Below are 214,378 nucleotides of genomic sequence, written 5' to 3' on the forward strand. Positions count from 1 at the left end.
GTGTCTAATGAATGAGTATAATGCATTAAGTCAATGTATTAGCCATTTAACTCCGTCAATGCTATGTGCATTATCTCACATTTGCAGACTTTATTTTTACCACTGCATCATGTGATAACTCAGACAAGCTTGACTTCTTTAACTGTGACCAGAAAAAAGACAAATTTCAAATTAAAATACATTAATGTTTTGTGTATTCCTTTAGCAGCAGTATATATATATATATATATATATATATATATATATATAGCAAACCAATCAGAGTAGGAGAGGGCGGGACTAGTTTGTGAACGAAATGCTTCTCGAAATTCTATGTAAGCTCTAGAAAAACAAAATCCTGGACGTTTTCGAAATTCCGGCCGGACATTTTTTTAAGTCTAAAAAAGATATGTCCGGGTAAAAGAGGATGTCTGGTCACCCTACATAAGTGTAAATCCTCTTAATCATAGCACAAGACTGTGACCCATGGCTTTATTGTTGTCTGGATGATGGCTCATCGGCCTCTCCGACCTGTTTCAGTTCAGTAGAAACTGAACATATTTTAGAGAACTGGGGCCGGCTAAAAAAACACCTTAACTTTTCCCCTTAAGTATGGCACTTAAAGCTTAATTTCTCCTTAGCTGAAGGATATACTTATTTACTTAAGGTTTTTTTTGCACAGGGATATTTCATGGGAATAAAATTCTACTTTGACTCAAAAGTGTCCTTAGGTGTGTGTGTATGTGTATGTGTGAGTGAATGTGTGTTGCCATGTGAAAGACTTGCACCCCCTCCAGGGTGAGTTCCTGCCTTGCCGCCAGTGATTCCGGGTAGGCTCCGGACCCACCGCGACCCTGAACTGGATAAGCGGTCACAATGACTGAATGAATTGATGAAATACTTCCAGAGACAAACATTACCCTAGGATATTTTTCTCTAATTTCCCAGCGGAATAAATCTTAAAATTATGAGAAGGTAATTTTCAGGCTGTTTGTTGTTATGCTTAAAATATATTCATCCTAAGTAGTACTTAATTAAGTGCTATACCATTCCCCAAATCTATTAATTTACTCGGGAAATCTGCTAGCATGCTTTAACCCACTTGTTAATTCGATAGGTGCCGATTATATAAAATATAATTCTTTAAACATCTTAACCGTAAAATGTGCATCATAGCAACGTCTGTTCTGCTGTAACTCTAACGGCGCTGCAGGTGTCTGCAGCTAACATCCAGGAACTACTGAGAAGCTCCATGATCCGCAAAAAAATAAAATGTATATATAATAATAATTCATTCATTATCTGTAACCGCTTATCCAGTTCAGGGTCGCGGTGGGTCCAGAGCCTACCTGGAATCATTGGGCGCAAGGCGGGAATACACCCTGGAGGGGGCGCCAGTCCTTCACAGTGCAACACAGACACACACACAAACACATTCACTCACACCTACGGACACTTTTGAGTCACCAATCCACCGGACTGTGGGAGGAAACAGCAGCACCCAGAGGAAACCCACACGGACACGGGGAAAACACACCAACTCCTCACAGACAGTCACCCGGAGCGGGAATCGAACCCACAATCTCCAGGAGCTGTGTGACTGCGACACTACCTGCTGCGCCACCGTGCCACTAATAATAATAATAATAATAATAATAATAATAATAATAATAATTATTATTATTATTATTATTATTATTATTATTCATTCATTCATTCATTCATTCATTCATTATCTGTAGCCGCTTATCCAGTTCAGGGTCGCGGTGGGTCCAGAGCCTACCTGGAATCATTGGGCCAGTCCTTCACAGGGCAACAACAACAACAACAACAACAACAACAATAATAATAATAATAATAATAAAATAAAATAAATAAATAAATAAAAAACTGGTCCATTGGAGCAACTCTCTCTATACGGCTCTGGAGAGAATAATCAAGGATGCAATTCAACTCATTCCTAAGTGTAACCTGGCCTTTTTATACAGCAGTATAACGGTTCAAAATGTGAGGAAAACAAAAATATATTATTGCAAGGAAAACTAACTGCTGGAATTAGACCCTATAGATGGAACATCAGTTTAGAGGAGAAAAATGACATTAAATATGAGTTTTCCATTAAAAAAACAAACAAAAAAAAACATGGTGGAATGCTGCAACAAGCCAGCAGAGGCACTACACATGCGCCAAATTCACATTGGAAGAAAAACGTGCAGTCCATGAATAAAACATCAACCATTAAATAAGGACTAAAATATGAAATCAGCAACTACTACAGCTTGCATGACACTACAAAATGACAACTTACTATTTACTACTTAATAGTACTGCTATTAATAACAGTCTACCTCAGTGGTCCTTATTATTTTCAGCTTTGAAAAACTACATGCCCAACAACTCTGCAAGCTTTTTCAGTTTAAAGATGTTTTACCTTTAAGTTAAATTAAGTTAAAAAGCGGAACCCAAAAAAATCATGAGCTCAGATACACGTCAGCTGAACGAGGCCGGAGCGGTTTGTATGTTGCACGACCCAGAGCTTCATTTCCTTGTCTGTGGAGAGCGCAGGGAGAAAGTTGTTTGTGAAGCAGATTCTAGACCAACTACAGTGCTGTTTTAAAATCTACGCTCATACACTCAACCCCTCATACAGCACACCTCTGATCCCTCGGCTCATTAAAGCTGCTTTTAGTACAGGAGCTGCTGATATGACGAGAGTCTCTTCATCATAACAGGTATATATAAACGTATATACAAAAGGTTTTACTCTCATTTTGATACACTGTGTTTTTCTCGCTTCCTGATGTCTTCTATGTTTTACTTTCATTCTGATGTCTAATATTAATATATATATATTAATATATATATATATATATATATATATATATATATATATATATATATATATATATATATATATATCATTCCGATATGCCCTGTAGTAATTCTGTAAATCCCCTGTATATTTCTCGTTCTTATTTTATTTTCGTTCAAATATCCCATGTTTTTTTCACTCATTCTGATATCTTCTGTGTTTTTCTCTTTCTTATATCCCCTGGTGTAACAGAGAGTATCTCTGACACAGTTCCAAGGTCCTGGGGTTGTGAGTTCAAGCCCCACTTCAGGTGACTCTGTGGTGTGCTCTCCCTGTGTCTGAGTGTGTTTCCTCCAGGTGCTCCAGTTTCCTCTCACAGTACAAAACAATACACATTGGTAGGTGGTTTGGCCGTGCACAAAATGATCATAGGAGTGAGTGAATATGAATGTGTGCAGCCCATGTATCATTTTGATATCCCCTGTGTGTCTCATTCTAATATTCCATGTTTTTTCTGTATCACTGATATTCCTTGTTTTGCTATGTTTATGCATTTCTGATGTTTTAATTTTCCCTGGTTTTCTTTTATTATCTGTAATTCTGATATAATTTCTTGAAGATAAATTCTCTACAATCTACACAGATTTGCAAATTTTCTTTGGTTTCCTGCAAATGAGATATGCCTGGAAAAGAGCAAGGTTGTTTTCAGCAGTAAAGTTATAACACATAAATACATTCATTCGTTCATTCAGCCAATGTTGTCAATGAGGACCACACTGGTGAGCCTTGTGCTTCACCCATTTCAAGTATTATTTGACACAATTCATACTGATGTTACTCATTTTTTCCAGGTCTGTTTTGGGCATAGATGTTTTATTGCCTAGCAAGCAGACATGGAACTGTCTGAGTCTATAAGGCATGCAAATGGGAGACAGAGGAAACCTGTGGTGGTCAATGCGAATATGAATGACCAGGAGCCAAAGATGTCTGATCAGGAAACAGTAGACGAGGAAGAGGCTCTACTTCAGGGTTCAGAGTGTGAGGAGAGACTCCAAAGGTTTCGTAAAGGTATTCGAGGAGAACTGGGCAATGTATTGCTCCTCCTCTTCCTCTACGTTCTCCAGGGCATTCCTTTAGGACTGGCTGGCAGCATCCCTCTGATCATGCAGAGCAAGAATGTCAGCTACAAAGACCAAGCTTACTTCAGCTTTGTATTCTGGCCCTTCAGCCTTAAACTTTTGTGGGCACCACTGGTGGACTCTCTCTATATCCAGCAGTTCGGCCGGAGAAAGTCATGGTTAGTGCCCACTCAGTACCTGCTGGGGATGTTCATGCTGGGGCTGTCCTTTACAGTGGACTCTCTCCTTGACATGAATGGAACAAAGGGACCAGACGTGGTCACTCTGACTGCTGTCTTTTTCATGTTGGCCTTCTTGGCAGCCACACAGGATATTGCTGTAGATGGCTGGGCCCTGACTATGCTGTCGCGAGAGAATGTGGGATATGCATCCACTTGTAACTCTGTGGGTCAGACGGCTGGTTACTTCCTGGGGAACGTGCTGTTCCTGGCTTTGGAGTCAGCTGATTTCTGCAACAAGTACTTGAGGTTTGAACCACAGGATCAAGGCATTGTCACATTGTCAGGTACCATGGCTTGTAACTCACTCATTTATGTTTAGCAGGTTCCTAGTAACATGTAACTTGAACTTAAAGCAACACTAGCTAAGATATGGTCCCCCTACAGTTGCATAGTGTAATTCATTTTATAGCATTGTCCTTAAAATAAGGTGCAGGGGGAGGGAGTGGGGGTGGTTTCTTTCCCTCATCCAAAGGTTACATAGTGCAGTTTCTGGAGTGCTGAGCACAAAGTAGCAACAATGGAGGCTCTATTCTCCCTATTACAGGCAGTGGAGCCTCACAATGATTTTGAGGTTAAAAATTTTTAAAGGTTAAAATACTACCTAGTGTTGCTTTAATATACCTTAGTATACTTATACTATAAAAGCAAGTATACTATAATATATGAATTTGAATAAAATAACACTTGTAATGCTATATGTTTGCATCAGACTTCCTGTTTTTTTGGGGGATTGTGTTTATGGTGTCCACTACCCTGGTCGCTGTCATGAAGAAGGAGAACAGCAAACACCAGGGCTCTAAGAGAAGGCCTAAGGAGGAGACCCAGGGTGTTTTGGAAACATATAAGCTCCTTATCTCCATCATTAAAATGCCAGCAGTTTTCACCTTTTGCTGCCTGCTCCTCACTTCAAAGGTAGACATGATGTTTTAAATTGGGGTGGGGGAGTTGGGTTATCTCGGGTCTTGGAAAGACTATCCAGTTCAGCTCTCTCTCTGTCTCTGTCTCTCTCTCTCTCTCTTAGATAGGTTTTTCCGCAGCAGATGCAGTGACAGGGCTGAAGCTGGTGGAAGCAGGTGTGCCCAAAGCTGAGTTGGCCCTGCTGGCTGTGCCCATGGTTCCTCTGCAAATCATGCTGCCGCTGGTCATCAGTAAATACACAGCAGGACCTCGACCGCTTGACATCTTCTACAAGGCCTTTCCCTTCAGGTAATGATTAGAATTCACCAGAGTTGGTGAAAGTTTACATGTGCCAGTAAATTATTTTTACAAAGTTTAAACTGAGTAAACTACCAACTGACATCTGAAACCACAGAATGTCACCTAAGAATGAATACAGCTTGTTGCAAAACTAATTTTTAATTAATAAGTTTTGAATGTTTAAAAATATTTTTAATTGTCATAGATTTAAAAAATTGTACTGTTCCAGAACACATGGACTATTAATTTTGGATGCTTTGCTGAAAGAATATATATAATGTGTTTTTTACTTCATATCTCAAGAATATGTGAGCAGTATGTATTTCTCATAAATTCTTAAAAGTGGGTGTCATTTAGCTCATAAGTAATTTTGGTGCTTCATAAGAGTTCTGTTTCTCCTCACTAACACTTCTTATCAGTGATACTGTGTCTGTGTCCTTGTTTATGGTGGCAGGTTGCTGATTGGTCTGGAGTATGCTCTGCTTGTATGGTGGACCCCAAGTGTGAAGCATGATGAAGGATTCCCGGTGTATTACTATGGTGTAGTGCTGCTCAGTTATGCTGTACATCAGGTATGCCTACCTGAAAAATGTGTACTGTCACCATTGTGGGGTTAGACTTGGCCAGAGGACACTGTAATAGTTTATGTGCTAAAGTTTTGAAAACAAATCCAATAATCTGATGAATTCCACCCTTTCTATACCAGTTCTTTTAATCATGCAAGTATTTGTTTGATCCCTGCTGTTGTCCCCATTTTATTTTAAGTTGCATAAGATTACTGCCAGACTTTTGTAAGTGTTTCGGTTGTAATGGTGTATCAAAAGAAATTATACAGCTGTTTAATCTCAAATGTATTTCAACTTATTTCCCTGGATGTCCTAGATAAAAAACAAATTTAACTCTAGAATTCCTGGCTTAGAAAATGTATGTGGTAATATGTATGCATTTCATTTATTTATTTTTAATGATGGCCTATATTCCTCTGCAGTGCTAATTATTTTCTATCTATCCTACGTTTCTACATTCTACTTTATGTAAAGCATGTCCCAAAGGTGGGAAGACAGGAAAGAAATGCAAAACACATATAAGAAAAATGTAGACACAAGATGTAAGTGAAGAGTAAAACCCGTTAGGCCATGGTTCCCCTTGCCCCACAGCTTGTTTCTAAAATTAAATTACTGTCTTTTATACAAGTGTTTCTTTTCTGTCCCCTTACATATAGGACACCCTTTATTGGCAACCCATGAATAAAGAAAAATATTGGATTCTGCTTTGTTAATATCTGTGCATCTGTAATTATTTGGTATAATGAATATACTGGATTTATTGCTGTATTCATTTTAAATATTAATACATTTAGCTTCATGTTGACCTTATGTATTCTCTCTCGTCACTAGGTGGCACTATACAGCATGTATGTAGCCTGCATGGCTTTCCATGCTAAAGTGAGTGATCCAGTGATAGGTGGCACTTATATGACTCTTCTGAATACTGTCACTAATCTGGGGGGGAACTGGCCGTCCACACTGGCCCTGTGGCTGGTGGACCCTCTCACTTCTAAAGAGTGCCAGGGAGCAGTGGGACAGACGTGTGGTTCTGCTGAAGAAGCTGGGGTAAGTCCATCATACCTATGACATTCCTTTAAAAATCCGGCTTTATGGAAAAAAAAAAATTATCCAGCAAAAGAAATTAAGGACTATAGATATAGACAATATATGGAATTAAAATGGGGAAAAAACAGCAGTTTTGAATCAACGGGGTTTTTTATGTCAGATAATCTAACATGGAAATGCATAACTAGCCTCATTTGGTGTTGTATTAAAAATTGCTAAAAGTTTAAAAATACTTTTTACTCTGGCTCTTCCTCTTAAAAACAGCATTCTGAATTTATTTAAAAACTCTGACAAACCTGTATTTCTTATTTTGTTTCTACAGCTGTGTGTTAATAAGGGGGGTGAGTGTGTGACGGCGTTGGACGGTTACTACCTTGAGTCTTTGGTGTGTGTGGTCATTGGATTTTCTTGGTGGATATTCTTTGGCAAGAGAATGAAACGATTACAGGAGGAGAGTTCATCAGCTTGGCACTGTAGGATCCGCTAATAAAGAAGTAACAGTGGACACTATGAGCCCAAAGCCTCAGACTCTTACATAATTTGAATGCTAACAGTTCTAATAATGAATGAAAGCTGATAGGGGACTGGTTGGTGTGATATCATTTGCTGAACCCTAACTGTCCCCTACTAGACTTAAATCTTTATTAGTAACGTTGGCATTTCTGAATGAATGATCCCTTACCCTGGACCGTCTCTTCTTTAAGGACTCACAATGCCTTGCTTTCTCTCTTCTACTCTGTTCCTCACACATGTAATTCTCTTTTCAGACTTTGGTCAAGTCGCTGCCTCACTGAAGTCCTAGGAAAAGAGAAAATTTTAACATGGTGTGGATTGAAACAGTACAATTTTCTGTGCTGTTTTGTCCTTATGGTAGCTGCATCTTCTCTGTTTTACTGTAAATGCAGATTTTACGCAGGAAAAAGAGGCATTCATCTGTATCATTCACAGCAGTTTGTAGTTCTGTTTTGTACTGTATCAGCAAGGTAGATGCTGCTCCAAAATAATGCTCCATCTCTTCTGAATAATTGGATCTGGCTGTTTGGTAATGGTTTCTTAAGTTCCCTGTGCCTTGATGTTATGTTGGGTTTTGTTTGATTTTCATAAGCTCTGTGATGGTATTATTCATAAATGGGAAGTTGGGCTAATGCAATTTTTGAATTATAGAATATTATTTTTTACCATTTCACACAGGATAAAAAAAAATCTTGTAGGTATCTTAACTGAGCAGTCTCCAAAATTATCTGACATGGTGAATTAAGAGTAGACTACAATCAATGAGATCTCTGGGGCTGAAACTACCTCACCTGCTTCAGTAAAATTAATTCCAAAATGAATAAAGCTATAGACTGAAACATATTTCCAGTATTTGTTCCAAATCAACAACATAGACCAGTTCATTCAACAGTAGCTGCACTTATTTTAGAATTCAGTTGTTTTTTGTATTGCAAAGCAAAAAGGAGTTTTCACAACAGGACATTAATGACTGATCAAAATTGTGATCACAACAGCACCTGTTGTGATTAAATACTCAGGCTATTTCACCTCGATTGGAAATCGTCCATCATGTGGGAATGCTGTTAGCTATTATTTGTATTTATATTATTTGGCATCTTCAGGTGTACAGGTGCTGGTCATAAAATTAGAATCTCATGAAAAAGTTGATTTATTTCAGTAATTCCATTCAAAAAGTGAAACTTGTATATTATACTCATTCATTACACACAGACTGATATTTCAGGTGTTTATTTCTTTTAATTTGATGATTATAAATGACAACTAATGAAAACCCCAAATTCAGTATTAGAATATTGTGAAAATGTTCAATATTGAAGACACCTGGTGCTACACTCATTCATTATCTGTAACCGCTATTGACACCTTACACAAACAGGGACATTTTACACAATGCCACAAAAGGTCATTGTAAAGAGGCTGGCTGTTCACAGAGCTCTGTGTCTAAGAACATTAATAGAGAGGCGAAGGGAAGGAAAAGATGTGGCAGAAAAAAGTGTACAAGCGATAACCGCACCCTGGAGAGGATTGTGAAACAAAACCCATTCAAAAATGTGGGAGAGATTCACAAAGACTGGACTGCAGCTGGATTCAGTCCTTCAAGAATCACCACCACACAGATGCATGTAAGACATGGGTTTCAGCGTTGCATTCCTTGTGTCAAACCACTCCTGAACCATAGACAGCGTCAGAAGCATCTCACTTCCAAAAATTACTGGACTGCTTCTGAGTGGTCCACAGTTATGCCTCTGATGAAAGTAAATGTTACATTCCCTTTGGAAATCACGGTCCCAGAGTCTGGAAGAAGAGAGGAGAGGCACAGAATCCATGTTGATTGAGGTCCAGTGTAAAGTTTCCACAGTCAGTGATGGTTTGGGTCGCCATGTCATCTGCTGGTGTTGGTCCACTGTGTTTTCTGAGGTCCAAGGTCATTAGCACTTCATGCTTCCTGTTGCTGACCAACTTTATGGAGATGCAGATTTCATTTTCCAACAGGACTTGGCACCTAGTGCCAAATCTACCAGTACCTGGTTTAAGGACCATGGTCTCCCTGTTCTTAATTGGCCAGCAAACTCGCCTGACCTTTACTGAAATCAACTTTTTCATGATATTCAAATTTTATTACTAACACCGTATATTACCTGGAGATCACATAAATAAAAACCGCAAAGAGAATATTTTAAGTAATGCTTTGCTAATTATGTGAATGTTGTTAAAACCAAGTTAAAGCTTAGGGTTTCAGTTAGAGTCATGAAAATGAGGACATACTAAGTAATCTTTTATTATCAACCATGTCAGTGTTTAGAGGTCACTGAGTATCAGGGAAATGTTCCAATTTAATCTGAAAAATATCTAATAAGTTAGATTTCATGCCTTATTTGTCTTCTGTATTTTCACCTGTATGTTGAGTGTCACTTGAATGGTTGGCACTGTTTTCTTTACTGAAATAAGCTTTAATTGTCGGTATGGTTGCTGAATGTTTTTGTTAGGTCAGATTCTTCCCATCTTGTTGAGGAAGTACTTTAATTTGACCTAAATATTTGGTTGATGCTGAAGAGCCACCAGCACTTTGCAAAGAAAACCTAGGATAAATATATCAGATATCTAATAAATCATTTGTTATGTTTAAAATATATTCATTCATGCATTTTTTTTCTCTTTAAAAGTCCAAGGTTGTGGTTTAACCGTTTAGGTGATGGGGCTGCAGTGTTCAGAAGAACATATTTGGCATTTCCTAAGTATGTTTTTTTAAAAATCAGTAACATATGCAATTAAAAAATTATTCTCCAAGACTTACCATTGTTATCTATTTGACCATCCCCACCACAATAAATTATGGAAAGGACTCAGTTATTATGTAAAATATTCAGTTCCCTTAATCAATGAATTTGTTAACAAGGAATCCAGATTTGACGATCCACTCTATAATATATAAAATATGAGAAGATAATTCATGTTAAATCATAACAGCATATTTGTGCGATTAACAGCCTTAACGGGCTGGAAGACTCCTTTCCTATTAAAAAAAAAAAAAGTGTTCAACCTTATTATAACCTCACGACCTGGAGGTTGTGGGTTCGATTCCTGCTCCGGGTGACTGTCTGTGAGGTGTTGGTGTGTCCGCGTGGGTTTCCTCCGGGTGCTCCGGTTTCCTCCCACAGTCCAAAAACACATGTTGGTAGGTGGATTGGCGACTGAAAAGTGTCCGTAGGTGTCAGTGTGTGAGTGAATGTGTGTGTGTCTGTGTTTCCCTGTGAAGGACTGGCACCCCCTCCAGGGTGTATTCCCACCTTGCACCCAATGATTCCAGGTAGGCTCTGGACCCACCGCGACCCTGAACTGGATAAGCAGTTACAGATAATGATTGAATGAATGTCTAAACGCTAGACATATGAGGTAAATAAATAGTCCACACAGTAAGCATTTCTGATGTGAATCTCCAAGGTTCACAAATTTATGAATTGAGGGGACAAGGGTTTCTGATAGCACAAATCTAAGCAAGCAATCAAATTCTGGAGCGGAGCTTTCAAGCTACAGGCGAGTGGCGAAGGCCTAGATTGAGGCAGATCTGAGGACTAATTGCATTTTCATAGATCTGGGCTCAATGAATGAAGGTAAATGTGTATAATTAAATAAAACTTACACCAGAGTTACACCAAGGATTTAGAGCTTTCTTTTAGAAATATATTCCAAATATTCATTCATTCATTCATTGTCTGTGACTGCTTATCCAGTTCAGGGTCACGGTGGGTCCGGAGCCTACCCGGTATCACTGGGCACAAGGCAGGAACACACCCTAGACGGGGTGCCAGTCCTTCACAGGGCAACACACACTCACATTCACTCATACCTACTGACACTTTTGAGTCGCCAATCCACCTACCACAGTTTTTAGACCATAGGAGGAAACCCACCTGGACATGGGGAGAATACACCAAATTCCTCACATTCACCTGGAGTGAGACTTGAACCTACAACCTCCAAGTCTCTGGAGCCGTGTGACTGTGACACAACCTGCTGCACCACCTTTTTCCGCCACTTCCAAATATTCTAATAATTTATTCATATATTCAAATACATCATATTGCCTAAAGTATTCACTCACCCCAAATTATGGGATGTAGGTGTTCCACATCCACGGCAAATAGGTACCTAGGCATGTAGACTGCTTCGACAAACAATACATTGTTGTGCAACATGTTCAGTTGTCAAATTTCCTCGATACTATAATATTCCACAGTAAACTGTCGCTGGTGTTTTAACAAAGTGGAACTGGTAGGCCATATACAATGACAAAGTGGGGGCAGCGAATGCTGAAGCGCATTATGTGCAGAGATCACCAACTTTGTGCAAAGTCAATATAGACGTCGATACCCTGAGAGCAAGAAGATGGCGGACCACTGTTGACCCACTGAGGGCAAATTTGGAGGTCCACTAGTGTTTTACACAGCATTTTCTGGGTGGACCACTGCTGATTAAACATTAGAATTTTAGACAAAATGCCACATTTTAACACTTTTACATTCACAGACCAATTTACATTTTTTCCTTCATTAGATTCTTTTGTTATTCTTTATAAATAAGATTAGTAAATAATTTTAATCCAGCACTTAGCATTTAATCATTTTATATCAGGCTTATACTCATTATTATATCTCTCATAGTTGTTGGTAATATTTGTATTAGTATATTTTTCAGAATAAAAGTCTCTGTGGATGTAAAATCTGTTTGAGTAGATTATAAATGAGTTATATCCTGTACAGGAAATAATCTGGGTGGTCCGATGGTGGACCAGCAGTGGTCTACAGTGGTGTGACAGACGTTTTATGCCAGTGGACCGATATTTGCTCGTTGTCTGGGTAATTCATATAGCCTTCAGCTCAAGAACAGTACGTAGAGTGTCATTGAATGTGTTGGCCGAGCAGCTGCATGCAAACCTTACATCCCAAGCGCAATGCAACGCGTCGACGGAAGTGATTGGAACATTAATGATTTGGATGTGTGAATGAATACTTTTGCCAATATTTTTCTGTGTTGAATAAATTATATATAGCGGGTTCTCTGTAATCTTGTCGTCGATTAACACATTTGAAAACGCTTTCAAATGGTTTGGGCCTCGTGGTTTGCTCTCTGTTGTAAGGGCTAGGGCGGGGCTAGAGTTGTAGTTTTTTCAGACTGTACACAATGCCGGAAAGGAGTCATCAGGAGGAGAAGCAGCGGACTTTAAACATCATTAAGCTGGTCTCCCAGGTCGCAGACGACAACCTGAGTCTAGTGCGTGTGAGTGTCTACAGTCTGCCTTTTAAAAACTATCCACTGCTGCTTGTATTAAACCCGTTTCTCCCTGAAATTTTGCCCCTGCAATTTAAGCTCAGAGCTCTGTTTATTTCCAAGCATATGTCTCTGCTGAAATGAAAATAATGGAAATTAATAATATGAGTTGTGTACATATGAAGGCACAATATTAAGTGTTCAGAAGATAAGATACATTAACATTTTACTGATCCCAAAACAGCAGTGTTATAGTAGCAGAACACACGAATAGATGCACCATTAGAATAAAATAGAAGAGAAATAGCAATATAATTACTTTATTGATTACTGTACTTTCACACAGAGGAATTTTGATGCCCCGATTTCCTCCTTGTATTTACAACCACTGCTCATTTTATGGTTGGTAATTACAGCCTTTCACACTGTTCTTGGAGTCAATGTTCACAGCATCAGAGTTGGACTGAAAATACTCCACTAATCTAAAATATCCATCCAAAAACATCATGTGGGCAGCACCCATTGACAAATGATGACGGAATAACACAAAGTGTGCAGCAACACATGAATATAGTGTATACAAATGTATATACCCATATACGTCTCTCTCATAAAATGGTGGACACAGGGTGACGCCTAGAGGACGCTGTTGGCTGGACGTTTTTGGTTGGTGGAAGATTCTCAGTTCAGCAGTAACATGGAGGAATTTAAAAATTCCAACGGCAGTGCTGTGTCAAATCCACTCATACCAGCCCAACACACTAAAACACGTCACCACATCAGTGTCACTGCAGTGCTGAGAATGTGTGGGTGTGTGTACACAGAAATTATGCAAGATGTTATGTTAGATTTCAGAGGTAGCAAATGTCCATCCATATTAAATCACCTTTTTGTTTGTTTTTCCTGCAGAATATCAGCACAGGGCTTGCAGTGGCTGGAGTGCTTGTCATTGCAAGAAGCATTAGATTGGTATCATTCATACTACTCACTACTTTCTCTGAAAGTCCAATCTTATTTGTTATTCTAGATGCTAAGCACCTCACGCACTCACTCATTCACATCCACTTGTTTACTCACTTCTTCACTTTTATCCAGCTGCTCCAAAGGTGTCACAATTTAGGGCTTCATACTAATGACAATTTTTCCAATTTTGCAAAATGATACCTTCTCTGCTTGGTTTTTTGCTTTTCCACTAGGCAAATCTGGTATCTGATCCCTGAAAGCGGGTATTTTTTAGTCCTTGCTTGTGCCTGTTTCCAAGCGTGATTAGTAGGGCCTAAACGTGACATGTAGATATTACAGAGCGCTGACTGGCCAGAGTGACATGTCTACACCATGAAATGCAGACCTCCAGCTTGTAAATGCAGAACAACTTGCTTGTAAAATCTCCAAGTTAGAGTAGCGATTACATTGGTTTTTCCGACTCAACACCAGCTCATAAAACTGTGCCATAGGGTTCTGAAGAGGTTCACATGCTCCTTAATTTGCTGGGCGAAGAATAATCCAGTAAGAGCTGGATGGAGCAACAAGAAACAAAAAAAAAATCTACACTGATCTGTCTGAATTGGGATGCGGAGCTGTGTTCCGTTCCAAAGCACAACTACACACAAAAATGTATAAACCACACTTAACATTACTGCTGCAGTTATAGCTTCCAAAGTCATCAATTCCCTTTAGAATGGTGTTTTGCGACATCATTGGCTACATTTCGGGGCAGGGGGCTTTATAGTGGAAAACCAACCAGGGACCAAGCGAGCAGAGTTGGGTATAGGTACCATGCAGTGGAAAAGCACCATAGATCAATAAGAAATCAAAAAATGTCACAGTATAAAGTGGTCTGGAGTGTTAAAATGTGTTGTTAGGCTGAGCACTACATTACTCAATGAATGAATATTAATATTCCTGAATGTCTATTCATGGTTCTTTCTTTTTTCTTTCTTCTCTTCAGTTGACCAAGTTCAGCTCTCCCTCTGAAATCCCGGCTCGCTTCATTGAGAGAAACATCGCCATCAGAGGAAGGGTGAAGAGTGTTACTGAGAGAGGGCTAGAAGTGGAACACATCCCAATATATGTGCCTGTAGTGTCGCCCCTGTTGATTAAATGTAAGATGATAGACTTAACCCGATATCTCAGCTGGAGCCCCAGTTAGCTTAAAACTAGTTTCTGTATTGGGATTTTATTTTCTCTCAGTGTAATGAGGGAGTTAATTCTGCTGAAACATCTGGTTCTCCCTTTGCTAATTAAATCAGACATTCTGTGTGGCAAACATGCACGTTTATAAGATTTTGTTTCAGTCCTCTATGATGATATCATAGTAAAGGGTTAGAAGAGAATGCCGCAGTGTATATTTACATTAACTTTTATCCATAGCCTTAAAGAGGGTTTAAATGATTTAAATAAGCTTTTCCCAGCTCTGTGTAAACCAGAGATCAGCTTTTATTGCCAGCTAAAATGAAGATAAAAGGATTAGTGCTTTCAATCTAAATTGATGGATATGTCTGACTAGAGTATATATCCCATATGCCTCCGCCTCATGTATTTTAACACACAGCATCAAATAAGAGTTCATTTCATTCTTAATTTTTCCTAGAAAACATATTTTAACCAGTCAAGTAAGTTTTAATAGGTTTATGGTTACAATTTTTTTGTTTCATAGTATTAAAAATTAAAATGGCCCTTTATTCATAAAACACCACCTAATTTGAAAATAGCAAGTGAGAATAATTTATTCATTATGCATTTGTTCATCACTGCATTTGCACGAGGAAAAAGCATTGCAAAAACATGTGCATAATATTGTATCTAAAAGTATGTGTGAGTTTTGGTTCTCAATCAGTGGTTCTCAAATTTTTAGACCAAGTACCACACATTATCAAACCAAAACCTCTAAGTACCACCTATGATTTTTACAACAGAAACATGTGCACCCCTGGTTCTTCCTCTAGGGTCATTAGGCAAAATCTTGCTTGAATTTTTGCATGTTTTTCTTGCCTTTTTTTGAATGCTTAACACAAAATTACCTAAAATAATTACTAAAAGGTATAGAGAGAATACAAATAACTGGGCCTAAACTGAACATTTTAAACACAATTATACATTTATGAGGACATATAAGATTCATGGGCAATAAACGTTGCGAAAGAGATAAAAAAAACGAGAAGAGGTCAATATAATATCAGTTATGTGCTTTAATAGGCTACACGTGAAAAGAATGTGGCGCTTGGGGCAGGTGCTCACAGCGGCTCTCTGCACTTGTAGTAGATGAAGGAGGCGCATCGCTGTGTTAAACCTTGTTTTAGGGCTGTAATGGTGTGAAGAATGGCCCATGTTTTCCTTCAGCCTATTTTTTTTCTTCTATTTTGTCTTCACGTGTACAAAATCGTTGTTTAGTTTTACTCTATTTGGACTTTGTCCTTCTGGGCTTCAGAGTATTTCTCGGGCTTGGCCTTGTAATCAACTACATTGAATCAAGTATGTTGTATTTTTCTACAAAACAAATTAATTTCTTTGGGGCTTAATTATGAAAAATGTGAAACATGTCATTTACATATAAAAACTTTTTCAGTTATGAATAAGTATTAGTTGTATTCGTAGTAGTAGTAGAAAAAGTAGTCCTTAATTAAGTAGTAATTTTTCGAGGTTATTTAGATTATTTAGTGATTATCAATGTGTATATATATATATATATATAAATAAATTATTATTATTAATATGCAGACATTAAATTACAATTATACATTGCATAAAAATGCTTTAAATTTATTTGCACACATAATAAATCCTAGACACCCCAACCTAAGGAATATTTTATTATTATTTTACAGTTTTTGCCACACTGTAGAATTATAGTTTATTGTAAATATGTTCTTCAAAAACCATCTGTGCTTGAGATTCCAAATGATTATAATTGTCCTCTCTTGCTAGGTACATAGGGGGAACACTGCATATTTTAACTAATGTAACAGAATTAATAAACACTTAATTTAAACAAAATTATCATTTTAAAAACTTTAAAAAATTTAATTAACAGAACAATAAAAAAACACTTTAAGAACACATTTTTAAATTAAAATGCCTTTAGCTATTCATTCATCTGTCTGACTTTTTGAGTGGAGTAGTTATGTAGTCTGTAGAATAGTGTATGTGTCAGGGCCCTTTCACTGAGACATACAATAACATAGTGTGGTCCCTTAGCATCAGGTTAGTGTCATCCTCCATGATCTTGTTTGTGTAAAAACATCCTTTTTCTAAAAGCCTTTTGAAGGTGGACAGCTATAAGCTTTCCTGGTCTTTTCACATTGCAATGGCACTTTGAACTGCACTTATGATTTTTAAAGGGTCACAAAGGTGACTCAGCTTGAATTACTCTTTTTTTATTTTGCCCTTCTCCTCGTCTTGCAGACCAGTCCATGGTCCCCCTGAATGTGTGTCTGGCTGGTGTAGAGCTGACTCCTCAGGGCAATTTATGGCTCTCTGAAAGACTCAGGCCTGACCAGGTGGTGTGGCTCCGGCTCATCAGCTGTCAGGACAACCTTCTGCACTGCCTGGTGTCTGTGAACAGGGTGGGTCAGAAAGTGTCACAGGTTACTACACACTGTAAATACAGATCTACTTGACCGGTTATGGACTTTTAAACCCCCTATAGGATCTGTTCAACAAAGCAGGATTTGTGAGTGAGTAAAGCCCATAGTTGAGGACTGCCCAGTAGGAATGTCACTCATCTATTTTCCTGTTTGACACATTTGACCTGAGGCTTAAATTCTGTGGCTGAACTGGGAAATCCTGCTTTGCGTGCCTCCAATAACATTTCCATGTCTCCAGTAAATATCTTCAAAACATCTTATAATTCCCATAATTTAATCAATGCCATGATTTGATTGTAGGCCCATGTATTAAAACAAGAAAACACACAAACCTGAATTTGAGCTGTTGTTTAGTTATAAACAGTCTTGTGTAGTTGCTGTCAGATGTATAATAGTAATAATTACTGTGTTTTTTGTTGGACATGGTAGTGGAACATAGAATAAAAAACAGGCTAAGGGTGCAGCAGGTGCTTATATGTATCTGTCCATTTAAAATGGAATGGGAAACTTATGATTATGGAGTCTATGAGAGGTGAGTGTGGTATTTTGCTTAGTTCTGTGGCTACTGCCTGTACAACTGTGATAGACTTAAACCTAACATTATATTAAGTAAACAACTTTAATTTTAACATTGAGAGGTATCACACTGCTGAATGTTTTGTTGCTCTGTTAAAGGCGTAGTTAACGATTGTAATCAAAAAAGACTTATAAAATTCAAAGAATATTTTGCTAGCTCTAATGTTTGTGTGCTCGAAACTGGATATGCTTTTTCATATAATTTAAGGTGGAAATGTTTTGGAAGATGGCAAACTGCATTAATGAAAGTGCTACAAAACTAAAAAGATTGAGAAAGAAATAAGTTTCTTTGCTAATTCAAATGGTGAATAAAAACACACGGAAAGGCAAACTTCAGCCACATACAAACAACAGCCGTTATTATTCCTCAGCTACCGTTCCACCTTAAAAGACGCGGGGCTTAGAGATGCGTTTCTCTAAAATCGTAGACATTCCCTTTAAAGGAGCAATCTCTAAGATATATTCTGTACTTAGTCATAAAATATCTAGGGTGTGAGATCATAGATTAAAGCTAAAACACTGCTGCCTCTGATGTCCTGCCTGTGATCCCGCCTTCTGTCCAATCACAAATGGTCCAAACCCACCGACGTTGCCAGGTCTACAAACATGAGTCTTGCAGCCATGAAATGACAAGGTGAACAGAGTTAATGTTATATTTTACTGGACCCAAAAAGCCCCATTGCCCTCTAAAAAATTTCCCTGACCAGAGACAGAGTAAAACGAGAGGAAGTATTGGCCTTGTGTTTGAAAGGGGAGACATTTTAGAAGCAACATCACTACACAACAGAACCAGAGCTGGCTAATATTCTCCTAAACAGGTAACAGCAAATCATTTCTGAAAAACACTTTTCTGAAATACAGATGCCTATGTATAGATTTAAAGGAGTAAACCCCATAAGTTGTGTGTTTTATATAAAGAAAGTTAGACATAGCAACATTTGAAAGATGTTAGGACTGTGTTTTGTGTGTTTTATATGAAGAAGGTGAATAACAACATGACTAAATGGTGTAAATACCATTGTTTGTTTTAAAGAAATTGAGGCAGCTTCTTGAGTGTTTCTCTGTGGTGTGTGTACGTGAGTGTTTTAAACAAATTAAAGAGTAAGAATTGTGTTTGAAAAGCCTTGCATATTCACCTATTTAAGGTGGAATGGAGAAATCAAGCTTGGTCGTAAACAGCAAATATCGTTTCTCAGATTCATGTGTGTTTCTCTTTGGTGTGTTTGGGTGTGTGTGTTTTAAATACATTAAGGAGTAAGAATTGTATTTGAAAAGCCTCAAATTCACCCATTTAAGGTCGAATAGAGAAATCAAGCTTGGTAATACAGCAAATATAAGCGTTTCTCAGATTCATGTGTGTTTCTCTGTTGTGTGTGTGTTTTAAACAAATTAAGGAGTAAGAATTCTGTTTGAAAAGCCTCACATATTCATCTATTCAAGCTTGGTAGTACATAGCAAAGATAACGCTTAAACTTTGTGCCACCAGCATTGTGAGGGTAGACGTGTGAGACCAGCCCACTGTTTCTTTTTGAATTGTCAATAATACCAGAGTATAGAGTCTAAGAATAAGCAAAAGCAAATTGTCACATTAGCCAACTTGCTAGCACAACAGGCGATGATGGGCAAACAGGGGGCCTTTCTAACCACCCAGTGAGCAAGGCCAGGTATGGTCTCTAGAACTTCTGGGATTGAATGGCTGAAGTATCCCCAAGATTCTGACCTCCTATGATCTCTTGTGTTACTTTACCTTTGCATGGTACCTACTTGACTCAACTTGGCACACCTCTGCACATTTTTCAGCCCTGCTCCTTGGTTGCTTTTCAATTAGCATAGCTCCCCTAGAAAATGTAGCTTGTGATGGCATAAAACCTGATCTGTAATGGAAACAATGGGCTTTGGAAACCACAACAGCAGCACAGTCAGTTATAAGGTCAATGCTAAGACTGCACCACTTGGGATTTCATCATACTCTTTATCTACGTATCCGTTTAAATGCTTAATACACAGTAAACAAGTAAAATATGCTTTTCATTCTACAAAAAACAGACTGTAGGCATTGTATATAAAAGATCATTTATATGTAATAAGCATTGTTTTCTCTTTCCTTGTAGGGCTTCCTGTTTGTCTCCAGTGTTAATGAGGAGATCCTGTGCCTAGGACTGGGCAGGACAGCCCCACTTCTTGGTCTGGACCCTCACTCTCGTCTAAATTTAAAGCTTCACAGACGGCTGCTAAGGTCTCAGCTGAAGGCTGAGAGGAAGGGGGAAGGCCTGTGGAGAAAGGAGAGTCTGAGAGAGAGAGTCTCGCGCATCCTCAGCAAAAATATGGTAGTAATAACCATAAAGAGAGCACTGAAGTGGATTTCAAGGGTAAAGGACAGATGAAGTCATTTTGGAGCATTTCTTCACACAGTGTGAAGGACAGCTGTTGTGTTCAAATGATATAGTAAACAAAAAATTGCCAGAAATGAAGATACATGTTTTTCTTTGAACAGTGCCAATATACACATACCATGGCCACACTTACAACCATGTTAGTGTCACTGGTATGATCAAAGTGGTGTACCACTCAAATAATATCTGGAAAACTGTGGTCCGGTGGTTCGAAACCTATCACCAAATAAGGTAGAGGAGGGATGATGCAGCAGATGAGCTTCACAAAACACAGTTTCTAATGGGAACCACAGGCTTTGGAAACCACTACAATGGTAGCGGTAACATTAGCTTGGAAACATACATGTACCAGGTTGCAAAATGGCCTAATTGAAAAGCAAAACAGCCAAGTAGAGCTTAAAGGCCAGTAGTCATTTGAACGATCTGTGACAAAGATGGCTACATGTGGGTTAAAATGATACTAGAGATGAGTCATTTCAGAATATATTTAGCAATTTCTAGCACATGACTTTTTGTGCTTTCTGATAGCCAGGAAAACATTTAGACCAGTTTTTTGAGTAATCATCTTAGCCTGCTGAAGAAGAGTAAAGCTAGAGCCAGTTCAATGGAGAACTTCGTTCTGCTTAAAAGATTCAGTTCTACTCTGCCAGAGTGCCTTAAGGGAAATTTCCCATCTTCCTCTGATTCCTGAGACTGCTTTGAAGCAGCCAGTGTTGTTAAGTTGGTATCTGTTTTTTTTTCCCTCCCCCCTAACCCATGTTAACATTCAGTATATACACTGTGGCAAGTGATGCTGCTCAAAATCTGTTTTCAGTCTTGTTATTAACTGCCTTCCACATCCATCCTAATAGTTCCTCAGCATAATCCTGATGACAGATCCTTTTTGCTTGATTATCTTCATCTAATCATATCCCACAATTTTCCTGCCCCCCCCATAGAAAAAGGAGGGGGATGGTATACATTGTCCTAGTGACAAAGCTGATGGGGGTCTTCTGGTGCACCCCCAAGAGACAATAAGGTCTGGGTGTGTAGGGGGTGCTTTTGCCATGGAAACGGCACCTCTAGTCCATTAAGACAATGTGCAGAGAAGAGGCCAGTCCCCTCTCATGGTCCTAGACGCCTTAGACTACAGGAAACCTAGGAGAAAGCTGAGGAGAATGAAGCAAAGTAAAGGAGGGAGGAGAAAGGGATTTCAGCAGATGCTTTCAGAAATGTTGAAAACTGCTGTCCAGATCCAGAATGGAAGCAATAGCCTTTTAGCTTTGGAATTTATTTATTTATTATTTATTCTAAGTGACGTAAATCATGAATTTCCCTGTTGTTCGTATATAGAGGTAGGCACAGACAACCTCTTGAACTGCAGGTTTATGTGTTTTTGCATGATTTAATGAGCTGAACTAATCCTTATGACAGGCATTCATACATTCTTTTTCTTCAAACAAAAATCAAATTTTTTACACTAAAAGACAAATAACAGAACTATGTAGGGATGTGGTTGAGTCTTGTTAGGCCACCGAGTTCAGCACAGTACTGTAGCCCTCCTGGTGTGTTCTGGGCTAGGAGGGGTTCTTTAAAAGCTGATGGAAGGGAAGAGCTGATTGTTGCTGACTCATTACAGAGTGTGCATATTTAAAAATGAGATTTCATGTTATGACTTACAGTATGACAACTGTATTTACAATATTACAAACTTTAATGTGTTTTTGCCTTTATTACAGCCATGCCTGTTGAGACATTCTTGTTGTTTTTCAAAGAACTTTGCCTATGTTGGTTGCGGTTTCTACTTTTTTGTGGCCCTATGGACAGTCAATTGGTCTGATAAAACAAGCATCAAGGTATAAATAGCTAACATGGCATCAGCCATGAAGGATTTGTAAGGTCCTGCCACTTTCAAGATAAACCATAAAGTCCTGAAAAAAGTTGTAAATAGTTCAGAAATGCATCTAGATCTAAGAAACCTCAATAAATACATCCTGTAGAGTGGGTTTTAAAAGAACAAAATATTGAAAATACATTTATTAAACCATCTATTTATTAAATTAGGACTGGTCCTTGTGCAGAATTGTTCTGTAGAAAGCCTTATGTACCTTCTGAAATATTCACCATATAAAATTACACTAGACAAACAGGCTGATCCTAAATTAGTTCTTGTGGTTAAATGGTCCGTTGCCCTCCAGTGGGGCTGTGAGTTTATTTTAGCTGCTGGAAAATGGACAGGCTGCAATGATTGGGAGTAAACATAAGGAAAGAGACCATCTTCTTTGGTGTTTGTTGTGTACATGAGAGCAGCGACTGTGGCAGGTTTGTTTGCCTCTGATTGGCCACGTGTTTTGAACCATAATCTGTATAAAAAAATATTGTGATCCTGTGCCTGAACTGGGTAGACTTTGAACTGAGACTGAGCGCCTGACCAAGGCAGAGGGAAACTGTGGGAGGGATTGGAGGATGGTGCCATGAAGGATGGAGTCATGAAAAGACTCTGTGGAATGCTTGGGTAAATGTTCCCTTTGTCAGTTTGGCAGAGTAGAGGAGTGATAGAAAGATCCTCACTCCTCACTCACTTGGATCCTGGGGAACTTGGCTGCTTCCCTGAGTTCCAGAGTTGTTAAATTAAAAACTGCCAAATGTCTCTTCATTTATTGAAGTTTAATGTGGAATTATTTTATTTACAAATAAATTGTTGCACTGTCATTCTCATTGAATTAATGTTATTCTAACTTAAGTATAACAGAAAATACAGTTTCAGTAGCATTTATTTATTTAATTTCATTATGAATTAAAAAAAAAAGATACACACACACACACATATATTACAAATGAACCAATATCCACATGAAGTATTTTGTGTACTGATTTGTCAAGATTTTTACTATATATTTACTATACTACATATTTATTAGTAATACTGATTGATGAACTTTGGTAGCACTTTTCTTTATATATTTTATTTTTTTTTATTACCAAACTTGTTTTATAAATTAATTTGATATTATTATAATAATTGTTGTAGGCATAGAGACCACCCCTCCAAACTGCCTGGAAGGTAAATGGTATAGAAATAGACATGTAACATGTATTAGCCATAAAGGCTAATGTATTGTCCCTCATTATTTTTCCAGTTTGGAAGGTCTTGCTTTCAGGCTACAGCTACACAGCTGAGATTTACGGTGTGTTTCATGAGACGTCCCCATCCCCTACCCATAAGGCAGTGCTATACACTTTCTCGTGTGCCAAATCCATTCCAAAGTCTCCACCGCTGGTTTTCCTGCTGCTTTCCTCGTCAAGGCCCGTACAGTTTGAATGGGAGCTTGTGCTGTTACCCTGCTGCTGCTGCTCCTGCACTGAGGGACTGAAGTAAGTGCAGTAAACACGGTCTTTTCCATACACACACCTGGGTTAAAACAACATTGGAAACTTTGTAAAACTTGGAGTAGGAAACAATGATGTCATATCTGAAGGAATAACTTTGTCAACCGAACAGATTAATCAGAAACAAGTGCAGGAAACTAAGTCAGTTGGCCGTTCTTTGTTCAGCAGGTGCATTATTGCTTTTTTCTTAATGTATCGTGGTTGTTTTCTCAAATGTGTACGAATTCTCCTGTTTTTAGGGTATAAAGCCGACAATAAGTACAAGCTTTAATTGAGTTTTCACTTTTGTTCAGTGTTTCAGCTCGGTCGTATGCGTAAATATGGGTTCCCTTGGTCAAAATTTAAATTAAATGTTTTATTGTTTCTACTAATTGAAAATACCTTAACACGTTTTAAATAAATTGAGAAGAAATTGTTCTCTCTGATTTGCGTTGTTATTTTCCATTTAAAAAGAACAAAAACTGGACGCAGAAACTGTTGCATACGACCGTTTACAGTCCGTTGGTGCACATTTATCTCAGCTCAGTATCATACAGTCTAGTTTTCTTCTCGTTTAAAATGAGCTTCAGTTGTTATTTTAAGGTTTCATGTAACATCACACAAAACTATCGTTCCCAAAAGTGCCATATTAAGTTTACTCCCGTACCTAGTGTAAATGATACAAATGAACATTTAAAGCCAACTGCTTTCCTGTGTTTATTCGTCGTGTCTTTGGTCTGACAAAATCTCCTCTTAATTAAAACCGTTGGAGAATGAAACCAAGTCCATTCCTGTTGTTTATTTGTTTTTCCACCCGTTTATATCTAACCCCGCCTTCCTGCGCTGGGATTGGTCGGCGTTTCCTTCCCAGAGCCGTATTCGGCAATCTGGGCGTAAGAGGAGGGGCTTTCCGGAATATAGGCGGACTACAAACGTCTCATTCGTCTCAATCCCGTGTTATAAAACTTCTCGGTATTACACTGTGAACAAATTAATCAAATGGGTTGGTACCCAATGTACCCACTCATACAAATAATTGAATTTAGGCGTTTCAGTCACTTCCATGGCCATTTATCCAAGCACCTACACATGCAGACTGCAAATATTTGTCAAAGAATGGGTTGCTCTCAGGAGCTTAGTGAATTCCAGTGTGGTACCATGATTGGATGCCACCTATGCCACAAGTAATACAACATTAATTGCAGAGCATTGTTTTGAAGGCTTGCTTTTGTTTTGTTGGGTCTTTGAGCTCCTACACTCTGTGAGTGAGCTGTTATGAAGGGATTATGTAGGTATTGCGTAGCCTTATGAATGTTGCACCTCAGTAAAGAGCCCTTTGAAAATTGTGCAATCAGAAGTGGTTCTTCTAGAAGTGGCTCTGGCATTGCTGTAACTTTTTTGGCAACTTTATTAAGAGTTTTGTGTCTTGTATCTTTTGCCACATGCTGCAAGTGAAGGCTATTCCTGCACTACAGTTAAGACCAGTTTACATTGTATTGATAATTACCAGGAGTGTTTACATAACCTGTGCTTGAATTGCTGTCAGCAGCCATTTTGAACAGTTCCACATGTTTGCTGTTTTATAGCTGTACACAAACACCTGCTACACATTTATCATTAAGTGGATATAGTTAATGTAGACATGTAAAAGAGGCAGGTACATTTCTCCTCCATGCTGTTTTAGTTGTGCAGTGGTATTGCATTTGCTATATAAAAACATGCAATGGCTGGCTTCATGTGTCCTCAAGGAAGAGTGTGCTAGATTTTATCGTTAGAGAGCTTTTGAATTTGAGACAGCTACAGTGTTTGAACATGCCAACTGTTTGTTAGATTGGTCTGTATATTTTAAAATAAAAAAAATCAACAGCAATTTTTGAAAATTAATTTATTTATATTAACTAACCGTGATACTACAGTTAGTGTTGCTGCCATAAAGTCTCCAGGTCCTATGGAAGATGAATGTATGACAGAGTAATATATCATCGCTGTCCAAAGAAAAACATGTATCTCCTAAATAGTAATTTTAAAGGAGAAGGAAAATGCCTTCTTAGCTTTTGGTGGAACTCCACTGATATGTTCAATAGATGTAGTAAACTAAAAATATCGTATTGTCAAATAATTTACCTTAGGGATTATATGGATGTGGATATGACTTAAAACTGCCTACAAGGGTTTTTTGCTGAGTAGCTATAGAACAATTCTCACAACAATGTTTACAGACACACACTGTTGGGGAATGTCCCAGCCTACATGTGAGACAATCCGGGCCCTGTCACCATGATACTTATACATTCTCTACTGTGGTTGTGTGAGCGAGTGAAGGAACGCTGGGGGTGAAATGATTCTAGTGTTTTCCATGTATCAGTTTGCTCTGTGGCTCTGGTCACTGAATTATTTAACCCTTTATTCTAATGCAGAGTGTGTTGAATTGTATCCTTTGTGTTTTCTATGTCTCTGTAGACACCAGTAACTCTGAGACTTGAACCCAGAAGCTATGCTCTTCCTTCAGCTACATGCCGAAGCTGAGACTGAGAGCTTTTGAAAATATGCTTCATGTTTCCAGAAATATAAGAACACAAGCAAATGCTACAAGGCCTTTTTGTTTCAGACATTGTTTGCTATTATATGAACTGATTCAATGCAGAACTTCTTTTGTGCCTTTGTGGCAATAGTGTGAGGTATAAGGATCATTCCCTAGTTTAAGAGCAGACTTTCAGTGTTAATACATGTTTATGTACATGATACACTTTTGAGACTATATTGCATATTCTCAGAAAAAAATGAGTTAATTTGTTATTTGTGTCTTCAGCAGCTTTAGTAAGAGACCACGATTACACCATATTTAATTTATTCATTCATTGTCTGAAACTGCTTATCCAGAGACTACCCAGAATCACTGGGCGCAAGGCTGAAACACACCCTGGAGGGGGCGCCACTCCTCACACACTAATATACTCACATTTTTGAGGTGCCAATCCACCTACCAGTGTGTATTTTTGGGCTCTGGAAAGAAACCAGAGCACCCAGAGGAAACCCACGTGGACACAGGGAGAACACACCAAACTCCTCAAACCCACAACACTGGAGTTGTGCGACATTGACACTGCCTACTGCTCCACTGTGTCCCCCACACCATAATTCAATGTAATTGCATTATATGTAGTCAAGCCTGAAATTATTCATACCCCTGGCTATTTTTGACTTAAATTTACTTTTATTCAACCAACAATTTTATTTTTGACCGGAAACGACACAGGCATCTTCCAGGAGATAATACGATGATGTACAAGAGGCATCATTGTGGAAAAAAATATTTCTCAGCTTTTATTCACATTTGAACAAAAATGGCATGTCCAAAATTATTCAAATCCTTCTCAATAATTAATAGAAAAGCCTTTACTGGCTATTACAGCAATCAAACGCTTCCTGTAATTGCTGACCAGCTTTTTGCATGTCTCCGCTGGTATTTTTGTCCATTGATCTTTAGCAATGAGCTCCAACTCTTTGAGGTTGGAGGGTCTCCTTGCCATCACCCTGATCTTTAGCTCCCTCCACAGATTCTCAATTAGATTCAAGTCAGAACTCTGGCTGGGCCACTGCAAAACGTTAATGTTTTTGTCTGCTAACCAGTTCTTCACCACTTTTGGTGTGTGTTCTGGGTCGATGTCGTGCTGAAATGTCCACTGGTTCCCAAGGCCAAGTTTCTCTGCAGACTGCCTGATGTTGCTGTTGAGAATCTTGATGTATTGCTCTTTTTTCATGGTGCCATTTACTGTGATCCAGTTCCCTGGTCCATTGGCTGAAAAACACCCCCTAAACATTAGCTTCCTACCACCATGTTTGACAGTGGGGATGGTGTTCTTAGGGCTGAAGGCTTCTCCTTTTTTACGCCAAATGAAGGACACATCATTGTGGCCAAACAATTCAATTTTTGTTTCTTCCTCTAAAACAGAAGACCAGAAGTCTTCTTTTTTGTCCAGATGAGCATTTGCAAAGGACAAGCGGGCTTTTGTGGAGAAGTGGCGTCCTCCTTGGTCTGCGTCCGTGGAACCTAGCAGTGTGCAGTGTCCGTTGGACTGTCTGCCTTGAGATGTTGCCACCAGCAGAGCCCAGATCCACCAGGATGGCCTTGGTGGTGATCCTTGGATTTTTCTTCACCTCTCTCAAATCAAATCAAATCAAATTTATTTGTATAGCGCCTTTTACAACTGACGTTGTCACAAAGCAGCTTCACAGTTTCAAAACAGAACATTTAAATCAAATCCCAATGCAAGCAAGCCGAAGGCGACAGTGGCAAGGAAAAACTCCCTCGAGGCTGGAGGAAGAAACCTTGGGAGGAACCAAGACTCACAAAGGGGACCCATCCTCCTCTGATCAAACTATAGATTGAATTTTAAATGATCACTAATGAAATGTCATTATTCTACATAATAATAATAATAATGTGAGCAGCTGGTCTGGTCTGGTCTGCAGGAGAATCCAGCAAACAATCTTCCATCAGTGGGCCACCATTCTTTCAGAAAACAGTAAAACAGTAAAGGGAAGCAGTTAGTTTAGTTGAGTGCAGCAGAGAATAAGAGCATGTGAATATTTTCTTTAGTGTAGTGACGGATCTGACTGTAACAGACTGGGAGTAGGGAAACCAGAAGGAGCTCAGGCAAAGACATCCTTTCGCTCCAAGCTAGAGAAATTCTGAGCACATCATCCAGGTTTACCCTGATTCTCCATGTCCATGAGTTCCTGAAATGACAACAATTAAACTAGACAGAGGTTAGTTGCCAAAGGCCAAAGTGTGTTTTGAGCCTAGACTTAAACATAGTGACTGTGTCTGCGTCCCGAACACTAGCTGGAAGATTGTTCCAGAGCTGAGGGGCTTTGTAGGAGAAGGCTTTCCCCCCCGCTGAAGTCTTATGAATTCTGGGTACTAGTAAGAGGCCGGCGCCCTGAGATCTGAGTAATCTTGTTGGTTCATAGTTTGTGATGAGGTCTTGCAAGTATTCAGGGGCGAGACCATGTAAGGATTTATATGTGAGTAAAAGAATTTTGTAATCAATACGGAATTTAACTGGAAGCCAGTGAAGGGCCGAAAAGACTGGGCTGATATGATCAATTTTTCTAGTTTTAGTGAGGACCCTGGCTGCAGCATTTTGAATTAACTGGAGTTTACTCAAGTTTCTGCTGGAGCATCCTGATAAAAGTGCATTGCAATAATCTAATCTTGATGTAATAAAAGCGTGAACTAGTTTTTCCGCATCTGGGAGGGATAAGGAATTTCTTAACTTAGCGAGGTTCCGAAGATGTAGGAAAGCTGTTCTTGTAATGTTACATATATGCTGATCAAATGATAGATCTGAATCAATTATAACACCCAGATTTTTAGCTGATGAGCTCGGAAGAACAGGGAAGTCAAAATTATGTATTAAGTCTGATACCTTATTTATAGCAGGTTTTGGACCTAGAAGGAGAACCTCGGTTTTGTCGCTGTTTAGCAGAAGGAAATTGTATGACATCCAATGCTTCACTTCTTTAACACAGTCCTCCATTTTCTTTAGTGTAGGTTTTTCATCTGGTTTGGCTAATATGTATACCTGTGTGTCTTCTGCGTAACTGTGGAAGGTAATGCCATCCCTGCTAATAACTCTGCCCAGTGGCAGCATGTATAATATGAATAGTAAAGGTCCTAAAATGGAGCCTTGGGGAACTCCAAATCTCATTTTTGTATGAGTAGAAAAAACATTATTTACGTTTACAAATTGATAGCGATCTGTGAGGTAAGACTTAAACCATGCTAGGGCCGTTCCTGTTATTCCAACCATGTTTTTTAATCTTTCTAGCAGAATAGTATGATCAATTGTATCGAAAGCTGCACAGAGGTCTAGTAGAACTAGCATGGATACGCAGCCTCGATCAGAGGCGAGAAGAAGGTCGTTTGTTATCTTAACTAAAGCTGTTTCGGTGCTATGGTGTGGCCTTAAACCAGATTGAAATTTTTCATATATGTTATTCTTATGCAAGTATGACCTAAGTTGTTGGGCCACAACTTTTTCTAAGATCTTAGATATGAAGGGAAGGTTAGAGATGGGTCTGTAATTGGATAGTACACTAGGATCAAGATTTGGTTTTTTGATCAGGGGTTTAATAACTGCTAGTTTAAATGCTTTGGGTATGTGACCCAGTCTAAGGGACGAATTTATGATTGTTAAAATGGGATTGATTATGACTGGTAATACTTCTTTAAATAGTTTTGTTGGTATTGCATCAAGTGTGCAGGTCGTACAATTTGACGAGTAGATGATTTTCTCCAGTTCTAGCTGTGGTAGTGGGTCAAAGTCCTCTAGTCTTTCTTCTATGTTTTGTTCTATATCATCCACACCAGATGACAGACAGGCTGGATTTAGTAATATGGTATTTATTGTTTGTCTAATATTTTCAATCTTATTGTTAAAAAAGTCCATAAAAGCATTGCTGGTGTGAATGGCTGGGATCTGTGGATCAGTAGCTGCCCGATTGTTTGTAAGTTTAGAGATTACATTAAAGAGTGCTCTAGGATTGTGTTTATTATTTTCAATCAGTGAGGACAGATGTGCTGAACGTGCATTGACGAGTGCCCTTCTATATTGGATAAGGCTGTCTTTCCAGGCACAGTGAAATACTTCCAGTTTAGTCGACCGCCATTTACGCTCTAATTTCCTTACGTTTTGTTTTAGGGTGAGAGTTTCTTCATTATACCAGGGAGCGAGTTTTTTCTGTTGTAGCTTTTTACGCTCAAGCGGTGCTACACTATCTAAAGTTGATCGAAGAGTGTTATCTAAGTAGTTTGTTAGTCTGTCCAGCTCCAGTGGGTCTGCTGGACTACTGACTGAGGTCAATAAATCAGTGATGTTTTCAGTAAATTTAGGGGCTATAGATGGGGTTAGTGAGCGCTTTAGATAATTTAATATCTAAACTCAGTTCATATGAAATTAGGTAGTGGTCTGAGACCGTGGAAGACTGAGGGAGAATATTTAGGTTTTTTATGTTCGTGCCCAGGGTCAAAACCAAGTCTAGTGTTTGATTACAATAATGAGTAGGACCTGATACATTTTGTGTGAAACCAACAATATCTATGATTGATGTGAACGCCTTTTTTAGGGGATCATCACTTTTCTCAAAATGAATATTAAAGTCTCCTACAATTATTAACTTATCACATGACACTGCTAAATTAGCAGCTAGTTCACCACATTCTTTTATAAATTCTGAATAGGGCCCTGGTGGTCTATAAATGTTTAATAAGGAGATTGCATAATAAGGAGAATAAGGAGAGGAGTGTTCTTATTTGTGGCAGGGTTAATTATGTTAATGTACATAATTTCGAAGGAAGTACAGTTGTAACCATGTTTTTGGTTAATAATTAAATTATTTTTGTAAATTATACATAATCCACCCCCTTTGCCTGTCAGTCTGGGGGTGAGTGCATATTTATAGCCTGTAGGAGTGGCTTGATTTAGTGCTAAATATTCATAATTTCTGACCCAAGTTTCAGTAAGGCATAAAACATCAAGTTTCTGATCCATTATTATTTCATGTATAATGACTGCTTTAGAGTTAAGTGTTCTTAAATTGAGTAGGCCAAACTTTAGGTCTGTGGGGATGATACTACCCTCTGTTTCTGATGGTTTAATAGTGATTAGGTTATTGGGGCACGCTGTTTGATATTTTCTGGGTTTAAGTTTGATTCGGGGGACAGACACAGTCTTGATACTGTAACAAATTTTTATATTTCTTAAAGCAAGCTTTGTAGGTATACCCTTACTATGGGCAAAAAAATGGCCATTATCTGTAAGTGTATCCTTAAAATCACTTACCTGTTCGCTGTGTAATCTACTTGCCTGATTTGTGCTGGTGGGTGGGGTTAGTCAAGCCTGGCGAAGAACATCCTCAATGTTCCCAGAGAGAACTGCAGAACCTAGATGACTAGGGTGAAGCCCATCCCGGCGGTAGAGGGCAGGACGTTCCCGAAAACACTCCCAGTGGTCGACGTAGTCCACGCCGACAGTGCCACACCAAACCCGGAGCCAGGAGTGGAGTGCGAAGAGCCTGCTGTACGCCTCACATCCTCGTCTGTAGGTGGGTAGGGGGCCGGAGACGACGATCCTGGCGTCCGTCTTCTTCCGAGCGGTATCCAGAAGCGAACGGAAGTGTCGTTCTTCCCCACGTGGAGAACGACGGTGCCGAGGTCCTCACGCTGCCGCAGCGCCGAGGGAAGTCGACTGGCAACATCCAGGACACAAGCACCTGGAAGACAGGACACAGTAGCGTTACTCTTTGTGCCTGAGACTCTTAAATGTCTGACTATAGAGTCGCCGATGATAAGAACACTGCCCTATTTAGCTCTCGATGCTGGTTCCGGTGCAGGTGAGGGCCAGGAGCTGAGCACCTCAAACCGGTTAGTAGAGGTGAAGACTGGCTGCGGTAGAGGGGGAGACGACCTCAGCTTCCCATGCCCACGCTGACGCTCCCAGCTCGGGGCTGGAGTGAAGATGGCCGTCCCGGGGAGCCGCCGCGACGGAGGAGCGTAGGAGGTGTCCCGGGGAGGACGTAGGAGGCATCGCGGGCGGCCTCGAGCCTCGTCTTCTCCTGCTGGAGCTCCGTCTGCTTCTCCAGGAGACGCTGAATTCGGCGGCCCAACTGTTCGAGCTCCGTGCTGAGCCTGGAGAGAGATCGTTCCTCCGCGGTCGCCATAATCAGGAGAGAAGGAGTTATTAATTGAGCGAAGTTATTAATATGAAAACAACAATAATAAAATGGTAGTGGTATTAACAGTGTACAACTAACACTAAGCACAAGATAAGTTAACAAGGTATTAACAGTAAAGACTTAAAGTAAAGAGCTTAGGAACAGTACTAAACAGCAGCAAGCAAACAAACAAACTGAGCGCGCGAACTGTCAGCCGGAAATGACGACACCAATGACGACCAATCCTTACAGACAGTCATCCTCCTGACCAGCACAGGTGTCACTTTTGGCTTCCAACCACATCTTCTGAGATTTTCCACAGTGCGGAACTTCTTGTATTTTACAAGAAGAATACTTTGCACTGTAGCCACTGGAACTTGAAAACATTTTGATATGGCCTTATAGCCTTTTCCTGACTTGTGAGCGGCCACAATGCACAGCCGCAGGTCTTTAGTGAGCTCCTTTGTCTTAGCCATGACTTTCCACAAACCAACGGCAGAGAGCTGCTGTTTTTCCCCTGTTGAGTTGATTAAAACAGCTGTTCCCAATGAATCATGGTAATTAGGATGCTTTAAAACAGCTTGGACTATTTGGAATGGTATAGAACTTTGGATTTTCCCATAGACTGTGACAGTTTGCAAAGGATATGAATAATTTTGGACATGCCATTTTTGTTCAAATGTGAATAGAAGCTGAGAAATATTTTTTCGACAATGATGCCTCTTGTATATCATCGTATTATCTCCTGGGAGATGCCTGTCGTTTCCGGTCAAAAATAAAATTGTTGGTTGAATAAAAGTAAATTTAGGTCAAAATTTGCCAGGGGTATATATATATCCATCCATCCATTATCTGTAACCGCTTATCCAATTTAGGGTCGCGGGGGGTCCAGAGCCTACCTGGAATCATCGGGCACAAGGCGGGAATACACCCTGGAGGGGACGCCAGTCCTTCACAGGGCATATATATATATATATATATATATTTAAAACACATTCCATAAATCATTACTTCCATCACTCTTACTCATATACAATACTCTAATAACTACACTGTAGCACAGTGACAGACATAACTGGTGATACTGTCCATTTCTATCAGTAGTTTGACCAGAGGAGGATGGGGTCCCGCTATGTGAGTCTTGGTTCCTCCAGGCTCGAGGGAGTTTTTCCATGCCAGTGTTGCCTTCGGCTTGCTCTCATGGGGTTTTCTGATCCACATTATCTTTTCTGATACCAACTCTGTGAAGCTGCTTTGTGACAAAATCAGTTGTAAAAAGTGCTACATAAATACATATTGATTGACTGAAACATGCATTATCTTCAGGCAAAGTTTTTATTTATTTTAAATTGGTTTTATTCATTTTTCCCTGAAAGAAAAAAGGAACAGACTAAAATAATTAGGGCACATTGGAAGAAAAATTTGTATTTTAAAAATACAAACCGGATTCCAAAAAAGTTGGGACACTAAACAAATTGTGAATAAAAACTGAATGCAATGATGTGGAAATGGCAAATGTCAATATTGTATTCGTAATAGAACATAGATGACAGATCAAAAGTTTAATCTGAGTAAATGTAACCCTTTAAAGGAAAAATACGTTGTTTCAAAATTTCACAGTGTCAACAAATCCCCAAAAAATTTGGGACAAGTAGCAATAAGTGGCTGGAAAAAGGAAATTGAGCATATAACGAACAGCTTGAAGACAAAGTGCAAAGAGGAAGCCATTTCTAAGCAAGCTCCACAAGCTCAGACGTTTTCACTGGACCAGGGGTCTTTTAAAATGGGAGTGTGGCAAAATGGAAGACTGTTCTGTGGTCAGATGAGTCACGATTTGAAGTTCTTTATGGAACACTGGGATGCCATGTCATCCCGACCAGAGAGGACAAGGATAACCCAAGTTGTTATCAACGCTCCGTTCAGAAGCCTGCATCACTGATGTTATGGGGTTGCATGAGTGCTTGTGGCATGGGCAGCTTGCATGTCTGGAAAGGCACCATTAATGCAGAGAACCATGTTCAGGTTCTAGAACAACATATGCTCCCATCTAGACGTCATCTCTTTCAGGGAAGACCTTGCATTTTTCAACAAGAAAATGCCAGACCACATTCTGCAGCAATCACAACATCATGGCTATGCACGAGAAGGATCCGGGTACTGAAATGGCCAGCCTGCAGTACAGATCTTTCACCTACAGAGGACATTTGGTGCATCATAAAGAGGAAGGTGCGACAAAGAAGGCCCAAGACAATTGAACAGTCAGAGGCCTGTATTAGACATGAATGGGAGAGCATTCCTATTTCTAAACTTGAGAAACTCGTCTCCTCTGACCCCAGACGTCTGAGTGTTGTAAGAAGAAGGGGGGAGAATGCCACACAGTGGTAAAAAATGGCCTTGTCCCAACTTTTTTTTTTTTTTTTTTTTTGGGATTTGTTGATGCCATGAAATTTTGAAACAACATATTTTTTCCTTAAAATGATACATTCTTTCAGTTTAAACTTTTGATTTGTGATTTGTGTTCTATTCTGAATAAAATATTAGATGTTGGCACCTCCACATCATTGCATTCAGTTTTAATTCACAATTTGTTTAGTGTTTTGTAGTAAAAAGTATGTATTTTATATAGTTACTACTATATTGTTATGGTTAATGTAAAAAAAATCTCACCAATTACATCTAACCAAGTGAATAATGTAGATAATGCAGGACTTGTATTTGTGTGAATAGACCAATAGATCTGGTCCAAAATGACTTGAAAAGCTTCTACCATTAAGTGCAATGCAAGGTAAATAATTGTAATAAATATATAATAAATATAAAATATCCTATGTCAGTCCGTTTGAGCTTCACTTGGGCCAAGACCACACTTTTCCTACTTGCAAGCACAACATTCTCTTTGATATTAGGTTGACACATCCCTTCATTGGTGTCACCTCTGGAAAGCTTAATCAGATCCATGACCATCCCAACTCACTTTTCAAACCAATCATGCTCTTAAATGTTGATACTGATGACTGAAGCTGTACCTAGCCCCATTGACATGGTTAATACAAGCTCTGTGTCACCAGTTCCATGTGGACTCTACACTCGCTATCTCCAACAATACACACAAGACACCTGCATTCCATAAATAATCATAATTCCACACTGGGCTCCCTGGTGAATAAAACTGTACCAAGCCCCACTGGCACAATTATTGCTCAGTGCCACCAGTTTATTGTAGAAATGTACGAACATCAACTGCATGCCTGCAACTGTAAATTCACTGTGCCCCCGAGTTACCGAGGCAGTACCTAGCTCCACTGGCATCATTAATGAATGCTCAGTGCCATGAGTTCAATGCAAGTTTTTCACTTGATATATCACCAAATGTATCAGAATGATTATCCTTTTAAACCATTTTAGAGCTATGAGGTTTTGTTCAAACAGTATACAAGCATTTAGTGTAGTTTATAATAGATTACATCAGTGTTTATTTCATATTGGAAAAACCTTCATCTAGAATTTCATACCAGTTGTAAACAGATGTAGGTGTTACAGAGGTAGGTAAAAATAAGTTCAGGAGTCTTGCTAAAGAAATCCTATCAGTGTCAAATGTTGTTCATTTCTAAACAGGAACTGAACCATGGCCTGCCATGTGGAGGGCAGTGGTGTTAAACACTACACTGCACTATCCATCATTCTTCAAGTACAGCGTAATATAATCTATAGCAGTGATGGTGAGTCTTGATCCTATATCACCCTAGGGAATTAACTCCAGCTGTATATAAACACATCCGATCCTGTTTATGAAAGCCTTCAGGAGCATCTGAGTATCAGAGCCAGGTGTGTGGAACTGGATTCTCCAGAGAGGGATATCACCAGGGCCACTGCTTTTTTCAATGTCTGAACTAAACATTGAATCTAAAAAAAAAAAAAACCTGTACAAATATTTCTTATTCTTATTTATAAGTATACATTGCATTCAAACCCGAGGAATGCCAAACAGTGGCAACAACAGATTATCCCTGCTAGCATCCTCTCTCTCTCTCTCTCTCTCTCTCTCTCTCTCTCTCTCTCTCTCTCTCTCCCCCTTGCTCTCTCCCTCTCTCCCTCTAATCGTAATATATTAGAACAGATAATAGGAGGCAGCGTGGCAGCAGCTGTTCTGTCAGGAACCCAGCAGAGCAGTGTAACTGAAAAAAAAGGAAAAGTCAGGGGTTGTAGATTGCCTTTTTTCACCTTTCAATCTCAGCTCCTTATTCTGCCCTGGCCTGGGGCACAAGGAGCACAAAGGACACACCTGTGTCCTGTTCTGCAAAACCCCGATCCACTTCTTCTTCACATACATGAATTCATCCCTCCCATCACTTAGCACATAGTTAATGCAGGCATCTGCTACTTGATGGAATAGAATGGGCAGTTAGGTCTTTTCCAAGCATGTTGAGGGCTGGTAACCTTGTGTGACTGGTGACAGGATTTGAATATGGAGAAAAATGTTTGCACATGTTGCTATCACCCAGCTCCAAGGCCCTGGGGATGTGGTTTTAATCTACACCACAGGTGACTGAATTTGATGTGTTCTCTGTGTGTCTGCATGGTTTTCCTCCCACAGTCTATGAGCACATGTCTATAGGTTAGAGTATGTGAATGAATCCATGAGTAAATATGTCCAAGATGTGTTCCTCTTGTGCCTAATGATTCCAGGTATGCTCAGGACCAGCCATGATCCTGAACATTATGAAGTGGTTACAGAATAAATTATTGCAACAGATTTTTTTATATTGTTAACAAAATAAAGTGTATTCACAAAACACAGTGTATTAAATGACATGACCTGCATCAAATTACAAGCTGCAGATGATCCAAATGGGCTTTAAAAAAAAAAATAAAAAAAATAAAAATAAAAAAAAAAGCCTGATCTAATGAGAGTTTTCTGGGTATTTTCAGGACTTATTTGTATCCTAGTGCTTTCCTAAATAGCTTGGTTGTTTCTGAACGGATGCTGTTCAGCTGAAAACTGCTATGAGCAGTGGCCAATTTGAAAACAGCTGTGAAGGAAATGACAAAGTAAAAAGCTTACAATGACCCCGATACATCCAGGTATTTTGTACAGTGCAAGCATACCTTGCCTTGGTCCAATACATAATATTTATAGACACAATATTCCCACTGGAGATTTTTATCCATGGCTGTAACCTTTGACATGTGTCTAGGTGGTTGAACATATTTGATTGAGAATCAGAATGAAAGAGAAAACACAAAAGGATGCTTGAGATGAGATGATCTGGATAGCAACGCAATAGAGATGAATGCTAATGGAGTGGCTCTCTACAGGGGAAGAGACAACTGTACATTTCCACTTTGATTGGCTCATGGGAGAGCTTTATGGAGAATCCATAAGGTACACATTACCATACTATAATAATTCTCAATTTCCCCCATGTGAGCAGATAATTCCTGTTGAAGAAAATAGCATGATTCTTAACTGATCACTTGCTGAGAAACATTTTCATGGAGGAAGATGACGCACATCTGACAGCACATGATCTGATTGTCCTGTTTGTTCTGGCTCAGTTAATTAGGTTTGACATCTGGAGAGCTCTGGGTAAAAAGACCTTCACTTAGACAGGCTACCTGTTGGGCTAAAGAATGTATAAAGTCAGAGCCCATATTTTCAGCTCTTTATCCAAATTATTTTGACTTTAGCTCAACCTGATGTGGTGCGGTGAGGTAACACACCATACACAATACTTTGGGGATCTTTACTTGTTTGTCACTTAAACATAAGTAACGTTCTTGTTTTGCTTGCTTATTTCCTTTCTAAATACTGTATTTAGTTTTAAGTACAGTTACGTATTGATCACAACCTCATAGGGCACACTTTAACTTGAAAAATACAGTACTAATAATTAAAGTGCAAAATAACTGGCAAAATAAATACGACAATGATTTACGACTGTAAAACAAAGAAATACAAAACATTGAAAAGAACAAAACCATAAAAGTAGAGCCTCAAATAAATGTACAGAGGAAACAAAACAGACCCTCACATCTCGGCTATATCAGAGCCTTTTCCCCAGTTGAACTGCTCACAACTGCTTACACATAGCCCTACATTTAGCAGGAGATTTACATTGTTGTTATCAAAGTTACAGAGGGTTATTACAGTTGTCCTCAATAACATTTAAGACCTCCGAAATGGGAGCGATAGCCGAATATGAAAATAAATAACTCACAAATGTGCAAATATGGTCACCTCTACATAACAGGAACAATATTTAACCAGTCTGCACACAAATAATGCCTCAGGATTTACGGATGAAATAAAAAAAAAATAGAAAAATAATTATTTTACATTTATATGCTACATTCTCCCCTGCAACCCGTCAGTATCCTCAGTGACTGCATGCTAGTTTTAAATAAACACCCTGGCTTCTTGCAATGCCTTCTCAAACAAAGCCGTGCCCAGGTTTGTCAAAACTTGGGAAAGCATATCTGTACTTGGGATTAGTGTGGACCCCAGCATTAACCCACTTGCTCCTCCTTATGGCAGGAACAGGAGTACTGGTTTCCAAACCTAAAATATGAGAATCATTGGCTGCTGGATCAGCCTCCTATACACTTGTAACCTCAGTGTCAGCAACAACACTTGTATCCTCCCTTTCAGCCTCAACATTCACTTTTGATGTGGGAGGAGTATGTTGACCTCTTCAACTACCACCAAGTCCCTATCTGAAAAATCAGATAGTGGTTCAGAGTTTGGCACAACAGCCAAAATGCCTCCTTTGTTAGGCTTGGGAACTGGAGTTTTGCATGGACGTAGTTCTGTCCTATGTACTCGTTTAATTGGGCCACTCTCCACAGGTTCTACAGTATATGTAGTACCCTGAATATCAACTACCCTATATAGATTAGGACTCCTGGATCTTATTTCTCCCAGTGGGTCTGTGACGAAGGTACACCATTTGCCCTACACCAATGGGGGGACAAAACACTCATTTTCCAAAGAGATCCTCTCGGCTGCTTTCTGCTCCGAGTATTCTTTTGCACGTTCATGCATCACCCTAAGTCTCTCCTGATGCACAGCAAGCCAATCCTTCCCACTGTCTATGCAGTCTTCACGAGCCAAAAGTGCATCCATGGGCAAATGTGGCTGCACTCCAAAAAGCAAATAATAAGGTGAATACCCTGTGGTAGAATGTGGTGTCACATTGTATGCATAAACCATTTCAGGCAGATACTCAGGCCAATGTTTTTTCTTTTCTGGAGGGAGGGTGCGAAGCAAGTCATGTAAAGTTCGATTATATCTCTCACACTGTGCATTTCCCTGAGGCCTATAAGAGTGGTTTGTGACTTTTTAACTCCATACAGCTTACGCAACTCGGCCACAACTTCGCTTTCAAAATTTCGACCCTGGTCGGAGTGAATTCTTTCATATTTCATAAACCACTCTTTAAGTAGCATTTTTGCAGTAGTATCTGCTTTTTGGTCCTTAGTGGCAAATGCCTGAGTGAATTTACTGAAAATGTCTGTAACCACCAGTACATTTTCACGGCCATCAGAAGCTGGTTCCAGCACAGTGAAATCCACTGCCACTACCTCAAGAGACCTAGAGGCCAAAAAGGCCTTTACAGGAGCCTGGATCCTGAGAATGCACCTCTGACACCCTTTCACCCATGCCTCAACATCTTCAGACATCCCCACCCAGAAACAACGTTTTCTCAATAAGCTCAGTGTCCGCTCAATACCTTGGTGCCCTGTGAAATGGATGTTAAAATGGAAGTGTGGAGGGTACGGATGAAGAAGTGTGGGTTCACTCAGCAAGGAGCAGGCAGGACTCAAAATAACTCTTTCCGTGAGAATTTATTCAAAAGTAGCACACGTGATGATGTCACAATAAGAGAGGTACCCATAAAGAAATGAAAAGAAAATAAAATAAAAAGAGCGCGTTAGAACTAAACATAGTTTGTCCGTACTGCAGTTCCCTCTACCTTCACCAGCCTACTGCAGCCAAATCCCCCTCCTTTTAGGAACTTAGCCCCACCCCTCTCTTAATTGGACTAACCCAACTCTGGCAAAGGGGTAAGAAAGTTACTCACAGGAAGATATTTATTCTCTACAGTATAATCAATAACTGATATCCCCAGCATATCTCATTCCAGCTTCACTGGTAAGTGTTTATCTATGTACATAGTTTATTAGTATTTTTACTCATTTGCTTTTTCCCTTTCACAGGTTCCCAAATCCAGCTCTTCCCTCCCCCTCTCTATACCTCACCGTGGGCCCTTCGGCTAGCACAAAGAGAGACAGGAAATTCGCTGCCATTCCCCTAGGAACAGGAACTGAAACACAAGGTAAGTAATAATACCAATATACATTCCTTAATGTATATTCCAGTCTTGGTGATGGGTCCAATTCACTGACCTCATCACATGCCCCATCTTATCATGCACACATTCTAACACCTGGTCTCTCAAATAACCAGGTATGAGCAACTGCCAACATTCCCCATGATGAGGGTCATCTATAACACGATACAGCAACTCATTCCTCTCTCGAATGTATCTCCACTGCTTTAGGATTCTCCTGACCTCTCTACTCAGCCCTACTACGAGTAGGCTTCTCACTTCTCTCCCAAAATCCCCTAAACCTCTCAGCCGAAGAGTCAGATTTCTGAAACTCTAACAGCTGTTTAACTGAATAACCAGGAAATGCAGGTGTATCACTGGTTTCAATAAACTCTGGTCCACAAGCACGTATCTGTCGTATTCTACAACACTCAATCCCAGCTGAAATGAGCTCTGGATCTAGAGAAGTTCCTTGCCTTACAAAGTTACAGATAGCCACACCACTATGTAAATTTTCATCAGGATCCCCATCATGATCCGTTTCAGGCTCCCCTGCAAAATCCTGTCGGGAGAGAGTATCAGCATCAATATTACTGTTCCCAGGTCGATACTTTACCTCAAAATCAAAAACAGACAACTGTGCTAGCCACCTCTGTTCTATAGCTCCTAATTTAGCTGTATGAAGATGACAGAGGGGATTATTGTCAGTGAAAACCACAAGCTTTGAGCCCAGCAAGTAACCCCTGAACTTTTCAGCTATTGCCCATTTCAAGGCCAGAAGCTCAAGTTTCATACTGCTGTAGTTGCGGTCATTCTTCTCAGCGTTACAGAGCCGTCGGCTGGCATAGGCTATAGCCCTTTTAGTGTTATCTTGCTGCTGATACAGTATAGCACCAAGGCCTTTATGGCTGGCGTCAGTCTCCAGAATAAAAGGACGCGTAAAATCTGCAAACCCCAACACAGGAGCGGTGGTGAGCTTCTCTTTCAATTGCTCAAACACATCCTGACACTCGTCATTCCACAATGAACGCAACATCACATTTGTTTTGGAACATCTTGCATTCCTTATACAGGAATTTACCAAATCATGTAAGGGACCTGCCACTTTAGAGAATCCTTGAATAAATCGCCTGTAGTAGCTACAAAACCCTAGGAATTACTGCAATTCCTTGACGGTCTGAGGAACCTCCCAATTTTTCACAGCCGCTACCTTACTTGGGTCCGTCCCAACACCATTTGCTGACACCTGATGGCCAAGGAAACACACTTCAGGCTGAAGGAAATTTCACCTTCAAACCAGTTTCCTATAGTCGCTTAAACACAACTTCAAGCCTCTCTAGGTGTTCCATGAAGGTCTTGAGAAGGGTGGAGAAGAAGGGCAGAAGGAAAAAGGGAAGAGGGTGTGTTATTTGGCACCACTGGTTTTTAACCAGAGTTTAGAAGACCCACCTTTAATACCGATTGGATAAGATTGGAGCCTCTCTTGCTCCTGATTGGCTGCATCCTGTACCTTGGTAGTGACATCACATACAATTTATGACCCTTGACAAGACAAATGCTTGAAGACCATCTCCTTTGAATGAATCTCAGACTTCTGAATCATACTTTGCAGTATAAAAGATTATATGTTAACACAAAGACATAATTCTTAAACACGTAACACACATTCAGCTGGAGGAAACCCACGCAGACACAGGGAGAACACACCACACTCCTCACAGACAGTCACCCGGAGAAAACCCACACAGACACAGGGAGAACACACCACACTCCTCACAGACTGTCACCCGGAGGAAACCCATGCAGACACAGGGAGAACACACCACACTTCTCACACATGGAGGAGGACTCGAACCCACAACCTCCAGGTCCCTGAAGCTGTGTGACTGCAACACAACCTGCTGCACCACCGTGCCGCCCGTAACTATACTATGTAGGTATGAATTATGAAGTGAGTGTAAGGAAGTATTGAAATAAATGGCAAGCGTCATCATCTTTTCGGCTTAGCACTAGGAATAGGTAGTATTGTCATTTAAATGCTGTGACACACAAATAAATAATTATTTGCACTGGATTGAATTCCAGAGCCCTACTTTCTTGGCATTTCCCATAATTATTCAAACCTAGGAGCCATAAATGTTTTCATAAAATTACTAATAGAATTACTAATTTGTTCACTCAATTAATTAAATCATGGGCACGAATAATTGTTAATTGAATTCATATTTATTTTTATATAAAATGAGTACAGCTAAGTAGAGTAGGTACCATGTAGTGGAATTGCACTAAAAAAGATTATTACCTAAAATGGTTATGAATACATTTGCCTTATAACTCCAGTGTAAAACTGAAAACACAAATATAAGATGCCAATCGTTCTGCAATTTACTAGTCACTTTTTTAAGATCCCTAAAGCACTGTACATTCTTTGGCACATTAGGGAGTCACATCAACCACCACTAGTGTGCATTACTCACCTAGATGTTATGATAGCAGCCAGTCTGCACCAGTACATTGTGCAGGTGCTATGGTTGCTTGTCTTGGTTGATTGATAGAGGGTCGGGGGCTTAATGCTCTAATGCTGAAACAGTTCCTGTTATAAAGTGTGTGGTTTCCCAAGAATCAGCACCTCACCAACTCCTGATTGTGGCTTGAAACTTCAGGATTGGTTTGGGACTGAGATCTGGTCCACTACATTTAGTTACACAATAGTTACTGACATCAGATGAGGGCAGAGTCAGGGACAGCTGACATCCTTCTGTAAATTCTTTTTCTTTTGTTTTGGTGGGGGTGCTGATGAACTACCCTCCCTATGAGCAGACCACTTTTATGATTGTTCAGAGCAATCACATGTTGGCTGGAGGAGCAAGTGTAATTACTTGTGAAGGGCAGTTTGAGGGGAGTTCTTCTCCAACTCTCAGCACATTCACTTCATTGAGGCCTTTGCTATGTCTGATTAATGATAATTAATATTTTATTCTTGTCATAAAATGCAGTTTAATTAGCTTTTGGCCTTGTATGTGTCAACATTTGAAGAATGTGCTCCAGAGCCTGGAAACCAAACTTGTATTTGCCCTTTCATTTTAACATGTGACTCAAAATTCCTAGAACACACCAACACACCGACATTTCTCTTTCTCATGCCTCTGTTCTGTCTCTCTCTCATCCCTCTGTTCTCTTTCTCTCTCTCTCTCTCTCTCTCTCTCTCTCTCTCATTACAGTGGTGTGTCATTTGCACTCAGATCTCAGTGAATCATACTCACTCCATATTCACACAATAAGTTTTGTAAGAACTGATGATGATTGTGTTAATACTGTTGATTCAAGTACTTCTAATGCAGGTGCTGATATAAGTGAGGATTATATAGCATGTTTTTTGATGATGTTGGTGATGATTATGTAACAATGAATGAATGCTGATGCTAGTGATGATGATTAAAGCTATGGTTGATAATGAATTGTGATGGTGACAATTGTAATGATAATATTAGGATGAAAAAGACTAAGCATGTTCTTCTGTGATTATGGTGATATGGCGATGGTGTTATCAGTGACTATGAATATGTTATTGACAATAATAATGAAAGCAATTGATGACATTTATATTTATAATGATGAAAATGTTGTTAATAATATTGATTAAACACATTCCTGATGATGATGATGATTATGGTAATGATAATGAATATAAGATGCTGATGATGTGTTTAAAGGATGATGATTGTAATTGTAGGGATTATAGTAATGATGATACAAACGATGATGATGATTGTGTAATAATGATAATAATGGTGTTGGTGGTGAAGGTGATGGATTGTAATTGAAATGATGATGATGATTAACCCCATGTTCTTGATAATAACTTTGCCAATAATTATGCTGATGAGGATATTAAGGAAGATGGTAATGCCAGAACTGATGTCAGCAATGATGATGACAATGATGTTATCTATCGCTTTTCATTATCAAGACATTTCTCTAGAAATGAATCTGAATTTGGAGCCAGTATGAATTAAATTATGGAGTAGTCACATCTCATTCTGTTACTTTTAATGTTTATATATATATATAAACTCTATATATATACTCTATCACCTTTTCATTGTAAACAGGTGGAGGATGGATGGACACAGCAGTCCCCAGTACTGCCGGCACTTCCTGGCAGACAACAGCACCTTTCACGGTCAGTTTAGGTTTTGGTCATTATTTAAGAAACTGATTGTCCATTAATGCGTCTGAATTGGTCATAGTGATAGTGATAGTAACCGCAATAGCTGTAGTGTTCAATGCCTGTTTTATACCTTGGTTGGTGCTCATTGTCTTTGGACTGGCATGCAGTTTGCCTGAATCGATACAAGGGGGCACCCCCTCATACAAATATCTGGTGATTCCTCCTCTCCATCAAGACCAAAACTAATCTCATTTTACAATTACTGAAGCAACAGGACCCGTTTATTTGTGTAACACAGGTTTGTAGAAGTGGCTGCAATATTTTTACCTCTTATTATTTTTTAATGCATCTGCATATATACAGAATACTCAGTGTTGCATAATGGGCGAGTGGAGAGGCCTGGGCACTGAGATGCTCTTAGATCCACCAGAAAACGCTGAATTATAATGTCATTAAATATATATTTAGAATTGCTCTGAGCCTATTCCTGCTGCTGTACAGCCTGTTTTTGTGGTGTGAAATTAAAGCTGAGTAAAAAAAAAAAAAAAAAAAAAAAAAAAAAAAAAAAAAAAAAAAGCAGGAGGCGAGAGCAAAGCAGGACCGCTACTCATAGGAGTATTCAGCTTTTATTGTTGTAATAAGTGTACAAGGTGTCTGCTATTAAGGTGGTTGTTCAGCTATAAATTGTAATTATGCAATGTCTCCTTACCACAAATGATTAGCAATAAGGAGAAAAACATCTGAGATCACCCTTCACCTTTGTGTCCAGCCCCACATTATTTCAGACCCACAGAACAAACCATGTAGAGACATCCACCTACTGACCTACTGATAGTGATGAAAACTGACTAGTGCTGTTTTGCTGATCTATGAGGTCTGGCATAGATGTTAAGACTTATATGTTCTTTGAATTGGTTCTGGAATCTGCTGGCTTCTGTTTTATGTTATGTCTAATGTTTATTTTTCATGTGATTTTCTTCTGAGCATTTGTTAATAAATACTGTGTGAATACTGTTTAGTTTTATTTGGTAAGGGTTTTGGTGTATATACATATATATATATTTTTCAATACTAAATTGCAATTTTAAGGGTGTGTGCATGTTTCAAAATCATTCTCAGGAATTTCAGAAATCAATAAAAGCAGTGGCACTACAGTCGCTCACTCGAAGCACCGCATCTTTTACACCACACTGCTCAATGCCCCTGTAATTTAGCTTTCACTCCCTAAAAGCTTTCATCAGAGAGAGAGAGAGAGAGAGAGAGAGAGACCTGTGTAGAGTTACATGTTTTGGTATCCTTTCATTCAATCTGCTAGTTGCCAACTCTCTCCCACCATCTTTCTTTCTCCCTCAAATTTCTCCCTCTTTTGCTCAGTAGCTGTTTGACAGCTTGTTTCTCCTCTGAGAGATGAATGATGGAGGAAGAGGGAGAGAGATGGAGAGATAGAATCAGGTGAAGAGGGAGAGTGATGGAATGATGATGGAACGTGTTTGTGTGTGAAAAGGTGAGGAGATTAAGAATATGGAGGCTGTAATTAAATGGCTATAATGAGCAAGTTACTCTCTTTGTTTGTGTGAGTGTGTGTGTGTGAGGGGCACACATTGTCATGGGAGGAAATACTGTGCTCACTTATATTATAAAATGTCATAATATTTGAAAACACACACACACACACACGTCACATGTATGACATCATACAAACACACTGAAATATATAATAACTGTGCACGCATACACACACTCTCACAAGCGCAGACAAGAACACAAATCACCCATAAGAGTGCCAGCAAAAAACTAATCTGCCCACAGCTATATCTGACCAATCTGATCACTGTCAGTCCTGACAGATGTGCGCACACACACACACACACACACACACACACACACACACACACACACACACACACACACACTATCCAGCATTTATCATATAAAAATAAAAAACCTATAAGAGGTGGTGGTGCCTTGCTACTGTTTTTTAAGTGAAAGATTTCTTTATATGTGATTTTGTTTAGACAACAACATCAGGTTAATAAATCATATCATATCACATCTTTTTCAGGGAACTGAAAACACAGCACATTTAGAATTCACTTAATGAAGGAGGAACAATATACTGGAAAAAAGGATTAATGTACAGACGTAGACTATAAAGATAAATGCAGCAAATAATTTGTGCACAAATATGCATTGCAAAGACTGCAAATATAGTCTTAGCTGTAGTAATAGATACCAATAGAAATAATTAAAAAAAATTGTATGAAAGGGAAAAAAAGGAAGTGCAATGATTCTTGTGCAAAGAAGTGCAGAAACAGAAGCTACTGAATAAATATATGAATATAGGATAACTCATAAATTGTATAGTTGTGCAGTAAAAAGTCTAGATGCACAGGATGTAAACAGCTAAAAGAAACTGTAAAATCAAATGTAAAACCTTATGCAGGTTATGAGTGGGCCAAACCTTTTAATATTTATATATGCTCTTTCTATATGAAGTGCTTAAAGTATTTTAGAAGCTCCTGCTTCTTCAGGGCCATTTCAAATCCCCTTTCTTTGACATCTTAGAATATATTTACAGTAAATGGACAATGGACAACATATTAATGATCAGAAATCTGAAGCTGAGTGGTTTTCGATAATGCCATACCTGAGCCACACACACAAAATCCCCATTGTTGCTGCTCGGATGATAAATGAAGATCTGTAAATTTGTAGGAGAAAACACACACACTGGGTAGAAATTCCGGAGTTTCCAATTCTGGGGTTTATAAGCTGTTTCTTTCAAACACAGTGTTTGTCTGTGGTGGTTTTCTGAAAGGAGGACCTCCAATGACTGCACAGTTTAGCACAAGGTAATATTTTATACTGTGTTAGAGAAAAAACATCCCTTTAAGTTTACATAAGCGCTGAAATGTGGCCAGAGGAGGAAAGCTTGCCATGACCTGTCTTAGTTCATGTTACGGCCTTGTTCACAGAACCCTGGACTAGACATTTTAATGTATAGTATATACATTAATATTAGTGTATAATGTATTGTTTATTTAGACTTACAACCATCACCTTCACACTTTGTATCAGCTCCTAAAGGCCTTGCTAATGAATTGCTGCTAAAACCATGCGTTAGAAAGAAGGAGGGTAGAATGTTAAACTGTGCTCACATTGGTAATCACTGGTTTAAAAGAACAAGGTAATTATTGATACTTTTTTGCTCCTGGGGGACATTTTTACTGCACTTTATCGAAATAAATGGGGAGAGAGGGGAGGTGGTATCCTACCCTCCTTCAAAATTTGCATAGAGCAGATTTTGCAGTGCTGAGACCAGAGTAGCAAAAGCAGAGTCTCTTATCATCCCTATTACAGGACAGTGGGTAGCATCACAATTATTTTGAAGCTTAATTTTTTTTTTACTTTTTATTTAGTGCTTTTCATTATTTTTCAAAAAAAAAGAGAAACATGAGTAGAATGTAATCAAAAACAGCAATTACAAACAAAAAACATGAACAATGGGGTGACAGTTCTCAAATATGTAAACCTGTTGCATTTGGGTTGTTATATAGTGTCCATTTCCGCCAGTTACATTCAACGGTGTTAACTTTGAGCCGCAGCAGGAATGTCAGTTTCTCCATTTTATAGATCTCTTCCATTATTTCCATCCAGTGTTTTACTTTTGGTGGCTCTTTTTTCGTCCAGTTCTTTGTAATAACTTTCTTCACAGCCACAATCATTATTTTAAAGATGTAGACGTCCTCTTTTCGAATCACATCCTCTAGGATCAGTCCAAGGTATAAAACCCTTGGGTCTCTTGGAACCTTATAATTGAGGACTCCGTCTATTATTCTCACCACCTCCGACCAAAATGATTGTAATTTCTCACATGACCAAAAGACATGTAGGTGATTGGGATTCATGTGATCACATTCTCTCCAGCATGGTTGATTTACTTTGATTTGTTTACTTTTAATATATGGTGTAATGAAATATCTTAATACATTCTTCCATCCAAATTCTCTCCAGCTTCTGGAGCTGGTGGAGCTGAGTTGTGTTTTACACATCAAATGCCAATCACCCTCTGATATATCCATTTGCATTTCTTTTTCCCATTTAATTTTTACATAATATGAATTATTCCCATTGCATTTTTGAAAGCATGTATAAAGTTTTGAAACAGTCTTAGAGGGCATCTTTTTAATTCAGTTCAGAATCATTTCCACTAGCCCTTTACAGTTATCTAAAATTTGCGATTTCACCTGGGTATCATAAAAGTGTCTCAGCTGCAGATATCGAAACAAGTCTTTATTTTCTATTTTGAATTCTTTTTTAACCTTTTCCAATGACTTAAAAGTATTTGCCTCAGTCAAAGTACCTATTGCTGTTATGCCTCTTTCCGTCCACCTGCTGAAAGTCTGGTCAGTGCTTCCTGGTCTGAAAGTACTGGTGTATGAAGGCCACAGCAGTAATCGGCAGTCTCCCTCGAGCTTATATCTCTTTACTATTTCCGCCCATATTGTTAATGTTTCTACTATGGTAAAATTATCATCCCCCTGGTATCTGAGCCAATTCTCTCCCAGTCTGGCCTGAGGTTGGACTCTGCTTTGGGTCATTTCTACCTGTTTCCATTTAGCAGTATAGATTGAAGAACACCAACATACAATATATCTCAATTGGGCGGAGTAAAAGTATTCTCTTAAATTTGGTAGAGAAAGTCCTCCCTGTTCTTTCCCCAACTGCAATGTCTTGAATTTGATCCTCGGCCTCTTGCCTGCCCAGATAAACCTCGATATTTGTCTGTCCCAGGCTGTGAACTGGGATTCGGACTGGTAGAGCGATAAACAGGTATAACAATCTGGGGAGTACATTCATTTTAATTACTTCGATTCTGGAGCTAAAATCCATAGGGATGGATGACCATTGTGCAAGATCTCTATTTAGATTGCCGTTGATGTTTGTGTAATTTACCGTGAAAAGTTTATTCAAGTCTTTTACAATTTTAACTCCTAAATATTTTAATGCTTCCAAGTCCCATTTTAATTTGTACTTTTTTTTAATTAATCTATTTGGAGTATAGTTGATAAAAGTACCTGTGTTTTCATGATATTAAGTTTATAACCGGATTTCTGTCCGAAATCATTTAGGATTCTAAAGAGCTTAGGAAGGGATGAGTCTGGATTTTGGATATATGTGATAACATCGTCTGCAAATAATCCTATTTTATGTTCTTGTTGTGCTATCGTTATTCCTTTAATATCATTATTTTGCCTAATTTCTTGCGCCAATGGCTCGATAAACAAGACAAAAAGTGAGGGGCTTAAGCAGCATCCTTGCCTAGTACCTCTGTAGAGTCTGAACCTAGATGAGAGAGTGCCATTAATCTTTAATCTAGCTGTTGGTTCCTTGTAGAGGGCTTGTATATTCCTTATGAATTGGCTACTGAAGCCCATCCTCTCCATAACTGCGAACAGAAAGGACCAGCTCACTCTGTCAAAGGCCTTTTCAGCGTCGAGGCTAACCAAGACAGTACCTATTTTTTGCTTGTTGACTGTATCTATAATTTGAATTGTCCTTATGATATTGTCCTGAGTCTGACGGTTTTTTATAAATTCTGTCTGGTCTTCATTAATCAAATAGGGTAGTAGCGTTTCCATCCTTTTGGCTAATATCGATGTATAGAGTTTATAATCAACATTGAGCACTGAAATTGGTCGAAATGACTCACAATATTCTTTGTTTCTGCCTTCCTTGGGGATTATGGAGATGACCGCCTCCCTCCATGAGGGCGGGATGGTAGCATTCTTAAGTGTCCAATTAAAGGATTCCAACAGTAGAGGTGAAACTTCCTCCCTAAAAATCTTATACCACTCGTTAGGGTATCCATCACCCCCTGGGCTTTTGTTGGCCTTCAGTTTGCCAATGGCTTTGTCCAGTTCATCCTTGGTAATTGGAGAAGTTAATGCTTCACTCCAATTTGGATCTATTGTTGGGAGATCCAGTCTCAGCAAGTAGTTTCGAATTACGGTTTCATTTGTAAAATTTGATGGGGAGTACAGAGTTTTATAATAGTCCTTAAAGATTGTTTGAATCTCCTCTGGGTCAAAAGTTAATTTATTAGTAGAGGGGTCTCTAAATTTTGTGTATTGAGTGCTTAATTTTTTGTGTTCTGAGACGCCTTGCTAGAATTTTTGTTGCCTTTGGTCCAGATTCGTAGAATGTTTGTTTAGTGAATCGCATTTTCTTTTCCAAATCTTCAGATATTTTTTTGCCTATTTTTTGTTTTATTGTTTTTATTTGTTTTGATATTTCCTCCCTGTGATTAGTTTGGTTTTGCTTTTCGAGTTCTCTTAACTGTTTTTGTAAGTTATCGTGATCAAGTCTCTCCATCTTTTTTATGTATGATGTTTTTGAAATTAGGTTTCCTCTCATTACAGCCTTGACTGTATCCCAAAGTATTGTAGGTTCTACATTGTCATCTTTGCTTAAATTAATGCATTCTTGAATTTACTTCTTTATTTCCTGCACTATTGTTTTTTTATTCAGTATTCCAATATTTAGTCTCCATTGAGTTTCTTGTCTCGGGTCTTCTAGGTTAATAGTCAGGTGTATAGTGTTATGGTCCGATAAGTCGGCTGTCCCAATTGCACATTCTAAGACCCTGTGTCTGTCTGTAGTGTTCATCAGGAAATAGTCTATTCTAGAATAGACTTTGTGAGTTGCAGAATAGTGGGTAAAGTCTTTTTCTTCTGGGTGGAGATCCCTCCATACTTCAAATAGCCCATTTGCCTTAATTATATTTCTCATGTTTTTAGATATGTTATGCTTATGTAGTCTAGTGCTTGTTGTATCCAAATTGTAGTTCAGTATAGTGTTCCAGTCACCTGCACAGACCAAAATACCTTCACTCAAGGAGATTATTTTGTCGAAGAGAAGCCTAAGAAACTTACCCTCTGGGGGTACATATATATTGACTAAGGTGGTCACAACACTATTGATTCTGCCTTTAACAATAGCGTATCTACCATACTTATCAGCTTCTACTGTCATTGTTTCAAAGTTGACATGGTTAGATATTAGCATGATAACCCCTCTCTTTCTACTGTTCTTGCATGAACTGTAGAATGAGTTGGTGTAGCCTAGCTTTTTCAACTTTTCGTGTTCATTCCTCGACGTATGCGTCTCCTGGAGGAACGCAATATCTGATTTTACCCTTTTCAGTTTTGCAATGACTTTGCTCCTTTTTATAGGATTACCAAGGCCATTGACATTCCAGGACACTATCTTAACCTTATGTGCCATTAGTATTTAGCATAATGAATATAACAGTCACCCCTCTAAATGACACCCATACATTACAAAAGACCTGAACTGTGGAACAAAATCTAACATAAACTAAGAACAGATAATACCGTGGGCTCCAATGGTGAGGCTGTAAACTGTCCTCCTTCAGAACCCTGCTGGTGGGTCGAGGGTATAACCTGTCATGAAGGAAGGGCCCTACGTAGGAGGTTAATAGTGAAATAAGCACCATCCTATGTGTCCAGCATTCATTATTCTTTATGTTGCTGCTCCCAGCTGTGAACCTCTGAAGCTAGATACTCATCTGACTGGTCGCTGCTCCTACACCTAAACTTTCTGTCAATCTGGGAGCTTCCTCTGGAATCCCCAAAGTTTTTCTTTGGCTCTCGCCGCAGCTGTAAGTCGACTTTCCTTGTGGATCTTTTCCTGTCGTTGCCAGCCCAATAGCTCTTTCAGTCGGGTCTCAGCCGCATCGTCCTCCTCCCTTGCTGCGGGGACCGCCACATTGAAGCCTCGTCTCTTTAGCTCCAGACCTGCTTCATACGCGTTGCTGTAGGTTCGGATGCCGTTATCCCAGTGGATTCTCATATTAGTGTAAGGGGTCTGGAAGCGAATGCCCCTCTCCTTTAGAGCTTTCTTGATCTCATTATATTCTCTTCGCTTTTTAATGATCTCCGCCGCATAGTCATGGTCGAAAAACAGCGTTCGGTTTCCAAGCTGTATTTTTCCTTTCTTCCAGGCCTCCCTTAGCACCAGCTCCTTAGTTGTAAACTCTAGGAAGTTGATAATGAGGGGTCGCGGAGGGGCCTCGGGTCTTGGTTTGGGAGCAAGGGAGTGATGGGCTCGCTGGATTTTTAAGTCAACCTCCGCCATCGTTGGCAATTCACGCTTTATAAGCTCAAACACAAAGTGTGATACAGAGCTACCTTCCTCGCCTTCAGCCACTCCAAAGATGCGGATATTGTTCCTCCTAGATCTGGATTCCAGGTCTGTGAGTTTCTGCTGCATCGTCCTTTCCCGCTGTATGGCTGTTGTCAGAACTCCAGAAACTTCAGTAGCACAATCCTCCACCTGCGCCAAGCGGACCTCCATCTCCCCTGTTTGCTCCTTCAGCCCCTGTATCTCCTCAGTGAGGATGTCTAGCTTACTGCTCATCTCTCGACGTATTGAGTCCATAGATTTTTTAAGTTGGTCATTATCCCCTTTGAGATCGGACTTGAGCTCCTTAATGGCTTCAAAAAGGTCGGTCGAAGTTACGTCGGCCCCGGGTAGCTTTGGAGTTTTGGATAAGTTAGCGTTAGCTTGTGAAGCTTCCTCGCTAGCTTTCGAAGTCGAGCGGCTTTTCTCCTGATATTTTGGCATGGTTTGTTTATAACATTTGCTTCTTGTGGTTCAATTTTTTCCCTTTTGGCATATTGTAGATCTCTCTTTACAAGAATAATGAGTTTTAGCTATAGAATAATCGAGTTTTAGCTGGAGAGCGTCGCACACACGTCTGTCTACTCCGTCTGCATCCCGGAACCCCCTGAAGCTGAAATTTTAAGGTAACAATTTTATGCAGTGTCCCTTTAAAGCAAGAGTTTTCCCTAAAACCTAAACTATGACATATTCCACTTATGCAGAGTATAAAAAATTGGGCAAGATGATTTTTGTTTTTGTCATCCAATGTTTTGTCACACAATAGTTAAATTACGTAGAGTTAAAACTCATAAACAAATCTATGTTACACAACTTTACAGCAACCTCTCAGATCTACTGTAAATATTTGTTAATGTGATTTTTAGACAAACCATAATTTCCATGCTCAATCATGGACTCCATGTGTGAATATGCAGAGTATCGGAAGTGGATTGCCTCTCAAAGCATTGTTAATTCATAAATCATTCTGAAACTCATTCTAATCCCCCTTCGCTTCCACCCAACTTCCCTAAATGAAATAATAGCCATATGACCTGTGTTCCTCCCTCCAGGCCACAACGGAATTGGAGCTGAACTCTTTCAAAGGATGGAGGCCTACAGCAGCAATTTTACACTTCATTACATAATAAATGTGAGCATGTATCAGAGGAGAAAGACTTCCCTGGATGTGCATTCCATATTTAATAGGCTATTTTAAATAAGCAGATTGTCTGCAGACATCAGTTGGGTCTCTAATCCTGGGCCTATTGTCCACCTGCATTGGACATTCCTGTTTTAGTTTTTCTGCCTTAATCTACATGGTTTTTAGGGGTAATCAGTTGTTAATGCCACTAATGGAAATTATTTTTTTTTTTCCTGTTTAATTTAAAAACAAAAGCCCTCCATACTGCTATGCAATGTTTATTCCATAGGTAATGTTATATTGACAGACTGTAAAACAATACAGAAATTACACAGGATTAAAAAAGCTTTTATAGCTTTGATATATTACATAATGAAAGAAAGTGCAGCTACCAAAATTCCTGTTGCTGTGGTTGTTTATGATCCGATCAGCAACCGGCTATCCTTAACAACTTCAGTTACTCATTGATCCCAGCCCATGAGTACCCAAACCACCCACTGTATCACTAGCTCTTCACAGGGGTCATCAGGCAGGCACTTTCTCTAGTTGGTGTTTCGCTGACTTAAGCCCACAACGCCTCCAGAATCCTCAACAGTGAAGTCTGGTGTCCCAGACACACCCCCCTCCAAGCCAGCTTTACAGTCCTACCTTATCCTTTACCATCAACAACCGTAAATCCACACTGGCCTCCCTGGTGTCTAAGGCTGTACCTAGCCCCACTGGGACCATTAATGCATGCTCAGTGCCACCAGTTCCATGTTTACATGCTACATCACCAACAATCCCAATAGCACCTCTACAGTGCATTTCCCCATTTAATCTGTGCTCTCCTTATCCACCACCACTGACTAGACCTTTCAGCTGTTTTTGATAAGTCTATATACTTCAGCTTCTTCCTTTTGAATGCATCATCTACTGCATCCTCAAATGGAACTATTAACTCCATGACATAAACTCCATGACATAAACAAAAATCTGTTTACTTTCAGAGTAGAACACCACATCTGGCCTCAGTGTAATTAACACAATGCACTCTGGGACCTGAAGCTTTTTTCCTATGTCCACCAGCAATTTCCAATCTCGTGCTTCACTCCATCTACCAATATTTGTAGCCTGCACACTTTCTCAAAAATATACCCCCTCGTGCACAAAGCTATTTTATTACTACAGCTACTCATCAATGCATTAACCTCTAGCCCTTTGCTGTCCAACAAACATGCTAAAACCCTTAGCACCTGATTATATCTCCATATATACCAACTCTGTTACAAACTAACATTTACAAGCTGATAGAATAAGCTTCAGCGTGCCAACCCCTGTACATAATCCATAACTAGGGTCTTCACCTACCCACTGTCTTAAGATTTTGTGGTATTGGAAAGACGTCTTAAGTTGCTCACAGCAAAAACTTAATACGACTTGCCTTCATCACCCACAGCTCTTGCCATGGAATCTTCCACTTCTTTAGATTCTCCCATCTAAGCCACTGGCTGTGTTTTGCTTGTGATGCTGCTGTTGCACATCGTGCCTTCTCCTCCTGTTTGTGAATAAAATAAGTCATCATTTGCCACTGATGCCTTACTAAAATCTTTCCACAAATCACCTAACCCAAGGCCTCCTCTTCCGCATTGTACTTGGCCAATCACATCCCTTAGTTCTAATGAGCTCCTGGCTACCCGCACAGCCACATCCAGATTTCACTTCCTTCCTGTTTTTTGATTGGTTCTACTGCTTTTACCACTGCATCTTTCGATCCTGACAAAATCATCTCACAACTTATCTTTGCACATTTAAATTCCTTGTGAGTGGTAACTCCAGTACCCCTCTCCCATACTATGCCATGCTACTTTAACACTGCAGCACCCCTAGCAAATTCTTTATGGCCTTGTTAATAACCCTTTCCATTCTCTCTGCTTCTGTGATAGAAACATCATGTCATGTGTCAATGGCCACATAAGCCAAACTGCAGGCACCACAATTTCAACTTTCCTGGCAAACACGATTTATCAATGCTATTAACAGCCTTCACCAGTTCAGCTTTTAGTCCCACAACTTGTTCCACAGCATTTAGCTGCACTATACCATCTGCCCTCTTCACTGGTCTCTCCAGTACTGTAGGAATCATTTCTTCTTCCATCAGATTTTTTCCTGCACAAGTTTTCCTTTGACAATCGACAGACTTCTAGACTTGCTTGATTTAACTTTCAGCCAACTAGCTGAAACCTTAGATTATCATCTAAGGGAGCTGAGTACTGTCATGCAACCCCCACCTACAACCCACTTAGAGGCCCTAATTAATACCTACATTGCCACTGTAAAAGCTAATGGTAAATTCATACATCCAGCCATTGTACCTATTTCCAATCACTGCCACAAATATGCTTTAACCAACCTAGTAACCTTATCTGGTAGCTGGAATTCAAAATCTTTCCACATATGTTTATGTGGCACTGAGCCAAATGCATTAATTAAATCTAGGAAAACATGTAAATCCCTACCCCCTTTCTTAGCTGTCTGAATCTGATGCCAGATCATGCTGCTATGTTCCAAACATCCTGCAAGACCAGAAACCACTGCATTTTGTACTGATGTATCAATTAATTTGTTTGCTTTCATATAAGCAGCAAGTCTCCGTGCTATTACACTAAAGAAAATCTTACCCTCAACTTTCAGAAGACTTATGGGTTCTATACACACAGCATCTTTCTCTTTAGGGATAAGAATACTGCCTGCTCTTCTCCAGTCTTTTGGAATGATCCCTTTCTTCCAAACAACAACCATGAACCTCCACAAAAACTTCAAGACTTCAGGTGCATACAGGTGCTTACGCTACACTATGCAGTACATTAGTAGTGGTGTAGTAGATTTACTTTAACTATACATCTTTAAAGTGCATTATTTATGGACTACGTCGTTATTGGGGACAGAGCAGGGTTTACAGCAGGTGTCAGGAAAGTAACTAATACAAAGCCGACATGTTTTCCCCATGTGGTATAGCTTCTCTTTTGAGAATATTATTTTTTTTTCCCCAGAGACCTCCATATTTTTCCTTTGTTCAGCATCTTTATTCACCCTGAAGCCCACACCATGTCTGAGGAAATCTCACGCTGTCTGTGTCTTTGTATGTGAAGGAGAATAGTTCATGTTTCTGTACTTCGGTTCTGCATAAACAATATCCGTCCGACTACTGACCAATCAAAGTCGTTGCAGTCTGCGTCGACACGACGTGTAGTTACATTTTTGGAGAGGTGTGCATCAGGCTATGCTGTAGTCCTTATAGGTATTTGGAGGTGAACTTTTTTTTATGTTGGGCTGAACTATTTGTTATATTCACAATGAAGGCAGTATCTAAAGTAAATTGTAAGAATACCTTTGTAAGTTCGTCAATGAAATATAGGTTTTAAATGATTTGCGTATCATTGCATTCTGTTTATATTTTCAGCTTGCACAGTGTCCCAAATTTTGCAGGTTTTTATAATATGGCTAACTGATTCCAGAGGTCAGGATTAGCTGCAGCTAATATTTAGAAAGCAGGAACAACACCAAAATCTGCCCCCAAAAATATAAAAAATAAAAATAAAATCTCTGGCATAGCTTCAGTCATTTATATCTTGGCTAAATGTCTATTGGAAGGTTAATATGACTTCATAGTATTCCTCTGGCTACTTTGTAAGTCACTTTGTAAGTCACAGGCCTAATAATTTAAAGCCTCATAAATGCACTTGAAGTCTCTTGTGACATAGAAGTCAAAGTAAATTGGTATGATATGTGGCTGTTTTAAAAAAATAAAATCCATCGGCTTCATTTTCTTTTTTGTCTGGCTTTAGCCTCTCTTCACTGCTCTGAAGATGTATTTTCTTTTCCACCGTGTATTATACAGAATATTCCAAATATTTTTTATTCCATATGCTGGGGAAATTTATATAATGGACAGAAGCAGTGGAGGACTGTTGGAGCTTTGTGGGTCTTGAGAATGTCTAATGATCTCTGACAAAATTTTAGTCCATTTTTATTTAACAGACTTGTCATACATGTTGTATTTAACCAATATTGTATTGAACAGTTGCATTTCAGTGTCCAGTGTTCTTAATTTCATGAGACAGCTGATGGACAATGATCTGGATCTTATCTCTCTCTATGGGTGGCACGGTGGCGCAGCAGGTATTGTCGCAGTCACACAGCTCCAGGGGCCTGGAGGTTGTGGGTTTGATTCCCGCTCCGGGTGACTGCCTGTGAGGAGTTGGTGCGTTCTCCCTGTGTCCGCGTGGGTTTCCTCTGGGTGCTCCGGTTTCCCTTCACTGTCCAAAAACACACATTGGTAGGTGGATTGGCGACTCAAAAGTGTGTGTGTGTGTGTTGCCCTGTGAAGGACTGGCGCCCCCTCCAGGGTGTATTCCCCGCCTTGCGCCCAATGATTCCAGGTAGGCTCTGGACCCACCGCGACCCTGAATTGGATAAGCAGTTACAGATAATGAATGAATGAATATTCTCTCTAATAATAGCTTTAGTTTTTGGGGTTGTAGGATTGTTCTGGATGTTGTAGGAAAGTGGAGCTTTCTCACCATTGGCGTTTTGGAGGCAGCTTCTCTCAAGCTTAAATCAAATCAAATTTATTTATATAGCGCTTTTCACAACTGATGTTGTCACAAAGCAGCTTCACAGAATTCCAGTAAGACTAAGATTTGACATGAAATGTAAAAACAAATGTAAAACCCTCAAGTGAGCAAGCCAGGGGCGACAGTGGCAAGGAAAAACTCCCCCAGCTGAGGAAGAAACCTTGGGAGGAACCAAGGCTCACAAGGGGTGACCCATCCTCCTCTGGTCAATCTACTGGTGATGATAGTTAGTAGTCCATGAGAACTTCAGTGTAGGGACAGCTTCAAGGCACTTGGTGGTTGCTGGAGCGTGGGCAGCTGGTCTGAAGCGTGGAGGAGGATCTCGACAGTCATCCATCAGTGTCCAGACAGACAGGTGGGCAGTTGTTTACTCGGAAAGATGTAAAGGGATGGAATTAGTTTTGAACTGTTTTGTGTTTGTAAAGTAGAAAAATATGAAAATTTCCAGAGTGTGGCTAATGACTCCGACAGATCTGACTAAGACAGCTTTAACTAAAAGGAGAGAACCAGAAGGACACACAGACACGGAAGCATCCTGAAACACTGGCATCCCTCCGCTCCACCGTCAACAAACCTGAGTGATCGCGAGAAGCAGCGGGACGACAGCACCAGCGTCTCAGTTTACTATAATTCCCTGTGTCCATGGACCCCCCGGATCTGCCGCCTTTATCTATGGGGGAGCATTAGCTACCAAAAGATAAACTAAACAGATGTGTTTTTAGCCTAGATTTGAAGATTGCGACTGTGTCTGAGTCCCGAACATTTTCTGGAAGATCATTCCAGAGTCTGGGGGCTTTATAAGAAAAGGCTCTTCCCCCAGCTGAGGCCTTCTGAATTCTGGGAACAATTAAAAATCCAGTATTCTGTGATCTGAGTGAACGTGGAGGCTCATAATAGGAAATTGTATCTTGAAGATATTCAGGAGCAAACCCATGTAGAGCTTTATATGTTAATAACAAAATTTTGTAGTCAATGCGGAATTTAACAGGCAGCCAATGAAGTGATGATAAAGCTGGGCTGATATGTTCAAATTTTCTAGTTTTAGTGAGGACCCTACCTGCAGCATTTTGAACTAGTTGAAGTTTTCTTAAATTGCTGCTGGTGCATCCTGACAGTAGTGTGTTACAGTAGTCAAGCCTTGAAGTAATAAAGGCATGTACTAATGTTTCTGCGTCCTGAAGGGATAAGGCATTTCTAATCTTAGCAATATTGCGAAGATGTAAAAAAGCTGTCCTAGTGATACTACCTATGTGTTGATCAAATGATAATTCCGGGTCAATTATGACACCAAGATTTTTTGCTGCTGAACCAGGTTTAACTGGAAAGTCAGCTAGATTTAAAATTAAATCTGATAATTTATTTCTTGCCACTTTTGGACCCAAAAGCAGGACCTCTGTTTTGTTGCTGTTTAGAAGGAGGAAGTTACGCAACATCCAGCCTTTCACATCTTTTACAAAGTCCTCTATTTTCTTTAATCTGTGTTTGTCATCGGGCTTGGCTGAAATATACAATTGTGTGTCGTCTGCGTAACAGTGAAAGTTAATGTCATGGTTTCTTATAACTGTGCCTAGCGGTAACATGTATAATGTAAATAATAATGGTCCTAAAATAGAGCCTTGTGGAATTCCAAATCTTACTTTTGAATAATTTGAATTTAGATTGTTTACTTTTACGAATTGATAACGTTCCGTTAAGTAAGATTTGAACCATAATAGGGCTGTCCCTGTGATTCCAACCATGTTTTCTAACCTTTCTATGAGAATTTTGTGGTCTATTGTATCGAAGGCTGCATTTAGGTCAAGAAGCACCAACAGGGATACGTGGCCTTGATCAGAGGCAAGAAGAAGATCATTTGTTATCTTGACTAGAGCTGTCTCTGTACTATGATGTTGCCTGAATCCAGATTGGAATTTTTCATATATATGATTCTTATGAAGAACTAATTGTTGGGCCACAGCTCTTTCTAAGATCTTGGACAGAAATGGCAAATTAGAAATAGGCCTGTAATTAGACAGTGTACTAGCATCAAGATTTGGTTTCTTGATCATAGGTTTAATAACTGCTAGTTTAAAAGCTTTGGGTACATTGCCCAGACTAAGGGATGAGTTTACTATAGTTAAAAGAGGATCAATAATAGCTGGTAGTACTTCTTTGAGCAACTTTGTGGGAATTGCATCAAGTGTGCAAGTTGTACAGTTTGCGGAGGTGATAATCTTCTCTAGTTCTAATTGTGGGAGTGGGTAAAAGGTTTCAAGTCTTTCTTTTACAGTTATATTATGTTTTTTATCATTCACATCGGGTGGCAGCCAGGATGGATTTGATCCTGTGGCTTGAGTTTGTTGTCTAATATTCTCAATTTTATTATTAAAAAAGTCCATAAAATCTTTACTGGTGAGAGTTGCTGGAATTAGTTGTTCAGAACCTGCTTGATTTTTTGCAATTCTAGAAAACACACTAAACAGTGCTCTCGGATTATTTTTATTATTGGAGGTCAGCGAGGCCAGATATGCTGAGCGAGCTTTAGTGAGGGCATTTCTATACTCTATAAGGCTGTCCTTCCAAGCAGAATGGAACACTTCAAGCTTGGTTGATCGCCATTTCCGCTCTAGTTTTCGTAATGTTTGTTTTAAAGTACGGGTCTTATCATTATACCATGGTGCGAACTTTTTCTGTCTTATACTTTTATGTTTAAGTGGTGATACCTTTTCTAAAGTAGATCGACAGGTATTTTCTAGGTAATCAGTTAGTACATCTAGGTCCATTGGGTCTGATGGAGTTGGAACTGGGGTCGATAGTTCTGGTAGGTTTTCTATAAATTGTAGGGTGGTAGATGGTTTTATTATACGCCTTGTAGAATAGCGAGGGTTCTTACATATATTATAGTTAAAACGTAGCTCATATGAAATTAAGTAATGATCGGAGATTGCTAAGGATTGCAGTAAGATATTAATTTTGTCAATGTTAAGACCTAGTGTCAGAACTAAGTCTAAAGTGTGGCTGCAGTAGTGTGTAGGCCCTGTTACATTTTGAGTAATACCAATAGAGTCTAAGATTGAGGTAAATGCCTTTTATAGTGGGTCACTTTCCTTCTCAAAATGGATATTGAAATCTCCTACAATTATAACTTTATGATTGCACACTGCTAGGTTTGTAGCAAAATCGCTGAATTCTTTCAGAAATTCTAAGTAAGGCCCTGGTGGTCTGTAAATGTTGCATAATAAAAATGCGTCCTTTTTTGTGACCGGATTTGTAATAATAGTGGAGAGTACCTCAAAAGAAGAGAAGGTGTCACATTGTTTAAGACTAATTTCTAGGGTATTTTGGTAAATTACACATACTCCACCTCCTTTGCCTGATATTCTTGGGCTATGTGCATAATTATAGCCTAGGGGGGTGGCTTCATTTAGTGCTAAATATTCATTTGGTCTAACCCACGTTTCCGTGAGACAGAAAACATTGAATTTATGATCACTTATAATATCATTTACGATGAGTGCTTTTGAGTTTAGTGATCTTATGTTGAGTAACCCAAATTTTAGTTCTGAGGTGTTGCTGCTAGATGTTGTGTATGATTTAATATTGATTAGGTTGCTGAAACAGGCTGATTTTGTTTTTCTACTTTTACATTTAGTTCGGGGGAAAGACACAGTCTCAATACAGTTGAACCTGGGTGACGCCTCAAGACCTCGCAGACGGTCGGTTTTGCATGTCTGTCTGCGGCCTGGTCCCGGCTCTGGATTGTCAGCAGCTATCTACACTACTCTGCTGACTAACTAAAAGACTATGTGCTATGCTGCAAGAAAGTAAGGCAGCACCCTCCCGCGTGGGGTGGATACCATCCCTACCTATAAGACCAGGCTTGCCCTCAAAACGTAACCAATTGTCTATAAAGCCCACTTGATTTTCGGAACACCACTTGGACATCCAGCAGTTTAACGCCGAAAGTCTGCTGTAAGCTTCGTCGCCACGCCGCATTGGTATGGGGCCAGAGCAGATTACGGCATCGGACATCGTCTGGGCCAGTTTAATCACCTCTGTAATATTACCCTTAGTTACCTCAGACTGCCGCTGACGAATATCATTGGCCCCTACATGAATGACTACTCTCGAATATCTCCTATTAGCTAACAGTCTAAGGTTGCCACTAATATCCGGCGCTCTGGCTCCTGATAAACAGCTAACTGTCACTGCCGGCGCCCCTAAAGGAGTAGCTAATTTCACGTGTCGAACAATAGAGTCTCCTATAACCAGAGCACTCTTAACAGGCTCCTCAGCGGGTGCTTCGCTGAGCAGGGCAAACCTGTTTGACACGCGAATCGGAGGAGCGTGGTGTCCCGGTGGGCTAGCTTTGGCCTCAGCGTTAGCATCAGCCTTAGCTTTCCGGCTATGACGCCGAGACGTCACCCATTCACCCCGCTGTGAGGGCTCTAACGCCGGAGTCGTGGGGGTGCTAACTCTCCCTAAGGCACCCGGAGTTGCTAACACTGAATCTCGCTGTTTATCCCTAAATAATAAGCTCCGGATGCGCACTTCTAACTGGTCCACTTTGTCCACCAGAGAGCTAACTAGCTGACACTTAGTACAAACAGAACCACTATCTGTATCGCTAGAGGTGGAAAAGGGGGTTAGACTAAACATGCCACACTCTGAGCAGGCAAAACAGCCAGTAGTAGCCATGGAATTGCAGGTACTTACCGCTTTTAGTTGATTTTAGTAACTTACACCAAGAACGTTACTCCAGGGTCCGGTGGCAGTTTTAGTGCCTCTGTAATGAATATTCCTGCGGAGACAATCTAAAAGATAGATCTATGGATGGTTAGTATGTTATAAAAACAGATATAAATATAGAAATAACAGTGGAAACGAGTAAACAGGAAAACCCGAGCGATCAAAACAGCTTCCAAACGGGTACAGAAACAGCCAAACGGGTTGCCAGATGTCCACAATAATCCGAATCCCCAAAAGAGAAGTTTAAAACTTAAGCCTTAAACAACAGTCAGTTCTTGTGAGAAAATCCACTTATTTGGCTGAGAGGATTGTTCCACAGACAGACTCTTCAGTCCCTAGGAAACAAGCTCACAAACAGGACAATCTGTCTGGAGTCATTCCACGCTTTGGGGCATTGCTCTGAGGTAAAGTAGCTCAGAGATTCAGTTCTGTTTCTTAATAAAATCACATAAACCAGACCCATCATAAGTTACAAATCAGGATCACGGCTTGGTGCGTGATGTGAGTAAATGTCTCAGAACAAAGCACAGACTCTGGGCCCTGTCTACAGACTCTATTGATGGGTTTTGAATCCTGAAAAAAGGTGAAAAACACCAACCATATGTATTTCAGCCTCCAACTGAAGCCCAGAGAATACAGTCTGCACTGTAAAAACAGGCTTGATCTGTTATGCTCAGACCCTGTTGTTCGCTCATTTGATGTTTTTGGTTGTGTAACACATACACATTTGGCAAATCAAGGTCACAAAACATAAAATGGGTCAAAACTGTCATGTCTGTGCACCATGTAAACAAAGCAACAATTTATGGTGGTGTTTTAAGCTTTGTCTTTTTCCAGCTGTGAGTCATTCATGTTCCAAGTGATATTTCTGAGGGTCCTGAGATAAAAGACAGGACCCAAATGCATAAGGAAGGGTGAAAGGGAACCACAGGAGTTTCCAGAATTAGAGAGGGACTCTTAAAAATCATGCAGGACATGGCACCTCTGCAAACCTGCCCCCTTCAGATAAACAGCTTTCATCTTTGAATGAGAAGAGAAAATAGAGCTCCACTCCTGCATCATTTCTGAGCACATCCACAGATGTTTTGTCTTCTCACAGCTGAAGGAAATTTAGACACAATCAAAACTAGGGCACTGAATGGATGTGGACCAGGAGTGAAGAAACACACTGAGACAAAAGGGAATAAAAAATGTTGGCATTCAATGAACAATGAAGAATAACTGGCTACCCCAGAGCCCAAACCAGCTGTTAATCTGGAGAGGAAAAAGCAATTCCTAGGGCTAAATTCTGAAGATATGGATATGTAGCCCTGGAGGTATCATTATGCAAATGGAAAACAGGTCCCTGGAGAACAGTGGAAGCTGGAAAATTATCCACTGAATAATGAACAATCATATATATATGCCTCCTTGCCTCCTTTATTCTTCAAACAGACTCTCCTCACACGTAAACATATACAAATGCACATTGGACACACACACACACCCATGCACAAAAACAGATCAGCCAACAAACGCTCGGATCATCAAGCTCATGCGGATTCTCTCTCTCTCTCACACACACACGCACACACACACACACACAGAGAGACTGAGAGCAGGAGCGTGCACTGAAGTGAGCTGAGCATATTCAGAGGGAATAGAACGGGGGCTGCTGGGCTTGTGGATTTCCTGGGTCCAAATGGATCTGAACGGACGGTTTTTTTAGAGCTTCTTTCTCTTTTTTTCCCTCCTCCTCTCCTCCATTGCTTCTACGGAGGGAAGGACTTGTTGGAAAAGGTGCCTCAAATTTATGGACCAAGGCAGTGACCCCTGCGTCCAGCCCTTTCCTCCTGACCACCAGGGAAGGGTCTTGGGGCTCAGCGAAATGTGTGCACATTGTCTTCGATGATGGCAGAAATCGAAGTTATGAAAAATCTGAGTTTTGAGAGGGGTAAGTCCTGCTTTCAGTGTGTTCTTTGGGGAGTAGTTTGGTCTGAAGTGGACAGTATAAGGTGTATTTTAGTCTGACAGACAACATTTTTTGGATCTTAAAATAATCTGACCAGGTGTTTTTAGGGTCTGAATTGGTTTTGGGGAGTTATTTGGTCTGAATGGGGCAGTTTTGGCGTCAGGTTTTGGTCAGCTCTTTGGCGCAAAATCTTCCTGGTCCAGAAAGGGGCAGTTTGGAGTTGTATTTTGGTACTGTTTTGTAGTGTAATTAAACACAAAATATACAAAGGTGTACTGTGTATATTATTAAACCAGTGGCTCGTGCACTCGGAGCAGGGTGATTGTGGTTGCTTGCTTTCTTTGAGAACAGGTCTGTGGCGCTGTCCGTGGTCCAGAACCATGAGTTTTTCTCTCATGTCTGCTCTTTCTGCCCAAACCATCAGCTCTTGTTTCTTAGTGAACTTCACTAAATTCCGTTATTAGTCACGAGTATTTTCCGCTGATGATTTCTCCTACTCGTCAAGCCCCCTGTGAACCAAACACACGGAGCCTTAGCAGATCCAGCCTCTCACAAAATGAGCTTACAGCTCTCACTCCGCACGCGGCTGTTGCTGCTGTTTGAGGAGAGAGAAATATAGAATTTAAACAACACACCACGAGCTAATAAATAAACACCTGGACACGCTTTGTGGAAATGTATTGGTTTCATGCATCAGGCGCAAATGAGAAATGCGCTGACGATCGTACTGGTCCCATAAGATTCGTCATTAATTAATAATGCTAATTAAGCATTTTTCATAATAATTCTGTACACTAATGTTGCGTAATCAGAATTCCAGCAACCATTAAAAAAAAAAGAAGAAACGTTGCACTATTTATGATGAGTAAAAAGGATTATAATTGATATACATGGAACTGTAATTTTATTTATGCAATTATTTATTTAAATCAGGAACAAGTGAACGTTTTACATTTAAGGTTTTCTCTGCAATTTTATTTCATTATTAATTCTGACAATTGATTAAACCGCTAACACACACACACACACACACAATTATTTGATGTATAGGTCAGAAGAGGCCTTGTCTTATCTCTGTTCAGCAACTTGTGGCACGTGCGCAGTGTTTAGAACGTGAGGCTGCGTTTCTGATTGGCATCACACTGAATGCGACAGACTTCATCTTTCATTTGTAACAATATCCCGGTGTGCAGATCCATCACTGAGCCTCAGTCAGGGGTGACTGATTGCTGCTTGATTAAATTCCCCCGCATCACATGCAGGAACATGCCACCAGGAAACTGACAAGAATTATCCTTATTGCATAAAAGCCTGCTGTGCCAGATTCTCTCACACCCAGAGATTTATACTCAGTGTCAGATTAAAACCTGCAGTGTGGATTGCACTTTTACTGTCTCAGATTAACACAGTGTCAGATTAACACCTGTAGTGTTGACTTCACTCTTACAGTGTCAGATTAACACATGCAGTGCTGACTTCACATTTACAGTGTCGGATTACCACCCACAGTGTTTATTTCACTTTTAAAGTGTCAGATTAACACCTGCAGTGCTGACTTCATTCTTACAATGTTAGATTAACACCCGCAGTGCTGACTTCATTCTTACAGTGTCAGATTAACACCTGCAGTGCTGACTTCACTCTTACAGTGTCAGATTAACACCTGCAGTGCTGACTTCATTCTTACAGTGTCAGATTAACACCCGCAGTGCTGACTTCATTCTTACAGTGTTAGATTAGCACCTGCAGTGCTGACTTCACTCTTACAGTTTCAGATTAACACCTGCAGTGCTGACTTCACTCTTACAGTGTCAGATTAACACCTGCAGTGCTGACTTCAATCTTACAGTGTCAGATTAACACCCACAGTGCTGACTTCATTCTTACAGTGTTAGATTAACACCTGCAGTGCTGACTTCACTCTTACAGTTTTGGATTAACACCTGCAGTGCTGACTTCATTCTTACAGTGTCAGATTAACACCTGCAGTGCTGACTTCACTCTTACAGTGTCAGATTAACACCCGCAGTGCTGATTTCATTCTTACAGTGTTAGATTAACACCCGCAGTGCTGACTTCATTCTTAAAGTGTTAGATTAACACCTGCAGTGCTGACTTCACACTTACAGTTTTGGATTAACACCTGCAGTGCTGACTTCATTCTTACAGTGTTAGATTAACACCCGCAGTGCTGACTTCATTCTTACAGTGTTAGATTAACACCTGCAGTGCTGACGTCACTCTTACAGTTTTGGATTAACACCTACAGTGCTGACTTCAATCTTACAGTGTTAGATTAAAACCCGCAGTGCTGACTTCATTCTTACAGTGTTAGATTAACACCCGCAGTGCTGACGTCACTCTTACAGTGTCAGATTAACACCCGCAGTGATGCCTTCACTCTTACAGTGTCAGATTAACACCTGCAGTGCTGACTTCATTCTTAAAGTTTTAAATGAACACCCGCAGTGCTGATTTCATTCTTACAGTGTTAGATTAACACCTGCAGTGCTGACTTCATTCTTACGGTGTTAGATTAACACCTGCAGTGCTGACTTCACTCTTACAGTTTTGGATTAACACATGCAGTGCTGACTTCATTCTTACAGTGTCAGATTAACACCTGCAGTGTTGACTTCACTCTTACAGTGTTAGATTAACACCCGTAGTGCTGACTTCATTCTTACAGTGTTAGATTAACACCTGCAGTGCTGAATTCACTTACAGTTTTGGAGTAACACATGCAGTGCTGACTTCATTCTTACAGTGTCAGATTAACACCTGCAGTGCTGACTTCACACTTACAGTTTTGGATTAACACCTGCAGTGCTGACTTCATTCTTACAGTGTTAGATTAACACCCGCAGTTCTGACTTCATCCTTAAAGTGTTAGATTAACACCCGCAGTGCTGACTTCATTCTTACAGTATTAGATTAACACCCGCAGTGCTGACGTCACTCTTACAGTGTCAGATTAACACCTGCAGTGCTGACTTCATTCTTACAGTGTTAGATTAACACCTGCAATGCTGACTTCACTCTTACAGTTTTGGATTAACACATGCAGTGCTGACTTCATTCTTACAGTGTCAGATTAACACCTGCAGTGTTGACTTCACTCTTACAGTGTTAGATTAACACCCGCAGTGATGCCTTCACTCTTACAGTGTCAGATTAACACCTGCAGTGCTGACTTCATTCTTAAAGTTTTAAATTAACACCCGCAGAGCTGATTTCATTCTTACAGTGTTAGATTAACACCTGCAGTGCTGACTTCATTCTTACAGTGTTAGATTAACACCTGCAGTGCTGAATTCACTTACAGTTTTGGAGTAACACATGCAGTGCTGACTTCATTCTTACAGTGTCAGATTAACACCTGCAGTGCTGACTTCACACTTACAGTTTTGGATTAACACCTGCAGTGCTGACTTCATTCTTACAGTATTAGATTAACACCCGCAGTGCTGATGTCACTCTTACAGTGTCAGATTAACACCTGCAGTGCTGACTTCATTCTTACAGTGTTAGATTAACACCTGCAGTGCTGACTTCACTCTTACAGTTTTGGATTAACACATGCAGTGCTGACTTCATTCTTACAGTGTCAGATTAACACCCGCAGTTATGCCTTCACTCTTATAGTGTCAGATTAACACCTGCAGTGCTGACTTCATTCTTAAAGTTTTAAATTAACACCCGCAGAGCTGATTTCATTCTTACAGTGTTAGATTAACACCTGTAGTGCTGACTTCATTCTTACAGTGTTAGATTAACACCTGCAGTGCTGACTTCACTCTTACAGTTTTGGATTAACACATACAGTGTTGACTTCACTCTTACAGTGTTAGGTTAACACCCGTAGTGCTGACTTCATTCTTACAGTGTTAGATTAACACCTGCAGTGCTGAATTCACTTACAGTTTTGGAGTAACACATGCAGTGCTGACTTCATTCTTACAGTGTCAGATTAACACCTGCAGTGCTGACTTCACACTTACAGTTTTGGATTAACACCTGCAGTGCTGACTTCATTCTTACAGTGTCAGATTAACACCTGCAGTGTTGACTTCATTCTTACAGTGTTAGATTAACACCAGCAGTGCTGACTTCACTCTTATAGTGTCAGATTGACACCTGCAGTTCTGACTTCATTCTTACAGTTTTGGATTAACACATGCAGTGCTGACTTCATTCTTACAGTGTCAGATTAACACCCGCAGTGCTGACTTCACTCTTACAGTTTTGGATTAACACATGCAGTGCTGACTTCATTCTTACAGTGTCAGATTAACACCTGCAGTGTTGACTTCACTCTTACAGTGTTAGATTAACACCCGTAGTGCTGACTTCATTCTTACAGTGTTAGATTAACACCTGCAGTGCTGAATTCACTTACAGTTTTGGAGTAACACATGCAGTGCTGACTTCATTCTTACAGTGTCAGATTAACACCTGCAGTGCTGACTTCACACTTACAGTTTTGGATTAACACCTGCAGTGCTGACTTCATTCTTACAGTGTCAGATTAACACCTGCAGTGTTGACTTCATTCTTACAGTGTTAGGTTATCTCCCGCAGTGCTGACTTCACTTACAGTTTTGGATTAACACATGCAGTGCTGACTTCATTCTTACCGTGTCGGATTAACTCCTGCAGTGTTGACTTCACTCTTACAGTGTTAGATTAACACCTGCAGTGCTGAATTCACTTACAGTTTTGGAGTAACACATGCAGTGCTGACTTCATTCTTACAGTGTCAGATTAACACCTGCAGTGCTGACTTCACACTTACAGTTTTGGATTAACACATGCAGTTCTGACTTCATTCTTACAGTGTCAGATTAACACCAGCAGTGCTGACTTCACTCTTATAGTGTCAGAATGACACCTGCAGTTCTGACTTCATTCTTAAAGTGTTAGATTAACACCCGCAGTGCTGACTTCATTCTTACAGTGTTAGATTAACACCAGCAGTGCTGACGTCACTCTTACAGTGTCAGATTAACACCTGCAGTGCTGACTTCATTCTTACAGTGTTAGATTAACACCTGCAGTGCTGACTTCATTCTTACTGTGTCGGATTAACTCCTGCAGTGTTGACTTCACTCTTACAGTGTTAGATTAACACCTGCATTGCTGACTTCATTCTTACAGTGTCAGATTAACACCTGCAGTGCTGACTTCAATTTTACAGTGTCAGATTAACACCCGCAGTGCTGACTTCACTCTTACAGTTTTGGAATAACACCTGCAGTGTTGACTTCACTCTTACAGTGTTAGATTAACACCTGCAGTGTTGACTTCATTCTTACAGTGTTAGATTAACACCAGCAGTGCTGACTTCACTCTTATAGTGTCAGATTAACACCCGCAGTGCTGGCGTCACTCTTACAGTGTCAGATTAACACCTGCAGTGCTGACTTCATACTTATAGTGTTAGATAAACACCTGCAGTGCTGACTTCACTCTTACAGTTTTGGATTAACACATGCAGTGCTGACTTCATTCTTACAGTGTTAGATTAACACCTGCAGTGCTGACTTCATTCTTACAGTGTTAGATTAACACCTTCAGGGTTGACTTCACTCTTACAGTGTCAGATTAACACCTGCAGTGCTGACTTCAATCTTACAGTGTTAGATTAACACCCGCAGTGCTGACTTCATTCTTACAGTGTTAGATTAACACCCGCAGTGCTGACGTCACTCTTACAGTGTCAGATTAACACCAGCAGTGCTGACTTCACTCTTATAGTGTCAGATTGACACCTGCAGTTCTGACTTCATTCTTAAAGTGTTAGATTAACACCCGCAGTGCTGACTTCATTCTTACAGTGTTAGATTAACACCCGCAGTGCTGACGTCACTCTTACAGTGTCAGATTAACACCTGCAGTTCTGACTTCATTCTTACAGTGTTAGATTAACACCTGCAGTGCTGACTTCACTCTTACAGTTTTGGATTAACACATGCAGTGCTGACTTCATTCTTACCGTGTCGGATTAACACCTGCAGTGCTGACTTCACTCTTACAATTTTGGATTAACACCTGCAGTGCTGACTTCACTCTTACAGTGTCAGATTAACACCTGCAGTGCTGACTTCAATCTTACAGTGTTAGATTAACACCCGCAGTGCTGACTTCATTCTTACAGTGTTAGATTAACACCCGCAGTGCTGACTTCACTCTTATAGTTTTGGATTAACACATGCAGTGCTGACTTCATTCTTACCGTGTCGGATTAACTCCTGCAGTGTTGACTTCACTCTTACAGTGTTAGATTAACCCCCGCAGTGCTGACTTCACTCTTACAGTTTTGGAATAACACCTGCCGTGTTGACTTCACTCTTACAGTGTTAGATTAACACCTGCAGTGTTGACTTCATTCTTACAGTGTTAGATTAACACCAGCAGTGCTGACTTCACTCTTACAGTTTTAGATTAACACCTGCAATGCTGACTTCATTCTTACAGTGTTAGATTAACACCTGCAGTGCTGACTTCATTCTTACAGTGTTAGATTAACACCTGCTGTGCTGACTTCACTCTTACAGTGTCAGATTAACACCTGCAGTGCTGACTTCAATCTTACAGTGTTAGATTAACACCAGCAGTGCTGACTTCATTCTTACAGTGTTAGATTAACACCCGCAGTGCTGACGTCACTCTTACAGTGTCAGATTAACACCAGCAGTGCTGACTTCACTCTTATAGTGTCAGATTGACACCTGCAGTTCTGACTTCATTCTTACAGTGTTAGATTAACACCTACAGTGCTGACTTCACACTTACAGTTTTGGATTAACACCTGCAGTGCTGACTTCACACTTACAGTTTTGGATTAACACCTGCAGTGCTGACTTCATTCTTACAGTGTTAGATTAACACCCGCAGTGTTGACTTCATTCTTACAGTGTTAGATTAACACCCGCAGTGCTGGCGTCACTCTTACAGTGTCAGATTAACACCTGCAGTGCTGACTTCATTCTTACAGTGTTAGATTAACACCAGCAGTGCTGACTTCACTCTTATACTGTCAGATTGACACCTGCAGTTCTGACTTCATTCTTAAAGTGTTAGATTAACACCCGCAGTGCTTACTTCATTCTTACAGTATTAGATTAACACCCGCAGTGCTGACGTCACTCTTACAGTGTCAGATTAACACCTGCAGTGCTGACTTCACTCTTACAGTTTCAGATTAACACCTGCAGTGCTGATTTCATTCTTACAGTGTTAGATTAACACCTACAGTGCTGACTTCACACTTACAGTTTTGGATTAACACCTGCAGTGCTGACTTCATTCTTACAGTGTTAGATTAACACCTGCAGTGCTGACGTCATTCTTACAGTGTTAGATTAACACCTGCAGTGCTGACTTCACTCTTACAGTGTCAGATTAACACCTGCAGTGCTGACTTCAATCTTACAGTGTTAGATTAACACCCGCAGTGCTGACTTCATTCTTACAGTGTTAGATTAACACCCGCAGTGCTGACGTCACTCTTACAGTGTCAGATTAACACCAGCAGTGCTGACTTCACTCTTATAGTGTCAGATTGACACCTGCAGTTCTGACTTCATTCTTAAAGTGTTAGATTAACACCCGCAGTGCTGACTTCATTCTTACAGTGTTAGATTAACACCTGCAGTGCTGACTTCATTCTTACAGTGTCAGATTTACACCTGCAGTGCTGACTTCACACTTACAGTTTTGGATTAACACCTGCAGTGCTGACTTCATTCTTACAGTGTCAGATTAACACCTGCAGTGTTGACTTCATTCTTACAGTGTTAGATTAACACCAGCAGTGCTGACTTCACTCTTATAGTGTCAGATTGACACCTGCAGTTCTGACTTCATTCTTACAGTATTAGATTAACACCCGCAGTGCTGACTTCATTCTTACAGTGTTAGATTAACACCAGCAGTGCTGACGTCACTCTTACAGTGTCAGATTAACACCTGCAGTGCTGACTTCATTCTTACAGTGTTAGATTAACACCTGCAGTGCTGACTTCACTCTTACAGTGTTAGATTAACACCTGCAGTGCTGACTTCATTCTTACCGTGTCGGATTAACTCCTGCAGTGTTGACTTCACTCTTACAGTGTTAGATTAACACCTGCATTGCTGAATTCACTCTTACAGTTTTGGAATAACACCTGCAGTGTTGACTTCACTCTTACAGTGTTAGATTAACACCTGCAGTGTTGACTTCATTCTTACAGTGTTAGATTAACACCAGCAGTGCTGACTTCACTCTTATAGTGTCAGATTGACACCTGCAGTTCTGACTTCATTCTTAAAGTGTTAGATTAACATCCGCAGTGCTGACTTCATTCTTACAGTATTAGATTAACACCCGCAGTGCTGATTTCATTCTTACAGTGTTAGATTAACACCTGCAGTGCTGACTTCACACTTACAGTTTTAGATTAACACCTGCAGTGCTGACTTCATTCTTAGAGTGTTAGATTAACACCCGCATTGCTGACTTCATTCTTACAGTGTTAGATTAACACCTGCAGTGCTGACTTCACTCTTACAGTGTCAGATTAACACCTGCAGTGCTGACTTCAATCTTACAGTGTTAGATTAACACCCGCAGTGCTGACTTCATTCTTACAGTGTTAGATTAACACCTGCAGTGCTGACTTCACTCTTACAGTGTCAGATTAACACCTGCAGTGCTGACTTCATTCTTACAGTGTTAGATTAACACCCGCAGTGCTGACTTCATTCTTACAGTGTTAGATTAACACCTGCAGTGCTGACTTCACTCTTATAGTGTCAGATTGACACCTGCAGTTCTGACTTCAATCTTACAGTGTTAGATTAACACCCGCAGTGCTGACTTCATTCTTACAGTGTTAGATTAACACCCGCAGTGCTGACGTCACTCTTACAGTGTCAGATTAACACCAGCAGTGCTGACTTTACTCTTATAGTGTCAGATTGACACCTGCAGTTCTGACTTCATTCTTACAGTGTTAGATTAACACCCGCAGTGCTGACTTCATTCTTACAGTGTTAGATTAACACCCGCAGTGCTGGCGTCACTCTTACAGTGTCAGATTAACACCTGCAGTGCTGACTTCATACTTATAGTGTTAGATAAACACCTGCAGTGCTGACTTCACTCTTACAGTTTTGGATTAACACATGCAGTGCTGACTTCATTCTTACCGTGTCGGATTAACTCCTGCAGTGTTGACTTCACTCTTACAGTGTTAGATTAACCCCCGCAGTGCTGACTTCACTCTTACAGTTTTGGAATAACACCTGCCGTGTTGACTTCACTCTTACAGTGTTAGATTAACACCTGCAGTGTTGACTTCATTCTTACAGTGTTAGATTAACACCAGCAGTGCTGACTTCACTCTTATAGTGTCAGATTGACACCTGCAGTTCTGACTTCATTCTTAAAGTGTTAGATTAACACCCGCAGTGCTGACTTCATTCTTACAGTATTAGATTAACACCCGCAGTGCTGACGTCACTCTTACAGTGTCAGATTAACACCTGCAGTGCTGACTTCACTCTTACAGTTTCAGATTAACACCTGCAGTGCTGATTTCATTCTTACAGTGTTAGATTAACACCTACAGTGCTGACTTCACACTTACAGTTTTGGATTAACACCTGCAGTGCTGACTTCATTCTTACAGTGTTAGATTAACACCTGCAGTGCTGACTTCATTCTTACAGTGTTAGATTAACACCTGCAGTGCTGACTTCACTCTTATAGTGTCAGATTGACACCTGCAGTTCTGACTTCATTCTTAAAGTGTCAGATTAACACCTGCAGTTCTGACTTCATTCTTACAGTGTTAGATTAACACCTGCAGTGCTGACTTCACTCTTACAGTTTTGGATTAACACATGCAGTGCTGACTTCATTCTTACCGTGTCGGATTAACACCTGCAGTGCTGACTTCACTCTTACAGTTTTGGATTAACACCTGCAGTGCTGACTTCACTCTTACAGTGTCAGATTAACCCCTGCAGTGCTGACTTCAATCTTACAGTGTTAGATTAACACCCGCAGTGCTGACTTCATTCTTACAGTGTTAGATTAACACCCGCAGTGCTGACTTCACTCTTACAGTTTTGGATTAACACATGCAGTGCTGACTTCATTCTTACCGTGTCGGATTAACTCCTGCAGTGTTGACTTCACTCTTACAGTGTTAGATTAACCCCCGCAGTGCTGACTTCACTCTTACAGTTTTGGAATAACACCTGCCGTGTTGACTTCACTCTTACAGTGTTAGATTAACACCTGCAGTGTTGACTTCATTCTTACAGTGTTAGATTAACACCATCAGTGCTGACTTCACTCTTATAGTGTCAGATTGACACCTGCAGTTCTGACTTCATTCTTAAAGTGTTAGATTAACACCCGCAGTGCTGACGTCACTCTTACAGTGTCAGATTAACACCTGCAGTGCTGACTTCACTCTTACAGTTTCAGATTAACACCTGCAGTGCTGATTTCATTCTTACAGTGTTAGATTAACACCTACAGTGCTGACTTCACACTTACAGTTTTGGATTAACACCTGCAGTGCTGACTTCAATCTTACAGTGTCAGATTAACACCCGCAGTGCTGACGTCATTCTTACAGTGTTAGATTAACACCTGCAGTGCTGACTTCACTCTTACAGTGTCAGATTAACACCTGCAGTGCTGACTTCAATCTTACAGTGTTAGATTAACACCCGCAGTGCTGACTTCATTCTTACAGTGTTAGATTAACACCCGCAGTGCTGACGTCACTCTTACAGTGTCAGATTAACACCAGCAGTGCTGACTTCACTCTTATAGTGTCAGATTGACACCTGCAGTTCTGACTTCATTCTTAAAGTGTTAGATTAACACCCGCAGTGCTGACTTCATTCTTACAGTGTTAGATTAACACCTGCAGTGCTGACTTCATTCTTACAGTGTCAGATTTACACCTGCAGTGCTGACTTCACACTTACAGTTTTGGATTAACACCTGCAGTGCTGACTTCATTCTTACAGTGTCAGATTAACACCTGCAGTGTTGACTTCATTCTTACAGTGTTAGATTAACACCAGCAGTGCTGAATTCACTCTTATAGTGTCAGATTGACACCTGCAGTTCTGACTTCATTCTTACAGTATTAGATTAACACCCGCAGTGCTGACGTCACTCTTACAGTGTCAGATTAACACCTGCAGTGCTGACTTCACACTTACAGTTTCAGATTAACACCTGCAGTGCTGACTTCACTCTTACAGTGTCAGATTAACACCCGCAGTGATGCCTTCACTCTTACAGTGTTAGATTAACACCTGCAGTGCTGACTTCATTCTTACAGTGTCAGATTAACACCTGCAGTGCTGACTTCAATCTTACAGTGTCAGATTAACACCCGCAGTGCTGACTTCACTCTTACAGTTTTGGAATAACACCTGCAGTGTTGACTTCACTCTTACAGTGTTAGATTAACACCTGCAGTGTTGACTTCATTCTTACAGTGTTAGAATAACACCTGCAGTGCTGAATTCACTCTTACAGTTTTGGATTAACACATGCAGTGCTGACTTCATTTTTACAGTGTCAGATTAACACCTGCAGTGTTGACTTCATTCTTACAGTGTTAGGTTATCTCCCGCAGTGCTGACTTCACTCTTACAGTGTTAGATTAACACCCGTAGTGCTGACTTCATTCTTACAGTGTTAGATTAACACCTGCAGTGCTGAATTCACTCTTACAGTTTTGGATTAACACATGCAGTGCTGACTTCATTCTTACAGTGTCAGATTAACACCAGCAGTGCTGACTTCACTCTTATAGTGTCAGAATGACACCTGCAGTTCTGACTTCATTCTTAAAGTGTTAGATTAACACCCGCAGTGCTGACTTCATTCTTACAGTGTTAGATTAACACCAGCAGTGCTGACGTCACTCTTACAGTGTCAGATTAACACCTGCAGTGCTGACTTCATTCTTACAGTGTTAGATTAACACCTGCAGTGCTGACTTCACTCTTACAGTTTTGGATTAACACATGCAGTGCTGACTTCATTCTTACCGTGTCGGATTAACTCCTGCAGTGTTGACTTCACTCTTACAGTGTTAGATTAACACCTGCATTGCTGACTTCACTCTTACAGTTTTGGAATAACACCTGCAGTGTTGACTTCACTCTTACAGTGTTAGATTAACACCTGCAGTGTTGACTTCATTCTTACAGTGTTAGATTAACACCAGCAGTGCTGACTTCACTCTTATAGTGTCAGATTGACACCTGCAGTTCTGACTTCATTCTTAAAGTGTTAGATTAACATCCGCAGTGCTGACTTCATTCTTACAGTATTAGATTAACACCCGCAGTGCTGATTTCATTCTTACAGTGTTAGATTAACACCTGCAGTGCTGACTTCACACTTACAGTTTTAGATTAACACCTGCAGTGCTGACTTCATTCTTACAGTGTTAGATTAACACCCGCATTGCTGACTTCATTCTTACAGTGTTAGATTAACACCTGCAGTGCTGACTTCACTCTTACAGTGTCAGATTAACACCTGCAGTGCTGACTTCAATCTTACAGTGTTAGATTAACACCCGCAGTGCTGACTTCATTCTTACAGTGTTAGATTAACACCTGCAGTGCTGACTTCACTCTTACAGTGTCAGATTAACACCTGCAGTGCTGACTTCATTCTTACAGTGTTAGATTAACACCCGCAGTGCTGACTTCATTCTTACAGTGTTAGATTAACACCTGCAGTGCTGATTTCACTCTTATAGTGTCAGATTGACACCTGCAGTTCTGACTTCAATCTTACAGTGTTAGATTAACACCCGCAGTGCTGACTTCATTCTTACAGTGCTAGATTAACACCCGCAGTGCTGACGTCACTCTTACAGTGTCAGATTAACACCAGCAGTGCTGACTTCACTCTTATAGTGTCAGATTGACACCTGCAGTTCTGACTTCATTCTTACAGTGTTAGATTAACACCCGCAGTGCTGACTTCATTCTTACAGTGTTAGATTAACACCCGCAGTGCTGGCGTCACTCTTACAGTGTCAGATTAACACCTGCAGTGCTGACTTCAATCTTACAGTGTTAGATTAACACCCGCAGTGCTGACTTCACTCTTACAGTGTCAGATTAACACCTGCAGTGCTGACTTCATTCTTACAGTGTTAGATTAACACCCGCAGTGCTGACTTCATTCTTACAGTGTTAGATTAACACCTGCAGTGCTGACTTCACTCTTATAGTGTCAGATTGACACATGCAGTGCTGACTTCACTCTTACAGTGTCAGATTAACACCTGCAGTGCTGACTTCATTCTTACAGTGTTAGATTAACACCCGCAGTGCTGACTTCATTCTTACAGTGTTAGATTAACACCCGCAGTGCTGACTTCATTCTTACAGTGTTAGATTAACACCTGCAGTGCTGACTTCACTCTTATAGTGTCAGATTGACACCTGCAGTTCTGACTTCATTCTTAAAGTGTTAGATTAACACCCGCAGTGCTGACTTCATTCTTACAGTGTTAGATTAACACCCGCAGTGCTGGCGTCACTCTTACAGTGTCAGATTAACACCTGCAGTGCTGACTTCATACTTATAGTGTTAGATAAACACCTGCAGTGCTGACTTCACTCTTACAGTTTTGGATTAACACATGCAGTGCTGACTTCATTCTTACCGTGTCGGATTAACTCCTGCAGTGTTGACTTCACTCTTACAGTGTTAGATTAACCCCCGCAGTGCTGACTTCACTCTTACAGTTTTGGAATAACACCTGCCGTGTTGACTTCACTCTTACAGTGTTAGATTAACACCTGCAGTGTTGACTTCATTCTTACAGTGTTAGATTAACACCAGCAGTGCTGACTTCACTCTTATAGTGTCAGATTGACACCTGCAGTTCTGACTTCATTCTTAAAGTGTTAGATTAACACCCGCAGTGCTGACTTCATTCTTACAGTATTAGATTAACACCCGCAGTGCTGACGTCACTCTTACAGTGTCAGATTAACACCTGCAGTGCTGACTTCACTCTTACAGTTTCAGATTAACACCTGCAGTGCTGATTTCATTCTTACAGTGTTAGATTAACACCTACAGTGCTGACTTCACACTTACAGTTTTGGATTAACACCTGCAGTGCTGACTTCATTCTTACAGTGTTAGATTAACACCTGCAGTGCTGACTTCACTCTTATAGTGTCAGATTGACACCTGCAGTTCTGACGTCATTCTTAAAGTGTTAGATTAACACCCGCAGTGCTGACTTCATTCTTACAGTGTTAGATTAACACCCGCAGTGCTGACGTCACTCTTACAGTGTCAGATTAACACCTGCAGTTCTGACTTCATTCTTACAGTGTTAGATTAACACCTGCAGTGCTGACTTCACTCTTACAGTTTTGGATTAACACCTGCAGTGCTGACTTCATTCTTACCGTGTCGGATTAACACCTGCAGTGCTGACTTCACTCTTACAGTTTTGGATTAACACCTGCAGTGCTGACTTCACTCTTACAGTGTCAGATTAACACCTGCAGTGCTGACTTCAATCTTACAGTGTTAGATTAACACCCGCAGTGCTGACTTCATTCTTACAGTGTTAGATTAACACCCGCAGTGCTGACTTCACTCTTACAGTTTTGGATTAACACATGCAGTGCTGACTTCATTCTTACCGTGTCGGATTAACTCCTGCAGTGTTGACTTCACTCTTACAGTGTTAGATTAACCCCCGCAGTGCTGACTTCACTCTTACAGTTTTGGAATAACACCTGCCGTGTTGACTTCACTCTTACAGTGTTAGATTAACAGCTGCAGTGTTGACTTCATTCTTACAGTGTTAGATTAACACCAGCAGTGCTGACTTCACTCTTACAGTTTTAGATTAACACCTGCAGTGCTGACTTCATTCTTACAGTGTTAGATTAACACCCGCAGTGCTGACTTCATTCTTACAGTGTTAGATTAACACCTGCAGTGCTGACTTCACTCTTACAGTGTCAGATTAACACCTGCAGTGCTGACTTCAATCTTACAGTGTTAGATTAACACCCGCAGTGCTGACTTCATTCTTACAGTGTTAGATTAACACCCGCCGTGCTGACGTCACTCTTACAGTGTCAGATTAACACCAGCAGTGCTGACTTCACTCTTATAGTGTCAGATTGACACCTGCAGTTCTGACTTCATTCTTAAAGTGTTAGATTAACACCCGCAGTGCTGACTTCATTCTTACAGTGTTAGATTAACACCCGCAGTGCTGGCGTCACTCTTACAGTGTCAGATTAACACCTGCAGTGCTGACTTCATTCTTACAGTGTTAGATAAACACCTGCAGTGCTGACTTCACTCTTACAGTTTTGGATTAACACATGCAGTGCTGACTTCATTCTTACCGTGTCGGATTAACTCCTGCAGTGTTGACTTCACTCTTACAGTGTTAGATTAACCCCCGCAGTGCTGACTTCACTCTTACAGTTTTGGAATAACACCTGCCGTGTTGACTTCACTCTTACAGTGTTAGATTAACACCTGCAGTGTTGACTTCATTCTTACAGTTTTAGATTAACACCAGCAGTGCTGACTTCACTCTTATAGTGTCAGATTGACACCTGCAGTTCTGACTTCATTCTTAAAGTGTTAGATTAACACCCGCAGTGCTGACTTCATTCTTACAGTATTAGATTAACACCCGCAGTGCTGACGTCACTCTTACAGTGTCAGATTAACACCTGCAGTGCTGACTTCACTCTTACAGTTTCAGATTAACACCTGCAGTGCTGATTTCATTCTTACAGTGTTAGATTAACACCTACAGTGCTGACTTCACACTTACAGTTTTGGATTAACACCTGCAGTGCTGACTTCATTCTTACAGTGTTAGATTAACACCTGCAGTGCTGACTTCATTCTTACAGTGTCAGATTAACACCTGCAGTGCTGACTTCAATCTTACAGTGTCAGATTAACACCCGCAGTGCTGACTTCACTCTTACAGTTTTGGAATAACACCTGCAGTGTTGACTTCACTCTTACAGTGTTAGATTAACACCTGCAGTGTTGACTTCATTCTTACAGTGTTAGAATAACACCTGCAGTGCTGAATTCACTCTTACAGTTTTGGATTAACACATGCAGTGCTGACTTCATTTTTACAGTGTCAGATTAACACCTGCAGTGTTGACTTCATTCTTACAGTGTTAGGTTATCTCCCGCAGTGCTGACTTCACTCTTACAGTGTTAGATTAACACCCGTAGTGCTGACTTCATTCTTACAGTTTTAGATTAACACCTGCAGTGCTGAATTCACTCTTACAGTGTTAGATTAACACCTGCAGTGTTGACTTCATTCTTACAGTGTTGGATTAACACCAGCAGTGCTGACTTCACTCTTATAGTGTCAGATTGACACCTGCAGTTCTGACTTCATTCTTAAAGTGTTAGATTAACACCCGCAGTGCTGACTTCATTCTTAAAGTGTTAGATTAACACCCGCAGTGCTGACTTCATTCTTACAGTATTAGATTAACACCCGCAGTGCTGACGTCACTCTTACAGTGTCAGATTAACACCTGCAGTGCTGACTTCACTCTTACAGTGTTAGATTAACACCTGCAGTGCTGACTTCACTCTTACAGTGTCAGATTAACAACTGCAGTGCTGACTTCAATCTTACAGAGTTAGATTAACACCCGCAGTGCTGACTTCATTCTTACAGTGTTAGATTAACACCCGCAGTGCTGACGTCACTCTTACAGTGTCAGATTAACACCAGCAGTGCTGACTTCACACTTATAGTGTCAGATTGACACCTGCAGTTCTGACTTCATTCTTAAAGTGTTAGATTAACACCCGCAGTGCTGACTTCATTCTTACAGTGTTAGATTAACACCCGCAGTGCTGGCGTCACTCTTACAGTGTCAGATTAACACCTGCAGTGCTGACTTCATTCTTACAGTGTTAGATAAACACCTGCAGTGCTGACTTCACTCTTACAGTTTTGGATTAACACATGCAGTGCTGACTTCATTCTTACCGTGTCGGATTAACTCCCGCAGTGTTGACTTCACTCTTACAGTGTTAGATTAACCCCCGCAGTGCTGACTTCACTCTTACAGTTTTGGAATAACACCTGCCGTGTTGACTTCACTCTTACAGTGTTAGATTAACACCTGCAGTGTTGACTTCATTCTTACAGTGTTAGATTAACACCAGCAGTGCTGACTTCACTCTTATAGTGTCAGATTGACACCTGCAGTTCTGACTTCACTCTTATAGTGTCAGATTGACACCTGCAGTTCTGACTTCATTCTTAAAGTGTTAGATTAACACCCGCAGTGCTGACTTCATTCTTACAGTGTCAGATTAACACCTGCAGTGCTGACTTCACTCTTACAGTATTAGATTAACACCTGCAGTGCTGACTTCATTCTTACAGTGTTAGATTAACACCTGCAGTGCTGACTTCACTCTTACAGTGTCAGATTAACACCTGCAGTGCTGACTTCAATCTTACAGTGTTAGATTAACACCCGCAGTGCTGACTTCATTCTTACAGTGTTAGATTAACACCCGCAGTGCTGACGTCACTCTTACAGTGTCAGATTAACACCAGCAGTGCTGACTTCACTCTTATAGTGTCAGATTGACACCTGCAGTTCTGACTTCATTCTTAAAGTGTTAGATTAACACCCGCAGTGCTGACTTCATTCTTACAGTGTTAGATTAACACCCGCAGTGCTGGCGTCACTCTTACAGTGTCAGATTAACACCTGCAGTGCTGACTTCATTCTTACAGTGTTAGATAAACACCTGCAGTGCTGACTTCACTCTTACAGTTTTGGATTAACACATGCAGTGCTGACTTCATTCTTAACGTGTCGGATTAACTCCTGCAGTGTTGACTTCACTCTTACAGTGTTAGATTAACCCCCGCAGTGCTGACTTCACTCTTACAGTTTTGGAATAACACCTGCCGTGTTGACTTCACTCTTACAGTGTTAGATTAACACCTGCAGTGTTGACTTCATTCTTACAGTGTTAGATTAACACCAGCAGTGCTGACTTCACTCTTATAGTGTCAGATTGACACCTGCAGTTCTGACTTCATTCTTAAAGTGTTAGATTAACACCCGCAGTGCTGACTTCATTCTTACAGTATTAGATTAACACCCGCAGTGCTGACGTCACTCTTACAGTGTCAGATTAACACCTGCAGTGCTGACTTCACTCTTACAGTTTCAGATTAACACCTGCAGTGCTGATTTCATTCTTACAGTGTTAGATTAACACCTACAGTGCTGACTTCACACTTACAGTTTTGGATTAACACCTGCAGTGCTGATTTCAATCTTACAGTGTTAGATTAACACCCGCAGTGCTGACGTCACTCTTACAGTGTCAGTATAAAACCTGCAGTTCTGACTTCATTCTTACAGTGTTAGATTAACACCTGCAGTGCTGACTTCACTCTTACAGTTTTGGATTAACACATGCAGTGCTGACTTCATTCTTACCATGTCGGATTAACACCTGCAGTGCTGACTTCACTCTTACAGTTTTGGATTAACACCTGCAGTGCTGACTTCACTCTTACAGTGTCAGATTAACACCTGCAGTGCTGACTTCAATCTTACAGTGTTAGATTAACACCCGCAGTGCTGACTTCATTCTTACAGTGTTAGATTAACACCCGCAGTGCTGACTTCACTCTTACAGTTTTGGATTAACACATGCAGTGCTGACTTCATTCTTACCGTGTCGGATTAACTCCTGCAGTGTTGACTTCACTCTTACAGTGTTAGATTAACCCCCGCAGTGCTGACTTCACTCTTACAGTTTTGGAATAACACCTGCCGTGTTGACTTCACTCTTACAGTGTTAGATTAACACCTGCAGTGTTGACTTCATTCTTACAGTGTTAGATTAACACCAGCAGTGCTGACTTCACTCTTACAGTTTTAGATTAACACCTGCAGTGCTGACTTCATTCTTACAGTGTTAGATTAACACCCGCAGTGCTGACTTCATTCTTACAGTGTTAGATTAACACCTGCAGTGCTGACTTCACTCTTACAGTGTCAGATTAACACCTGCAGTGCTGACTTCAATCTTACAGTGTTAGATTAACACCCGCAGTGCTGACTTCATTCTTACAGTGTTAGATTAACACCCGCAGTGCTGACGTCACTCTTACAGTGTCAGATTAACACCAGCAGTGCTGACTTCACTCTTATAGTGTCAGATTGACACCTGCAGTTCTGACTTCATTCTTAAAGTGTTAGATTAACACCCGCAGTGCTGACTTCATTCTTACAGTGTTAGATTAACACCCGCAGTGCTGACGTCACTCTTACAGTGTCAGATTAACACCTGCAGTTCTGACTTCATTCTTACAGTGTTAGATTAACACCTGCAGTGCTGACTTCACTCTTACAGTTTTGGATTAACACCCGCAGTGCTGACTTCACTCTTACAGTGTCAGATTAACACCTGCAGTGCTGACTTCAATCTTACAGTGTTAGATTAACACCCGCAGTGCTGACTTCATTCTTACAGTGTTAGATTAACACCCGCAGTGCTGACTTCACTCTTACAGTTTTGGATTAACACATGCAGTGCTGACTTCATTCTTACCGTGTCGGATTAACCCCCGCAGTGCTGACTTCACTCTTACAGTTTTGGAATAACACCTGCCGTGTTGACTTCACTCTTACAGTGTTAGATTAACACCTGCAGTGTTGACTTCATTCTTACAGTGTTAGATTAACACCTGCAGTGCTGACTTCACTCTTATAGTGTCAGATTGACACCTGCAGTTCTGACTTCATTCTTAAAGTGTTAGATTAACACCCGCAGTGCTGACTTCATTCTTACAGTATTAGATTAACACCCGCAGTGCTGACGTCACTCTTACAGTGTCAGATTAACACCTGCAGTGCTGACTTCACTCTTACAGTTTCAGATTAACACCCCTGCAGTGCTGATTTCATTCTTACAGTGTTAGATTAACACCTACAGTGCTGACTTCACACTTACAGTTTTGGATTAACACCTGCAGTGCTGACTTCATTCTTACAGTGTTAGATTAACACCCGCAGTGCTGACTTCATTCTTACAGTGTTAGATTAACACCTGCAGTGCTGACTTCACTCTTACAGTGTTAGATTAACACCCGCAGTGCTGACTTCATTCTTACAGTGTCAGATTAACACCCGCAGTGCTGACGTCACTCTTACAGTGTCAGATTAACACCTGCAGTGCTGACGTCATTCTTACAGTGTTAGATTAACACCTGCAGTGCTGACTTCACTCTTACAGTTTTGGATTAACACATGCAGTGCTGACGTCACTCTTACAGTGTCAGATTAACACCAGCAGTGCTGACTTCACTCTTATAGTGTCAGATTGACACCTGCAGTTCTGACTTCATTCTTAAAGTGTTAGATTAACACCCGCAGTGCTGACTTCATTCTTACAGTGTTAGATTAACACCCGCAGTGCTGACGTCACTCTTACAGTGTCAGATTAACACCTGCAGTTCTGACTTCATTCTTACAGTGTTAGATTAACACCTGCAGTGCTGACTTCACTCTTACAGTTTTGGATTAACACCCGCAGTGCTGACTTCACTCTTACAGTGTCAGATTAACACCTGCAGTGCTGACTTCAATCTTACAGTGTTAGATTAACACCCGCAGTGCTGACTTCATTCTTACAGTGTTAGATTAACACCCGCAGTGCTGACTTCACTCTTACAGTTTTGGATTAACACATGCAGTGCTGACTTCATTCTTACCGTGTCGGATTAACCCCCGCAGTGCTGACTTCACTCTTACAGTTTTGGAATAACACCTGCCGTGTTGACTTCACTCTTACAGTGTTAGATTAACACCTGCAGTGTTGACTTCATTCTTACAGTGTTAGATTAACACCTGCAGTGCTGACTTCACTCTTATAGTGTCAGATTGACACCTGCAGTTCTGACTTCATTCTTAAAGTGTTAGATTAACACCCGCAGTGCTGACTTCATTCTTACAGTATTAGATTAACACCCGCAGTGCTGACGTCACTCTTACAGTGTCAGATTAACACCTGCAGTGCTGACTTCACTCTTACAGTTTCAGATTAACACCCCTGCAGTGCTGATTTCATTCTTACAGTGTTAGATTAACACCTACAGTGCTGACTTCACACTTACAGTTTTGGATTAACACCTGCAGTGCTGACTTCATTCTTACAGTGTTAGATTAACACCCGCAGTGCTGACTTCATTCTTACAGTGTTAGATTAACACCTGCAGTGCTGACTTCACTCTTACAGTGTTAGATTAACACCCGCAGTGCTGACTTCATTCTTACAGTGTCAGATTAACACCCGCAGTGCTGACGTCACTCTTACAGTGTCAGATTAACACCTGCAGTGCTGACGTCATTCTTACAGTGTTAGATTAACACCTGCAGTGCTGACTTCACTCTTACAGTTTTGGATTAACACATGCAGTGCTGACTTCATTCTTACAGTGTCGGATTAACACCTGCAGTGTTGACTTCATTCTTACAGTGTTAGATTAACACCTGCAGTGTTGACTTCATTCTTACAGTGTTAGATTAACACCAGCAGTGCTGACTTCACTCTTATAGTGTCAGATTGACACCTGCAGTTCTGACTTCATTCTTACAGTGTTAGATTAACACCTGCAGTGCTGACTTCACTCTTACAGTTTTGGATTAACACATGCAGTGCTGACTTCATTCTTACAGTGTCGGATTAACACCTGCAGTTTTGACTTCATTCTTACAGTGTTAGATTAACACCTGCAGTGCTGACTTCACTCTTACAGTTTTGGAATAACACCTGCAGTGTTGACTTCACTCTTACAGTGTTAGATTAACACCTGCAGTGTTGACTTCACTCTTACAGTGTCAGATTAACACCTTCAGGGTTGACTTCACTCTTACAGTGTTGGATTAACACCTTCAGGGTTGACTTCATTCTTACAGTGTTGGATTAACACCAGCGGTGTTCACATCACTCTTACAGTTTTGGATTAACATAGTGTCAGATTAACACCTGCAGTGTTGACATCACTCTTACAGTGTTGGATTAATATAGTGTCAGATTAACACCCGTGGTGTTGACTTCACTGGTAAAGTGTCATATTAACCTTCTTTTTCTGACCTCTTTTATGGTTTGTGGTCAATAGGTTTGTGTAATGAAGCTACTCCATATTTGCGCATGTGTGGTCATGCCTGGACTATTTTGTGTGTGTGTGTGTGTGTGTGTATCTTAGCTTGGGCTGGTGACCATATTGAGTCCCCTACATGCAGTAAATGGCTTTTTCTTGTTAAAATGCTTTTTTCTATTTCCACAGTGATGAGTCTCTGCAAGGTCTCACATGCTTCAGGGCACAGAGCCAAATGAGAACTCTCTTCTATTCTCTTCATATTTATCCTCTCCTTTAGTTATCCTTTCCTTTTGTTTATTCTTCATTTCATCTCTTCTTCTCTTCTCTTCTTTTTCTCATCTTTTTCATCTTCTCTTCTCTTCTGTTCTTCTCATTTATCCTCATCTCTTCATGTTTATTCTCTTCTTTTCTTCTTCTCCTCTCTTATCTTATCTTCTTTTTGTTTATCCACTTTTTCCTTTTCTCTTCTCATTTATTTTCTTCTCATTTATCCTCTTCTTTTCCTCTTCTCTTCTCTCTCATCTTATTCTTAAAGTGTTAGATTAACACCCGCAGTGCTGACTTCATTCTTACAGTATTAGATTAACACCCGCAGTGCTGACGTCACTCTTACAGTGTCAGATTAACACCTGCAGTGCTGACTTCACTCTTACAGTTTCAGATTAACACCTGCAGTGCTGATTTCATTCTTACAGTGTTAGATTAACTCCTACAGTGCTGACTTCACACTTACAGTTTTGGATTAACACCTGCAGTGCTGACTTCATTCTTACAGTGTTAGATTAACACCCGCAGTGCTGACTTCATTCTTACAGTGTTAGATTAACACCTGCAGTGCTGACTTCACTCTTACAGTGTCAGATTAACACCTGCAGTGCTGACTTCAATCTTACAGTGTTAGATTAACACCCGCAGTGCTGACTTCATTCTTACAGTGTTAGATTAACACCCGCAGTGCTGACGTCACTCTTACAGTGTCAGATTAACACCAGCAGTGCTGACTTCACTCTTATAGTGTCAGATTGACACCTGCAGTTCTGACTTCATTCTTAAAGTGTTAGATTAACACCCGCAGTGCTGACTTCATTCTTACAGTGTTAGATTAACACCCGCAGTGCTGACGTCACTCTTACAGTGTCAGATTAACACCTGCAGTGCTGACTTCATTCTTACAGTGTTAGATTAACACCTGCAGTGCTGACTTCACTCTTACAGTTTTGGATTAACACATGCAGTGCTGACTTCATTCTTACAGTGTCGGATTAACACCTGCAGTGTTGACTTCATTCTTACAGTGTTAGATTAACACCTGCAGTGTTGACTTCATTCTTACAGTGTTAGATTAACACCAGCAGTGCTGACTTCACTCTTATAGTGTCAGATTGACACCTGCAGTTCTGACTTCATTCTTACAGTGTTAGATTAACACCTGCAGTGCTGACTTCACTCTTACAGTTTTGGATTAACACATGCAGTGCTGACTTCATTCTTACAGTGTCGGATTAACACCTGCAGTTTTGACTTCATTCTTACAGTGTTAGATTAACACCTGCAGTGCTGACTTCACTCTTACAGTTTTGGAATAACACCTGCAGTGTTGACTTCACTCTTACAGTGTTAGATTAACACCTGCAGTGTTGACTTCACTTTTCTGACCTCTTTTATGGTTTGTGGTCAATAGGTTTGTGTAATGAAGCTACTCCATATTTGCGCATGTGTGGTCATGCCTGGACTATTTTGTGTGTGTGTGTGTGTGTGTGTATCTTAGCTTGGGCTGGTGACCATATTGAGTCCCCTACATGCAGTAAATGGCTTTTTCTTGTTAAAATGCTTTTTTCTATTTCCACAGTGATGAGTCTCTGCAAGGTCTCACATGCTTCAGGGCACAGAGCCAAATGAGAACTCTCTTCTATTCTCTTCATATTTATCCTCTCCTTTAGTTATCCTTTCCTTTTGTTTATTTCTTCATTTCATCTCTTCTTCTCTTCTCTTCTTTTTCTCATCTTTTTCATCTTCTCTTCTCTTCTGTTCTTCTCATTTATCCTCATCTCTTCATGTTTATTCTCTTCTTTTCTTCTTCTCCTCTCTTATCTTATCTTCTTTTTGTTTATCCACTTTTTCCTTTTCTCTTCTCATTTATTTTCTTCTCATTTATCCTCTTCTTTTCCTCTTCTCTTCTCTCCTCTCTCATCTTATTTATCCTTCTTCTCATCTATTCTCTTCTTGTTTATCCTCTTCTCATTTATCCTCTCCTCTTGTTTATTCTCTTCATGTTAATCCTCTTCTTTGTTTATCCTTCATCTCATCTCTTCTTCCCCTTTTTTCTTTTTTTTCATCTTGTCTTCTCATTTATCCCCTTCTCGTTCCTTCTCTTCTTTTTCTCGTTTATCCTTCTTATCTTAGCTTATCTTATCTTATCTTATCTTCATCTTTATCTTTATCTTATCTTATCTCTTTGATCATCCTGTCTCTTCCTATCCTCCCACTCTCTACTTGTTCCTGTTTATGCTTGGAGTTTTTGGCTGACTGTCAGATTTTCAGTGCTCTCAGTGGAGCTGCACCTTGCTGGTTGTTGTTGTTGTGTCTGTGTTTTGGTTTCACTGTGCACCACGTGCTGTATAACATACAGCAATAGAAATGGAGGCTAATCTAATGCAGATCGTCTCTTACTACAAATGTAACTTGTATTTAAATTCACTGGCCACTTTATAAGAAACACCACTCTTGTGCTTCTTTATTAGCCAATTTATTAGAAGCAACATCATTGAGCCTGGGGCGACACGGTGGCGCAGCAGATAGTGTCACAGTCACACAGTTCCAGGGACCTGGAGGCTCAAGGGAGGTTGTTGTGTGTTACTGCCTTGTGCCCAGTGATTCCAGATAGGCTCTGGACCCACCACGACCCTGAACTGGATAAGCCTTTACAGACAATAAATGAATGAATCACTGAGCACACACTTTTTAGTGTGTGAAGAGGAGTGTAATTCACTACACCATACAACTAGAACTAGTTGTGTGCCACAACCTATTACACAACCTACTCTTTTTGATGCCAATGTCTGTTTAGCGCTTGCTCCTTGACTGCTCTTTGTGAAGTGATGTAGATTAGAAGGTTCACAGAGGTTCCTCTCTCTGCTCTTGGTGATACTGCTATCAGCAGCTCTCCATCCACATTCCATGTAAAAGACAAATGGCAAATGGAGGAAGGATGTAAGCCCCCCAAACGGTACAACCCAGAGCCTTATTTGAGAGCACCCTCCCACCCACCAGCTCCACCGACAACGTTCCTTTGATGTCAATTCTGGGAGCTGGCAGTGGGAACACAGTTGGAAATACAGTCCTGAATTCATTAGCGCTGTGTGGAGTTATTTTTACTCTGATGGCTTGCCAGAGCCCTGGAGGAGAATGTATTCCTAGAGTGGCTGGAACTGTGGATCATCATTGTTTGGAGATAAAGACCGAGCGACGGTGATAAGTGGTGCTTTCCTGTGTGCATCTCTGTCTCAATGTTTTGAGCATGGCTCTGGTGGGGGAGTCCCTTGTTCTTGTTTCGGAAGGCATAACACAATAGAATTTCACCAGGGAGCTGTCCTTGGTCCTTAATTAGCTTGCTCATGTCTTGCTGAGCTGAACTCTCTCTTCATTCAGAGAAATTCCCAAGCTGTATTCACAACTTCTATGAATACATTAATACACATCTGTACTGCAGTCTGTTTGCTACAAATAATCAGAAATAATCTGTTAAGTATTTTTGGTTGGAAAAAGGCTGTGATTATGTAATTCTTATAACTCCATATATAATATATCAGAGATTTATATATAGATTTAAATTCAGTGGAAAAACTCACCCAAGACTTCCACCAACTTCTACTTATTAGAAACCCTTTGTTTGTCCATTTAATGTCTATTTTTTTAAATATTTTTAACATGTTTTTATATTATTTTTCTGTTTTTTTTTATCACATACTATTTACATTTCCTACACTGATAAAAACAAATAAACACAAAAATTACATTTTACAGTAAAATACTGGCTGCAGTCATTGCCAGACTTTCACAACAATATATATATATATATATATATATATATATATATATATATACTGTAAAATTGTATTTACATTTACAAAATTAAAGAAACATGATTTTGCCATCCGATTTACATGTACAAAACAAGTACAATTTATGTGTAACAAATGTGGATGACAACAACAAGATGGAGATCAGGGGGTGCTGCACTCCACTGCTCAAAGGACACTTTATTGTCATTCGCATAACATGTGGTAAATGGGTTGGAACGAAATTATGATCTCAAGGACCCAGTTTCACCCAAAGAGCTATAATACTGAATAAAATAAATAAATAAATAAAAATGCCACTAAGCATGCTGGGAGCTCCCCCATGAATCCCAACACCTTCCAGTCCTTTGCCACTTGAAGGTTCCATAATGGTTTGTGTATTTAACAGTGTTCTTAGTTTTATTAATGTTACTAAATATTTCTGTTATGAACAGAACTTTGGAAAAATATCTAGTAAAGGAATATACAAAAAACAACTCTTCTGTGTATAATCTATTACAGTGTGTATAGGTGTCCAATTATAGACCGTCTTCTTCATTAGTCACCCTCTGCCGTGTAGAGTCTACACCGTTCCTCATTGTTAAGTTTCTGACATAGGGCTGCAGTTGACCAGAGATATAAATGCTGTTTATGCTCTTTACCTCATGAACTAAGTGTCTATACGCGCTTATCTCTGAATCTGGGTCATGGTAATGTTCCTCACTTAAATTATGTAAAGATGGAGCCAACCACTGTTCCACTGTTTCCCCTGAAGGATCGCAGCCTCGAATGTCAGAGTTTTCCCTCCTTCAACTTGCACATCCAGCAATTCTTTTAAAACAATGTAGGGTATTAACTAGGAGTTTGTCCCTCTATAGCAGCAGTAAAGGCTTGAAATGTTGGAACATTTCGATGAGGATTTGGTGGCATTCAGCAATTACATTAATAAGATCAGGTACCGATGTTGGATGATTAGTTCTGGATCACAGATTCACTCCCACTCAAAACAGATGTTTTGGATTGTGCAACATCACTCCATGCTGGGGGGCTGTAAACAACTCTTGCATATCCCTCTTGACATTGAGCATGGTGACTTCAGAGTGTACTCATTTCATACTTTTCTGTGCAAACTGTATAAGCTGAATATTTGTGTCTGCAATTGATGCGCTTTAAAGTAGCTTTACTAAATATAACAGGTGTAAAAAAACTGGAGATATACAGGATTTGGCATCTGTCTCTTTCTAACCAGTGGTCACAATGCATAGGTTAAACAACTGAGCAGAGTGTACTAATTTGACTTCATATCTGAGTGAATAAAAATTATTCAGTGTGTGTGTGAGAGAGAGAGAGAGAAAGAAAGAAAGAAAGAGAGGGAAGGAGTAGGAAAGGGAGAGAGAGAGAGAGAGAGAAGGAGACAGGAAACTTTGAAATCAGAGAAGGCTAAGGAAATATTGCAACTTCCCAAACTAAATGTTTCATGAGCAGCCTCTGAACTGATGGTTTTTGAAGTTAAGGACAGTTTTCAATAAATAATTTTTCTTCCGTTCCCTCATCTTGGTTTGCTTGCTCAGTCAGCAAAAGTTGCTCAAGTGTGGGGAGAAGAACTCCCACCCACTGGCTATATCATTAGTCATCTTTAGTTCCCCCTTTAGCTAAGACTCACCTAAACACACAAAATACCACCAGCCTCTGAGGGAAAGGAGCTACCTCTGATACCTGTCAAACCAACTACTGCTAACAAAACACTGTCCAGACCTGCTATACCAACTAACAGATACCCACCTGTGCTCGTGTGATGGGAGTGGGGATGGGGATTGGGGTGGTAGGGGGTGGCAGGTTGTTTGTCATATCACACAACCACCCACAGAAAGCAAGAATAATTTCTGTGGCCTATAATGTTGTTTTATAGAGTGTCCTTATTTTCCATTATAGGGAAAAGTGAGTTGGGACTATTTCTATGGTCAGTAATAATGTTCTGCAGAGTTTCCTTATTTTCCCATTTATATGGAATATTGATTAGGGATCATTTTATTGCTTAATAGTTCTCTATATAGTGCCCTTATTTTCCAGTGGAGGTAATATTGACTAGGGATAATTTCTATGACATATAATCTGGTTTTGTATAGTATCCTTGTTTGCTAGTGTGGGGAATAGTGAATAGGGACCATTTCTATGATCTATAACAATGTTCTATATATTTCCCTTGGTTTTCAGTGCAGAGAATATTGATTAAGGACCTATTACTTATACCTATAACTTTAGCTTTTATAGTTCTCTATATAGTGCCCTTGTTTTGGAATGTAGAGAATAGTGATTAGGGACCATGTCTATGGCCTATAATAATGTTCTCTATGGTTTCCTTGTTTTCCAGATTAGGGAATATTGACTAGGGATTAGGGGTGTGTGATATGGGCCTAAAAAACATCACAATATTTTAGGGTGTTTTCATGATAATGATATCCTTGGCAATATGATGAAATAATGAAAAATACTTTTATTAATTTCAAGAACACACTATTGCAACAAAAAATGTTTATATGTGTAATATGTAATATATATGTTAAATATATGTAGTATATATATTAAATGTATTAAATGGTTTTATTTATTAAAAAGTTTAAAAAGCCACTTTCCAGCGCACTGTGCCTGAACCACTCATGTAAAGAACGTATTCCTTATTATGGCTAATTGCATTATGTCGTTAGGTAGACATGTTAGAATATCACAATACTGACTTTTTAAAATCGTTTTTAAAATTTATGACGATATTATTGCAAATGATACGATATGGCTAATCCTAATAATAAGGATAAATTCCTTGGCTGTTAATGTTGTTCTTTATAGTGTCCTTGATTCCCAGTGTAAGGAATGTGACTAGGGACCAAGTTTATGGCTTTTAATAATTTTCTTTTAGAGATTGACGCTGGATAATTTGGTTATTCACCACTGAAAAGCCAGTTGTAGTCTTGTAACCAGTCTTTATGTCTCTCTCTCTCTCTTTCTCTCTCTCTCTCTGTTCCATCTGTACACCTCTTTGTCATCCCTCACTGACCACCCCCGTGTCCACCCTCCCATTCTGTAACACATCTGCCAAGAGAACATTATCCACATTTCCCCGAAACAATGTATTAGATCTTCTGAGCAAATCCCGACTTGGCTTTGTTGGCCCCATCCGCCAAGGTTCAAAAGCTCTTCATAAATAGAGTATGTGTGTGTGTGAGTTTGTGGGAGAGAAAGAGGAGCACAAATGACCAGATATCATCATACAGAGGTCCTTTAGAGCTGCTGCTGTTGCTTTAGTCAGAATGGAGCTGTTTTTAGGCAATGGGGCACCACTGGGCTGCAAATTGTGCCAAGGGGCCAGTGAGGGGGTCCTGTTGAAGAATCGTTTGGCTGTTGTGGGTAAGTGATTCCATGTTTGCTGTATGTTTGTGCAGAGCTGGGAAAAGAAGCTGAGAGGTCAGTAATAGTAGTGTTATTTGGCTGAAGTAAATGTGGACATCACATAGGGTTCTCTACTGAATTGTGCTGGATCATTGTGGTACCCCCAAGCATCTACAAGTACAGAAGTTACCTCTGCTCTTCTAGAGCTCCTTGATATAAAGTGAAAGGGATCAGTACAGACTCTGTTCTCCTTTGCTGCAGCTACATATTCTACTCTTCAGGACTTTAGACTAGCTATTTGAACATTGCTATGAGGATTTTATTGCATTTAGCCATGAAAGCATTGTGAGGTCAAGTACTGGTGTTATTGCCCAGGTCGGTAGGGGTTTTTCTGATGAATTTAGCTTGAACCAAAGGAGTGTATTGTGCAAAACTGTGCATTTATTAGGTGTATACACATATATTTGTAATTCAAAATTCTAACATTATCTCTCTCTTTTTTCATTTTATTGAAACTGTTATTAAAAAGTATTTTCACAATTGCAAACCTCAAAATCACCATATTTTAAATAATCTAAGCTAAATCTCACATGTACCTTTGGATATAGTATTATTCACAAGAACAGAACATGCTTTGCAGTGCTTTTTCTTGATAGAATTCATAATGAATGCAGTGATCAATATATTCTTCTTACTTGCCATTTTAAAACTACTTTTTATTAATAAAGTGATTATTATCATTTTAATTGTATAGAACATTCATTCATTCATTATCTGTAACCGCTTATCCAATTTAGGGTCGGTGGGGGTCCAGAGCCTACCTGGAATCATTGGGCGCAAGGCAGGAATACACCCTGGAGGGGGCGCCAGTCCTTCACAGGGCAACACAGACACACATACACATTCACTCACACACTCACACTTTTGAGTCGCCAATCCACCTACCAACGTGTGTTTTTGGACTGTGGGAGGAAACCAGAGCACCCGGAGGAAACCCACGCGGACATGGGGAGAACACACCAACTCCTCACAGACAGTCACCCGGAGCAGGAATCGAACCCACAACCTCCAGGTCCCTGGAGCTGTGTGACTGCGACACTACCTGCTGCACCACCGTGCCGCCCACTTACAATTATGTTACACAAAAAAGATTAAGATTACATTAAATCTAAATATATAATATTTGAATGCCAGTAAGTATATTACCGTAAGGGCGGCACGGTGGCGCACCAGGTAGTGTCGCAGTCACACAGCTCCAGGAGGTTGTGGGTTTGATTCCCACTCTGGGTGACTGTCTGTGAGGAGTTGGTGTGTTCTCCCCGTGTCCGCATGGGTTTCCTCCGGGTGCTCCGGTTTCCTCCCACAGTCCCAAAAAAAACCACACGTTGGTAGGTGGATTGGCGACTCACAAGTGTGTGTGTGTGTGTGCGCGCATGTTGCCCTGTGAAGGACTGGTGCCCCCTCCAGGGTGTATCCCTGCCTTCCGCCTAATGATTCCAGGTAGGCTCTGGACCCACCGTGACCCTGAACTGGATAAGCGGTTTCAGATAATGAATGAATATCCTAATAATGTTTATTTTGGTTCAAATTTTTCTTTTTACTTCTGTAAGTCATCTGAACAATACATAGCTATGTTGGTCATTACTGTGAGTGTTTGAGGGCATTCAGCCAGCATACCAGCAGAGATCAGGTACTGATATTGGATGATTCATTATGGATCACAAACACTTTAACTCATACCAGGCATAATGTATGATGATCCATGGAATGAGAACATGCTGATTAACTGCTTCTTGATGCATTATATCCTTCTGGCCTATGCTTGCTATTGGGCCTGATGACTTTAGGCTCATCTAGCACCTGTATAAGCAATGAGTGCAAATAAGGAGCTGAATTAATTTGTTGTGCTGTTTGGGAACTTTTGTCTATGTATTTTATGAAAATGCCTTTGACCATTTCAATACAAAGCTTCTATCCTTTCTTACATTTGTTAATAGCCAGGTGCCGTGTGTTGGGCAAATCAATGCAGATATTGTAATCTGCTTGTATCTTTGTGTATCATTCACGGCCGTTACCAGTGTGTTGCATCAGCAGTCCTAAGTAATGAGACAGCATGGATACAGTAGAAAGTATGCTGCTCACATTCTCAAAATATTGCAAATATTTTGATGTCTTCCTAGAAACTGAGCTCAGGAACGGATGGGAATTTCAATGCATTTGCATAAGTCAGGTTTCCTCACTGCTGTTCTTGCTGCTTGACTGTAGCTGAGCAGAAAGTATTGGCAGTAGATGTGATAATTCAATGACAAATGTAAACACAAGGGCTTGGGGTCATTGTGAGGGGTTTAGTGAAATATGTCCATGATCCAGTGCAGCATCACATTGACTTCTGCCACAACATCCTCTTTACACAAGTTTTATATTTTTGTTTGTTTGTTTGTGTGTGTGTGTGCAGAATATATGAAATATATAACCTTTTGGAGGAATGAAGGAAACCATCTCTCTTCCTCCCCCTCACAACATATTTTCATACAGTACTGTACAAATTAATCATTTGTTGTTGCTGATTGCAGGAAGCAGACAGATAATTACAAACTAGTCAACCAGAACAGGGATTATTTACATGTCTGTCTCAAAAGCATTGTTGATGATTGTGTGGAAGTGCTGTTCTCTTGTTGCTCAATGTTCAGAAGCTCAGCATCTTTTAAGGTAGAATGGTATGTCTGACTGTTGTACCTGGCCGAAGTGTAACTTGTCTGTAAGTTTATATTCACTGTTTGAATTACCACAGAAATTAATTTGTAACTCATTTGTCATTCGTTTGTAGCACTTTCGGCATGTGTTATGCATGTGTTCATGCAGTTAGCGGTCTCCTGAGAAATCTGAAACAGCAAAATAAGTCAATATCACCCATCTATGGAGAAGGAGTGGAGCAATATCTTCAACATTTGGAGTTCTGACCATTGTCCAAGCATCTCCAGATGCTTTTTCTCTGCCATGAGCAGAGAGAGAGAAAGCCTAGCATACCAGAACAACACCCTTTGTTTTTTTTTTTAGCCATTTACTGACACTGGTTTCATAAATACTCTGGACTGGTTTAAAGTATGAGGAGCGTGGCCGGTTCAATGACAGGCACCAGCACGAGAAAATTGGTTCACGGCTGAATTGCCCTTGAGCAAGACACCTAACCCCCATACTGCTCCCCAAGTGCCAAGGGGGTTGGCAGCCCCCTGCTCCGGTTATGTGTGTGTTCACTGCCCCTAGTGTGTGTGAAGAACTGCTCACTAGTGTGTGTTTGTGTGTTCACTGCCATGATGGAATCAATAAAGGTGCTTCTTCTTCTTCTTCAAATGGTGAGGAAACATCTGCGGAATTTTATAAAAGTCCGTTTTTAAGTGTTTTTAAGTCTTTTTTGTAAATTGTGTAAGACTTTTTTTAACTGGAAAAGAGGGGGGCTATTAATGAAAAGGCAAACAGAATATTTAGTTCATGTGTGAACGTGAATTTGCAAGGTGTCCTCATTACAGCAGGTTTAACTGAGCTGTGGTTTGTGTAATAAGTAGATTTTGAAGTGTTATGCAATGGCAAATAGAGAATGTTTCTGCTGTTTGAGGCTCACAGAAACAGACAGGAGCTATTTTGGGCTATATTTAGCCACAGCCTGTGCTTTTATTCGCGCTTGTGTGGTTTAGTGTTGTGCTTGTCTCTCTCTCTCTCTCTGTGTGTGTGTGTGTGTGTGTGTGTGTGTGTGTGTGTGTGTGTGGTGTATACACCTAACAGAACTCCTGCAGCCCCATACACTGCTAAATACAGTGTTCCTTGACATTTCAGTGGCTTGGCAGTAGTCCAAATCTTTCTGCCAGAAATAGCCTGGTGTTTCCTTTTAAACGGCTGATGGAAGGAAAATTGCTTGTGGTTGTGGTGCTAGTTTATTACTTTATTTTTTTGTAAACACAGCTGGGCCTCAAACCTGAATCCCAGCTCCAGGCTCCAATGCTAACCTGCAATAGGCTTTAACCTGGCAAGCCCTTAGGGTAGTCTGCTATTTTGTCTGTTGACAGCTGTTATTAATAAAGCAGCGAAGGCTGAGTGACATAGTTTGATGATGATACTTATTGAAGGTTTGGAGATGACATCTAAAGTCTGTTTCAATTATTTCCTGTTGTTCCTAAGATGGGGGTGATCCAGATAAGGAAACATACATCTTATGTCTGCTTATTCGTGTATTCATTGATGTGACATTAATTAGCACTCCTTAATGGCATGCTAATGGGGAGGTTTAAGGTCTGGGCAGATAATGTTATGCCTATAGATTCATTTTTTTGGATTTACATTTATAATTACAGCATTTAGCAGATGCTCTTATACAAAGTGACTCACAAAAGTACTTATTGTTCAGACAGAATGTGTATCGTAGCTAATAGAAACAGGGTTGTGTCCAAACTCCCCTTGAGCTCAGATATGGCTAGATCCAGGGCCAGTATTGATACCTAGAAAGAACAAAACATAGTATAAGTGCAATGCACAGCATCTTGCCAATGTTCATACCCATAAAGAAAGCAATATAAGTGCAATACATTATATTTCAGTGTACACTTACATTTTTACTGAACATTTCAAATTATTGAAACATTGAAAGGTAAAAAATGACTAGTTAAAATACTTATGCTTTCCTAACAGCATGTTATATTTTTTGTCTGTAAACATCTTTATGCAACCTATTTTGTGAAGACATTTTTCAAATCCCCTGTATGAAATGTAGTTATATTCAGGGAGATGTATGCTTTGCTACTGCAAATGTTATATTTGTATTGCAAATTGATACTGAAAAGATGCAGTTTTCTTAAGCTCAGGTTTAGTATCAGCACAGTGTCATTAAGTATATACAGTGTTTGTCTTGTAGCTTGGTGACAATGCTATAGAATGCAGAATTTTGTCACAAAGATGGGAATACATCTTGATCATGTGTGTGTAAGCTCTGGGCTTATCCTTTGCCCAGGTGTGTGTGAGTGTGTGTGTGTATTAGAGTGTACTCTGATGGTTCCGAGACTCTGTGCTGAGCTTTTGTTGATCTGGGCATCGGAGCACTGCGATTTTTATGACCTAATTATTCAGTGTTTGAAACTTCCCTGCACGGCTCCTTACAGCACAGCTTTGATCTCTCTTTCTCTCTCTCCAAAAGAGGGTGTTTAATACCTACATTTTAGCCTCTCGCCCAAAACCCACACCTGTTTTAGCCACCTTTAGCTCACTTGCTATAATAATTTTTCCTCTTACAGTTTCTCACTTTAACACTTGTAGCAGAGACTGTATTTCCCCCCGCACCCTCAATGATATTAATAGAATCATAGAGAACTGAAATAAACCATAAAAAGGAAAAAAAGCGAAAAGCCTTAAAGCTTAATCCTACATTTTTAAATGACTGAGATGTAACAATTTCACAGAGAGTGGTCTGATGTAAGCATTTTGTATATTAGCCACAACTACTAGGACATTACACATGTCATCTGACTTTTGAAAGTAATGCTGATGGTAAAATAGTGCATGTAATAAATAAAATAAATAAATGAAGACAGTCATACAGCTCCAGGGACCTGGAGGTTGTGGGTTCGATTCCCGCTCCAGGTGACTGTCTGTGAGGAGTATGGTGTGTTCTCTCTGTGTCTGTGTGGGTTTCCTTCGGGTGACTGTCTGTGAGGAGTGTGGTGTGTTCACCCTGTGTCTGCGTGGGTTTCCTCCAGGTGACTGTCTGTGAGGAGTGTGGTGTGTTCTCTCTGTGTCTGTGTGGGTTTCCTTCGGGTGACTGTCTGTGAAGAGTGTGGTGTGTTCTCTCCGTGTCTGTGTGGGTTTCCTTCAGGTGACTGTCTGTGAGGAGTTTGGTGTGTTCTCTCTGTGTCTGCGTGGGTTTCCTCCAGGTGACTGTCTGTGAGGAGTGTGGTGTGTTCTCCCCATGTCTGTGTGGGTTTCCTCCGGGTGACTGTCTGTGAGGAGTTTGGTGTGTTCTCTCTGTGTCTGCATGGGTTTCCTCCGGGTGACTGTCTGTGAGGAGTGTGGTGTGTTCTCCCTGTGTCTTCGTGGGTTTCCTCCGGGTGACTGTCTGTGAGGAGTGTGGTGTGTTCTCCCTGTGTCTTTGTGGGTTTCCTCTGGGTGACTGTCTGTGAGGAGTGTGGTGTGTTCTCCCTGTGCCTGCGTGGGTTTCCTCCGGGTGCTCCGGTTTCCTCCCACAGTCCAAAAAACACACGTTGGTAGGTGGATTGGTCACTCAAACTTATCCGTAGGTGTGAGTGAATGTGTGTGTGTGTGTGTATGTGTGTGTGTGACTGGCGCCTCTTCTAGGGTGTGTTCCTGCCTTGTGCCCAGTGATTCCGGGTAGGCTCTGGACCCACCGCGACCTTGAATTGGATAAGCGCTTACAGACAATGAATGAATGAATGAATACATACACATAAATAAACAAAGCAATAGATATATAGTGTAGCATCTGCATCACAGGAGGTTAAACACAAATAGTGTTTTATGTAGAATAGGAAGAAGTCATTCAAAAAAACTTTTACAAAGACTAAGGGATGCCCTAGCCCAGCACTCACACCAACACACAACGCAGGAGGGTAACATGGGGAGAATATGACATATATGGACAAAAAGTCATTGATCCATCACAGTGAAAACAAAAATTACAACACTACCCAAATAGAACCATGCCCCTCTGAACTCCCCATTGCATGTAAAATAATACAAATATATGTTCCCTTTACTACCTTGTTTACTCCTGTTGTTTATCTCTTAATATGTTGTTGGAGCTGGATATGTGTTTTATTGTTTGACCTGTGAGCAACCCTGCAGTATTCTTAATTAAACCCATTAAAGCTTTGTTGAGTTTAAAGTCACAGCTCTGCCAGAAACTTTTACTCAACAAATTAATAAATTCTGATTCATATATCATCTGCTAAAACAATCCTTTGACAAAATAATGAAAAAATTATAGTTTCCTTGTGATGCATAATACGCTTAACATTAATAAGTTTTATCTCCAGCCCAAAAATTCAATGAAATTCTATAAGAAGAAAGATAGAAAAATTAGATAAATAGCAATAAATAGATGAAATAAATGTTATATTATATTGTTGCATGAGGTGGTGCAGAATGTAGTGCCACTGCCACACAGTATCAGGGTCCTAGTGTTGGGGTTGTGAGTTTGAACCCGGTCCAGGTGACTGTCTGTGAGGAGTGTGGTGTGTTCTCCCTGTGTCTGCGTGGGTTTGCTCCGGGTGCTCCGGTTTCCTCCCACAGTCCAAAAACACATGTTGGTAGATGGATTGGTGAATCAAATGTGTCCATAGGTGTGAGTGTGTGTGTGTCGCCCTGCGAAGGACTGGTGCCCTCCCCAGTGTGTGTTCCCTCCTTGCACCCAATGATTCCAGGTAGGCTCTGGAACCACTGTGACCCTGAACTGGATAAGTGTATAATGTATAATGGATTATATAATAATGAATAAATATTATATTATACTATATTATATTATATTATTCACAACCATATTATGCAATAGCTTAAACTTACATTTTCCTTTCACATCATAACCACTGTGAACATTTCTTAGTATTCAGACACTCTAGAACAAAGCAACACTTTGATTACATCTTTACCTGAAAAACTAATTTTACCTTAAAATATATTACATATTCCATTAATGTAATATGTGTAAATGTGGAAATTTCAGTTTGGACCACTTCTACTGCTCCTTTCTTCATGAAATTTTCACAACGTAAGAAGTGCAGCTGCCATTTTTAATTAGTGTGGAAAAATAAATTATGCTTATGCAATGAGCATATACAAACCTGATTCCAAAAAAGTTGGGACACTAAACAAATTGTGAATAAAAACTGAATGCAATGACGTGGAGGTGCCAACATCTAATATTGTATTCAGAATAGAACACAAATCACAGATCAAAAGTTTAAACTGAGAGAATGTATCATTTTAAGGGAAAAATATGTTGTTTCAAAATTTCATGGCGTCAACAAATCCCAAAAAAGTTGGGACAAGGTCATTTTTTACCACTGTGTGGCATCCCCCCCTTCTTCTTACAACACTCAACAGACGTCTGGGGACAGAGGAGACCAATTTCTCAAGTTTAGAAATACGAATGCTCTCCCATTCATGTCGAATACAGGCCTCTAACTGTTCAATCGCCTTGGGCCTTCTTTGTCGCACCTTCCTCTCTATGATGCGCCAAATGTTCTCTATAGGTAAAAGATCTGGACTGCAGGCTGGCCAGTTCAGTACCCGGATCCTTCTCCTATGTAGCCATGATGTTGTGATTCCTGCAGAATGTGGTCTGGCATTGTCTTGTTGAAAAATGCAGGGTCTTCCCTGAAAGAGATGACGTCTAGATGGGAGCATTTGTTGTTCTAGAACCTGAACATAGTTCTCTGCATTAATGGTACCTTTCCAGACATGCAAGCTGCCCATGCCACAAGCACTCATGCAACCGCATACCATCAGTGATGCAGGCTTCTGAACGGAGCGTTGATAACAACTTGGGTTATCCTTGTCCTCTCTGGTCCGGATGATATGGCGTCCAAGTGTTCCATAAAGAACCTCAAATCGTGACTCATCTGACCACAGAACAGTCTTCCATTTTGCCACACACCATTTTAAAAGACCCTTGGCCCAGTGCAAACGTCTGAGCTTATGGAGCTTGCTTAGAAATGGCTTCCTCTTTGTACTGTGGAGTTTCAGCTGGCAACGCCGGATGGCACGGAGGATTGTGTTCACTGACAATGCTTTCTGGAAATATTCCTGAGCCCATTCTGTTATTTCCTTGACAGTGGCATTCCTGTTTAAGGTGCAGTGATGTTTAAGGGCCTGGAGATCACACGCATCCAGTAGAGTTTTACGGCCTTGACCCTTACGCACAGCAATTTTTCCAGATTCTCTGAATCTTTTGATGATGTTATGCACGGTTGATGATGATAAAGTCATTGCTATTTTACGCTGGGTAACACCATTCTGATATCTTTCTGTGCAACAATGGTGGAATTGGTGATCCTCTTACCATCTTGGCTTCAGAGAGACACTGACACTCTGAGAAGCTCTTTTTATACCCAACCATGTTGTCAGTTGACCTAATTAGTGTTAATTGGTCTTCCAGCTGTTCGTTATATGCTCAATTTCCTTTTTCCAGCCACTTATTGCTGCTTGTCCCAACTTTTTTGGGATTTGTTGACACTGTGAAATTTTGAAACAACATATTTTTCCTTTAAAATGTTACATTTACTCAGATTAAACTTTTGATCTGTCATCTATGTTCTATTACGAATAAAATATTGACATTTGGCATCTCCACATCATTGCAATCAGTTTTTATTCACGATTTGTTTAGTGTCCCAACTCTTTTGGAATCTGGTTTGTACTGTTATATGTTATCTCTCTCTCTCTCTGTGTGGTTTTTAGTGCAACATGTTTAATTTAGCTCCATCTTGCTGTGCATTCCCACTTCCCCCAGCTTCTTGTGAAGGCTGATGCACTTATGACAGTGAATTGGAAATATTCTTTCTATGCCATATTTAAAGCTTAGGCCCCTTACCTCTAAATTAAGGCTTCATTTTATCCATCCATCCATTAAATCTCTAATCGATATATTGTGATTAAGGATGTGGTGCGTTAGATCAAACCTTTGGACAGTTTCACCCCCTGCCTGGCATAACCTAGAGTGGTATAAATCCCTTCAGAAGTGGGCTGAAAATAATTAGAATTTGCCTTTACTGTTGAATGGACTCTAGTCGTACAACACAGATACAGCTCTGGAAAGTTAAGCTAAAGGATACATTTAGATTAAAGTATGACCGCCCTTGCTTGTGTCAACAAGATTATTTATCTTTGTGATCTCTGTGCTAAGCTTAGAAGAATTCTCATTTGTCATGTGCCTTGGGTCACCATCTTCCACTTAGCTTCAAAGTCAGGCTTGTGACAAAGTCAGTGACCAAGCCGGTAGGGCTTTCTCACTGTTTCAAAGCAGTTTCTCTATGGAGGCCAGTCAGTTTGCTGCACCACAAGCAGTGGACATTCTGTACTCAGGCTAAGTCCTTGATGTCTTCCCCTGGCCAGCTGCGCTGACAGAGACCCATGTCCATGCTGACTGTACAGATGTTTGGAGCACCTTGTTAATATTGTGCTGTACCCCATTAGGCTGTCAGCTGACTAACTGTTGACTAAACATGCCTTTCGTGTCAGTCTTCTTCCGCCTCTTTGATCACTGAGCTGTTCTGAAGCTTTGGTCTGCCCTCGGCTGCTTGTCTTATGAGCACTGGCCTGTGCTAGATACACACAAGTCTCTGAAGAGCTTGAAAAAGCCGGCAGCAATTGGAGTTCTTGACTTAGATCAGGGTGCCTGACTCTTACATTCACATTTCATTCAAAGGTGCTGTACCTCTCTTCCAATTTTCTGCCAAAAACTGGGTTGCCAACCATCCCATAAAATAAGGAATTATCCTGTATTTGGACACTAAAAGATGTGTTCCATATTGTAAACCGATACAGGACACCTTTTGTTCTGTATTTTTGAGGTTAGACTGTTAAGAAAGATGATTTGTTTGATACAGAACCACACTGCTCTCCTGCAGATGGAGGGAGTGGAAGATACTCCATGCAGATACTCATAAACAGTGAGTGGCTTGTTTGTCTGTTGTCCACATTTGTGGATGAGGCTAGGCTGCATTTGTGTGTGGATCAGGTAAAATGTGAAAGGAAAGCCTCAGAATCCAAAAACCTACAAGAGAAAATGAACAAAAATACTTAATGAAAACAGGTGAGTGACTTGACCCACAAATGCACTTTATAAATAAATCCATAGATTAGCACTTTCATTCATTCATTCATTCATTCATTCATTCATTCATTCATTATCTGTAACCGCTTATCCAATTTAGGGTCGCGGTGGGTCCAGAGCCTACCTGGAATCATTGGGCGCAAGGCGGGAATACACCCTGGAAGGGGCGCCAGTCCTTCACAGGGCTAGATTATTCATTCATTCATTCATTATCTGTAACCGCTTATTCAATTCAGGGTCGCGGTGGGTCCAGAGCCTACCTGGAATCATTGGGCGCAAGGTGGGAATACACCCTGGAGGGGGCGCCAGTCCATCACAGGGCTAGATTATTCATTCATTCATTCATTATCTGTAACTGCTTATCCAACTCAGGGTCGCGGTGGGTCCAGAGCCTACCTGGAATCATTGGGCGCAAGGCGGGAATACACCCTGGAGGGGGCGCCAGTCCATCACAGGGCTAGATTATTCATTCATTCATTCATTATCTGTAACCGCTTATCCAATTCAGGGTCGCGGTGGGTCCAGAGCCTACCTGGAATCATTGGGCGCAAGGCGGGAATACACCCTGAAGGGGGCGCCAGTCCTTCACAGGGCTAGATAATTCATTCATTCATTCATTATCTGTAACGGCTTATCCAATTCAGGGTCGCGGTGGGTCCAAAGCCTACTTGGAATCATTGGGTGCAAGGCGGGAATACACCCTGGAGGGGGCGCCAGTCCTTCACAGGGCTAGATTAGCACTTAGATTAATAAATTTAAAATTTGAGACTAATCTCTCTCCATACTGACCTGATGCCCAGCCGAATGCAGCAGAGGTGAAAGCCTGCCCAGACAATTAAAATATTATGAGCATGCATCTATATGAGCAATGTGCTGCTGTACATTTCTTGTTGGACCACTGGTATGACACTGGCTTCTGGGCACTAACCCATAGCAGGTTTCACAAGATTGTACAAGAAATCTATTCAAAACTGTGGTCAACATGCCCTACTGTCTTGTTTGTTAACAGTCAATACATAGAACATGCACTTTCCTTCAGATCTATGCACAGGAGATGAGTCAGCAGTCCCCAGAATAGAGGGGTCCACCTAAGTCATGTTCCCCAGAGTCTGGCCTTTTCCCTCCAGCTGGATAAATGTTGAGCCTCCCTTGTGACTCGCGGGCCAGAGACCTGGAGTGGTGGAAGTGTTAATCGGCCATGAAGGTTTAGTCATTGCAAAGCTAATTGGGATTAAATGAACCAGAGAGGCATGGGGTAATGACAAGAATGTTGGGGAGAAGGATTAGAAGCAGAGAAGAAAACACTGAGAAAGGTGTAAGGAGGGGAGAATGGGGTTTTTAGAAAGCGTATCTGCTCTTCCTTCCTTATTTGCTCCCTCGAGAATCACCTTTCAAGACCAGTATGCTCTTTGTAGAAGAGGTTTCCTGTTCTAGTTGATCTATATTAGTGGAAATACACAATGATTTGGTGTTTTAAAGCCTGGAGAGTGTAGTGAACAATCATCACTGAGTCATGACCCAGTTATTTCCTGGGACCGCCTGCCTATCTTCATAAGTGCCTCAAACAAGTCAATTAAACCCCATTTCTTACAGAGAATTGTGGTTCATCAGTGCATAAATTATGACCTTCCTGTGTTTGCTTAACATTTGTGTTTTTCTCTCTTCACTTGACCACAGTGAAGGTTAAACATGGAATAGTATGACAATGTAATATCACAATTATAGTGACCAAAATTACCAAGGTTATCTGTGACATCCCCGCCACGGAGGCAGGGGAACCTGCAGTGACGTCGTCCACGGAGGCAGGGGAACCTGCAGCGACGTCCACGGAGGCAGGGGAACCTGCAGCGACGTCCACGGAGGCAGGGGAACCTGCAGCGACGTCCACGGAGGCAGGGGAACCTGCGACGACGTCCACGGAGGCAGGAGAAACAGCGGCGACATCCACGGAGGCAGAGGAATCTGCGACGTCGTCCACGGAGACAGGAGAAACAGCGACGACGTCCACGGAGGCAGAGGAATCTGCGGCGTCGTCCACGGAGACAGGAGAAACAGCGACGACGTCCACGGAGGCAGAGGAATCTGCGACGTCGTCCATGGAGACAGGAGAAACTGCGACGACGTCCATGGAGGCAGAGGAATCTGCGACGTCATCCACGGAGACAGGAGAAACTGCGACGACGTCCACGGAGGCAGAGGAATCTGCGACGTCATCCACGGAGACAGGAAAAACTGCGACGACGTCCACGGAGGCAGAGGAATCTGCGACGTTGTCTACGGAGACAGGAGAAACTGCGACGACGTCCACGGAGGCAGAGGAATCTGCGACGTCGTCCACAGAGACAGGAGAAACTGCAACGACGTCCACGGAGGCAGAGGAATCTGCGATGTCGTCCATGGAGATAGGGGAACCTGCGATGACGTCCACGAAGGCAGAGGAATCTGCTACGTCGTCCACGGAGACAGGAGAAGCGGGCGCCACACTCACGAAGACAGGAGAGGCGCGCGCTGCGCTCACGAAGACAGGCGCGGCCGGAAGTGCCGCGCTCACGGAAACTGAAGCGGCAGGAGGCGCCATGTTCACGAAGACAGAAGTCGCCGTTGGCGCCGCACACTCGGAGAAAGGGGTGGCCGTTGGCGCCGCTCTCACGGAGACCAGAGCAGAGGCTTCCACCGAGGCAGGGGCTCGTGCTGGTCGTTGGGCTCGCGCTGGAGCTGTAAAGGGTTAAGGGGGTTTCACAGGCGCACCCTTTAGATCCCTCAGCGGTGCGCCCCTGTTAGCCCCACCTCCGTCGTCCTGAGGTTGGAGTCTAACAGCCCCTACCCTTAACCCCCCCCCCCAAAAAATTTCCCCGGACCTGAGGGGGTAATCGACCATCGAGGGGGTGACTCCAGCACGTTTCTTTGGGCGATCTTTTCGCCTCCCGCTTGAATAATCCCTCGATTCGAGAATCGAGTCCTCTGTTAAGGGGGGAAAGAACCTCGCCGGACCAGCGCTGATGCCGTCGACTCCCGCTGGCGCAATTACTCGTTTCCCGAGCTGCCTCTTCCTGTAGGCGCTGAGTAACGCTGGCGTGTATCTGCCGGAGCCGGCTACTCCATATCGCAGCCCTGTCGAACATACTTTTTGTGCTAGCTGCGTCCAGATAAGGGTCGTTCATTCTGTCACGGATCACTTGGCGGACTGACGGAGGCGGACGCACTTGCTAAAACACGGAGGGTTTTTAATAACAAAAGATAGAACAAAACACAGACAAACTATAAAGAAAACAACAAGACGAGGAATATAAACTAAGACACGAAAAACACAGAACGACAAAACTATGAAACAAACATGACCTGACTAGAAACCGGGAGATAAACCACACGACAAGACATGACTAAGGAACAATACCTAATGAAGTGAAATGTGAAATGAACAACAAACAGGACGTGAAACAAGAGGGCTTAAATACTGACACAAACGAGACACACCTGGACAGATAACAAGGAGGACGGGTTAACACATGACACGGACGAGGAGGCGGGACGAGGGCGGAGACAAGGACATAAACAAAACATAGCCATGTGCAAATAAAGCACATGGTGGGGACAACAGACTTGACAGGATGAAGGCGTGACACATACATTCCATCATCAGCAATTTTGAATTGAAGGTAAAAAAAAAAAAAAAAAAAAGATTTGTATTATTTGTAGTGACCTGTGAACCTGCCTCACTCTGTACACTTCAGTGCTTCTTACTGAAGTGGTGACTGGGGAAACAGCACAAAAGAAACATCAGAACCCTTCCAAAATAAAAGTGAACCAGTAGGAGAACTGGAACACAAAGCATTCTTTTTGTCTGTTTCTTTTTGCTCCTCTTCTGTTAACATATTTCAATATGGATGAGTAATGTTTTCTGAGTATTTAATGAATCATTCCCTGCTAAAGTCTCAGATTCATTATTAAAGTGGAGCTTCTTCGTACTGACTGATTTCTTTGCAGTGGTGATGACAGGAACAGAGTATCAAATTGTCCCTATCTTTAAGTCTTTAAAAATATATTCTTTGCAATTTAAACACACTTTCTCAAACACAGAATTGACATCAACTTACTCTGTAATTCTGACTATTTACAATTCAAATATATTGGAAAAATCAGTGAAGTTCCCCTTTAAAACTCTATTCTTCACAATGGCTGTGCTTTTTATAAAATAAGATGGATTCTAAGAAAAGGCCAAATATAATACCTCTAAATATTATAACATGCCTTGTTAAACAGTGGGACTCAGACACAGAAAAGAGATAGATAGAGAGAGAGAGAGAGAGAGAGAGAGAGAGACAGACAGACAGACAGCTCAGTATTCTGAGAGAGGGTCCTGGGAAGGGAGTTATTTTGGAACAGGCTAAAGAATGTGCAGGGAGATGGTGACACTGGTCTAAATATCAATACCGCTCACCCACAGTGCTAATTGTGTTATTCTTAACCTGATGTTACATAACAGCAGTAAATTACACAAGAAAAGTGTGTGTGTGTGTGTGTTTGTGTGTGTGGAGGTTTGGGACTGGAAGAGTTTGAAGTGGAAATCCTCCAGTGGTGTTCTCCACGTGTCCGTGTGAGTTTCATCCGGGTGCTCCGGTTTCCTCCCACGGTCCAAAAACACACGTTGGTAGGTGGATTGGTGACTCCAAAGTGTCCGTAGGTGTGATTGTGTGAGTGAATGTGTGTGTATGTGTCTGCGTTGCCCTGTGAAGGACTGGCGCCCCCTCCAGGGTGTATTCCCGCCTTGCGTCCAATGATTCCAGGTAGGCTCTGGACCCACCACGACCCTGAATTGGATAAGCAGTTACAGATAATGAATGAATGAATGAATCCTCCAGTGAATTATTTGTCACTGACTCTACATGAATTCATCTTCCTGCTGTGTTCTGCTGTAGAGCATGGGGCATGATATCATACACAGTTGTAGAGGGTTCTCCAGATAAAACAGAACTAGACTGCTGCTTTGTAAATGCATGTTTGTCTTTCTTTGTTCGAAGATGAATGATAATTGATCTCTTGTTCACAATGTTCAAGAATGTTCTCCCCACATTCTTAAATATGAAGGTGCTACAAAAGATTTATTGAGCGACGCCATAGATTAACCACTTTTGGTTCCATAAAGAACCATTTTTGCCCATATGTTTAAATTGGTAAAGCTTTGCTTTGATAGAGGCCTTCAGCTCATCTGCATTGTTGGGTCTGCATCTTCCTCTTGACAATACCCCATAGCTTTAGGGCAGGTGTTTTTGCTGGCCAAGCACAGTTTATTTTAAACCAGGTATTGGTACTTTTGTTAGTGTGGAAAGGTAGCAAGTCCTCTAAAAGTGCTTTAAAATTTCCGGGCAGATGGCCGTGCTGACATTGGACTTGATATAACACAGTGCAACAACACCAGCAGATGACATGACTCCCTAAACCATAACTGATTGTGGAAACTTCACATTTCACCTCAAGCAGCTTGGATTGTGTGTCTCTCCACTCTTCCTCCAGACTCTAGGACCTTGATTTCCAAATGAAATGCAAAATTTACTTTCATCTGAAAACAAGACTTTGGACACTGAGCAACAGTCCTTTTTCTACTGGGCCCAGGTTAAGACGCTGTGAATCTCCCCCAAATTTTTGAATGGCCTTTTCTTAACAATCATTTCAAGTCTGATGTTTTCCCTGTTGCTCGTGCATCATTTTCTACCACACTTTTTCCTTCCACTCAACCTTCATTGGCTAGAATACAGCAGGAGGGTGTCAATGACTACTTTGTGGACATCAGTCAAGCTTTCTAGATTATTCTAGCTTTCTGAGATAATTACTTTTGAGTTTTCATTGGCTATAAGCCATAATCATCAACATTAAAAGAAATAAATGTATGAAATAGATCACTCTGTTTGTAATGAATCTATATGAGTGTCACATTTTGAACTGAATTACTGAAATAAATTAACATATTGATGATATTCTAATTTATTGCGTTGCACCTGTATGTTGACCTCAGACAATAGTCTGTGGATATATGTTTAAAATAATGTTTGTAATAAATTAGTCAAGGTAGTGTATGTTTCTGTAATTGCTCCAGGGGGATTTGATCACTTGCTCCAGCATCTTGGTAAAGAGTGTCTACAGGCTCAAGCCTCACAAGAAAAACTGCTCTTTTGTTGCTGCAATAACTACTTGATGTTAAACATAAGGAAAAGTGGAGAACTGTAGAAATTGGGACAAAGCAGAGCTGTACTATGAATCAAAGATGTGCTCAGACTAATGCTGGGCCACAGAGAGGAAGGAGATAAGTTAGAGAAAATCCAATTAGAAACAGCGCTCATCCAGACTCTCGCTGAGAACAATTTAATTAACTTAGTACTGTGTGTAAGCAGGGGTTGGATCTGTAGCCTGATTCTGTGAGAATAGTTATGTTAAAAGACAGAGATAAGTCCATGTTTTGAGATTTGAAGGGGAAACCATGTCTGTCTTTTGCTCCCCCTTCCCTCGTCCTCATGCTTCTTTGTTCATCTGTGGATCATAGCCTTTCATTTTGGAAGGAAATTTAAGAATAAACATTTTGTTTTCTGCTAGCAAATTTGCTAGAATTTAGCTTCCACGCAAAAAAAAAAAAATAATATATATATAATGAGTAAAAAACATATAAAAGCAGAGAGTGGGAGAGCAAGAAATTTTGAGAAAGTGGTCATCCCAAACCAGCCTCGGCCCACTTTCACTATCAGTCATATGCAGATTGGGCTCCAATCCACAATCCAATTAACACAGACAAATGTATGAAAGACAACACCCTCCCGCTCACTCTAACCCACTCTCACTCACTTTTAATTGTCCCAGGCTTCTTTCATTGTCTTTCATTCTCTCTTATCCCCTTCACTCCCATCTATTTGTCATTTCCCACCAGGTGAGGGGATGTAATAGTAAGTGATTGGTACAGGGGTGTGAGGTGGGTTCTGTGCTTGATGCTGGATGGTTCAGAGACTGGTAATCTCGGTCAGATTCTGGAGGATGACAATGGCCCTCTTTATGTTATTTTTTAACCATAATCCCTTACAAGGGCACCCAGATGAAATCCAAGTCCCCAAGGGCTCAAGCCTGAAAATCTGGACTGTGTGAATTGGAGCACGCTGTTCTCATACGTGGCGTCCGAGCCCCCAAACACACACACACCACTCTATTCTGTTCATTTATTTGTGTTTACATTAATGTGGGGTGGCTGGGTGAAGAAGGAAATGCTGTAGCTGTCCTCTTTTATAAGAAGAAGACCCATTAGACAAAACACTACAGAGTTGTTTGCATCAATTTCAGAGCACATTGAACATATTCTATTCTGAGCAAGGTATGTACACCTCTCTTTCTCAAGCAAAGGCATTTGATGATGAGCTGTGCAAAATGCGGTGCCATCCACAAATATGACACCTCTTTTCTTTTCGCAGATGTTGACAATGAGTGAACCCTTAAATGTTCATTCATTCATTCATTCATTCATTCATTCATTCATTTTCTGTAACCCTTATCCAGTTCAGGGTCGCGGAGGGTCCAGAGCCTACCTGGAATCATTGGGCACAAGGCAAGAACACGCCCTGGAGGGGGCGCCAGTCCTTCACAGGGCAACACATACACTCACACATTCACTCACACACTCACACCTACGGACACTTTTGAGTCGCCAATCCACCTACCAACTTGTGTGTTTGAACTGTGGGAGGAAACCGGAGCACCAGGAGGAAACCCACGCGGTGTGTTCTCCCCGTGTGTTCTCCTCACAGACAGTCACGCACAGACTCGAAACCCACAACCTCCAGGTCCCTGGAGCTGTGTGCCTGTGACACTGCCTGCTGCACCACCGTGCCGCCAAACCCTTAAATGTGATGGTTTTAATCAAAAACACTTTATAAAATTCTGAGAATATTTTCTCATTCTCTTTTGCTAGAGCTTTGGTAAGTTTGCATGCTGGAAAAAGCTCTGGTGTATATATACATCCCTCACTAAAAACTAAGGGTCTTCGTTTGTAATAGCTCAGTCTTTCTCTTTGTGCATCGCTGGTTAAGCATCTCAAGGTTTGGACATCATAGTGATTTTGGAACATTGAAAAGCATAAAAAAAGCTGAACATTGTGCTCTATTTCTGCTCTATTTGTGTGTTATATTTACTTATTTTAACTACTACAGATTACATATGGTCAAACTTCCAAATTTGGGAGACCACTAACACAAGAAAAAGTGCTATAAAACTAAACAGCTCAAGTTGCAAATGCATTTCTGCCACAACCTAGCTACAGCTGATTCTTCCTCAAACATACTTGTCCAGCTTAAAAGATTCTGAGCTTTTGAATGAACACAGATTGTTTGTTGGGAGAACAGTAGTTAACCAGTTAACCAGAATCGTCTACATTGCCTTTGCAAAAAAAAAAAAGAACTATATTTTCAGCGCTAGTCAGGTTACACATTTACAGTTTCATTGATATTTCAGAATAATTTATACTGGAAATGAATCCTTGATATTATTAATTTGACTTTTAACTGTTATGGGTTATTTAGTAGAAAACACTAACACTTTGGCACCAGGGTTTGAAATTATGGCACAGCTGCAACAGATGATCCACAGCTTTACTCCAGCTGTTTGTCCACTGCATTATCACTCATCCAGCTGCTGGTGTGTTACACATTTTACTTATCGATCAGATCTCCCCATTATTTTTGTGGGTGGACTGGGGGAGTGGGTGGGGGGCTTGTGGGTGTGTATATATATATATATGTATATGTATATATATATATATATATATATATATATATATATATATATATATATATATATTTATATATTTATATATATATATGTGTGTGTGTGTGTGTGTGTTATTTTGGAGTTGGCTTATGAGGTGTTATCAGAGCCTGGGGCTTGTTCCCACACCCACTGGGTGCTGGGAATGGAGGGAGTGCCTCTTTAGATGTTGTGTAACAATATTCTCGCGCCTGTGGCAAAACCTCACCAGCTCCCAGGTCTGGCACCATGCACGTGTGTGTGTGTGTGTGTGTGTGTGTGTGTGTGTGTGTGTTTGTGCATGCATGGATAATTCCCTGCTCTTTCATTCCTTTAAAGACTTATGTAAAATAATTTTATGTCTTCATTTTCTGCTTGTGTGCAGCTTCCAGACCCTTGTATGTGTTTATGCTCAGAGATATTCATCTATATTTCTACATGCACATCTGTCTTATTCCACAGTATGCCTTTGTTTTTATGTGTAAATGAATGTGTTAGAAACACATGCACCAAATGAAATCAATTTCATTTCAGTCTTTCAGTTCCTTGATGAACATTTCAGTGCACTTATACATTTCAAGAACTGCCAAAAAATGTAAACATTCTAGACCAGGATATTTTCCCTGGGGTGTAGAACCCCCTTTGTTGTCTCCTTTCATGAGAGTGGTTGTACAAAGAATATTCTGATGTATAGCCCTCCCAAAGCAGTGGCAGATGGATGTGTTGTCTAATGCCATAATGAATCATTAGAGCAGACCCACCAATAATCATCCTTCCTCGCTAAACCCACTATTTGCACATGTTTCTACAGCAGCAATAGACAGAAATCATGGTGAGACTAATCCTTATACAGCGCTGTTAGTTCCTGCTGCTGTAAATGTTCTGTATTTCAAGGATTTGTATGTATCATATTGTATTGGCTGCGTGTTCGAAATTGCTGTGTGTTATGGAAGGATTACTTAAGTTTTCATTTCTTAAAATGGTAGATTGGTCCTGTAAATGTGTTTTTATCTGAGATTCTCTTTTGTGGAATCAGTTTTTCTGCCACATCAGAATAATTTTGACTGAATGGTGCTTCTTTTAAATAGGAACAATGGTTTTCATTCTGGTCTTTTATGTGTTATTTTTATGTTGCATCCTGAATAAAATGGGTGTATGGGTTAGTTGCTGAAGCATGTACTGATATTTTATAAAAGAAAAATTATGTAGTTTTTCATGTTAAAATGTCAGCTTCAAAAACAATGTGATTCTTCACTAAAAGTTTAGGATTGTACACTATGGAAAATATCACTATAATGATCAATATTTAACCGTGGCATTTCATATCACTAATTATACTGTGCTATTCTTAATGCTCATTGTAAAATCTACATAATATGTTGAAACCTGGACTATTTTGTGGAGGTTTCACTCCAATCTTGCCAACACATAAAAATGGCATGCTAACATTTATATATGACCTGATATCTTGTGATGTTGTGAATGAATGACTAGACTTCTTCATTCTGTCTATCTGGTAGTTCAAAAGGCACACATTCCAACTTACTGTACTGAGTTTATTTTAAGGTTGCTACTATTTAACGGCGCTTTTCCACTGCATGGTAATGTAAATCATTGTTTAATAACTGTGTATTCACAGGTAATTTTTGTTTATTTGGACTCAAAATGGCTTAGCTGCACATGAGTTTGGAAAGATCAGTATTGTTTTTTCATTCATTGTGGCACCATCCAGCACTAATGGGATGCTTTCGTCTACCACCAATCCAAGGAGCCTTTGTACCTCTTCAAAAGACCACTGCGTAATTTTATGAGCTGCTGTTCTGAGTCGGATAAAAACAAACATGATCACAACTTTAGCTGGATATTTTGCAAACGGCTAATTTGTGCTGGATGTCTGCATTTCATTGTGAATGGCAAGTTTCTCTGGCCAATCAATGCTCTGCAAGGTTTACACTTAACATTTTAGTCCCTAATTGGTAGAGCTGAGTTGTGTAGGTACCATGATATGGAAAAGTGCCAGAAAATACTAGACGTGAGAGCTGCATTGCTGTGTGTTGGTTTAAGATCTTAGGTTGTGTCTTAGTATGGTTAAGATAGGTGTATCATTTATACTGAGGAAATCTTAGATTATGATCATTCTCATCACGATTGTATTGTCCAGGATTAATTGGAGGGTTTGTGGTTGTTGCGTGTGAGAGATTGATTGTGGGCTTGTCCTGCAGCACATACAGAAACAGCCACTTGGCTCCCACAGAAGTGTCCTCTTCTTTAGCTCAGTTCTGCTGAAGACACTTCAGGCAAACTGTGCTTCAAATGAAGCTCACATATAGAAGGTCATACACATCAGTACACTCTCTCTCTCTCTCTCTCTCTCTCTCTCTATCTATCTATCTATCTATCTATCTAAGTCTCACTCTCTTAGTCTTTTTCACCCTATAGGGTTCTCTATCTTACCATCTATCTCCCTGTCTCTCAGGTATATCTCATATACAGGTGCTGGTCATAAAATTAGAATATCATAAAAAAGTAGATTTATTTCAGTAATTCCATTCAAAAAGTGAAACTTGTATATTCTACCCATTCATTACACACAGACTGATATATGTCAAGTTTTTATTTTTTTAATTTGTTGATTATAACTGACAACTAATGAAAACCAACTAATGAAATTCAGTGTCTCAGAAAATTTGAATATTGTGAAAAGGTTCAATATTGAAGACACCTGGTGCCACACTGTAATCAGTTAATTAACTCAAAACACCTGCAAAGGCTACACAATCATGGGGAAGTCATTGCTAAAGAGGCTGGGAGTTCACAGAGCACATTAATAGAGAGGTAAAGGGAATGAAAAGATATGGTAGAAAAAAGTGCTGGAGAGGATTGTGAAACAAAACCCATTCAAAAATGTAGCTGGAGTCAGTGCTTCAAGAACCACCACCACACAGATGTGGCAAGACATGGGTTTCAGCGTCGCATTCCTTGTGTCAAGCCACTCTTGAACAAGAGACAGCAACAGAAACGTCTTGCCCCTGGACTAAAGACAAAAAGCACTGGACTGCTGCTGAGTGGTCCAAAGTTATGTTCTCTGAAGAGAAGAGAGGCACAGAATCCACGTTGCTTGAGGTCTAGTGTAAAGTTTCCACAGTCAGTGATGGTTTGGGGTGACATGTCATCTGCTGGTGTTGGTCCACTGTGTTTTCTGACATCCAAGGTCAAAGCAGTTGTCTACCAGGAGGTTTTAGAGCACTTAATGCTTCCTGCTGCTGATTTTATGCAACTTTATGGAGAGGGCCACAGACTGATCGACTCTATGCCATGTCGCATTGATGCAGTAATTCAGGCAAAAGGAGCCCCAGCTAAGTATAGAGTGCTGTACAGGCTCATACTTTTCATGTTCATACTTGTATTGTTCTAAGTAAGTAAGTAATGTTAAGTAATGAAGTAATGTTCTAATTGTCTGAGATACTGAATTTGGGGTTCTCATTAGTTGTCAGTTATAATCATCAAATTAAAAAAAATAAACTACATAAAGTATAATATACAAGTTTCACTTTTTGAATGGGATTACTGAAATAAATCAACTTTTTCACGATATTCTAATTTTATGACCAGCATCTGTAATTCTACTCTCTCACTTGATGCCTCTCTCTCTCTCTCTCTCTCTCTCTCTCTCTCTCTCTCCCTCTCTCTCTCTCTCTTTTCACTGAGAGGCAGAGCATCTTAACTTTATTTATTTATTTATTTATTTATTTATTTATTTATTTTTGTAAGGGTTTGTGTTGTTCTCTCCCAGTAGATGCTCCATCATTTGCCGTTATGAGCATGACTGCGAAGCAAGGTTGCAGTGAGTTCTGCAGTGTTGCATCAGTGAAGCCCTTCACGGTGCTGTACAATAAAACTCCTCATGTTCTACTTGAGTTCTGTACTTCAGCATGATTCTGTTGGTTCTGTGTCCCTGATTGTTCCCTCAGGCGTTCTGTAATCAGCTCCCCCCCTTGCTGGCTGTGTCATATACATTTTCATGTTTCAGACTATAGCTTAGCTGTTTCTAGAACTGAGCCGACAATGTTACATTTGTATAAAAATAAGACACTAAAAGAGACAGAGAACAGAGTAAACAGAACTATGAATAAAGATAAACTTAGATAAGACTGAAAAAGGACAGGCAAAAGAGGCAAGACTATAGAATATTAAGGCTAAATACAGAAGAGGCTTAAACAGTACAAACTAAAAGAGACATACAGAGAACATGCTAGATTTGGGGAGACTGAAGACTAAAAGTTATAGACTAAAGTGAACTTCTGAGAGACTACAAACAAAGAACTATGCAAGACACTGAAGATAAAGAACTAATTCTCAGCACAACAAAAGTAAAAACAGGACAGAAACAGACATACAACCAAATATTGGTATTAAAGTCACAGGCCTGTTGACAGAGGAAAACATAGGAAAAGTCTAAGGTAAGAAAGATACAAAACTTAGACTTGAGACAGATGAAATCTTACATAAGGAAAACAAAAGCGGAACATAGCTACACATGAAAGAACACAAAATTAAGCACAGATTCAAGAAAAACACAAGACTAAATAAAATGACAAAGAACCATAAATCTAGGGCATGGGCTAGCAGCATGGGTGACCTTTTGCCATTGGGAGGGGTTTGTAGAAAAGTGCTGTCAAGGACAGTAGCCACCTACAACCCACGTGAGCTCTGGCAGATCTCAGAGCGTTACATGACATAAAATACATCATTCATTTATGGTCTGTAACCTCTTATCCAGTTCAAGGTCCCAGTCTATGGGCTCCTAAAGCTTGTGGAAAGCAACTGCATCAGTTGCCTCTGAAACATTTACCAGCTTCGCACTTGTAAAGCTATGATGTCATTGTGACGTGCCAGTGGTGTCGGACCATACTGAGCCAAGTGGCAATCAATTACCTAACCAAGAAGGTCACATGGGAACAAAGGAACAGGAGAATCACATGACAAAGGGAACATAACTACAAAAAAACAAACAGAATCAAACAAAGTTACATATGCACCGACTCTTTGATATTTTATTTATTTTTTATTTTTCCTCACTTCTTAGTGGCTAAGGTGGTCCTCAGTGTCCCACCAAATAGCATGATAGCAATGCATGAACAGCAATGTGACTGTCTCTTATTTGATAAAACAGCATTGGAAAGCATTATTTTCCTCCAAGCATGTGTCTGATGATGCCTCAATTAATGCTGTATTCCACTGATCTAATAAGTCGGATATCAGAGCTGGGAATGATGGCACACCTGAGTACACTGTGTTCTCGTTAAACACTCAGAAAACCCTATGCACTAGGTTTTTAGCTTGTTTCTGGTTAGCATTGTTAGTGATTGCAATTGATAACAGTGCATTATGTGACAAATTGCCCATCTAATTGGATCAATTGGATCACTACTCTGTGTACGGCTGATTAACTGAGACACTAATAGATAGACACACTAATAAACTGTGTACTATTGCTTTTACACACTGTTTATGTGCGGGCAGCCATCTTGGACTCTTGGTTTGTAAGGCTCTCCTGAAGTTTGGGCGTTTTCCACTTGAAATTTTGTACTTGGAACTCGTAAATTCTGAAATCTAATAATAAAATAATGTGTTGGAGCTTTTCCTGTGCTAGCCATCACCCTCCCAGCTGGTAGCATCTTGTTATAATAGGAGACCTAGCTCATGTCTGGGCATTCAAATTGATGAGAAAAAACGTTGCCACAATATTATTATCAAATCAGCCAACTGTACTCTGCTCTGTCCAGTGAATGTGTCTAAAGCTGCAGAATGTGACCAATTACTATCTGTCCACTTCCCAGCAATGCCCATTAAGCTGTTGGCCAAAAATATCTGCCCATAAATATCTACCACCATCACCACCACTATTTTAGTGTCTAATTCCAGTTCGGGTAGAAACAGCCATGTTCATTTTTGTCTTAGTTGTCACTTAACATCAACACACAGCTCTGTGTGTGTGTGTGTGTGTGTGTGTGTTTGTCTTCACAGTTGAGCGATGTATGAGTGTGATGCAGTCAGGCACTCAGATGGTGAAGCTGAAGAATGGCTCCAAAGGCCTGGTACGCCTATTCTACTTGGATGAGCATCGCTCCTGTATCCGCTGGAGACCTTCACGCAAGAGCGAGAAAGCAAAGAGTAAGCACACACACACACATACACACACACTCACACATTACTGGGATCAAGGCATGTTCATCATATTCACCCTGGCTGTAACCCATAGATGTCTAGAGTCTATTGCCAGTTAAATCCCGGTCAAGAGAGCACAGCTTTGCTCTTCAGGTGGATAGGAAGGCCCTCCTTCTCCCCTCATCATAAGGGCAATCCTTACCAGCATGGGTGTGTGTTAACCCACATAGCAGATCTAGACGGTTAGCATTCTCCTCCGAGAGTGTTGGACTGTCTAGTAGTCATGGGTGTTGGTTTGCATATGGACAGTGTTTTATGGTAACATGCGCCTTTCATTCTTCCAGGCTTGTGTCATTGTTTGTGACTGGGGGAATCCTAGATAACACGGAAACCAGCTATAACTAAATTGGGGAGAACACTCGGAAAAATTTAAAATTACATGTTGTTGTGTATAAGGGTTAAAGGAAGGTCAGAAACTACAGACAAAATGTTTATGTAATGAGGACTGGACTCACAACTGGGTTTTCCTGGAACTATTATCACACTCTTTACGGCTTTATACATAATCTCACTGTTTTTACGCTAAAGTACATGTGCCTGTGAATGAATGTGTGGTTTACGTTAAGCCGGTTGGTTTAGGTCAAGGTTTATGTCATGTGTTAGTGCTCGAAATGACCCAGAAATATAGACTATATTAATCACTTTTGTTTTTTGAAGACACATTAGAGGGATTAGTACACTTTACTGTATATCTAAAGTTCTTATTTCTGTCTTTGAGTATCTCTCTCCCTCTCTCTCTCTCAGTGATGTTAGTTCTGTATAGCTGGGGAACTGCTCATGTGAGATAAGCCTCTTTTTTGCCTCTGTTTGCATAATTAAAAAAAATGGAGCAGATTTTGTCTGGAAGGAACACTTCCTGTTGATAGCTCAGATTTGTTGGAACTTTCCGTTTCTACTGATGGAGAGATTAGATAAGATTATATTTAGAAAATAAAGTATCATGTCCATATCATGTGATTAACCCTGTCATACTACCATGGCTACAGCTTTTTTAGTTAGCTTTCTGGTAACCGCCAACACACTGTCTGTCGCTGGGCTCTCTTGCCTGTTCTTTACCATGAACCTACTAACCTCTGTATTTTTATTTGTTCCGTTTGTCTGGTTTTCTTTCTTCTGTCTCTCTCATGCTTTGAGATGTCCTGCTCCTGTCCAGGTGTTGCCCTCATCCAGCCCCTGTGTGTCCTGTACAAGATCCTGGCCTTGTCTCATCTACACTATCATGCTTGGCCATGCTGTTATATCTCAAATTAACTATGCACCTACTTTTAACTCACACAGAATCACCAATCACCTCCTCCTTTCTCAGACTCATACATCACTAATATACTACATTCACATTACTGTAACCCATTCATCTGTCATCAGTTCACTTTTACTTCTGTTCTGTTCCCTGTTGTGTATCTGGTGTCGACCCGAGGAGGATGGGTTCCCCGTATGAGTCTTGGTTCCTTCCAAGGTTTTTTCCTCGTGTGCTGAGGGAGTTTTTCCTTGCCACTGATGCCCCTGGCTCGCTCATAGGACGCTTGGACCCGGATCTCTGTAAAGCTGCTTTGTGATGACTTTTTGTTGTCAAAAGTGCTATATAAATAAAATTTGATTGATTGATTGATTGATAGAGAGGAAATCTCACTACTCTGGCACTACTCTTGTCTCAGAGAAAATTGACGCAGAAACATACATGAATACAGAGTGTGTTTCTGGTTTATTACCAGTCATAGAAGCTGATATGTTAATTAAAGACAGCACATCTCAGTGACAATTCACCCTTAGCCATTAGCACACAAATAAATAAACACTTGACCCTCAAATGAGTCTACACTAAGCTCTTGCATTATGTTGGTTTATTCTGCAGCCCAAGCATTGTTCCTATCATCAGGAGATCAATTCAATCCTTGTTGTTGCCTCAGCTGTCTGAGACCTGGAGTTCAATTAGCCATTCTCTTTTGGTGGTTATGGTACTCCCTCACCCCAGCACGGGTGACCTTTGGCTAGCAAAGCAGTTCTGGGCAGTTAGCATTCTACTCCAAATATGTTGAGCTGTCAAGTTGCACTGTATTGATGGTATTTATTTATCAAGTTTAAGGTGGTAAGTAATTATTTGGAGATTGTTAGGGGATAAGTCAAAAGTCATTGTTTTGACAGAAGCCATGGTCTTGAGTGAAAAAAATGTTTCTTCCAAGATGACCATGTGTTTCCAAAGTTATTCATAATAAGTACAAAATAAAAATCTATATAATTTTGACATGTGTGTTCTCCCTGTGTCCACGTCGGTTTCCTCCAGGTGCTCCAGTTTCCTGCCACAGTCCAAAACACACACGTTGGTAGGTGGATTGGCAACTCAAAGAGTGTCCGTATGTGTGAGTGTGTGTTGCCCTGTGAAGGACTGGCACCCCCTCCAGGGTATGTTCCCACCTTGCATCCAGTGATTCCGGGTTGGCTGCGCACCCCCCACAACCCTGAACTGGATAAGTAGTTACAGACAATGAATGAATGAATGAATCATTTTGACATGGTTTTGTGTGTTTCCTCACAGTCACGATTGACTCACTCTACAAGGTCACAGAAGGTCGCCAGTCTGACATTTTCCATCGCCATGCCGAAGGGAATTTTGACTCAAGCTGCTGTTTCACTGTTTATCACGGAAACCACATGGAGTCTCTGGACCTGGTGACATCCAATAGTGAGGAGGCTCGGACATGGGTGACCGGACTCAGATACCTGATGGCGGGCATCAGTGATGAGGATTCACTTGCCAAAAGACAAAGAACCCATGACCAATATCCTTTACAACTTGATGGAAAAATGATTTTGATTGATGTAAGCCTTTCAATCCTTCTAGAGTTATTGCAGTCATTTCATAGATTGTACAATGTAGTAAACATGAAATTAATTGCAAAGTTACACAGCTATGGAAAACATTGACGTTCACATTTTGCATTATTGGGGTATAATTTCATGATTCCTCAAATTGTTTCAGTGACTATGAGTAAAATATTTAAAATTAACATACATTGACATGTATCATATGTTATTACAATGGTGCAGACCAGGGAGTCACAGCAGAAGAGTACTTGGAAAAAGAAAGATCAAAGCCAACAGATAGAAGAGATTGTATGTGCCTGTGTGGCAAAGATGGAGTTATGAAGGATCATCTCAGGAGGAAAACAGTGTAATGGAAGTTGTATGCATGGTGGCATTTGCACTACATAGCGGAGTCAATGATAATTAATTATTATTTTATTAATAATTAATTATTTAATTCATTTTGCTAAGCTCCATGTTTGGGAGCCATTGACTAATTTGTAGTGTCCTTACCTGTCTTAATTTTAGCTTAGACAAGTAGGTCATCTTCACATATTATACAGCAGAATTAGCTAGAATTAACTATTATTAATGAATTATGCTCATTGACCCGCCGTGGATTCTTGACTCTGAAATGGAATCTGAACTAGAAGTTATAATTCCATGCAAGAAAGGTGCACACACAAACAAATAACCAAGGATTGGTTTTATCACACAACTGGTTTATTAATTGTAATATCAAATAATGAATATTAATTAGACATTCATATAATGAAATGGATTACAGAGTTAGATGAGGGAACAGGGAGATTAATATATGAGGGAAATTCTCTATGATAATTATTGTCCTAAGAAAGGCTATTGTTTATCCCAGCAAACTTTCAGTACCAACCCATGAGCCATGAGAGACATGAAACCATGTGATCTTACGTATCCGGAGATGAACGGGGAGCAGGTCACTGACGGTGCCTTCTGGCACAACTTCCTGGAGAATTGCAGACGCAGGCCTTGTAGGTTGCAACCGCGGGCGTTCATTTTCTCCTGAGGCTTTCGGACGCAGAAGGTCATTCTGAGGGTGCGTGCAGCAGTCCTCTTCATAGTTTTGTCGTCGTTTGGAGGGTCAGCGGTCTAAAGTTGCCTTCATGCTCTGGGTGTGGCTTTTCTTAATCTGTAGTTTCTATCTGGACCACTCTTTAAAGGTCCAAGACTGTTTAAGAAAGCCATGAGTCTAACGCCTGCAGAGTCATTTCCAAAACTCAGGTCATTTTACTCTTTTAGCCTTGAAAAAGGCTGAAAGATATAACGCTTCAAGTATCTGGAGCCTTGAAGTGAAGAGTCGAACATCGGAGAAAAAGGGGCAGAAACCCAAAAAGCTCAAAAAGCTTAAAAGGCATAAAAAGCTTGAAAAGCTCAAAAACCTCAAAAGCTGGAAAAAGCTTGTGTCAGAGTTTAGAAAACCTGCCCTGAATACCTGATTCATCCTCAATGAGGGAGAATTGGAGCTTTTCTTGCTCCTGATTGTTTCCTGTACCTTGGGAGTGGCATCACATAGAATTTATGACACTTGACAAGACAAAGACTTGACCATCCCTGAGTGAATACTTTGCAATATAAAAGATTATATGTTAACACAAAGTAATATTATTAAGAAAAAGACAACCATGTTCTATATAATTATTAACCAACTAAATACATAGTATGTGACTACCTTGGTTCTACATAGATTCATATAAACAAAAATGACTTTTAACACATGTAAATTAATTCCACCTATTTTGATTGTCAAAACGGGATTAATTTCAAACAGTTGTGCCCATATACAACTTGTTGTCCATGTAAGATCTTTGGGATGTTTGAGTCTTTTTAGAGTTAACAGTCTTTAAAAAGGTGTCCTTTAAAGAGGGCATTGTGAGTTTCAATCAAGATTGAGTCTCTGTGTCTCTCTGCATTCTTTTCTTGACCCTGGGGGTCATAAAAAAGGGTCTTTGGAGGGGGTTTTACGGGCCTGCTCTGGAGGTTTATCTCACCTTACGATCTTGGTTAGAGATGTCTCTGAAAATTAGCGAAAGCTTGGGTATTTAAAATCACATCTTCAGAAAGTCACAATTTCTTATTAGAAATTAATACACATTCATCATATCCACTACAACAGTACTGTTTGAATCTGACTGTAGCTCTGAAAAATCTGGGCTCAACCCAAAACTAGCTCCTCAAATTTCAGTTGACAGTTTGAAGAGTCAGGGGCAAAATTGTTCAATCTTCTTTTCTTTCCTCTTCTCCTCTTTCTTCTCTTTTGTTGTGACTCATGAACTGAGTGCGCATGAATTTGTTAAACAAGGCACACACCATACGCCTGTTGACACACTTAGCATCATCTATGACACACTTCCTGTATACTCATGCGTACACACATACATACACACACATACCCATATGCTGTAGAGCTGCAGAGAGCAGGTCCCAGGATGACTCCACCTTTGATGGCTGATGGAGGCTGACACTGAGCTAGAAGCACCACAGCCTTTTTGTTAGGGGGCAAAGAATGACAAACACACACACACCACAAACACACACACACACACACTTAACTGATAAATACAAAAACAAATGTATTATAGCTTCTATTCTCTTCAGGAGGTTTGATTTCAGTTTTTCACCTGAAAAAATCTACCACCTCTAAAGTTCAGCTGTAGAAGTTAGTTAAACATTCTGCTGCTCACAGTTTAAGCAAGTTCATAAAACTTTACTGGACATATAATTTCCTGAAACCATTTTTTGTGTCTATTTGCTGTTCTCAGTAACACCTTGGTAGCTCCATCTTCTTTCAGACCCATAATGTTGTTTTATTCTCACAGAGTAAGGGTGGACCCACACACTGGTCTATATTTTCAGATCTGAAGGGAGTGTAGACCTGTATGTCTGATAGGAACATTATTGGTAGTCTTGTTTCCAGGTAGTTATTGGGAGTTATTATTCATGGTAGTTATCTCTACAACATTCCACGTTGTCGATGTATTCAAATAATCCTGCTTTAGAGGAAAAATTCTCCTGTCTCTTCACTTGTTTTGACTCTTTCCTGTCTTTATTTAAGTGCAAAAATCCAGCATTGTTCAACATTCTTTCAATCACAGTACCTTTTAAAAGTATGCAAAATTTGAAGTCATCCCGTTTTAATATGTATATAAATCTCTACATTTGTCTGATAGCCAATATAAACATACACACACACACACACACACACACACACAAAGTTGTAAATAGATGGAATTTTTATTGTGAACATTCTTGAAAAAGTAATTGTAACACTGAAGATCAATTGAATTGTTTGGTTCAAAATAAAATGTATTTTGGCTTTGTTTGCTGTATCCACTCACAATACGAACCCACTGTCCTGCTCAGCCAATAGTGCCCAAAAGACTCAGAATACTTTGGAATACTTCCTGAAATATTCTGACTTTATTCTTGGATGTTTCTGACTCCAAGTCAGCACCAGGTGGATCTGGGCCCACCCACACAGGACCAAAGCCCACCAACTTGCCACTGTTAATTCTTTAAGTGCGAAATCTTTTTTAATATTATGTGCACGTTCCTTTGAATCGGACTCTGAGCTGGAGTACGAGTGAGGCGATAAACTGTGTACCCACTTTTACCTAAGCCACTGGTTGAAAATGTTGTAGAGCTACAATAAATTGTATGCCCCCCGCCCTTTTCCTTCCAGACAAAAAAGAGGCTTATCTCACATGAGCAGTTCCTCAGCTATACAGAACTAACTGAGAGAGAGAGAGGGAGAGAGATACTCAAAGACAGAAATAAGAACTTTAGATATACAGTAAAGTGTACTAATCCCTCTAATGTGTCTTCAAAAAACAAAAGTGATTAATATAGTCTATATTTCTGGGTCATTTCGAGCACTATGCACAAATGACATAAACCTTGACCTAAACCAACCGGCTTAACGTAAACCACACATTCATTCACAGGCACATGTACTTTAGCATAAAAACAGTGAGATTATGTATAAAGCCGTAAAGAGTGTGATAATAGTTCCAGGAAAACCCAGTTGTGAGTCCAGTCCTCATTATATAAACATTTTGTCTGTAGTTTCTGACCTTCCTTTAACCCTTATACACAACAACATGTAATTTTAAATTTTTCCGAGTGTTCTCCCCAATTTAGTTATAGCTGGTTTCCGTGTTATCTAGGATTCCCCCAGTCACAAACAATGACACAAGCCTGGAAGAATGAGAGGCGCATGTTACCATAAAACACTGTCCATATGCAAACCAACACCCATGACTAATTAATTTAAGCAGAGCTGCATTTTTTTTTTCAGGCCATGCCACTTTTCCTAATTTAATATTGAAATTGTCGTAGCTGCATTTTCATGATATGTTTTTACAAGTATTGGTTTTATATTTGCTTTAGGAATGTCAGAATATTTTTGACTGCATCTCTGACAAAGCTGCAGCACCCTGGTTGAGAAACTGGTCTGTTCTAATTAAAAATATTTTTTGAAAATTATTTTTCTTAATGTTAATTTTGGGAAATAAAATGAAGAGAATGTGGTTTTTGAGTTTTGCACAGTAGTGTGAAACATACATTAAACAAAAGACACAACAATAATCCAACAATTCAGACTGACCTCAAAAACAAACATGATCTCAATTATAGCTGACTTCTTGTAGCCTCAGTTTAATGTAGTCTGGTCAGTGATCAGTGATCTGGACACAGCTGAAAATGTCTGTTCTCTTGTCTCTGCAGCTGGGGGAGCCAGATTTGCCTTAAGTGACCTTTCACCTGGATACTCTCCCAGACACATGCACTCATACAGCATATACTTTCTCACAAACTGGCTCACTGTTTCAGCTGCTAATTCAACACAGTCACATACATTTCAACAAAATAGCACAGCTGGCTTGGCTTGGTGGTTAGCACGTTCGCCTCCCAGCACTGGGATCTTGGGTTCAAGTCCCATCTGGGTGGAGTTTCCATGTTCTCCCCGTGTCTGCGTGGGTTTCCTCCGGGGGCTCCGGTTTCCTCCCACAGTCCAAAAAACATGGAGGGTAGGTGAATTGGCTTCTGTAATATCTGTCCTGGTTTGTGAGTTAATGAGTGTGAATGTGTGTGTGCCCAGATATGGATTGGCGCTCTGTCCTGGGTGAAATCCTAGTGCCCGATGCAGTCCTCCAGGTGGACGGTCGTTTCTGGTTGAGAGTACTCTGTGCGCGTTTGGCTGCCGCTTCTCGCCAGTGTGTGTGTGTGAATTGAGCGTTCTGAGCAGTGTAGATTGTAAAGCGTCCTTGGGTGTCTAGAAAGGCGCTATATAAGTGTAACGATAAAAAAAAAAAGCTTTGAACCTGCTAGGGTTGACCATAATGGCCAAAACATGCCAGCGTATTGTACCATATAATTAAATCAATTTAATTGTTGTCTGTCATTATAATAAACATATACATATTAGTGCTGTTGCTTGTTTTGGTAGCTAACTACACACCTGTATAGCCCATCAGATTTAAGAATACTCAGTATTCAAGGGCTTGAAGTGCATGCAAGGTCATTGAGACATCAAAACATGGATTTTAGGCATTAGATATGTTGCTATTGTTGCTACACACACACACACACACACACATTCATATTCACTAAGTGTTTCAAACTGCACCCTGGCTCTGGTAGCAGTGGGACTGTTCTTGTGGCCATTAAGTGCTTTCTGTATTAGAGAATGAAGAAGATGAGCTCATCGTATAGCACAGAAACTGCACACCCAGCTTAAACCACAGAATGCTAATATAATGCTAATGTCAGGAGGCAGTAGGCCAGACTTTTATGGTCACTGCGCATTAAGAAATTGTAACAACTCCAGTTGTTTGCTACATGAGGCCCATTATCGGACACTTATCCACATAATAGGTTTTGGGTGTTTGAATATTCCAAAGCAGCTTTACTTTTGACACAGCACAATGATAAAAAAATATACTGTGAATTGTTGTTAATAATTTCCAACTCATGTATCTTTGAAGGAAATAGAGAGACCTTATAAATTCCTCAAATATTTCCACATTATAGTTTGCAAGTAAGAGATGCTATTATGATTTCAACTGGATGAAAAGTTATTCTTCTGTGTACAGTCTTGTTTTATAGTAAGAACAACATCATTTATCTCGTGTGGTTGTGGCAAGTATTGGAGGCATCATACTAGTTGGGGGATTTCAGCTTATGGTGTGAAATTGGGGACTAATGATAGGATGAAAATAAATATACCAGTGTATAAAATGAAGAAAGTAACTTATTTAATAATTATATTTGATTAGATTGTAGTAAAGCATAAAAAACTGTTTATAACAGATAATTGTGGTAGATGTCTTACAATTAGATGCTGAAGTGTAAAATATATTTTAAAATAATAATTTTCAAAACTCTGAACAGCTGAAAATAATTAATTTCCTTAATTCTGAGTGGACATGGTTGAAGCAGACATTTGAGGAAGCTGATAAGAATGGGGATGGGCTCCTGAACATTGACGAGATTTACCAGCTGCTGCACAAGTTGAATGTCAACCTGCCTCGACGCAAAGTGAAGCAGATGTTCCAGGTGAGTGAGGGGAAACTGATTTTAAGGGAAATACAAAAAACTTTATAAACAGATGTCAGTCACTCTTGCTGAAGTTTTTGGTAGAGGAACACACTGCACTTTTTTAGAGCACCTCAGGTTGGAGCCATACAGTAACTGAGTTCTGGAAAAAATCTCATTCCTCAAATTCAACTCTAGACTTTTGTTTTAAGATATTTTTTAAATGATAGACATCATATTCTACTTTGCAGCTCAGTTTGCATTGGGAATATACTGTCATGGCTCTGCCCACAGCAGTTTACAGCATGCTTTCTTTGATTCTTCTTTCGTTACATACAGAGTCTGAATATATTTAGTGACATCCACCAGTGGATTGGGCCTTGCTAAGTAATTGTAAAATAACTATGAATCCTAACCATTTCTTAAGATGGGTGTGCTCTTTTTCTGAACTTAATATATGTGGTACATTTTTTCACTCACATGAAATTTTAGTTCAGTTTTAGACAGTAACAAAGTAAATATTAATTCACTCATTCATTATATGTAACCGCTTATCCAGTTCAGGGTCGCGGTGGGTCCAGAGCCTACCTGGAATCATTGGGTGCAAGGTGGGAACACACCCTGGAGGGGACTAACAAAGTAAATGTAATTTGTTATTCTACTTAAGTAGTTTTTTGGTGTGTCTGTACTTTACTGAAATATTTTTATTTTGGGCAATTTTTACTTTAACTCTACTACATTTCAAAGCCAGATATTGTACTTTTTACTCCACAACATTATGAATATCTGCCATTCCTTTTGGTTTATGTGTGGGTAAAATTGTAGAACAAATCTCCCGGCTCTGCACAGCTCTCTCCTCGGCCCCATTGCCAGGAGACCGAAGGATACATTTGGAGCGGTAAAACAAGCAAACCTCAGGGTTCTTCTCCAAAAGCACGTAATAAAGGCAGACTTTTTATAACTGTTGTGCGTATTTGAGACGCGCCTACCCTCCTTTTGGAGGAGGGTAGGCATATTTTTCCCATGTGTTCCAGCTTCTTTTGCAATTTCTTTTTTTCCCTGAGGCGTATTTTTCCTTAGTTTAACCTCTTTATTAATTCTGTGATGTTCAAACCAATGTTTGAGGAAATCTCTGGCTATGGATGCTGTCTGCAGTCTCTGTAGGCTGGACTTCCTCAGTTCAACCTGATCCATGTTTGTCTGACTGCGGACCAATCACAGTCTTGTCTGCATCGATATGACGCATAGTTAGTTATATTTCTAAAGAGGTGCAAATCAGGCTGTGATGAACCTACATCTTACAGCACACATCTAACTGATCCCTACGCCATAGGGTCGACACAGAATCATAAATTGGGCTAAAAACTCAGGAGACAACTACCTATGTTGGTTTGGAGGGGTAACATTTTGGGTTTATGTCACAGTTGATATAAAATTCATTGTCATGTTTTCTTTGGCCATTTCTGTTTTTGTCTTTGATATTTCCTCATGCCACTATCAGCTGTTCTTTCTGAACATTGAATGTTACCTACTCAACTTGGCTCTGCTGATGTTTTTGTAGCTAGTACCTTCTAATTGTAGCTACTAAATATTGTTTACTTATTGTGTTTTCACATGTTTTTTTTTTTTTTTGGGACCCACCACAGCTCTGTACATGTGTTCAGACAGATCAATACAGTTTTTTCATTCCTTGTTGCACAGTTGAGCTCTTACTGGAGCTTTTTTGTCAGCCACCAATCCAATGAACATTTGTACATCTGCAAAATTTGATGGCATCATTTTACGAGCCATTGTGAGATGGATTAAGAAAAAATGTGATCTCTACTTTAGTGTGGAGATTCTACAAATGGCTATTTGTACCACCCGTTTATTAACAGAGTGGTCAAAACTATATTCCATTATTCCATTATTCCAATATTTAATTATTCTGTCATTTCAACTAAGACTATTTCTCAAATGCGAGAGTATAAGACACTTCTGCTTGTTTCATAAATACACTGGTTATTTGGAAGATTAATGGGGTGATATTATGCATTGCCCACAACAATTGCTTTGGCATTTGTTCAGTAATTCTTGTCTTTTCATGAATGAATTGGTGAATGAAGTGTAGATTTAACTGTATTTTTGTCTCAGATCTTTTGTTTTATTAGGACAAACAACTTTTTTGACCGCTCTGCTGGCGGTCTGTCTCGATTTGAGGTCGGGATAAACCGCAGTGTGTGTCCTGCCCAACGCTAAGTTTATCATCCTCAAATAACCAGACAAATCTTTGCTGATAATGGCAGAGGTCATCTGTGGGTCTGGTGAGGATGTTTTTTTGTTTGTTTGTTTGGTTGGTTTTTTAAACAGTGGAAGCTTAACTCTGCATTGAGCTGCTAGGGAGCAATTAGTCCTGGCTGAGTAACCCAGCAAATTCCTTGCTAAAATCCCTGTAATGGGGGGTGGTTGTTATGGAGGGGGGCACAAATTAAGAGAAACACCGTATTTATTTAAAAAAGAAGGAAACCGAACAAGACTGAAAAGAACTAAGAATGACCATAGCAAACAGTTACAAGGCTAACAAAACTGACTTAAAGGACAATACTGACAATATACAATCAGTGGGAAACAAAGAACAAGAGAGAGAGAGAGAGAAACAGAGACAGAGAGAAAGAGAGCACAAATGAGACTAAATGACTAAACACTGCAGAGCAGAGGGGCTGAACACTGAACATAGGGGCTAAGAGCAGAATATATGTAAAGACCTGGAAATTGGGACAGGAGCATCAAGAGCAGACCGAAGGAAGACAAACAGAATACACACTGTGAACTCCAGGACCTTGAAACACATGCAACAACAGAAGAACCACAAGCGCTAAGATATGACATGTCCACCAAAGACATCACTGAAATGGGGAGCTTATATACAAAAACACAGACAAGAAATGCCTGGGATGGATAATGAGAGGGCAGGACCACAAAGGAGACACAGGTGGAGACACTAATAACAAGGTGAGACTAAGGCAGAGACCAGGACTAAACAAAAACAGAGCCATGTGCTCCTAAGAACTTGGGACACAAAGAAACAAAAACAAAGCAGGAAAACATGAAACAGGGCAAAACCGTGTCAATCCCAGCTTCTTTTTATATTTATTACTAGACAAGAAGGTTTTGATAGAATCTGGCACTTCAAAACTTGAGAAGTACTTATTTATTGTACCTGACTCAGTATATAAGGTCATTCGGTTGTACATACATTCCATTCTGACTCGTGCTGTTGTGTTGGTAGCATCTGTTGATAGAAGAGTTCAACATCAGGTATGCCCTCCATGTGTCATCCTGGTAGCGTCAGCTTCATTGGCAGACAGCTACATGATGTTGGATGATACGCATGCAGACTGTTACAACGCCCTTCACGCAGTGACAAAGACTGAAATAGTGCCATGCCAGAGAGTCTCACAATGGCAGGGTCATCTGCAGTGAGGAATCCCACTTTTGTCTTGGTGGAGGCGACCAACAAATCCATGTGTGGAGATGAACGGTTTGTTCTCACGAGTATTCAAGTTGCATGGGATGGATTATTGCAGTAAACCATTCAGAACCTCTACATCTCTGTGCTGAAACCTCTGGCATGTTGTGTTGGCAAGCATGGTGCCAAGTGCCAAACTAAGAGAAACATATGTATGTGTAGCTCAATATATTTTGGCTGTACCAATCTAAACTTTTAATCATTTATTGTTCCTGGTAAGCTATCCCTTCCTTCTGAATATAATTGCAATCCAACACTTCCTTCTGGGTCCAATTGATTTTTTGACAATAAGCATATATTCATTTCTACTGTGTGTGATGTTACAGGAAGCGGATACAGATGACCAGCAGGGGACACTAACTTTTGAAGAGTTTAGCGTGTTCTACAAAATGATGTCAATGAGGCGGGACCTCTTCCTGCTGCTCATGTGCTTCAGTGAGAAGAAAGATCATCTGACTGCAGAGGAGCTTGGTAATTTTCTGCGAGTGGAGCAGAAGGTCAGTGAATTTGATCTCTTATTTTATTGGATGGTTTAAAAGTAAACTAAGAAATGTATTTTTATGTCTCAGAAATCATGCAGCCATTGGAAGGCTTTGAAAGCCTTGATGGTTACAGAAACTGACCTGCTTATTTTATTAGAATAATAAACTAAACTCAGTATTGCTGCACAGACATTCCACAGATACTGTTCAGTGCTTGTTTTTATTTGCTGTTTAATCTGCAGGTTTTAAGAAACGTATGAAGGAAATTTGATGTGATATCTCTCAGTCCCCCTGTCTGGAGCTCGGGTGGGGTGTTATTAATGTGCAATGTCAGACTGTCAGAGGCTTGCTGGCTGGTGATCAGCTCTCTGCTCCTGACTGGCAGCCCTTTAAAAGCTCTGCTTTCTTGGAAATGCTGGAGAGCTAACAGCACTTGCTCTTTCATCTTTCTCTCTCTGCAGTCAGTTGCTTGTCTTTGAGCTGGGACACTGTTTGACAGTAGGCCTTGGGCAGTTTTTGGGAAAGCTATAGGTGTCTTCAAACTTTAGATTGGCAGAGTAAAGCTAGCTGTCCAAAAACTTTAGATGGGCAGAGAAAATCTAGGTGTCCACAAACCTTAAATGGGCAGAATAGGGTTTGTTTTCTTTAATCAATTGCTTTGGACAACAGCAGGCTGTCCCGCACACAGGGTCAGTTAGAGAATGTCTCTGTAAAGGGCTTTAGAATGGCTGACTGCTGATCTATAAACAGCCTCTCTTTGTCCCTGAGAAAAAAAAGAGGAGAGATGGAGATAGATACAAAAAGAGAGAGAACATTTTTGTGACTAAGTGTATCCAATCCTCACCAAAAATTCCAAGATTTATCCTAAACCCTACTGCACCAAAGCTGGGTGAGATGGGGTGGGGTAGATTTGGGGGGGGGTAGCGTTGGGGTGGTGGTGTTGGGTTGGAGTGGTGTTGGATTGGGGTGGTGTGGGGAGGGGCAAACTCCCTATTAATTACTTTTCCTTTCTGAAGGACTATGGGATGAGCAGTGGCCTGCAAATATTTGGCCATAACACAAGGTGACCGTCTGAGGGAAGAAATTGTGAATCATTTCATGTACTCAAGTCTGCTGACCCTTACAGTCTGTGTCCTCCATCTAAACCTCCAGGTGTCCAATGTGACGACAGAGTACTGTCTGGAAATCATCGATAAGTTTGAAGTGTCTGAAGAAAACAAGCAGAACGGAATTCTGGGAATTGAAGGTGAGCTGTTAGTCTGCCTGTAAATCTCTCTGTTCACTCTGCTGCTCTCTGTCTGATTTTCATTAGCAGAAATGAGGTACTTGACTATACAACATGATCCACACATGAATAATATAAACTATGAATTTGCTAATTTGTAGTGTCCCTGTGGAATTTCTAATGTTATGTGAGCACTAGGCCTGTCACAATGGACATTATTTTGTGTTTGATGTATTATTCCAGAAATAATTTCATTTGGCCGTAAAGGGAACGACAGTAAGTTGACAATTCTAAAGGACTGCTGTTCTCACAGCAAAACAAACTGCCGTTTATTTTTTTTTTTCACTGGGAGTTAATGATGATCAGGAACAGTCATCATAAAATGATACAGATGATAACTCATTACTAATGAACAGGATGTTACTATTTTCTTCATTAGGAGTTAATGATGATCAGGAACTACAGGGTGGGCCATTTATATGGATACACCTTAATAAAATGGGAATGGTTGGTGATATTAACTTCCAGTTTGTGGCACATTAGTATATGGGAGCAGTATAAACTTGGCAAGCAGTTTGCTAACTGTAGCATGTGAGATGGATGGTCTCGTAGGGTGTCTTCATTGAAATCTGCTGCAATGACCCAGTTACTGCGTTCAACAGACATCAACACAATTTCTATTCGCTCCTCACGTGTTAACCTCTGCGATAAACTTGTAAATAACTCATGAAAGAACAAAGTTACGTTAAAACCAAGCACCATTGTTTTTCTTGTGAAATTCCCAATAAGTTTGATGTGTCACATGGCCCTCTTCCCATTGAAAAAACAAAAGTTGGATCCAAAATTGCCGACTTCAAAATGGTTGCCATGGTCACCACCCATCTTGAAATGTTTTCCCCCTCCCTTATACTAATGTGCCACAAACAGGAAGTTAATATCACCAACAATTCCCATTTTATTAAGGCGTATCCATATAAATGGCCCACCCTATACAATTTGAAACACAGTAATCCTTTTCTAACAGTTTGGGTCACTGGGTAACGTTCAAAAGCTTTGAATAAATTTGAAACTGATGCAGTACCCTATTCATTACATAAACACTGTTTATTCTCACCAACAAACAAATATTTTAACACTGGAAATGTCCTCAAATGCACAGACATGAACAGCATCGCACAGATGGCCACAAAACATACATACAACAATGGCCACACAACATTCAGCACAACATTACTACATCCTGATTAAAATAAAATAAAAAAAAATAATAAAATCAAATGTTATTCTTTTAATGCCGCACATATTCTCTAGTCTTTAGTGTTAACATGAAGATTAATTTGGTTCACTATTCGTCAACTTTTGCTCAAATTTTATTTTTCCACCTTAAATGGTATAACCGCTATAGCATTTAATGTCGAAAGTTCAGCTTTGTATTTTTCAGTATGCTCTTTGGTGATTTAATCGATAAAATTTCCTACACTGTGATTCATATATGAACCAATCATGCTACAGAAAAACATTTCAACATGAAGCAAAAATTCTTCAGCTGTCACAAAGAGAACCAATGAATTTAATTGTTTTACAGAATTTTTCATTGGAATCTCCATCTCTTCACGTTTTCACAACAATAACATAAAAACTAAGCCTTTCATTACTCCTAGATACTATGTGTCTTCATCGGATTAACTACTCATTGACCACTGGTCAAATCATCATCTTAACTGCCAGCTAGAGAATTATAATCTAAAGACCTACAAACAAAAAACTGCATGTCAAAGTGAATGTCAATCAGTGCCAGTTTAAGAGTGGGTCATCAGCGGCTGTCACTATCAGGATCAGAGGAACATTAGCTGGGTGTGGAGCAAATTCATTTTCAGACCCTGCTTTATTCCAAACTGCATTAACACATTATTATCACAGAGTTTACACAGTGCTGCACAGAGAGAGTTAGTTTTTTATGGATGGAGAACATCTTAGAGTTAATTGTCTTCAGCGGCTTTCTAAACCCTGCAGGAATTGTATCCTTCAAATGGTACTGTCTGTAAATATGTGATTCACAATGTGTTTATTTGGGTACCATTTAAAATATTCCTCACTTCACTTCTCATTGTTCTGTTCTGTTCTCTTCTCTTCTCTCCACTTCCCTTACCCCCTCATGCTCTGTCCAGGTTTCACAAATTTCATGCGGAGTCCAGCGTGTGATGTTTTTAATCCTCTGCACAATGAGGTTAATCAGGACATGGACCAGCCTCTGTGTAATTACTTCATTGCTTCCTCACATAATACATATCTGACAGGAGACCAGCTACTGTCCCACTCCAAGACAGACATGTATGCCTGGGTCTTGCAGGCTGGCTGCCGCTGCGTTGAGGGTATGAAGAAACTGATCCTTGCATAGTTATAATAATAATAAAAAATCAAAAATAATGTAACTTTTTACTGATTATAAGATGCCCAACTTTTGAAGCCAGTATTTTTTTAAGGTATATTGTTATACAGGTATATTATAATAAGCGTCAATAGTAATTATTGTAATTATATGTTCTTATGTTATATTACATAAAAATTATAATACATCTATATAATATAATTGTAATTTCATGGTAATTATAATAGTATTAACTACAATTGATCATGTTTGTGTTTCTGTGTGTGCAGTGGACTGTTGGGATGGTCCTGATGGTGAACCCATGGTCCAGCATGGATACACACTCACTTCCAAAATCACCTTCAAGTCTGTGGTGGAGACCATCAACAAATACGCCTTTGCAAACAATGAGTACGTACAGCTGTCATTAAGATTCTTGACTCTTGAATCAAATGAGTCATTAGTTTGCAAATTAATTTCCCTCCTTAATCTCAAACAGCCGAGCTGCTTTTGCTGAGGCGTCTACATGAAGGAGAATGGTGTTTATGTGTGTGAATGCTGGAATTTAAGAAAAGCCATGGTAGCTTCCCAGTTATGTTTGGAATTGATGGTTATGTGTATGGTAATAACTCTTAATTATGCATTAGACATTAAGTGGCCACAGCCAATAGCATGAGCTACAATATGAACCTTTGTCACTGCTGTTTTCTTCTGTTTATATTGAAGCTGTTTTTGTTCAGACAAATGTTCTTCCAGCTACAGCCAGTTTTACAGAAATTTAAGTATAGTGTGCAGAAGTCTTAGGCACCTAAGGTAATTATATACATTTTAACAAATGCCTTCTCAGTGAGCGTGGGGCTTGTATAAAGTCATATATAATCATAGTAAATACAAATAAGAAATATAGGATACACTTTTACTTCTATAAAGTAGTAGGTTAGAGTGAATTTGAAGAAAATGTTTTTTTCAGATTCTCCTTGATTGCATGAATTTGTTAAATCAACAGCACACATTATTTAAAATCATTATTTATTAACCAGTAAAACTAGGTATTGGATGATAACCTCAAATAATATGGACTGCCATGAAGAGAAATTTGGAAAAAGTTAAACCAACACATTCACACACAGAATACCACACTTACTGGAATAATGTTATTTGCTTTTAATTCTAATGTTGGGCGTTATTTGTTGTTTGTTTGTTTTGTTTCAGCAAATAAACACTTACTGCTCAGATAAATAGCTTTTTAAATCTCATAATCTCTGGTGCCTAAAACCTTTGCACAGTACTGTAGTTAGTTTCTTTCACACAAATGCGAATAGATGTTGACAGATTGACAGATGTTCTTAATCCAATGGTAGTTCATAAGTTTCTCTTTACACTCTTAAAAATAAAGGTGCTACTGAAGTTTTTTGAGTGATGCCATAGAAGAACCACTATTGAAAAGAATAATTTTTGTTTAGGAAATTTACATGTAAAGAACATAGTAGACAATTTACATTTTTATGCATGTATAAAAAATGTCTGACTTTTATTTGTATGTGATCACATTTCAGTCCTGAAAATAACAATAAATCACAGGTTCTGGGGATTGAGTGTGGTATTATAACTCTGGTCACAAAAGAGTCATTATCCCTGTAGCAACCCAAGGTTGAGTTGGAGTGTGGAAAGCATATTTGGACACTCTCACTGTGAGTGTGAGGGAGATAATGGAGGTGATGTGGAAATTCTTTGGAATCAGCAGGAGGAGCTTGTAATGTATTATATGGCAAAGCTTAAAACTGTAACAATTGACTAGACAAGACAGAGTCGAGGCTTGTCATGGGTCCAGCTTTCCATAAGTTGCCAACAAACTGCTACCTGTCTGTTTCTTGGTGATAGTTTATCATTAGACAGCACCTGTTCCTTTCAATGTTTTGGATATAATGGCAGAAACAAGCCTTTTAACACGTCACATGCAATTTATGCACATCGTTCCCCCATGATACCCATTGATCACTTTTTGTCTCTCTCTGTATATCTCCTTCTCAGTCTTTCTTATTTGCATACCATCACTCATTTTGACTATTTGCTGTTTGCTCTTGGATCTAGATAACAAATGCCACTCCGACTCATTTCAAAGGTATTGGATGTCGTTCTGAGACCACAGTTCCAGTGCTCCACAGCTCAGTGTCGAGGGTTTTATATTTCTCTGGCCTCCATTTCATCTTTTGCTCATGCAAAGCTTCACCAGATCCTCCCACTCTATTAGCAAGGCCTTTCCTTGGAGAATGTGCAGTGAGTTTGCTGAATGCCCTCATTAAAATGACAGTCTAAATAATTTAGGACAAATGGTTTTACAGGAACATATAGACCATTTTTAATACCTGTTTTTCTTACAAACTAAGGACATGATTTGGCCTGAAAATGTACAAAAAAAAAAAAAAAAAAAAAAAAAAAGATGACATTTTCTCCTTGCTCTCTCTATTCAGTCTGTGCTCCATGTCCTGGGTCTGACTCTCATTGTCTCTCATTGTGCACCCTCAGGGCTCTCCCAGCACTCTGAGAGGCCTGACATTAAAGTCCCTCCCTGCTTTTGACAACATTTATTCATACACTAGTCAGGAACAAACTATTGTTTTTTTGTAACTTCCCATTCTGGCATTTTTATATGTATTACACTATCTGCTTTGAAATGACCTTTCAGTCCGTACATCTTAAACCAGAAAACTCACTACATCAGACCCAGAAACATGGAAGGCTACAGTAATTTTAGCTCCATTTAAGGACAAATGTAAAGTTCTGTAACAGAAAAGTTTCTGATGCAGAAACAGACATGATTCTCAAAAAATCTCAATTAAATATTTATAAATGATAAATAATATCATGTTTAACTGAACTGGTGCACTAAAACTAAGCTCCTCTGTGAGCAATTCTATGAAAAAGTCCTGCAGATGGTACGCTGTACGTCATATTAAAATCAGCCCGAGGCACTCGACCTGTGATGGCTTCACTTTTGAGAGATGTTGTCCATGTTTTCTGCAGTCATTGATCAGTGTCATTACAGTGTGTTTGAATGTGTGATGTAAACATCAGGTTCATTATATTCATTGATTTATGATTCAGCTTAGTGTTTGTTAGATGAATAAATGATGAAAGTGACCTGAATGTAGCTCTGGCTGGACCATGTTAACTCATTTTTTGCAGTCTGTACTTTCCTCATTGCTACCCACTTTGAGCCATAAATTGTAATAACCCCACCCACCCCCCCCCCCCTCTCTCTCTCTCTCTTTCTCTCTCTCTCTCTCTCTCTCTCTCTCAGATTCCCAGTTGTCTTGTCCATAGAGAATCACTGCAGCATCCAGCAGCAGAAAAAGATTGCTCAGTACCTGAAGGAGATCTTCAAGGACAAACTGGATGTTGGTGATTTCCTCCACAAAGAATCCAAACAGCTGCCCAGTCCCAATAGTCTAAAGGGCAAGATATTAATAAAGGTATGAAATTAATAGCAATCTTTTCAACACATCTCTCCTTGATACTACATAGTTTAGTGAACCAGATCTTTCATGACCTATGTAGAGTCTATCTCTAATTACTCTGTACTTAAGTAATTATTAGCTGCTACTTCAGTTACTTATACATAACTAATTTTGGGAAAGTACTCCTGCATCTTCTGCAGTCATCACAATATATGTGGATTCAGAGTATGAATTCATACTATTCTGCCCACCTCTGGTGTTAGTACAGGGGGCATTAGAGCCATGATTTCTGGGCCTGTCCGTCATTGTCAGGAAGGTGTTCACAGAACCAGAGCAGTTCAGGTACTCACGTCACAGACGGCAGCAGGGAATTGGACACTAGATAAAGTCAGGGTGGACAGATGGCAGCAGCAGCCGTGCTCTCTGCAGGACCCTTGCAAATGAGGAGTCGGGGATGCCTACCTCCTGAAACTAAGACGGCCCCCCTCTTGCTAAATACAAGCCCCTGTCAAACCCCTTCCTGCTGGAAGGCACCCTGTTTTCACTTTTGATTAACCTTCATAGGTCCCTGAGGTTTGTTCCTGCAAGTACAGATGAACATTCTAAGTACACTATTCATACCATCTTCTGAGATTGTAAGAAGAGGTTTTTTTTATTAATTGTATTTATTAAAAAGATATTGCAGCAGACTATATTAATCGAAAAGAAAAATTTAGCTTTTTCCGTGTTTGTAATATTTGTAAGAAATGTGTCATACTGGTCAGTAATGCCCCATTTCCACTGCATGTTACATACACAACTCAATTCTTCTCATCTCTACTCACTTTTTGGTATATGGCACCCCTACAACCCTCCTCGGCTGCAGGGTTTTCTCTTATCATATATTTGTAGAGTTGGGGGAAGTCCATTAAAAGCCTGCGGTATGAACCAGCTGAAACATGATTGTTTATTCGGAAAACCCTTTTCCACAGCAGGTGTTACCCCAATTATTTGAAATGGTATTTTCGCAGATGTTTCTTCCTTTCTTCCCTGTTTTTGTTTCAAGAGCCATGGGTTCTTGCAATGCAAAGCTGTCAGGTAGACATGCCAATGTCAATTAAATGAATTGATAACCTCAGAGGCACCAATGGATTGAAAAGTTTGCAACATTCCCATCCCTAATCAAAATTGAGGCTATTTGCATATATCAGCATTAAAGGCACAGTAACTAAAGCAGCCCGTTTGGTAAGATTATTCTTCTGGCTTTTGGGCTATCCCTACATTTGCAGGGTTTAATTCACTTATAAAGAACTCTCTTGTAATCAATAGGAAGGGGGAAATGGGTGTGGTTTCCTATCCTCCTCCAAAAGTTACATAGTACAGATTCAGCGGTGCTGAGCCCAGATAAACAATAACAAAGGCTTTTTCCTCTCTAATATAGTTAAGTGAAATATCACAATTAATTTTGAAGCTTAAGGGAAAACACTATTTAGTATTCATTTTAATACTAAGAGAGACAAGAGAAAATTATGACTGTTTTAGGTAAACACAAACAACAACAACAACAAAAATATAGGTGCTAATTTAAAGGTAAAAGGCATTACTGAAGAACCCTTAATGAACATTTAAGGTGTAGAGGAGAAGTAAATGGGCATCTCTGGGTTTACAAGCTTACAAATGAAAAATACTGTGTATCTTACTTTTACTCATGGTTCAATGCTTCTCAGAATAAGATTTATCCTGTTAAAAGCTGAGTATTTTTTTTTTCTTTAATCACTTCACCCCACACCAAAAAACATTAACACAATATGCCAGAGATTCTGAAAGGCAGTCAAAGAAAGAGAAGTCAGGGAGAGGGGGTTAGTGGGAGATAGGGAGGGGCAGAGTGTATGGTGTGTTGTGGGTGCCACTAATGCACTGCCCCTGGTGTTTGTGAGTGTGAAGTGTCTGGCGAGTGTCTAATCATCAACAGGTGAAAAATGTGCAGCGTTTGCTCTGTAGAATTTGTTTACTCCAACTCAGTGAGAGTAGGAGGCGTTTCCAGCTAAAGTGTTCCATTCCATTCCTTTCCATTCATTTCCATTCCAATGAGCATGGATGCTTGCAGTATAACCACCATATACTCCAGTATATCCCACAACCCACACTCCAGGATATTCCATCACATATTCTAGTTCATTACAAAACATACATACTTCAGTATATTCTACCACATACATACTTCAGTACATCTCACCACACATACTCCAGTATATTCTACCACACACATACTTCAGTACATCTCACCACATATTCCAGTATATTGTACCACACTCATACTTCAGTACATCTCACCACACATACTCCAGTATATTCTACCACACACATACACCAATATATCATATCACATACATACTCCAGTATATCCAACCACACACTCCAGTGCATCCAAACACATTCTCCAGTACATGCCACTACATATTTTCTTAATGCTTTGCAGATGTATTTCAGTTCAATTAAAACCTTTCCCCATCACATAATGTCAGTTTTCAAAATATTCAGAGAATTGGAAGTGTTCTTTTTATTGGTAAGAATATTCATGTAACAATAAGCCTCAGCCTTTTCTGGCATCAGTGTTTGCTTGTTGTCAAAGCTGCATTGTAATATCTCTCTTTCTCTCTCTCTTGCTTTCTTTCTCTCAGGGAAAGCGCCTTCCTTCGTATCTCTCGGCTGAGGCTGAGGAGGGCGAGGTGTCAGACGATGACAGTGCAGATGAGATCGAAGATGACTTCAAACTGAAGAACAGCACGGTGAGAACACACCACACACACTATATAAAGATACACAGAAAGTGATAATTGGTTTTATGGTCTTAGATAGGCGGCACAGTGGCGCAGCAGGTAGTGTTGCAGTCACACAGCTCCAGGGGCCTGGAGGTTGTGGGTTCGATTCCCGCCCCGGGTGACTGTCTGTGAGGAGTTTGGTGTGTTCTCCCCGTGTCCGCGTGGGTTTCCTCCGGGTGCTCCGGTTTCCTCCCACGGTCCAAAAACACACGTTGGTAGGTGGCTTGGCAACTCAAAAAAGTGTCCGTAGGTGTGAGTGTGTGAGTGAATGTGTGTCTGTGTTGCCCTGTGAAGGACTGGCGCCCCCTCCAGGTTGTATTCCTGCCTTGTGCCCAATGATTCCAGGTAGGCTCTGGACCCACTGCGACCCTGAACTGGATAAGCGGTTTCAGATAATGAATGAATGAATGATTGAATGAATGGTCTTAGATGATATTATGGAACATAATAATTTGGAAAATAGACAAAAATGTTTGCCCATACTTTTTTGTTTGCTCTTTTTGCACTCTGTGTCACGTGTGATGGACTTTAACTGGCTCTGTGATGGAGTTGCCTGTAGGCTGGTGGTCTTTAGCAGAAGCTCCCTCAATCAGTGCCCAATCCTCACTCTGGGGCCGTTTGTGTGTTAAAACACATAACACAAAAACACTCTCCTTGGCTAAAACCTTCAGCAAAATTTTCTTTTTTTGGCTATAAGCCCTACTTTGCATAAAACTGTCAACTTTCTAATGATGAATAATCCCAATCACATTTCGTTGTATTTTGTACAATGACTAATTAACTACACTGAGGACAGATATGGTGCTGTACTCTGAAAATAAACAGATAGTTAACAGTTCCATTTGACATGCAAGTTCAGCATCAGGGGCCAGAAACTAAGGGCAGCTGTGTAGGACTAATCAGAAACAGCTGAAAACGGTCACATGGAACTGGTGGCACTGAGCATGCTTTAACAGTGCCAGTGGGGCAGCCTTAGTCACCAGGGAGGCCAGTGTGGATTTACGGTTGTTGATACTTAAGGGTAAGGTAGGACTGTAAAGCTGGCTTGGAGTGGGGTGGGTCTGGGATGCCAGACTTCACTGTTGAGCCTTCTGGAGATGTTGTGGGCTTAATTCAGTGAAACAGTGACAGGGGGAGGTGCCTACCTGGTGACCCCTGTGAAGTGCTAGTGATGCAGTGGGTGGTTACCCGTAGATATTAAGGGTAGCTGGTTGCTGATTGGATCATAAACGGCCACAACAACCTTAGGGTGTAGCTGTAGGATTGGAACAATAGAAATTATGTGGCTGCCGGTAGGAAGAGAGTGGGGTGAGCCCTATGTGAAGCTCTAATTCATTGTTAAAGGATTTTAAATCTTGTCTTGTGTATGATTGTAATTAATTGCACATTTTCATTTTGACACAGGTTTAAGCAATTAAAAGGCCCAAACATTTTTGTACACACTAATAATAATCCAGTCATCACTGTAGTCACTGTAGTTACTAAGTAATAATGCTTTGTTGGAATTTGTAAGGAATTTAGACTTATATAACTTAGATAGCCAATTGTGCTTGTTAAAATTAAAACACATAACAACAATTACAAGTTTTGCATTGATGTCAGTGTTGATACATAGTCATAATCCTGGGGATTTCATAAAACCAAAAGATTTGGAAGAGATGATTCAGACACATATATTTGCATCAGATGTCATCATATGCATGAATTTCATTTTTCACATTTTAGGTGTAGTCACTTGGATCCAGGTTGATTGCCATAATTGCTAGTGAATGTTTTGCTTTACCTGATGTAACACCAGTGTTGATTTTTCTCAGTGATTACCATTTACCGATCTGCTCAGAGAAGTTGTTTCATTATAGTCAATTAGTGCTTCACAGGAGTTATCTGATTTTGCCACTGTGCCTGAATGTGTGTGAAATAGTGATATCAAAGTGAGGGAATTAGTTTTATGTTGTTCAGAAATAGTATGTTACAATATTTTAAAATATTCAAGCCCTGTTTTGGACAGCAGACCCAGGGACTGATTTAAATGTTATTATACGAACATACCATGGACAATCTGACTAAGCTGCGGTTTATTTTTATTAACAGAGCAACAAAAACATACTTTCTCAACATTACTGTAATGTCTTTTTTATTCAACATAACATTAAGTTCATCACTAGTGGGCACACACAAAACTGAGCAAAATACAATACTTGTCTCTCATAAACTGTACAGTAAAGTCAGCTTTCTATCCCCAATTTAAATGGTGTGGCAGATAAATGCCACCCGTGGGAATGGGGCATTGACAAAATCAAAGCTGACTACAGTGTCATGCAGTCATGAGGAACAACATATACAAGAAACACAGCTAAATTTGAACAAGAATCTTCTGAATAGGACGCTGCCTTCAGTCTCTTCCTGATTTCAGACGGCAGTTCACAAACCCTATTTGCTGCTGTTTTTCAGTCAGATTCTTGCATTTTCTCCCTCATGAACAACAACTTATGATACATACTCTTTGTGGTTTATTAGCTGAAATGGTTTTGTGCAACTGTAAATGATGCAAGCTACAGGCATGTGTGATACAACAGCATAGTTCATTCATTTTGTAGCTGTCACAGTACTGTTCTGATTTGTTTGTGTTTTTTTAGTCTAACGGACCCACTCAGCACCTAGTGGAATCTCACATCAGGAAGAAGTTGGATTCTCTGTTGAGAGAATCTCAGATTGGAGATAAAGAAGATATGGACAGCTTTTCTATCAGAGCTCTGCTCCGAGCCACGCATGAGGGTCTGCATAAAAACCTGCGCAAGGTATTAAGAACAAAGTTTTTTGACTATAGAAGAGAGGAAGGAAAATCTTAACTGGTAATGGAACTTAATATAACAATATTAATATAATATAATATTAAAAATATAACAATTTTTGCCCATGTATATTTGAACTCTTTCTATTGGTTTATTTAATTATGAAACCTTAGCACAATGTAAAAGGATGCAAAAAGGAAACAAAAAGGGAGATACAAGGTTTTAATGTGATGTGCATATACAATGTGCACATAATGTTTACAAACAGGCAAAACGTGCAGTGCCTTTGGAAGATTGCCTGGAACACACTCTGGGCTCCTGGACAGCAACACACACACACACACACACACACACACACACACACACACACACACACACATAAACAGCAGTGCCAAAACCCTGCAGCAGCATCACTTTTACATGTTTCTCGCATGCCTGCTCTCTCTCCCTCCTATTATTAGAGCTGGTGCTCCCAAATCATGCATTTTAATGAGGCATCTGGAACGAGCTGAGGGTATTCCTGTTCCTGCGGTGTGTGTAAATGTGTGTGTGCATTCATGTGTTGTCTGTAATATATAATGTGAGCCCCCAGGCATCTGGTATATATTATGTATCCTGATAAGCATCAAACTTTAGGAATATTTTAAATAGAGATGGAACGATCCACGTTTCTGAGGTCGATTCTGTTCCCTGATCAAATTTCAGCATGATCGGCCGATAACCGATACCGATCAAGGGCGCAGCTATATGCCGTGGCAGGGCAACATGCAATTTTTAAGCACACAGGATATGAAACTTGGTCTAAAATGATTTATTACCATTTTAACAAACTCCTGTGAAGCAGCATAATATAGAAAATTAGCAATAAATACGCAAATTAAATTCAAACAAATTCGGCCAATACTTCAGTGATTTAATTAATTATTTAATTTTAGACCATTAATTATTTAAAAAACAAAAAAGTAATTAAATGCAGTCAAAACTGCAGTCATTTGACTCTGGGTTATTTTAAATGAAAAACTGCAACCATTAGTTTTGTTTTATATTTCTTTTTACAATTGTTTTACGACGAACTTGAATTGTTTTAAAACAGTGCACCAAAAATGCAGTTAAAATACTGCAATCATTAAATTTAGACCATTAATTATTTTAATACGAAAAAACAGTATATTACATAAATGCTGTCAGAATTGCAGGCATTGAATTCAGAACCTGGGTTGTTATAAAAACGGAAAACTGCAACCATTAAATATAGATATTGAAATCTTGTTAAACAATAAACAACAACAAATGTCTGCATAGCATCATTGAAATTGTGCAGTTAGGTCTTGGATGAATTATAGGTTAAATAATACAGCAGATATAAAATATGGAACATTTGAATTTAAACAACCGGGTCTGTTTTAATGGGGAAAAGGCCCATCTGCCAAACTACTGGTTCTTATTGTTGCTTAATGTTGCTTTAAAGGCATATTTCTTTTCACAAATATTTCAGCTTTCTGGGATGACAGTCTGTTCCTCTTTTCGGGAAAACGAGGCTTATTGCTTTTCCAATATGCTAGTGCTCATGCGCTCCATGGGATGGTGGGCTTCAAAAGATAGCTGCGCACTTGGGATGCGATCGGACTGTTGCTCTCCTGGACCTCCATGCTTTCCTCCAGTATTTCACTGTACATGGTAGACAAGGAATCTATTTGTGATTTTTCTGTTGGCTTGTCTGTGTTCATCTGACTTGGCATTTCTTCACTGGATCACAGCTCCCGTTTTGTTTGCGTGCTCAACAAATCCATGAGCTGCTCCCTTGCTTGCGTTTTGAATTCACCAGAGAAATAGCAGTCCTTGTATCTGGCATTTTAAAAAGAACACACGGTCAACATTAAATCTGGCTAATAAAATAAATTATATTAACCCTTTTATATGTTCTACTCAGACATAAAAGGGCAGAATTTAGTTTAAAATTTTCACCTTGGATCAAGGAGTGTAGCCACACTGTACAGGGTCTCTGTCTCTGGTGCTGAACCGCTGCTCGGTTGCTTCCAGAAGGGTAGCTTTTGATGTTTTGATGTCATGATCCTTTTCAGAAAATTTCTGGAGAAAACGTTTTAAGGCTCTGCTGGAGGGTATTACATCAGCAGCAGTAGTGGTTGAGGTGCTGATTTCTTTAGTTAGCTCCTTGAATGGTGAGAGCAATGACAACATGTTTTTAACCAGCCCCCACTGATTGGCAGTGAAGGCATCCCACAGATCATATTCGACTCCGTAAGCACCCAACACACGTTTTTGTTCCAGTAGACTCTGTAACATGTAAAAGGTGCTGTTCCATCTTGTTGGAACATCCTGTTGAAGCCTCTTTACAGATTGGCTCAGCTGAGTTTGGATATTCTGAAGGCGTGAATAAGCCAGAGGTCAGTGTTTGAAGTGGCCAACAATCCGTCTTCCAGTTGCCACAATATCATTGATGCTTCGTTGTGACAAAACCCCTTCATTCACTACTAGGTGTATTGAATGCGCCATACACGGCAAACTTGGTAATTCAGCATCTTGCAGTGCTTTTGTGGTGTTTCGTGCATTGTCTCTCAAGATTACATGTATTTTACTCTTTGGAATTGACCACAACTTAAACATGCTGTCAAACTCTGCCATCAGAGCACTAGCCGTGTGAGAGCCTGTAAACTCTCGTGCATGCAGAACGGCACAATGTAGCTCAAAGTCTGGATCAATTCAATCAATGTAAAAAGATCAGTCTTGGTGAACTATGTAGTCATTTTGAAGAATTTTACCTTAAAGACATTTAAAACATTTAAATTAGATTAATGGAGAGTGAATGAAGTATATATAAAACATTCAGTTCATGGTTGACAGCTCTGGTGGTCATTCATTTTCTGAGATAATGACTTTTGGAATTTTGATTTATATATATATATATATATATATATATATCAATCAATTACAAACAGAGTGATCTATTTCAAGCTTCAATTTCATTTAAAAGCTGACGATTAAGGCCAATGAAAATTCCAAAAATGTTTGTGTGTGTGTGTGTGTACATGTGCGTGTGCGTTGGGTATGGGCAGGATTATGTTGATTCCTCCTTTCTGCTCTGTTGTTTCCTTTCGTGGCATTCCTGCTGTGAACAGTCTGCTCATCTGAATTTATTCCTGATTCCAGGGCGGAGTCTCTGCAGCCTGTGGCTTTTTCTGCCACAAGTGCTCCCTCACTCCCATCATCATTTTATTTATGCAGGGTTTGGCAAAATAAATGGAATTTCCCTTTTACTGAATATTAATGGTAAGTAAATAAACATTTAGGAGTGGCACTATGGTGCAACATGTAGTGTCCCTATCACACAGTTCAAGGGTATTGGGGGGGTGTGTTTCAACAGGTAAACATTTAAAAATATGAATGAATGAATGAATGAATGGAAATAAAATTTCCATATAGGTGTGAAATGTTTTAGAGAATCTAAACATTTAGACTGTCTCATGCACAAAGACACACATGCATATTCTTCCAGTGTTGATTCACTTACAATCCATAAAGCATTTTAATGACCCTGTATAATCACCAATTAAATACTGTGCTGATTGTTCCCCAGTAATAAATATATGTTGCCGTGGTGTATTTGCTAATGTTTCACCCTGAGTACTCAGATGATTACAATGAGTTTTCTAATTTCTACATCCTGTGGATAAGCTTATTGTACCTCAGTCTGAAAAGCTTTTTGACTTAACAGCATTTACACTGAACATAACTCTCTTTATGTCTCCTGTAGAAACAAACAGTGTAAATAGGTCAGTGCTACTTATGCTCTTGCGATTCTAGGCTGTGGTTTAAAAGCCCAGATTGATCCTCCCTTTTACCTTTGAGATTTCACACCAGGCCACTGAGTCATATTTTAAAGGAACAGCACCTAAATAGGCCATTAATGTAGACACCAGGGGCAATTTGTTCCTTAGGGTGATTGGGTGACGCACCACCAAAAGGGAGAGGGAGGAAATTTTTTTTCTTTCTTTCTACTAAGTAAAAACCCATGGCTCTGTATTAACCAAGCTCTGCCAGACGATTTGTCCCGCCTCTAAGTATCACAGTCCAATCAGTGTTAGGTTTTGTTCCTTACAGTTAGGCGTCTTTGTTGGGCAATTTCAAGATGGTGGAAAATTGCCCAGATTTCTCTCATAAACTCGCATGTTAAGGCTCTTTTTTTTCGAACAGCAGAGCTTTCAGTACATTCTCAGTGGATTCCGTGAGGGCTCGCCCCAACGTACTTTCGTCATATACAAGGGGAGGTGTGTTCCAAATGGCTCCCTACTCTATTCCCTATATTGCTCACTATGCAGTGAAGTATATAGTGATAATCAATGAGAGCCGTGTAGAGGGAGCAGCTCTAGCGATCTGGCCAGTATGACTTCAGTAAACTCCACAATACAAAAATGTATAGAATTTTATTTATTTTATTTTATTGTTTGTGACCACAGTTGATTGTTGATTCACTGTAGAGGAAAAGTAACTTTATTAATGAAGACCGTTATAATGAACTCCTGGATAAAGCTCTCCATAAATACTGTACAGTATGTACATAAAGAGAATCTAGTGGTTGATGAATCTGGTGGTTACTGGTGGTATTTCTAAATGAGGTGTCCACAGAAATAAAATTCTTCAACATTAGATGACACTGTCAATTTGGATTTCTGATTAATTTATACAGGGCTTTATGCCAATTGTCTTGATGGCTAGATAATTTATCCCGTGAACAAGCAGTTATGTAAAAATTGTGCTACCTGAGAGATTTGGCAGGAAGCGCCACTGGTTAGACACAGTAGGTTTTCAAATTTTAAATTGTATATCAACTGAAAACACGTATTTAAAACTCCTTTAAGAGATATTAAACCATAGGTTTGTTTTATGCTTTGCACAGTGGATATACTGGGGTTGCTGGGGAAGGTGGGTACTTATCGCTACCATTGTTTGCACGTGTGGTGTACACAATTTCTAGTTTGGTAATATTTTTTTATTATAGCTTATGTAGAATCTACTCCAAACAAAAGAAAATGAAGTTATACCTGCACTGTACTAGGTAATGAGCAGGCATTAAAATCTTGTCCCCACACCCTAATAAGTTATGGCCTCAATATATGACTTTTCCCTATGGGCCATGGCCTAAAAAGTGTTAAAATGTTAGCAACACATATCATTTATTTATTCCCAAATTACTGTTACAAGAAGATGGTGGTTTTGTAATGTCAACCTAATTCCACAAATTTCACTTCATAATGGCAGTATGGTGTGTGTTTGTGTTCTCAGAATTCCAAAGAGGGAGGCTTGAAGAAGTCTCAGAGTCGGTCCATCATCAGCAACCTCAAGCAGAAGGTGAGACAATTAAAAATTACATTAACATCATATTTTTTTCTCTAGGTCATCATCCATACAGCTACAAGAGCCATACATAAACCTATAAAATATTTGCACATCCTTTGCCTTCCAGTCTCCCTTTCCTTATGGATTCTTTGTCCCATGTCTTTGTCCCATTCTTTATTTTGTCTTCTGAGTTTCTGTCTCTCTTTCCCTTTTTTCCCCTTTGTCTCTGTGTCTTGGGGCTTGGAGTGTATGTGTGGGGGAAGTGGTGGGTGGCGAGGTTAGCCCACCCCCTGTGCTCTGAGGGCTGAAAGAGCTGCTGAGGGACTGGGAGAGTAATCTATATTGATAAGTGTGGAGCGGCTGTTAATGAAGTGTCTGTCATGCTGATCAGAGCTGGTCTCTGCATACTCTCACTCTATTAACCACAAACCCGGTGCCATTCAATACATCATACATCTGCACTAATACATACCTCAGTCTTCATAGTAATGTTAATATTGAGAGATCTTTTACAAATATTGATTATACATATATGTGTTACAGAGGAATATAGTGCCAAGAGTCTTATGCAAAGAATCTCATTATGATAGTGTTTCCCCGAGCTGGAAACCAAACCTGACCTTCTGAATAGAAAGCGCTACAATACACCAGCACCCATTAAAACCCCACACCACCCTGACAAAACCTATATAGTTAAATGCACATTTATGGGTGTGTGTGTTTATCAAAATACAACATATAACCTAAAAATGAATGATCATTTTATTAGGAACACCAACATTGTTTCTACATTCATTGTCTAATTTATCAGCTCCACTGACCAGACAGGATCACTTTGTTGTTCTACAACAACAAACTAGTCCACCTGTTTCTCTGCATACTTTCTTATCCTATTTTCACCCGACAATTCAGGCCTCCAGAAGACTTACAGAGAACAAGTATGACTTTACTGATGGATCATTCACATTGACAGTGTGTTGGTGGTGTGTGAGTGTGTTTTTTGTTTTACTGGAACGAGTGGATCAGATACTACACAGTTTGTGTTGGTCGTCTTCTAGTGTTTCATCAGTGAAAACAGGACGCCGCCCACAGGACGCTGTTGGTTGCTGTGTCTGATACACTCGTACCAGTGCAACAACACTAACACACCACCACCGTGTCAGTTTCACTGCAGTGCTGAGAGTGATCCAGCACCATAATCATGCCTGCTTTGTGGGGGTCTTGAAAGAGCAGGGTGAAATGGGGGGAAAAAAGTATGCAAGGAACAGGTGGACTATAGTCTGTAATTGTAAAATTACAAAGTGCTCATCTATGGTCAGTGGAGCTGAAAAAATAGACAATGATTATTGATAAAGGTAGGTGTTCCTCCAGTGAGTGTATAACATTTAATATAGTTTTTATGATAACTTAGTATTTAAGATTTTACAAAGTTACTTAATAATGCTTATTTTAGGTAGTCAAATGGTTAAACCCTAAGGGAACATATGTAGTACACACTTAAATTTTAAGCTGTACAATGTGATTGATTTTCCTAAGTCTTCTTGACATGAAGTCTTTGTAATGTTTGCTTTATGTTGCTCATTTGTTGTGAGAATTATATCAGTAAAGGGAAATGTGTAAAGGGGTGTTGTGGACGTGTGTGAATTAGCAGCTGCAGGAGATTTACTGGTCTGAGATCTGTTTAATTAAATTCAAATGATAAATTGGTGGCCTTATGGTTAGACAAGTGGGCTGAGGACAGCAAGGTCACCAATTTCAATCCCTATGACCAGCAGGAAAATTGTGGGTAGGGGAGTGAAGGATGAGTGCTGTCTTCTCTCAAACATCCACAGCTGAGTTGCCCTTGAGCAAGGCACCTAATAGTCACAGTGTATTCTAATGTGGCTGACATAAAAATAAAAACAATAATGACAAAACATATCATTAAAATGCAGCTATGATGGTTTGAAATGCAGCTATGATGAAATTAAAGTAGCGTTACCATAAATAAAACTGGAGCTGGGCATAAAATCATTTCAGTTCAACTACATTAACAACCATTGGTATAGGTAAAAGTGTGTGTCTGATTTAATTTCCTTTCACTTTGTTGACTGGGTCTTGATGCATTTTGTGTGATTTATGCATGAAATGTGCATGAACCAACCAAAAACGAGACCATATCCGGGCATGAATTAACAGTGGCTGACTACGTGGGCCATGGATCTATTTGGGTGGGATCAGACCCACCTGAGGATCAGAATAGTCAGAATATTTCAAGAAATACAGTTAGAATATTTGAGAAAAAAGTCAGAATTTTTAGCGGAAAAAGTAAAAATATTCTCACTTCTCATTATCGAAAAATTCTCAATGAGAGGTTAACTATAGTGAGAATAGTATGATAGTATGGATCAAATACAGAGGAATGAGGTTTGCATTGACAACTAATTGGTTGTCTGCAGACTGCCATTGGCTTGATGACTGATAATCACTGTTATTAATTCTGTAGGTCTGTTATGGAATATAAACACACAGAATGACAGCCTCGAGCACCAGATGCAATCACATGGAGCCAAACACCAAGCCATTTAATTTTCGTCTCAGACCTCTTATTTGTCCTTTTTGGTCTCTTTTCATCAATTTTATGAGAAAACGATTGGAGTGATAAGGAAATCCTATGGTAAAGGTATGCACACTTCCTTTCAAGTACCTTACCTGTGGTCCCTGTGGGTTTTATTCTATTTAATATTTTTTAGGTTGCAGTCAGATTCCTGTATTGCTATCTGCTGCTCTGCTTTGTATTAAAGGGACAATGTTCAATATATTCTACCCTATTCTCCAGGCTGAGTGTGTAGCAGAAGGTCACAGCTAAGCATGATTAATTGTGCATTCATCAGAATTGCATTGTTGATCCCTGCAATCAGTTAATAGCAAAAAAGCTCTGGTTAATGATTTCTTGTCAGATAATGTGCATGCCTTTATCTGGCATTCAAGGACACAGACAGCTGTACTGAGCAAATTACAGAAGTGGTTTTAGTGAATGTTCCTAAATAAAAGACTGTGACTTTGTCTTCACTCTGTCTTTCAGAGTTTATAATGTCATTTACAGTTTGAATAACTGCAGGAGTAATTTTGAACTATTTTGTGTGTTAAAGTAAGGCTTGCTTCACCAAGCAAAGCTGTGTGTGTGTTTGTGTAAGTGAGAATGTGATATTTTCTTGCCATGCCCCTCTCCACTCATCACTGTCAGTGTGTGTGATTTGGATTTACTTGGAAGAAGTTAAACATGTAGCCTAGCAAGGGAAGGCCCTAATGCACACACACACACACACACACACACACACACACACACACACACACACACAAACTGACAGATACATATAGGTTATAAAATGTAAAGGTAAGATTTGGCCAAAAATTAATTTCAAATAGAGCTACAAGGTTATTTTTTAATCATATTAGCCAGCTCATTTTTTTATAACACCAAAATCAGTCAGCTGATTCCTCACTACATAATATAAAAATAGACATATCTACTGTGTTTACAAAAACAAACAAACAAAAAAAAACCATTATGTTTAAAAATGATTGAAAATGATAGGCACTGTTGTCAGTTTCTTAAAAGTGTTGTGTCCTCCATGTTCTGCAATTCCTGTAAGTGCTATGCCCAAAATGTATGTGCTGAAGTAGTTTTTAGCCTTTTTCCCCCATTGCTCTTAATGACTGCTGTTAATAAATTTGGAGAAGATTTATCTGGCACCTATTATCAAATCCCTAGCGAACTCTCTCCAATTACACTAATGGCCGTCTAGGGATTTGAAAGACATGACTAAAAACTTCAGGCAAATTTTGAATCAAATCTAAGTAAGATGGATTTGATATAAATACTTTAAAGTGAGCTTCACACTTATAATACAAACACACATTACTCATACAACTTTCATAGAATGGTGAACCACTCTATATTTATCTTTATTCTGTGCTGTTATTATGAGTAATATCACCTTTATTAGAAAAATAAAAGTCAATTAGACATTTTAGAATGTTTCTTTATACAAATCTGTTTCAAATTGCTATATGGGAGTTTAGAATGAAGCACTTCATTTGCTTCTGAAACTTTTTAAAATTAACCCAGAGATGTTGGCCAGAGTGAAACGTACCAGCATATGTATATAAAATCTGCATATAGACCTGGAGATTTAGCTGTCCATGTGCTATCTGTTCTTTCTAATACTGTGAAAAATTTTTTTACTATGTAAACATTGTAAGCATTATACTATGCACTGTAGATGATGAAATTCCCAAGTTCCTTAATATTTTAAGTTGAGAATCATGCTTCTTATATTGTTTGACTATATGTCTTTGAAGAATTTCACAGAATGGTGAACCCCTCCCCATCTTTATTCTGAAAGTATTTTTTAAATTCAATCATGTCACTGTCCTGTTGCAAATGAAACTAATACATTTTTAAGGTATTGGACAAATGTTGCAGAATCCCAACTTTGGAAAGTGTTATTGCTATCAAATTCAAAAAGTTTCAATTTTTTTTTTTATTTTTTTTTTTGAAAATGAATGATATTATATGCAGTTTGAGATTAACACAACTTGATCTGCACTGAATGTTGCTTGGATATGTTTGCTTGTTTGTGTATATATATATATATATATATATATATATATATATATATATATATATATATATATATATATATATGTATGTATGTATGTATGTATATATATATATATATATATGTATGTATTTATAAGTGTGTGTGTGTATGTGTGCTCTTCCACAGAGACATTCCAAATCGAAGCTGAAATGCCAAAGTGTTGACAATGATGAGGACGGGCCGCAAGAGGCGTCCGGAAAGGAGCCAGGAGGACAGTTCAACAGGTGCATTATGATTGGCTGACTAAGCACTGACACTTTCTGCAGCTGAATATAGTATATAAACAGATATGTTTTTTTTGACATTCTAAAATTATTATGTTTTAGCTCTTATGAAAAAGAGATTTTGATTCAGGTAATTCATTCTTGCCCCCTCCAGGGTGTATTTCCGCCTTGCACCCAATGATTCCAGGTAGGCTCTGGACCCACCGCAACCCTGAACTGGATAAGCGGTTACAGATAATGAATGAATGAATGAATGAATAATTCATTCTTTTCCCCAGTAGTGTTTACATCTGATCCCTGGTGCAGAATGGCGGTGTTGTGGTCTTAAGTAGGCAGCAGACATTATTTTTTATAGCAGGTTTTTGTTTGCTTTTAAGTCAAAATAATAAGATTTAAGGGAGGGATGAATGGAATGTGTGGGGGAGTATATGGGCAAAAAGAAAACATGGCACAAAAGAAAAATCATTCATTCATTGTCTGTAACCGCTTATCTAGTTCAGGGTAGCGGTGGGCCTGGAGCCTACCCGGAATAACTGGGCGCAAGGCAGGAACACACCCTGGAGGCTGATACACACACACCTATGGACACTTTTGAGTAGACATTCCACCTACCAATGTGTGTTTTTGGACCGTGGGAGGAAACTGGAGCACCCGGAGGAAACCCATGTGGAGAATACACAAAACTCCTCATAGACAGTCACAGTCCACAGTCCACAGTCATAGTGGAACTTCAACCCACAACCTCCAGGTCCCTGGAGCTGTGTGACTGCGACACAAACCTGATGCACCACCGTGCTGCCCCAGAGAAAAATAAATTTTGGTGATTTCAGCTACTTTAATACATTACCATTACAGGCCATTTGTAAAGGAAAGTGTGAGTCATTTGTTAAGCTGGAGCACAGCTGACAGGATTTCTGTTGTCTCTGTTAGCTGATGTCGAAAAGAGGACCGACATGATGCTTTTAAACCTTTAGTGCTGTTGGATTACAGAGCTGTTCTTTTCTTTCTTTTCTTTTTTTCTTTCTTTCTTTCATTTTCTGCTTTCCCATACTTGTACTTTCTTTACCACATTAATTTTCTTTCCTCTCAGGAAAGATTAAGTCCCTTTTTTTCTGATTCTCCTCTGCCATTTATACTTCTCTCTGTCTTGCACTTTTCTTTTGCTCTTTCTTCCTACACCCATCTTGAACATCTTCCTTACTTCCTCATCTGTTTGCAATACATTCTCTCTCTCTCTCTCTCCCCCCCAATCTCCCATAATTAATTCAGTCAGTATGGCCATGCTGGCTTTCCTACGTCATTCTGACATTGTGTGTGTGTGTGTGTGTGTGCCACCATGCTGGTTTATTGTCTTTGATGTTGGCCACTCCATCTGTTGTGTGTCCTATTGTACATGTGTATGCACAAGAAGTAATTACTCTGAAAAGTCTTATAAAAAATATATTCAATCGTTCCTGTGTGTGTGTGTGTGTGTGTGTGTAGGTGTGGGGGAAGGAGGAGGACAATGAAGCTGAGTAGAGATCTCTCTGATCTGGTGATCTTCTCCAACTCTGTGGTGTCTCAGGCATGTCTGGATGATGGTGAGGTTATACCATACACACACACACACACACACACACACACAATGTGCTCTTAATAGTTCATATAGTGGGTTTCTTCTTTTGGAGTCTGCTGCTCATGTGAGTAAAAATGCGCAAAATTGGATGAGACAGGTGCTGCATTTATTTTAATGTCTTTGTAATTTTTCCTACAAGTCTAATCTCTTGGGAAAACAGCTACAGTCTGATTTGATAAATTATTCATTGCTCTTGGGTTAGCATAGATTTACTCATAGTCAATTTCTTACAAAAATATTGGAGGTCACAGGAATCCGCAAAATACACACAGTGACAAGATGCACCCTACAGGGTTCCTCCCTTGCGCCCAATAATTCCAGGTATGAATTAATGAATAACCAAGAATGAAAGTCCTGTAGTAATAATAAGTAACACTTATATATCGCTTTTCTCATACCCAAGGATGCTTTACAAGGTGGAATAAAACACATTTCAGTGAGAAAGAGGAGAGAGGTAAGATATGAAGATATGGACGTATTTCTTAGTGTGTGATAAGATTCTGGGCCACAGAGTTTTGAATGTACTTAAGTGGATGAAGTGTATTAGAAGATAAACTGTAGAATAATAAATTACAGTAGTCTAACCGTGATGTAATCTATGAATGCATCAGTATCTCAGCATCTTTACAGGAAAACAGAGGATGGACACTAGCTATACCATGAAGATGGAACAATGCAGACTTACATAGAGGCCTAATATGTGGCACAAAGCTGAGATTTTGAGTTAAACACGACACTGAGATTTCGTAAAGAGGATGAGAGGCAGTCAGGGGTATCATAAATAACGAGAGAAAAATCTGAATAAGCAGAAAGAGCTATTTTGTTCCCAACAATCAGAAATTCTGTTTAAATTTGTGAGTGTGGTGGAAATGATTCTGTGGGATTAAAGCAAATGTAAATCTGAACGTCAGCATAACAGTGAAAATTCAGACAACGTGAGCACGTAATATTTCCAAGAGGAAGTATATAAGTGATAAATAAAAGAGGGCCCAGAACAGAACCCTGGGGTCTGCCCTGAGTTACCGGAGCAGTAACTGATATGTGTTTCCTAACAGTAACAAACTGAGATCTGTACTAGAAATTAGCCAGGAAACGCAACACCAGAATTACCAAAAGAAGAAAGTCATGGAATGGGTATATTATGACTGATCGTGTCGAAAGAGGCAGTCAGATCCAGCAAGAGTATTACAGGCGCACAAGCAATATCAGATACTTAAAAACACAGAAAAGAACAGCCTCATTAAATAACAGTAAAAACCTGACTGGATCGTTCTTCTTAAATAATTAAGTAATTGCGTAGCAACCACCATCTCAAGGATTTTAGAAACAAAGGGTAGGTTAGAGATCTAACCTAAAATTCTCAATAATAGTGCTGGCAACAGTGGTGTACATTCTTGCGATGAGGTGGAATGGGAAAAGCAGACTACAAAGATTCATGGACTGATTGAGCTATATTTCTATGCTGTATTGTCACAAAGATAGTTAAAGAAATGTCACATGAAATTTGACACCTAGGGATTGAATTGTTTTGAACACAGCTCAGCTAATCAGACTGTAGAATCAGTACTAGCTCATTTTTATTGTTTAAGCCTGTTATTCCTAACCAGGGTCTGGGAACTTGGCACTTTCTTTTCTCTTGATGTAAAGTGTCCATAGTACAAGGCTGTTTATAAAAGATTGTTTGATTTGAATTACACCACACTAGTGTCTCTTTCTTTCATATTTGCAATGATCACTATATCTCTGCAGGTTCAGTGGTGAATGTTCTCTCATTCAGTGAGACAAGAGCTCAGCAGCTGCTTCATCATCAAGCTGAGCGTTTTCTGATATTCAATCAGCGCCAGCTCTCACGCATCTACCCCTCAGCCTACCGCATTGACTCCAGCAACTTCAACCCACAGAATTACTGGAATGTGGGCTGCCAGCTGGGTGAGGACACACAGCTTTTGTAATGTTAGGGGCAGTTTACACTGCATGTGTTTTAAGGATGCACTTTGCTTACAATAGGACAGATACATTTGATTCACTGTGTTTGTACCAAGGTCTCATGAGCTTTAAACCTTTTACATATTCATAGGTTGTGGTCACATTACATTGCATTGGTGTCATATTGGGTACTAATTGTCTTGTTTCAGAGTGCAGTACTAATGTAAACAGATTTCATACACAGCTCCTCTCCCTGCACTGGAGACTGTCTCAAAACACTCAGAAGCCTGCAACTTCATTGCAGTAGAGGGTAAAAGATCCCACAGTGTTGTATAATGAAAAAACAAACAGGTAAACTGTTTGAATGTAAGACTCCAATGCATTTCTCTACTTTTGTGACTGAATCTGTGTGAGTTCTTTTACAGGTCATATACAAGCTTCAGTAAGCATGTTATTTCACCCATGTTTTTTTATTTAGAGTACAGACCCAAGCCACATTGTTTGTCTCATTCTTTGCACTCTTTTTATAGGGCGAATAATTGACCACAGGTGTCATTGTGCTCACAGTTTTGCAGGATAATGTTTTATGGGGACTGTCTGCCTAAATTATTTCACTGACTTGGCTTAAGATTTATTAAAATAGTTCTCCTTGTGTGAAAATGTGAGTGATCAGTGAGAGATGTCACTTGCCAGCAACTTTCTCTTTAAAGTATATGTTTTAAAATAATGGTTTCTGCACTTACATAGTGCTTTGTATTTCTAAATAATATTTAGTTTGCTATAAGTTTAATGTTTACCTGTCAAATTATTAGTTTTAGTATTATTTGTTTTATTATCTGTGGAGTGCACTATGGGAGAAGTATTTTGGTATTGGATATTTTAGCTTTTCCCAATGGCCTGACAGAAGAACAGAGCTCTGTTTACAAATGTGACATGTATAAATGGGTCAGGAATCCACACTTAAATTTCTTTAATTTTACATGAGGACTAAAAGTGTTGAAAGAAATAATCAAAAAATGTAAACCTCAAAGTTTTCAAGTAATGAGCATATACCCAATATGCGGCTACTATACACAGTGATGTCAGTTGCCACCCATGGAGTGTGAGGTTCCATTTTTATTAATAGTAACAGGATGGTTCTGCATTTATTGACATATTTATTGAACAAAAAATATTAATTTATAAAGGTAGACAAATTATGGCTCTTTGTACCCATGGTTCTGGTCAGCTGTGGTCAGACAAATGTCAGATAAATCACAATCTCTTTTCTCTCTTTCGTTTGAATTCAGTCTAGGCAGGTCTCAGGTTTCTGGCCTTAAGCATGAATCCACAGTCCACCAGTTCCCACTGATGTTCTAAAAGGCTTTTAAGCCCCTATTGGCCTGAGTCAGGTTGCTGTGAGGGGCCTTTTTTGCACAGATGCATTACTTGATTAGCCACACTTTACTCTGTGACCCAGAAATGACCTTCTGTCCAATGTGTGTGTAATTAGGATGTTACCACTTTTAATGCCATATGTACATACACACATACCATCTGGTTTTGAATGTATGAAAGCTAATGCCCTATACTGTTCAGACAAAAACCTGATTGAAACATGTGTCCAGACAGATGGACGAATGCATTTCAAGGCTAATTCTAAATTCTCTCTCTCTCTCTCTCTCTCCCAATCAAAGCACAGTAGAGGGTAGGCAGTGTGAGAAATGGGACAAGGAGGAGAGGAAATATGAATAAAGAAATAGATAGAAGTTAAAAAGACTGACAGAAAGAGAGTGATTTAAGAAGGTATGGTGAATGAATCACAAAGAAAAGTGGAATGGGGAATTGATCAAAGAGAGAGCAAGAGAGAATGTGAGTAGGTGGGTATGTCTGTTCTGTTTTGATGGAGTAATAAATCACTGTAAATTGGACTTGTAAGTGGAACAGCAGCTAAGATCTCAATCTCCTCTTCTGGCTTTGTTTTCCTCTTTATTCTTTTCTCATATTGTTTATTCATTTATGTATTTACCCTTGTTACTATTGGAATTGAAAACTTCTACTATGCAGCCCTTGCAAGTCATTTAACGTCATGCAGTTTTAGGAAATGTGTGAATGAATGAATGATCAAACACATGAGTGCATATAAAAGACTGAATGACCTTGTTTTCCTCTCAGTGGCTCTGAACTATCAGACGGAGGGTCGTATGATGCAGTTGAACAGAGCTAAGTTCATGGTGAATGGACGGATTGGTTACGTATTGAAACCACCACCAATGTGTAAAGGTATGGACACGTACGTTTAAATAAATATTTAAATATGATTTTCAATATAGAGTTGTTGTTTTTTTTTAGTAGATTTTATTGTAAGTACATGCCCAATACCTCTACTATAAAATGTACCTAAGCATTCAGTTGTACCAGTGGTGGACAGTAATGAAGTAAATTTAATTCGTTACTGTAATTAAGTGTTTTTCTTTTGTATATCTGTACTTTACTAAATCATTTTAATTTTGGGCAACTTTTTGCTTTTACTCCACTACATTATGAAAATCTGCCGTTACATTTTTGTTTGTGTGAATAAAACCATGTCTGAACAAATCTCCCGGATCGAACGAACACAGTGTCTGTGCTAAAACAAGTGGAAATATGTCTCCACCTAAAACCACTACTACCAAAGGCAGACCTTTTTATCAACAGTTGTGTGAATTTGGCACATAACGTTCAGTTCTAAGAACCATTATGAATTAACAAAATGATATGTATCATTTAGTATTTGGCTGTGTTTGAGTCATCAGTAACTACTCTTCATTCATGTACAGTGTTGTATATATGTTAGATGTAACAAATCACTCGCCCAGAGTGAGAGTCAGGAGATTTACTAAACACAATATGTAAACCGAGGTCAAAACCAGAAGAAATATTCCAAAACCCAATAATCAGTGGGATCAACACTATGAAATATTTTTACTTTAAAATTTCAGCTTCAAATCATTGTGATGCTTCAATGACCTTTAATATGGAGAATAGAGCCATTGCTACTCTCGGCTCAGCACTGCAGAAACTGCACTTTGAAACTTTGGGAGTAGGGTAGAAAAACCACCCCTTCCCTCCCCTTCCCTACCACTTTCAGTACATTGCTGTCATAGACACGACAAGTTACATTTCTGGAGATGTGTGCATCAGGCCGCACTGCCTACAGCATACGTTCAACACAGAAGCATTAATTGGGCTTAATACTCAGGAGAGCGTGACCTCTGTTGGTTTGGAGGGGCAGCCCAAAGACTGCGGAAACTAGTGACATTAGAGTCTTTTCACCTACAATATGTTAAGCATGAGTCTTGTTACAAAAATGATAATAGAACATTAGAGCCATAATACGTCATTTTTTTCTTTCGATGCTTAAGTACATTTGAAGGTAAATACTTTTGTACATTTACTTAAGTAGTGATCTACAATGAAGACTTCTACTTTTACTGGAGTAATATTTTACCTTGAGTATCTGTACTTTTACATGGTACATGGTTTGTGTACTTTGTCCACCACTGAGCTGTAGTACAAAATCCATAGAAGGCTCATAGAGAACGCACCATTGAACCTCCATGTTCAATGCCAAGCTTGAGCTGGGGAGATATAAAACTTGCCATCAGTTGGACAAGAAATGGTAGGAAATGTGTTTTCTCAAATATTCACAATAATTTTCCAGCATCTGAAGAGAGGCACATATTACAGGTACATTATATTGCAGGTAGTGTCACAGTCACACAGCTCCAGGGGCCTGGAGGTTGTGGGTTCGATTCCCGCTCCGGCTTTATTTATTATGGCTTTACTCCGGGTGCTCCGGTTTCCTCCCACAGTTCAAAAACACACGTTGGTAGGTGGATTGGAAACTCTAAAGTGTGTGTGTGTGTGTGTTGCCCCCTCCAGGCGCCCAATGATTCCAGGTAGGCACTGGACACACTTAGACCCTGAATTGGATAAGCTGTTACAGATAACTAATGAATGAATGAATGAATTAATTAATCTATGATATCACAAGAAAACATGTATGAGCAAGTGTCTACAGGCTTTTTGATAGTTGATATCACTCACACTTTTACCCCAACCACAACTTGTCAGTAGTGTTTACATAAAATTTGTCCTCATTAAGGTGGTCTTTTACAGTTTTTAATATTTGTGTTCTTCTCTTGTGCATTGCTCTCCTGCAGGTTCTTTTAACCCATACAGTGATGACCCTCTCCCTGCCAATCCTAAGAAGCAGCTTGTTTTGAAAATCATCAGCGGACAGCAGCTACCTAAACCTCCTGACTCCATGTTGGGAGATCGTGGCGAGGTCAGCTTACAAAGTGCCATAACCAAACCCTAACCATAATCTTAAATATTCACCTAAAAATTTAATGATTTATTCCAGTAACAATTTTGGTCACCAAAATGTGATGAATATCTAGGTCTAATAACATACTGGAGAATATGCAAAACTAACATGCCAAGCCAGGCAGAAAACATTCCTGAACGTGCTGCTTAGTTTAAATGCATACAATGAAAATTAAGAGATATTTGAAGAAATGTGGTCTGTATGTCTTCCAGATCATTGACCCATTTGTTGAAGTGGAAATCATTGGTCTCCCAGTGGACTGCTGCAAAGAACAGACTCGGGTTGTTGATGATAATGGTACAGTTCTTAGTGTATTCATGTCCATGATTATGCTTGGTGACATTGTTGAAACCCAGTACATTTTGGTAAAATGTGTCTCTATTAGGCATACAAATAATTTTTAAAACATTTTTTTGTGTAACATAATTATATATAATTAAAAAATATATATAATTATAATTAAAATATTCTACCTTTTGTCATTTTATGACAAACTATAACTGTTGCATAGTATTTAAAATCACAGTGGTCTTTTAATTCAGCAAAATAAACTAAAATTTAAGTAGATTGAAAATGACAAGGGAGAAGACTTTTTTGGTCTTTGCATTTGTTATAAGATCCATCAAGGAAAAAGCTAATAAAGATAATATTGTATCCAAAAGTACATGTGAGTTTTGTATTAGAATATTTAAATATAGTGATGTCAATGTTAGCGATTATGAACACAGTGTAATACTAAATTGTTTTTGTTGAGTGTTAGTTTTTTTTTAATTTGCTGTATGGTTTCTAATGCAGGTTTTAACCCAGTGTGGGAGGAAACTCTGTCCTTCACCATACATATGCCTGAGATGGCTCTAATTCGATTCCTGGTTTGGGATCATGACCCTATTGGCAGAGATTTTGTGGGTCAAAGAACTGTCGCCTTCAGTAGCCTTATGCCAGGTAAGAGTAGCCCATGTTGTTTGTAGACACCCTTTATAATCAGGAAATTCAGTTTCTTTATGAGCACTATTTGTGGACACATCTGCACAGTTTGTAAAGTCTCTTTAGCGTGAAGGGAACTAATGCTCTGTAGCTACTGCATCTAGGCCTAAAGTCCAGTGCCAGGTCTTGGACTGAGAGGTATATAACCTCCCAGCATTGGGCTATGGAGCAGAGGAACTCCATTCTCTGAAGTGATGGTGCTCTGTCTAATACATTTTCGATGAGTTGGAATGGTGTTTATGATCCAGAAGGAATCATCTAACATTAGTACTGCAGTATTGCTCTCTCTAGTACCTTGTATCTTTCAATATTTCCCAACCTTAATGTTTACATACATAGTCTGCTTTATTAAAGGATGAAAACTGAAGGAAGAAAGGCAAGGTAAAGCTGTGGGTGAAGAGAGAGAGAGACAGAGAGGGAGAGAGAGTGAGTGAGTAAGAGATAGGGAGAGAGAATTCCTCTTCATGAAACCCAGTGGATTAGAGACAATGAGAGAAATTGTGTAGGAGACTGTGAGACTGAGGCCTTGTGATAAATGTGTGCAGTGTGTGAGCATTTTAGGAACATGTACATTAAGTCAGAGAATATTTACTACATGTAAATCACTGCTCTTTCTACAGGGAATTTATGTTGCTTTAATTGTTTTTACAATCACAGTACTATACATAATGCACAAGAGAAGAAATATATTATTCACAAAAAAATAGCGCAGAATTATTAAACTTAGTTACAGAAATGCTGGTTTAATACATACAGAAGAGTGGTTCTGTCAGGGGAATGCGAAGGGCGGACTGACGGAGGCGGACGCACATGCTAAAACACGAACGTTTATTTTAGAACAAAATAACAGTACAAACACAAGTGAACTTCAGGGTAAACACGAACCGAGGAACAGATGATGAACAACATGATTAGAGATGAGAATGAGTAGGAATGGGAACAACACGAAACAACACGACTTGAACATAGAAAACAATACTAAACAACCCAATACAAAGCAAATGACCGATCACAGGAAGTGACACAACGGAACTTAAATACATGAACAAACAAGACACACCTGACACAGATTACGAGGGTAAAGGACAAGGAGGCGGAACAAAGGCGGGACAAAAGCGGAGACATGGACATTAACAGACAGACAGAACCATGTGCTGAGTTAAGCACCTGGCGGGGAAAACAAACAAGATTGGGCCAGGATGTGACAGGTTCAATATGATATGAACCTTAATGTAATAAAAGTTAGATGATTCTATATACATATATGAATTTATATGCAAAAGCAGCCTTGGCAGGTATAACACTAAGAATTATAAGACATAATACATATGTCAACACAAGTCAAAAATATCTTTAGACCTAAATGAATATGTACCTGACATAGACAAAAGCAGAACAAGTGATTATTGTACTAATGTAGTTAAGAGGTAACAAAAGTGTCAATAAATATATGATTAATAATACAAGGCACAGAGACAAAATTGGCCAGTCTAGAGAACAGAATAAAGTGGACTTTAGTAGCAGGTGATATGTGAAAATGAGTGCATCATAATAATATAAATAATAGTATGACCTCGACATGTAAGAGTATGCTGTAGCTCAGCACACTTTGGACAGCAGGAGATCACTAGGGTCCATGCAGTAAGGAGAGTAGTTGTAAAGTCTTATTGCCAATTGATGAAACAACCTCCCACTGCGCTCCTAAGCACAGTGCGGTTATGTCAGTCTTGTGCTGAATGTGCTTCTCTGTTTGTTCACTGTAGGGTGCAAGTTGTGTGGAGTATTGTCTATAATGGCCAGCAGCTTATTGAGTCTCAGTTTTTCAGCCATAACTTCCATTGTCTCCATTTTGACTCCTACAACAGAGCTAGCCTTCTTTATCAGTTTGTCCAGTTTGTTCAGGATGTTTTAAGTTCTTTTCAAACAATGGTGTCCAAACATTGCATACAACAGTAAACAGTAATATACACAATGAGCCATTTTTTAATTTTCCTTGGGTGTCCATGAAGTCAGTCTTATCTTAATCAAAGGGAGCTGGACAAGCTTCTATGTTGTGAAAATTCCTTTGTTTCCTAAGTCCTTGGGCTGGTGATCTGGATTCAGATTAAGCCTTGTTTTAATTATACTGGCAATAAATATTCTTGACTGAAAATCCTTTTTAGTCCAGGACAAAGCCATATCTGTGAATAATTATCCAATCCATCTTTTTCCAGCTGAATCCCACCCTTACCGTCTCAAACATTCTCTTTCTGTCTCATAACAGGTTACAGACACGTGTATCTGGAGGGGATGACAGAGGCCTCTATCTTTGTCCATATCTCAGTACATGATATCTATGGAAAGGTAAGTTAAATTTGGCTCTTGGCCTTTACTGTTTCTAACTTTTCAGCTGCAAGCTGGACACAGTCTTGTGGTGAATATTACAGGTTACATATGAAATAATGATTATTTGGTTTTCGGAGTACAATATACTGTTTATACTCTGTTTTAAGATGGCTTTTTGTTGGCGTCTGAGTGGCTGACAGCTGGTTTGAGTCTTTGCCAGAATTTCTCTGAACTGTAGAACTTTAATTAAAAAGACAAGTGGAAACAAACAGCAAAGCTCAGCGAGACAGTCTGTCATCCAAGCTGTCATTTTGGTAACGACATAATTATCATGCAGGTAGCAGCTCAGTAGTTTACTCACACCCTGAATAATAAAGTACAATAAGTTGAAGCAAATTAATTTGTGACCATTAATAAGTGACTAGTGACTAAACAGAATTTTGTGATGTAAATTAATAGATCACAGATAATGTCAACTCAACCAGCATACTGTTATGAAAAAGTCTGAGATCATCCTTCTTTTTTTTCTTTCTTTTGTTTATTAGGAAAATAGGAATGCAGATATTATGCATTAAATTATTCAATTTTCAGGAGATATTTCAGAGGAAATTAGATTTATACTAGTTAGAAATGACAAATTCAAAAGCAAATGGGAGTGTCCCAAATAGGAAAATTGAAAATTATAGAGAAATAACTACGCCACAACTGGTGCTCCTGGTGTTAAAAAATATTCATGTTTATGTTTGCTTGGTCAACTCCAAAAATGAAAGTATTGATTTTGACTTTAAACTTCAGCCTTAGAATCTTAAAGGGCTGGGTTGTGTGTGTGTGTGTCGTCTATTATAATATTGAAGTTCCTCCAACCTTTCTACTTTCCAGTGGAGTCCCCTAGTCCTCAATCCCAGCTATACCATATTGCACTTTCTAGGAGCTAACAAGGTATCCTGGGTATAATGGTGTGCTTAATGTGCTGCATGGCACTGCATGATGCTATTCTAACATAAATGTGATTTTAAAATTCAACTTATACACCCTGCATCATCCTGTGTGTGACCCTTGTCTTCTTCTGATTTTTCTGACTGTGTGGACTCTATTGTGTGTGCATTCTAATTATGTCTGTTTGGTATCTTGTGCTTGCTTTAAAGTGAGTGTGAATAATGCATTTTACTTCTGTACTGTGGTCTGAAACACAATGATGGTGGATTGGGGGAGGTTAAACAGGATATTATTGGTCAATACTATTTTCCCTGCTGGGTGGTACACTGTGATATGATCAAAAAACATGCAAAGGTTATTACGTTTTGATTGAAGATTGTTGAAAAACAGGATTTTTGTTTTTGTTGTGACATGATACGATAAATATGACTGCACTTTAGCCTTAAATCTATATTTGTTTATAGTTTTGTCAAATGAAGGACATAAGTATTTCAGGGTTGTAGAACGTTGTCTTTGTGCAGCTTGTTTTGGTGGATTATGTTGCCATCTGTGGGACGTGAGCAGTAGGTGCCACTGGTATTTGACACTGTAATGGTTGCCAAAGCCCTGAAAACATAACATAAAAGACTAATAGTCCTGTTGTACTTACCAAGTATGGTGTTGATTTTGTGCCAAATGTTTTACACAAAATAATAAAATGCAAACACAGTTTTAGTGCAATTTTGACTATTGAGGAGGGTCCTAAATAAAGGCATTCATCTTGAAGCTCCATTAGTAAACTGAGTTTGGACTGAAAGGTGGTTGATCACCTGGATACAGAGGAAAGCTTTATGTACAGGCAAGAAATCAGTATCTGCAATATCTACAAACCATTCAGCAATTTATTTTCAACATTTTAATGACAAATTAAAATGACATTTTAGCTGCTGTTGTGTGAGGGAACCAGTTCATTCTGCCATGTTGGGGAATGCATCACCATTGGCATGATGGCCGTGGCTTTGCTTTAGCTAAGGTTTCAGAGTGCCTGTGGTTACCTGATGTGCGCAAGCTGCCCGATTTGGAGTGTGCATGCGCAGACTTTGACGCATGCTGCTTATAGCAGCAGAGAATGTTTTTAAAGCAGAGAGGAGCTTAAGCTTAATCTTCAAGACTGAGTAACTTTAAACCCCACAATAGAGTCTGCATATAAACATGAGTTTGTCTCTCCTCACATTTTAAACAAATGGAGCGCCTGAAATGTGTGTTTATTTACAGCTGAAGAAAATCATGTAGATATGGTGAGGTATTGTTCTGTTTAAACAAACCATGACGAATAACACTGTGAAACAAATATGCCATTCAACCAAAAAGGACGCTGTCTATTTACATTTAGGCTCAAAGAATAAGGGTGCCTCCACACTAGACAATGAAAGGGTGGAGCAAGGGGTTTGTAGCTCAAAATCCAGTGGGAAACGAGACATAAAAATGGGAAGCAAATATGGCCACCAAAACCCAGACAAAACCTGACAAACCAGAATACACAGACACACTGTGCCAGGCTGCCGCACAACCAAATAAACCTTTATATTTTCTTAATGAAAACAAAACTGGGAGAGTATACTGCCCCGCTTAGCCTTTCCTTCATTATCATCATCCATCATCTGTCTGTGCTGCCCACCCTCATTTCTATCGATTGCTGTGCTTCCATATCAGAGTTGGTTGCAGCAAAATTGAAATGGTTTTAACTTTTTTGACGCTTTGTTAACTATGGCAAGCTGTTTTAACATTAAATTTTGCGACTGGATTTACATTAGAGATATCGGCAATTCATTTATGACTAGACACAATTCTAAATTAAGATATCTCTAATTATATTTTTGCACTCCTCCAGGGTGTATTCCCACCTTGAGCCTAATGATTCCAGGTAGGCTCTGGACCCAACGCGACCCTGAACTGGATAAGCGGTTACAGATAATGAATGAATGAATAATTATATTTTTGCTAGGTGAACTAACAATTTGATATAACTTTAAATTACATTTTGACAAGTGTAAATGACATCAAAATTACCACTGAGTTCAATGGACGCTCCAATTACAAGATGTATGAATTTAATTACTCACTTCAACTTTCATTTCAGGGCAGCATGGTGGCGCAGCAGGTAGTGTCGCAGTCACACAGCTCCAGGGGCCTGGAGGTTGTGGGTTTGATTCCCGCTCCAGGTGACTGTCTGTGAGGAGTTGGTGTGTTCTCCCCGTGTCCGCGTGGCTTTACTCCGGGTGCTCCGGTTTCCTCCCACAGTCCAAAAACACACATTGGTAGGTGGATTGGCGACTCAAAAGTGAGTGTTTAAGTGAATGTGTGTCTGTGTTGCCCTGTGAAGGCATCTCCAGGGTGTATTCCCGCCTTGCGCCCAATGATTCCAGGTAGGCTCTGGACCTACCGCGACCCTGAACTGGATAAGCGGTTACAGATAATGAATGAAACTTTCATTTCAGATATCTAAAATTAAATTATGACTAGTTAAAAAAATAAGTTATCTTGCCTTTTGTTCTGACTGGTCATAATTCCAATAACATATCTTAAATTCCATCTATATTAAGAATACCTTAAATCTGTTTTAAGTAAGTAAATTGTAGATATCTGAAATTAAGTTCTAGATATCTTGAATGAAATTAATGTATGGCAAGCCATTTTAGCTTTTAATATTTATTCTCTATATCAAGAATTCAATTTACACACGTGATATTTAAATTGTTACCAATAAAAATAGCAAACATCTGATATCAGAAAGTTAATATTTACTAGTAAAATATTTACAATTTTCACAAGTATAAATTAAATATTTTTAATTTTTGCTACTGAAAATTTCATTTCTGATATCAGGAGTTAAATATTTATGCCACCATGCCGCCCTTAATCATTGATATCAAAATTGAAATTTTCATATCAATGATTAAGGGCGGCATGGTGGCACAGCAGGTAGTGTCACACAGCTCCAGGGACCTGGAGGTTGTGGGTTCGATTCCTGCTCCGGGTGACTGTCTGTGAAGAGTTGTTGTGTTCTCCCCATGTCTGCATGGGTTTCCTCCGGGTGCTCCGGTTTTTTCCCACAGTCCAAAAACACCATATTGGTAGGTGGATTGGTGACTCCAAAAGTGTACGAGTGTGTGTGTTGCCCTGTGAAGGTCTGGCGCCCCCTCCAGGGTGTATTCCTGTGGATTCCAGGTAGGCTCTGGACCCACCGCAACCCTGAATTGGATAAGCGGTTACAGATAATGAATGAATGAATGAATATCAATAATTAAATTTTTACTACTAAAAGTTGAATTCATACTAGTGATAATTCAAGAGCTTCCCCATTCATTTTAATGGGGGAAACATTTTTACTAGTAAAAATTCAATTCTTGATTTCCAAAATGTAATTTACACATGTAAAAGTTAAATTCTTGATATAAAAAATACAAATTTCACTAGTAAAAATTTAATCCCTGATATCAAAAAATACCTTTTCACTAGTAAAAATAAATTTTTTGATATCAATGATTGTTTTTATTTTACTAGTGACAAATTCATTCATTCACTCATTATCTGTAACCGCTTATCCAATTCAGGGTCACGGTGGGTCCAGAGCCTACCTGGAATCATTGGACGCAAGGCAGGGAATACACCCTGGAAGGGGCGCCAGTCCTTCACAGGGCAACACACACACACTTTGAAGTCACCAATCCACCTACCAACATGTGTTTTTGGACCATGGGAGGAAACCCACACAGACACGGGGAGAACACACCAACACCTCACAGGCAGTCACCCAGAGTGGGAATCGAACCCACAACCTCCAGGTCCCTGGAGCTGTGTGACTGCGACACTACCTGCACCACTGTGCCGCAATTTCTACTAGTGACATTTTTATTTTTGATATCAAGAATTGAATTTTTAATAGTAAAAATGTTTTGACTTAGACTTAGACTTGACTTTATTGATCCCACATTGGGGAAATTCACTTGTTACAGCAGCACACAATCTTAGGCATTGGACAAGAAGTGGGAAATAAAAACAATGGAGAAACAATGGAGAAAAAGACTTACAAACTTACATACTCACAAACATATAACCCATACAACCATACAGAGATGGTTATTGCACATGATTATTCGCATTGTTGGGAAAAGGGCAGAGGTAGTAATACTGGTAGTACAAAGACAAAATATATGCAAGATAATAGTATATATTACATATTGTGAGTTTTGCATAATCTAACAGCAGTAGGTAAGAATGACCTTCGGTATCTCTCCTTCCTACACTGTGGGTGTAACAGTCGTCTGCTAAAGGAGCTGCTCAAGGCCCCTGTCGCATATAGGGGGTGAGAGGGGTTATCCACAATTGATATCAGTTTTGCTAGCATTCTCCTCTCCCCCACCTCCTCTATGGACTCCAGAGGACAGTCTAAGACTGAGCCAGCCCTTCTGACCAGTTTATTTAGGAAGAGTCCTGTCCCTATCAGAGCTTCCACAGCCCCAACAAACCACAGCATAGAAAATCACTGAAGCCACCGCAGTGTCGTAAAAAGTCCTTAGCAGTGTCCTGCACACCCTAAAGGACCTCAGCCTCCTCAGCAAGTGCAGATGACTTTGGCCCTTCTTGTACAAGACATCTGTGTTTATTGACCAATCCAGTTTATTGCTAAGGTGAACGCCCAGGTATTTATATTCCTTCACAATCTCAATGTCCACACCCTGGATATTCATTGGGGGAAATTGGATAGCCTTCTTTCTGAAATCAATCACCACCTCCTTTGTCTTGCTTACATTAATACACAGTTTGTTCAAGTCACACCAGTCCACAAAGTTGGTGATGACTTCTCTATACTCCAGATCGTACACCTCTGACACACGTCCAACAATGGGCGTATCATCAGAGAACTTCTGGAGGTGGCAGCTTCCGAGTTATAACTGAAGTCTGATGTGTAGAGTGTAAATAGGAAAGGAGAGAGAACTGTACCCTGGGGGGCCCCCATGCTGCAGAACACCACATCAGACACTCAGTCACGTAGCCTCATGCACTGCAGTCTGTTGGTGAGGTAATCAGTGATCCATGCAGCCAGATGACAGTCAACACCAGCTCCCTCCAACTTCCCCCTAAGTAGTGATGGCTGGATTGTATTGAAAGCACTGGAAAAGTCAAAGAACAATACTTTTACAGCATTCCCTGTGCCCTCTAAGTGCAAATTTCCCTCATAAATATGAATGGGGAAACTCTTGAATTTCCCCATTGCCCATTAATTTGCCTTAAAATATTCGCAAGTAAAAATACAATCCTTGATATCAGACATTTTATTAGTACTAGTGAAAATAGATTTTCTGATATCAACAATTTAATTTTTACTAGTAAATATTAAATTGCTAATAGAAAAAAAAATCACTAGTAACAATTAAAATCTTGCTAGTAAGATTTAAATTATCACTAGTAAAAATATCTAGGAACAATTGAATATTCACATGTGTAAATTCATTCATTCATTGTCTTATCGAGTTCAGGGTTGTAGTGGGTGCTGAGCCTTTTTGGAATACATGTGTAAATTGAATTCTTGATATCAAGAAAAAAATTATTAAATGCTAAAATGTCTTGCCATAATTGACTCATCAGATGACAAATTTGCTGACATCATTAGAAAGATCATAAAAGACATTTTGACTAGTCAAAATTTAGTTGTCGATATCTTAAATTACTGTTCTTACTAGTCAGATTGTAAATGCAGATATCTTAAACTGTCATTCTGACTAGTCAAAATATAATTGTTAGTAGTCAAAACTGTAGGTATCCGATATTTAATTGAAGACAGTCAGATTGAATTTAATGTTAAAGCGGCTTGCCATAACTGCATACAGGCACGTTTGTAGTCCGCCAGTGCCTACGTAGAGACCTAACTGAAATACATTTGATGAATGCGTTTCTGACGCTCCATCAGCCTTTAGTGTGTAGGCGCCCTAAATGAATTAAGTATCAATGCTATCAGCAAAATGTACACAAGCATGATGTTTTGCACTTGCACAGTCCAAATCTGGTAGCAACAGTGCCTGTTAGTTCAAACTCAGCTGACCAATTTAAGTTCAAGGTGAACGCCTATGGAGGTATATTTGGTGCAAAAGCCCTGAGTATCTGTGACAGTGAAATTTGTAGTTGTAGAAAATAGTCACACATGTGTATCAATACATTTGAGGTCACAGAGAAAATCTCTTCAGGAGTTGCAAACCTGTAGATTTTTTCCTCTTCCACAAATACAGCATAACAGTTACACCTTTACACATTCTAGATACACATTGAAATACAATTCTACACACACAAAAACTACATACGTTCACAATTTTGCTACCGTTGCAATGGTGAATATTGTGCAAAATACATTCACACTCTCGTATAAAACATTGACAAAAGTTGCGCATTGGCAAACCAATATTTGAATTTCTGCAATGTGAGTTTACACTTTTGGATTTTTTTTGGGGGGTATATTGGTCTTGCACAAACAAAATTGGTCTTGTCAGTGATTACACCTGCTTGAATCTGCAGCTATGAGTCTCAAATGTCTTTTTCGCTCACATGACAACTTCAGTTTGTTCTCACTTTTGCACCAAATATCTGCAGATTCAAGCAGGTGTAGTCATTGACTAGTGTTTGCACAAGGCAAATATTCCCCCAAAAAGATGCAGGTGTGTAACTCACATTGAACAGATTCAATTTATTGCATATTGCTTTGCGAATGTGCAACTTTTGTGCATGTATTATATGAGTGGGTGAATGTGTTCTGCACCGTATTCACTGCTACAAATGGAGCAAAACTGTGAGCGTATGATAATTTTGTACTTTTGAGTGTAGAATTGTATTTGTGCACCAACAATGAAGAATTTGTAAAGATGTAACTGTTAAGCTCTCCTGAAGGGATTTTCTCTGTGACTTCAAATTTATTGATACACGTGACTATTTTCTACAAATACAAATTTCGCTGTCACAGGTGCTCAGGGCTTTTGCACCAAATATACCTCCATAAACACCCTCTTTGAAGACCCTCTCAATCATGAAGATACACCAAACTCAAAAACAAAAATAAATAAATAAATAAATAAAGCCGAAGCTTCAGAGATTCCAGAACCAACATATAATATTTCTTGTTGAACCTTGGAATATTGTTTGCAGATTTTATCCTGTGTAACCACACTGACAAGCCTGCATGACCTGGATGTGGTTTCAGCGGATTAAGAGAGATGTTTGAAGATGTTTTACAGAAAAGATTTTAACATGTATTGGCCCGAACAGATTAACTTATGTATGAATAGAAATTTCTGTTTCTTACCGGATTATACAGGCTTGTAGCCTGCTGTACCATATTGTTTCTTTGGTGGATAATGGAGCAGTTTATACAGTTAGGTTTTGTGTCCTTTAAATTTAACTGATCATATAACAACACTGCATGTGTATGGATTTGTGCACACATAAATATCACACTAGGAAATTTTACTGTCCAGCTAATTGCTGATTTTCTTCTGAATCCTCTCCATTAGAGTCGTCAGTTGCGAGGTTTCCGTGGCTTGTTCAGCAGGAGCTCCAAATGTTCTGTGGACACCAACATTGGTGTCCCGCCGCGAAAGCGCTCCACAAGTAACCACCTGTTGCGCAGGACAGCTAGTGCACCTGCAAAGGGACGCAAGAAGACTAAGATAGCATTGTCTGAGACAGGACACTCACTGGACAGAGACAGCAAAGATAGCAATGGGGAACTTAAACAGCAGCCTGTGGAGAGGAGAGTTGGCCCCAGGATGGCACTGCAGCACCGGCCAGTCTCCATGCCCCTGGATAAGGTCCTACAGAGCCGTCTAACACTGTCCTCCCCTGAAACCGATGGACCTGACTCCGGTGCTGACACTATAATTGGTGAGCTTTATGATCAGTCTTCAGTCTCTGGATATATAGCCAACTTTGATATCCATGTTAATAGACTTTGTTATTTGAACTTTGATATCCATGTTAATATCCATTCTTAATAACAGATATTGACTCCTGTATTATTTTCTTTGTAACTTTTTGATGAAACACTGGTTAGATATCAAGATTTAAAGCCACTATCCATTCATTTTAATACTATTTTCTAACCATTACCTTTATATCTTATGATAAAGGTGCTCTAAGTTGGTGCATAGAAAATGACCTAGGCTTTTGGCTTTTGGAACATTCTTTTATTTGTTTATTTTTTCCACTGCATTATTTTGTTGATTTGTGTAGGACAAAATTTTGCTTATGTGATCTCAGGTCTGCCAAAGTACCAGAGTAAGCAATAAATTTATGATACTCAACTAAATAAAGACACTGCTCTCAACATATTCACCATCTAAAGTAATGTTTTGATTGTGTTTCTCAGGAGGGCAGTGGTAATGTAACATTTAACACACCTTGTAAGCACCCCGACTGCATTACAAATACTAAAGGATGTTTTAGTTTCCCTAAACACCCTGCAACTCATACCCCCAAACCCGAATTTACCTTCAGGACCTGGCCAGTATTCAAGCCTCTAGAAGTGTCAAGTGTGCTCACCCATTGTCCCCCAATGACATACTCTTCTAGGGCAGTGCAGAACACAGGGCTTCAGTACAGTACCATGAGGGCACAGCATGTGCCTATTTTTTCTATCATAGACAACAGTCTTGTTGCGAGTTGCCTCTCAGTTTTTGTGAAATGTAGGACCCCCTACCCTGTGTAACAGGGCTACCTTTTTGCTAGTGCTATCACCCCTACTAATTTTTTTGTTACATTGTCATGGCATGGATTAGGAACACCTACCTTGTATCTACATTCATTTTTCATTTTATCAGGTCAACTTACAATATAGAAGCACTTTGTTGTTCTACAATTACACACTGTAGTCCATTTGTTTCTCTGCATAGTTTGTTAACCCTTTTACCCTGTTCTTCAATGGTCAGGTCCCCCCAGGACCACTACAGAATAGGTATGATTAGATAGAGACAAGGCAGTATAATCCAGTGATTATACTGAATATAACATAAAATTCTTTAGTATATTTTCAAGATTAACATTATTTTTAACATATTCTTATCCTAAAAAAGTGGACAGTGGCTTTAATACAATCCAAAAGTCAGAAACTTGATAATGTTATTGATAAATTAGCCATCAATAAAAATGCCAAAGTTAAAGGATTTCAAATTCAATACAAAGGTTTATATACAAAGCTGGCTTGGTGTAACTGGTAGCATAAATATCTTCAGGATCATAATGTGAAAAAAAAATATTTCTCAAGACTAGTGCTGTCAAAAAAAACATTTGGTTAATTACACTTGTCTACTTTGTGAATTCTAAAATTGCCACACTTATTAATGCATTAATATTATGCATTAATATTGTACAAATATTTAGAACCAAGTTCTGTTTTTTAATTTAACTCATAATTCACATTTATTTTTTTCAGCCAACTGTTTTGTATTCTCTTTGAACTCTAGCTTTGAATTATTCAGATTTGCAGGGTTATTTCCTCAATACTTTAACATTCTTTTGTCTTGTTCTGTCTTTACTGTTGTTCCTCTTTATAGTAGAAAACTGACTAGGAAACCCTTACAGGTAATCTACAAGCCTTATTTAGGTTGCCTCATCTAAAACATTCCAGTATTACATCATTTCACTGATGTAATTTTTATTTCTAAATGTTAAAAATCAATTTTTATTGTGACGTTCCATTTGTAAGACAAGAAGTATCTCAAATCTCATTGTCTCTAATGATTATTTTGAAAACATAAGTGCTAAACACACAGCAAAAATTTATCTTGTTTTTTAATCTCATTCTCAACCCTCCCTCTCACAGTTGTACTTGGTGGTAAATCCCATTTGTCTTTGTGTGCAGAGTGGCTTGTGTTAAGTTTGGTGTTATTGGAGGTTTCGGAAATTCCTTAACAACAGCTAACACTTCAGCATTATGTCCCCTACAGATTCAGTCCACTTGGAGAGGCCAAGGTCTGTGTCGTTGGATCTCCTTGTTGAAACCTCTCCCCATAAATGCCCTGATGATAATGCCCTCCCTATACAAGTCATTGAGGGCAGAGCCACTGAGTCCGAAGAAGTGGGTGAGACTTCCTATTTGGTTATTGGAAGGGAAGGTGAATCTATCACCGATCATATCCTGGAAGAACCTTCATACCATGGCTTCACCCTACAGACCAAAGCTTATGATTTTACTCTGCCTAAATGGATAACCAAAGGTCTCTTGGATCAACCTGGCTGTCCCAGTAGTTCACAGACAGAGAGGCACCAAAGAGACGCTCCCCGAAATAACAAAATATCCAACACATCTTCCTCTACAGGAGCTCATGCCCCGTTCCCTGTTCCACCCATAGTGTATCAATCCAACCAACCTAATGAGACATCATTTCAGGATAGTACCCTCTCCCGTCTCATTGATGATGTGTCCCTTGGCAATGGTTATGGCACTTATGGGTCCATATCAGCATTAATTGGTGAGTTTGAAGTCAGTGCTGAAAAGAGTAACCTTAAAATGTCACCAGGCTTGCAGCCCTCTAAACTCTCCATCCCAAAAACAAGCAACCAGCTTTCCAGCACCCCTCTAAAAAAACATCAGGAATTCCCCTCTTCTAGTCCTGAGACTACTGAACAAACTGCGTTTACAATTTTGGATGAAGAAGAACTGCCTCCTGTCTCTGTGTGTGATGATCCTGATCAAACTATCTGCAGTGACTTAAAGAATCCAGGGGGTAACAGAAGATCTTCACCTAACAAGTTGAATTTTGGAAGGGTGACAGAAAACAATACGGGCTGGATGACATTTGGAGATGACAGCTACAGTAATCAGTACCATGCATCTGGTTCTTCCAGAAACTGGGGATGTGGAGGTTACAGAGAAACCTCAATAAACAGCACAGCCTCAGACCGCTTCCTTATGTGTCATGGTTCAGCCAGTAGTAGCTTGATGGAAGTGGAGATCAGTGTGGATGGAGAGCCTGAGGATGCAACAATGACTCTGGCACCCACTCATCATGACCGGCAGTGGAACAGTGATCTCGAGCTTTCAAACCAGCTTTCTACACTTCACAGATCAACATATATTCCATCATTCCCTCTCCAGAATCCCTATGTATCTTCTTCGTCAAGCAAATCTCCAAATAAACCTACTGCAAGCTCACATTCTGCAGAGTCATCTCTTTCGTACAGACCTTGCCAGCGCGCTTCACCACACCAACATTTGGTCTCCACCACAGTGCATCAGCATGGCTACCCTAGCAGTAAACCACAGACACAGCAGTTTTACAGTCCAAAATTTCAGCCGTGTGGGTACAATGATATTTCCAATGACAGAAACTGGGAGACAAGGGACAGGATTGGTTTGACCTGCAGGACACAGCGCTTCCAGAAAGGGTATTCATTCTCCAACTGTCCTCTAAAGACGCAAGTTAGTAACCCTTCTCAAGAGTATTCCTACTTGCCTGTCACTGATTATGATCCAGTGTACAGCTCTCTGGAATATGGAGCAAGATTTGTTCCTCCAAAGCAATATTCACAGTCCATGCAACAAAACCGAGCCTTAAAACCAACCACTCCTGAGGGCTACAATGAAATATATTTTGCCCAGTCTCCCAGTCCATGTAAGTCGAAGAGCTTGGGTGACTTGACATCTGAGGACATCTCCTGTAACTTCCAGAGCAAGTACAAAGTCATCAGCCGCAGTTTTATCACTCCTGCAATGTGCGACCAGAGACAGACATATGGGGTGGCCAATCGATCGCAATCTACAGACCCCTTGACTGAACAGCTTCGCAAACTCGTGACATTAGAAGAGACAGAGCACCCCTGTTCTATGCCTCCTCAATTTAAACCTACTCCCAAGCCCCTCTCAATGATCCCTTCAGTTCCACTCAACTGTGCATTTTCTTCAAAGGACAAAGAGGGCCCACCACAGTTTCTCTCACGAAGGCTATCCTCTCGCAGTCAGAGTCGTGTACGCCACATAGCCAGCCGTGCTAAAGAAAGACAGCAAGAGGCACTCAAACAACCTGCAGGTGCCCGAGAGGTAGTGCTTCGCAATAAGCCAGTGTCTTCTCAAAATCTTCTTATCAACAGGCATTCCACTGGGTCCTATATTGCTGGATACCTGGAGCATGTGGAGCTGGAGGACCGGGGCTTGCCTGAAGGTGCCTGCACAAGACTGGGTTATGGCTACAGAGATCAATGCTATGCTGATGACTTTGTGCTCCACTCTGATTCCTGCCCCTCTTCAGAGCCTGAGGTTTACTTCTTGCTTAGGCTTTGACTTTCTGAGGATTTTTTTTCCTTGTTTTGCCTGTACATGTACTTGCTACCAGTGTGAATTCACTTCCAGTTAGAAAACCTTTCTCAGTCTTTAATGCTGTACTTGCGAGCTTGTTGTCAAACGTATAAAGTGCACTTTGATTACACATGGACAGAGATTGAAAAACCTAATTTGAAACTTCCAGTATGGTCTAAATATTACAGCATATACTGATCAGTGAGTTTCTGGTCCAAGATGCACTACACCAAATTACTACTGTATCAAATACGTTTCATCCATGTTTATCTAAACCATGTCATGTGTGTTAACGTGCATATTTGAAATGAATATTTACTTGTAAAGGATAAAATAACCAAGCTTAATGATGGTTGTTTTTAATGGAGGCATTTTGTCTTGGTCTTCAAATTTGTTCCTTATTCAGTCTTCCTGCACTTATTTTTGTTACATGTAAGTCTGTGTTCTATGTACATATATCGGCAAATTTAGCTAAGCTTGGCAAATTTGCCTTTTATTTTAAGGCCCTATGGGTTTTATGTTTGAAACTGAACTGTGGAAACAGCATGTGGACCGTGGACATGTTCAGCATGACTATGCATAGATGGGTAGATGTGTCTGTGCCCTGATTTTGCATAGAACTCTGCTTTATTCCTTGCTACACAGAAGAGAATCCTGCTTGCTTTGATTTGCTTGCTCTCTCTCTCTCTCTGTTAATCTATCTATCTATCTATCTATTAGGCATGAATTTAAACATAACAGCTTAATATTCAAGAAAAAAAACTGTGAGGTTAAAAGTTTTATTTTTGTAATTGCTTTGATATATAACAATTATCAAATTATATGATATTATTTGATATATCAAAAAAATTAAGGATATAATTAATTTTCCTTTTAGAAATGGGAACACTGGACTAGCCTGAGTAAGTTGCAGGTATCTCACACTTTGGACTAAGCTGAGTTCCTTTTTGTTTTGTAGCTTCTGTGTTAAAGGGCACCCAATATTTCTTTTTATGGTTGCTCATCAGATGTCCATGAGCATTTTCCTAACAATGCAATAAAATTCTGTTTCACATGATCTCCCTCTGTTTTTGTGATTCTTTTCTCTCTTGAGATTTGAGATATGTCCTTTTATCTGTTATTTAAACACATCCCTCTCCCTCTCTCTCTCTCTGAGGCAAACATTTATTCATTTTCTGTAACCACTTATCCAGGTTTAGGGTCGCGTCGTGTCCGGAGCCCACCCAAAATCACTGGATCAGTCCTTCACAGGGCTACACACACTCACGTTCACTGTACAATTTGGGGTTTCCAGCTCTTGGATATTGGGCTCAACTCTTGCAGGCTTTGATAACTTATTAATTCAAGTAAGATAAACTGAGAAAACGCCAGAGAGTAGAACTCATCTAGAACTTTTATAGCCTTTTCTATAAGTGTAATTTATTTATTTGTTTGCTTTACTACACAAAAAACACAAACACAGACTACACAAAAACAGGTGTCTGTGTTCACATTTACAGCACTGGATCTCATTTAGTACTACAGTTAAGTGAACCTTTTAAAGTGAAAATAATTTATAAAAGCATTATTAACCTATTCAGTAAAATGTCATATCTAATATATTCCTGACTGGAGGTTAATTCAGTCATTCATTCATTCATTCATTCATAGTCTGCAAGTATCCAGTTCAGGGTAAAAAAAATGTTGGTGGTGGATTGGTGACTCAAATGTGTTCGTAGGTGTGAGTGTGTGAGTGAATGTGTGAGTGTGTATGTTGCCCTGTGAAGGACTGGCGCCCCCTCCAGGGTGTATTCCTGCCTTGCACCCAATGATTCCTGGTAAGCTGTGGACCCAGCATGACCCTGAACTGGATAAGCAGTTACAGATAATGAATATATATATGTATATATCTCCTCACTCCTGACCATACAGGAGCATTTTGTTGTTCTACAATTACAGGTTGTGGCCTTGAATACTTTGTTAGGTGCATTTCACCATGTTCTTCAGTGTTCAGGACAGCCACGGATGATTTAGGTGGTGGATCTTTCTCAGAGTTGCAGTGACACGGACATTATTTTGGACTATTAATGTGTGTTGTGCTGGTATTTGTGGATCCACCACATCAGTTGCTGATGGAGTTTTTAAAGCCTTCAATGTAACTGCTGGACTGACAATAGTCCACTAATGAAAAACCCCCGGCCAACAGCATCCTGTGGGAAGTGTCTAGTTGCCAATGATAAAGTGTGCAGCAGCAGATATTATGGACAGATGGTATTGACACTGACTTTAACTTTTCAAGGGGCACCATCAAGGTAGATGGGAAAATGCAATATAACAATTTGGGGGCTCGTTGTCCGGGATATCTCGTGCATCTGGAGGTCTCCGAGCGAAGGAAAAGGGCGGATTGAAAAACCTTAATCCAGCTAACCACCAGAAACCTCCAGAGTGGGGAGGTGGCTCTGCTGCGGGTCCACCGATGCCGCTGATATTGGACTGGAATGGGACACCAGGAGGGAACACCGATTGAACCGCGGTAAGGTTTTGCTGATTCTATGTTTCCAGAGCTGACAAGCTCCTAGGGCAGGACATTCTGCTTATAAAAATGATTCATAATCAATAGAGATATTTTAATCAGCAATGACCACGCATGCTTGTGTAAAACTGGAATTGTTTTATTCCTAATTCTCTGTGTGAGACAGCAGACTTATGTGTGTGTGTGTGTGTTTCAAATAACATATCAAAACTTTCCGTTCAATCAACTCCCTTTGTCTCCAGACCAAAGAGATAGAGGGGGAGGCACAGGCCACGTCTGGAAAGGTGTTAGAAATACAGGAGATAGTGGAAAACCAATGGTGGGAAACTCTGAGTTTTGGGAACAGGATACAGTGAAAGATGATTGAAATGTAAAAGAGCGAACAGATGGTGAACTTCAAAGGGTTTTCCAGGTATAAAAAGACGCTGATCAAAAATGGTCATCAGAGAGGTGAAAAACTGCGTTGTGCGCATGTCCCTCTCTCATGTTTATAAAATTTGCTATCTGACTTGATGCCGACTCAGAGACTCAAAGAGCTGTCTTATTTTCTGTCATAATTTTCCACCACATGAGTAAGGTGCCTTTAGAAATAGTCCGCTAAAAGGAACACAGGTGACATCAGATTTGTTTCTATGGGAGAAACTACAAGTTTATCAACTTGTTTATCAACTCAGGTTTGATACAGTTTTTAAGGGAGAAACAAGAAGTTGGAGTGAATACTTGACTCTGTGTCTTTGTTCCTCTGATTTCTCCTCTGGTCTGAGAATCGGTCTTCCTTCCTGGTTGCACTTAGACAATTGCCATAACAGATATATCGGTCAGTGAGTGGACAAAATCTTTAAAAACTACATGCCCTGCTGTTTTTGATGCACTTCTACACACACTAATACACCACCAGTGTGTTACAGGGCCGAGAATGATCTTCCACACAAATCATATTTGCTCTCTAAGGATCCTTACATGCAGAGAAACAGGTGGACTACAATCTGTAATTGAAAAACTACACAGTGCTCCTGTATGGTCAGTGTAGCTGAGTGAATGGACAGTGAAGAGTAGAAACAAGGATGTGGTCATAATGTTATGACTGGACTATGTGTGTGTGTGTGTAAGAGAGAAAACATGATTCTATTATATCTTTTAATTTTTATACGTTTTAAGTGCAGATCCAGTCAGGTGTGTGGTAATGGATAAATATTGGGCAATTATATTTAATCTTGAACCTAGGGGGTTGAGCACTTTGGCTTGTTGTTGTGGTACTCTCCCAGGGCTGTGAGGAGAGTAGAAATAGGCATGCTGGGTTGGGGAGTTAGAGAATATCAATAAGACATTTAGTAGGAGCTCATGTCTGCTGCAGTGTCCTCCCTTCACCTCTCTGCGGTAGTCCTACTGCTGTGGTCAGTGCGTGGGACATTTGGGGAGGAGAGCTGTGTGTATCTGGACAGTGCGCAACATCTGGACAAGGTTGGACTGTCTCAGGAAGGAGATGTGGTCATTGGAGCTCTTTTCAATGTCTACATCCTGCCAGGAATTCTGGACCTGAGCTTCACCAAACAACCTGACCTTCAGTCATGCTCAGAGTGAGTTGATAGTGGGGATAAAATAAATAAAATTATATTTGAAAAACAATTGACATTATGACCCTTATACTGTAGCTCTATACAGGTGATACTGTACCCTGGTCAGATTTCAGTGGAAGACAAAAGAGCAAGATGTTTGTTTGACCACTATAACTTTTTTTTCAGTAGCAATGTTTGCTCATGTTAGATGCAGAATACAAACAGCAAACAACATATGTTCCTTTAATGACTGTTTTGTACTATTGGTGTTATTGAATTCTGTTGATAAGAATGGAGGGAATATCTGTAGGTTGAAATATTGGCTCTAAAGCTGATGCTGATGGATGCATCAGCAATGATCATTTTGTGCACTGATTATATGTGTATATAGTTATTATTGTGGGATTGATTTTGGTGTGTTTTATTACTGTCTGAACATTTCATGTTGAGCACACCAATGAAACTGGTTAACATTGACTGGGATTTGCATTACATTTCATTATAAGTTTAATAGATTTTCTATCTCTTGTAAAGTGGGTAATACTGAGCACCCAAGGTTTTGATCCTCCAGTCACAATTTTGCTTAACATGTAAGGGTTACATGTCATAAATCCATGTGGAAAAGTTTCAGAGAGCATGGGTATTTTTTTATGTGGTTTTACACAACATTTTATGGATTATGGTGATTTCTTTGGGAATCTCACAATGTCTTCATTAATTCTTTTTCCTGTCATGGGATGCAAATAACAGACTCTCTCACACAGCATATGCCAATATGGGATTCCCATCAGTTTCTACTTTATTATATCACTGATAGTGAAAGTAGGAGCTTTTACAGAACATTTTACAGGAGAAGAAAAAAAAACAACTTTTAATTAAAATAATGCAACATTTTACTCCATTATTATGTAGCATTCCTAGTGGTCTGATAATTTTACGTTTTTGAAAAGAATTTTTCCTATATGTTAAAATACAAAATAATTAGTTTCAGACAAAAAATAAATCAGTCTTAAAATTTTTTAGTTGTTAACATACTGAACAGCCCAGAATATAGTAAATCAACTGTGATAATGGAACTGAAACTGAAATTTTATGATTTTTGAAGAAGAAATTTGATTTATTGTTTATGCTGAAACAAAGTCTTCCAAAAAGAAAAGGAAATAACCCTTTAAATATACATTATTCAAATGTGATTTTGGCCTGTTTCTACTAGTCCATATAAATTTATCAATGTAAAATTCTGTGGTGTTTTTAAATTATGTTAAAAAAGAAAAAAATATAGATAAAATGACTTATTCCAGCTATATATAGTTATTACCTGCTTTATTGCTCTGTGATAACACAGAAATATCTGATATATATATATATATATATATATGACCTACAAAGTAATCTTATGTTTATAATCAAGAACTGAAGTGCACATATTTGTACAGTGTATACAGCTATATATATATATACATATTATGCAAGCCAAACAGGAAATATTTAATGAACTTTGATATATATAGAATGAACGCTGATATATATAGAATGAAAGTTGATATATATAGAATGAACTTTGATATATATAGGATGAACGCTGATATATATAGAATGAAAGTTGATATATATAGAATGAAAGTTGATATATATAGAATGAACTTTGATATATATAGAATGAACACTGATATATATAGAATGAACTTTGATATATATAGAATGAACTTTGATATATATAGAATGAAAGTTGATATATATAGAATGAACTTTGATATATATAGAATGAACACTGATATATATAGAATGAACACTGATATATATATAATGAACTTTGATATATATAGAATGAACGCTGATATATATAGAATGAACTTTGATATATATAAAATGAACGCTGATATATATAGAATGAAAGTTGATATATATAGAATGAACACTGATATATATAGAATGAACGCTGTTATATATAGAATGAAAGCTGACATACAGGGGTTGGACAATGAAACTAAAACACCTGGTTTTAGACAACAATAATGTATTAGTGTGGTGTAGGGCCTCCTTTTGTGGCCAATACAGCAGCAATTTGTCTTGAGAAAGTCCTGCACAGTGGTCAGAGGGATTTGAAGCCATTCTTCTTGCAGGATAGTAGCCAGGTCACTACGTGATGCTGGTGGAGGAAAACGTTTCCTGACTCGCTCCTCCAAAACACCCCAAAGTGGCTCAATAATATTTATATCTGGTGACTGTGCAGGCTATGGGAGATGTTCAACTTCACTTTCGTGTTCAACAAACCAATCTTTCACCAGTCTTGCTGTGTGTATTCGTGCATTGTCGTCCTGATACACGGAATCGCCTTCAGGATACAATGTTTGAACCATTGAATGCACATGATCCTCCAGAATGGTTCGGAGGTCCTTGGCCATGATCATTCTATATATATCAACTTTCATTCTATATATATCAAAGTTCATTCTATATATATCAGCGTTCATTCTATATATATCAACTTTCATTCTATATATATCAAAGTTCATTCTATATATATCAAAGTTCATTAAATATTTCCTGTTTGGCTTGCCATAATATGTATGTATATATATATATATATATATATATATATATATATATATATATATATATATATATATATATATGATTTTTGCTCAGTTTCCAGGAAAGTCCAGTGCAGTGGGCTCAGGCTGTGGTTTTTGCAGTGAAGGAGATTAACAGAAACCCCTCTTTGTTGCCGGGGGTTCTTCTGGGCTACCATATCATGGGCAGCTGCACACGTCATCCATTCAGCCTCAGAGCTGCAATGTCCATGATCAGTGGCAACGGTACATGTAGGGCCACACGACCCGTCAAACTCATCATCGGAGACTCTTCATCCACCCAGTGCATCATCCTCTCAAAAAGTCTCAGCTCACTGCACATCCCAATAGTGAGTCACATGCTGGAACAGAAAGGAATATAATGAGAGAATAAGTACCATGTCAGGATTCCAAATCTTGGAATGTTTTCTATAATGTAAAGCCAATTTAGCTGTAAATGTTAGATTTTGCATCATATAAAGATTAACAGCTAATAAGTGATGAATGAAATTGTAAATATCGTATGCAATGGTATACACTGGTCAGCCACAATATTATGAACACCTCCTTGTGTTTATATTCACTTTCCATTTTATCAGCTCCACTGACTGCATAGGAGCATTTTGTAGTTCTGCAGTTACAGATTATAGTTCATCTGTTGCTCTGCATAATTTTTGTGCACATTTCATCATTTTCTACCCTGATCAAGGACCAAAAAATAGTGATTTGGGTGGAAGATCATTCTCAGTGCTGCAGTGCCACTGAAAAAGTGGTGGTGGCGTGTTAGTGTGTGTTGTGCCGGTATGAGTGGATTAGACACAGCAGTGCTGCTTAAGGTTTTAGCACCCCCATTGTAACTGCTGGGCTGAGAATAGTCCACCAAACAAAAATTTCCAGTCAGCAGCATCCTGTGGACAATGGGTTATGACCACTAATTAATAAAAAAACTAGAGGATGACCAACACAAAATGTGCATCAAGAGCTACTCTCTCTGACCTTTTGTAATATTTTGGCTAACTGGTGTATATATATATGTGAGTAGTAATAGTGTGTAGAGCAATATGTATATATCCTATATTTACTGCACTAATATACAAGGCAATATTTTCACTTGTTTTTTTCAAGACACAAGAGATTTAATTTGATTCATGTAACATCTTTCTATGTTTAACATGCTGATATTTTATATTTTTGTTATCCTCCTCATTCCCCTAAAGATAAGCTACATCGCCACATGTGCATGTCTCAGCAACAGATGGGAACTTCTTTCGGACAATCCCTAGTGATGAGTACCAGGCCCGCACCATGGCACTGATGGCCAGACGCTTTGGCTGGACATGGGTGGGAGCCGTGGTGGCCGACAACGATTATGGCCTTCTGGCTGTCCAGGTGTTTCAGGAGGAAACCAAAGGCACAGGGATTTGCCTGGCCTTTGTTAAGACACTATTTTGGGAGCGCCTGGCCAAGGATGTGGACCGGGCGGCAACAGCTGTTCAGACCTCGACTGCTCGCGTCATCCTGGTGTTTGCTTGGTATGTGGATGTGGAGGTGTTCCTCATGGAACTTGTTCATAGGAATGTGACTGACCGCCAGTTCCTGGCCAGTGAGATCTGGAGCACTAGTGGATGTCTACTTAGCAACCCCATGCTCTACAGCATTGCAAAAGGCACACAGGGAGTGGCCATCAGGAGTGCTCCCATCCCAGGGTTCAAGAAACACCTTCAGAAGCTCCACCCTTCTAGATACCCTGAAGATTCGCTTCTCAGGGTCCTGTGGGAGAAGACTTTTAGCTGTGACCCAGCTGGATCTCAAAGCATTTTACCACCATGTAATGGGACAGAAACCCTGGAGGGTATTGAGAATAGTTTCACAGATGTTTCCAATCTCAGAATAACCCACAACGTGTACCTAGCAGTTTATGCAGCTGCCCATGCACTTCACTCCCTGCTAGCCTGCACTGCACCTGATTCCTCTGACCCCACCAAGACCTCAGGTTGCTCCTCTCCAGTGATGCTCTACAAAGCATGTAAGGCAGTTCCTCTTAATGTATAATGTAGACTTTTAACGGAAATATTTGATCAAGATGGATGTTTCTCACTCTTTCCTCTTAATGTGATTTGGTTTTAGAGGACATTTTACAAACCAGATTCCAAAAAAGTTGGGACACTGAATAAATTGTGAATAAAACTGAATGCAATGATGCGGAGGTGCCAACATCTAATATTTTATTCAGAATAGAACACAAATCACAGATCAAAAGTTTAAACTGAGAGAATGTATTATTTTAAGGGAAAAATATGTTGTTTCAAAATTTTATGGCATCAACAAATCCCAAAAAAAGTTGAGACAAGGCCATTTTTTACCACTGTGTGGCATCCCCACTTCTTACAACACTCAACATATGTTTGGGGACAGAGGAGACCAGTTACTCAAGTTTAGAAATAGGAATGCTCTCCCATTCATGTCTAATACAGGCCTCTAACTGTTCAATCGTCTTGGGCCTTCTTTGTCGCACCTTCCTCTTTATGATGCGCCAAATGTTCTCTATAGGTGAAAGACTGCAGGCTGGCCATTTCAGTACTCGGATCCTTCTACGTAACCATGATGTTGTGATTGCTGCAGAATGTGGTCTGGCATTATCTTGTTGAAAAATGCAGGGTCTTCCCTGAAAGAGATGACGTCTAGATGGGAGCATATGTTGTTCTAGAACCTGAACATAGTTCTCTGCATTAATGGTGCCTTTCCAGACATTCAAGCTGCTCATGCCACAAGCACTCATGCAACCGCATACCATCAGTGATGCCGGCTTCTGAACGGAGCGTTGATAACAACTTGGGTTATCCTTGTCCTCTCTGGTCCCGATGACATGGCGTCCCAGTGTTCCATAAAGAATTTCAAATCGTGACTCATCTGACCACAGAACAGTCTTCCATTTTACCACACTCATTTTAAAAGACCCCTGGCCCAGTGCAAATGTCTGAGCTTGTGGAGCTTGCTTAGAAAAGGCTTCCTCTTTGCACTGTAGAGTTTCAGCTGGCAACGGCGGATGGCACAGTGGATTGTGTTCACTGACAATGCTTTCTGGAAGTATTCCTGAGCCCATTCTGTTATTTCCTTGACAGTGGCATTCCTGTTTGAGGTGCAGTGACGTTTAAGGGCCCGGAGATCACGAGTTTTATTGCCTTGACCCTTACGCACAGCAATTGTTCCAGATTCTCTGAGTCTTTTGATGATGTTATGCACAGCTGATGATGATAACTTAAAAGTTATAACAATCATGTTGTCAATTGACCTAATTAGTGTTAATTGGTCTTCCAGCTGTTCGTTATATGCTCAATTTCCTTTTTTCTGCCACTTATTGCTGCTTGTCCCAACTTTTTTTGGGATTTGTTGACACTGTGAAATTTTGAATCAACATATTTTTCCTTTAAAATGATACATTTACTCAGATTAAACTTTTGATCTGTCATCTATGTTGTATTACGAATAAAAATTGACATTTGCTATCTCTACATCATTGCATTCAGTTTTTATTCACAATTTGTTTAGTGTCCCAACTTTTTTGGAATCCGGTTTGTAAGCTGACCAAGCTAATGCTAGCTTATTTGTTTAAGCCAGAAAATCAGTGATTTCATTAGCATTCAAGATTAGTTATTATTGCAGGTCATAATTTTGTAATGCATAACAGTGATGTTTTATTTCACTTGAATTTACCTTTGTATATTTTGTAATCTCCCACTTCTGTTCTAGATTTTAGAGCACCTTAAGCTGGTAAACTTTACCACTCAGCTCGGGGAGAAGTTTTATTTTGAAGATGGGGAGACTCCGGCAGTTTATGACTTGGTGAACTGGCAGAGAGAACCTGGGGGAACCCTGCAGTACATCCCCATTGGCCGAGTGAAGGGTTCTCAACTTATCATTAATGAGTCTGCTATCATTTGGCCAGGGAATTCAAACAAGGTGAAAGTGCTAACACAGGACACCAAGATCACTGATAAAGTCTGAAATATAGATTGAAAACTAGATATGCAATTTATTGGATATTATTTTGTCAGATTTTATAAATTCCTACTTGGTCAGAACTGCAAATTACCTACAGATTAAGTAATTAAAATATCTACAACTACTGACACTAATGTAATCATGGTAAAAGCATACACGATTTCCCTTAATCCTAACCTAAAGATTTAACTGCAGAGCCCAGAAAGATAGAAGGCAGTGTTTTGTATATTTATCCTTAATGGAAAACTGTGCTGGCCTCACAGCACTTCTTTGGGTAAATAACAGAGACTTTGAGTTTATGCACTGAAACAGTGCCACCAGTGGATGGGGGCTAACTTAGTAAATATAAAATTAAAATTTGTGAAAAAGTGTCCTCAACACACAAATGACAACATTGTAGTAGGTATGGTCTTTTAGTAGTTCATTTAATGTTTAGTACTGCAATAATGTTGTTCAAACCTTGGAAATATATTGTCAGTAATATCAGCCAAATGTTTCTATGTTTTTGTATTAATTTGGGCTGGTATGTTGGTGCAGCAGGTAGTGTCGCAATCAAACAGCTGCATGAATTAATTAATGAATTAATGTATTATTTGGTTAACACTGAATACAGTCCGGGCGGCACGATGGCGCAGCAGGTAGTGTCGCAGTTGTGGGTTCGATTCCCGCTCCGGGTTACTGTCTGTGAGGAGTTGGTGTGTTCTCTCCGTGTTTGCGTGGGTTTCCTCTGGGTGCTCTGGTTTCCTCCCACAGTCCAAAAACACATGTTGGTAGGTGGATTGGCAACTCAAAAGTGTCCGTGAGTGAATGTGTGTGAGTCTGTGTTGCCCTGTGAAGGACTGGTGCCCCCTCCAGGGTGTATTCCCGCCTTGCACCCAATGATTCCAGGTAGGTTCTGGACCCACCGCAACCCTGAACTGGATAAGCGGTTACAGATAATGAATGAATACAGTCCCAACCATGTATTTAAAAGTTATGTATAATGCAAAATGCATAATTCATTCATTCATTCATTCATTATCTGTAACCGCTTAATCCAATTCAGGGTCGCGGGAAAATGCATAATTATACTTTTTAAATGTACATTGGTCACACAGCTTCAGGCCCTGTGGTTGTGGATTCAAGCCACACTTTGACTGTCTGTGAGGAGTTTGGTGTGTTCTCCCCGTGTCCATGCTGGTAGGTGGATTGGCTACTTTAAAATGTCCATAGGTGTGAATGAGTGCTGCCCTGCGAAAGACTGATGCCCCCTCCAGGGTGTGTTCCTACTTTGCAGCCAGTGATTCTGTGTAAGCTCTGGATCCACCACAATCCACCACTGCCTGAACTGGATAAGCAGTTGTAGACAACGAATGAATGAATGAATGTACATCAGTCTAGATAATAATTACAACTTTACTCCAAATATACTTAGATATTTCCATATAATTGTCAGAATATACTTAAATAAAATTGTGAATAGTATATCACTGATAAGTACATAAAAAAATAAAATGCCTTAAATGAATTATACTAAAACACACTTAAATAATAATAAACTTCTTTTTTGTAAGGGGAATGTAATTATTTTTAAACTTATTGGCATATCCTGTCCTGTCCAGGTAATCAGACAAATATAGACCCCATTCATTTGTTTTATTTCCTGTTTCCAGTTTCCTATTTGTCAGAAATATTCAAGTTATTTTTCAGAATAAAATATTCATGTTATCATAATTTTCAGGATATTTGTTTTAGAATATTCTAAGGAAAAGCTAAAGAGTTCTGTATGCACTTCCAGATTTCAGGCTTAGCAACCAGTTGCATTTTTCTGCTTCTATGATTCAAGTAATTCCCAATATATTTAGTGGCGTTGTGGTCTGTATAGACCTGAATTGTGATTATTTAACCCTAATCTATTTTTAAAGGCTCTTCAGAATGTTACCACTGCCCTCCAGAGTTCTGGTCCAATAGCCTCCGGACAGCATGTATCCCCTGTGAGGTTGAGTACCTTGCTTTCAATGACACTATGGGCATCACCTTGACAACCGTGGCTGTATCTGGTGCCGTGACAACTGCAACAGTGGCTATTGTTTTCCTATACCACAGGCAGACTCCTATTGTTAAGGCGAACAATTCTGAGCTGAGTTTCCTGCTCCTGCTATCACTTAAACTCTGCTTCCTATGCTCACTTGTGTTTGTGGGTCAGCCCTCGGTGCGGGCTTGCAGTGTGCAGCAGGCAGCATTTGGCATCAGCTTTGTGCTCTGCATCTGCTGTATCCTGGTCAAGACCATTGTGGTTCTTGTGGCCTTCCGTTCAGCCAGGCCTGGATCTGCATCCCTTATGAAGTGGTTTGAACCAGGACAGCAAAGAAGGAGTGTTCTGTTCTTTACTTGCATCCAGGTGATCATCTGCACTGTATGGCTGTCTCTCAAGCCACCCTTACCTCATCACAACTTTGGCATTCAAAGATCCAAGGTTATTTTTGAGTGTATGGTGGGCTCAGTGGTGGGCTTCTCCCTGGTGCTGGGTTACATTGGCCTGCTGGCCGCAGTCTGCTTCTTTCTGGCCTTCTTTGCCCGGAAGCTTCCAGACAATTTCAATGAGGCCAAATTCATTACCTTTAGCATGCTGATATTCTGCATTGTTTGGATTACCTTTGTGCCAGCATATGTCAGTTCCCCAGGAAAGTACAGTGTTGCTGTGGAAATCTTTGCCATTTTGGCCTCCAGCTTTGGCATCCTGGTCTCTATATTTGCCCCCAAATGTTACATTATTTTATTGAGACCGGAAAAAAACACCAAGAAATTCCTAATGGGTAAAGCTCAATAGAGAATGTACTTAGTTTTAATAATACTATATAAATATACATTGTGCATTATGCAGTATGACTGTATAAGTGCTATTACTTAAGTGTTATATTATATAATTATTAATTGTACATAGAAAAAAATTGTTTGTGTTCTTCGTAGAGGATGAGTTAACATATTTTCAATTAGAAAATCAATAAAGCTTTAAATTGTTGCATTTAACTCTGTACTCATTGATCACATCTTCAGCTGTATATACTGTACGATTATGTGTACTTCAGTTCTTGATTATAAACATAAGATTACTTTATAGGTCATATATATATATATATATATATGTATAAAAGAAAATCAAATAAATGAAAAGCTTTGCTTGATTGCACGTTTCTTTGTTATTGTAGACATATTTTTGACATAACTAAGTGCAAATTTGAGCAGCATTGAATTACTACATATGGTAGCCAATTGAGGGCGGCACGGTGGCGCAGCAGGTAATGTCGCAGTCACACAGCTCCAGGGGCCTGGAGGTTGTGGGTTCGATTCCAGCTCCGGGTGACTGTCTGTGAGGAGTTGGTGTGTTCTCCCCGTGTCCGCGTGGGTTTCCTCCGGGTGCTCCGGTTTCCTCCCACAGTCCAAAAACACACGTTGCAGGTGGATTGGCAACTCGAAAGTGTCCGTAGGTGTGAGTGTGAATGTGTGTGTGTCTGTGTTGCCCTGTGAAGGACTGGCGTCCCCTCCAGGGTGTATTCCCGCCTTGCGCCCGATGATTCCAGGTAGGCTCTGGACCCCCCGCGACCCTAAATTGGATAAGCGGTTACAGATAATGGATGGAATGGTAGCCAATTGATCTATATAATTAATGTGATTTTTTTTTCTTAAGAAGGTACATAAATGATCCATAAGAACCATAGAGTCAATATGTTATACTGGTACCAATTTGGGTTCGTTCTTATTTTTAAATATACAGTGAAATAACTGCCTTTATATTTAGGCCTTTGGGAATGATATTTGAATAATGCCCATTGCACAGTTACTTTATGTCTACTAAACCAATATTTTATTTATAAACCAACTTTATTCTTTCGTGAGTCATTTACAAGTTTCTGACCACTTATAAAATGTGTTCAGGAAATGTGTTCAAATGTGATTAAGAAAATGAGCATTCACAATTTATAACTGTTTTTTAAATGTAATTTTAAATGCATACATGTATATATACATTTACATTTAAATGTACACATATATATATCTTTTTTTAGAGCTTAATAAAGGACATATTTTTCACACATAAGTATATGAAATACGGATCTGGGGACTCTTTCCATATCTGTTGGCCATAGTGCTGCTAGGTGTCACTGAACCCTCTCCCACACCTGTTTAAAGTGGGAAAAGATAAAAGTAATATTTTTTTAAAACCCCAAGTTTAAAATTCCTGATAAATTTCCAAGTAAATAATAATATTATGTTGCAGGTACATAGCAGGAATCCAACTAAATGAATAAATGCATTTAATTATACAGTATTTTGAAAAAAATTCTATTAGTTCATTCATTGTGAGATTTGTGTAAGCCCCAAGAGGTATGTTAAAATTCATTCATTCGTTATCTGTAACCGCTTATCCAATTCAGGGTCGTGGTGGGTCCAGAGCCTACCTGGAATCATTGGGCGCAAGGCGGGAATACACCCTGGAGGGGGCGCCAGTCCTTCACAGGGCAACACAGACACATTCACTCACACACCTACGGACACTTTTGAGTCGCCAATCCACCTGCAACGTGTGTTTTTTGGACTGTGGGAGGAAACCAGAGCACCCGGAGGAAACCCACGCGGACACGGGGAGAACACACCAACTCCTCACAGACAGTCACCCGGAGCGGGAATCGAACCTACAACCTCCAGGCCCCTGGAGCGGTGTGACTGCGACGCTACGTGCTGCGTATGTTAAAATTATGTAGAAAAAATAAAAAAACTGGAGATACAAGTCTATGTTATGAGCAATCAGTACTGCAAACATGGATGGACTCAATATATTTAGCTAGAAATGAAAATAAACAGTCAATGTTCAAACTAGCACAGCAGTAATAGCAGTAATTATTCTCAGAATGGCTTCACATAACACATTTTTCTTTTGTATGTTCAAAGCCAGAAATATTTAAAACATGTGATGAGGAAAGAAATCGCAGGGACGTGGTGTGTCTAAGGTGAGATTTCAAAAAATAAATATTTAAATGACATTAAGTGACATTATTTGCTAGTCCCTTTCATGCCCACCCCAGAGACACTCAGATAAACCAGTCATAGCATACCATCAGGCCTCACTTTCCCATCATTTTTTTCAAAAGAGGGAAAACATCAATGAAAATACCAGCAAAGTGTTAGTCCCCAAGAAATTTAACATCAATAATATGGAACTTATTTGGATTTTACAAAACTAACGTGACAAAACAGTCAAGTGAAAGTCAAGCGCTGAAGAGGTCCGTTACACTACCGCTAGCAGAAGCTAATGCTAACAGTAATAGAAGTATTTGTGCATCCAAACCACAATGTCGCCCTCAGAACGAGATAAACTTGACAAACCGGCTTTGCTGGCTACAAATTTCGGTCATACTGTGTCTCCTATTTAGAAGGAGATATAAGCTGTAAGAAGATGTGTGATTATCATATGTTTTAAGCTGCTGGGTTTTTCAAGTTGTTACTGCTGTTTATTGTCTTGGTTCTGAATTGCATTTAAGAGATTACAGCAGGATAACTGTTTAGTTTTATAACATAATTAAAATCCTCAGACATGTTAAAATGACTATGGGTTCAGTTAAATATTAACATTTAGATTACAACAACTTTTTATTTAACTTTTTTTTAAATAAGCCAAGACTATTGATGTATCCTTATTGACATATTGTTCTGTTTATTTGTATTTTATTTTTAATGTTCATTGGATGTTAATTACATACTAAGTGCTACCTCAAAAACAAAGAGAAGTAAATTAACTGACTCTGCTGAGGATCTGTGATTAATAAGATATGTTATCTGCTAGCTGCTCTGTGTAGTGCACATTACCTAGCGGTGATGGTGTTTAACTTTTAAAACCAATATAATTTTTTTGACACACAGATTTAAATCTGTTCAGAAAAACTGTGATCCTGCAAAAAAAACAAAACAAAAAAAAACCTCCAGGGTGTATTCCTGCCTTTGCGCCCAATGATTACAGGTAGGCTCTGGACCCACCGTGACCCTGAACTGGATAAGCGGTTACAGATAATGAATGAATGAATGAATGAATGATTGAATGAAAAAAAAAAGCAAATTGATATTTTTGCCATATCATTTCAGGTGAGAAATTTTGAATTTGGGTGGCTAATGGACCCCTGGAAAGAAGCCATCCAGACCAGGAGCATGTGATTATAAATGCAGAAAAAAGGAAAAGCTTGTATGGTAATGTGCTCCTTTTTATTTTGGTCAATTAATATTACATAAGAAAAGTCCTGGACAAATGGAATGATTTAATTGAATTTTTTTGTACATGCCCGTTGATAGTTTGCATAGAGTCTTGTTAGTGTATGTGTGCGTGTGCTTCTTTGTTTAGCGAAAAGGAACATATATGCTTTAGCCATAGACATTGAAGCTTGGCTTTAGCTTTGTGTGAATTTCCATTTAACAATTTTTTTTTTTTTTTTTTTTTGTATTTGAGACATTTTTCTAACTGTAACTTTGCTCTTGGTAATCATGTTCAATCATTTTGTTAGTTGCGATGTGATAGTAGCAATGATGGCTCATTGGGTAAATTAAGAACTAAACATATAGACAAATTACATGTTTCATTGTATAAATTAATCAGGAAACAAACTTTGTCATTTAACATTGATGAGTTTTATTTCTGTGGTCACCTCATACAGAAATACCACCAGTAACTGCTATATTCATAAAACTTTATCTATATCTATATACTGTACATAATTTTTTGGATATCTATTTCCAGGAGTTCACTCTAAATGTTTTCTTTAATAAAATTCCTTTGCCTCTACAATGACTGAATAAGCTTTAGTCATAAAGAAATAAATGGTGATTAGTCATCTTCACAAATATTTGGAGCACATGGCTCTACAGGACTGTTGCTATTTTTTATAGTTTTTCTATAAAAAATATAAATGTCATAATGAATGTAACGTTTAGAGTGCCTCCATTTATAGTCAGCCTTGCTGCACTAATTTTGCTTGGATTTTATCATCATGCTGCATCACCATGGTGCTTTCTGCTTACCAGATACAACTGTAGTTTTCAGAGTTGCCAAAACAGGAGGGTTGCTGGGTCCTTGGGGCATTAATGGAGGTGTGGTTGAGCTGATTTTTTGATAAACCTGCAGACTAGCTGACAAGAAATGTGACAGCCTTGTCCCTGCAGATGCCAGGCTTCTCCTTTGTTGCTTGGAAGTTCAGGTGGCATGTTGATGAGGTGGAGATGGAAGAAGGTGTAGATAGTTCATGCAGTTTCAGTGTCTTCGGCAGCTGATACAGTAGAGCATGGCTTCTTCTTCTTCTTCGTCTTTTGGCTGCTGTTGTCTGGGATTGGACAGCGGACCAACTGCGATCCACACACTGAGCTGGCAGAGTTTTTACGCCGGATGCTCTTCCTGACGCAACCCTCCCTATTTTATCTGGACTTTGGGACTGGTGATGCATTCCAGTGGCTAGGTACACACACTCACACCTATGGACAATGTTACAAGTCGCCAATCCACCTACCAACTTGTTTTTTTGGACACGGGGAGAACACACCAAACTCTTCACAGACATTCACCCGGAGTGGGGCTTGACAGTAGAGCATGGCTATCATCCAATAAATCTGCACTGTCTGTAGGGGGAGGATGTTGTTCTGGAGAGACAGAGTCCTTGGGTATTAGGGCACACGACTCTGCATTCCCAGTTGTGGGGAGAATGTTATGTCTCTGTAGTGACAGGTCCTTGGCTGTAAGCTCTGATGCATCTTCACTACTGGGTACAGAGAAATTGCACATGGAGAAGATGAAGTTCTCTATCAGCAATTTGACACCACTTTAATTTTTGTGCAGTCCATCTATCCTAAAAATTCTCTCTTCCCTAAAATCAAGTTATTATTGTCAATAATGTTCAGTCCATTTAACCTGCAGCTTATTGGTAGCCATATGTTTAATACATGTGGCCGGCAGAACATACTGGTGCTCCTTGCAAGCAGAGGACCACTGATAAATGACTGAATGTTGAGCTTGAATACTGTGTTAAAGAGGATATTAAAGTCTCATTTTTAAACCTCAGACTGCTTCCTTTTGTCATTCTTGCCAATGTGGACAATGATCCATTTCACTGTTGTGTGTTCAGCCAGTAATATAGGAAGTTTTTCATTCATTTCAGAAACTGTGATATTCAGCTCACATTGAACTATGAGCTTCTGATTTTTCACACCTTGAGCAGAGTCGTTCTCAAAAACAAGGGGGTCTGCTGTGGAAAAAGACTGGGGTCCTATGGCTCTATTGGGGTGCTTTGAATGTCTGGACATTGTTCTTCCTGAATTATATTCCCTGGCAGTAAGAAAATCACAAAGGGCTTGCATTGGTCTGAATCTGTTCTGCAAGTGGAGTGATTGAAATTGATTTCCTGCTCTGGCTTTGTGCTGTGATTTTAGTGCAGCAGCACTGGCTTTAGCATTGGCTGGACGGGCTGCGCTAGCAGGTGTAGAGGATGAACCTATAGACCAGGGGTACTCAAATAGAATTTTTTTTTTTCAATGACTCAAGGGGCCATTTATTGGGACCGTGTATGATAACGTATCATAACATAATAACGTATAACATTTATATATATATATATATATATATATATATATATATATATAGTACTACCAGCTATTATTGATCCTCTTTTAACTATAGTAAACTCATCGCTTAGTCTGGGCCATGTACCCAAAGCTTTTAAACTAGCAGTTATTAAACCTATGATCAAGAAACCAAATCTTGATGCTAGTACACTGTCTAATTACAGGCCTATTTCTAATTTGCCATTTCTGTCTAAGATCTTAGAAAGAGCTGTGGCCCAACAACTTAGTTCATATCTACATAAGAATCATATATATGAAAAATTCCAATCTGGATTCAGGCAACATCATAGTACAGAGACAGCTCTAGTCAAGATAACAAATGATCTTCTTCTTGCCTCTGATCAAGGCCACGTATCCCTGTTGGTGCTTCTTGACCTAAGCGCAGCCTTCGATACCATAGACCACAATATTCTCATAGAAAGGTTAGAAAACATGGTTGGAATCACAGGGACAGCCCTATTATGGTTCAAATCTTACTTAACGGAACGTTATCAATTCGTAAAAGTAAACAATCTAAATTCAAATTATTCTAAAGTAAGATTTGGAATTCCACAAGGCTCTATTTTAGGACCATTATTATTTACATTATACATGTTACCGCTAGGCACAGTTATAAGAAACCATGACATTAACTTTCACTGTTACGCAGACGACACACAATTGTATATTTCAGCCAAGCCCGATGACAAACACAGATTAAAGAAAATAGAGGACTGTGTAAAAGACGTGAAAGGCTGGATGTTGCGTAACTTCCTCCTTCTAAACAGCAACAAAACAGAGGTCCTGCTTTTGGGTCCAAAAGTGACAAGAAATAAATTATCAGATTTAATTTTAGATCTAGCTAACTTTCCAGTTAAACCTGGTTCAGCAGCAAAAAATCTTGGTGTCATAATTGACCCGGATTTATCATTTGATCAACACATAGGTAGTATCACTAGGACAGCTTTTTTACATCTTCGCAATATTGCTAAGATTAGAAATGCCTTATCCCTCCAGGACGCAGAAACATTAGTACATGCCTTTATTACTTCAAGGCTTGACTACTGTAACGCACTACTGTCAGGATGCACCAGCAGCAATTTAAGAAAACTTCAACTAGTTCAAAATGCTGCAGCTAGGGTCCTCACTAAAACTAGAAAATTTGAACATATCAGCCCAGTTTTATCATCACTTCATTGGCTGCCTGTTAAATTCCGCATTGACTACAAAATTTTGTTATTAACATATAAAGCTCTACATGGGCTTGCTCCTGAATATCTTCAAGATACAATTTCCTATTATGAGCCTCCACGTTCACTCAGATCACAGAATACTGGATTTTTAAATGTTCCCAGAATTCAGAAGGCCTCAGCTGGGGGAAGAGCCTTTTCTTATAAAGCCCCCCAACTCTGGAATGATCTTCCAAAAAATGTTCGGGACTCAGACACAGTCGCAATCTTCAAATGTAGGCTAAAAACTCATTTGTTTAGTTTATCATTTGGTAGCTAATGCTCCCCCATAGATAAAGGCGGCAGATCCGGGGGGTCCATGGACACAGGGAATTATAGTATACTGAGACGCTGGTGCTGTCGTCCCGCCGCTTCTCGCGATCACTCAGGTTTGTTGACGGTGGAGCGGAGGGATGCCAGTGTTTCAGGATGCTCCCGTGTCTGTGTGTCCTCCTGGTTCTCTCCTTTTAGTTAATGCTGTCATAGTCAGATCTGCCGGAGTCATTAGCCACACTCTGGAAATTTTCATATTTTCTACTTTACAAACACAAAACAGTTCAAAACTAATTCCATCCCTTTACATCTTTCCGAGTAAACGACTGCCCACCTGTCTGTCTGGACACTGATGGATGACTGTCGAGATCCTCCTCCACGCTTCAGACCAGCTGCCCACGCTCCAGCAACCACCAAGTGCCTTGAAGCTGTCCCTACACTGAAGTTCTCATGGACTACTAACTATCATCACCAGTAGATTGACCAGAGGAGGATGGGTCACCCCTTGTGAGCCTTGGTTCCTCCCAAAGTTTCTTCCTCAGCTGGGGGAGTTTTTCCTTGCCACTGTCGCCCCTGGCTTGCTCACTTGAGGGTTTTACATTTGTCTTTACATTTCATGTCAAATCTTGTCTTACTGGAATTCTGTGAAGCTGCTTTGTGACAACATCAGTTGTGAAAAGCGCTATATAAATAAATTTGATTTGATTTGATTTGATTTGATATATATCACAGTCACTCTCTCGCTCAGCAGCAGCAACACGCTTACCGACCGGCCCCAAAGAAGAAAACTGGACAGCGAAAATCGTGCTTAATATGTTATATATAAATATATATATATATAACCTGTTGGCAAATAAAACATGATCAGCTTGTACACCAAATCTCCTTACGAATAAAATTTGTTTTGTTGCAATAATGTGTTCTTGAAATTAATATTTTTAATGTTTTTTCATATTGCCAAGAATATTGTTATTGCCAAAAATACCCTGAATTGTGATATTAATTTAGAGTTATATTGCCCACCCCTCAGTATACAGTTTTCCAGTGGCAATGCACTGCCAACTATGGATGCAATCAACCTCATTATACAACTGTAAGAAGAAGCACAAAATACACAAATCTACATTGTTAAATTCCAATAAAGTGTATTAAAAAAGACAATTGTGAACAGCAAAAAACCTGGATCATGAAAACCATATTAGACATAAGTATACATGTAAATAAAGATCATCTAGCATACCAGTCTTTGAAATTTACTAAGGCATTAATATATTCATAACAATAAAAATACAATAATAGCTATATGATGTAAGTCCATCACTTGCCACCAGTACACTTAGGCCTCTGGGTGACTCTGCTTTATTTAGCTGTTTTACTTCACAATATGCTGTTCCACTTACCCCAGAGGATGTTATTTATAAGGTTATTTCATCAAGATTTTTAAATCATTCCCTCTTCAAATTCTGCAAGCCACCATGCAAAGTTCTTCATGATCTTCAATACATGTATCAAAACAAATGTTGTCTGGGAAAGCTATGTGCTTTGTGATTTATAGGTTTAGTCTGAGATGAGTAGCTGCTTCTTAATTCAGTGTAAATATTGAAAATATTTAGAAATACATTAATAAATCAACAAACAAATTCAATGAAGTAAATATGTCTTTTTTCATGACGAAACCATATGTGTTTATTAATTTACATTATGAATTGTTTGATCAAATTGTTCTGGTGGTCAGGAGTTTGGAAAGCAGTGAATATGGACCACTGCATTTTTTCTCTTCCCAAGCTAGGTGAATAATTTTTCTTTCATAATTAATCTTTCATGTCTATATAGATTCATGAGTCAATTAGTCCCCAAAATGAAATATATGGTAGGTCTTATTCCTGCGTAAACAGAATTAATTACCCACTTATGTTACTCTATAAGTTGCCAGTTTATAGACCCAATCTTGATGAATTTGTTTCTGTGAAATCTTCCTAGACTCTTCACTTTTTTGGACCTATCATGTTTTTTCTTGTATTCCTCTCTGGTCTGAGTAGGATAATGTAACACTTTGGGGCAAAGATACACAATAGAAGTCCATAGCTGGAAGCTAGAATTGCAAAGACCTCCACAGCAACTGTGTACTTCCCTGGAGAACTGACGTATGCTGGCACAAATACAATCCACACAGCACAGAATATCAGCATGCTGAAGGTGATGAATTTGGCCTCATTGAAATTGTCTGGAAGCTTTCTGGCTAAAAAAGCCAGCAGGAAACAGACAGCAGCCAGCAGGCCGATGTAGCCCAGCACTAGGGAAAATCCTATGAAAGAACCCACTGCGCAGAGCAGCACCACACGTGCTCCAAGCTCACCTCCTGCAATTTCTGTGGGAAGAGGAGGCGCCAGCACCAGCCACAGCACACAGATCCCCACCTGAACCAGTGTACAGATGAATATAGCTGTCCTCTGCTGAACAGGGCCAAAGTACCTCATCATGTTTGAGCCAGGAAGAGTTGCTCTGAAGGCAGCCAGGACAACCACAGTCTTGCTGAGAACACAGGCCAAGCACACCACAAAACTGATCCCAAACAGAGTATGACGCAGCATGCAGGACCAATGTGCTGGCCGACCAATGAAAGCCAATGCACAGAGGAAGCAGAGTTTGAGTGACAACAACAGAAGAAAACTCAGCTCAGAGTTGTTGGCACGAACCAAAGGTGTATCCCGATGATGGAACAAGGCAACGAGGACAGTCCCAGTAAGTCCTGCCCCAGCAACAGACAACAAAGAGAGGATAATGCCCATGTTATCTTGAAAAGACAGGAACTCCACTGACATTGGGACACACACTGTTCGATCAGCATTAGGCCAGAAGTGGTATGGGCATTTGATGCACTCTGTAGAGTCTGTATTGTAAATAGAAGAAGTTAATGAGGCAATAATATTTAGGATTAAGATGTTATTGGAGTTATTAAGCATGTGTTAAATAATATGGATTTCCTGTGGAAGGTAGATCTTAGAATTGTTAACTACTGGAATCATATTAATGCTGTATTCATACAACAAGAAAAATATTTTTAAAAATAATAAATTAAGCATTAACTAGTAAGCACATTTTGTATTCAGCATGTTTATACAGTACCACTTGCATTACTGATCTCCCCTGTTGTACATGGTATACAATCATAGCAGCAGACTGGCTTTCCTTTCTGTACAGCTTTCCTGGTGCCCTTTGGACATCTTTCATTGCACACAGACACCGGTGCCTGTATGGCAAACAGACACACTTATTTTATAATTTCAGGAAGAATCTAGAAACTGAGAACTGAGAAATGAAAAACACTTCTTTTACACATCTCACAAATATCATCACATATATCATTATGATTTCTGCCAAAAGATATATAAGAGCAATATTCAGTGTATACAAGAAAATGTTGCAGAAAACCAGCTATTGCATTCTTACTTTATCACTCCAGGTGCCTCCCCAGATCACTTTACTAAGGTTCAGTTGGAAGTCTTGCCCAGGTTCGTTAGCTGCATCAAACTTCCCCACTTTGACAAACTCCATTTTTCCTTCAGATCCTATGTGCCAGTTAATGATGTCATATGAAGCAGATGGATCTCCATTGTTGTCAAACTGGATGAGCTCACCCACTGGTGTTGTGAACTTAACTGCTTTTAAGTATTTAATAAGCTGCCAACAAATGAAAATGGGTTCAAATTGTACATACAAATGCAAAGAATAAATTAGAAATCAGGCTTAAGCTACTGGAACTGAATTTCTAATTTGATTTTCTATATATTGCATATTAGGAGAAAATTTTAAATGGTAAATGGTCTTGTAAAAATTTTTTACCTGTTCAGGTCTTATTGGGTTGATTTCAGGACACGCTGCATTCTTGAATGGCCCTTTGCCTGGCTGACAGTTCAGCATTTCCTGAATGGCATGTGCAATAGCATACACAGCCTTATACACATTATAAATGACATCAAAGTAAGTATCTCCCTGTTCTTCTATTTTTTCCAAGCCTGTGCACTGTGGTCTTGGAGGTCCTGATTGATTTTTCTGCCCAAATGTACACCCAAATACCTCCTCCCAAACATTCTGTACGATTTTTTCCTTTGGGGGCACCTCTGGGCTAAGGTGAGTAAGATAAGATTCCAGACCCTGGATATCAACTCTTTGCAGAGCAAAGCCAATTGTACCTGACAAAGAGATGCCACTCCATCCTGAATAGTGGTTGGAGGTGCTCCAGGCTTCTGTGGCAATCCATTGCCTGTCTGTTAAATTTTGTCTCACCACTTCCTTCAGCAATACCTCCATATCTGGGCTGATGGCAAATGTCACCACAACCTGAGCCTTAGAGCTCTGTATTCTTTCCACAATTCGACTAATCCTGGTCAGTGCATGAGATTTTGGGATGATTTCGATATAGTCCAAACACACACCTGAGCCCTCCAATTCTTTTAACAACAGCTGCAGACCCACTTTGCCATATACATCATCCCCACAAACAACTCCAACCCAGGACCATTCCATCTGGAGCAGCAATCGGGCCATGGCTTTTGCCTGGAAGGCATCACTGGGAACAGTGCGCAAGAAGGTGGGGTATCTTTTATGGTCACTGAGACATGCACAGGATGCAAAGTAACTAATCTGGAGGCATGGTAAAGAATATACAGAAATAAAAAGTCAAATTCAATCAGTTTCTTTTGCTGTTGTTTGAAATAATTATTTGCATATAATAAACCCTTTAAATTGACTAAATAAGATAAAACTGTATTATAATCTTACCATAGGGATGCCAAATACACCCAGTGTATCAGCCACCACTATAGATGCAGAGGAGCGGGCATCACCAATAATGACGGGCACATTGGGGGCCTCAGTACACTGCTCTCCAGACACTGTCTCGTCTTGCCCCGTCACTAGTGTCAGAGCAGCACTCAGAGTGCTGCCCTCACTCAGGCAGGTGTCTGATGCCAGGTAGCCCAGTGTGAGATTGGGTAACAGAGTGTGGTCCCGGTTTATTTCCTCCACAGTATAGATCATGGCTTGAAGCCAGCGATATGAACGTAATTCAACACTGAGAAGGCAGGATATTTGAATAAATATTAATGCCTACAGAAACAATTAACAAATAAATCATCATTCGACAGAAACATATAACAATATAAATGTTAAAAGGTGAGAGAATATGTTACCCTCGACAGCTGCCAGCTTGTACTCTTTGTGTGAATGTGTGGTCAGGTTCAGGGACTTCAAGGTGAACAGGAAACAGACCTCCAATAATCACATCTCCCTCCTTATACAGACTTCCAGAAATGGACCTACTTTGGAGAGTACAGGAGAGTCCCAGAGAGTGCATAAAGAGCAGTCCAGTCAAGAGACCAATCACCCAAAGCCATGCATCCAAAGCCATCACCTGATCGATGAAGATGAAGAGCAACAAAGGGAGCAAATGGAAGAGACAGCAGGGCCTCACATAAGCAGAGAGAAAGAGCAGGACCCTGTTTAGTAGAGGTAAAATTGCCTGGGGTCATGTGGGGTAATTCCTAGTGGATCTACATAATAACATAATAACATAATTTTCCAGTCCTCAAAAAAAAAAGCTTTTTTGATCTTATGAGATTTAATGATCTTTATCTCCAGTCAAGGTGAGTGACCATATACTGAAGATTATTTCTTTGCACAAAAGCATTTATTTATTATATATTCAAGCTTGCTTTTATAGTTTTTTTTTATTATATTTTTAGAGTGATCCCACAGGGAAAGAAAGAATAATTAAACCAAATTAAACTATCATTGTTACATCAGCCTAATTGCCCTGTTGTTGTACAGAATTATTCAGCACTGTATTAGCCTCCATTTCATATGCAATGTGTGTTTGTGTGATCACTAGTACAGATGGGTCAAATGCAGAGAAGCAATTTCCTTAAGGGGACCAATAAATGTGTTTCTTCTTCTGTGCTTTCATCTGCACAACATATTGTGTTTTAGTGGTGTCTTTAACTGAAATGAACTGTAGTGTATGAATGCAGGTCTGCTACAGCCAGAGATACCTAGAAAGAGACCATGGAAAATGTGACATTTTTAGTAAAACTATGAATTGCTTGACAATTTTAATGTGAACATTCCCCTTCAAATATTTCATTACTTTTTGATGGTGATTTGGACACTTCAAAGTTCTACTGTTAAATATCTACTGGAAGATTGGCATTTAAATTGTAAACTTGGCAAACAGTTTTACTATGAACTTCAGAGGTTAAGCTATGAAGCTATGAATATGTTAATTGTTTTACTGTAAACATTTCCTGTATACTAAGTCTCTTTAGTTGTTCACATACTAGTTCTAATGCCCTAAAACAAACATTAAACAATCTGTAAAAATATACTCACAACTTAATGTAAAATAAGCACACAAGAATGATCACAAACAGAAATCTAATTACTTGATTCAATGTATATTAATTTTGTCTTGTCTCTGTCTTGTCATTTACCATCCATCCATCCATTATCCACCGCTTATACAGGTCCGGGTCGTGGGCAAAGCTGTCCAAGTAAAGAAACCCAGATCTCCCTCTCCCCAGCCACTTCTTCCAGCTTCTCCGTGGGATACCGAGGCCAGTCGAGACATGTAGTCTCTCGGGCATGTTCTGGGTCTTCCCCGGGGTCTCCTCCCCATTGGACATGCCTGGAACACCTCACCAGGAAAGCGTCCAGGAGGCATCTGGACCAGATGCCCGAATCACCTCAACTGGCTCCTCTCGACGTGGAAGAGTAGCACCTCCACTTCGAGACCCTCCTGGATGTCCCTATCTCTAAGGGAGAGTCCAGACACCCTGCGGAGAAAACACATTTCAGCCGCTCATTCTTTCGGTCACTACCCAAAGCTCATGACCATAGGTGAGGGTTGGGACGTAGATTGAACAGTAAATCGAGAGCTTTACCAGGCTCAATAAGACTCGATAGATTTAACCAGGCTCGATAGGACTCTTTCTTCATCTTGACAGCCTCCCTCACCCGGGGTGTTCACAACCGAGTGCAGGGATTGCCACCCCGACAGGCAGCAACAACCTTGCAGCCACAGCTCCGTTCAGCCGCCTCAACAATGGAGGTCCGGAACATAGCCCATTCGGATGTGGGAGTTGAAGATCTTTCTGACAGGTTCCTCTGCCAAATGTTCCCAGCAAACCCTGAGCACACGTTTAGGCCTGCCAGGTCTGTCCAGCATCCTCCCCCACCATCTGATCCAACTCACCACCAGGTGGTGATCAGTTGACAGCTCAGCACCTCTCTTCACCCGAGTGTCCAGAAGATATGGCCGCAGATTCGATGATAGAACTATAAAGTCAATCATCGAAATGCGGCCTAGGGCATCCTGATGCCAGGTGTACTTGTGGACACCCTTATGCTTGAACATGGTGTTCGTAATGGATAAACTGTGATGGGCACAGAAATCCAATAACTGAACACCACTCGGGTTCAGATAAGCGGGGCCGTTCCTCCCAATCACGCCCCTCCAGGTCTCACTGTCATTACCCACGTGAGGGTCCCCAAGAAGGCCTGGTACTCTGAGCTGCTGTTCGGTGCATAAGCACAAACAACCATCAGAGGCCTTTCCCCAACCAGAAGGCGCAGGGAAATTACCCTCTCATCCACTGGGGCAAACCCCAACATACAGGCGCTAAGACAGGGGGCTATTATTAAGCCCACTCCTGCCTTACGCCTCTCACCCTGGGCAACTCCAGAGTGAAAGAGCATCCAGCCCCTCTCAAGGATGTGAGCCCAACTATATCTAGCCTGTACGTCTCAACCTCGCGCACCAGCCCAGGCTCTTTTCCCACCAGAGAGCTTACATTCCATGTTCCAAGAGCCAGTTTTGGTAATCAGAATGCCAGGGTCTCCGCCCTCGGCTGCCACCCAATCCACAATGCATCAGACCCGGATTACTACCTCTCCCACAGGTGGTGGGCCAATGGGAGGGTGGACCCAATTTGCTTCTTCGGGCTGAGCCCAGCCGGACCCTATGAGTGAAAGTTCGACCACCACTTGCTCGCCAAGGAGCCCCTCCCCCAGGCGAGGGAAGCTGTTTCTCTGCTTTTACTCTCTTTATCTGGGTCTTTATGGATCACTCTTTGTCTGGTCCATAACCTAGGACCATTTGGCCTTGGGAGACCCTACCAGGGGCTATTGCCCCCGATAGCTCCTAGGCTCATGGAGGCACGCAAACCCCTCCACCATGTTAAGTTGGTGATCCAGGGAGGGGGCAAATTTCCTGACAAATTTCATTAAAAATATTCAGAGTTTTATATACATACACATCAGTGGCAGATGCTGGTCTTTCAAGGAGGGGAAGCTCAATTTCAGCCTACATCATAAAATGTGTCGGTTTATTTATACGTGAATTCTACCCTCCGTTCCTTTTTAAGAATATGATCTATGACCCTGTCGTACCAACAAGGCGTCTTTTCCAGGGACTTGACTAGTGTCGTCTCAATGGCCAGCAGAGCTAGGCTGTTTAAAGTGTGTCCGCCTGTGCTCCCACGGATCTTTACACCAAAGGATCGCTGATTCACTCATTTCGTTGTCAATCAAAAAGGGATTCAGCCTCAGACAGATCATCCAATCATCATGCAGAAGCTGAGCATCTGGGCCATCCGAGGCCAGCCCACTGCCCCATAGAGCCCCAGAGATGCTGAGCGTCCGATGGGATGGGACAAAGCCCAGCATTTATCCAATGAGTCGTCTCGTTTCGCTGCACTTCGCTGCTTCGCTATTGAAATCTGTGGACGTTTAAATCACTGTGAAGCTGCGGGAAGACCGCGTCTTTACCGCGTCTTTACCGCGTCTTTACCAGTGATAAGAACCTGATAAGAACCTGAACCTATGACCCTGTCGTACCAACAAGGCGTCTTTTCCAGGGACTTGACTGGTGTCGTCTCAATGGCCAGCAGAGCTAGGCTGTTTAAAGTGTGTCCGCCTGTGCTCCCACGGATCTTTACACCAAAGGATCGCTGATTCACTCATTTCGTTGTCAATCAAAAAGGGATTCAGCCTCAGACAGATCATCCAATCATCATGCAGAAGCTGAGCATCTGGGCCATCCGAGGCCAGCCCACTGCCCCATAGAGCCCCAGAGATGCTGAGCGTCCGATGGGATGGGACAAAGCCCAGCATTTATCCAATGAGTCGTCTCGTTTCGCTGCACTTCGCTGCTTCGCTATTGAAATCTGTGGACGTTTAAATCACTGTGAAGCTGCGGGAAGACCGCGTCTTTACCAGTGATAAGAACCTGATTCTGAACAAAAGTTGAGCACGTTGTAGTGCATATTTATTCAATGACGTGCACACAACAGTATATATTTGATCACTTATTTTTTTTACATTTTAGGGGAAGCTGAGCTTCCCTTGCAGTCTTAGAACAATTGCCGCTGATACACATACACAGGTTTTTTCTTTTGTCTTATTATTGCTGGATCACTTATCGGGCCGGCCTACAAGAGGCATTTTCCCTTACTGACACGCTGACTGACTCCTAATGTTGAAACTTGCATATGAAATTAGGAACTGTTTGTGCAGCCTCATTTCACAGAAACAACTTAATGTGGCGCTACTACACCGTCTGTTGTTAGACCGTTGTTGAATGTTGGAACCATTCGGCATGTTTCCAACAACACAAACTGGTTTGCGAACCAGAAAAATTTGTTCAAAGCTGGAACCAAAGAACAGTAGGTTCTTCAGCGCGGTTCACAAGCTCAACAGGACGGCTCAGAACTCTGCAACATTTACACATCTCACATAGAGAGGAGGACTGCTGAATTTGTTTTATTTCATGTGAGTGTGTGTATTTGCCTGAAATATCATAAAGGGAAGCAGTGGGGAGACATTTTGTTGCATTTGTATGTTTATATTAACTCCATATAACTACATACCCAGACGAGCATATATTGGTCCACTGGCATAAAAAGGCTGGCACACCACTGACTGTAGACCACTGCTGGTCCACTATCGGACCACTCAGATTACTGTCCTGTGTACAGGATATGACTAATTTTTAATCCCCTCAAACAGATTTTAAATTCACAGGGATTTTATTCTGGAAAACAAACTAATACAAATATTACCAACAACTATGAGAGGTACAATAATGAGTTTAAGCCTGATATAAAATGATTATGCTAAAATGTTGACACTGTGCTGGATTAAAATAATTTACTAATCTTATTTATAAAGAATAAAAAAAGAAGCTAATGAAGGAAAAAAATATAAATTGGTCTTTGAATGGAAAAGTGCTAAAATGTGGAATTTTGTCTAAAATTCTGTTTAATCATCAATGGTCCGTCCAGAAACTGCTGTGCAACAGTGGGCCAACAGTGGTCCGCCGTGTCCTTGCTATCAGGGATATAACTACGCACAGCCTCCTTAAACTTCATGTGCTTTAACCTGTTACATTGAATAAATAAGTAATTGTAATTCTTAAAAATGTTCTTGCTCTTCTTTGTTCTTTGCTGGTAGATCATCTAGTATGTAGTTTTAAATTAAATGATCAAGAAAAACACTGATGTCGGTGTTATATATTATGAACCAAATGTGGAGCTTCTTTTTTCATTTCTGTATTTATTAGACATGCCTTCCATATTTTCTGTACAACACATTCACATAATAAAAATCACATGTAAACAAAGACATTGATAAGAAGCACCAAAGCTTTTCCAGTTATTTAAATGACAAGGGTATGTATTTTGGGCTTTCCTGTTTTTGAAATGCCAGAAACACCTTTGTTTTTGTGACAGTGACTATATGGCTAATGGCGATTCGGCAAAATTAGGCTTGCCTAGTTTCTCTTTGCTCTTGTTATTGATTGGATCACAAGCTTTGTACTGTGGTGAGCTTTATTTTTTATACCTATTTTTACATTGTCACCTTGAGTAAAATTGCTAATTTAAAAAAATAATTAAAAAAATCTGTTTAAATTAAATGTATTAATAAGCTGACTATTTTCTCATGTAAATTATTATCACTTCTGTACAATGTATAACTTTTGAAAAAGATATGCTGAAGTTCAGGGAAAAGCTGTTTTCTTGGGAGATAAACATGCAGTTCAAGACGGTGTATGATCATGGAAAGCCCATTCAAAACAAACTACACAACTAAAGACACTGAATTACACTCAATTCCTTTACACAAGAAAACTTGTGATCATGGCAGGAGCTGAGAAGATTAAAATTTAATGATAATGTGTCATTACACGCAAGCACCTTTACATTTAATTAAGCAGAATTATTTATGCTTGATAAAGGAAAAGGGTGTTTATGTAGAAATGTTTCAATATCTATAATGATCTGATTGAAAAACTATGCTCTTTGTAATGTAAATTCACTGTCTAGTTAAATATTGATCAAATCACTGGCTCTCTAATGTTGTGGCTTTAATAGTTAAGAGATCTCACCTGTTTTCGTGTAAAGTTAAACTCAAAAGCTGGGATGTTAGTGTTACGGACAGAGGAGCTGACTATAAATCAGAAAGTGCAAGATGTGTGTCACAGAAACACCTCCAAATATGAAAAAGAGATTACGATAACAATGTCAACAACTATCAACACACTTCTGTCTGAGCATAAATTAAAACACGTTAACATTGAGCAGAGGTTGGTTAACAAGAGCCAAAGTGATGGACAAGAAAGGACGTGGAGAAGAGTATCCCAGTTGAACGCTGCGCCCTTTTGTTCACAATTACACTGTCATTAAATTGCTCACTTCAAGGAAGTACTTAGAGCTAAGGGCAGGGATTGGGACAGTGTAAGACTTCTCTGATTGGTGGCTGCGAGGAGAGGGCACTGTGATGGGTTAATGCTTTGTTCAATCTCTCTGTGGAAGTTTACTTTCCTGAGAAGCCCACTGGTTGACCTCTGGGCTAGATTCATATATTAGCCATCTGAATTTTTTTTTTTATGGGTCTG

General features: G+C 39.8%; 5 protein-coding genes across 7 annotated transcripts; 4 read left to right on the forward strand and 1 right to left on the reverse strand.

Annotated features, from left to right (window-relative positions):
• The first annotated feature begins 2,471 nt into the window (after window positions 1–2,471).
• On the forward strand, window positions 2,472–10,140 carry slc33a1 (solute carrier family 33 member 1). Of its 2 annotated transcripts, none has more exons than XM_066685568.1 (8): window positions 2,472–2,711; window positions 3,044–3,148; window positions 3,643–4,435; window positions 4,861–5,063; window positions 5,173–5,357; window positions 5,803–5,920; window positions 6,746–6,961; window positions 7,284–10,140. In XM_066685568.1, exons 3-8 carry the CDS (start codon window positions 3,685–3,687, stop codon window positions 7,446–7,448), a joined length of 1,638 nt encoding a protein of 545 aa, XP_066541665.1. In that variant the 5' UTR covers window positions 2,472–2,711; window positions 3,044–3,148; window positions 3,643–3,684; the 3' UTR covers window positions 7,449–10,140. The 2 variants fall into 2 exon arrangements, with proteins under 2 accessions (XP_066541665.1, XP_066541664.1); XM_066685567.1 differs by having other exon boundaries at window positions 3,044–3,189; window positions 7,284–10,139.
• A 2,254-nt stretch (window positions 10,141–12,394) lies between these two features.
• On the forward strand, window positions 12,395–23,948 carry c18h3orf33 (c18h3orf33 homolog (H. sapiens)). Of its 2 annotated transcripts, XM_066685393.1 has the most exons (6): window positions 12,395–12,754; window positions 13,655–13,714; window positions 14,694–14,847; window positions 17,147–17,307; window positions 20,016–20,273; window positions 23,417–23,948. In XM_066685393.1, the coding sequence occupies exons 1-6, from the start codon at window positions 12,659–12,661 to the stop codon at window positions 23,648–23,650; spliced, it is 963 nt and encodes a 320-aa protein (XP_066541490.1). In that variant the 5' UTR covers window positions 12,395–12,658; the 3' UTR covers window positions 23,651–23,948. The 2 variants fall into 2 exon arrangements, with proteins under 2 accessions (XP_066541490.1, XP_066541492.1); XM_066685395.1 differs by lacking the exon at window positions 23,417–23,948 and having other exon boundaries at window positions 12,417–12,754; window positions 20,016–22,878.
• Window positions 23,949–42,540: 18,592 nt separating this feature from the next.
• On the forward strand, window positions 42,541–182,717 carry plch1 (phospholipase C, eta 1). The gene is made up of 24 exons (XM_066685305.1): window positions 42,541–42,626; window positions 44,806–44,876; window positions 120,786–120,932; window positions 123,520–123,763; window positions 130,250–130,379; window positions 134,193–134,363; window positions 135,501–135,594; window positions 137,742–137,945; window positions 138,232–138,352; window positions 141,243–141,414; window positions 144,060–144,167; window positions 146,837–146,998; window positions 152,294–152,359; window positions 157,120–157,217; window positions 158,700–158,797; window positions 160,582–160,761; window positions 162,913–163,020; window positions 164,943–165,067; window positions 165,322–165,406; window positions 165,905–166,051; window positions 168,357–168,436; window positions 169,298–169,357; window positions 176,893–177,262; window positions 179,323–182,717. Coding segments are annotated over exons 1-24 (5,376 nt in total). The 5' UTR covers window positions 42,541–42,624; the 3' UTR covers window positions 181,656–182,717.
• Window positions 182,718–185,523: 2,806 nt separating this feature from the next.
• On the forward strand, window positions 185,524–195,122 carry olfcr1 (olfactory receptor C family, r1). Its single transcript, XM_066684464.1, is given in 7 exon segments — window positions 185,524–185,759; window positions 188,388–188,661; window positions 189,529–189,566; window positions 189,568–190,357; window positions 192,062–192,310; window positions 193,966–193,975; window positions 194,218–195,122. Coding segments are annotated over 7 exon segments (2,502 nt in total).
• Window positions 195,123–204,413: 9,291 nt separating this feature from the next.
• On the reverse strand, window positions 204,414–209,108 carry LOC136709318 (extracellular calcium-sensing receptor-like). The gene is made up of 7 exons (XM_066684466.1): window positions 208,917–209,108; window positions 207,621–207,841; window positions 207,211–207,502; window positions 206,272–207,072; window positions 205,879–206,109; window positions 205,555–205,678; window positions 204,414–205,318 (listed from the first exon to the last, which is right to left on the reverse strand). The coding sequence occupies exons 1-7, from the start codon at window positions 209,106–209,108 to the stop codon at window positions 204,414–204,416; spliced, it is 2,766 nt and encodes a 921-aa protein (XP_066540563.1).
• Between the last annotated feature and the right edge of the window lie 5,270 nt (window positions 209,109–214,378).

This window comes from Hoplias malabaricus, chromosome 11 (genome assembly GCF_029633855.1).
Source record: "Hoplias malabaricus isolate fHopMal1 chromosome 11, fHopMal1.hap1, whole genome shotgun sequence".
In the NCBI taxonomy this organism is placed as follows: domain Eukaryota; kingdom Metazoa; phylum Chordata; class Actinopteri; order Characiformes; family Erythrinidae; genus Hoplias; species Hoplias malabaricus.

Coding starts and splice junctions, on each gene's coding strand:
- LOC136709318 (XM_066684466.1), bottom strand. CDS start 209,108: ATGTCCAATGGGGAGGAGACCCCGGGGAAGACCCAGAACATGCCCGAG. Junction 207,503..207,620: donor CAAGCTGGCAGCTGTCGAGG/GTAACATATTCT, acceptor CTGCCTTCTCAG/TGTTGAATTACGTTCATATC. Junction 205,679..205,878: donor GAGGCACCTGGAGTGATAAA/GTAAGAATGCAA, acceptor TTTGCCATACAG/GCACCGGTGTCTGTGTGCAA.
- c18h3orf33 (XM_066685393.1), top strand. CDS start 12,659: ATGCCGGAAAGGAGTCATCAGGAGGAGAAGCAGCGGACTTTAAACATC. Junction 12,755..13,654: donor ACAACCTGAGTCTAGTGCGT/GTGAGTGTCTAC, acceptor TTTTTCCTGCAG/AATATCAGCACAGGGCTTGC. Junction 20,274..23,416: donor CACTGAAGTGGATTTCAAGG/GTAAAGGACAGA, acceptor TTATTTTTCCAG/TTTGGAAGGTCTTGCTTTCA.
- plch1 (XM_066685305.1), top strand. Junction 123,764..130,249: donor AGACAAAGAACCCATGACCA/ATATCCTTTACA, acceptor TTCTGAGTGGAC/ATGGTTGAAGCAGACATTTG. Junction 160,762..162,912: donor GAATGTGGGCTGCCAGCTGG/GTGAGGACACAC, acceptor TTTTCCTCTCAG/TGGCTCTGAACTATCAGACG.
- slc33a1 (XM_066685568.1), top strand. CDS start 3,685: ATGGAACTGTCTGAGTCTATAAGGCATGCAAATGGGAGACAGAGGAAA. Junction 5,358..5,802: donor TACAAGGCCTTTCCCTTCAG/GTAATGATTAGA, acceptor TTATGGTGGCAG/GTTGCTGATTGGTCTGGAGT. Junction 6,962..7,283: donor GTTCTGCTGAAGAAGCTGGG/GTAAGTCCATCA, acceptor TTGTTTCTACAG/CTGTGTGTTAATAAGGGGGG.